This window comes from Oryzias latipes, chromosome 17, assembly GCF_002234675.1.
Source record: "Oryzias latipes chromosome 17, ASM223467v1".
NCBI classification, from domain to species: domain Eukaryota; kingdom Metazoa; phylum Chordata; class Actinopteri; order Beloniformes; family Adrianichthyidae; genus Oryzias; species Oryzias latipes.
Genome location: NC_019875.2, coordinates 7,764,758 through 8,008,550, shown reverse-complemented (window position 1 = coordinate 8,008,550; position 243,793 = coordinate 7,764,758). Strand labels below are relative to the sequence as shown.

At 39.6% G+C, this 243,793-nt stretch overlaps 4 protein-coding genes across 8 annotated transcripts in view; 2 read left to right on the top strand and 2 right to left on the bottom strand.

Annotated features, from left to right (window-relative positions):
- Positions 1-1,062: 1,062 nt before the first annotated feature.
- On the bottom strand, positions 1,063-93,575 carry LOC101155464 (vasoactive intestinal polypeptide receptor 2-like). Of its 2 annotated transcripts, none has more exons than XM_023965399.1 (13): positions 93,339-93,575; positions 67,830-67,935; positions 45,807-45,920; positions 36,922-37,013; positions 24,785-24,882; positions 23,305-23,437; positions 19,021-19,171; positions 18,164-18,224; positions 14,306-14,375; positions 9,695-9,786; positions 6,108-6,237; positions 5,961-6,002; positions 1,063-1,321 (listed from the first exon to the last, which is right to left on the bottom strand). In XM_023965399.1, exons 1-13 carry the CDS (start codon positions 93,390-93,392, stop codon positions 1,148-1,150), a joined length of 1,317 nt encoding a protein of 438 aa, XP_023821167.1. In that variant the 5' UTR covers positions 93,393-93,575; the 3' UTR covers positions 1,063-1,147. The 2 variants fall into 2 exon arrangements, with proteins under 2 accessions (XP_023821167.1, XP_023821168.1); XM_023965400.1 differs by lacking the exon at positions 93,339-93,575 and adding an exon at positions 70,327-70,410.
- Positions 93,576-103,612: 10,037 nt separating this feature from the next.
- LOC101155225 (extended synaptotagmin-2) lies at positions 103,613-156,864 on the top strand. Of its 3 annotated transcripts, XM_023965407.1 has the most exons (25): positions 103,613-103,777; positions 105,544-105,932; positions 118,829-118,870; positions 119,438-119,572; positions 120,551-120,627; positions 120,979-121,051; positions 123,950-124,039; positions 133,608-133,663; positions 137,032-137,152; positions 137,286-137,462; positions 137,796-137,878; positions 140,239-140,287; positions 141,608-141,697; positions 141,797-141,892; positions 142,771-142,872; positions 145,676-145,738; positions 149,439-149,510; positions 149,594-149,680; positions 149,765-149,914; positions 149,984-150,393; positions 152,645-152,743; positions 152,836-152,967; positions 153,059-153,164; positions 153,371-153,420; positions 155,843-156,864. In XM_023965407.1, exons 2-25 carry the CDS (start codon positions 105,564-105,566, stop codon positions 155,886-155,888), a joined length of 2,775 nt encoding a protein of 924 aa, XP_023821175.1. In that variant the 5' UTR covers positions 103,613-103,777; positions 105,544-105,563; the 3' UTR covers positions 155,889-156,864. The 3 variants fall into 3 exon arrangements, with proteins under 3 accessions (XP_023821175.1, XP_023821176.1, XP_023821177.1); XM_023965408.1 differs by lacking the exon at positions 145,676-145,738; XM_023965409.1 differs by lacking the exons at positions 142,771-142,872; positions 145,676-145,738 and having other exon boundaries at positions 103,615-103,777.
- A 2,031-nt stretch (positions 156,865-158,895) lies between these two features.
- On the bottom strand, positions 158,896-172,846 carry cfp (complement factor properdin). Its single transcript, XM_011486182.2, has 11 exons — positions 172,656-172,846; positions 168,936-169,074; positions 165,920-166,083; positions 165,678-165,845; positions 164,443-164,652; positions 164,008-164,175; positions 163,742-163,933; positions 160,461-160,634; positions 160,122-160,319; positions 159,548-159,659; positions 158,896-159,293 (listed from the first exon to the last, which is right to left on the bottom strand). The coding sequence occupies exons 1-11, from the start codon at positions 172,714-172,716 to the stop codon at positions 159,158-159,160; spliced, it is 1,722 nt and encodes a 573-aa protein (XP_011484484.1). The 5' UTR covers positions 172,717-172,846; the 3' UTR covers positions 158,896-159,157.
- A 3,969-nt stretch (positions 172,847-176,815) lies between these two features.
- Positions 176,816-243,793, top strand: part of LOC101175682 (receptor-type tyrosine-protein phosphatase N2) — a 373,019-nt gene continuing 306,041 nt past the window's right edge. Inside the window, exons 1-8 of one of the 2 annotated variants that reach the window (XM_023965497.1) lie at positions 176,816-177,155; positions 190,085-190,135; positions 212,770-212,883; positions 229,277-229,391; positions 230,881-231,025; positions 238,556-238,841; positions 242,408-242,713; positions 243,222-243,262. In XM_023965497.1, coding sequence (XP_023821265.1) covers positions 177,068-177,155; positions 190,085-190,135; positions 212,770-212,883; positions 229,277-229,391; positions 230,881-231,025; positions 238,556-238,841; positions 242,408-242,713; positions 243,222-243,262 — 1,146 coding nt within the window. In that variant the 5' untranslated portion in view covers positions 176,816-177,067. Of the gene's footprint in view, positions 177,156-190,084; positions 190,136-204,308; positions 204,415-212,769; positions 212,884-229,276; positions 229,392-230,880; positions 231,026-238,555; positions 238,842-242,407; positions 242,714-243,221; positions 243,263-243,793 lie in introns of those variants that run through there. The other variant, XM_023965498.1, reaches the window with a different exon arrangement.

The following is a 243,793-nucleotide window of genomic DNA, read 5'->3' as shown; positions in this document are numbered from 1 at the left end:
ATAATTCATGTGAACACGGAGTTATCCATTGTTTAAATGTCTCGGACAGCCGAAAAGAAGCCCGAATTGTTAGAAAAATGCTACCGGGAGCTAATCTTTTATTTTTACTTTTTTTCAATTAATTAAAAATCTTTTATACCGTGGTCCGGGTGAATACTCAATTCTCATTGACTGCTGGGTGTGGATTAAAAAGTGATAATCCACAGTGATAACGCACACCTAAAAAAGAATAGTCACATAATTTAAATGTTCAATATCACTGCACTGGCTTCTTTAAAACTAAATAACAACAATAAAGCACTAAGAATCGATTGATTATTTAATTTTTTTGCAATTGAGCATGGCATAAGCCAGATAATGCCTTTCGAAGTGTGCGTTATGAGAAATTAACACGCGAAGCCCGAACTGTCTTTCCTTCCTTGACCTTTATCCCTTATATAATATTGGAACAACAATTGTGCAAAAATTTGTACAAACTACGGGAGTAAATCTAATTCAAATTGCTTAACTGTCATAATGTTAGCAACAGCTGAGTGACATAAATTTACTAAGGTAGGATCTGTACCCCACATGTGCAAATGGTTAAATAGTTAGTTGAACAGTTAGTTGTAAAAGCTTAAGAACATACAGGTGAAATAGCAAAGTTGCATGCAAATTATTCTTAATTTCACATTGAGTTGCTCAGATTTTGTAATGCAAAATTGATGTAGTTATAATATAAGATAAAATTTCCATGGGGTTTTACGTAAATATTGTAATTCACCAGCTGAACAACAGCTTGACACTTCCATTGATTTATTTATGAAAGAGTAGTGTGCAACACAGTTGGGAACCCTCTGGCCCTGTTTTAGCCCAAATTTCAGCAGAGCGCTACGATTCCAGAACCCCCCCCCCCAAAAAACCAAAAACATTTTCCCTTTAGTTTGTGTCTGCATCAAGGCGTTGCACTGAAATGCAGTTTTCATCTGTCTTATTTTTTTTCTCTACTTAAAAAAAATTAAAACAATGAAAGAAATAACCTCTGAATTGTGATCAAAGTACAGACCTTATAGCAGCTCTGGGTTTACTTGCACTTAAGTCTTTTTATAGGATGGATTAGTAAAACTCTTTGGCCCGGCTCCATTTGTTTGTTTTTCTGGGTCGGGCCTCACAGCATGGTGGTCTCTGACTGCAGGATGGACTGGGCTCTGGAGTTGCGGTGAAACTGCATCATGTGCTCTGAACCGTTCCTGGAGGTGAAAGTGCTGCTGAAGTGAGGTGTTCTGCTCAGGCGGCAGTTCAGACACATGCTCCTCCACTTCCTCCTGAGCTCCCCTTGAACCTAAAGACACAGCCAGAAAAAAAGGATTTATACAAGGAAATAGGAATTTTGATGGCTTTTTCAGAGACAGACAGAATTGGGACTAGTACACACATTAGAAGTGCAAGAAAAGTTTGAATGAATTGTGTTGGACAAATTTAACCTAAAGTTGCTTGTGAAGTTGAGAGAAACACAACATCTCTGAAAGCTTCAAGAAAAAAAAAAGAAACATAAGAAACCTGGAAAAATTTACATTTCTAAGACAAACACTTTATTGTATACCTTGTTTTAATCTCTCTTTAGCCTTCACTAGTATTGTATCTTTGTCCTTTATTGTGAAGCTATGCTGACAAACCTTTTAGAGTTGGACTTTGCTCTCGGTGTCATATTTTGAAAAAGGAATTGGATGTTTGTTTTCCTGTCAAATATTTGTTTAAGATAAACTTGAAACTGAGAGCATGTAAACAGCTCTCAGTTATAGGTGATGGGAAGTGGGGGGGGTCCGCTCTGCAGACACTTTTTCCTAGGAAATGTCCAGGTTTTTTTATTTTATTTTGCCTAAATAGACCATAATAATAATTAAAAGACCACTTTTGAAAGACAATTAATCTAAAAGTGATTGGGACTTTAAAGAAACAGTCTGATTTCTAGGCGTCATTTTTCATTTTGTACTCTTAACAGCAATTTTGAATTTTCATCTATACTTAAGCAACGATTTGACACAGAATGGGAACATGAAGAAATATTCTTATATAGACTCGAATCTGAACTCTCTTGCAGAGAAAATACTTTAGAAGTTGCACAAGTTATTGGTTGTTTCTTTAAAAGAATATTTAACATGAAAAGACCAAGACTGACCTGGGCCAAAAAGCATTACAAGATGCACCAGTGACACTGGAATAAAATAATTTGCTACAGCGTTCTTGTTTAATTCCCTCTTTCTTAGACAAATTTAGCCTAAATCCAGCAGGCAGCATGACTGTCAGGAAAATCTGCTTCCAATCTTTTGTCTAGAAAAACTCTGCAGCCTTACATCTCTTTTCGGTTTTATTCCAGTTTTCCACTTTTCTTGCTCTACTAAGTCGTCATCCTCAGCTATCAGAAGCGACTGGCACAGTTCATCTTTATTAGGCAACTCCTTCTGCAACCCACAGTCGCTTTTAAATCCCTATTAAATCCTTCACTGGCACGTTCACACAGTCTCAGATTTGTGGAGTCTGAGTGTTTGAAAGCTTTAACTGTAGGGTGAAAAATGTTCAGTAACCCTGTTTTAAAGTTTACCTTAACTTTTTAATGTTTTATAATTATTATTACAGCTAATCCCTTGGTAGATAGTAATTTAACAAACCCCCATCATTTTCTTTTGATTGAGTTTACTTTTTTATTGCAAATTTGTTACAAATAATTGATTTTATTTTTGTTAGAATCCCATTCTGATCATCTTAAGATCTGTTTCAACAGCATTCCCAGTGATCTTTCAAATATGCCGTTTTTTAAAGAGCATGCCGTTTTCTTGGACAGCTCATCAGATATTTCTCTTTGTGTTAGGGTCAGGACCGACAGTGCAAGGCCAGTTCAACCCCACTTCCCGCCACCCATCTGACCTATCCAGTCATAAAGTTTTGATCCATGAGCCAGTTCAGATTAGGAAGATGACGTGGCTCAGGTGGTTGAGCTGGTCGGCCAATGATCGAAGGATCGATTGGTTGGTGGCGGTTCAATCCCCCTTCCCCTCAGTCAACTGTCATTGTCTTTGTCTGGGGCAAGACACTTCACCCTCCCTGCCTCCAGTGTCGCTCCACTGGTATGAATGTCCCAGTGATGGTCTGAGGTGCAAACTGTCAGCCACGCCTCTGGCAGCCTGCCCCAGGGCAGCTGTGGCTACATTAGTAGCATCACCAAGAACAAAAAATCTTATCCATTATTATTATTACTATTCAGTTTAAATTGTGTCGGTCTATTGAAAACCAGTTGTGAACATCAAATTAACACACAAACTATGTCCACTTTTCTGACATCTAAAAATGACCTCACTTCATCGACAATTTTGGGTCAACATTTGAAAGTTAGATTGACATCATTATTAGACGTCACATGGACGTTCAGATCCTGTCTGCACAGTGTCCGTCCGGCGAAAACCAGTTCTACACATCTATACAACGTGAATATTTTTCCACGATTTAACGTCAAACAATGACTTCACTTAAACATAAATTTTGGTTCAACATTTGAAAGTCAGATTGAACATTTTTATTAGGTGTCATATGGACGTGCAGAATCAGTTTATATTGCGTCCATCCGACAAAAAACTGTTCTGGTTGTCCATACAATGTTCATATTTTGTCCAGTATTGAACGTCAAATAATAACCTTAATACAACATCAAATTGAGTTCAACGTTTGAATGTGAGATACACATTTTAATTATGCGTTTAAGTACTATTTATGTTTTATTTTACATTTTTAAATATTATTTATTTTATCTTCTTATAATGTATCGATTTAATTATGTGGAAATGTTTTTTGTGGGAATGGCTCAGAAATGTATTTATTTCTTTAGAATCAGAAAACGTTTTTTGATTTGAACTTTGGGTGAATTATGTATCTCAGTCATTTATTTATCACTAACCACTCTTGCGAAGCATTTCTGAACCTAAACAGAAAACACCCCTCTGATTGACTGAGGCAGTGCATGCATTTGACACATGCCAATTTTCTGTCTGTGAGACCAAATGATCTTGGGTTGGCTCCGGGTGGCTAAAAGAATGCAAACATTTACCACAAAGTTGAAGGTACGGCTGAGAGATATGGAATTTTTTTATATGACAACATAATTTTTCATATCAGGAAATAGCAATATGTATCACGATAAACCAAAGATCTATATTTGTAAAATTTGAACGCACTGTGGCATATAAGAGAAATGTGTAATCATCAAAAGGTTGTTTAGACTTAGATATTTATTTCCTGTCATACTTTAAACATAACAGATGCACTGAAGGACCATGATGCAAGTTTTTTTTTCCAATTACTATGAAAATGCATATGTATTATAAACTAAACTGAAAATTGTTCCAATAAAAAAAACAAAGCATTCATTCTACAAATAAATTGTAAAGTTTTCAAGTTTTACAGAACAAACATAAAATTGACAAACATTTTTGTGAGCATCCTGTAAATAAGCTAGGAACTGAAAGCAAATTTCTTCTGGCAGTTTAGACAGTTGCTACTGTGCAGTTCCTACCTTTGTTGTCTTTGTTTCGAGAATTATTTTTTATTTCAGTCTAAGACTGAGCTTGCTTGGTGCCTCTGCTTCAGGTGAGGAAAATGGTTGGTTGTATTTCCAGTTCTAGAAGGAATTTACCTTCTGCACATTTTGCAGAACAAGTTATTCTGTTTTTTTGTCAGATTTTAAATAATTGAAATACCTCCACACTGGGGCCGAAAATTATTTTTTGAGTCACTTGCCAAGTTAACCAAATTATTTAACACTATATATATATAAAACACTATCTTACACAGAAATACCTTACTAACTACTTTTTTAAGAAAACAAAATTGCATAAAAGTAATTTATAAATGGTATGAACACGTTTTTATTGTCTTCTAGCTCTAAACTCAAATTCAAACATGCTGAGAAAACAAAGACAGATTTACTAGAGATTTACTAATTTTGCTTCCAGGAGATTACATTCTAAATTAAATCATAACAAAAACAGCCTGAAAACAGTATAATGTTTAGGATCATTGTAGTTTTATATCATTGACATCAAATCTGCAGTGCTCTCATGAGGGAAGCAACATCTGACAGGTCATAGTTTTTGGTGTAACACCAGCTCTGTAATGCTAAAAAGACACCGCTAAAACCCAGTGGATTCAATGATATTTAGAAAATACCGTTTTTTTATTAATGTCATATAAATGAATTGTTGCTGCTGTCAGAGAAGCAGCTTCATCCTCCAGTTCTGACTGGGTACTGTTAGAAATCGCTGCATTTTTTCCACTGTTGTCATCAGCCAAAACTAAACCGTACACAGGCAAAGTGACCCCGGGGGTGTCTTGCGTCGTGTGCGCTTGTTTACCTCGTGTGCACATGGCAGAGGAAGAGAAGTCAAAAGAAATTCACCAAAAGGAGAGCTAATAAACATGACTAATTTTACACAGACATTTACTCCCCATGTGACGACTAACATTTAACTTTTACTCGCCAAAGAGGAGAAAATGCTCGCAACTCGCGAGTGTTAATTTTGGAACCTTCAGAATTAAAGTTTATTGCGATGCTCATTTTTCAAGCACAATATATATTCTTAAGATTTGATTGAAGGTAGGTTGAAGGTAGGTTTTGTCATCTTAATTCTATGGTCATTTAGGTTTTATTAAACTCTGGCTGTTACAAATTCCCATCAGATAACCTAAAGTGCCAAAAACTATTTATCTTAACCGAAAGTACTAAGTTAGCCAAAACAGCATGTGCAGAAACTAAGCTTGATTTGCAAAGCTAGTGAAGGTCGGCTGCTCTAACCCCCCCCCCAAAACGAAGAAAATTCCAAAGAGTGTAGGATTCACATAAATGCATCACAGGATCTGCCTGCTCATTTGCTTCTCAATGAATCAAGAAAACAAACAATATAAACTACTTTGATAAAAATGACAGAACTCACCTCACTGTTGAGGAAACAATAGAGAATAGCCACAACGAAACCCTGAAAAAACAAACTTATTTGGTAAATTTGGTAATTTTTTCCCCCCCACTTGTACTGTAGATAAATGAGGAGTGTAAGTGCAATGTGTAGGAAGTGATGTCTGACCTGAAAAGATCCCAGAGCCAGGTCAAAAAAGATTTTATAATCTTCAGTGATGGATTCACTGAAAGAAACAAAAACCACATAGTGGATCCCAAACAGAGGGATCAGCAGCAGAGTGGATTTGGCCAGCCTTCTGTGGGAGGAGCACAAGCAGAAGTCTAATCACAACACAAACTAAATGAAACAGAATAAAGGGGTTAGCCTTAAGATGCATTCAAACCGAACGCCATTCGCCCGCCAAGTTCATGTTGGACACCACTCTATTGACGCGCAGCAAATTAGCTGTTCAATGCCTGTCCAAAAATGTGTTAAATAAGCTTGATGCCCCAGACGCGTGTGGGAAGAGCTACCACCAAATGTTTTTAGCCTGATTGCTACATGGAGCAGTGTCTCTGTATATCTCATTTACAATGCATGAGGATGCAATGTAAGGATGTTTAAATATCACCTTTGTTCATTTCAAAAAGCTCTACTAAAGCATTGATTAACAGGTCTCCATGTCTGGGTTCATGAGATCATTCAGAGACTTTCCCAGTAAGGTGAGCTTCACTCCTGCTGCAGGAGCTGCTTCCGTGTCTCTGTGACCTAATTTGACAACTTATTGTCCCACATTAGTCCAAGAGAGAAAAAACAATAAACTAAAAAAAAAGGATCTATTTATGATTGTCTCGACCAAAATAAGAAAAATATCATAACGTTCAAGAGGGGACTGTGTCTGCCCGCCAGCCAGCTGCCCAGGGGTCAGTGTAGCCTACTTGCTCGCTCGAGCTCCATGGACCCTATGACAGACTAGCATGTGTACCTCTGCACATTTAGCTTCAGGGTGTACCGCCACTTTGCCCAACAGTTGCCGGGACAGGGTGCTCTCCAAGGCTCAAAGCGTGCTGTGCCCGACGCGCCGCACACGATGAAAAAAAATCACCTTTTGTGTGAATGCAGCTTTATAAGGATGCTACAAAATACTATACTATACTATAATCAAAACAAAACATAAACCAATACAATGAAAGAAAATAACTGATTTTAACGTTACGTTAGTCAATACATTAAAAAAATATAGTAAATATGCTTGTGATACAGAAATGCAAAGCTGACAATTATTTTCCCATCAAAGTAAAAAATATTAATTTGTTGCTAAAAAAAAAGTGAAATGACAAAGTACAACATAAATCCCAAAATGCAAAAATACGGGGTAAGACAACTGTCAATACGAAACGTATGCATAAAAACAAAATTGTGCAGTTTGTTCCAGAGACTTACGCACTTACTCCAGCGACTACACCGGTTAAGGTGTACCCAGCTTTCACCCAACCTTAGCCGGGATAGGCTCAGTGACCCCGAAAGGTGTATGGCAGGTAAAAAAAAATATCACAAAAAGTAACTCAGAGCAATCGACTGTAGCGATTGGTAAAAAGAAAGAAAATTTAAAATCTGTAAGAAAGTTAGTTATTCTGACTGACTTTTTTATTATTTAATTTGATTATTCTTTCTTACTGCAGCAACGGTCGGCTGCCAGTAAGCCTACTCAAGCTCCAAGTTGGATTTTTAAATGATTAATTTGTACTAACTTTGTCTTTATTAATATGTTTCTTATTGACAGTTTTCTCATCCCATGCAAAAATTGTTTAAAGATAATCTTATTTTGGAAAAACAGCATACCATTAGTGCTCAATAACTATTTACAGTAAGTCCACAGTAATTATTAGGTTCTTTAAATTCCATGTGGTTTGTTCAAAAAGCTTCAGTCATCTGTTATGCAAATCTTTCTGTTAGTTCACAAAATGAAAAAGTTGGTTTTCAAAAGTGGAACATCGTCATCCAGATTCATTGAGCATTATTAGTTTTTAACCCTTGTGCTATCCTAGGCACTTTAACATTGGGAGTTGGGTCATCTAGACCCACTAGACAGTGCTCTGAACCTTTTTTCTTCAATGATTTGTGATCTTCACTGGTGTCCATGGATTACATGAAATCTTTCCACCTTTATCCACCTTTGTCATGGTAGGGAGAACACGTCAATGTAAGGCTGGGGTCATGGGATAGCACAAGGGTTAAAGGACTTGCAGGTCCCCCCTAGGTGTGAAATCAGGGCTATACAGAAGGCCATGTCATTATTTGAATTATTTTCACTCCATCATCATATAAATGTGGATCGTTTTTGTTATGTGTATATATAGATCTAATAGCTTTAAGAGGTAAAATATATTGAAAATGTGCAGGAAGGCTAAAAAACAATCTACTTAGTTCATCCAGAATTAACTTCAGTTATATTCTCGTGTGTGATCAGGGATGTAGTTTTGCAAAGCTGCATTGTTTTCTTGATGTTTTTAAAAGGATTTCATACTGTCATTATTACCACTTCAAGCAGAGGATTGACGTTGTGCGTCTGCAGTGGATCTTTGAGGGACATTCTGAAGTTTGAACATTATTTTAGCTGCTCCTTCAAACCATGTTTTTACCTATAAACCCAGAGTCTCAAATCTCCTCCTCAGTTATGAAACACTGTCAGGTCAACTCAGTCCTAAGTTGAACCAAGTGTTCATTTTCAAATAATGGGATCCTGAGCGTTTCCAGATTTTCAGCACCTTTCCCTGCAGAATCTTGGATTTGTTCTCCTGCAGGATATATAAAATACCTGCCAACTTAACACAGCTCAGCTCTGGCTGTAGGCTTAAGTTGCTCTAAGATTAAACATGGCATATCTGACTGAGCTAAGTCTTGGGCAGAGAAATGTGTTGCTGCAGCTTCATTGGTTTTTTGTTTAATAAGACCTGCATCATGAACTGACTGGGACTGTCATTCTTGCCTCTTCACATGGCTTTAGGAGCAAAAGCAATAACGTTCTTTCTAGAGCTGGGCGATATGGCCAAAAAAATAAAATCTCCAATTTATTTTCACACCAAATTCGATTTTCTGATTTTAATATGCCCCCGCCCCTTTTTATTATTTTTTTAAACCTTTTTTTAAAAGTGACAAAAGACTGTATATATCTAACAAAAACAATTTTATTTTAACATATCCTTTGGAAATATGTTCAAACACAAAGTTCAACTAAATACAGGACTCCCTTGGAAAAGAGGTTTTTAATCTCAATGGGACTTTCCTGGTTAAATAAAGGTTAAATAAAAAAAAATACAAGCTGTAAAAATGTTTGTAGATCAATGCAGCAGATGTTTTGTAAACTGCTGCTAGATTAAGCATCTTTTAAAGAAAAAGGCTTCTCACAGGCACATTTTTTACTGGACAAATTATTACATGATTTTCAAAAAAGAAAAACTTATAGGCTATGGGGGTAGTGCTTGTTGTAAGGGATGGGCTGACCTTACTCTGAGCAATGGAAGCTCTAGACAGCAGAAAGCTGGAAAAATGAAATTTTGATTTTCCCAAAAATAGGTAAATCGTTTAAAACAAAAAATTTGACTTAATCAATAAAATCAATTTATCGCCCAGTCCTAGTTCATCCTGATTTCATCTGAATACTCAGATCTACTGACTGAGCCATTCGCAGGAGAGCACATCATGCAGGACAGTGACAGTCATTTCACATTAACCTTCATTTAAAAAGTCTGTTATGAGTGTAGTTTTTGTACCTGTACTGGGACTGGTCATTTCCGCCCACATCTGGACATCGCAGCTTCTGAACCAAGATGCGAATGATGCTGATAAACAGGATGAAGTTCACCTTAAAATAACGAAGACTGAATGATTTTTTTTAAAAATCCCTCAAAACAACATATACATACCTCTTTGTTCAGAAAAAAAATCTTTTTTCAATGAAGAAAACAATATAAACCACAAAAAACAATAATCATTTACAAAAAAGCGCTTTATGTGCTTTGAGCAACTCAAAATGCTTATATGCTGCATAACACTGACTTATTGTTATTTTATCTGTTTACTTATAGTTTCAGAATATTGTCCAAATGTGTTTTATTTCCCTGGGATCCTACACTTTAGCAGATTTAGCCTATCGATATTTGCACTAGGCGCTGACAGCAACAGTTAGAGCAGTTTAACCAAATTTTTTGCTCATGTTTGTACATTTTACTCTGAGAAACCAAAATGCCAATCTTACATAATAAGCAACATAATAAGCATTGGAAGTGTTTATGTTGTTGGTTTCTTTTATCCTTTTTCCCTAAAAAAAAAAAGTTCTTTATTTTCACTACTTCCTTATAATGTACCGTAATAATTGCTTAAACATTACATGTCAGAAACTGGTGGTATAAGACTCAATATGCAGAAGACCAAGTTTTATGGAGGCTGAGGCTGGATGATCGTTTGTAACAACTCTCCTCAGGGACTGGAAGCATGAAGGGTAGTAGTCCAGCTGATCACTGTAATATTCTGACCACTAGGTGTCATGGTGTTTTGCAAATATACCTACCTGTTGTGTTGTGAAGTCTCGTGTGTGAAAAGGTGTGTAAAAGGTGTGTGAGATTCAACATGGCTGAAGTAAAGCAGTGAATAACACAGATTCTCATTTGTGATTTTTTTAAACAAAAGATAAGTTCATCAAGAAAGAACATTACAATCACATTGTGAAAATTATGCTCTTGGATTTAGTTTTGTTTTGTCTATGCTGCGTTTCGTCGACACTGCGTTGTGTTTACGCTGCATTGCCTCTACGCTTCGTTGCCTCTACAGTGGATTGCGTGGGGAGTCCATCTCACATGTGTCAGTTAGTTTACATTATTTCCATCGTGTCTCCGATCCATCTTTTCTCTCCCCCTGACTTCCAGAGGAGTGGTTTGTCCTGCCATCCTTGTGCAGAGTAGTTTATCCAAAACTTTGGCAATCAGGCCCCATGCCCTCTCTTTCCTCACTCATTCATTGTTAAATCTATGTTTTGCGTCATAAATGTTTTGGTTATTGTACTTCCGAAATTAAACTTTCAACATCCATGGCGAAAATGGACCCCGGTGTTGTTGCGTGGGCATGTCACTTTAGATGACGAAAATAAACTTTATACATTTTTATGTACATTTCTCCAGCTTTTTGTCACAAAAATGGAGAACTCCTGTGTAAAGTTTGTGTTGCTTTGCGGAGGGACGTCAGACGTAGACATGACGGAGGCAATGTAAACAATCCAATTCATTGATGAAAGTTCTATTTCTTTGTGACAACACAACTGAGACGCACTGCAGACGGACCAATGTAAATCAGCCTTTTTGGTTACTTGGTTCTGTTAATGTTCTGTTGCACACCAGATTAATGTTTGATATATGAGCAGGTCATCGGCTGTGTCATCTTTCTGTTTATCCATGGGGTTTGTCATGTCTAAGTTTCTGCCACCAAGTCTGGTCTCTTGCATATTGGGTCCTACACCACCAGTTTCTGACAGTACACCAGCGCTGCAAATGTCCTCCATGGTTTGAGGTTGTCTATCGGAATATTTTTATTTCCATGTTTTCTCAAGGGTCATCTTTTAGCTTGGGTTTGTATTTGGTTTGATATATAATTCATATAAAGATCCACTCCAAAGACAATAGTGTTTTGAACATGTTCTTGTAGCATTTTTCTAATGATGGAAAACATGTATAAAGATAATTATGTAAGTTTTGCATTTCTGAGAGGTCTTGTCAGGTCCTTCACCACCTTTAGTTTCAGGCATCAAAATAAATGAATCTTCTTTTACTGTATCTTTCTCTTATGAAAAACCATATGGAAGACTTACAGATGTCAGAAGTTGTGGCACACGCGAAAAAAAAAAATCAAAGTAAAGAAAATAACAAAAATCAAACAGGAACCTTTGGAATTAATCATTTAAAAAATCTCACCAGCAAAATCAGAACAGTGTTTTTGAGCAGTAGAAAACTAGCCTTTTTTCCCCCTGTAATTACAAGTCTTATATTGCAAAAATGTCGATGCTTTTTGCTAAAAGAACATTCCCCCTGATGAGACCTTTAAAAGCTGGCAGGCGTCCAGTCAGCAGGACATCCTGTGACTTTACACTTTCAAACAACAGGAGCTCACAAGTGACACCACTGCTCAGAGGGTTTCAAAGCCTTCCCACTGAGACACACGGATGTAAGATTACAGTAAAGGTTCAAACACACAGATACATGCAGTTTAACAAGGCTTCATCTTTTAATTAGTTTTCCTTGTGTGAAGGCCAGCAAATACATTTTTAGAAAAGTTGCAAAACTTCTTCAAGTTGTTATATTATTCCCAGTAAAATTTTACAGAAAAATTCAGCAAAATAATCATGCAAGTCATTGGGGATGTAGAAAATAGTGAAATATCACAATTTTTTGTTTGGCAATACTGATATCAACTTGAAATGCTGATCAAACTAATCTTAATTAATCATTTATAAAAAATCACTTTGTCCATTTAACGTCAGCTCATCTTTTGATCTCTAGTAAAAGTGTTCCCAGATGTATTTTAATTAAAATTATGTCATTTTTAACTTAAATTAAATACCATGTGTCCGTGTGTTGTTGTCTAGGACAGTGTTTTTCAACCAGTGTGCCGCGGCACACTAGTGTGCCGTGGGAGATGGTCAAGTGTGCCGTGGGAAATTGCCCTCATTAACTGATTTAACAACATTTCCCATCTCCAGGATTTCAGCTCTCTGTTCATCCAAACAGGCCCTGATAAAACACTGAGGAGTTAGGAATATAAAAGATCGTAAAATACTTTTTCTTTGCGTTTATTTTATTTTATTAAAGACATTTTGATAAGAATGACGTTACCACGCTTCAGCTGCAGCTCCGGCTGTATTTTGGAAAAGTCCCGTCGCTTTAACTGTCTCCACCAATCATTTTTGGGGAGCTTAATCACATGTCATCAGTCTGACCAATCAGAAGTGGTTAAAGTCTTCACTTCCTTGTCCCGATTTAGCTCGTAAAGTCGCTCAGTTCTAACAAAAATACCAACTAAAGCTCGTCTTTAGCGGTGTAGCCTTCCACAGAATCCGGTATCAGGCCGTGGAACAAGTGAACAAAACAATAAAGCTCCGAAAAGCGATCTCCGCCGGCCGTTTTACTCACTCCATCTCCCATGATGCATTGGGTTGTGAGAGTGACAGCGCACAAGGAGATCTGTTGTTAAACGTCTTGAAACCAACGAACACACTTCAAACTGTTTTTAAATCTTCTAACTTAACTTTTATTGCATCTTTTAGAAAAAAAAGCTGCAGTTTCAGGCTTTTTCTGCCACAATTATCACAAAAATGTATGTGAGACTGTGGAGGGAGGGGCTGTAGATCAATACAGACTGAATTTCTCCTTTTTTTTAATTTTTGGATGCTGGTGTGCCGCGGGATTTTTTTTAAGGTTAAAGTGTGCCGTGGCTCAGAAAAGGTTGAAAAACACTGGTCTAGGACATAGTTTCTGTATTTGGGATTAGTTAAAAATCCCCCTGAGTTGTGGGGAGGACCATTGCTGCAGAGCAACCCCCCCCTCCTGTCACTCATAACTAATATGTTTACACTTTCTCCTCACATTCCCAACCTACCATTATTGGTGCAACAAAAACGGCGACCAAAATTGGTGCTATCGAGCCGTGCAGTTTCTGAGCCAGATGCAAACTTGGACGAAAAAAGACATACATGGATTCGTTAACAATTGGATATATCAGAAATAAGCAGATTACCGTGTCGGAGATAGTTCATTGCTTCATTGGTCCTTTAGACCAGGCGCCATTTAGTACATCATAAATTACATTTAAGCAGTTTTGGAAATGCATAGCACTTTACTTTCTTAATTACACTTAAAAGAACCGTATTGGTTAAAACATATTCAAGCTCAGTTTTTTTATGCTCAAAAGTATTTTGTTGTGTAAACCAGTCAGCATTGAGAGTAAAAAATAAATAAATCACGTTTTAAATTAAATATCACTCAGAGCGTGGCTTAGGTAAAAACTACTTGAATTTTGCGGTGCTTAATGTTCTGATAATTTATTACAATTTATTTTATACAATTTTATTCATGTGAAAGATGTACCAGTATTTAGACAAAGTTTTTCTAAGTAATGCTCTAAAAACAATTGTGGTATACTGCATCTCTTAAAGCCTTGAGATAAATTGGGATATATTGTATTGTGACCTGTGTATAGTGATACGTATCGTATCATCAATAGTATACTATTATACAGCTAATATACGGTTCTACTTGTCATCATTTTAGAATCATTGGGATCCCCTGTTTCACCTAAAAGTGAACAAACAGAGGTGTAACTAATGAATATCAACCTACCAGAATGGAAAACCCGATTGGTCCATTGATCACCCAGTTAGGCACGTGGTTTTCATTTCTCTCCCAGCACCTGTGGACACAAAAACAGGAGTATAAATATGTGCACCACGGCTAAACCAGCAGCAGAACAGACAGCAACAGCTGATATGAATAATTTGAATAATTTGTGTCACCATATGTGCTCGTGACATTAAATACAAAATGCCTTACCTCTGGTTCCAACGGAATGAAATCAATTCCGTTGGCATTTTTCCATGTTCCGGACTTTTCCATTTTGGAACCAGAGGACGTTAGTAACCAGTGATTGGTCTGAGTTGGTCTGAGTCATCATTTTTATGGCAACCACTCAAACTAATCAGGAGTGAGCTTGTTGGAAAGCTACTCCCCTTCAATTGAAAAGCAGGCTCAGGGGAATCTGTCACTCAAATGTTTCGAACATTCAAGGTGGGGGTCAGCGAGCACCACATGCTTTTAATGAGGCATCTGACTGATGTAATGATATTATGACTTAGTACTTGCTTTTTATATTCCAGAAGTCTATAGGATTTTGCCTTTCTAGGACCAGTTGGTACTTCCTAACAGCTCTCTGTTTTTAAAGCTGTTTGATACTGTTCATATTCCAGCAGGTTACCATGGTGACGTGACTAAAAGGGCATTCTTTTAGGGATGGAGACAGGTGGGAGTCTGAGAAGTGGAAAAGATCAGCTTCACTTTCAGACCTTTCCTGCCCTTTACTCCCAAGGTCTGCTACAGTTTCCCCATATCTGACTGTGAGCCCGTTTACTCAAGCGTGTTTTGAAAGGCGCTTTAAAAAGCAATGCATTATTATTATTATTATTGTTAAACCATCTGAGAGCAGCTCCATGCAACTGAGGAACACCATGCTGATTCTGCATTAGCAGCAGGAATATAACTCCTTTTATTTTTTTTCTAACAGTCTAAGAGCAAGAAAATAGTTCAGGCAGTTACCTCATAACCATCGACTCTATGCAAACAGCACCTTTTAAAATTGAAATTTTAAAAGATTAAAATAATTTAAAAATAAAATAATTTTAAAAATACGTTTAAAACCCTCACCTTTGTTTTAGGAGCAGAGGTATTTAAGCGTGAAAGATTATGTCTATTTTTTTTGGTCATGTTTTTAATGTTTAGTACATTGACCGTAATATAGTAATAATAGTATAATTTTTAGGCATTTTGAGATTAAATCTTTGATTACCGTAAATTCCGGACTACAAAGCGCACCCGATTACTAGCCGCACCCACCCATTTTCACGTGTTTAACTACTTTTATACATACACAAGCCGCGTCGGAGTACAAGCCGCATGTATTAGACAGTATTAGGCAACATTGTCATCCTGACAAACACGTCCTGACTCCCAGATTAAGTGTGATTCATTTGTACACAGTGGGTGGAGCCAGCTTCGCCTCAGGATCATGTATTTGAGTATATCTACATCTGCCAAACAGCATGGAACTCTATTCTGTTCACAAGTTCCTCAGTTATGGTTTTTTAATTCATTTTTTTTATTTTTTTTTAACTTATTGACAATCTAGGTATCATACATAAAATTACAAACAGTAACCATATAATCAACATTACATCCCTCAGTTATGATGAGGAAATTTACATCCGCGATCCCCCATTTCCCATGAGTCTTAGGGGCTAAAGGCGGGGCCAATGCCCGGCTCGCCATACTGTTGTACATGTTTAAGAATGAGCAAGTATCAGCAGTGCATGGAGGGGTGAACGGGAAAAGCTCTCCTTCCGCTTGTGTCGCGGCAGCGTTATGGGAGTAACAGGGCTGGTTAAAAAACACACTAGTAAAATAAAGCAGCGACGACTGAAAAGCGCGCGCCTCAGCGCGATACGCGCGCCTCCTCGCGGCGCGTGGGTCAGAAGTTTCCTTCCACAACAAACACTGTTGCTCCGCGGACGCCTCGAGTAAGCCCTGGCTGCAGCCTGCAGAATGGCTCGACGCCTCCGCGCGCTCCTTGTCTCCCCTTCCTATCTACTCCGACAGCTCTGGCCAGCGCGGCTTCAAGGAGGAGCGCTTCGTCCCCATTGCGCCGGTGAACGGAGCAAATCGTGTCTGTGCAGAGCAATCGGACTTAATACTGTACGTTTTGTGTATGAGGGGCGGATGCGTTGTTACGTGTGGGAGCCTTCAGACTGCCATCGGCCCCGCAGCTCACACGACACGCAGTCTCCAGCTCACACGGAGGCTGTGAGCGTTTCAATGCAAAACTCCGCTCAGTCCTTAGAAACCGTTAACACGACCACGTCAATTTGTGTTTCCAGTCGTGTCCCGACAAAATAAAGGCTGATGTTATTCCCACATATTTACGTGCAGCCAGCCGAGTCACTATAACTCAGAGGTAAATTCACTCCATGCGCTGTTCTCTTTGTCACGCAGCTGACCAGCTTTTCCAAACCCGTTGGTGATGGTGGATTTTTTCACGCTGCTTTTAACGATTGCTTTTCACTTGAAAGCTTCATCATATTGTAGTGGCGATCACGTGCACGTTGGGTCTAATAGCACCAAAGGATTCTGGGATGCGGCCGGGCATGCGTGTTTCGTTTTGTTGAACCATGACTGAAGTGTCTAAGACCTGAAGTCAACTCCATGCTGTTTGGCTGCTTAGAGGTGTGTTGAAAAACAAATGACTTGTGCTTGGTGTTAGATAGAGAATACAGACCATTCACTGTTTCCGAAAATACGTACATCGCGGCCGCCAATTAAAACCATAAATTAGCCGTGTCAGTGAATAAGCCGCACGGCTGTAAGCGCAGGAAAAAAGTAGCGGCTTATAGTCCGGAAATTACGGTAAATTTTCTTGACAAGCGGAAACGAGGTATTTGTTATGCTTGTTTTTGTGTTATTTTGTATTGTTTTATTTATATTATTATTATTATTATATTTTATATAATGTTTCGTTACAGTTTTCACGGCGTAATGAGAGCGAAGGCATGCATTGTAACCTACAAGAAGTGTGATGACCTGCAGAAGTGCAGATAAACGCCCGTTGCAAACTGACCTGTATTGTCATGAGAAGACTCACATTGACCACCCTCACTTCTGTCTTGTAAAAGTCTGGTTAAGATCCCACAAATTTAACGTTTATCTCATCTCCAAGCCACCATTATAACTAAGAGTACCCACTATAGAAACTTCCAGTCGGGTTTTGCTCCCACCCCAGCACAGAAACTGTCCTCGTTAAAATATTTAACAACCGATTTCTAGAAGCAGATTGCAGATTGTTCTCCAGTCTTATTGTTCTCAACTTTAGTGCTTTTTTAGACATAATCTCCCACACTATCCTCCATTGGGTTTCCTTCGGTGGCAACACACTCTCCTACAGTGGACATACTCATATAGGTAGGTATAAAACTTTCAGATCTCAACTCTCCCCTATCATAATTGGTGTACCCCAAGGTTCTGTCCTGGGGCTCCTCCTCTTCATTATTTATCTTTTCCCTCTAGGCAACATCTACCTTTAAATTTAACTTACATTTTTACTATTTTGCTGATGACACACTGAAAACTCAATTCCTCTGTCCAGCTTAAAGATCAGTTCTGAGTTACCTCATGTTTAAAACATACAGTAACTCCTACATATCGGCGCCAAATCAATCATGTCTTAAGTAAGAACTGATTCTTCCTCATACCACCATAATCTGGGGCTCAGTTTTCAAGTAAAGGTTAGTTTATTTCTAATGTTTTTGTCTTGTGTGTATAGTTTCCACGGGTGTTTTGAAAGGCGCTTTCCAAAAAAATTAAAGTACTATTATTATTATTAAAACAAAACCCAATGTTTTGAAACTGGAAAGCTGGTTGGTTAGAAGCAGTCCTCACCCTGTATCTTCCAAATAAATCCTCGTTATCACCCACGCCGAGACGAACACTGTGGGAATTCCTGCAAACAGCATCAAAGAAAAATACTGAAATATTGATGTTAAATGTGCTGAGAATTCAGGATCAGGAACTAACACAGTTTATTTTTTAATAACATTCTTTCTAAAACACTGGCTTCCTGTTGCCACACAAATTTCTGTAAAAAAGCAAAAACTTTCTGCTAATTAAAATGACTCAATTATAGCTTTAAGACCAATATGTATAGCCATCTATCATTGCCTGAGGTTTAAGGTGAAAATGATACAAAAAAAAAACAGTCAAAAGACTCAAATTTTAGCAGTGGAAATGTCTATTAGAAATCAAAATAAAGGCACATAAAATTGTGCAAAAACTGGAAAAAAGATGGAACTTTTGGAGCTAATTTGAACAAAATGTCTCAATGAATTTTATGGATGAATTCCTTATTTATTTATTTATTTATTGTTAACTTGCGAATGTAACTTTTTTTTAACCCTTGTGATGATATAATACATAGGAATTTGCAAAAGCCTTAAAATGTTCATTTTTAATTACAGCTCTTTATCAATTAGTGTTGGTCAGAACCTTTTATTTTTAAAATTTTATCCTAACTATCCAATTATAATGACCTTCAGTCATGTCGTTGGATGAAGCTCAAGTCTGTCTGAGAATTGACCTCAGCAGGTATTGATCCCATCAAACAAAAACAAAAAGATCTTTTTTTTGTCTGTGCTAAAACTAATTAAAAACACAAACTTGATGAAAAATAATATGGACTTAATGGAGAGTGGTGAGCTACACAGTCAGAGTTTGTGATTAATTAAAAAGGAATTACTCACCCCAACCAATGAACATGTAGATAATAAAGTGGCGGTTTTCTGAAAAGATGACGACTAGCAGGGTGTGGAGGTACAGACCCTCCACCAGCAGCCAGAAGAAGTTGGCCATGATGAAATACTGGAAAAACACTAGGCTGGCTTTACATCCCAGCTGTAGAACACAGACATACAGAACAAACTTGAAAAAAAAAACAACCCAAATGTTAGGAAAAAAAAAAATGGAAATCAAGCTGCAAGGAGTGGTGGATGGTTGGACAAGATGTGTTTGCCAGCTATGGTGATATTTCATATATGGTTAGTAGGTCACAGTGAGAACAATAATAATGCTTGCTTTTACAATGTAGTCCTTTAGGCAATTTGTGGGTTAAGTCCAAATACTGAACCCAAAACTTAACATCAAACTTTTGTTTTGAAATGTTATCTTTTTGGCCACAAAAAGCAAAACTGACCTTGTTTACTGCACATTGTCTTTGGCCGTGTGATCAAAAATACTTTTTTTTTTTTAAGAAATCATTCTGTTATTTACTCTAACCGGAGGGATCCGTGTCCCCATCCTCCCAATGGGAAAAGCCTTGAGTTTTATTGGGAGGATGCACTTTAAATTTCAGACCTTGCTGTGCCCAGCGAGTGGATGCTTCTACAAAGACATAAGTCCCCTGACAATTATTTCAAAATTGTTTCCAAACTGCCAGAGGGCATACGGAGGGGTCAGCTGCTGACGGTAAAGAAAAGACGAGAGGTTGCAGTCAGAAACACCTGCTTGCATTTCAAACATGCCTAAACTTTATGCACATTAAGTACGATCTCAATGCAACAAATGATCATTCAGAAAACAAACACAAAACAATCCTTTTTGTTGCATTTTGGGGCATTATTTCTCAAGCCAAAAGGTGGAGTCAATCCAAAGGTTTACTTAGTGTTAAATTTAGTTTGATCGCATCAAGAAATGCCAGAGCATGACCCTCTACGTACATCCTCCACTCTGATGGCTTGCAAATTCCTGCAGTGTTGGTATGCACCTCTGTTTCAAAGCAATTACTCTGATGTGATGTCAGGGACACCACAGAAAATGCCCAATGTAGTATGATGACAAATGGTGGCCAAAGGTTTTGAAAATCGAAATACAACAATTTGAAACTGAAAGCTGAAAAAGTTGTTGAAACTCAAGATAAATATAACCAAAAACAGACTTTTAAAAAATGAATAATGATTCCTGCATTTTTTTCCACTTACAAGTTTTCTGTTTTTAAGGTTCAAAACTCCCATTTTCACTTTCAAATCATTTTTTCAGTTTTAAGTCAGAAATCTTTAACTGTTGAACAAAGTGGCCACAATAGACACATATTCATCCTTTCCTTATCCTACTTATTTTTGAATGTTGTATTTTGTGAAAACAGCACGCTGCTCTTCCCAGAAAGGATAAATTAAATTATTATTAATAAGAATAGAGAATGACATCTCCTCCCAGTAGCATTTTCCAACAATTCTGCCTTCTTTAAGACTGTCCTAGCTGTTAACCCTTGTGCTATCTTAGATGACCCCACCCTTATTTTGATGTATTCTTCCTACCATGACAAAGGTGGATAAAGGTGGAAAGATTTCATGTAATCCATGGACACCAGTGTAGATCACAAATCATTGAAGAAAAAAGGTTCAGCGCACTGTCTAGTGGGTCTAGATGACCCAACGTTAAAGTGCCTAGGATAGCACAAGGGTTAAACAGAAAATAACTTCTTGATAATACAGAACTGTTTTCCTCAACAACAGAGCTCTTCCCATCACTGTCGTCAAACAAAACAGAAGAAGGGAGCGACAGTCCTTGAGTTCATCAAACGTACCCTGACAGTTCAACCAGTTGAACTTTGACTAATCAGGGAGTCTGATTTTGTAGTGATGTACGGAGAGCGTTCTTTTCAAAACACAGAAGGACCTGATGTGCAAAGTTATATCTTTGGTGAAACAGCTGTGAGACTATAGAGATGGCGGATTTCAACGAGTTTGGACCAAATTTCCATTTTTTAAAACAAAATCAAAAGTTTAGTTTTATGTCCCTGTGAAAAAAAGGGTTTTGGGTAGTCAGATATTAGAGGTGCATGTAAATACTCAACATCTGGTTATCGCAGCAGTCTGATATCCCCAATGATCCGATCTTTTGTGTTCACATATGTAAAGAGGCTCAGTGTTTGAACCTTTTTGTAAAGCAGGGATGTTGATCGTTGGCTTTCCTGGAGTGGAGGATGCAGTAATGCCCTAAGAGACAAGCAATTGTCCCTCAACCTAGGATGTGTCATGTAACATTCAAGACAGATGAAGATCTCCTCACACTAACACAGTTACAGCTCTGGTGGTTCCACTACTCTTAGACCAGCTCCCATAGCATCAGTCCTAGTATAACTGACCAGTTTGTTAATGATGCCTTACAAGCCCTCAGGAGTACACTCGATGTTGTTGCCCCCCTGAAACCTAAGCTCGTTAGACAAAACCGAGTAGCACCGTGGTATAACCCTGAAACACGTTCTCTTAAACAAGAAACCCGTAAGTTGGAAAGAGAATGCCGTAGCTCTAGTTCAGAGCAGTCTCTGAATACCTGGAAACATAGCCTATTAAATTATAAAACAGCTCTGCGTGAGCTAAAAGCCAATACTACTCAACCTTAATATCAGAGAATGGAAATAATCCAAGATTTCTTTTTAGCACTATTGCTAAATTAACTCGCAGTCAGAGCTCAGTAGAACCACATGTTCCTGTTTCTCTCAGCTCTAATGATTTTCTTACATTTTTCAATAGTAAAATTTCAAATATTAGACATAATTTGAATCTAGTTATTCTACCATCAACCCAGAGCAGGCTGAAGCGGTAGAAGTGGAGGCATCCATAGATACCTCTGTAATATGAGACTGTTTTACTGCTGTGGATCAAGCGGAAATAACACACCCTGGACACACCCTGGAACTTGTCATTACCTACGGTCTGTCCACCGGGGTGTCTTCTGTTGATGACTTGGCCTTATCAGATCATTCTTGTGTGTTTTTTGATGTCACCAGTGAAATCCAGCAGGAAGCCTCAGTGAGAACTGTGAGGAAACGGTATTTAACTCCTGAAGTGGCTGCAAGTATTATTCCAATTTTTAAGCAAACTCCTGCTCAGACTTTACCTGCACCCTGTGATTTTATTGTTTATCATTTTAATAACAGACTTCAGTCTTCCATAGATACAGTGGCTCCATTCAAGACAAACACATTAAGAACCACTCCTAAAATGCCATGGAAGACTGATGACATTAAGCGTCTGAAACAGAACTGCAGGAGAGCAGAGAGAAGAGACAGGAAGCCGAAATTAAAAATTCACAAGGATATTTTGAAAGAACAACTCAAAATCTACAATAACTCAATTAAACGGGCCAGAACTTTCTATTTTTCAAAAATCATTTTAGAAAATAAAAACAGCTGAGATTTTATTAGACAGACTTAGGAATCTAGTGGGCCTCTCTGGAAATGTTCTTAAGTGGTTTTACTCTTACCTTACAGATCAACACTTTTATGTAAGTATGGATACGTGCTCTTCAAGAATCCATGAAATAAGTTGTGAGGTTCCCCAAGGGTCGATTTTAGGTCCAATACTTTTTAATTTATCTATGTTGCCTCTTGGGGAGGTCATCAGGAGTCGTGGTGTTGATTTTCACAGCCATACTGATGATACACAGCTTAACATCACCATGTCTTCTCACGATCTTGAACCTGATAACACTCTTTTAAACTGTATTTTAGATATATTCATGGATGGCAGAAAACCTCCTACAGCTTAACCATTTGACTTGATATGCCACCCCTAGGAAACATAATCAGGAAAAACAGCATTAATTTTCACCGTTATGCAGATGATACCCAGTTGTATTTATCAATTAAACCTGACCAGAATGACCATATAGAGAAACAGAATGCCTGCATCAGAGACATCAAGACCTGGATGACAATTAATTACCTCCTCTTGAACCCAGAAAAAACTGAGGTCATTATACTAGGTCCCAATAACCTCAGAGATGCTTTGTCTGGTCAGATAGTCTCCCTAGACGGCGTCAATATAGCCTCCAATTCCACAGTTAGAAACCTAGGGGTTCTATTTGACCAGGATGTATCATTTAAGGCTCACATATCTCAGGCGTGTAAAACTGCATTTTTTTTTCACCTGTGCAATATAGCTAAGATCAGAAATGTACTATCTAAAAGTGATGGTGAAAAGCTCATGCATTTGCATTTGTTGCGTCTAGGGGAGTTATGTCCTCACCAGAGACGACTGGTTGGAGCATTGCAAGGTTTTGTTGAAGAGGATGTCGTCTTTCACCAGGACAGCCACAGCTCTCAGGATAAAGGACACAAAGAGGTTAAGGTGGATGTAGTTTCTGGTGCAGTGAAGTTTCCTGCAAAATGTCACAAAAAAAATCATTGGACTGGATTATGTTGTTTTATTTACACATTGAACAGAACCTTCTGGTCAAACTTCACATTAGCTTAAAATCACTATAATTAATTCATATAGAAAATTGTAAGTGTAGAAAATGATCCTATCAAGATCTGAAAACGTTTTGTGTAGTTTTAAAAACCCAATCAGATTGTCCTGCAAATTTGTAACTTCTATTAATTTAAAACAAAAGCCTCAGAAACCATTACAATCATAATTAGGAGGGGTGGCGATAGCAGCATTTAAAAAAATAAGACGTGTTACACGTGTTAAAATAAGATGTTTTTAATAAAATGGTTCTACTAAAATAATAAAATAACAAAAATAATAAAAAAGTCTTCAGCAAGCTCAAAAGCAGACATCCTTCTTAACCTGATGTGTCTCTTTTGGGGTCACTGGAGCCTGTCCCAGCTACTATTGGGTAAGGGTGTGGTAAACCCTGGACCTTGTAGGTTCCACATGTTCCCATGCACACCTAGGGACAACAATTAACCTATAAAGCATGTTTTTGGACTGTGGGAGGGAGCTGTAGTGCACAGAGGAAACCCATGCATGCACAGGGAGAACATGCAAGCTTAACACAGAAAGGTCCCAGCTGGGATTTAAACCAGGGCTTATTCACAGCAAGGCGAGAACGCTAACCACTGCACCACAGTGCAGCCCAAAAGAAGACAATTTATTTAGAGATAGTCAGATGTGACAAAAAAAATGCTCCACAAAATTTTAAAATACTATAACAAAGCTTTGAATAACAAAAAAGTAGTTATAATTTATTTATCAACTGAAAATAGAAAACTTGTCAATAAAAAAACCCTAGTTCACAGTATTTGGTGTTTACTCAGTCATTTACCATGAACACAAAATAATCCATAAGTACTTATGCCTCAAGTAACTTCACTGTTTTCCTGCTCACATAATCTGAGGTCATAACAACTAGAATTATCTGGTTATCTGATTTTAGTTATTTTTTAAGGCATTAATTGTAGTCAAAACAATAGAAAAAAGCCCACAGATTTATCAAACTCTTTACAGATATGAAGAAATGCATAGAAAAAAACAAAGACACACTTAAGTCACATTTGCTTGATAAAATATAGTGATCATTAACTAAAGTCAAGTAGAGCTTGATTTATTGCTTGAAAAGGAGTGGGAAGAAGCACGTTTATATAATTCCACCCCTACTTAGTTAATTTATTTTTGCATAGTTTTCTTGATCCGGTTCTAATCAGATTATTTTCAAGTTACAAAATCAAATTAATGAGACAATCACTATTTTTAATGACAACGCTGTGATATTTGGTCTTACCGGAACAGGCAGAGGATGGCGCTTCCAGTGATGAGAGCAATCAGAGACAGACTGTGACCCAGAGTGTATAACGCTTGCACCACCACGTAGAAGACCAGCTGCAGACACACACACACAGCTTTATTTAGTGTTTCTTTCCAACAATAATTTCCTAACGTCTTTCTTTTGGGGCTTGAAAAATTAGAGTTGCTTCATTGCTCTACAATGCAGAACTAACGATGTGTCGAATAGAAATTTGTGGATTTCCTTTTTAAGAATATTTACTGTCTACAGATTTGAAATCAGTCATCTGTATCACAGCTGTTCCAGCAAAGACAGAACTTTACACATCAGGCCCTTCTATCTTTTGTTTATCTATGGGGTTTCTCTGCATCAATGGTCCTGACTATTATTGATTTAGGCTAAGAACACAGCATAATCATAATTAAAGACCACTGAGAAGCTTTGAAAATGGATCAAAAGGTGATCAGAGAGGGACCATAAGGCTGATGTGGGACAGTTTGGATTTAAGTTTGGAGTTTTTTTTTTAATGTTGCAGGCATGGTTTTTAACTCCAGATCTAGGATTCAGGATCCAACAGAACTGTCATGTCTGTGTTTAAAAGCTAACATCAAAAACCCATTTCTTGTTTCTTAGTATTTGCGCCTAACTGAACTGAAACGTGAATTGTTGAAAATCTTTCTTCTTATTAAATCTCAGCTAAATGCAAGCATTTATAACAGAATTTAAAATGTAAAACAAGACAAACTCAATTGTTCCAAAACCATTTACTGGTAGTTTACAATGAATTCTTCAGAAATTTGTTTCAAAAAACTGAAATCTTTGTGTATGAATGGGTGAGGACAACCCAAAGACTTTCACAAAGCAGTGTTAGGCAAATACACTGTCCATTCATATGCACAATACTCATGTCCATCTTTGCAAAAGTCACAGACACATATTATCATATACATGGATATTGTTTACTATAAAAGGCTTGAGAGTAGCATGGTATAGGCCTTTTAATCAAATAAAACATTCTTATGGATCTTTTGGGTTTATCAAACTCAGGCTGTATTCATTGTCTGACTAATATTTCTGCTTTTTCCCAACTAGGCGAACATGTTTCAAGTCTTTTATGATGCCACAGAGCTGGGGACTGAAAACTTGTTTTTCATCAGCTATCTTTGCCAATTTTTTTCTCATGCATCCATTTTAGCTAATTGAATTGAAATCAATTTTATAGTAAATTGAAAAACACATCCCTTTTAGACCATTTGACAGGAATTTTAGCACAAAAAAGATCACCAAAAGGTCCTGATTCTCCATACTGGTCTGGTAGTAAAACTCATTTAAAAAAGATCATAGTCGCTACAAAAAAAGCCTCACTTCATCTTTCTCTGTAATTAAGCTCCCCCTCCAGCTACACCATCAGTAATTCTGTTTAACTCTGGGCTACTATAATGTCAGCTCTGCTCTTACGATATTTTGAAAGTGTGTAACTCACAAGAGCAGCATGTCCACTGTTCGACAAATTTCTGTCTCTGACCTCAGATTTTTATCTCTCAGTTAAAAATACATTTGCACTTGTGGACTTATATTTCTTGCGGCTCGGTGGTGTGGTGTGCATGTTTTCCTGCTTCTCCAGTCACTTAAACAGTTCAAAAACGTGTCTGATAGGTTTGTTTGAGATTCTAACTCTCAGAGATAACAAGTGGTTGAGTGTTCATGTGGTTGTGCATGTCCACTGTGTTCCTGTCTTTAACTGAAGACTGATGAGTTAGGCTCCACCTCACCCCGATCCTCGAATGCGGTAGGACGTGGCGGTTAATTACTTAAAAAAAAATGTTTTTAGCGGAGCTATGTTATCAACATAATTTTCCTGCCAGGGGATCAATAACATTCTAAAAAGTTTAATTCTTAGTTTAATAAATGAGGCCTGAAGCGCATGCTCACTCAGTTGAATCTATATTTCTAGCCTGATGTATATGCCTGTGATCCCGTGACGTATTTTTGACAGTATGTTAACAGGGGAAACTTCATATTTAAGCCTTGCAAGATTCAAAGCAAAGAAAAATCTTATTCAAAACAGGCATGTCAAACTGTAAAACTAAATGTAGTCATATTTTTGCAAAGTTGTGCACAAATTATTTTATTATTATCTATTATTATTTTGTTTTTATGAACCAAATTAAATCCTGTTACCATTGAACTTTATGGCGATGCAGCTCCAACTGCTAGGGTGCTTTCTTTAGTGCTTTTAGTGTTTTTAGACAGTCATATTTTTGCCTCCCAGTGACCAAAAAACGAGCTTAAAAAGAAAGAAATTTCAGAAAGGGTTAAGTAGTTTATTTCGTTATTATACCTGGATGTACTAAAGGTGAAATGACCTGCAGTCACCGTATCAGGCCACAATAGAGGGAAAGGACACAGTGACATGGCGGAGAGGTTGAGAGAGCAAATGATCTGTAGGTAGAGTGAGACTGAAAGACGCAAGGACACAATGAGCAGTTGAGCCAGACAAAAGAACAGGCGGAGGCTGCAGTTACACAACAAGACAAAATAATGGACACTGTGGGGAACAGATGGTTGAACTACATGTCCAGCGTCCAATGACAAATCCTGCAAAAATCTCAACAACACGTCGCTCTCTGCTTTGATACAACACAGGCTTTCAGATTTATTAGATTTTATAATAACCACAAAAATACAGCACTGCACTCTTTGAGATCCTTTTTTTTGGATATTGCTCTTTGTTTGGCAGGTGGAAAGCCCTCCTGAACTCAGGTGTGGGTCAAACAAGTCAACTCCGGTCCAGCTGAAAATAAGAGTCTTGGTCAACCTGCAAATAGCAGAGCAACGACTAGAAGCAGACACAGCTGGGCAAGAATTTTGAAATATGGGAAAAAATCCTAAAGTGACAGAAGCAGAAAAAAAGGCTGAAAATTGTCATCCTGGCAAACATATTGTTGTTATGTAATTGCTTATCCTCAATGTAGTTGAAGCTCCTAACAGGCATTATCGCGTTTAAACAAGAAGCAGTTGTGACTGCCCAGGGTTTTAAAGTAAATGGTGTTTGCTAATATACTGTTATTCTATATTTCCTGAAGGGCCAAAGCCCTTTAAGTCACAGTCCTATTCACACACACTAATGGCAGCTCCACTGCCTTACACTGGCACCAACCAGGAGCAATGTGGGGTTCAATGTCTTGCCCAGGGACACCTGACACATGTGGGCAAGGCAGGAAACAAGCCTGCGATCTCCCCATTAGAGATTGACTGTTCTATATCTGCACCACAGCCACCAGAAGTAGTTTATTCTCTTTACATGGAACGTAAAACAGTTGAAGGACTTTAACCTTTCCCCTCATCAAACCCAGTCTGTTTTTTTTCTCTTTTTTTACTAGTCCTGTCCAACAACTGAGCAAACACTTGAGAGCTAAAGGCCTCTTGCTTTTGACATATTTTACTGTTACAACATGGGGTTATGAATCTCCTGACACACAGAGTGTTACAGTCTGTCAGTTTCCTTTTGTCTTTGTGTGTGTTGAATTGGCTGGGGTTCCTGGAGGACTCTTCCTCCTTTCCTGTCATTCCTGAAGTGCGCACAGCTGCTTGCATTTAGTGAATTGGTTTCTTGTATTATTTAAGCTCACCTGTTTCAGCAGTCTGTGTCGCAGTGTGGTTTCTGTTTTTTCACTATGTTCCTGGTTTGCTTGGCTTGTTTCATTGGAGATGATTCCTTAGTTATATTAAATACACACAGACAAATGAGACACAGGTGAACACTATCAGGACAGATGGGGACCAAAGTAAAACCCAAAACTACAACAAAACAGGAAACACTACAAAATAAAACAGGAAGTTAACACAACCTATTCAGAACCAACAAAGGATAATTATAGAAGGGCTGGGGGAAAAATGATAAAGCAACATGAAACATAAAGCAAAAAACAACAAGTTGCTGGAAGTTTATAATCATTACTGTAAGGTGCAGATGTATAGTAAATGTAAAAGGGGCGTGGCCTGTCCACAAGAACGACCAATTGAACATGATCTGTGTTGGGGGTGATAGATTACAAAGTAACAAATCAGTAACAAATTACAGTTCAATTTTTGGTAATTAACTACAATTACTGGACTACGGAAACCCTTGTTATTTTGTTACTTAGGTTTTGCAGGCTCTGACATTTCCCCTTTGTTCAAATGAAACAAAACGGATGTTAATTAAAAAAAAAAAAAACTGAGTTACTGGCACATGCACGCACACATGTGGGTGCTGATTTGGGGATAGGTCAAAGTACAGACATGCCTTCATTGCTGCAGTAACATTGCATTCCAAACTGGCTCAAAGATGAGAAGAAAAGAGATGCTCCAAGGAGTCCTATCATCCCAGAGGAGCAGCAGGTGAGCAGCAGAGCAGAGCCCCGGACTGTGTAGTGATGTGTCAGATGGGAAGAAAACAACTCTTTAATGTGAAAGACACATTTTTTTCAATATCAATTCACCCTTTCTTACTTTATTTTTCTCTCTAAGCTACACGTGATTGTGTCTCAAGTCAACATGAGCTACTCCGTGAGCTCCGTCCGTGGGGTAGTATGGTAAACTCACAGCTGGGCAGAACTATGCACAAAGGCAGGCGTAGAGAGAGTGAGACAGGTGCAACTCATTGCAATGGAAAACCTAGTCAGCGAAAATGAACATGGAGGCATTTAATAGTTCTTTGTGTTTTCAAAAGGACGACTCAGGACGACCACAGGAGTGTTTATTGAGGCCCGAGTTCCTCCTCTATTGGAAGCGAGTCTAACACGCCCCGTCTGACCCAGCCGTCCTGCCACAGTCGTCCTGCCACAGCCGTCCTTCTATAGCAATCCTTCCACAGCACTTGCTGTTGGGTCTGCGGTTCCCGCCTGGGGGATCTGAGCCCACTCAGCCACTCAGGCAGTAGTGTCCTCCAGGAGCACACGCTTCTTGAGCCCTGCCCACGGAGCAAAGGGCAGCCATAGTTAAGCCGGCCGCGCTTTAGAAATGTCATCTGCCCCTTTATAACACGGTTTACAGCAGAGCATGAAACGTCATTGTCGCTGCCTTCTGTTTTCTTAATAAAATGCATTATCTGTCCTTATTATGTACTACTACAAAAACACTATTAACAGACAGGACAACGCTATCTCCTCACAAAGATTTGTGTACTCTTACTGTGTAGTTTTTGAGTTATTAGTACATAAACACAGCATTTCTGGCTGAAGATATAATAGAAGTTATTAAAAGTAATAAAAGTTACGGTTTGGCTGACTTCTGAATAACTTAATGAAAGTTCTTTTAGTTTCAAAAACTGTTTCTCTCTCTTGACTTCAAGTTCAATAACTAAAATTTCCTTTTTTTTCCTAATTGAGCTGCTAAAAATTGTTCACTATCCATGGTTTCATGTCTAAAATACAGTTAAAAAGTGCTTTTATTGGCCTTGTGTCATCAGGAGACATAGTTATGTACAGGTGGGTATCATCAGCATAGCCATAAAGCTGAACTTGTGGCTTCTGAGGACATTTTTAGCAAGTCAATGTTAAAAAGCAAGGGGCCAAAGATGGAACCTTGAGGCACACCACATTTAATTTTGTGGACCCCAAAAAAGTGTGCATCTATGCCTACCATAAAATTTGTCCATGAGATTTGAACCAATGGAGAACAGTACCTGAAAGGCCAAGGCTTTTAAATCTTAGCATTCAATGAAGCATGGAAGTAACTTCTTGGTTCCTCTTTTCAAAGACACTTCAGTAGTTGAGAGCCACACTCTGTCTACCACCTTGTATTCTGGGGTAGCTGACCTCTAGCAATTAGCTAGAACAGTGAGTCTTTCCTGATTCTCCAGTAACTGGAGTTGATATTTACTTCAGGTGCGCCGGCAGCGTCTTACGAATGATAAATGGCTCATAACGTTGTCTCCAAATTGTAGTTGTACTGCCCAACCTGGCCATTAGTTTGGGGATGGAAACCAGGAAGTCTCTGATGAAGCGCCTGTAAATTTTTACTAATACCAGGAAGCACTGGTACTGTACAAGAGGGAAACAGCCACTCCAAAACTTGTTTTCACCTATTCATCTATGCATTGTTCATCTGCACATCCCCTGGAAAAATTACATGTCCCAGAAACCGAGTTTGTATGGAATAGTACGGAACTCCCATTTCTCCACTTTGCAGTACAGCTGGTTTTTAAGAAGGTGTTGCAGAACAGCTCTGATGTGCTGCTCATGTGTCCCAAGGTCTGGTGAAAAGATCAAAATCATCAAGGTACGGAAAAACAAACTTGTTGACCATGTCCTTGAGTACATCATTGATTAAACAGCGCAGGTGCATTTGTGAGGCAAAAAGGCATGACTAAGTACTCGAAATTGCCACTAAGGCTGTTTCAAGCCCTTTCCGGATGCAAACAAGATGGTATGCACTACTGAGATCCAACTTGGTAAAGATCTGAGCCCTCTTCACTAAATTATAGGCAGTCTGTAACCAAGGCAAAGGATAAGTGTTTCGTGCAGTGATGTTATTCAAGCCCCTGTAATCAATGCCGGACTGTGGACCTCTGTCATACTTGGCCACAGAAAATAATCCAGCCCCAGTCGGTGATAAAGAGGTACAGATGATCCCAGTCTACAAACTCTCCTCTATGTAGAGGGAGAGAGAGGGTAGATGTGACCCTTAGGGGGTTGTGTCCCTGGCAGAAGGCCTATGGGACAATCATGGGGGGATGAGGAGGCATAGACTCAGCTCGAACCTTGCTCAACACTTCACTGAGGTCATGATATGCGGTAGGAACATTACTGAGGTCCTGGGGGTGATGGTGGAGGGTGAGTTGTAACTGTAGATTGTACAGCGGCAGCAGAAAGACAGTTCAGCAATCAAAAAGAACTTCATGATAACACATGTCCAGAAGCCCAGTCAATATCAGGTTCATGTCTGCATATGGCCATTCAAAGCATGATTCACTAAGGCTGGAGCCTGGGGCTCAATAGTAATTACAAGTTTGCTCACCACAGCTTGTGAAATCAAGTCACCATCCAAGCCTGAGTCAATCAAACACTCAAACTCCTCCTGGAAGGGGTGGACTTCTAACAAGCTCAAAAGGGATTGGCGAGAGTGGTTGCCATAGAATGATGACTCAGACCCACTTGGACCAGTCAGTGCTAACTGATGATATTTGGTTCCCACATGGTGATGTCCAAATTGTGAAAAACTGGTGACTGAATTGATTTAATTTGGTTGGAGCTAAGTAATTTGTTTTCTATGGGTGACATTACACTCACTCTGTTCAGTTCTCATATTCAGCCAATGCTTGAGATGCTATGCAAAAATCAAGAAACATAAAACCTTTTAAAATAACTATGATTCATATAATCCAAATGACGTGAGAGGAATTCCATGGGGAAACATAGATAAAGGCAACTGGGACGACGACAGAAATAAGCCTTTGACATTCTTGGAGTTACTGGGGGGCAACAGTGCCTACTTTATTCAGAGCTGCTGTCAATCACAGCTGTCAATCAGAGCATGGCCTGCTTTGTTTGCAGTCAGAGACAGAGACCACAATGGTCCAACATGCAAGAAACCTAACTCTGAGCACGTTCTGGAGGTGAGGCTGCAATTTTGATAAACTAAATTTCAATTAATGTAATGCATGGTACAACGCATTCAGATTAAAGTTGGTATGTGTGTTTTATTTGTGTTAGATAGTATGTTGTGGAGTTCATTCAGCTCTAGCAGCTTAACTACAGCACTAAACAATCTTTTGCTTTAATTTTCAATCGTTTTTTTAATGGATTTCATTGATGCCAATGACTTTGTTTGTTTCCTGTCCTTTCTTTTATTTCTTCTTGTTTTGATGTATTTGTGTTTTCTGGTGTTTCAGATCCTTCACTAGGCTAGTGACCACTGTCCTGTGAGATATCCTGAGAAACGTGGAGTCTGGGTTAATGCTACAAAATGTAGTGCAGGTGGTAACCTGCAATACATCCTACAGGCACTTATGTATCACCTGAACACCCTGTGTGTGCAGCATTTGAGCACTTTTAATAAGGATTCATCACGTGCCCCTTACAACTAGTGTGTGGGTACCGTACGACAGCATCATCTGTATGTCATACTGTAAGATTAAGATTAAGATTAAAATCAACTTTACTAATCCAAATAGGGAAATTCAGTTGTAGTAGCTGCAACATAAAATAAAATAGTTACAAAATATACAGTGAAAAAAATATATAGGCAAAACTCTTATTTACATGTACACCCATGGCTTATGAATTGTAGAGTCCGATGGCGAACGACAGGAATGACTTCCTGTACCGTTTCTTTTGCACAGCAGGGGTGTAAAAGTCTACTGCTGAAGCTGCTTCTCTGTTTGTCCACCACTTTAAAGAGAGGATGGGAGGGATTGTCCATGATGGTCCGCAGTTTAGTCAGCAGTCTGTCCCCCACCACCTCCTCCAGATAGGCAAGCTTGAACAGACCCTGCATTTTTAATGAGCTTATCCAGTCTGTTGGTATCCTTTGCTTTGATGCCAGCACCCCAGCAGACTACAGCAAAGAAGATGGTGCTCACCATGACAGACTGGTAAAACATGTGGAGCATCCTGCTGCAAACATTGAAGGACCTGAGCCTCCTCAAGGAGTGAAGTCTATTCATGCCCTTATTGTAAACGGCTTCTGAATACTGAACAACCAGTTGTTTTTGACATTGATTCAAAGCAACCATAGTTGGGTGGCTGCAGTGCAGAGGTAGAGCGGTCGACCTCTAATCGGAGTATCGCAGGTTTGGTTCCCACCTTGCACTTCCTAGCATTCCTACTGTTCTGACATGATCTGAATTAACACAATAAAACACACCCCATCACAATTACATGAGCTTACATTACTGAGTTTTATTTTACCTTGCAGCTTTGCTTTTTCTTCTTTACTTTGATGTCCCTTACCATCAAATTCGGGCTCCGTATTTTAAAGATTAATATTTAGGCTTCATTTTACCTGAACTGTCAGTCAAGTTTTTACAAGATGTTATTCACATTCTAATTAAAGTGGCTGATAAGAAAACCTGGATGACCCAGCCTTCTAGCAGCACCGCTTACAAAAAAATCTGGGGACGTGAAAAGGGTCTAAAATCTGATCTGTGTGTAAATGTGGTTTTGCGGTTTAGAAATTAAAGATTTGTATGCATACCAGCCATTTTGAATTGGTAGTAAATTTCAAGATGTGCATGTGTAAATTGTGATTTGTATTTTTTTGAATTTTGTACATTTTTGGCATTTGAGTGTACATGTGAATACCCAGTTACACAATACACAACACACAATTATGCATAAAATGTTTTATATGAGGTACAAGTCATGAATTATGCACACACAAATCCGGTGAGACTATTTTCTCTCCATAGACACCTCTCTCTGGTTTTATCAGTGTGTGATACAGTCAGACAAACTGAAGTGTTTCTGCTTGATGTGAAAGAGGGTCTGAACATAAAAAAAATATTGAGTGGTTAGACAAGATAATTTATAGATGAAAACTCAAATTATCTAACTTATTACAACTGTTCTTCAACATTCAAACCAATTACTTGTTCAGCTCGTCTCATATGCCAACCTTTGAAAAATAAACCTTTGAAAACATGATGGAAAATTTCAGTACATGGGAAACATGTAGACTTGAAAAGGTCATTTTTTCTAAGAAAAGGTTACAAGAACTGCTAAATGCAGGAGCAATTAGAGCAGCGGTAGACACAATAGACTAGAGTTAAGGTTACTATTTGGTTCAGCAGCATGAAAGTCAGGAAAGATTATACATGCATTTGTGATGTGATCTTTTCCACAATAACAGTCAGAAGAAAACAAAATGCTTCTTTTTTGAGTACAACAATTTTGGGTAAAAGAAATGAGGCATACATCTCTTAGTGTCTGGCAAAGAGGACCTCAGAAAGAGAAGATGTGTCACTGTACAATAAGAAGGTTGAACAGAGCAGCTCCCTACGGAGCCCGTGTCCTGACATGGTTAAAATAATAAATATCTCGTTCCCACAAAATAATATGTCGTTCCCCCGCATTAATTAATTTGTGCAAACGAAATAATTTTTCGCGTCATTCATAAACACGGACTCCAAACCAAAAATCTGCCCCTCACACCCTGTGTTGCTCCCTAGTAGGAGAGGGAGTAAACAGAGAGCTCTTAACAAGGAGGGAAGGTGGGGATGGGCTTGCTCCGCCCACAACTCAGAGGCAAGTTTTGCAGAAACTGCCACTCTGCAGAACTGAAGTCATGGGAAAATGACACATATTTTTGAAAATTTTGGCTAAATTCAGCATAATCACAGTTAAACGAACTATGTGAATGTTTTAAAATAGATCAAAAGATGATCGATATAGGTCTTTGATCATTCATTCATTCATCTTCTAAACCCGTTTTGTCCCTTTCAGGATAACGGGGCTGTTGGAGCCTATCCTGGCCACCCCTGGGCGAAGGCAGGGAACATCCTAGACAGGTCGGCAGTCTGTTGCAGGGCCAATGGGTCTTTAATGTGTTATATTATTTGATATATCTCATTTTAATTTCTTCCATAGTCTCTCTAAATTTCTGAAAACCAGAAGTGATGCTTTGTTTATTCAACATTCTAAGTGTTATTTCAGCATTACGATAACTGAACATTTCATGTAAAGGTGGAAATCAGAATGAAACTTTTTTTTTCTATAACTGACAAAAAATGAATAATAGATTTTATCAAAGTCCTTTAGTGATTCACAGTCAATACAGTTTCCTTTGAAAAAAACTTAAGTGAAATAAAATAATTTTTGTGGAGTTAGCGGTCTAAAATAATTGAATCGGTAAGTTCAAAAGGGGCCCAAGTCCACAATTTTTCAAAATACAGATATTATATGTTCTATGGTCTTTTAAGGGAAAAGCTATCTGATTACGTGAAAAAAAAAAGTCCCCAAGTCAGATTCAATTATAAACGTTTGCTTTATGAGGTTTTCGGAGAGTTGTGAGAGCAGTAACATCCAAATTGTACACATTATACATTGGATACGGGTGTTGCCTTTTTAGCGAGACGGAGTTCATGTTCTCAGAATCACTCATTTCTTATCTTTTCTCAGTGTGAGGAGTGTGCAGAAACGTTCACTGTCGCACACAAATTTTGAAATGCATACAATTAGTACGTTCGCTGACCTGAATCTTGCTTTGGTTGCTATGGTGATGCTATTCAGATGATGTAAAGTCAAGACTTGAATGTTTTTTCTGTCCAGCAACTGTTTTATTGGATAGATTTATTTATTTACCTTACTTTTGTTTTTTCTTGACCTGATTTGGAAACCTTCCAGGGCAGCTGTAACATTTGGGTGTCAGTTTTGGGGAGTTTTTCTTCAAACATTAAAACAATTAAGTCTTTTTTTTATTGATATATAACCTTCATGTATAACAAGATGACTGACTGTGCAGAGCAGCAATTGTTTGCTGTTCATTTGCAGTTTGTGTGTTGCTGTGGCTACATCAGCAGCTTATCATCACTAAGTATGAATGAGCAGTGAATGAATTGTAAGCGCTTTGAGCGTCTGGAAAAGCGCAGATAAATCCAATCCAATCTTAATATTATTGTTTTATTTGTAATTCTTAGCCACAATTGTTATGTTATTTTGTTAGTACCAGGGCTGCCTCAGTGAAATCTGGACATTTACACTTTAAATTTGGAGGGATAAAAATGAAGTTAACCAGAAGTTTGTCCAGACTCCTCAGGGGTAACTTCCGTGGATTCTGCCCTCAGTTGCTGCTTTGGCTGAATTCTCGTCCAGATATCCTGAAGCTACTGAATATCAGGAAGTAATATGTACTTTAGCAAATCCTTGAACAGAGCCTTAAGTCATTGAGTATTTTAGATAGAGGGTAAAAGAGAGGTAAAATGCTGAAGTAACATTATATCAGAAAAGTGACACAAACTGCTTATGTGCTACATCACTAAGCATATTGACCTTTCAAAGCTTCTGTCTCTCACCATTAATTAACCACTAACCCTGCAGGCTTTGTCGATTAGACTCCACTAATGCTCTGCTCCATTTCCTGTGCCGAAGGCTTGCTGTTCATCAGAGCTCAGGTGATAAAATACAAGAAAGGAAAGTAGCCGTTTGTCGTACCTTGTTCTGGCTGGTGTCTGACTCACACACGCTGCTTATGTTTGGGAAAACCTCCGACCAGCCGGATGCTGTGCAGTTCCTGCTGATGTTTCCTGAGGGGGAGAAGACAAGAATTTAACCCAGTTCACAATTAGAATTCTGCTTCCGTCTGCATTTGCTAATGCAAATTCTTTTTAAGATTCCCTGTTAAATTTGCAGGGGTTCATTTAATTGAAATACACGATTATAATACACACAACTGAAGCACAAAAGTGTATGAAAGATGTATCGCCAAACACACACGCTCCTTCAAAAAGTTAATTACAAGTAAATAATAATAAAAAGCAGGTTCAAAGTTTCGCTTTTTTGGTCTAATGTTTTATTTTTGTTCTTTAACACTAGTTTTTAGGGGGGGGGATACTCAGTAAACCAAAGCAATAATTGTCTATAACATAAATAAGTTCATCAAAATACAATAGTTAAATTGTTTTTCTTTGTAAAACTTTAATAAACTTAGCAAAGGACTATATGTCACTGAACAGTAAAACAAACACTACATATTATTATTATTATAAATTACATGTATTTATAGTGTTAGTCTTTATTATCTATCTACTGTTTTAATAGAGTTATAGTAGCAAGGTAATTTCCCATTTGTGGGATCAATAAAGATGTATTTTATTCTATTCTATTCTATTATCTATCCGATGAGGACTGCATTGTCATTGTTATCTGAGATCAAACCCACTCGCCTCATCTCCTTCCGAAACATTAAGAATATAAATGTGGAGCTGTTTTCTTCTCAGTTGGAGCGCATTCCTTTCCCAAACTCGTCCAACCCTGATGATCTGGTTTCTTTTTATAATAACTGCCTTTTAGATGTTCTTAACAATTTCGCTCCTGTAAAAACCCGGTCTGTTTTATTTGTTAAATCTTCCCCCTGGTTCACCCCTGAACTCCATAAAATGAAAGCCAAATGCCGCCAGTTGGAGCGGCTCTGCAAAAAAACTGGCTCTCCCGTCCATAAGGAAATATACAATGAACAGATTTTACAATACAAGGACTTGGTTTCTAACACTAAAACAAAATACTTCACTCAACTGATTGATGCAAATAAGGGAAATTCCAAAATGCTGTTTTCTCTAATGGATAATGTCTTTCAACCCCGTAACAGTTTTCCCCCTCATTTTTATTCAGATGAGCACTGTAATTCTCTTCAATTATTCTTTAACCAGAAAATTCTAGATATCCATCAGCATCTCCATTCCTCCACCTCTCCTCCCACCCCGTCTGACTCATTTTCTGTAACTCATATATTCACTTCCTTTTTCCTCCCTGATCCCAGTGAAATTTCCCGCCTCATCCATAAGTCCAAACCATCCACATGTTTGCTAGATCCCCTACCAACATCCCTGGTTAAATCCTGCCTTCCTTCTCTTCTTCCTTTCATTTGTGCCATTATTCACTCCTCATTGACATCAGGTATTGTCCCCTCACTCCTCAAGATCGCTGCAGTCAGACCCATCCTAAAAAAACCCGGCTCAGACCCCAATTCCTTTCATAATCTTCGTCCTATTTCTAACCTCCCCTTCATTTCAAAAATTCTTGAAAAAATAGTCGCCTCCCAACTTTCCCATCATCTCACCCAAAATGATCTTTTTGAACCCTTTCAATCTGGTTTCCGTCCCCTTCATAGCACAGAAACTGCCCTACTAAAAATCACCAATGACCTTCTCCTTGCAGCTGATTCTGGACTCTTCACCATCCTCATCCTCCTCGACTTGAGCGCAGCATTTGACACCATATCTCACTCCATCCTTCTCCACAGACTTTCAGCCCTCGGTATCGAGTCCACCCCCCTCCGCTGGTTTCATTCTTATTTTTCAAGCCGCACTCAGTTTATTCAACTGAATTCTTTCAAATCCCAACCCTCACTCATTTCATCTGGTGTTCCTCAAGGTTCTGTTCTCGGTCCCCTCCTCTTCATTACCTACCTGCTACCCCTTGGCAATATATTTCGTAAATTCAATATTGATTTTCATTGTTTCGCGGATGACACACAGCTCTATCTGTCCAGTAAACCCAACTCTTGTATTCCACCTGCCTCCCTCTCCTCCTGCCTGTCTGAAATAAAAACCTGGTTCACCCTAAACTTCCTCAAACTTAACAGTGATAAAACCGAATTACTCCTCGTAGGTTCCAAATCCACCCTTTCCAAAATTCCTAATTTTAACATTTCCATCGATTCCTCTCCAGTTTTCCACTCCCCTCAAGTAAAGAGTCTGGGTGTCATCCTTGATAGTACATTATCATTTCAATCCCACATCAATAGCATTACTCGGTCAGCCTACTATCGTTTACGTAATATTAATCATCTCCGCCCCTCCCTCACCATCCACTCCGCCTCCATTTTAGTTCATAGTCTGGTCACTTCTCGTCTCGACTATTGTAATGCTCTTCTCTATGGTCTTCCCAACAAAACACTAAATAAGCTTCAATTGGTCCAGAATTCAGCTGCCCGCATCATCACCAGAACCCCCTCCTTCCATCACATCACTCCCGTTCTCCAGCAGTTGCACTGGCTTCCAGTAGCCTTTAGGATTAAGTTCAAGCTCCTTCTCTACACTTTCAAAGCCCTCCATAGCCTGGCTCCCTCCTATCTCTCTAATCTCCTCCATGTTAACACTCCCTCTCGCTCTCTTCGATCTTCTTCCTCCCTTCAGCTCTCTGTCCCTCCGGCCCGTATGGTTACCATGGGGAGCCGTGCCTTCAGTCGCTCTGCTCCCCAACTCTGGAACTCTCTCCCCCCAGACCTCCGTAACACTGACTCCTTTCTGATCTTCAAATCCAGACTCAAAACCTTTCTGTTCAAGCTTGCATTTCCGGAACACAGTTTCTCATTTTCTGTCAGCTGATTTTATTAATGAATCCAATTTATTTATTGTTTTTAACTTGTGATTTTATTGTGTTTTACCTCTAACTTTGTACAGTGACCTTGGGTGTTTTGAAAGGCGCTTTTAAATAAAATGTATTATTATTATTATTATTGTTTACTTTTAGTTGGAGATTGTGATTAGATTGAATTTATTTTAAAATGAACAAAAGTGGAATGTTAAAATTAACATGTTTTTAAACCCCACTTCCAATCATACAAATTAGCAGAAAATGTGAATTTAACTTCCATTAGTTTTAGAAATGCCGTTAAAGGGTGTCTTAACCCTTAAACACGGATTCTGGTCTGTCAACATGCTTAACTGTTGCATTTTAGCTCTCAGTGGGTTCAGTTTACTCATCAAGTCTCCACCCACTAAAGTTTGACATTTATTTTAAAGGACAACTAAGAAGAAGTAAAAAAGAATGGCTAATCTATAATTTTATTGGAACTCTGTTCAATGAAAAGCTAAAATACTAAACTTCGTTGTTACATCTGTTAGAGTCACAGATGCAAAAGGAAAAAGGTCCACTTCAATGTCAGATGCCAAATCGACTTTGTGAACACAGTCTGCTATGAGGGGCAGACAGGACAACGTGACATTTAGGATGTGAGAATCCTTCAGCCTGCAGTCAGACTGATGGAAGTTATGGCAGGAAGTGACACAGAAGACAACAGAGACACACACACATGACCCTGAAGGTGACAACTCTGAACACGCCCCTGCTGCGATGCTTCAAACTATCAAATGTCGGCAAAGCCAATGACGTTCCTGCAAACCCCTCCCAAATATATGAACAACTCGTGTCTCTTGTGTTCACATTAAAATGGCAAAGTTTTTTTCTTTTAATAAGCGGTTGGATGGCTCAGTTGGTTAGGTGTAGGACTGACACAGAGGTGGAATGAACCAAAAACCCAGTCTGGGTCATTGGGCAAGACACTTTGTGCTGCTGCCTATTGGGTCTCCCTGTGCCTTGAAAATAAAGGGTTGGCTCAGGAATGGCATCCAGCATAAAAACTCTCTGCTAAACTACCTGTGCATTTCAGTGAAAGCTGATTTGCTGTGGCAACACCTGATGGGATGTGCCGGAAGGCGAGCAATGTTAAGGTTTAAGAAAACAACAAAGAAAGTACACTGTACAGCAAACTTAAACATTTACAAAGTTTTTTCTCTTTAAGCCACTTTGCATATCTTTGTTGTAAATTTAATGTTTAAAAGTGCTTTCACATCATTAACATGACAAAAATCAGGTTAATAAAAAGAAATGCAGTTTTAAGATTCATTTTGGTTATATATGTTAAGCATCATCAGAAAAAATGCAACAAGAACATGTTAAAAACACCAAAAACACAATTTTTATCAGAGTGGGTCGTTAAACCTGGTCTTCTCCAAAGAGGACTTATTCAAAATTTCATATTAACATGGTCATCCATTTTCGGGATGTGGATTGATTTGGCGTAAAATCAGATTATTGGCATAAATTTAAACATACGGTAGTCATGGTTGTCATTGATGTGTAACCTGACAGAATGAACTGCTAAAGCCTTGTACGAGTGAACCACACTGCTGGCAGAAAAGTTATACACAATGACAGTACAGCAGATACCCTTTGCACATAAAGGTCACAGCCACTTAGCTTAAACTGATAACTCAATTTTTAGGGTTTTGGCAGAGTCTCAAACAGCTGTATGTATGCCGCGACCTCATTGAACCACTGGTTTCGTGAGGGTTGGATTGCCCTTTGGGATTTTTCTGTACAGTCGTTTTCCCACGCTGGAGAGAAATCTTGTCTGATAGCAAAGCTTTTGTGCTGCAGGTTGTCCTCCGCCTTGATTGGTGGGAAGCTAATGGTTGAACCGTCACAGCAGGTTCCTGCAGTGGAAAAGCCTTCTTGATGTCGTTGAGATGAGTGCCTTGTCCAGCAGACTGTAAACTGCTCAGGGACTTTTTCTGGAGGTCCAATAATCACTGCAGCGCAGAGCAATTTAGCTCCTTTTGGAGGTTCCTAGAATTCGGAGTAAAAAGCTTCGGAGCGTCACTTGCTTGCTGAGCAGAAGTAACCAAAATTCTGCCTCCTTCAAACCATCTCGCTGCAGGCTGAACACAGCCGAGCTTGAGAGATGAATTCAGCGCGGTGATGGCTATAAATACAGCTGGAGAGTGCTCATGGGCCTCTGTGGCCACTGTTGCACAACATTTATGTGGAAACTGAGGCAAAACGAATACTGTAGAATATGTAGAAATGTTCTTGGAGACATGGAGACAAAGCAGACCATGACAAACATCAAATTCTGCTTCACAGACAGACGTATCAGTCATGTTTGTTGGCTGTCCTGTTAGTATTACTATACTATAAGCCATTTCAGATCCATAAATAATGGTGGGATTATATTTTGATAGATAAGTGTAAGGATAAAATAAAATAAAAACATTTAACTTTGTACTACAGACAAATAAAAGAAAACTCAATGTATGAACCCAAAAAAACAACTAAATATAACAGAGGATATAATAATTAATTTACAATCAAATTTAAACCTTTGCTGAAAGCCTTTTATTATAAAGCTGACTCAAATCACAGAAATACTGAACCGTTTTGCATAGAAGACTGTCAGATGCTGAAAATGGCGGCATGATAAAAATAAAAACTAAATTATGAGAAAATGCAACCAACCCTCCTTCACCTGATAATACCATTAGGAAGATGATTATTTTTTCATTTTGTTTTAATCAAAGTGTTTAAAAGAATCTTTGTTTGCTTAGAAAAGACGTAGAATACGTTTAAAGGTATAAGGTGCTTAAAGGCACAGAACGTTTCAAATAACAAATGTTAGACAAGAGAATACTAAAAGTCAAAGAAATTCTAAATTCTAAACAACTGATTATTTTATTGAAAAAAAAACATAAACTCAAATAAATGAAATTCAAATATAAGAGTTACCGGTAATAATTTAACAGTTGTAATTGTGTCATGTGCGGGGGGAGGGTTGAGAGCCGGTTGGACCCAGTAGCAGAGGCGGAGGCAGACGGTTCAGGGACAAGGGGGTTTAATGCAAAACAACAAACAAAAGGCGCTGCAGAGCAGGATTACAAAACAAAACTTACTTGGCGTGGCATGAAACATGGAGACAAGACAAGAAGACGTGAACAACATGAGCAGAAGGTAATGGAGCAGCACAGGAGGAAGGCAGAGACAAGACTTATATACAGACAGGGCAGACAAGACACAGGTGAACACGATTAGGGCAGATGGGGACCAAAGGAAGTAAAACTCAAGAAACATGACAAGACAGGAAACCTTTCAAAATAAAACAGGAAACAGAACCAAACAAGACAGAACAAGAACTAAAGCGAAAAACAAGACACAACAAACTAAAACCATGACAAATTAATGAGTTTAATAGGTTTATTTGTCGAAAAAGGGCAAAAAACATGTTTTTACCTAATTTTTTAAAATATTTTTGCTTCAGCATAAACAGAGGTTTAGTCATGTACTTGTAACTTTAAAATTATAAATTAAAGGAGGGCTAAAAATTCAAACTATTTGAAAAGAGGATAGACTGCAAAACATTTAATTAAAACAAAAAAATAGATAAAGGATAAGAAACCTTTTAAATTATTTTACAGCCTACATCACTAGTATTAAATGAAAAATGTCCTATAATGAAATTTCTGTCTTTCATCTAATCCATAGTTGAAGTAATTGACAGAAAATCAATTAGTATACACAAAAAATGAAGAAAAACGATTTTTTTTCTTAGTTTCTATAAAAAATAAACAAGCACATTTTTATTTATCATTAGAAATAAATTTATGCTGCTGTTTTTCAAAAACTTGTGGCTAAAGTGATTATTAAGTGACGTTCCAATAGAATTTCTAAGCTTAAGCATGGATGCAAAAATATTTGTCTCTTATTCTTAAACTGAATTGTTGACTTCACACTTAAAAATGAAGTTGCTCAGCCTTTACTAAATAATAAATATGCTGTAAAACTTGAGTGGCATAGGTCTCTGCAGTTACAGAGAGCAGCTGTGTCGTCAACTTGGCTGCATTTAGATGTTAAATGATAACTCAGGGAGAAAGAGAGGGCACGGAGAGGCCATAGCCTACAACACCATGCATGCATAAACGGCAGATTCACAAGTGCTGCTGCCACTGGAGATGAGCAAGTGTTGAAGCTTCATGCAGACCGTACGCGGGCCAGAGAAAACTGAAGACTGAGTGAGCACAAACCAACAGTACATCTGAGCCCGCTTCTTTCACATATGATCTAAATTGATCAGCGAGCACAGCTGTTACCCCCCTCCTCTCCACGTTTATGTAACACATCTGTGCTATTTCAGTGAAGTTTAGAACCTCTGGAGATCTGTTCCACAGAGGGAACTGTCAGGGAGCTTCGGGTCTGAGCGAGCCGCCGGGTGCTTGCTAATGTTCAGTCATCAATGCAAATCGGGGCAGAACCCAGAACTGCCATGTGGTCGGCAGCTAGAAGAAATGCGATGGGTTCACACGGGAATCCACTGAACGCAGAGAGTGAATCATGGGACATGAGGACAGAGTGCCAGATTCAGCTCCACAGAGGGTCCTAATGCTTTAAAAACATCTACAGACTTTTAAGACTTGAGTTGTTAAACCAGTTCAGTATTTTTGTTAAAGACCCACTCGGACGAAAAACCTGTTTCTGGTGTTTTTAACATGTTATTGTGGTATTTTTCCCATGATAGAGGACATATATAAAGAAAATTAAGCTCTATATTGCATGTCTGAGTTTATTAAAATTGCTGTGAAGCAGAAACAGATGAAGAAATGCAGTTTGCAAAGGAGCGTACTTGTAAAATAAAGCTACATTTGGCAGGCCACAAGCTCCCTGCTCCGCTCCATCCATATGCATCTACTTGTACACGATTACATCCATGTACATCTTTGTTTTCCCCGTCTGAGCTGGAATCTGGCTCAAAATGATACAGCTAGATTGCTTCAATATTGCTCGCTATTTTGTTGCACCAGTAATGTTGGGCTGGGGCTGTGAGGGGCAGTGGTCAAGCAGGTGGGTGCATAATCAGAGAACTCTCGATGATGGGAAATGGTGGCGGGCTTGCTATGCGCCAACAGTCCCTCCCACAATTCAAATGATGTCAGAGAGGACAACGCTTTTTTTAAACTTTTTTTTATTTGAGCTAAAAACGGCAGAATTATAATTAGAAGACCACTGGGAACACTTTACAAAAAATCAAAAGATGATCAGAGTGAGTCCCTTGATAGTAGACTACTGTAATTGTGTTTAAAACATGCATAGTTCACACAAAAATGAACAAATTTCAAAGAACAGATGATAAATGAAACAAAAATGTTTGTGAATAGCATATCCTTCCCTCCTTTCTTTCTGTCAGGCCCAAAAAAATGGTATACAAACATAACTTCTATAAATAAAGTTCAGCCTCAAATACAAAAAGTGTTCATACAAATAAACACCTTATGTGTCCGAAGATTCATAATCCCCTATTGTAACAGTAGAATCTGTCCGACACAAGAGGCCATCAGCTCTTATCTGTTTGCTCAGCTGGACAGGACAAGTAGGAAACGTTTTTTATAATGAATAGTATATGAAAACAAAGAATTTAAGACTAGGGTTTCCTTTTGTGAAGACTGAGTATTGTCATACACTTAAAAGCTCAAAATAGGTAACTTTGGATGGGATAAGCTCTTTAAACGAGCCGAAAAAAAGAAGAAGGAAAAAAGAAAAATGCAAAGCAAACATGCAGTTTTTGCCTCCAAAACCAAACGTGACAATAATGTAAATCCATTTATAATGCAGTAAAAATATCTAGGGAATTATGTCAGGATAAACTTCTGCTGACAGTCCATTTTGGTTGCAGAGATCACACTCGACCTCCCATTCTCTGTCCAAACATCCGCAACAAAACATTAAAGCTTTGGACATATTTTCTAAATTTTCAGTAAATCACAACTCACCATTTCTGCCAAAGATGGTTTTAAGGGCTCGAGGGCAGGGGATCGTGACAGTTTCTCCTAATCCAGTGTGCTCCCAGCATGCAATGCTGTCCCAAGTTCCTTTGCATCCCGGCACTGTCAAATGAAAAGTAACACAGGCGAAAATGTTAACACTTAACAACTCCAGCGACTGCCTCTGCGTTTTTCAGATTTATCAGTGAAATAAACTTCCATATATTAAAACTGTACATAAGAAACTGAAGTAAACAGGCTGACCCTAAATTACATTAATATTTTAATGGATTTATAATAAAAATTAGTTTATTTTCAAACAAGAAGAGTTTGCAAGAATCCATCCTGATATTATTTAAGATTTTTTCTGTCAAAACAAAAAGTGGTGCTCAGCAGCTCTGTTAGTCCTTTTTGGGTTCTAACTGATGTTGATTGATGTTCACATACTTTCCAAAGATACTTTCTGACTGTAAACCAAAAGCAATGGGATGCTGCTGTCTGCAGAGTTTATGTCAGGAAATGAGATTGTTGAGGGCCCAAAGCCAGGAGACACGAGGCAGAATGGAGCAACTTAAAAACTTTTGATGAATAAACTCCATCAAAGCCTTTTTTTTTAAAATCAAGAGGCTGTACCAAAAGCTAAACCACAGAAAAACAACAAAGGCGGTTAAGTGGAGGTTCTGCTAAATGAACTTAAATACACCAAAGAATTATAAACTACAGCAAACCAAACAAACCAAATCATTTTTCTTTAACAGCTATAGAACAAAAAAATCAAGAAAAACAAACAGAAACGGCACCAATCTGTACAATTTATCCCGCCGGCTCCAGGCTGCTGAATCTGAATGATCTCCAAGTGATGCCATGTGTGTTTGGAGCCGGTAATCTTCCGTAGCTGGAGCTATCAACTGGCAGACCCACAGGCAGCTTTATCAAATCACGTGACCAAGACATTTAACAACACAAACAGGAAACTTTACAGAGCCTTCATCAGAGTCAACATCATCATCTGAAATGTGTAGAGATCAATCAGAGACAGAAATTTTTTTAGGATGGCCAAAAAAAAACAACAACAAAAAAACAAGCTAATACAGATTTTGTTAATTTAGCTGAAAGCAACCCTCCCGAAAAAACAAATTAAAAAAAACAACCAATGTCCAGTCAAGTTAAAAAAAAAAGTAATCTTAAAGTTCCGGTCAAAGGCTATGATGTATTTTTCTGCACTAGTTATCGCATAAACTTTAAATAAAAGTGTTTTAGCTGGTTCAGCAAATTTGGAAGTATATTCACACCTATAAAAATAGAGAATGTTATTTTCTTTAAACTTTTTTTTTACATAATTAATATTTTTTCTCTGCAGGAAGCAGTTCTTGATAAACACTAGTTTATCAAGAACTCAACAGCCCTTATACAGTTCAGCTCCTCAGCATGGTTTGGAATTTTGTGGCTTCGCTGTCACCTTATGAGTGCTTTCCAGTAAACACAGGAGGGTCAGACACTCTGAAAAACAGAGGGGCGACCCTGACCCAATGGAAGGGTACTGCTCAACCCACAGACAGAATGGCACACAAAGTGGACAAAAATAGCTCTTCCAGCTCTCAGTGTGAGCTTTAATGGGTGCCACAGAGCTAATGGCAAACAGTCAACTGGGCTTTTTAGTGATAGATGAGTGGAGACAGTGTGGCTGATAAAATGTAGCTCCTCTCCACAACCTCACAGCTAAAGATCCCTCCTAAAAGGGCATTGAGCCAAGGTAATAAAAATGCTATAAAAAGGGACCTTTTAATGGAAGGGAAGATATGAAGCAGAAAAGGCATTTCTGCATCCTAAACTGGATGTGACGTTCATATAGATCTGTGTGGTTGTTCAGGAAACATCTGATGGATTATGTCAGGAATAAAAAGGGATCCACTTCGCTTGCAGAGTCTGTGACAATGAGGGGCAGCAGCAAGCTGAAACAATGAAAGCGTGCATTTGACCACCTATTTACTCAGTTCATCAAAGGTGAAACAAACATGTAGAAAATATAAAAATCATTAATACTGTTACACAATTTAAAAGTACTGAGTGAGAAACCTAGAAATTAGAAAATGAAAAGCCATGCGACAAAGTACAAACAATCATGACTTCATGATGTTGTTTTGGCACCTTGAAGCTTTTTTTTCTTAAATGCTTTTGTTTTTATGTAATATGTAAAAGGTATGCATAACGGGGGTGGAAATTACTCAGATTTTTCTTTCTATCTGCTCCTTTTTCGAACGCTTCACTTTCTAATGATCATGTTTCTTTGACTAATTTATTTTGCATTTGAAAATGAAAGGAAATCAATCAATCAATTAAACACTCAATCAATCAAGATAAATACATAAGCCACACAAGTATTTTCACAATTGCTCGGCTTTGTCTTTGGCTTAGTTCTAAGACAAAAGTACACAAATATAGCAGTTTTAGACTTGTTCAAACATTAAAGTTTGAAAAAACTTAGTCTTAAGGCCCGTACACACCGGGACGAATATTCGCCAGGCGTTATTCGCCAGCGTTTTTCGCCACGTTTTTTGTGTTCACACCCAGGCGATTTTCGCTGACGATGAGTGGAGTGAACATGCAATTTCATTCCCTGACATTAGATGGCGCTTAATGTAAAACCGAAATACTCCTGTACACAAGGTGGCGCTGCGCAACTTTACGCTTCTTAAAGTCGCTTTTCACTCAGAAGAAGAGAGCAAGTATTTACACGCTTGTCAGAATCAAACAAAGAAAACATGAATATTTCAAGCACCAGTAGCTCCAACTGGTGCTTGGTTCGGGGATGTTTTAGAATGTCCGTCATTATTGCTTCGCGGCTGTGTAGACGCTACTTGGCGTCTATCTTCTTCGCTGGTATGTGTGCTCAGCAAGGCAGTTTTGTTTGAGCGCCCCCAAGTTGTGTTTTACTGTAACTTCAGAAGCTCCAGACACGTGAGCAAAAGCGCCGTTCTCATTGGTCGAGTAGATTTCGACGCGACGCGTCGAAAAAAAAAAACGAACCCGAGGCGTTTTTTTTTTTTGACGCTTTAACGCCTGGCGTTTTTTCGCGTCGGTGTGCACACTCTCATTGGGGCCCTTTGTTTAGTCACGAGGCGTTAAACGTCGGCGAAAATCGCCGGCGAAATTCGTCCCGGTGTGAACAGGCCTTAAGACTTTTGCTGGGCCTCAGCTGAAGCTCAGGTCCCATCTGCTCTCTGACTGTCTGGTGTCGTCACATGACTGTTCCTATTTTTAATTTGCTCTTTTCTGCTCCAAACTGTTTAATTTTCAGCTGCTGCTGTCTTTTGGTGTGGCCTCTCAGACTTTAATGGGTTACAAATGACTGGCAGAGCAGGACTGCATGCATTCACATTCATACTAAGAAGCCGTGTGTCTGCTGTCAATATGTTTTAAGGCGGACTGCAGCTCCAAAGAGCTCCAGTATGAGGGGCCGTATAAGACATTATTTATTCTGAACCATTCACATTCATACATTCTTGCTCTCACAGTCATATATACTCTCTTTCGCATACATATATTCTCTTACGCATCCATATATTCTCTCTCTCACATTCATAAGAGAATATATATGCATGCGAGAGAGAGAATATATGGATGTGCAAGTGAGAATATATGTATGCGAAAGAGAGTATCTATGACTGTGAGAGCAAGAATGTATGAATGTGAGAGAGAGAATATATGGATGCGTAAGAGAATATATGTATGCGAAAGAGAGTATATATGACTGTGAGAGCAAGAATGTATGAATGTGAATGGTTCAGAATAAATAATGTCTTATACGGCCCCTCATACTCCAGTGTTGGGAGACGTTCACACCGCCCCCAGCAACACGCATTCAAGTGACCACTTTCTATGAAAAGTCTGCGTTTTAGGCCTAAGTTTTCAAAACTCTAGCATTCATGCATGGCTCTGCATGTTTCTACGACCTTTTTGAACTCTATAACCAGCGGCGTGTTGAAAGTTAAACCATTTGGACTTTGATCCAGGGATTTGTTAGTAACAAATGGATGCTGTCCCCTTTAATTCACAGAAGTTCCAAGTGTTTGAAATTTGTTCGTGGAGAAAAATAAATGAATACATAAACATTTTATTTGGCACCAACTCTTTCATATACCGGAATGTAGCTGTAAAAGAAAATGCCTAGAGCTGGATTTCCAAAATTTGTCTCGCTTTGACATTTAGCACCAAGGGTGAACGCAGCTTACCCAACAAAAGCACCTATCCTAATGGTACCGTTATTCCTTTTTTTTTAGAACAAAAACCAGTAAGGGATGCAGTAACACTTTATAATAACTACACATTATGTTAAGCATTAGCTTAACGAAGACTAAACTCATTATAACTAACTTACTTATAATGAGTAAAAACTTAATTAATTATTTACAAAGCATTACTCCTGCTTTAGTAAGCATTAGCACGTAGCTTTTATATGTTCTTATGAATGATTTATTCTTGGTGACAAATGATTATTATGATGTGTTTAATAATTGCATTTTAAGACTTAATTCATCAACAGTTTAAAATTTTTAAATTAGGTATTAAATGATTTACAAACAAATTATATAGAGGTGGACGCTGAGTCATAAGCTCATTTACAAAATCAATCAAATCAAGATTCATTCCTGTAGTTTTTAAACATTAAGTAATTGTTAGTTAACTGTTTTTGTGACCTAATCTAAAGGGATGAGTATTTATGCCTTCTAATGCTACTGATGTAACGACTCCATTATCTGTTCAACAAAATGAAAAGAGAAATTTTTTTATTGCAAATCAGGCAAATCAAGGTTTGAACGAACTACAAGTTAGAGCACAGTGGCTCCTATTCTTTTACCTATTTACACAACTTTTCATAATGTTTTCTTCCTTCACTTCTACAAAATCCAATGCAGTGTTTTTACTTGTTTATTAGAGCATTTCTCTCCACGGTTCATGACAACATTTCTTTGTTTGTTTTACTTTGTACCAAAATGAATACAAAGAGGTTGCAGGCTAATTTGCTCTTGACCTCACCAAGTGGTTCCAAGAGAATTTCAACAGAAGGGAGTTCATTCCCGTCTTCGTAAGCAGAATCTAAAAAGCTGCGTTAAGCTCTGGGGAAATTTATTTATGGCACTTTGAAGGGAAGTAATGTCTGTAAAGGGCGAAAGGAAGGAAAATAGCAAGGAGAAAAGTTGAGAGAGGACAGAAGAGGAGGAGAGTGTAAAAAGTGTGTGCACACGGCAAGCAAAATGGCCCAAGCACAGATCCAAGCTCAGCAAAGCATGAAGAAATAACTCAATCTAAGTAATCCATCTTTTTTTTTTGTCTGTGCCCTTTCACAGAAATACTCAGAAACACTTGAAAGTCAGAGCCTCAGCTTTTAGGAGGCACGTTCCAGAGCCAAATATAGTCCCAGTAAAAAAGACTAGAGGAAAAGATGTTTAAAAAAAGAAGGCTAATCAAATATGGAGTAGGAGTGAAAACCAAAGTTAGGAGGAAACATTTATACCCATCCAAACTGATCAGCCAAAATACTGAAAATAGTTGGCAGGTTTTGGAGCCAGTTTTACTGGCTTTAAGAAGTTTACTGCTAAACTTCTTAAAATAAAGGAAAAAAGTATAAATTGAAAAACTGTTTTTGTTTCACTTCATTTTGTGTTTTACACATAGTAGCCCTACTTATTGGGGCCAAAACCATAACATTCTAAAAGAAAAACCTTTTCAATGTGGCACCAGTTTCAACATCCATCCATCTATTTTCTTAACCTGCTTTATACTTTCAAGGGATAACAGGCTGTTCTGGCTAGAGGAGGGGTCCATTCTGATCAAGTCACCAGCCTTTCACAGGGTCACACAAGCAGACACACCTAGGGCAATGTAGGGTTATCAATCAACCTATGAGGCATGTTTAGGACTGTGAGAAGGAGCCAGAGTGACCGTAGTAAACCCACCAATGCATGAGGAGAACATACTAACGCCACACAGAAAGGTCCCTGCCGGGATTTGAACCACAGCCTTCTCACTGTATGTAAGGCAAGGATGCTAACCACACCATGCAGCCCTTCAATTTGAACATTTTGTAGGTATAAAAAGCTGATTTTTGCCAAAAAGTCATTCCAAGTTTTTCATTCAAACAGCCAGCCATTAACACATGTTGTCGCTTAACATACAAGCACCGACACCTGACCATAGCACACCTTCGGGTTGGTAGTAGGCAGTCAGATGTTACAGCTGAACTTGGTGTGTCTCAAAGTGTCATCAGCAGACTTGCATCAAGACACAGAAGTTCTGGCAGAGTTTGTGACAGACCCAGGAGTGGAGCCCTGCCAATGACAGACCACAATAAGTGCCTAAGGACCTATGCACTGACCAGAAGTAAGGAGTATACAACCGACTCCAACACTTTGACTTGAATGTTAGCTGACCGTTGCAAGTGACTCTTACTGACACCTTGGCTGACACCAGAACACCACCATGAACATTTTCATTGGGAAAAAGACTGTGTAACCTGGTCAGTGCAGCAATATTCTACCATCCTGTTCACTGATGAATTCCACCAGCATACAGCCAATTTTCTGTTCATGGATGATAATGTGCTCCACCACATTGTCCCAGATATGAAGATGACCCGACCTAAAACCCACAGAGCACGTCTGGGACCAGCTGAAGCACAGACTGGATGATCAGACCCCACCCCTGAGTGATCTGGAAGAACAGTGTGTAGAGGCTAATTATTGACTGTATAGGAGAATTGGACTGAGTCAGGGCAAGGTCACCCATAGACAATTACTTACATGTGGTTCCAATTAAATTAAGTCAATTCAGTCGCCATTTTGTCATGACATGGCTGTCGCCATGTGAGTGAGCTTGTTGGAATTCAACACCCCGACCACTGAAAGTGGGCTTAGAGGAATCTGTCAATCAAACGCTTCGAACGTTCAACGTGAGACAACATACCTTTATTAAGTTGTCTGATTGGTCAGTTTATAACTTGAATAACTTGTGCTTTATCCTGAAAAAAGAACATGTTAAAAAACAGGTAGCAGATCAAAAAGGGTTATTCTTGCAAACATAATGAGTAATCGCAGTTTATTTCTCTTTGAAATGATAGATAGATAGATAGATAGATAGATAGATAGATAGATAGATAGATAGATAGATAGATAGATAGATAGATAGATAGATAGATAGACAACTTTTTTTTTTTTTTTGTTTGAATTTGTTTTCATTTTTGGGGTAATAAATATCAAACTTATAAAAATGGTGTTTCTTATCATTGAATAATAATTATATCAAAGGGAACTTTGGGGTATTTTATTAAAATTCAGACCAAATATGAGACGCACTCATGTAATTAACAATATCCTTAACTACTTTGAGTAGTGATCTGAAGCAGTTGTCACATCTTTTTTCTCAGTACATTTACAGCTGTTTCAGACCCTTTTGTTTTCTTGGTTCCTGTTCTGGTTTTGGTTTCTGATTTAATTTTTTCATAGGATTCAAAGAATATTGTACCTCCATCTGGATGCGTTGTCCTCATTGGATGGCCATGCGCCACTATCAGTACAACATACAATGAATTATTTGTGAGTCGGCAGGCTATAAGATGCTCTGCTCAGCAGGATCACACATGCAGGAATAATCAGGCTGCAGAGGTAACAGAAACAATAGAAAAAGTGCTTTAAGTTTAATCATGGTTGGAGCCATTGTTACACTGATATAACATTTAATAACCTAACTTCATATCAAGACAAAATCACCCTTCAACCAATCAACCTGTTCCTTCCTGAACAGGGTCTTAGAAATTCACATTACAGTTACAATATTACTTCAGAAGGAAATTGTTAATTATTTTCTGGCACATTGGATAATTGGTACTGAGATGCTGAGGAAAAAAACCACAAACTACAATTTTTCAGTTTTATATAATCTGACTCTCCACCACATCTGAATCACTGTTGACATATTTCAAGTCGCTTGGTAAGGTGTCGAAAATACATCCGCTACTTTGTTATAAAAACTGTGCCAACCACTAAGTTGAAAACCTCAATCTAGTAAAGTTAACAAAAGTCAAACTTTTTTTAAATTTTATTTTTGCAGTCAGTGAGGACACAGAAGAAGAACCCTTCACTTCAAAATAAAAGAAATCTCAATTTACACACAAAAACCAGGATTCTTTAATCCAAGTACGGATTTATTGTGACAGTTTTTCCCACACACCATAATAATAATAATGGATAATACTCAGCAAATGCCTGTCTAATAGTAACGTGTGCTGTTAATAGACGTGCCTCAACGGTGGATTCATGTTTAGTATTGCTTTTAGAAAATACCAGTTTTAGTGACTGTTCTTTTTCTTTTTTTGTATTTATCTGTCGAACCTTAAAAGATGGTCGAGGTGGAAGTTGGCATCCAATTTTTAAGGTTCGACTATGACAGTTACAGGCTGAGATAAAATCAAAATTTAGCAGTTCCTACACAGTAAGATGACTCGATCTCTGAGACACCGTCTTTTGCTCCTTGCGGGTTTCCACCCATTTCATGACGTCAGCCTAGAGACGGCCTTAGCAGCGAGTCTGTGTTTCGCCGACAAAAACAAACATCAGAACTTCTGCAAAGATGGCAGTGTGTATCAAATGAAAGCTCAGTGGAGAAAGGGGTTGTGTGTGCCAGCCCGGTGGCGGTGCTGGCAGCGCAGACTCTTCCTGGAAGGGGCTGTTCCCCCACTTTCATACATATAAATGTGAAGGTTGTTCAAAACCAGTTGCTTTTGTGGATTGGGAGGTGATGGTGCTCAGAGCGCAGGTTTTTAGAGGAATGCTCAGAGATGTCAGGAGCCGGGGCCAGGGCTTTGTCTCACTTCCGGGTTTCGGGCTTTTATTTTGTTAACTCATGTTCTGTCTTCTGTTGGTTCTTTAGGTAACTTACCCCGGTCTTCACCGGCACCTGTTTACCCACCTGTTTTCATTTATGTGTGTGTATATAAGCTCCTGTTTTGGTTTCACTTGTCACCGGATCGTTCTACTTGTTTTACCTCGGTCTTTACGAGCTTAAGAGCCTTCCTTGGATTAAAAGATCCTTTTTTGATTCAAACTTCTGCCGTCCTGCTTTTGTGTCCGAATTCAAATCCTTGACATTACGATCCGGTCATCATGGACGCAGCGGACGCAGGAGTTCCACGAACGAGCAGCGACGCCCAGGAGAGGGTCATTCTCCAGCAGGAAGAACAGCTAAATTACCTCAGACGAGGTATGCTGGAGATGGCTGGGCGCCAGGAGCAACAGCTGACCATGATCGGTGATCGCATTGAGACATTGGCAAAGCAGCTCCAGCAGCCGCCGTCATTTTATCCGCCACATCACTCTACCTCTGCGCCGACACCGGTGATTCCAGTCCAGACGACGTAACTCGCCCCGGGGGTTCAGCTGGCCCGACCAGAGAGGTTTTCCGGCAACTCAGGGGATTGTCGGGCGTTTATCACTCAATGCGAGCTCCATTTCGAGCTGCAGGCAGCCAGTTTCCCTACTGATCGGGCCAAGGTGGCATTTATGATATCACACCTCTCTGACAGAGCCGGAGCATGGGCCACTGCGGAGTGGCAACGTGGAGGAGCGACCTGCGCCTCTCTCTCTGCCTTTCTCGACGCCTTCACCCAGGTTTTTCAACACACGAAACCCGGCAGAGAGGCGGCTCGGGCGCTGATGCGGCTGACACAAGGTAACCGTCGGGTGACGGATTATGCTATTGAGTTCCGGACTCTCGCTTCAGAGAGCGGGTGGAACCCCGCAGCGCTTACGGACGCTTTTCTAGAGGGATTATCAGAGGAGCTGAAGGACCACTTAGCTCCCTTGGAGCTGCCCTCATCCCTGGAGCCTCTTATCGCCCTGGTGATTCCTATCGACAATCGACTGCAGGATCGTCGGCGGGGGCGCCGGGTGGACGTTTCACAGTTCAGGGGACACCCTGACGTTTACGTCCAGCCCTCCCCTCATATGTCTTCTGTTACCCCCACAGTGCCTCCTGCAGCCCCGTTGGAGGAACCTATGCAGCTGGGTCGTGGCCGTTTGTCCCCCACTGAGCGTAGACGAAGGATGGCAGCAGGTGAGTGCCTTTACTGTGGTCAGCGGGGTCATTACTGTAAGAACTGCCCAAAAGCTTCCGCTCGTCATTAAAGGTGGGCACACTGACAAGCGGAGGCCAGGTGCCCGTCGATTCTAAATCCACCTCCTGTCTTTTGGAGGGTCACATTGTGTCTAAGGGTGGGGGGTTTCCTGTTCGGGCCTTGTTAGATTCTGGGGCTGAACAGAACCTTATGGATGCTGAGCTAGCCAAACAGGCCGGTCTTAGGACCAAGTCCCTTCCCCGCCCTTGGCAGGTGATCTCCCTCAACGGTGAGGTGGTCGCCACCGTTAACCAGATCACTGAACCTGTTCACCTCATCCTTTCTGGGAACCACCACGAGCATACCAGTTTTTTTCTTTTTGAGTCCCCTCATAATCCGGTGGTTCTGGGGTTTCCCTGGCTTCTGAATCACAACCCAGTCATTGATTGGCCAACCAATAGCGTAGTCAGTTGGAGTAATCATTGTCACGAGGCCTGTTTACGCTCAGCTCGGCATCCAGAGTCTGACTCCGCTGACCCGGTAGGGGAGCCGCCCTCACCTGACCTCTCCAAGGTGCCTCCTGAATATCATGACCTGGGGGAGGTATTTTCCAAATTCCGGGCTCTCTCCTTGCCCCCGCACAGGCCGTATGACTGCTCTATTGAACTGCAGCCGGGTGCCACACTGCCCAAGAACCATCTCTATAGCCTGTCCAAACCCGAGAGGGAGGCAATGGAGCAGTACGTAACTGACTCTCTTCAGGCGGGCCTTATCAGACCGTCTTCGTCTCCTGTGGGGGCGGGGTTTTTCTTCGTGGGGAAGAAGGATGGAACACTACGCCCATGCATTGACTACCGAGGTTTGAATGCCATTACGGTAAAGAACCATTATCCTCTTCCACTTATGAACTCCGCTTTTGAGACGCTGCAGGAGGCCCGGTGTTTCACCAAATTGGACTTACGGAATGCGTACCATTTGGTTCGCATCAGGGAGGGTGACGAATGGAAGACCGCCTTCAACACGCATTTGGGACATTACGAGTATCTGGTGATGCCTTTTGGACTATCTAATGCTCCAGCTGTATTTCAGGGCATGATAAACGATGTACTCAGGGACTACATTCACCATTTTGTTTTTGTGTACCTTGATGATATTCTTGTTTTCTCCAGGAGTCCCGGCGAACATAGGCGGCATGTTCGTCTGGTTCTTCAGCGCCTATTGGAGAACAAGCTTTTCGTCAAGGCAGAAAAATGTGATTTTCACTCCTCCAGTGTGTCATTTTTGGGTTTTGTGATTGTGGAGGGGGAGGTGCGACCGGACCCAGCTAAGGTCAGCGCGTTGGTTGATTGGCCTGCTCCGGTCAATCGGAAGCAGCTTCAACGATTCCTGGGGTTTGCCAATTACCTACGCCGTTTTATTAAGGGTTATAGTTCGGTCGCGGCCCCCCTTACGGGTTTGACCTCCACCTCCTCTCCTTTTGTTTGGACAGAGACTGCAGAGGCTGCTTTCTGGCGGCTCAAACACCTTTTTACCACCGCCCCAGTTCTCATCCAACCGGACCCCTCCGCCCAGTTTATTGTGGAGGTTGATGCCTCGGACGTCGGGGTTGGAGCTGTGCTGTCCCAGCGGCAGGGTGCTGACAATAAGCTTCATCCTTGCGCTTTTTTTTCCCGCCGGCTTACTCCGGCGGAGATGAAATACGACGTGGGAGATAAGGAGCTTTTAGCTATCAAGCTGGCATTGGAGGAGTGGCGGCACTGGTTAGAGGGGGCGGGACAGCCTTTTGTGGTCTGGACGGACCACAAAAATCTGTCTTATATCCGGACCGCAAAACGGCTTAACCCGAGGCAGGCACGGTGGTTACTTTTTTTCGCTCGGTTTGATTTTGTGGTGTCGTACCGGCCTGGCTCCAAGAACATTAAACCAGATGCTCTCTCCCGACAACTGGAACCGGCTATGGAGGATTCCCTTCCTCAAACTGTAATTCCTGCCTCCTGTGTTCTGGGTACCCTCTCCTGGCAGCTGGAGAGGGAGATCAAGACTGCACAGGCCCGGGAGCCAGACCCTGGTGGGGGGCCCCCTAACAGACTCTATGTTCCCAGGGCCGTTAGGAGCCAGGTCCTCCAGTGGGCGCACGCTACTCGGCTTACCTGTCATCCCGGGGTACACAGGACGATCGCCTTCCTGCGTCGCTGTTTCTGGTGGCCCAGTTTGGCGAGGGATGCCCGGGAGTTCGTTTCTGCCTGCACGATCTGCGCCCAAAACAAGGTCAACAATCGATCCCCAGCTGGCCTGCTGCATCCCTTACCTGTTCCGAGCCGCCCTTGGTCACACATAGCCCTAGACTTTGTGACCGGCCTGCCCTCATCTGCTGGCAGAACTGTGATCCTGACTGTTGTGGACCGATTTTCCAAGGCAGCTCACTTCGTGCCCCTGAAGAAGCTGCCTTCGGCCTCAGAGACCGCCAGACTCATTGTGGAACACGTGTTCAGTCTGCATGGGATTCCGGTTGATATTGTTTCTGAACGTGGACCACAGTTCGTCTCACAAGTGTGGAAGACTTTCTGTGCAGCTTTTGGTCCCACGGTCAGTTTCTCTTCGGGCTTTCACCCACAGTCAAATGGGCAGGCCGAGAGGACCAATCAAGACCTGGAGGTGGCCCTCCGATGCATCTGTTCCCGGCACCAGACCTCTTGGAGCACCCTTTTGCCCTGGGTTGAGTATGCCCACAACTCAATGATGTCATCTGCCTCGGGTATGTCCCCATTTGAGGGTTCTCTAGGCTACCAACCCCCATTGTTTCCAAAGCAGGAGAAGGAGGTGGCGGTACCGTCGGTACAACACCTCTACCGCCGCTGCAGACGGATCTGGAGGGAGGCTCGCGCTGCTCTTCTTCGCTCGTCCGCAGCTAACAAAAGACTGGCTGATCAGCATCGGCTACCAGCGCCTACCTACGTGCCAGGTCAGTTAGTAATCCTGCCCACTGCCAACATCAAGCTGCGGACAGAGTCTAGAAAACTGTCTCCACGATTCATCGGGCCGTTCGAGGTGGAGAAGGTCGTCAACCCTGTGGCGATCCGACTACGCCTTCCTCAGTCCATGCGCATACATCCAGTTTTTCATGTTTCCCAACTCAAACCCCATGTTACTAGTCCTCTCCAGCCCCCTCCATCTCAACCTCCGCCACCTCGCATCATCGACGGTCTGCCTGCATGGACGATCAAACGTATCATGGACGTCAGACGTCGGGGCCGGGGTCTGCAGTACCTGGTTGACTGGAAAGGTTACGGTCCTGAGGAGAGGTCCTGGGAACCCACATCGAGGATGTTGGACAAAGGCATGCTCAGGGAGTACCACAGGCGTCACCCTGACAGGCCCGGTGGTGCGCCCAGAGGCACCCCTTGAGGGTGGGGTACTGTCAGGAGCCGGGGCCAGGGCGGTTCATCTTTGTCTCACTTCCGGGTTTCGGGCTTTTATTTTGTTAACTCATGTTCTGTCTTCTGTTGGTTCTTTAGGTAACTTACCCCGGTCTTCACCGGCACCTGTTTACCCACCTGTTTTCATTTATGTGTGTGTATATAAGCTCCTGTTTTGGTTTCACTTGTCACCGGATCGTTCTACTTGTTTTACCTCGGTCTTTACGAGCTTAAGAGCCTTCCTTGGATTAAAAGATCCTTTTTTGATTCAAACTTCTGCCGTCCTGCTTTTGTGTCCGAATTCAAATCCTTGACAAGAGATGAATGACTAGATCAAAATACCGCTTTGGGGTCGTTTTTCCTAAGTACAAAACCAGCTGCTGATATTTTAAAGAGGATGCAGATAAATTTTAGCCTCAAAAGTTAAGAGAAACATGAGGCTAAAAATAAATATTTATATCACGATGCCTTTTCAGCTTCGTACAGGCCAGTCCGTGAAAATATTGTCTGACATTAAACCAGTCTGGGGTCAGAAAAAGGGTTGGGGGAGCACTGCACGGTGAGCAATCTTTTGTGAAGCTCCTCTGGAACCTGCTGGTGGAGTTTTGCTAATGTGAATTTGATAGCCTATAGGTAATCCAAGCTTTTATCAAAAACTAAAAGCATTATTAAATTTAGCCTGAAGTTTAGCCTTTTCCATGTAGTTTCCCTTTTTTAATTTAGATCTACATTTTAATCCTAATAAGGATTAAAATGCCCAACAGTAGCCAGGTTAGGCTCCAGCAGCCCTGTGACCCCGTCAGAAATAACACAGGTTTAAAAAATGGATGGATGGATTTTAATCCTGAATCAGGTATAATCTTTCCTGAGGAAATTGATTTTGTTTATCCTGTACTGTCATAGCTGCAGATTACTGTTAGTTTCAAGACTTCCTCTCTGTTGAAGGGACTTTTCCACAGAGACAAATTGAGACCTCTTCCTGAAATAATTGCAAATGGTAAAGGACTGCCTCCGACGGCACTTTTTTAATCTTTTTATTCATTAATGGTATGTTACTTCAAAAATAGAAATGATGAATTGTCAGAGGGAAAAATAGATCTGAGCATGATGTGGAGAGAAAAGGTTGGATGCTGAGAGGCTTGAAGGACGATTCCCCTTGGGTCTGAGAACGCTTGAAGAAAGCTGCTTCCTTTTGAAGATTTAACTTGCAGCCCATGAGAAAGTCCTCAATGTCTGGTTGAAATTAAACCTTCTGTCAGTTGGGAATCGGCAGGCACTTTCACTTGTGCTTTTATTTTTGCTTTCCTTCAGGTCACTATGTTATAGTCACAGGAGTGGGGAGTCAAGAATCTGAAATGATTAATGCAAAAAAGGCATATCTTAAAGTTTTTGAAAAAGTTTTGTGTTCTTCACTTTGCAAGAGGGGCCACCAACTCTGTCAAAGAATTTAGATTGTTTTAGACACATGATTTCACCAGTTGGCCAGGTTGCTAGGATCTAAACTGGGCTTTTTCAGAGAGGTTTAACAACTGCATATTCAAAAGACTGTGGCACATGACCTGTTTCTAGAGATGTATTTATTATAGTTAATATAGATTCATTAATTAGGGGGAGGGTTTGTTTAAAAAGCCTAGTGGGAATTGGGTCTAAGAGACAAGTTGAGGTTTTTGAAGACGTAATAATTGATGTTTTTTCTGCTTGATCCACAGCAGTGAAACAGTCTAATGTTACTGTCATGGTTTGGGTTTCTTTCTATTGGTTTTTGCTTTCCGTCTTGTTTCATTAATGTTTGAGTTCGGTTTCCTGTTTTATTTTGAAAGGTTTCCTGTTTTGTCATGCTCTTGAGTTTTACTTCCATGGTCCCTTTCCCCCCTTTATGCATATTCACCTGTGTCTTGTCTGTCCTGTCTGTATTTAAGTATTGTCTCTGCCTTCCTCTTTTGCGGGTCCATTAACGTGTCTTCCCTGGCTGTCATATCCATGTCTGTCTTCTACCATGTTTTCAAGTTTTGCCCACAGTGAGTTTTATTTTGTTACCCTGCTCTGCAGCGCTTTTTGTTAAATAAATCCCTTGCCCTGGAACCATGTCCCTCCCGTCTCTGCAATTTCGGTCCTTCCTGCTCACCGGCCCCCCCAACCTGACAGTTACAGAGTTTTCTATGGATGCCTCCACTTCTACCGCCTCAGCTTGCTCTGGGCTGATAGTAGGAATAACTTAATTCAACTTATGTCTATTATTTGAGATTTTACTATCGAAAAATGTAAGAAAATCATCAGAGCTGAGAGTAATAGGAATATGTGGTTCTACTGAGGTCTGACTGCAATATATAGGCCTGCACAATAAATCGCAGATTTATCGTTATCCCGATATCAAGCTGTGCAATATGCATATCACAAAACATGGCGAAAATCTCAATAAATGGTTACTTTAAATGTGCCAAAACAATCTTATGGCAGCTTGAAGTATTTAGCGAATCAAGTAAATCCAGTTATGCATTTGACCAATCGGATGAAGCCTTTTTATGTCAGACGCTCGCCTCCCATGCAGACTAGTTTCATTTGGAGTCTAATTTAAGGTATGTTTACTGTTATTTAAATCAAACTACTGTGAAATGTAAATTAGGTTTTTGGTTGTTTTACTATTTGTTCAAATATCGCTAGTTATATCGTCATGGCAGTATTTAATACTAATATAGCATATCGCAACTTTCCTCATATCGTGCAGCCCTAGACTGCAGGTTAATCTGGCAATTGTACTAAAAAGAAATCTTGGATTATTTCCATTCTCTGATATTAAGGTTGAATAGTACTGGCTTCTAGCTCACGCAGAGCTTTTTTATAATTTAAGGGGCTATTTTTCCAGGAATTCAGAGACTGCTCTGAACCGGAGCGACGCCATTCTTTGTCCAACTGAAACCACGGTGCTACTCGGTTTTGTCTAATGAGCCTAGGTTTCAGGGGGGCAACAACATCAAGTGTACTCCTGAGGGCTTTTTAGGCATCACTAACAAATTGGTCGCTTATACCAAGACTGATGCTATGGAAGCTGGTCTCAGAGTATTTCCTCAGCGTGTTACTAAGTATTGGTTGAATTGTGAGTTTAAACTCAGACACAGAACGGTCAGTTAAGGTTCTTCTAAGCTGTTTTTTGTTCACTGGGGCAGTAGCAAGTTCTAATGTAAACTGGAAAGTAATCAGAAAGTGATCAGAAATGATGGGGTTATGAGGAAGGACACTCAGCTGGCTGATCTCTATACCATGGGTTAAAACAAGGTCCAGGGTGTGCTTATGACAGTGAGTGGTTTCATTTATGTTTTGTGTGAAACCAACATGATCAAAAGCATTTCCTAGACAGTCACTGGGGGTCATCAATATGAATATTTAAATCCCCTATTATTATAATTTGATCAGAATCTAAAACAGTAGTTAATAAAAAAGTCTGACATCTTGGAGATCTTGTCTTTCATGGAGAAAGAAAGGATTGAAGTGGACAACTGCAGGGATACCAATAGCTTCATTATCGAGAGATCCTGCAAGCCGCCCATCAACAAATGAAACATTAATATATCGTAAATCAAACAAATGAGCTTCCAAAAATTTGGAAAAATAAATAAATAAATTATTATATTATTATTATAAATAAATAAATTAATTAATTAACATGCAGCTTTCCTGTGTATAAATAAGTTTAGTCGGTCTGCTCTGCTGCTGCGCGGCGTTCACTTGCTGCTCCGTGTGCTCACCTTGATTTTAATCTCATAGTTTTTTTCTCATAAATTTACTACTTTATATCTTGTAATTTTACTTTTTAATGGGCCCTAAAACTCGGTCGTAGTTTTGCTTTTTGACACAGATTTAAATATTTTTGTCCTAAAAGTGTTTTTTTCCTCTATAATTACGCACTTCAGTTTTGCACCTCTACATGTTTAGTCCTTGCAGGATTTTTACTACACAGGAAAATTTGTGAGACTGTCACAAAGTCCCTCAAAAGACTAACAACGGGCGTTTTTTTTGCACAAAAACGTCAACATTTAAAAACTGAAGTAATTTCAGAAATGAGTATGTTTTTCTTAGCTGTGCCCAAACAGAATCTTTCTTTCTTTCTTGACTCTTTAAGAAAATAAAAATCCTCATAAAATAAGTAATAATTTTCAAGAATTCAGTTAATAGAAACAATGAAGAAAGTTCTGGACGAATCAATAGAGAACTCACTGGCTGTAGAGAAAGATGAGCAATAAACTGTCCTGGTTTACATCTTGTAATAATATTGTCTAAGCATAGGTCTGACTGTATAAACAACCTCCTCTGATTGTTTTTCTGGATGTTTCTCTTGGGTGACTGAACTCACAGATTCCTACTCCGCTGCATTAAGTCAGCATTCTCCTATTTAGCTTATGTGTTTTTTTACAAGGATGAACTTGTGTGCTCTTGTTTTTATACACATTCCATAAATATAAACTTCTTGTGCTGGAGCTTCATAATTGAGACGATGTGTGAGTGTAGATGATCTAAACCCAGCATTCGTTGAGCAGCTGTGCAGGGAACACTATCAGATTGGAGGCCCCAGGCGAACAATAACAGTTGTATTTTTTTTATTTAATCCTGCCCTATTGGGTAAAATGTTGAATAACTTACTTACTGGTACACTTTTAGACAACGTCAATGTCAAGAATCCAAATATCTTGATAAGAATTTAAATTTAAAGGAAAAAGAAATGTATTCTATATTATATACATAATTTTTACTTGGAAAAATATTACATTAGTTAAATGTCCAAATTTGTGAATCCCTCACTTCCAAGAAGGAACAGATGATGATTTTCTCTGTCTTTTGTTTTAATTTATCAGGTATACTAAAGAGGGCAAAAGTAACAGTTTTTTATTCTGTTATTGTTTTTTCTGTTTTATCTGTCCTCCAGCACTTTTGGAAGTTTGGCAAAAAATGTCTTGCTTATTGCCTTTTCCTTTTTTCACAGTCCTCCCTGAATTTAGATGTGACATTTGCATAAATAACTCTGTCTTTATTTCTGCCTCAATTTTGAAAAGGGGTGGGCAGAAGAAACCTTATATATTCCCACCCCTATCCAGTTATATTTATGTCCCCGAAAAGTTGCTACTTACAGTTCATAATTTTTGAGTAGAGTATGCACAATAGCTATACATATAGTCACACCACATTTTAACATCATTTGGGTATATATATATATAAATTAGGCCTGCACAATATACCGCAAATTTATCGTTATCGCAATATCCAGCTCTGCAATATGCATATCGCAAAAGACGGCGAATATCGCAATAAATCGCAAACCCAAAATGTGTTAAAACAATCTTCTAGCAGCTTGAAGCATTTAACGAATCAAATAAATCCCTTTATGCTTTGACCAATCAGATGGACGCCTTCCCATTGTTGACCAATCAGATGGAGGCCTATTATGTTAACCCTGGTCCTGAAGAGCCTCAACCCTGCCTGTTTTCCAGCTCTCCTTAACCAGCTTGCTGTTGATTGGCTGACTCAAGTGATTTCACATCCTGATTGACTGAACACACCTGATTTTGGTTATCATTATCGAGCAGTCTAGGGAGAATTGGAAAACAGACAGGGTTGAGGCTCTTGAGGACCAGGGTTAGCCACCCTGACGTTTGTCCCCCATGTCGATGAGGGTTATTTGGAGTTTAATTTTTAAACTGTTGCAATTAATGGGAATGATGTTTTTGTTTATTTTTCTATTTGTTTATTTACCGCAAATTTATCGTTATCACAATATTGATCACTAATATCGCATATCGCAAGTTTTCCTCATATCGTGCAAGCCTAATATATATATATATATATATATACACATATATGTGTCTGTTTGCGTGTATATATATATATACATATATATATATATATACACACACGCAAACAGACACATATACAGATCAGTCTTCATATCCTAATGTTACATCTAAGTTCACACATACAAATACACAAAAACACAAATACCTAACACCCCATTATTGTCAACAAATCTATTAGCTCATATACTGCAAAAATGTAAGTTCTTTGTATTGTCTTTTAAATGTGTTTTAAATGTGTTAGTACAAATTATAAGCCCCGTGCTCAGCCCATTCCATAATTTTATCACACACACCTGCACACAAAATCTTTTTCTCGTGGATGGCACATCTCAATTTCAAATTCATTACATGTCCTGGATTTGTAAGTTCCTTCTAAGATCAGAAATATATTATCTAAAAGTGATGCAGAAAAACTAATCCATGCATTTGTTACGTCTAAACTGGATTACTGCCCTAAAACTTCCTTAAAAAGTCTTAAACTTGTTCAAAATGCAGCAGCAAGATTGTTAGCAGGAACTAGCAGAAGAGAACATCATAGCAGCAAGTTTACACGATGGTAGGGGCGTTTCTGTTGCGAAACCGGAGGTGCTTTGCAGAATCCAAGCGGGGACACAAAAATGGAGTGGCGCACTGGGTTTTAATATTATGTGGCAGAGGGGATGAATGGAGGGGAGGAGAAACGGCAGGCAGGAAGTCAGACAGGCAGGAAGGCAGATGAGCAGACTGGCGGAGTTTGCTGACAGACAGGGAGGCAAATACACGGGCTGGCAGATTTTCACTCGTGAGGCACAATAATCAGGCGTTTGCCGACGGCTCCTTCTCTGAATAAGTACTCTCTGTAATGAGCTGCAGGTGACGAGATGATGAGGAGCAGGTGAGGAGTAGTCACTGCGGAGGCACGCCTACGGAACCACAACAGTTCTAGTGCAAATAGCTTCAAAATTAAAGCGGAAATGGGCAGTTTTGGTCTAAGAAAACTGCGGGGGGGAAATAAAATCCGGCAATTTTTTATTTTTTTTTGGGCGCTCATGTGCCCCCTACGAATTTCCTACTGATAGTCTTGATGATTCGCTGTGGGGACCCCTGATGGGAAAAGCCGAAAGAGAAAGAAGAAGTCTTTTTAGAAGAACTTTCCATCCCATAACAGACTCTGGTCTGTGTTCACAACCGTAGACATGCCCATTCTGCGTGCATTCACGCTGCTCTCTTCCTCCTGTCCACTCGCACATGTTAAAGCCACCACGACAAACTTAGAACATAATGGTTTTTGACAAAACCACAGGGGGTACTGGCGGGGTAACCCCCAGGTCTATCCCCACCCATGCACACCCACACACACACACACATTCTTCTGGTTGCCACCCGCCCCCCGTTGCTACAGAGTAACCCCCATCCAGCCCACAGATCCCCTCGGCTAGAAGGGTCTCCAACACGCCAGGCCGCCCAGAGAGGACCAGGCGGGTGAAGACCAGCCGCCCCTCCCAAATCCCACCTGTGTATTGTTGTGTGGGGGTGCAGTGTGTGTGCTGCAGGTACAATGGGAGGTCTCCAGTGGGTTGACGGGCCCCACTGCTGCCAAGCAGCAGAGCCCCCCCACCCCAGGCTCCCTCTGTGTAAGCGTGTGTTTGCTGTGTGTGTGGTGCCAACATGCAGTATGTGGTGTCTAAAGTGAGTTAAAATTGAGGGGCGGACCGGTGAGAGATGAGCCCGGATGTTTCACCATGCCCCCCTCCACCAGATCATCCCCACAAGACCCTAGATGAATCAAGGTGTCTAATATGCGAGTAAAAGTGGAATGGATGGCTGGTGCCGATGAGGCCCAAAAGAGAGTCACCCCCGGTCAGCCCCCCAACCATATCCCACCCGGAGCCCTGTGTGCAAAATTTGTTTGGGTGGGCACAACCGGGGGAAGAAGGCTCCCCCCGAGCGACCGGCCCCCCATCCAGCCGCAGTAGGCGCCTCACCTCCCAGGGCAACAGGGAAACCAGAGGGCGGCCAGCCAACCGCAGACAGAGACTGGGACAGCGAAGAGAGACAGTCAGCAAGGAGGGGGCCCAACACCGCACCCAAGGGGCAGTAGGTCCAGCACCACCACTCATGCACCTGACCTTCCTGAGGAACTAGCACTGTGCCCCCTCTTAGGGCCTCCCCCCCAGAAAAAATAATAAGACGAAAGAGAAAATTAATTAATTAATTAATTAAAAATAATAATAATAATAATAATAATAATAATAAAATAAAAAATGTCCTTATTTCTAACGGTCAAGCTATATGCAAGAATCCTACCCTTACAACATGAACAGCCCTAATGGACTCCTTGCGCCGTCCGCAGGATTGAGGGTATGACTGGCTTGGGTCTTACATTCTTTACCCTTACTTACCTTTGCATGTTTTATAAGTGGTCGTCAAAAATATGTGCGTGAATTTTGGCTCCACAGGCTCACCAAATGGTCTATGATTTTGATACTTCGTGTGGGTCACCTGCGTTAACTGTACAGGTTTGCCAATTTTTCAACCGCAGACAGTCCAGATACACCTTTAAGGGAATTTGTAACTAAGTCTTAAATAAAAATAAAGAAATCAATGAAACAATTTTTTTTTAAATTATATATCATGTGTACAGTGTGCTGCTCGTGTTTCTGTTATTTTTTGTGGTGTTTGGGACCTTTTTTGATGCCCTTGGCCTCTTGCTCCTTCAACCTCTTTTGACACTCCGTCTGGTCTCGCTCCACCTCCAGCAGGAACGTACACGTCGGATGCTGGCCATCAACCTGCAAATACAAGAATAAAAGCTAACAAGTGTACACTTCATAAGGACATAAAGTCTGCTTTGAGTATCACTGAAGAACCCTTTCAAACAAAAGTCTGACAAGCATTTTCGGGTCATTTTGACGATTTTGAATTAAAGTTGAGAGTTGCTCTGACTCCTGAGCCCATAGATTTATAAAAAAAAAAATCTAATGTTCACAGGTCAAAGATGGTTGTTTTTGATGTATACAAAAGAAAAAAAAAGAGGTTTCTTTTTTATTCAAAAAAGAAGTCCCATTTTGATGTAGTTAGGTGAAAAAGGAAGTACACTGTATTTCTGTTCAAAAGCTTTACATTTCTCTTGACCAAAATTTTTTATCTAAGGCAAGATAAAATACACGCATGCTGGACTACACTATGATCAATCATAGAAAAACCTGTTAAACCAGCCTGGATCTAATGACCCGATATGTGGTGAAGAGAGTAAAAACATGATTTAACATTGGTCCTGATGGATAAAGTCCACCGTATGTTGGTTGCAGGAACACCACATGAGTGTCATCGATTCAGTGACAGCTTTTAGACGAGCCACAGACAACAGCGGGGAGCAAAGGCACTGATTGTGCAGAGGAAAGGTTTTGAGTAGCACAACAAATGCACAGCCACCTCTTCAAAGACATCAGAACACCTACCAAACAACAAGTTTATCTGCTTAACCGTTGTGCTATCTTAGATGACCCCACCCTTCCATTGATGTGTTCTCCCTAACATGACAAAGGTGGATAAAGGTGGAAAGATTTCATGTAATCCATGGACACCAGTGAAGATCACAAATCACTGAAGAAAAAAGGTTCAAAGCACTGTCTAGTGGGTCTATATGACCCAACTCCCAATGTTAAAGTGCCTAAGATAGCACAAGGGTTAACTGTCAGGAATGGTAAAGGACAGAGCCTTTTGTTTATTAAAAGTCAGCAGGTTCTTCCTGATTTAATCTGAGTTTAGTGAGCTCATGAACAAACATGAAAGGTAAAAAACAAGATTTGTCAGATCTGCTAAAAAAATGCTGTGAGCTTTGAATTGTTGAAGAAGATCAAAGCTTCAGTACTTGAGTAGGAGGGAAGTGAATTTATTCTAATATTTTTAGATATTGATAATGAAAGTCATTCATTCAGAATCAGAATCAGAAATACTTTATTGATCCCACACGTGGGAAATTTGTTCGTTACCATAACAACTGACAGGAAAAAAGACTAAGAATAATATAAATAAAAAAATAAAAAACAAGAACAAGGAAAATGTGGTATAATTTAAAGAGCTATTTACAACACAGTGCAGGGAAAGAGATGTGCAAAAGAAATGTGCAAAATAAAGAAAAAGAGAAAAAATTGAACAGTGTCATTCCGTTTTATCCCTTTCGGGGTCACAGGACTGCCGGAGCCTAACTTGGCCACTGTTCGGCGAAGGTTGGACACACCTTGGACAGGTCGCCAGCTTGATGCCCACAATCACAGGGCCATACACACATTCACACCTGGGGACAACTTAGAGTAAAGAACTGACCTATAAAGCATTTTTTGAACTGTGGAAGGAAGCCAGAGTGCCCATAGAAAACCCATGCACAAGGAGAACATGCAAACTCCACACAAAAAGGTCCCAACCAGGACTGAACTTGGGCCTTCTTGCTGTGAGGCAAGAGCGGTAACTACTGCACCACCCTGTGTTGTTAAATAAAATTTATACCATGGTCCGGGTGAATACTCGATTCTGATTGGCTGCTGGGTATGCGTTAAAACCTGATAACCGCACGGTGAAAAAAGAAGTTCCGGTCGGCTAGCTTAAATGATTTGTATCACTGCGCCGGCTTCTGTAAAACAACCTTTTGCTTCATCATCTGGGCAAAAACAAGCGGTAAGCGATTAACTTTCCCTCTGAATTGATGCTTTATTCAACCCATCGGGACGATCAGCATATATATATATCGCCGAATCTTGACTGCAGCGGTGGTGCTGCGCAACGCGGACTATATGTTATATATATGTACTATATGTTACGTGATGCGGCGCGATGCGCCGCATCACGTAACATATAGTACCTTGTTTATGAGAAAAGTGATCCAAATCGAAAAAAAAACAAGAATTAAGGACTAAACCTGGTTAATATGTATTGCTTTTGTAAGTGACCATGGTATAAGCGGGTTAATGGCCTTCGAAGGGTGCGGTTACTACTTTTTAACGGTCGCGTCGGACGGTTCAGGCTTCCATGGCGTGCGTTAAAAAGTAGTAACCGCACACTTCGCCGGCCATTAACCCTTACGTATTTAACAAACAAAATGTATTTAACAAAACAGTAGCATCCCCTGGTCAGAGACTAGTTGCTAACAATTCTTGCAGCTTGCAACAAAATTTGTGACTCACCATCTTTGGAAGTTTAACAATCACAAATTCAAATTCAAATTTTTATGGCTTCCATATTTTGACAAGAGCCCGTTTCTGTAGTTCCACAAGAAAACCAAGTGTTCTATGTTAACTGCCTGTCTTTGTTGTTGGCATGGCGATATTATGTAATGGGCAGTGCATCACACCACAGTACAAATAAACAATGATTTACCCCTAGGTGGGTGATGAATGTGTTTCTTTTTCAGTTAGGAGGAGCGATTGTCACTAATACAGGGAGAAAGAATAGTGATTATTCTTTTTGATTACATGGCCATGGATCTAAATTTTAAAGGTTTTAGACGTTTCTGTTACTGTGGCAGAAAAATGTATTTTCTGAAAATCTGTTTCAAAGGTCTTTACAAACGCTGAAATGCTAGAAATACTCTTTAATGAAATCCTTCATTATTGAAAAAAGAGAATTTCAAAGGTAAAAGACCACACGGAAGAAAAAAAGAGATTATCTCCATAATGATCCCCATCCAAAGAAAATCAAGCACTCGAACAAACATGGCGGTGTGTTTATGATAATTTACTTTATTTTAATTTTTTTCCAGCATCAAACCTGGGATCCCATTATCTGGCCTTAAATCTCTCTGTATCCTTCTGAACCTAATTGTCTCTCTAACTGTATGCTAAAAAAAAATTCTAAAACGATATTTGTCCCTGTTTTGAGTTGCTACTTGCTAACATCGTCATTATAATACCAATTTAGAAGCTTGTTTATCATCAAGAGAAAACTGCAGCTTTATTTGGTACCAGCATTTATTATTAAGCTTGAGTCAGATTAAAAACAAATATTTTGTGACTCTAAATTCTGGTTTATCTGTAAGTAAAGAATCTGGTTTTCCATTTCCCCCCTTGTATTTCCTTCCCCGTGTAGATTCTCACACTTATCCTGCCAAAACATAGGTCACTGACTTTTTGAAACTGTTCTATAACTCCAAGTCAAATCCTCTGAGACCAGATTCTCATCCCAAGGCTTCAAATCAGACTGGCAGTGCTCCAAACTTAAGAATATTAACAATGATATATAGAATATGCCAGAATATGCAGAGTAATATTCTAACCAGTGGAAATAATAGAATTACAAATAATCATTTTCTACAATCAGCATTAGGTATCTGTAGCCATTCGCCAGGCTGGGCCGCGACTAAACCCAGCCAAGTGTACCCTTCTAGCCCGCCAACCAGAGTTCCTATGTCATGTCATCAGCGAGCATGGAGTGGCGACTGACCTTCCTAAAGTTGCAGCAGTGACGGATTGGCCAACACCATCAAACACCTCAGAGCTACGAAGCTTCATTCTGCGGCTTCTGGGTCTCATCAGAACTCCTTCTGGGCATTCAGACAACCACTTCTTCATCCAGGGATCTTTGCTTGGGAGTTGAAGAAGGCAGAGTGCAGGTGGACGGGTCCCATGGAGCTGTGTCCTGGAGTGCGGCGCTAAGTGAGGTTAGCCACTCAGACTGGGCGAAGGAGACATCCATGAACTTGCACAGGAGACCGTCCTTCAGTTCCAGTTCGGCTTTCAACAATGTGATAAAGGACAGGCTCACAACAGAGACCAACTTAACATTGTCCTACCCTGTGTATGCATGTTTGGGTTCAATTGTAACTACACAAAAAATGAACGCAATTAAGTTTTATTAGTTTTTCTATTGTCTTAATCACAAATGTCTCTCTCTCACGGCACACTAGTGTTAAAAAGCACTGCTTTAGAGTCAGCCATGTATACACACATTCCCACCCTGATTGCGGCTCCACTGCGGAAGACACTGTGGGGTTCAGTGTCTTACCCAAGGACACTTTGACACATGGGCAGGCAAGGAGGGAACTAAGCCTGCAATCCTCTGTTCAGAGGTTGACCGCTCTACACAGCTGTAACAAGAAACAAACAACGGAAATGCCACAACAAAGGAAATTAAAAACTCCTCACAGTCTTCTGGTAAAAGGATAGTATCCCATAAAACATCTGGAGCTTCTCCTACCAGAAATTCCTCACTACTTATGCCTGTTAGAGGCCATGCTTCGACTCATCTGCAGTCTTTCATAGCCTCTGCTGTTGATCTCATAACTATAATTGTTATAGTAAATACATTTTTCCTTAGTTCATTTGCTATGAGATAGGTGACTGTGATCATGCTTTAGAACACTTATGGATAAAGTGACGGCTTAAAATGTTTCAACTGTGCACCAGTCGCAGCTCAAACACCTTTCTGTTGATCAAAATTTGCTTACCATGTTTATTTATCACACTGCAGGAGAAAATGACAGAAACGTTAAGCCATGTCAGTAAAATTTTGGGGGTCAGTGCCTTGTTCAAAGGTGATCTGTAGAGATAGTGGTGGCAGGGGAAGGCATAGCTACCACCTATTCTCCACTGGCCATGTTCTGACCTTTAGGCAGCAGCTGGCCTAAATCGGAAAGATATAAATAAACACAAGTCCAGAGAAATGACTGCTGACCCCTAATTGAGCCACAAATCTGCCCCGAGTTCACCATCTGCTCCAGGGTTTCTCGGTACTATGAAATCTGCAAAACGTCAAAGTTCAGTACAGCTTTGTGTCATTCAAACACAACTTCAAAAGTACGTAAAAAAATCCTTTTAGGATCGTAAATAAAATAAAATTTTAGTGCTCCCTTGTTATTAAAGTGACAGGCACATTTTGGAGGCTTGTGAAAAAGAGTTAAGTTAATGTGCAGTACAGACCAAAAGTTTGGACACACCTTCTCATTCAAAGAGTTTTCTTTATTTTCATGACTATGAAAATTGTAGAGTCACACTGAAGGCATCAAAACTATGAATATACACATGTGGAATTATATACATAAAAAAGTTTGAAACAACTGAAAATATGTCATATTCTAGGTTCTTCAAAGTATCCATCTTTTGCTTTGATTACTGCTTTGCACACTCTTAGCATTCTCTTGATGAGCTTCAAGAGGTAGTCACCTGAAATGTTTTTCACTTCACAGGTGTGCCCTGTTAGGTTTAATAAGTGTGATTTATTGCCTTATAAATGGGGCAGAGACCATCAGTTGTGTTGTGCAGAAGTCAGGTGGATACACAGCTGATAGTCCTACTGAATAGACTGTTAGAATTTGTATTATGGCAAGAAGAAAAAAAAAAAAAGCAGCTAAGTACAGAAAAACAAGTGGACATCATTACTTTAAGAAATGAAGGTCAGTCAGTCCGAAAAATTGGGAAAACTTTGAAAGTGTCCTCAAGTGCAGTCAGTCTCTGCTGCGGAGGATAAGTTCATCCGAGTCAGCAGCCTCAGAAATGGCAGGTTAACAGCAGCTCAGGTTAGAGAGCAGGTCAATGGCTCACAGAGTTCTAGCAGCAGACACATCTCTACAACTGTTAAAAGGAGACTGTGTGAACCAGGCCTTCATGGTAGAATATCTGCTAGGAAACTGTCATGATTTGAATTTGTTGTCTTGTTTTTGGTCCTTCTGTCTTGTTTCTGTTTCCTGTTTTATTTTGAAAGTCTCCTGTCTTGTCTGTTTTCTTGAGTTTTACTTCCTTTGGTCCCCATCAGCCCTGATCGTGTCCACCTGTGTCTTGTCTGCCCTGTCTGTATTTAAGTCTTGTCTCTGCCTTCCTCCTGTGTTGGTCCATTAGTACCCCTGTTATGGTGTTCATGCCTTGTTCCTTGTCCCTCACCATGCCACAGTAAGTTTTAGTTTTGTTTTGTCATCCTGCTCTGCAGCGCTTTTTGTTTCTATTAAACCCCTTGCCCTTGAACCGTGTGCCTCCGCCTCTGCATTCTGGGTCCTACCGGCTTTCGAGCCCCACCACCGTGACAGAATGGACCAACCATTTTTTTCAGGACCCAGCAGAGCGGGACATGAAGCTCCTAGAGGCCTACTGGCAGGAAGCCGAGCGTACGAGGTCTTACTGGGTTTTTGACCAGGCCCAGTTTACCTCGTATGCCTGGAGTGGGAGACACCTGGACTTCACAGGGAGCCGTGTTGCCCTGAGGGGGGGTCGTCGTCGCCGCCGTCCCCCACAGTCACGTTCAGTGGTGGTCCGGGATGCACCACAGCCACGTTCAGTGGTGGTCCCGGATGCACCACAACCATGTCCAGTGGTGGTCCCGGACGCACCCCGACCCGTCCCGGCTCCCAGGGGGTTGCCGCCTGCACCCCGACCCGTCCCGGCTCCCAGGGGGTTGCCGCCTGCACCCCGACCCGTCCCGGCTCCCAGGGGGTTGCCGCCTGCACCCCGACCCGTCCCGGCTCCCAGGGGGTTGCCGCCTGCACCCCGACCCGTTCCAGCTCCCAGGGGGGTGCCGCCTGAACCCCGACCGGTCCCCGCTTCCACTGGCACGCCTGACCCGCCTGAGCTCGGCTCCACGCCCGACCCGCCTGAGCTCGGCTCCACGCCCGACCCGCCTGAGCTCGGCTCCACGCCCGACCCGCCTGAGCTCGGCTCCACGCCCGACCCGCCTGAGCTCGGCTCCACGCCCGACCCGCCTGAGCTCGGCTCCACGCCCGACCCGCCAGAGCCTGACTGCTGGCCCGACCCGCCAGAGCCTGACTGCTGGCCCGACCCGCCAGAGCCTGACTGCTGGCCCGACCCGCCAGAGCCTGACTGCTGGCCCGACCCGCCAGAGCCTGACTGCTGGCCCGACCCGCCAGAGCCTGACTGCTGGCCCGACCCTGACTCCATGCCTGACTCCATGCCTGACTCCATGCCTGACTCCATGCCTGACTCCATGCCTGACTCCATGCCTGACTCCATGCCTGACTCCATGCCTGATCTGCCTCGCCGGACGGCTCGGCCCCCCGGCCGTCCTCCGGACCTGCCTCGCCTGACGGCTCGGCCCTCCGGCCGTCCTCCGGACCTGCCTCGCCGGACGGCTCGGCCCCCCGGCCGTCCTCCGGACCTGCCACGCCGGTCGGCTCGGCCCCCCGGCCGTCCTCCGGACCTGCCACGCCGGTCGGCTCGGCCCCCCGGCCGTCCTCCGGACCTGCCACGCCGGTCGGCTCGGCCCCCGGCCGTCCTCCGGACCTGCCACGCCGGTCGGCTCGGCCCCCCGGCCGTCCTCCGGACCTGCCACGCCGGTCGGCTCGGCCCCCCGGCCGTCCTCCGGACCTGCCACGCCGGTCGGCTCGGCCCCCCGGCCGTCCTCCGGACCTGCCACGCCGGACCGCTCGGACCCCCGGCCGTCCTCCGGACCTGCCTCGCCGGACGGCGCGGACCCCCGGCCGTCCTCTTGACTCTTGTGCCCGTCGAGGTTTATCCTCCGGGGCCCCCCCCTCATGTGACTTTTGGAACCTCGGAGCGGTTCCTTGAGGGGGGGGGTCCTGTCATGATTTGAATTTGTTGTCTTGTTTTTGATCCTTCTGTCTTCTTTCTGTTTCCTGTTTTATTTTGAAAGTCCCCTGTCTTGTCTGTTTTCTTGAGTTTTACTTCCTTTGGTCCCCATCAGCCCTGATCGTGTCCACCTGTGTCTTGTCTGCCCTGTCTGTATTTAAGTCTTGTCTCTGCCTTCCTCCTGTGTTGGTCCATTACCCCTGTTATGGTGTTCATGCCTTGTTCCTTGTCCCTCGCCATGCCACAGTAAATTTTAGTTTTGTTTTGTCATCCTGCTCTTCAGCGCTTTTTGTTTCTATTAAACCTCTTGCCCTTGAACCGTGTGCCTCCGCCTCTGCATTCTGGGTCCTACCGGCTTTCGAGCCCCACCACCGTGACAGAAACCACTGCTAAAAGGCAACAAGGAATGGACATTAGACCAGTGGAAATCTCTGCTTTGGTCTGAGTCCAAATTGGAGATTTTTGTTTCCAACCACTGTGTCTTTATGCGGAAAAATTAAACATGATAAAAAAAGTTTAACATTTTGTTTAGTCAGCATAAAACTGTGAAACAAAAGTTTTAAAACTCAAGAGTTTTTTTAAATTAAACCTATACACCAAAGTTGAAATATTTCAAGCCTCTTTTTTTCTAGTTTGGAAGGTAGTGGTTATAGTTGATTAAACTTAAATTTCAGTGTCTCTGGAAATTTTAATATTGTCAAAAATATTATTTTGGAAACTGGTGGTGTCACACCCTATTCAGCAAAGCAGAGTCTGGAGGGGACTAACTTCAGCCAAGATTCCACTACTCTTTCCCATTACTCCATAAACAACATCTGTTCACATAAATCATTTACTTAAGCTATATTGTACAATTTTTATGTCATGTGAATTATGTTCTGCTTCAAAATAAAGGCATGCAGCTTTACCTTTACTTCAAACCTCAGATCTTAATTGTATCTGACTTTTAACATTTTAATAGTGCATTTTTTCTCAAGTATTCTCAGTCTTATATCATGAACAGGAAAAAACAAAAAGCTAATTTTAGGTGATTCATTTGAATCGGCTGGGCAGTCACTCTGCAGCTAATTCCAACTCTATTACAGCTAATCTGGGCCTGCGTAATAATCTCTCTGAAAAAGAAAGAAAATCGTTCGAGTCAATAAACAGAGAAATCTCACTGGGATCTGTTCAGCTGATGCGCTTATCCCGAGTGATTTACGGTCCATCCTTGAAAAACAGCGGAATCTCATGAGATTAGGAGCTCTTCTCTCATATGATCTGTTGATAGATCAGTATTTACTCAAACCAAATTCCAAAAGCATGAAGCAATGAAGGACTGAAGAGAAGTGGCTCAACAAAAAGTATACTTTTTATAAATAAAAAGGAATTTGACTGTTTTTTGTTAAATTGGAAAGTTTCCTACTTTTAGAAAGCTCTTTATTTCCTATCGGAACAATGTACAGGCTCTGTGTGAGCATATGCGCTCCTCCTTAAAAAGCCTCTCTGTTCTATCACCATGTTATCATGTCAGCATGCCGTAACCTGGCATCGCCAGAGTTGTCAAGAAAGTTATTTTGAAGAGTTGGCACCCCAAATGTATACTTAAGAGACACTTGAGCATACCATCTGTTTGTCATCCACAGAACAACATTAAACAGGCAAACATGATGAAAAAGGTTTGGAAAACAAAAACATCCTAATTCTTGACCTAAGAACCAAGATACAAAATGCCTTCCAAACAGCTGTAAACACACACTAAACTCTATGAAGAGAATTTGTGCTCTGATGTGTCTTAAAAGAAGACATTTACCTCATGCACATATTAATTCATGACCTGTTTTGACATGTTATGACAAAGACTTGGCTCTAGGAACATCCTCTGTGGCTTGGGATGATAAAGAAACCATTTAACAGATCCATTTATCCATCTCCAGAACCCACTGAATCCCCTTCAGGGTCACAGGGTTGCTGGGGCCAACTCAGCTACCATTGGGGAGAGGTAAGTCTGTTGCAGGGCCACACACACACACACACGAGTATCTAGGGACTACAACCTTCAATTAACCTAGTGTTTTTCAACCTTTTTTGACCCAAGGTAGACTTTTCCCTTGGCAAGAAACCGCAGCACATTAGCATCCAAAAATGTAAAAAAAGGAGAAACTCCCTAATCTGTATTGATGTGCAGTCCCTCCATGATCTCACATGCATTTTTGTGATAATTGTGTCAGAAAAAGCTGGAAGTTGCAGCTGTTTTTCCTAAAAGATGTAATAAAAGTTTAGTTAGTTTTCAGTACTTTTCAACTAATTTATTTGAAATTTTATCCTGGTAGTTATTTTTCCCTTCCAGTTTATTAATATGCAATTTTATTTAACCTCACAAAAACAAATATATTCTTTCTAAAAAATGATTTTAATATTTTTTTCAGACATTTGACATTTAGACATTTAGACATTTTTTTTTACTGTTTTTGCAAAAGCAACTGTAATTTTTGAACAATTATATGATCACAATATGATTGATAAATTCTACACAAAAAAGATTAACATATTTATGTTTATTGTAGCTACACAAAAAGTCAACATTTTGAAGTTTTATTAGTTTTTCTATTGTCTTAATCAAAAATGAAGTCTTTGAAAACTTTAACAAAATTTCTTTATTTCTTTTTGGGTGAATACATTGTTTCAATATAGTTTAATTGTGTCTGTTGGCCACTTCACCTTAATCCTGTTTCTAAAATGTTGTTATTACTTCTGTTTAAGCTTAACTTTCAATTTTTCAAAAGTGACTGAAGTCTGAAAGCGAATTTGTTCTTCAATCCAGACATTATTAGAAAAGTGTTTCAGTTAGAAAAATGACTTGGACCAAATTCTGGGATGTTTGGCTGTTCATAAACACAAACCTTGAAGGAGAACTAAACTGTTGACCTCTGATTTCATCAAGAAGATTTAAAAACTGTTTGGTGTGTTCGTTGTGGTTTCAAGACGGTGAACAGAGAATATTCATTCTAGCGCAGAGATGGTGTCACTTTCACCCAATGCATCATGGGAGATGTATTGCAAAAACTGACGCCGGTGCCAGACAGACTCCCATCTCTGAGCTTGATTATTTTTTCCACGGTATGACACCGGATCCAGCGGAAAGCTACACCGCTAAAGACAAGCTTTAGCTGGTATTTTTGTTGGAACTGAGAGACTTTATGAGCCGAGTCGGAACAAGGATGTGAAGATGTTAACCACTTCTGATTGGTCAGACTTATAACGTATGATTAGGAGTCCAAGAATGATTGGCAGAGACAGCTGAAGGGGCGAGACTTTTCTGAAAATAGAGCTGAAGCTGCGGCTAAATCGCGGTATCATTCTTATCAAAGTGTCTTTATTTGAATCAAATAAACAGAAAGAAAAAGGTTTTATGATCTTTCATATTCCTAACTACTCAGTATTTTATCAGGGCCTGTTTAAATGAACACAGATCTGGTATGGTAAATGTTTTTAGATCAGTGAAAATGGGCAATTTCCCACGGCACACCTGACCATCTCCCGCGGCACACACACGGTAGAAAAACACTGAATTAACCTATGAAGCATATTTTTGGAGGGTGGGAAAACGCCCGGAAAGAACCCACACATGCACAAGGAGAACAAACAAAGCCCACACAGAAATGTCCCGGCCGGGATCCGAACCAGAATAAGAAATATATTAATGTAAGCCAATAAATGAATCAACAAATGTTGTAACGTGATTTTCAAACTTTACTGTTACTTTCAAAACGTCTTTCAAACATAAACATAGCGGTCCAGATGATTGAGGCATTAGCTTTGGCTAAATTTAAAAGTAAAATGTTACCAAAATAGATAACACGTTGCTGTTGTTTCCTTTTCTTACTCATTAAGGAACTAATGGTCGTTGACTTGGATTTGTAACTTAACTATACACGGTTATCAAACTATGAAATAGAGCTGCACGATATGAGGAAAACTCACAGTATGCGATATTAGTGATCAATATTGCAATGACGATACAACTTGCAGTACATGAACAAATAGCAAAACAACCAAAAACATAATTTCCATTTCACTGCAACAGTTTAAAAATTGTATTCTAAATGACCATCATCAACAGTACATAGGAGGCGAACATCTAACATAAAAAGCTCCATCGGATTGGTCAACAACGTCAAGGGGTCCATCTGATTGGTGAAATGCATAAATGGATTTATTTGATTCGTTAAATCCTTAAAACTGCCACAATATTGTTTAAGCACATTTATTGTAATCATTTATTGCAATTTTTTATGGGTATTGCACAGCTTGATTTCGCAATAACGATAAATTAGCTATACGTTGTGCAGGCCTACTATAAAATATTGGTGATATGGGTTGATACATGCTGGGAATTATTGGGATTTTGGGGTGAACTCAACATGTGTTAATCTCATATCTACATATGGGATAACTGCCATTATCTGGTTAATGGGATCCATCTATCTTCCTCCGCTTATCTGGGACAGAGTCAAAGGGGCAGCAGTCTAAGCAGAGATGCCCAGACTTCCCTTGCCCCAGCCACTTCCTCCAGCTCCTCTGGGGGGACCCCGAGGTGTTCCCAGGCCAGCCGACAGACATAGTCTCTCCAACTTGTCCTAGGTCTTCCCCGGGGCCTCCGCCCAGTGGGACATGCCCAGAACACCTCTCCAGGGAGGCGTCCTGGAGGCATCCAGACTACATGCCTGAGTCACCTTAACACTCGATGTGGAGGAGAAGGGGTTCTCTCCAAGCTCTCCGCGCCCAGCCACCCTACGAGGGAAGCTCATTTCAGCCGCTTGTATTCGGGACCTCTTTCTTTCGGTCTTGACCCATAGCTCATGACCATAGGTGAGTATTGGAACGAAGATCGACCGATAAATTGAGAGCTTTGCTTCTTGGCTCAGCTCTCTCTTCACCACGACGGACCGATACAGCGACCGCAAAACTACAGACACTGCTCCGATCCACCTGTCAATCACACGCTCCGGTCTTCCCTCACTCGTGAACAAGATCCCAGGATATTTAAACTCCTCCACCTGGGGCAGGGACACTCTACCCACAGGGAGATGGCAAACCACCTACCTTTTTGTTATGTATGGCATGCATAAACTTATTTAGTCCTTTTTATAGTCATATATATATGCTTCAGAATCCACTGGAATTAGGTTAATGGCAAAAACGGTTGAAGAGTCATGGTAGTCGAAAGAATGCCAACACTGGGTAAAGCTCCGGTATTTAAGGGGTAAAGGCCCAAAGCGCTTTACAGTCACAGTCCCATTCATCCATGCACACACACATTCCCACAAAGATAAAAGCCCCACTGCCTCACAATAGCGCCAACCTCAAGCACCAGGACCAAAATGGGGTTCAGTGTCTAACCCAAGGACACTTTAAAACATTGGTCAGCACGGCTTCCAGATCCACCAATCAGAGGTTGACCGCTCTACCTCTACACCAAAGCCACCCCACATTAAGAGGAACACTGAAGTATTTTATCTGGGTTATTTGAAATGGAATATGTTTTATGAGTAAGCTTGTTTTGAGTAAAATGATGTAAATTGCTGTAGACAATAGAGCTGTGACGGTGTCAGATTTTTTATCACGCGGTGATGAACCACCAGGGGGCGCGGTGTCGCGGATAACCGCAGCCCCCATCTTTGTGTGATTGTCCTTTGTTTGCTGTTTTTAACAATTTTCGGTTTTTATGACTGTTTTATCTGCTTTTATGTGGAGCACTTTGTGTTTTTAACTGAAATGAAAGGCGCTATATAAATAAATAAAGTTTGAGAAAAAAAAAAAAGTGCGGTGATGATGCAGTGATGCGGTTATCGTCACAGCCCTAGTAGACAAGTAAAAAAAAAAGTACCGGTGGTCAAAGTTCCCTGCCATCTGGAAGTCGTTGGTGAGAAAACTTTTTTTTTCATGAATGTCTTAACATTTTCACTGGTAGGGTTTTGTTTTATTTTGTTTTTCTCCCTTTTATGATTCATATGCCAGATGTTTAAATGCAGTTTATGAAAAGATAAACATTCTTTCTTCAAATCTGGCAGGGAGTATGAACACGTTTATCTAAAGTTTACATGCCCTTTCTTACAACTGTTTAACTTGCTTCAATAGTTGTGGGTTACCCTCCAGAATGAATCCTATCACATTTTTGCTGGAATTCACACACACAGTTCATTTACATTGTTTAGAGAGAAAGATATATATATGCTGATCTTTCCGATGAGTTGAATAAAGCATCAGTTCAGAGAGAAAGTTCACCTCTTACCGCTTGTTTTTGCCCAAATGATGAAGCAAAAGGTTGTTTTAAAGAAGCCGGCGCAGTGATACAAAACATATAAGCTAGGTGACCGGAACTTCTTTTTTCACCGTGCGGTTAGTGTCCTTGGGCAAGACACTGAACCCCACCTTGCCTCTTGTGGAAGGTTGGCGCCAGTGTTCGGCGGCGGAGCTGCCACTACTATGTGGATGTGTGGGTGAATGGGACTGGGACTGTAAAGCACTTTGGGCCATCGAGGAAGGTAGAAAAACGCTATACAAATATACGCCATTTACCATTTATTATTCTGTGTGACACGGATGTGTGATTAGTTCCATTCGAGATCATGATTGGCTAGGGAGTGGGCAGTGGGGAGGCGCATGCTCTCCAACATCTGCATGTGCAACGCAGCAGTCAGGATCGAAAAAAACAGGAAGCGTCAACGACAAAGGTAACATTTTTCAGGCCGGAAATATCAACACTATGTTGCTTTAGTTGAAACAAAAGGAACAACTGTTCATGTCAAATTCACGTTGTGTCCCGCACAAAGACATTACCAACGTCTGTTGGAAGCTATTCATTTCAAATGAGGCACTGAACCCCAAACTTTTTTTTTCTTCCCACAACAAGCCATGGAGCCCCAGTGCGTGAGCTCCAGTGACAAAGCAGCACCACGAAACTCACACAGAACTGAAGATACTTATTGCAAAGTATGCTGTGGAAAACACGCTCCTGTGGTCCACTGTTGAGTCAAAGTCATTCATTCAAAGATCCAGCAGAGCCAGAACGCAGCAAAACACGTCATTTCATAGAATCCTTGAAATACATGTTAGTACTAGAAACTTTTACTCGCTTCTCTTTTCTCCCCATGAAAAGTTAATATTAATTAGTTTGACAATTTTAAAGTTCATGTTAAGGTGCAATGTAACAGTGAATTACTTCATTGCAGCTGAGAGATATTGCTACCGTTTTTTGCTAATTATTGTTTATGGTTTTGCATTTCTATTTTCCCCTCTGTTACTGTGATTAAAACTATTTGGTTTATTAAAGCAAAAATTAGGATGACCAAAAGAAGTTGACAATAAAACCTTTACGTTCAGTTTACATGAAGTTACTATTATTAATATTTATGTACTGTTTTTTGCAGTTTTTGTTGCGTGATAGTTCTGATAAATATTTGAATTTCTACCCTTCAAACATCTGCCTTGCTGCTATTATTAATCAACACAATTTCACTGGTAGAACTATAACTGTGTACTATAAGTGTCACATTAATCAAATTATTGCACTTAAGTTAATTGTTATGTTTGTGGGCAGCTAAGGAAAAATATAAAACTTATTGCTGCATTTGAACTGAGTGACCATTTACTTTTGAGATGCCGAAACGGAGTTCCTAACTCAATGACTTATTTGCCGATGTAACTAGTAACTATAACTAATTGATAAAGTAAGATTCCCAACACTAGTCCTTTCTGCGTGGAGTTTCTATTCTCCTTATTGGTTTTCTCTAGACACTCCAGCTTCCTCCCATGTTTTCATAGGTCAAGTGGTGATTCCAAATTAATTAGATTAGATTTTTTGCTAAAGTATTGTCTGTCTGTAAAAAAGTTTTGTACTTATAGTAAAAGATGTGTGTGTCTGTAAACATGTTTTGTACTTGTAGAAAGAACTATCTGTCCGTAAAAAAAAGATTTTGTACTTGTCAAAAGAAATTGTCTGTCAGTAAAAATGCTTTTTCTGTGTGTGAAACCAAACACCCACACATCTGAGCATGCCCATTCATCCACAATGACAAAACCCAAGTTACAAGTTACAATTCTTTTGCTACTCAACAAATCAATCAGTAGCCTTTTACTGTCTCCCCATCGCTGCGCTGCTTGGACCTGCTGATCAGTTGCATGATATTCATGCTAGGAGCACAAAAGCAAAATGCTTCTTAACATAAACCTTTTGTTTGTTTGATGTGCTGTTTTGAAGGATTGTATGCCTTGACCAGCAATGGAGTACTGGGGTAGCTGGAATAGGTTCCAGCATCCTATAACTCAAATGGAACAGAGCAGATTTAGAAAACGGATGGATGGTTAGTTACTTGTACACATTGTTGATTTTTCTAGTTCCTGCCAACAAATGTTAGCCTCAAACTCATGAATGTTTGCACAAATTTTATTCCTTAGTCACAACTGCCCTTAAGGGTGGATATGAGCTGTATGCGGGCAAAAAATGGGTAAACCTGTAGAGGGTATGCAGGTGGTCCTCATGACATTTTAAGATCGTAGACCACTCTGTGTTCATGCACATTGTTCTCTACGGGCATGTTGCATGTCACAGGTCGTAGCAAACAAACACTTATGCAAAACATTTAATATGTTAGTTCGCGTGATAAGTGCTTGTTCCTTGCACAGGCTTGTTCCTTGTACAGGCTTCTTGAGTGCTCTCTGACATTTAGAAACGTAAAAAATCAGAGTGTAGTTTGTGTGGTCATCCTAGTGGCATCCTACGTGCACTTACGTATCACCTGCACACCCCATGCATGCATCGTTTGCCAGTGGTCAGTTAGAACCCATCACGGTACTTCATGATACACTAACCACATGCACATCAATCATACGTTTCATCTCCATGAAGTCCCTGGGTGCATGTGGCTAAGCCATAAAATTAATGATAAATAAGCATATTAAATCTAATGATCAATTAAATAAAAAATGTTTTTGTAGAACAGATTATTTTAGCCTTGCTTTGGAAAAAAAAAAGTCTCATGTCAATTTAAAAGTGTAACATTTTTTTAATAGTTTTTACAATAGGAAATGCTAAAAAATAGATGGCTAGAGTTGAGTCCATGAGACTCCATGTTAACATGAGCTCTTGGTTGCAGCGTTAGTCTTATAAAAGCTAAAACGTTTTTTACCTTCAAAGGGTGGGGATATTTGCTTTCATTTATCCTATGAGCTCTCTATGTTTTTCTGTTTGAAGCTGATAGTAGAGCTTGAGTCAAAAACAAGGATTTTGAAGCTCCTCGTCGCTCTCTACTATGTTTTTCTGCATTTTTATTCCCCCATTGCACACAGCACTGCACAAACATACCAGTGTTTCTCTGTGTTTGATTTGATTTGTTCTGGCTGCCTTGAACACTGTTCATCAAAATGAGCTGCAGACAAAACATTTTGACAAAGTGTTTGTAAGAAGAGGATTTGGGCTGCATCCAAGCGGCAAAGCTGCCAGTGGATTGTATATTATTTGTTGTAGAGTTTTTAAATGACTCAGTAACTTGAATCCTTTTAAATTAGAATTGGCTGACATGTGAGTTTATGTTTCTTGCCAAATCCAACACACACTAGACTGTGGATTTAAGTACAAAAATAAAGACAACAAATCAAGTTTAAACAATGGTCAAAGAACTGTGTAGTTCTTTTATAATTTTTTTTTTAAAGTTCTTATATGGGGAATATTTATGACAAAAAACATTGTGGCGTATAGGTTTTGTTGTACATACCATTCAAATATCCTTATTAGGGCCTGAAATAAAGTAAAATATTTAAAGTCCAACCCTTATAATTTTGTGATCCATTGTAAAAGCTTTCCCAGATACGCCATTTTTAGACTAAACTAAAAAATCTCTGTCATTTTTTAGGACAGTTTCTGCATAGCAGCAGTAGTTCATTTGAAATCTCTGAGTTGTGGGGGGGACCGTTTGACAGAGTAAGCCTTCCCATCATCCCTAAATATACACCCTCTTCCACTAGCTTACAGCGCCGCACAACCCACACTTAACATTAGCAGTGAAACAAAAATGGCGAGCAGGATCACAGCTATCCAGCCGTACAGTTTTCATCCAGATGCAGATGAGGAAAACAAAGACGTACATTGATCTATTTATCTGCAAGTGGAGCGAGAGCATGGAGCTTGAGGCCCTTCTGATTTTTTTTTTTTATGTAACAGCTACAAGCTTTTTAAAATAGCATTTTTCGTCTGCTCCTAACTCCCCACAGTTTGAATAGAGAAATACTCAGAAAGATAGTTTTAAATTAGGTTTTCTTTATACATGTCCTCCATCATGGTAAAAATGAGTGGATATTGAAATCCTTAGCATCGTCATTTTAACAGTTTGTTTATCAATTAATATAAAAATGTGTTGAAAGTGTAAACGAATCAGTCATATGTGACATAATGTTCATTCAGACAAAAGGCAAACATCTTTACACTTTACCAACTATTTTTTCCACACTATTGGGCGCACAAAACTAAAAGACGCATAATGCAGGACAAGAGTCAGAGATAAATCCATCAGCTAGCCAGACTTTATTAACTGCGTTCACAGTGACTCTAGAACCTGTTGTAACACGCTACATGTTAGCCACGTTGGAAGCAGTAGTCACGTTCGCGTGTTCGCAAAACCTTTAACTCTCAACCTTGTTTGAAACACAAAAAAATAGACTGGTACCATTAAAGCAAACCGTTATCGTGACTACGCTCACTCAACCTTGTTAGTGATACGTTAAAAAAAAAACACACAGTCCAACAGCTACACGGTACATCCATATTTACATTAACAGTGTTCCTCTCAAAACTGCTTCAACATCAGTTAAGAAAACCAGATTTAATCCATGTTTAAAATGCTCTGGATTATAAGGCACACAAAAAAGAAAACAGCTTTTAAGTGTGGCTCATAGTGCAGAGAATACTGTCTGTTTTATTTGTACAAACCAGTGACTCCAGACTTGGCTTAAACTTACTGAAATAGCATCCTCTCTGCTGCTTTAATGGGTTTAGAAAATGTATTAATATAGGAAGTTTAGAAAATTTGATAGTTTCTCTCTATGATTAGCTTCCCCATTTATTAACTTTCAACATATGTTAAAATAAATAAATACATTTCATCTTACATTTTTGTAAGCTTTGTGGCCGTGGTGTGGGCTTCGAAAAAGATACAAGACAGGAAGAAACAAACTAATGGAACAATTAAAGAAAAAGAGAAAAATAAACCAACAACTGAGCAAAATAAAGGAAATAAAAATATAAAGCCTGTATGCAAAAAAATAAAAAGTTAGGAATAATTTGTTTGTGGACAGAAACATGTTTCCCTTGTTTCTTTAACTTTCAGTTAGTTTATTAAACAATTTTAGGAAATATAATACAATTTCTCAGACTTTGCTTGATCTGTGCTTCAGTTCAGTTTGGGTTTTTTCCTTGTTCATCCCAACACATTCAAATTGTGAGTTTCTTAATTTTTCGGTACATTTAGACAGTTAGATCTTATATTTAAAGCACCTCAGTGAAATTCTAGCACTATACCAAAGTTTGATTTATCTTGAGTCAAACCTGGCAGTTTAGTCTAATAGAAGAGGAAAAGTGGATCCTTAAGTGATTGTTTAAATCAAGATAATTGTTTATTTCAGTAATTGGCAGCCCGTTAGACAAATCAGAGTGAAGCGATATCAAGGACAATCTTTTTCTATCAGCTTCCACTCAGAGAAAAAACAAAAATGTGTAACAGGTAGAAAAGTCAAATTCTATTTGTTTGACTCTGAACTGAATAAAATCACAAATTGTCTTTAGAGGCAGAACAAATTGAATTGACTCAGATAAAAATGTCTTAATTGCACACAAAAACTTGTAAATCCACCCTGAATGAGACCAACAGCTGATTAATTGCATGAGCTTCCTGCTGCTCAAACATAAAGCTGTTAGATTGATCATCATTGTTTCCCTTTTTAGCATCTTTCCAGCTTTTCTGTGACAGAACTGAGTCCTTTTAACAGACCCTCACAGACCTGGCACTCTTTCTGGGGGGCAGATTTCTGCCTGTAACATTCGATGAAGCAAACTCGCAGCACGAAATAAGGAGAGTGCCACAAAAGCTGCAGGTGAAAAAGCGCCTGCTTTCGCCTCACACAAACTCTCTCTGGAGGAGGAATTGATTTCTGTCGCAAAGCTTCATTATTTCCCAAATCAATGGCATTCTTTGAACTCAGTTCAGCGTACATCCTGTTTTTTTTCCTTTGCACATTTTGTTGTGAATTCTTTTTTTTTTTAAAGAATCCGTGACAGTGGTGTTGAAAAGCAGTGAACAGCTTCTCTGTTAGTTTTCAGAAGATCTGGTTTTGACTTTGAGGCTTTTGTTTTTCCTTTTGCCTTCCATGATAGGTTTGATCGTTTATTCATTGCATTTTGCTTGTTTTCAGATTTATAGTAATTATGAGGATGGTTACTTTATCCTCATGGTCCTCAGATGCGAGTGTGACTTTCATAGTCATCCGTCTTCAATAACAATCATGGCTGATTGAGTTTCAAGGGTTGAAAGTCTCCTTTGAGATGAAATAAATGCACCCGATCAAGACGGGGCTGTTGTTCAGATTTATGGATGAATTTAGGAATGTGTCGGTGTGTGAAAATCAACTCTTGTAGGCCTGCTTCAAAGTCATCCTTGTGCAATGTGATGCCATGCCGAGCTGCAAGATGTTTTATGTAAAGCTATAAAGTGTCTCTATCAGTAAAAATAAATGATGTTGCAGTAAATTTAATGACACGCAGTTTTACACATGAAGAGTAATAATCATTCCCACTTTTGCGACTTTTTCCTTGCTGGTTCCACTCTTTGTGGTTTATAGTGCACATTTAAAGGGTTGCAGTTTATGTTTAGGTGATGCATGGCAATGGTATGCTACACAAACAATTGCGGTAGATTATTTAAACTCATAACGGCTGAGGAAAATATATCCCCTGACATTTTAACACCCCCAAAAACTCAAGTTACCCCCCACTTCCATGTGTTGAACTCAGAAAGTTTATGTTGGTCATGGTTACAAGCTACTTCTGCGCTGTCAGTTTAGTACAGTTTTTCCACTTTTAAAGCAATTTGTTATTTTTGCAAAAAGAAAAGAAAAAGTTGTAAAAATGTAAAAACGTTCATGCTCTAATCTTCCGAGCGTGGGGAGTAATTCAGTGCAAAACCGCCAACCCCTCAACCCTGCCCAGGAATAAGCAGCTGTAACCCTTGTGCTATCCTAGGCACTTTAACATTGGGAGTTGGGTCATCTAGACCCACTAGACAATGCTCTGAACCTTTTTTCTTCAATGATTTGTGATCTTCACTGGTGTCCATGGATTACATGAAATCTTTCCACCTTTATCCACCTTTGTCATGGTAGGGAGAACATGTAATGTAAGGGTGGGGTCATAGGATAGCACAAGAGTTAAACAATGAAGAGATGTAGGAATGTTTTATCTAACCCTGCAAAGATGATGTATATTTTTATCCTCATAAGCAGCTTGTTTTAAGATTTTCAACCACAGAGAAAGAAGACATGAAGAGCAGAGAAAGGTTAAGTATTCATCATTTCTATGTAAATGATCACAGTGTTACTAGATTTTTTTTACTGTACTTTGGTGAGCTAAAGCCAAACAATCAGAACAGCTGGGATTTCAGATTTCATCTCTGATTGCTGTATAGCGCCCACTCTGGTCATTGAGGGTCATCTCAAGTTGAACTGCTTAACCCACCCAGCACAAAACAGCATTTTTCCATTTATCACAAAACCACAAGAGCCTTTCTTTGGCAGAAACAAAAAAGGAGAACAATGCAGAATTCGTGTTCGACCGCTCATCCACACGGGTTTTCTTCTGACACTGAGAGCCTCCTGAGCTGCAAATGAAACCTGTTTTTTTCCCTCATGACTGCAAATAAGAACAGGCTCTCTGTTGCGGACACTTGTTCTGTGTGAGCCGCAAACAGCCTTTCATTTTGTGGGACTGCAGCGAGCTGTAAGCATATGCCTGAGGAAAAACTACCAATTCACACCTTCCCACTATTTAAGAAAGTAAAAGCTTCAGGCTGTTTCAGACATGGAGGGATTATTTGCCACAGATGTTTTCTTTTTTTTTTAAAAAAAGGAATGAGCTTCCATGGGTACTTTTTTAACCCAGACAAAAACTTTAATATTCAAACCAGAAAAAAAGTGTACATAAAAGAAAGACTACAGAATGCCCAACCAGTGGCAGGAAAATGACATGTAACAAAATGAGCTTATGAGTTTAGATTTATTCCATTACGTTTGACCTATCTTGTCACTCACTTTAGGACACTTTTAAAGAATTTCTGTAAAACAAGATTATATCTAAATTTAAAAGATAGACATTTTTCTGCCAAACACAAAGAAGGATTACTAATGGTCCTCCTCTTTCAGCATCTTATCAAAACACACCCAGATCTCGGTAAGCTCAAGCGCAGATCCATGGCTCCCACAGTCAGAGCAGAAACAGATGAGCTGAAAAAGCCTCTGTGGCCAGAGGCCAGTTCACACCTGAGTCTCTGCCGTGCTCTGAAGCTGCAGAAAAACAAGCTGAGACGACAGCTGATGATGCAGCACACCTCTTATTTAGAGCCGTTTCATCCGTGTCAAATGTGTGGCTAAAAAACACAAGCGTAGTTTCGGCTTTTATTGTGCTATTATTCTATCCCTCAGTGTGTGTTTACCTGTGGAAACAGCTTCCTCATAATGAAAATGGTGACTTGAATCACATTTGATTGGGACTATTTCTGTTAAAGACCCACTGCGATGAAATTGTGCTTTTAGCATGTTCTTGTGACATTACAAGAACACGGAGAAAAAAATAATAAAATCAAAATTTCATTTCTAAGTAATTCTGTATTCAAATTGTGTTTAGTGAGGAGCAGGCAAAAAAAAAGCTGTTTTAAAAAGATCGTATTTGTCACAGAACAGGCAGACGGCTGGTTCCAATTGCAGCAGGTTTATTAGCTGCGTCTAAACACACATGCATGTGGTCAGACTGTGAGGCTCACAAAGCAGAAATGTACAATCTGCTCAGATTTTTGTGCTTTACCCAACCAACTTCTTTCAATGATGGCCTTTGGAATTTTTATCATGATTGAAGCTTTTTCTTTTTTTTTCTTTTTTAATAAAGTGAACAAAAGTAATGCAGAAACCAGCATTTGACTGATTTTTATAAACTAAACTTTTAAAAGGTGGTTTTACCCAGATGGAACTACCTTAAAAGTAAAGAACAAACCCAACAGACAGAGAAAAAATCCTGGAACAGAAGCAGAGATTTGTTCATTTTCCTAAATGTTTCAATGATGTTGATAATGCAAGCTTCTGACTCACAGATGCACGAGTGCATTTTAAAGCACTGGATAATTCAGATAAACTCTGTGCACAATGCAAAGCTATGCAGAAAAATGCATTTAGTGCATCTGCTCCCCTGAACACAAAAAGAGGAGAATGCTAAGCACCCACTTTTTTCAGACTTTACATAAGGAGCATGTGAAACAGAAAACTGATGTAAGTTGTTTATGAGTCTCAGACCTTCAAGTGAAACTCAAACCTCCATCTTTGCATGGTGGCAGTGTGTCTCTGTCATTTAAACAAATGTCTGCTAAAAGTAAATTTGTAAAAGCAAAAGAGTAACCAAACAGGAAAATTTAAAGGACCTACATCCTGCAAAATCAACTTTTTGAGCTTTTATGTGTATAATTATATTCATCCTCACAAAAAACACACCCCAAAGCGCTATTTTGATCGGTTCATGCATCTCTGAGTATTCCTCTGAAAAACCTGCACTGGGCACCAGCCCCTCCCGATCCAGGAAAATGAATTGGTTCTCACATTCATACCTATGAAAGTGAGGAACAGCCCCTTCCAGGCTGACACACACCCACTTTCTCTGCAGAGCTAGCAGTGATCGGCGAAAACGCTTCCATGTATATGTACAATATGTACATCCATCTCTGCAAAAGTTCAGACGCTGTTTGTTTTTGTGGGAAACGCCGACATGCAGCTGAGGCACAAAACGAAAAGGTGGACATCAGGAAATGAGCGGCACTCACAAGGAGCGAAAGCTGGTACCTCAGATATCGAGTCGTCTCACTTCCGGGTAGGAAATTATCTGTGTCCTTTAGTGTCTCAAAGGTAATATATTATCGTATATATGGATATAATTTACTCTAAAAGGCTTTAAAAAAGCATCATATGCCCCTTTAAGTGCAGCAGAATGAAAGCATGTGATTCCACAGCTTTCCCTTCAGCCCTCTCTCTCTGTTCACTCACATTTTTTTACCTGCTTGCATATAATTAGAAGAAAATGTGTCCCAGCGATTAAGGAAATTTCGTTTTGCGTCTAAAAAAAAAGCAAAAGAAGATTTTAAATCCAAGTCAAACCAGGATTTCAGCTTGATATGTGTTCACTGGCCTGAGATGCCCTGCAGCGGCAGAGGCAAAGGCAGCTGGAAAAGACAGCATCGGGGGCAAGTCTGCAGCGAGAGGATGAAGAATCTACACTCCAGCGGAAAGGGTTTCTGAGTATCCGAGGTGGCAGCGGATTACAAGAACATACTGGTATTTGTTCTAGCGACGTGAACATCTTTTACAGCTCGGCCTGCTTCCACTCAAAGTCCATGCTGAGTGGGTGGAGAAGCGGGGAGCACTTCCACTGTTTGTCATCTGGATTCAGACTGACAGAGGCCAGATTGTGTGATGATCAAGATGAGCAAAAATGAGAATCAACAGCAAAAGAAAAAAAGAGGTTGTTTACCACAAACTTTCTTCATGAAGGCCCAGATGTTCCAGCTGCCAATCATGATCATACACTCCGATTACAAAAGAGCTGCTTCCGTTTCTCATTAACATTCATTTGAATGAAAATAACATGAAAACTCATATAAATGCACGTCAAATGCTCAGAGCTCAAGTTTCTACTCAAAGAAATTAGAAAGATATGAGACCCTCAAACTAGACATTTTAACAATAATTAGCTAAATGTTCTTTCAAATGAAAAACGTGTTTTATTTTAATAAAAATAGTTTTTCCCCCAGATTATCTAAGCTAAAAAGTCAGTGCAATATTGGATAGATGCAGGCATTACTTTAATTTATATGTAGTCATGGTTGCATATTTTAGAAAAATGTATTATGAAAACAAAGAAACTAATGACAAACACACACAGTGTGAGCAGAAACCATTTACATTAATACACAATTAATAAAACTGTCATTTTCATGCAAAGACAAGATTTTGGGTGAATTATTTGATTCAGAATCTTTGTATTAGCTAACAATTGAGTTATATGTATTGCAAACAATTATATTAAAAAAATGTGTTATTATACTTGATAAACAAACAAAAATGCATTTAATCTTTAAATTTTTTAAATAAATTAAAAATGACTTTTAAAGAAATTCTAAATAATTCCAGATGTATTTATTTTTTGCTAATTTATACAGAAAAAATATTTAGAAACTAAATATATACACGCAATAACATGTTTTTCATTATGTTGTTTTTTTATCAGAATATTATTTTTCTATAACGCTTTTTAAATAAAAATGATTGACACATTCAAATGAGCTTACATGTTTCAAAGTACCACAAAAACTACTAATAAAATATCTTACCAGCAGCGGACATACTGAGAAAAACAAGGTCAGAAGAAGAAGTAAACTTTTCATCTTCAGTCGTCAGGTGAAAAAGCAAATCTCAGCTCAAGAGAAAATGTTCATTTTAAAGTCCGCAAATCAGAGTTTTTTTTATTTCGGAAAAAATTACGTTTTCCAATCGTTGCTTAATTCCACGGATGGCAGGGAACCGCCGGAGAAACGGAATGACCGATGTCCCTCGCGGACACGGGGACCTGAGCGCACGCTGTGATCATTTACAACCAGAGGAGAGCGCTGCTGTCAAAGTGCGAGTGTTAAAACAAGCACTTCCGGTTAGAGGTTTCAAAATAAATCCCGTAAAAAATGATTTCTTCTTTAAAAGGTTGAATCGCTACAAAAATAACATAGTGGTTTGCTTGATCTAAAGGAAAAGTAATATTTTATACAGGTTTTAGCAGTATTTTACTTGCTGAATAGCTTATGAAATGACAGATAATGATTAAAGCTACATTCATAAATAGCTAAATGAAGTAAAATATATTTTTTAATAAACATAAAATTTTGAACAAAGACAACATAAAAAAATGTACACTACAATGTTTTGTGTTAACCGCACTGATCATGGTTTAGGATCACACATCACAGAGTTATTTGAATGCAAATTTGTGCCTAAAATAATATCATGCTGGTCACAAAATTAAATAGAGAAAAAAAAACGAATATTTTGAACATGTAAACATTAAAAAACAGAGAACAGAATAGAAATGTAACCCACCCCTGACATGGTTTCTTTCTTGTATAATATGCTGCGGAAATCTGTGGATGGGGGGGTGTCAACTGGCATGTATTTAAACAAAGCCAGAGACCATCAGCAGACGCTCTGCTGGCAGAAGATTCAACATGGCATTGAGATGTGTTGGCACAAAAGTCGAAAGCTGTTGCCCAATTACTTGGTGTGTGAGACAGATTTTAAACAGTGGAGCTGTTTAAATAAAACAACTTGTGCACTCATTTATCAGTTTCTTTCCTTCCGCTTGGATTCTTTATTGTTTTCAAATTCATTGTTTTAAGGTAGAATGGTTTTCTGATGCTCGGTTGTGCAAAAGGGGTATGAACAGAATTCTTAAAGATTATTCAACTGGAAAATGTAAATTTTTATTAAATGTGACACCTTTTCAACATCAACCTTGACCTGATAAGTTGATGCTGCTGTTTGTATAAAACATCGGAACTAAAACATTGGAACTTGGTCAAATTGGGTCTCATTTCATGAGCTTTGATTGTGGTGAAAGCTGAAGTAATCCGCATCCAGTGAGAACCTTTTGAAATAAAATTGTTTTCAGCACCTGTAGCTGAATTCTGAGCGAAGTTCGATCATCCAAATCCTAATATGTGGAGCTTTTCAACAGTTTCAATAAAGTACAATGAAGACACTGTAGTTTGTTGCATCTCTGTAGTTTTCCACGTTTGAACTCTGGCTCAATGGTGCTTTTATGGAAAGCAAATACCCTTCACAAAACACAGCATTAGATGATTTTGTAAAGATATCAGTGCTGGGAGCCATTAAAGCTATTCTGCTTTAAGTAGATTGCCTTTCTTTGTTTTAGTCTTTCTGAAACACACAGGCTCCACTTTTCATTTGTTTTTCTCTTTTTGCTAAAGTAGAAAGTCTATGTTTTGGATTGAACTGAATAAATGTGCTAATTGCTCCTCCAGTTCTACCTCCTGCACCCTTACCTTTTCCATCTTCCCATCATCCGTCTGAATGGTTGATGGGAAGTGGGGGCGGGCATACTTTGTACAAAGTTCCTGCCCAGAACTCAGAAATGAAATTCTAATGAACTGTTAGAAGCGATTTCCTTTGATTTTGACCATATTTACCTAAGTTTTCATGAATAAATGTGGATCTGGCAGGTTTTATGAAATAAAGAAAATTGGATAAACAGTGAAAAAGTCCCACCTTAGGGGAGAATAGTGACAGAAAATGATCCCCCATGAGGTCTAACCAAAGTTTGCTCTAATCTGATCTTTGATTCTGAAACTGAACACAGATTAAAAGCCGATCCGAAATGTTTTTTTTCAATTGTAGCTTAAAAAAAATAAAATAACAAAATGTGTGGAATTTAACTATAGAAGACTCCTATTTTTCAGCTACTCTTCAGTTTTTTCACTCAAGATTGTCTTTTACCCTGTCAGTCATCAGAAATTCCCCTTAAAAAGGTATGAGTTTACAGTTAGGACACTGATTTCTTTAAGATAAATCTTATATATGGGGTTATGCACAATTCCACTAATCTGAAAGAAAGCACTCCTTCTTAAAACAGAGTAAAGCTTCTTCAGCAGTCTATCAATGTGACGCTTACCCAAACATTGGTTTTATCTTTTTTATCGTGTTCTTTAAGCACTTGAACTTTATATACCACAAACAGACAAATGTAATCATTTGCATGATCTGCTTTTCTGGTACACTTGGAAATGTCACACACAGTAAGATGTTTGAATTTTTTACTTGTGTTATCGGTTGTGTACATCCAGGTGGATTAATTGGTCACACACATGTATGTGGAAAGAACATTGCATCTAAGTAGGGAAATTAGTCTGTAATATAAAAGCAGAGACTAATATTCTATTTAACTTATACCTAAATCAAAATCATTATCTGATAATTCTCTTAAACGAGCAGCTCTTTTTAAATAAACAACATTCACATTAGGAGACGATGAGTATTTAAGCTACTTATTTACCTTTGGCTCCTTTGGAGTTTTCTATTAGTTTAAACAGTGCAGATAGATTTTATTTACATGCACTGCTGTTAACTTAAAAACATATTTTAACCTTTTGCCTTAAACTCTCTCTTGAGGTAGATTAAATTTTACATTTCTGACAAGCTTCTTTTTAGATTTGACTCTGCTAATTAAAGTTCTTAAAACTTCATTTTTTTCTTGAATTGATATACCATAAGCTAAACTTAGTAGTACTTACTACCAGTAGCAACTTACTGCCATCTAGTGGTGAAATTATCACTGTTCTGCTGCTTGAAAGGAATATCTTGGTCAAAACAATCTAGTAACTAGTTTAGTACAGGGGTCTGCAACCTGAGGCTCTGAATCCACATGCGGTTCTTTAATCCCTCTATTGTGGCTCTTTGGTTTTGAAGAAAAAAGGCTCATGATTTGAATAAACAGATTAGTTATTTAAGTTCTGACATTTATCTTTAGATATTTTAAACTGAGATGATCTTTAGTTATAGCCTAAATAAACTGTCTTTTTTCTTTCTTGCCGCTGATGACAGTACTCTAAATCAATAGACCCTGTGTGCTGAACCCTTCCAGCAAAATGTAAGCAATGTAATAATGCAAAAGAATAAAAAAAGCTTTATTCAGTTGGTGTATTATTAGAATAATCTTTAAGCACATTTTTTCATCTTCTGCTGCATAGTATCTAGTTGCTGTTAAGAGACACAATTCTTCAAGTACATAAATGAATTTACTTGATTTGTTTTCAATTTCATTCCACACTGATGTTGTTTATATTTAACTGTATAGGAGAAAAAGGATGACGGCGTACTAAAGTCGTATTAATAGAAAATGCCTTTTCTTTTAATTTTTATTTTTTATTTGATGCAGCAGGAGAATCTTGTTTGACACTGTCAGAAGTCAAAGCTCTTTCTCCTCCTCTGGTCACCAGCAGGAACCATCTCCAGAGTTCATACCACACTACATCTCCCATCAACCCAAGCGCACACTTCCTGGATGTTGCATACCTGACTCTCATTCACCCAATCAACCACAGTCAACTTAAGCTCGAAGTATTGTTGGTGCCCTTCTGCTTTCATTATCGAGCATTGTATTTGGACCAGATCTTCTGTCTCCTGTCCCTGTTTCTGACTCTGTTTGCCTGCTGCCTGCCCCGACGCTCACCTGGACATTGACAACCCTGTTTCCCTCTGATGTTCTCATGCCTGCTTTTGACCCCTGCCTGACCCTGATTTTCTTTGTGGACTTTTAGTTGTGCTAATAGACCTGCTGCATTTGGATCCAGCCGTCTGCCTGTTGTTGTGACATACACACGATGTGTTTTATTTTGAAAGGAACTTGTATGTGCTGCTGTCAAAAACAGGCAAAGTTAAATTTGTTCTTTATATAAAAAGACAGTTATATTTCTACTGTTTTACATATTTTAAACCTACATTTCAAAAATGAATGGCTTAATGGCCACAAATCAAATCAAACTTTATTTAAATAGAATTATTCCTATAAAACATAACACAGTGCTTTACATTAAAAAAAAGACAATTAAAAACAAGCATGAAAATTAAAAATAGAGCCCCCTCGCCAGACCTAAACACCCACCCCTTTCACTCCTCCAACCTCCTAGCTGATGGGGATAGATAATGGGAAATGGGCTGAACACGAAAGCAAAATATTGGTTGTTTGAAACGCTAATATTTGGGAGCGCCCTCTCTGTGAATCATCAATGAGCAGTGAAAGCTGCTCTTGATGACGGCGGCTTCAGCGGTTTTTCCATCTCTCTCTGACTGAGTTTTAAAGCTTGATGTCCTGTGTTAACTCAAGAGGGAAAAATCAAACCAGGGGACCTGATTTATAATTATTGTCTTGATGAAAATAAAAAATATTATTAGGTTCAGGAGGCCCGAGCAGGCTGGATACCCTTTCCGCAGCAGGTCTCTGTCTTCCCGCCAGCTCGCCTCCTGGGAGCCAGCATAGTGATCGTCTCTAATGGCAAACCTTGATGTGAAGTCAGACTGGATCTGTGGGCACAGACAGTGGAGCTGTGTTAGCTACAGAGCAGAGAAAAGCTCTGAGAGAATTGCATGAGAAACGCTGCTGTACTTATCAGAAGAAACCCTTGAATAAAATGAACAGCAGGCTCCAAAAATGTTTGCGATCCACAACCACAAGGCCGGTCCCTCATTTTAGTATGAGTCTGAACCGTCTTTTATTTTGAAAAATGACTGGATCCGGGTGCTTCATTAGTCTAGTAGGGGGGAAAAACAAAACAGCTGTGTTTTGTTGATTTTCCTGATCCCATTATTTTACATATAAAGGGCGGGTGGGCGTGTGTGCGCCCCCCTCCCAGTGGTGCGCGGTCATAGTAAGTTTGGGCGGTTTTTTGTTGGGTCTGCCAGTTTTCAGATGACTTTTGGGCTGGATAACTGATACACTATCTGGCAACACTGCACAGAGAACAAGGGTCCTGAGGATTTCAAGAAGTGGATGACCGGCGCTTAAAGAAAGCTCCTCTGTGGTGTGGTCCACATGAGCCCGGTGCTCAATTGCTCTCAAACTAGAAAAACCTGATTCATCGATGTTTGCATCTTCTGCAGCAATTATCAAGCTGAGCATTTCAAAAATGCCATCCAAACGACTCAAAAAAACGTCTGCCGACAGATTGTCTCTATTTGCTCCGCTAATGTCAGCAAAGCCTTGCGGATGTCACCGAAATGTGTCATCTTTCTAACTGGTACACCGCAGAGCGCATATATAGGAATACGAGTCGATTTCAAGCGATCGGCAGCTGTGCGTTTAGATCCCACCCACTTTCACTGATTGACAGACAGACCCTTTCTGCTGAAAAAGCTCATTATGAAATAAATAAGTCATTCTGGAAAAACAGCAATGAGAAATAAAAACAGAGCTACTTTGAAAACATTTTGAAATCCAAATTTCTCAAAAAAAGCCATAATTATAATAAAATTCAACACGATTAAAAATGAATATTTCAAAATGCTGCTTTATAATAATGAAGAGGGTTTCAAAGCAAAATGAAATGTATTTAATAACATAATGGCTAATTTAAAATCTGTGTGCAGGTTTTTCACAATTTTATTATCTTTTTATATATTTATAAGAGATTTATTGGTTGATTGTACAAGGTCATATTTGAACAATTTGGGGCTCCATAGAACCAGCCTCAACAGCGGAGATCCCCATCTAGAGCTGCAGTGGCTGAACAGCAGCCGACCTAGAGGGATAGGATCCAACTGAAGAAGCACCGGAAATAAAACTTAAAATGAGAAATAAAAAGTAAACATACTGATAAAATTAATGAGCACAATAAAATATTGAAAGAAGGAATAATAAAATAAGTCAATAATAATCAGTGTATATTCATAAAACAAGATAAAAGTGACAAATAAGTACAAAAAATTAAAACAAAATATTAAAAGTCGTAAAATTAGCTGAAAGCCAGGTTAAAACGATGGGTCTTGAGCCTTTTCTTAAAAGCATTAATGCTCTCTACGGCTCTCAGGTCCTTTAACACGCTGTGAAAAGATGCTTCCCTGTAGGTTTTGGTGTTTGCAGTTGGAATAGTTAAGAAAGCCAGTGCTAGAGGATCTCAGGGTCCGCGAGGGTTCATATTTGACTAAAAGATCTGACAGAGGCAGAAGAAGGTGCAAGACCGTTAAGACATTGAAAAACTGTTTAAAGTATCTTAAAATCAATCCTGACACATACAGTATAGGGAGCCAATTCAGGGATTTTAAAATTGGGGTGATGTGAGCCGGCCTCCTGGTCTTGGTGAGAACGCGTGCAGCAGAATTTTGGAGAAGCTAAAAGTTCCCAATGTTAGTTTTTGGAAGACCAGAAAGCAGGGCGTTACAATAATCCATTTTACTAATGATAAAAGCTTGCATTAGCATCTCCATATTAGCAAGAGAGAGTAGTGGGCGGACCCTAGGCAGATTTCTAAGATGAAAAAAAACAGTTTTACCCACATGTTTTATATGACGGATAAAAGTTAGCTTAGAGTTGAAAATAACGCCCAGGTTTGCGACTGTTTCTGAATGGCTTAATGAAAGTTCTTTTAACTTCATAACTTCACTTCTCTCTCTTAGCTTCAGGACCCATAACTAAAATTTCAGTTTTTTTCCTGGTTGAGCTGCAGAAAATTATTTGCCATCCATGATTTCACATCTAAAATGTTAAAAAGTGCTTCTATTGGTCTTGAGTCATCAGGAGACATAGCTATGTACAGCTGGGTATCATCAGCATAGCTACGAAAGCTGATGTGACATCTAATGACGTTCCCCATTGGAAGCATGGAAATGTTGGAGCATGAATAAATCAGTATGTACAACATATACGAGTGTGCAAATATAAACTGTAATATAGAATGACCAAGATTTGTGTGCAAAATTGCGTACAAAATTTGTGTGCAAACATTTAAGTGGCTGGGTAGCTCGTTTGGTAAGGTGAGAGACTACCACACAGGAATCCAGGGTTCAAATATGGTACCATATTAACATTTGACACAATTAACATTGAGGCCCCTTGGGCAATAGTGTGATTTGGCTGTAGCTCACTGCTCCCCCAGGGGATGGGCCAAATGTGGAGAACAATTTTCCATTGTGGGATAAATACATTATGATAAAATTTGAATAAAATGTCAACTGTGAGAGTTGGCCATGAGGTAGAGTGTTGACGTTGGGTAGACACTTAACCCTTGTGCTATCCTAGGCACTTTAACATTGGGAGTTGGGTCATCTAGACCCACTAGGCAGTGCTCTGAACCTTTTTTCTTCAATGATTTGTGATCTTCACTGGTGTCCATGGATTACATGAAATCTTTCCACCTTTATCCACCTTTGTCATGGTAGGGAGAACAGGTCAATGTAGGGGTGGGGTCATCTAAGATAGCACAAAAGTGGACAGAAGTATGGATAAGCATATATACATATACACATATATATAAGCATGTACATATGAGTGTGCTGTTGCAGTTTTTCTCTATGAATTTTGGAATTGAGGATGGTTATTGCCTTGGGAAAGAAGCTAATGCCTCTGTAGAGCCTCCCAGAGGGCAGCAGGTCGAACAGGTCTGAGCTGGAGAGTGAACTGTCCTTGATGATGTTCTGGGCCCTAGTGATGCAGCGTGCAGAGTAGATGTCAGTCAGGGTGGGGAGAGGGCACCTACTGGTCTTCTGAGCCGTCTCTACCACTCTCTGTCTCTCCTTATCCCCGACTGTGCAGCTGCTGAACCAAGTTGGACACAGGTCTATGGTTCTTAATAATTTAAGGGTCTAAATCGGATTTCTTTATTATGAGTTTCACCACTGCAGTTTTAAAGGCAGCAGGAAAAATACCCATCCGTAGAGAGGAGTTCATGATACTCGAAATATCACTCTCAAAAGGGATGTTGGGGTGGGATCTAAAAAACAGGTTGCTTGATTAATTTGGGAGAAAACTCGACTAAGTGTTGCAGCTTCAGCCAGGTCAAAACTGCCCAGGGCTTCCTCAGGTAAGATCAAGCCATCATTAAAAAAAAAGAAGCTTTTCTGTTCATTTATTATGTTAGATCAGATAAAATCAATCTTGACCCTGTTGTGGTCTCCATAGTCCTGCCACAATGAGGTGGTGGCTGGCAGTGAGGTTTTATTCACGTTAGAGTTGATGAAAGTTTTGTGTTGTGATTATTTTTATTTACAGTAATCTCTATAAACCTACCCCCCCCCCACACACACACAAACACATACCCAAACATACACTTACACTAACCCATACACACATCTACCCCCCCCCCCCCACACTCACCCGAAGCAATTAGTTTTTACTTAAATGTCCTAAAAAAGGATTAAACACAAAAAGACTGCACAAATATCTGCTAACACCCCCCCCCGCATTTACTCACACACCTACATCCACCCCACAGTCACACCCTAAGCAAGGTTTTTTACCTATTATCCTAATAAAAATACAAAAAACTGCAAAAACGTCTGCAAACTAGAATTAAAAAACAAAGATACAAAGATAGATAAAAATCCCACAGTGAAAAACCCACAGTGATTGCCCCTTTTTGGGTAAGTGTATACAAAGGGATAGGCCGTACTAAGAGCAACAAACACACAAACAAAAATGAATTAAGACTTTAATATCAAGGTTGAATTTTACTCTGTCCAACTTGTACCAAAGCCTGAAGATAGAACTCCTTTAAAGCTTCAGTCACATGCACGGTTGGGCCTCTTACTTAATAAATGTCATTAGTTATAGTTATTTGTGACATCGCTCAAAAAGTATTTGAATTAGTAACTCAGCTACTGCTGTCACGGTTTTTGTTTCTTTGCTTTTGTGTTCTATTTGTCTTTTGTTTCTGTCATTTTTTGAGTTTAGTTTCCTGTTTTATTTTGAAAGGTTTCCTGTTGTTTTGTTGCCCCCCCCTTGTGTCAAGCTCTTCACTAATGCAGAAGAATTTAGAGATTTTGGAAACAGAGGCTTCAAATAAACATGAAATGTGGCTTTTAAAGACATTTAGGTTGTGGGATTTTGGTTAAAAAATGTATGATCATAAAGTTGTAAAGGTATGATCTTGTTGGACATGGGCCATCTCTTCTTTTTGCAAATGATCTCGTCCTTTTGGTTTCTTTTGGCAAGAACATCCGGCAAATAGGGAAGCAGTTGGGGGCCAAGTGTGAAACGGCTAAATGAGGTTCAGGGCTACCAATTTTGAGGCCATAGTTCTTGAGTGGAGAAATGTAGTGTGTCCTCTCTCTAGGTGGGTGGAGTGCTCCTGCCGCAGGTGGAGGCGTTTAAGCATTTTGGGATCTTGTTCATGAGTGAGGAAAGAAGGGAGTGTGAGATTGACAGGTGGATTGGTGCTGCATCCGCTCTCATGAGGTTGCTGAACTGGTGCCAAACATTTTTTTTTCTGTAGGGTGGCTGGGCCATCTGAAGACCCAGTGACCCTAGAAATAGGGTGGCAGGGCCCCTCAGAGATAGGGGGAGGAGTTAAGTCATCCGATAAAAACTCAGGGAAGAGCTGCTGCCCCTCAACATCCAGAGGAGCCAGCTGAGGTGGCTTGAGGATCTGTTTCGGATGAAGCCTCCATGGGAAGCTGTTCAGGGTATGTCCCACAGGGCAGAGACCCTGGTTCCCCAGAAAACTTGTAGAAACTATAGAAAAGGTGGAGGACGTGGGCTCAGACCTGGCCTGCGATAAATGGAAGAATATGGTTGGGTGTGATATTAAAGTTAAATAAAATTATGTTGTTTAGGATATTATCAAGCATTTCATAACAAAAGTCTTATCATTTCTACCACTTCAAAAAAATACATGATTAACTTAAAGAAAGTATAAATCTTTTCAAGATCCGTTCTCCATTACTGAAACATTGTTTTCAGTAAAAAAAACAAAACAAAAAAACAAAACAAAAACATTTGTTTTGAAAAATAGGTCGATGACTTTCTCTTAGCACCACAAGGGGTCGCCAGAGCCTCCCCGTCCTTACACCTCAGCAGAGTGACCTCTTTCCCGCGATGACAGTTTCCTGCTGATTCGCTCAGGCAGGCGGCTACTGCTCTCTTTCACACTGGGGGGGTTGAACCGAGAAGGAAGAAGGGCTGTTTGAGTGGAGCTCTTCGGCATGCAGCAGAGTTGGCCGCGGGAGTGAATTCTTTCTTTATTTCTCCGGGAAGAGTGAATGTCGCAGGCGGTTGGAGGTGAGTGTGGCGCAGACTCGGCGATCAAAGCGTTCAGAAGAACTGTAGTTTTCCGCTTGTGTTTTGGGTGAAGTACTACCTTCAGACGTGTCACTTTTGCGGCGTTGGGGTGGACTCCATACATTCACCAAAAGGTCCGACGTGTACGATATGCTTTTCTTAATTACAAGTAAAACGAAAAAAACTAATACTTAAAAACAAGATTACGACGAAATATTCGTGAATCTTTCAGTCTGCGCAGTTACAGTCACACAAAACTAGTATTTCAGGAAAGCAATATGCTCTCTTCACGCTGATGCTCTGCTTTCCTGGAGGCACCTAAAGGTAGCACGGAAAGAGAGTCGAGTTTTTTCATTTTTTTTGAAATAGGACACTAATTATATGTTTACTTTTACTTAGCACATGCCGAATCAAAAGTTTTGTTTACTTCCGATAAAACACGAAGTTCTAGAAATAATGGTGATACTCAGGAAAAGTACTTTAAACAAAAGGTTCTTTGTATAGAATACAGTGAAACTTTTTCCAGCCAATATGCAAAACAAGCGTAGTTAACTGAAAGAAGTTTGTTTTTGACTTATCAGAGTCCAAAAAGGTTACATTATGTTCAGGGCTATATCAGACCTGCACATTAAATTGCTTATTTATCGTTAGTGCAATGTCTCAAAAGACGGCATAAATAGGATCAACTTAAGGACCCACTCCAATGAAAATCACGTTTTTAACATTTTCTTCTAGCATTTTTCTGATGGAGGCCGTATATAGAGAAAATTAAGATTTAAAATGTGTTTCTGTGTATTTCTTTATTCAAATTTAGGAGAAGACGAAAAAATGGCATCTAAAAGCTTGTAGTTACGTAGAAGCTACAATAGACCATTTACAATAGATCAAAACATGATTGGAATGGGACTTTACATGCTTCCATGCAGACTAAACCATTTCATGGCAGCATGAAGTATTTGACCAATCAGATGGACGCCTTCACATTGTTGACCAATTGAATGGTGTCCTTTTATGATGCCTGCCTCCTATGTAGGCTAGGATTTCTTGGAGTACAATTTAAGTTAATTTGACTTTTATTTAAAATGAAAACCTGTGGCATTGAAACAGAAATGATGTATTAGTTGTTGTTCCTTTTTACATTTGACTATCGCAAGTCATATTATCATTGGAATAAATCTAATCTAATATTACACATTGCAAGATTTCTCATCTCGTGCCAGTATATATGTATATGTGTATATGATTGTGTGTGTTCTATTTGCTTTTTTAAAGTTTTATTTTACTTAATTGAATGCATTTTTTACTTTACACTGATAAATGTTGCATTGTTGCCATGTGCTCCTATTGGTCCAGAGAAGTATTACTTTTATAACGTTCATGATCCAGTTTAATAAAACTAAAATCGGATATTTTTTCCTGGAAAAGTGCCTTTCAATTTCTTATGATCAAAGTTGCTTTTTTTTTTTACCTGAAAGTTTTTATTTTACTTATGGTTGATTCAGATTCAATGTGTTTTCACATTGACTCCCACTTTTGTTTGTCGAGCCTGTAGATTCTTGTCATGCCATTTTGTCTGGATTTATCAGTTCCCCTCTAATGTTACCTAGAATTTGACAGCTAAGTCCTTTATTGTTCAGTTCGAAGGAGGCTTATACCCAGAGTCCATTACCGTGTTACCCCGCCCACTCTGTGATATTATTGTCTTGCGTAAGCAAACATATGCTTGTGTTAAGAAGCATACTAATGGGTAAAAATTTTCTCCCCAGAGGGCAAATAGTGTCAAAAGATGGAGGGTTCGGCACAACCAGGAGCGAGGTCGAATGGGCCCTCTGCAGCGCCCAGCAGCCAGGTGGATTCCCCCTTGAGCCCGCCTCTGTCCCCGCAAGAACCAACTGAAGAGGATCAGTCGTCTCTAGCCAATGTCACCCAAATGGGGATTGAGTTTGCCAAAAGCTTTGCTGTCATCTTCCCCATCTATGTTCTGGGTTACTTTGAGTTCAGCTTCAGCTGGATTCTGATTGGACTCGCCATGGTTTTTTACTGGAAGAAGAACTACGGCAAAAGGGACTACAGGATAAACCGTGCCCTGGCATACCTGGAGCACAAGGACAAAGTGGTGAAGCTGAGCTTGCCAACCACTGAGATGCCGCCATGGGTAAGTCCTGCTGCATGCACTGTTACATTTCCACTGTTTTGTTATCCTCCTGTTGTATTTTGAGTCTGGTTTAGGTTCCCCATTTAGCTTTGGTTTTCTCCCAGTAGCATATCTGGTTTACTGCCAGTCTGCCTGATGGTAGGATCTACCACCAGCATGTCTCTTCAAATTGAGATGAAGTTTGTCTGAGCTCAAACAAACTAGATCAAAGCAGCATGTCATAATTCTCCTGTCTGGGTTAGAGGTCAATCCTTGCAAACACTTGGACACCTGATGTTGAAGTAGAAAACACTGTCTGCTTCTTGAATAGTTTATTTTGTAGAACACTGCTGTTGGATAAAAGCATGTCAATGATTGTCATATTGATGACCTGAAAGGACCTAGAACCTTTGCTACATATCTTCTGCAGTAACTCAGTGGTTTATGGGGAAGTAGTGTGACTGGAACAGTGCTGTTTATTTGATGACCCACTGAGGGATTGGTGCATTCGCAGTAACAAGCAGGAATAAAGGCAGAAACGTGCCTGACATGTGACACTCCCCTTGTGTGGGGGGGTCTCATAAATAGCCAACTGAAAGGTCACGCATTCTCTCCTTTTGCGGGCCAAGCTCCTTATTTGTTCCATGGTTTAATAAACATCTAACTCGGTTCAGTCATGTTTCCCATCCAAAGGAGTAGTCAGTGAATCACTGGATGGAAACACCCACCTATGGCTCCTGAAATGAGCATGGTCATGTTTGTCTGTCAGCATGCAGTATCAGAGGGGTGTTTGACTGGGGACACAACTTCCACATAGTTGCCATTCCCCTTTCCCCGTCTTTTATGTCTGCCTCCCCCAGTTGGATAGCATCGTTTTGATTTGTATCAATGAAAAGCTAGGCTATTTTTGGAAAACTGTAAGGTGAAAGAATAAGTGTATACAGTGGTACCTTTCCTAACATACACAGATCATTCCAGCCATGTTTTGACTGTGCGGGATGCTCATAATGCTAGATGCTCATTAAGCTAGATGTTCGTTTTGGTTGAAGCTAGTTATAAACAACCATATTACATGTTCATAATGCAAGATGTTCAGAACCTGAGATAATGGGCGGCCGTGGTGCAGCGGTAGGGCGGTCGTCCCATGATCGTAAGGTTGCAGGTTCGATTCCCGCCTTGCACGCCCATGAGTCGAAGTGTCCTTGGGCAAGACACTGAACCCCACTTTGCCTCTGGTGGTAGGCGGGCGCCTGTGTTTGGCAGCGCAGCCGCCACCAGTGAGTGAATGTGAGTTTGACTGGGTGAATGGGTCTGTGACTGTAAAGCGCTTTGTGCTTGTAGGAAGAAAGGTGCTATACAAGTATACACCATTAACCATTTACCATTTGATAACACAAAATGGTCATAACGTGAAATGTTCATACCGCCAGATGTTCATAACTACAGATGTTTTTAATGTGGGATGTACATTGACTTGATGTTCATAACACAAAATGGTCATTACGTAAAATGTTTAGAAGATGAGATTTCACATTACTGAAATGTTCATAACATTAGAAGTTCAGAATGTGAGATGTTATTAACGCCAGATATTCATAATGCGAGATGATCAGAACACCAGATGTTCATAACATGAAATGTTTAGCACGCCAGATGTTTAAAAAGCGAAATGTTCATAATGCAACATGTTCAGAATGTGAGATATTCCTTATTTGATATTTTTATAGATGAAACACAGTTTCTTATAAACTTCTCTGGAAAATCATGTTGTCTGTCCCACAAAAAAATAGAAAAAAGAAAAAAGGGAATAAATTGAAAATGTCGACCAGGTACTTTTAAAGAGGTGGTTTTATTCACATTTTTTTTTAAATTGTCATGAAAACACAGCACGGGTAGAACCCTTCTAAAAAAAACAAGAATTGCCTGATTTTTTTTTTTTCTGTTGAAATTTGTAGGTTGTTGTTTGCATTAGGACAACTTGCTGTGAGTTTAAAATGTTTTGAAAAGAGTTATTGATTCAGGAATCTGTGAATATCTCATTAGCTTAGTTTAGCTGTTTTTGTGCGATTCCTGCTCAAACTAGTGCTGCAGTAAATTGTGGTAATCTGTTCATGATATGAAGACTTCTAGTGGAGTATTTGACTAGAATAATGAGCTTGAAATATATAGCGCTAATCATAATAGGAAGTAAATGGGCTGCAAAATCCATTTTTTGTTGGAGTCATAAACCACGTGATTGGGTCCAATTTTCAATCACGTCATCGGATCATGACATCCCCAGTCACTATATTGTTTGGTTATATTTCCCCAAATTTTTGCCCTCCCCAAATGTATACAGGACAAACAAGCCTGGTAGTTTTTGGAGCTCGCCCAGTTAAGCTGCTGCAGGTTGAGAATTTATTGGTCACCTGCCAATCAAAATAGCATATTTTTGTGGACTTGCATGTCTGTTAGTTTCACGTGAAAAACATTTGATGTCACGGAACAATACAAATGAGTTTTGAGTTTCCAACACTTGACAGATGTTGTGACCCATTACTTATTGAGGTTTTTTTTTTTTTACATAAAACCTAGTTCAACCAATCATGTTTGCTAAGAAAATTAGTTATTAAATTCAATAATTTTTTTCATATCTTCTTTTCATTTTCGGACTCATTTGCCAGTGGCCTCAGTATGTTTTACTTCCTCGGCCTGTACGTTTTGCCTGAGATTCTTGAATCAGATTACCTGTGCTTTAGTGTCAAACAGAAACAAACGTCTTACTCCTGTCATCTCTGAATGACGGATCTGCAGGAGGAATTGTGTCTCCTTGGTTTTGCCTTTCAGCAGTTATGCCTGGAATGAGGCCTTAGCGCTTGTGTGGGCAGGAGTTCATATGGAGACAATGGCACACTTCCATCAGTAAGAGTCAACGTGGTCTGTGCAACTGCTGCTGTCTTACACAGATGTGGGATTGCTGTGTGGGGATGTTTTTTTTTTTTTTTGTTTCCCCCATTTGTGATCCGTTACCATTGACTGTATATGATAACTGGACTGAGTCACCCCTTCCCCCTTGCATTCCATATAGGAAGTACCGTACTTGCGGGCTCCAAGAACCCAAAACTCCATAGATGAAATCCTAGGACAACGGATGAAATTTAGCTCCTGTGCTAACTCTGGCATATTTATGTTAAAGCAGCTGCTGAAACATTGTTTAATATGCACTGTCCTAATTCAAATAAATAAATTAATAAATAAAATAAATGTCTATAAAGAAATAAAGAGCTATTAACTACTAAGTCATTTTAGCGTCTGGATAGCTCAGTTGGTTAAGTGCAGGATTGGCACATAGGAACTGCTTCATCCCGTGCTTCATCCCTTGCTTCATCCTGTGTGGGACCTTGGGCAAGACCCTTTGCGCTACTGCCTAACTATGTAGCAACGAGTCCCCAGCTCGGATAAAAGATAGTGTTGTGTCAGGAAGGGCATCCTACGTGAAAGCTGAATATGCCAAAAGCGTAGACAGTAAATATTCCTGGACATACTGCCACCCCCCACCTCCCCTTACTGGCTCAAAGAAGCCAAAATCCCATGGAGAGCTATTGCGAGATAAAAAGCTATTACTTAGTCATTCTATTTGTCAGAATAACCATTCTTGCTCTGATACCTTTTTCTTAACATCTCCTTGCTAATCTTCTTGCTAATTCAAATTTATTATTTTTCATAGTATGTGATGTGTGCTGGACCCCATGTCAAACATTCAAAAAGTTTGATTGACAGATTCTCCTGTGATCACTTTCAAGTGGTAGGGTTGTGGCCTTGCAACTACCTCACTCCTGATTGGCAAGAGTGGTTGCCATAGAAATGAAGACTGACTCTGACCATTCACAATTTCTGGTTCTAACATGGGGACGTCCGTTCTACAAAAAAATGTGGACTGAATTGACTTAATTTTGTTGGAGCCAGAAGTAAGTCGTTTTCTGTGTGATGAGTGTCGACGCGCTTACTCAGTCCGGTTCTCAAATACAGTAATAGGTTGTTATGTATAAATAAATGCTTCTCAGTGGGATATTTCATAAGCGTTGCATTCTTGTAAACCTTTGATCCTAACATGCAGAAAATCAGACAGCTGAGTAAAGATGAGCAAAACAAGAACTGCACCGTTGAAGCTCCTAATGTGATTGGCTGTGAGCTAGATTCAATTATTGGTGCTGTTTTTGGTCATTTCTTTTTATTTACAGTCTTATTTGTTTTTTAACATTTTTTCCAACCAATCTGACATGTTTTAGATGAGAAACAGGAAAAAATGTAAGATAAACCAAAACTCCCACTATGCAAAGTGACGTTGTAAAGACGTCTTATTCACATCACCTTTAACATCTGTTGTCAGTCCCTTGAGGGTACAGAACGTTACGCCAGTTGATATGTTTTTTTCTACGTCCGGCTAACCTCGAGTATCTACGTCCACAGGACGTCTTCATGAGGACTAATTGTAGTCTGCAAATCCCTCAGATGTGGTCGTTGTAAACGTTTATTCTACCTCTGTCTTAGGCTACCTCTTTTTTTCAACGTCTGGCTAACGTCCAGAATGGACATACACAGAATGTTTTTATAGGGGCCTATTGTATAGACGTTTTTCTGTTCCATCAGATTCTGAATTTTATAAACCCCTTGAAATTTTAATTTTGAGAATCAACATTTTAATGGCCCAGAAATTCGATGTAAAAAAATTAGAGGGGAAAGAAGTCGTTTATTGTCTCACTAGAACAGCTAGTCGATCTAAGAACGCATCGATATCCAGCCAATCAAATCGTGATACCCACGTGACGTCAGCGTTACTATAGGAGGTGTTTAAAAAGAAATGTTTTTGAGTACAAATTAAGTCTAAGAAGTCCAGATCTGGAGGTGTGCCCACAAGAACGTGTTCCAAACAGGAGCGAAGTCTGTGAAGGTAAATATGTTCCAAAAAGAACGCACTTGTAGATTTGAAGTGAGAACTTGTAATATAGAATGTGAGAACTTACACACCAAAAATCTGCCTCTGTGTGTAAAAATCTTTGGCTGTGAACTGACAAATTCCCATTTGCATGTGTTCATTTAGAGTTACAACTTCAAATCTGTGATCACAACTGCTCAAATGTGCTGTTGCGTGTGCTCGAATCTGCTTTCTCATTAAAATGCAGGAAAAAAGTGACCTTTTTTTCTTTAGAAATGCACTTGTAGTTCACTCAATGTGTTAATACAAAATGATTGAGATACTCTGTCACGTTTCAACGTTTATCAGGAGAGTTATTGAAGCAGGAAGTCGGAATCTGTGAAGGCCTTTCTAACTTTACCAAATCCTCTGAGTGCTGCACTGTGATTGGTTGACTCCGTTTTGACACAACACCGGCTTGGTTTGCTGCACTCTTGGGCTCCTATAGAAACGCTGACGTCACGTCAGTGTCGTGATTTGATTGGCTGGATATCGACGTGTTCTTAGATGGACTAGTTTTTCTAGTGAGACAATGAAAGCGACTTCTTTCCCATCGAATTTCTTTCATTGAATTTCTGGGCCATCAAAATGTTGATTCTTGAAATTAAAAATATTTAAGACAGAAAATAATATCTAGGGGCACAAAATTTTGCTGTTTTGCTCTCAGAAAGAAAATTCAAAGGTTTAAAGAATTCAGAAAGAAAATTCAAGGGTTTATAAATTTAGAATTTGATGGAGCAGAAAAACTTCCATACCTATTTTAGTCCAAATGTGGTTATTGAAGACATTTATTTCACATCAAACTTGATTTTAGACATTGTTTTTTTACTGCTCTGTGGATGTCATTTCAGCAGCTGCCTACTGTTCCAGTTCATTTTCCTGTAGCTTCATTTGTAATAGTAACAGTAAATAAAATAACATGACAATCTATACTCATTTTCTGCATATTTTATTGCATAAAATACAATAAGAATTAAAGCTCTGAAAAAACAAATAAAAGAACATGGGAATACAAACCAGTTTTGGGTTTCTTCACATTTAATCAAGAGCAGCTTTGTGTCCTCCACCTCTTCTTATCCACTCTAGGTGCATGGTTCAGATGCTCTGCAGCTTGCATCCTCACAAAGTTCTCTGTTGTCATCTCATGAATCCTTATGACTTTTTATGCAAGAGTAGAAAAAAACAAGTCACTGGAAATATGTAAACCCAATTTGCAGTCATAAACCAAGTCCTCCATTTTGTAAGTAAAAACATGTTTCTTGTGCATCCACTTTTAAGCCTTTAAAACGTATATAGCTTCCTATCCATCCCCTTTATGTTGTTTTACCCTTGCTTTAGGGGCTTTAGTTATACAGTTAGTTGCTTGTTCTTTGTGCTAATCTTAGCAAATTTAGCTTAGCTTCCTTACATGCTCTTTAGGCTAACTTGTACATTTGGTTAACATAAATAGTTTTAGGCACTGTAGCTTTATCTGATGGGAATATATTACGGACAGAGCAGGTTTAAGTAGGAAAACATCCAAATAAAACCTAAATGAACATATAATTAAGATGACAAAACATACCTTAGACTTAGTGGTAAATGTTTGCATGCCTCCAGCCAGTCAGAGCCGACCGGCCGTTTACAGAAACTGAAATTCACATGCACCAAATACATGCGCTGTCTCAGCCAATCAGAGTAGCGTTTTCTGTTTAGGCTCAGACTCAGAGTTTTGTTGCCTGGTTAGTAAAGTATAAATGACTGACTCATAACTTGGCTGAAATGGAAATCGAACAAATTTTCTGAGCCTATAAATAAACTAAAAATAATTTTCCGAGTCCTTTTCACAAAGTGAAAATCACTTTTCACAAAGTGCATTTTCACATAAATGAATTGGTAGATCATGAAAAGATGAAATAAACAGTTCACGAAAATGTAAAATGAAATAAAAATTCAAATCCTGCACTGGTTCTAGATGTTACAGTGATGTCTAATAAAATGTCTATCCAACGTTCAAACGTTAAACTTAAATTGACCTGGAAATTATGTTATTATTAGACGTTAAATAGTGGACCAAATATGCACGATGGACATTATGGACAATCAGAACTGGTTTTTTGCCAAAAGGACACAATATAGACTCTATCTGTATGTCCGTAAAACATCTAATTAAAATGTCAATCTGACGTTTAAATGCTAAACCAAAATTGAATTAGAAGTGAATTATTATTTGACATTAAATCATTGAAAAATATGCACATTGTATGGATGTCCAGAACTGGTTTAACACCAAAGAGATGTAATATAGACTGGATCTGCACGTCCATATGGCGTCTAATAAAAATGTCATTCTGACGGCCAAATGTTGACCTGTAATTGACGTTGAAATGAGGTTATTATTAGATGTAGAAATAGTGGAAATAGTTTGCACGTTGTCTAGACGTCCAGAACTAGTTTTCAACGCAATTTAGACTGAATTTGCATGCCCATATGACGTCTAATGTTTAGCGGAAACTTTTTAGATTTACCATAACCTTCTGTAATCACCCTCCTAACCACCCCCTCTCTAACATCCCTCTCTCTTCTTCCCTCCTTTCCTTTTCTGTCCAGTCCAACAGAAAAGATTTTCAAATATGATTAAAATGAATAAAGTTTGGTCTCGATTACAAAAGAGGTTTATTCAGGTATACCTCTGGTTTGTCAGAAGATTCAGAACCCACTGTTGTTAAAGTAAAATATGTACAACACAAGAGGCCTTCAGCTCTCATCTGTTTGCCCAGCTGAACAGGACAAGTTTAAAAAAATTTTTTTTTTACCATAACGTGCAGCTTCTTCATTCCATCATTTTCTATTCGCCCAACCAATGCCTTTTCTCCCTCCTTTAAAAATTAGAAGTGTTTTTGTCAAAACCCTGATCTTCTTCTTGTTTGGCATTAACTTGATGCCTGCATATACGGATGTAGCTACATTAGAGTGTACTTTGGACAAAAACACCTGCTTATTGTAATGTTACAAATCCCCGGTTGTGCATAAGTTGGTTTGTGCATGAGTTATGGCAGGTTTGCGGCAGGGGAGGGAAGTTGTGTGTATTGGCTCTGGGTTGTGAATGTGAGGTTGGATGTTGTTTATGGAAAATCCCTGACAGAATGGAAGAGATCGCCCACGCCACCATTACAGAAACCGTCTGACTCTTTGAGTCAGCTTTTCAACTCCCTTGAATTTTTGGAGGGTGGGGCCCTATTCTGCATTTGGGAATGGAAACGCTAGATGATGAAAGCAGCCTCTGCTGCCCTGGTCTTCTCTACCACACTGTTTCCATGTGGTTTTTTTTTGCTCAGGCTGTATAGTATGACTAGAAACTCTATGAGCTCTATTGTCAGGATGTGTTACAAAGCAGAATGTCTTTTCCTTTTTATCCTCATAGTTCTTTTTAATTGATCACCTTAATGTGCTGTAGCCTGTCTAACACATCAGTGCACAGTAAACTACAGACTGCTTTTGTTCATTTGCCTCCCTGAAATAAACAGCCTTTGTTTGGTGATGATGTGACATCGCTCTCTATCTCTAGACCCCAATAAAGCCTCTCAGAGATTTGGCTTCATTCTAACCATCTCCATCCCTTAAGAGAAGTTTTTGCTTCTCTTTTAGTATGAACTGAGAACACACCATCATTCAGTCAAAAATGGCCCTTGAGTGGCAGAACTAAAGGATAAAAATCATGACATACTCAGAATAGTTGAAGCATCAAGCATAGAAAAAAAAAGACTACCACTGGAAAAACAAGGAGTTGTTGAAGCAAAAGGGACTGGTCAAATTCAACAAATATGTACCAAACCAAATGTATAATTATACAGTTCTGCTAAGTTTCCATTTGTTCAAGCCTGGTAGAACAGCTGTGCTGCATTACTTTAGTTGTAAAGGAAAAAAATAAATTACTTTCAGTGGCTCCATTTATGGAAAGTCTACTGACGAAGATCTAGTGTTTCTTCCGAAGTCCAATGTGGTTACTTTTTGTTTACACCGGGCATGTCCCGTCCGTGCAAGTAGAACTATATTACCAGTTTGCGCCTACTGTACAGGAACAATTTTTAATCATTAAAACTAAGTAATTAATGTCTCATAACAACAAAAACTGTGAGGCTGACTGAACATTTAGCATTCAAGACAAGCTGGTTTTCGCGAGATCTTGTGGTTTTTGTCTGCTGTAGAGCTGCTCAAAGAGGCTCAGTGTCCTGTGGTGGCAACTGGTGGTTGGGGGTTTATGTGGAAAACATGAGTCTGAGGCTGAATGACACTCATAAATAATTGAATATATATTGTCTGGACAGCATTTTCCATTGATGTGAGCATCACCAAATGAAATAACACGATATATCGCTGAATCTATTTTCCACTATACCCCTAGTCTGTAGCCGGGGGTTGGGGACCACTGATCTAGACGTTTTGGTTTCCTGTCTCTCTAGATTCAGAAATATTCACACCTGTCAATTTTATTTTTGTTTGTTGTGGCTGTCACGTCTGCAAAGTGGGAATCAGTTCCACGATCTCACATGAAACTGCAGTTGATTTTCTTTCCAAAGATGGAGAGATATTATTTTGTTAATGATCAGGAGAGCCTGCTCACCCCTGGCTGCTTTTGTTTTCTGTCTCGCACACATGCTTTTTGTTCAGGGCGCAGCTTCGTGGACAAGAGTTTTCAAAAACAACCACGGCATACTTCAACTGTGACTGTGACTTTCTCATAGTTGAGGAAGATGCTTTAGATGATCTTTCAATTTTTTCTTTTTCTTCCAAAAGCGATCGCACAGCAGCAGAATAGCTGTTTGACATGTGTGAGGCTGCAGATATGGAAAACACGTCCACAAAATTAACTCAGAACAGTCCAGGAAGCTCTGTTCTAGCAAAAGATCAATGGGTTTCATTGGAGATTAGTACCTATGCAGACACTGCATACAACAAAACCACATTAAATAATTAAATATGAACATATATTTAGTCCTGATTTCTGTGAGATTAACTACAACTTAAAAAACAACAGATCCTTTCTGTCTGGTTTTCAGCAGAGTCATCTTAGACTCTTTATGGGTAAAATAATACATCTATGCATAACTATTGCACAGTTTTTAGTTGCTGTCAGGTCTTATCAGATCTGCCTGGTTAATTCTGATGAGAAGAAATGATACAACTGAATGGAAGCTTTTTAAAAGAGAGTTGCACTTTCGAGTTCAACAAACGTCATTAAACGATGAGGAAGGTATTCTCCTTTCATGACAAAGAGGCTAAGAAGCTTTGGCATCTAAAGCACAAAAACAAGCCGTTCTGGTTGAATCAAGAAATCTTATCTTAATTATTCAGGAGGCCAAACCTAAAATGGTGATCGCTTCCTTCCTTTTTTAAACGGAGATGCAGCAGGGTGGTCCAGATTGTTTGTCTCTCGTTGAGTCTTCCCCTCTTTGAAGAAGGCAGTATCACGCTTGCTCTAAAGCGGAGAGGCGTATTTTCCAGGAAAGGAAATCATTTGTTTGTTTTTTTGTTTTGTGATTACTTTGTTTTTGCTTTAGAGAAAATGTACTTTAATTTTTAAACCCTCACATCATAAGTTACCCCTTTGAATGACACCAGATGCAATTAGTATGCCAATTCTTTGACTCGTTCAGTTTCACACATTTCTGCCTTCCTGTTTTATTTTCAGCTTTTCCTTTTGATAAAATGTTTTCTTTGAGTTGTTTATTAAGTTTTATTGAAAACCTGTGCTGCCAACTCTTCCATTAGTTTGTTTTCTATAGCTCACTCATTTTTTCAGATATCTGAAAAACATTTTTGCCCCTTTAAAGACCTACCCTGAGGAAAATTGTGTTGTGGGGGCTTTTAACATGCTCTTGATCGGGGAGATACTTTCGGGAAATTGAACTTAAAATGGCATTTTTGGGTATTTTTTTAGTTAAATAATTGTTAATCAGGAGCAGATGATTAAATACCGTTTGAAAGAGATCGTATTTGTGACGTAGAACACACAATGGGTGGGCCACAAGCTCCCAGCTCCGCTTAAACAGAGCGCTCTCAACAGTGGGAACGGTGGCGGGTTGTTCCGGGCCAACAGTCCCGCCCACAACTCAGAGGCACATTTCTAATGAACTACTGCTGGTCTGCAGAAACTATGTCCTAGTAAGGGACACAGGTTTTTTTGGTTTTGTCTAAAAATGGCATAATCATAATGAAAAGACCACTGGGAATGCTTTTAAAATAGCTGAAAAGATGATTGGAGTTGATCCTTAACCATGCAGCCCTCACTTTTGTGTCCATATACATCAGGAGTCTGTTCCTGATTACTTTTGCACAAGTCAATATTTTCACTTTTTCCCACTTTCTAAATAAATACACCTGTTTCTCTGTAGGTAATTTAACTACAGTTTAACCACTATCAACTGAAACGTATCATCAACCACAAATTATGATACCAATCGAATCGTTAAAATTAATCATTACACCCCATTGTTGTTTCAGTTTTTTTAGTTTTTTGCTTTTTATGTTGTGTCACTCTGGTTGTCTAACCATCAGATAAAGATGGTGACAAAGTTGATGTGGTCAAATCTGACTGACCAATGTTTGCTCAAACAGTCTTTATCTGTTGTCATCTTAAAGCATAAAACAAGACTACAGCAGAACTACACACCTGGGTTGAAGGGATGGTTTGTTTGTTTTTTCTTGATCACGGGTGAGACATATATGAGAAAATGTATTTATGTCTTAAAAGTATCGCCAGACTGTCGAGACTTTTGAGCTTGGTCAGGGTTTCTGGTTGTGGCAGCTTAATTGCTGATGCTGCCAGGTCATGGCAGACTTTCAAACCTTAGCGAGAACAATGAATAGAAAACCAGAAACTACTGAATTTACAGTAGACCACCTTATGTAACACATATATGCTTAAATATGCTTCTTCTATTGCCTTAGACCACACTTATGACCACACTACATACAATACCTAGAGGGGTCAAGAGGCAGGCGATTGGTCAGTGGAATTAAGGGGAAGTCTTTGTAGAGAACTGCAGTATTCTTTATGTTTGCCTCTTTTATCTGCAATAATCAGCCTTTGCAGAAAGTGGAACAAGACAGACTGATCAAACTTAATTCACAATAACCTCCAACAGTGTTCACTTTTAACTCATAAACTAAAGAGCCATGCTGTTACTTTTTCAGTTTAATATGTTGAAGCACAGTACATTAGTCTGCCAGGCTCCTGACAACAGTATCCATTCAGTGCTCCAACTTTCCATCAAACAGTGTTTAACAAAGTTGTACTAAAACATTTATACTGACGCTGTAGCACGGAATATGAGTTACAGGTTAAAGGAGAAACAACCGAATTCCTACGTAAGGCACACTGGATTAAAAGCTGTGTTGTCGATGGTTGAGGTTAAGTCTGCCTTATTGCGGTAATTTAAAACTGACTGATATGTAAATCAGTCAGTTTTTGCTGTAGAATTTGTCACCTGGGAGACAACCATTGCAAAAATGACGAAGGTTGGATAACCATGTCAAAGATGGGGGGACAAAACTGTTTCAAAAATTGGTTTCTTGAACTCATCTAAAAATAGTTTTCTGGAAACAATTGTTTGGTGATTCCCACAATGCTTCAGTCTCATATGACATGTGGGGGGGGGGGGGGGGGGGGTGAGAGGATGACACTATGACTCTTTCTGGCTACAGATGCTCACATGGCTGCACAAAGGTCATTCCAGCTGTTATGCATTCTTTGCTTTTCTGGTTTCCCTGCAGACTTTATAAGAACTTTTTTCTTAAATCTTGTTATTTCTATTTTCACCATTTTCTAATCAAAAAGGTTAAATATTTTTTAGATCATCCTCAATCAGGCAAAACTTGGTGAACACCAGCTTGGGGATGCTGGGAGATTTTTAAACCAGAGCATTGATTGCCAAAATCTAAATCATGACGGTAACCCCAGCACTTCTGTGTTTCATTTCAGGTCCATTATCCAGATGTGGAGAGAGTGGAGTGGCTTAATAAGGTACACACAGACCCTTCACTTATCTACATCCTCATTTGCTCCACAGAATCTTCTGCTGTTGGTTTGCAGAAAGCTGTAGCCAGGTAGGTTTTATAAATAGGAGCCTTGACCCAGTGATTCTGCTCTGCAGAGAAGATGCATTACTCTCTGCACTCGTTTGAAGACACTTTTAGTTCAAACTTAATGGTTATGCATGAACCTGGAAACGGCTATACCATAAGAATGGTCTATGTTGTGTCTGTTTTTGGTATTTATTGGTACAATATCTGCTTAAAAGCCAGTAAAATAAATGAATGCTCCTCCAGGCACACAATTACCACAATTCATTGCAAAGTGTTTGTGGACAATCAATAGAAGCTGACCTTTTGCTTGGCATGCTTCGTGAATATGTCTTACTGGGGTTTTAAAGTGCTGGCAGAGTCATTGCCCATGCATTTATCTCACTGAAAATCCTCTGATGCTGTATTCATTCAACAGCCATCATTACATTCTTAAAGCTGCAGCTAGAGTGGGTCTGGTTTGGACATCTTTTCATTTTTCTTGATCAGTTGTTGTCCTCTCTTGCAGACAGTAAAGCAGATGTGGCCGTTCATCTGCCAGTTTGTGGATAAGCTGTTCAGAGAGACCATCGAGCCGGCAGTGAAGGGCGCCAACCCTCACCTCAGCAGCTTCTGCTTCACCAAGATTGACATGGGCGACAAGGTGGATAAATGATAACACCTAAATGTTTCTCTTGTCTCTATTTGTATCTGCTTTTTGTCAATGAGTGTCGTTATATGATTTATTTAATGCATCAAATCTGGTAATTGTCCCCCTTTAGTCTTCTTTGTTTAAGCCTTGGTCACAACCACCCTTACGGGTGGAAATGGGCTGTCTGTTGGCAGAAATGGGCAGACCCGAACACAGCACGGATGTGGTCCGCAGGAGATATAAAAGTCATAGGGCGAAAATGGTCGTGCACACTTTTTCTACAGGCATGTTGAAAAACATGCCTACGACGGGTCGTAACGAACTTACATAAACCCTTACATAAAACACAAGGGTAAGTAAAGATAAAGTGAGACACAAATTTTTTGTATGGATTTTTCATTTCTCAACCCCCCCCCCCCCCCCCCCCCCCCCCCCCCCCAAATCCTGTGGTCTGCGCAAGGAGCCTGTTAGTTCTGTTCAGGCTCCTTGCTCAGTTTGTTCTCCTAGAATTGAGGAAAGTAGACAATCGGAGTGTAGTTTGTGTTGGCATCCTATGGATGTCCTACAGACACTTGCATAACATTTGCACAACCCTTGCTTGCAGCATTTGTGCACGGTCAGTAAAGAGCCAGTACCTTAGTAACGACCAGAGTATGGCATAAGGACAACGTACAACTACACTATTCGTATCCCATAAGTTTTTCCCTTAAATACTTCACAATACACAGACTCGACAATGAATTTTCATAACGTGGCCTTACGAGCCCCAACGTAACTGCAAGGCACACCTGAACTCCTTTTAGGATGCATCCATTCCGGTCTATGACTCTCCACGGACCCGGGAAACCCAAAAATCCAAATCACCTGTATGGGTTAACCCCCATGTGACTCAGGCTTTAACTCACAAACTACAGACACAAATAGCTTGAAGTGAGGTTCTGGGCAGGTTTGACAAATGCTCATTTCTACACATCTTTTGTGTTCCTGCAGCCGCTAAGAGTCAATGGGGTCAAAGTTTACACTGAAAACATAGACAAGAGGCAAGTCATCATGGACCTGCAGATCAGGTAAATCTCTATCCTGACAACACGACAATAATTTGTATTGTATAACTCTTCTGATGATTTAAGAAAAATCAGTTATTTATCATCATAGGATTTCCAGTGAGTCAAAATGTTTAAATAAATGAATGATTGATGTCAGGAAAACTTGAATCCTTAGTAAATCTACATATAACTAATACTAGTTTCTGACTTTGTGCCACCCTTACGGATTTCTTTTTCGATCTGTGTTTGAATAGAACTTAATGTGCTGAGTTCCACAGATTCTGAAGAAAGATCACTGTTCTCTTGTCTTTTTGGTTGCTTTTTCCTCTCATCTTAGAAATACCCTTGTTCTTGTTTTTTTCTTTTTTTCAGTTTTGTGGGGAACACAGAAATCGACGTGGACATAAAGAAGTATTACTGCAGGGCTGGAATCAAAAGCATACAGGTAGGGCGGGGGGGCTTCATCATTATATATACTAGTGCTGTCATGCGATTTATTTTTTGTGCGATTAATTAATGATGTCCTGTTTATTTATCTAATTATTCTTGTTTTAATCTGTGACATTGTTGCACAGTAAAAATCCAATTACAACTAAAAAAGTGGCTTCATAAAGTTTTGCAAATATAACAAACTTCCAACCTTTACTTTTACACGAATGAGGGGCATTTTTTTAAATCTTGGAACAATTACGAAAAATAAAAAACATCATTTCCAGAGTGCTCTAATTGAACACATAGAATAGTAAGTAAACTTTTCTAAGCAATCAAACAAATATTTACCACAAACTCCTTAATAATACCTTGTTAGCATTCCTTATTCCACAGTTTACTGTCCCATGCAATCAGCTCTCGGCATACCCCACTAATTAAGGGATAATGAAGTGTGCAATATTAGAAATTACACATGCTGTGGACGCCTGAACCATCCTCCGCATCGCGTTGAAAGGTTTTGCGAAGTGCGTTAACACTGTAATGGTAATATAACAACGTGCCAGTAAGCCTGCTGAGCCGGCACCGACCTCGACTGCAGCGGCAAAGGAAAGCCATATATATGCTGGTATAAAGCGTCAGTTTAGAGAGAAAGTTCACCTCTTACCGCTTGTCTTTGTCCAGATAATGAAGCAAAAGTTTGTTTTAAAGAAGCCAGTGAAGTGATATAGAACATTCAAGCTATGTGACCGGAAATTCTTTTTTTGGTGTGCATTATCACTGTGGACTATCACTTTTTAATCCACGCCCACCAACCAATCAAAATCGAGTATTCACCCAGACCTTAAGGGCCTTATCCTTCAAATAAAAGATAAAAGTTGTGGTGGTGTGGGCTTGTTTGGATTAGTTCCTTAAAGAACTACAAAGTCGCACATTGACGATGTAACCTCAGTGGCACTGCATGTCTATTGAAATATTTGAGCTAATAATTGTAGCTTGGCATATACTCTCTTTCTGATTTACTTCATGTTTTCTGAATAAATATATTAGGTTTACAATGGTTGGTTTTCCTAAATTTCATTATTTTAGCCTCTTTTTTCAGTAGTTGATTATAAAAGATGGAAAATTGTAACAAAACTTTTTTCCTTAAAAATGTTTCTGATTTTTAAATTCATAAGAACTAAATACATGATTCTAATTGACTCTAATATGTCATTCTAATGACATATTTTATAATTAAACCACACCTCTCGGCTTTATTTTTTTTAATGCATTTTATGAATCAGCTGCTAAAGCAGAGGGGGGCATCTGTCATCTTTCAGCCATAGCGTTTGCCCTGTTACCTCTGCACAGAGACTTGCATTGAATGTTGACACAGGAGCGATAACAGATGTCAGCTGTTGGCACAGAGTCAGGCCATATTTACAGATCAGAGATCACAGAGGCAGGGAAAGTGAGCCCAAAGAAAGTTCATTGAAGTTTGATGGGATCAGTTATGACACACAGTCAATATTAGACTATTAGCTGACCTGAATTACCAGGTTTCCCTTTTTTAGAAAAATATATATTCTAGTTTTAATATAAAAGTTCTCCTCTGATGAAGCCCTGTTCTGGCAGAACCGAGGCTTTACTGCTGGCGCTGAGCTAGGATTTGACTGCTCGGAGCAACCTGCCACCAAATTTGGTGCTGCAGTCGAATGGTCTGCATGTCTGGGCTTTGAGTCACTGAAAGGCTGTGTGTGTCTCCACCAGCTTGTTTTTTGAATTTTTTCCTTTTACATCGATTGCTCAGCTTTTAGTCCTGAATATAGATTATGTTACGACATTAAGTGGGGTTCAACTTTAATGCCCTGACACAAGAAGGAAAGAAGAAAGTGAAGAAAGCCTCTGAGGAAGCAGGAGCACAACCTCAATTCAAAATGTAATAAGTCTGTTTGCAGCCTGTGCTCTGATCATATTGCCAAAATCTCTTCACTTTAACTGTTGCTTTGGAAACATTTGAGCCAACACAGTACTGTCCCTGCTCTGATTCAGGAGCCGAAACCGAAGCTGCGTTCTGTACTTTGGTACAATAGAAGAACAAAAAATGCAGCAACAAATTGCGCACACCTTTCTGAGACTAGGTTTTTACTCTGTGACTAATTTTGTGCTAAAATGGCTTCGAGCAAATACTTGTGGCCTGTCAAAGCATTCTACATTATTCTTGAGAAAAACTCTGCCAGTTGTACCGGGCATTAAATAAGTATCTGGAGACACCAAAATAACTGCTAGTTGTGGGTCATTTCTCAGGAACAGATCACGTTTTACTGCATGTTCAGTACAAATGCTAGAAAAAGGACTTGATACAAACTTGATTAAGGCCTAAAAGATTTATTTGGAACAAAATTGCACAAGTTTTTATTTGGAAGCAAGGTTTTGTATGAAAATGTTCAAGTTTAACTTTCCTTTTAGCTGTTATTTTACGTTGGAGAAAAGCTTCTTTCAATACTGCTGTGAGTGACAGATTCTGTCCAGGTTTTCATAGCCCACTTGTTTTGACATCTAGATCAACAAAACATTACATCCCTGATCATTTTTATATAAATACTGGAAAAATATTCCTTGAAAAACTAAGATTTTACCCCCCTAACTCTGCATTTACGTTAATGTTAGCAAAAGCCACAAGAGGCCCAAGTGTGTTTAATTTCTTATAAAAAATACAAACATTTCCCATAAAAGTTTGGTTTGATTTGTGATTGTTTTTACTTGTTACATCCAAGTCACAGCAAATTAACTGATTGGTGCCTAAATAAATAATAAATAAATATCACATGTTTTACTGGTGAAGCTGGGTCCTGAAGGTCATCAGAACCAGTTAAAATCAGGATTTCTTTGTATGACAGGAAGGGTGATGTTATTCTGTTCTTCTGTGCAGCTTCATGGAACGTTGCGAGTGGTGATGGAACCGTTGCTGGGAGACATGCCTCTGATCGGAGCTCTGACTGTCTTTTTCCTACAAAAACCTGTAAGTTCTTTCACAGTTGTTCCAGAAATTAAAATCTTTATATATGTTAATATATTCAAATTATAAGCCGTTTATAAAATGTTATTTATAATTTTTTTTCCTGATTTGAGGCTTACTTCATTTCCTTACAGCATCTTATTGAACGCTGCTTAGCTCCACTTGTCCTTTATCAGTGCATTCCTGAATCCTGGCTTCCTTCCTGAGCTCCAGGAAGTTTGTCCTCCATAGTCAGCCTTTGATGCAGGCTCCCAGTGGAAAATAATCACTGCCCAACACTTCAAATGCGGAGTTATCTCTTCTTTAGCAAACATATAAATTAAAATCAGAAGAAGGCAAGATGACCTCTGTTTTAGATTAGAAATGAAGATAGCAGATCTGGCACTAATGAGGAACAACTGAGGAAAGATGAGGGGAAGAAGAAGCACAAGGGAAAATGACCAAAACAAAAAGTGTTTTCAGGAATTCATTTTTATTAACTCTTTGAAAGAAAGACTCAGCTGTTGCAAAATAAGGCAGTATTTAAAGACTGGAAGGTGAAAATCCTGTTTTTGGTGTTTTTAACTTGTTCTTTTGGCATTTATTAGAGGACATATAAAAAGAAAATTAAGCTTAAATTTGCATTTCTAAGTATTTCTTTATTCAAATCATTGTGAATCAAGGGTAGATGTTTTACATTTTACGTAATAGCTCTTTGAAAATCATTGAAAAAAGTTTCAATTTAAAAAAAATAATATATCCCCTATATCAGGCATGTCCGAAGTCCAGCCTGTGGGCCAAATGGGGCTCACATTGAAATTTCCACCAGCACGCAGACTACTTTCATAAAATCAGAAATTGGAGGGTTTTTTCTGTACTTTATGACACAACTGTGTCTGTTTAATATGCCAAGAGACTGTGGCTGTTTTCAAGGAGTTAAATTTCACGAGGGAATACTGGACAAGACATGACGTAAGGGCTAATGGCCGACGAAGTGTGCATTATTACTTTTTAACGCACGCCGTAAAAGCCTGAATCGTCCAACGCTTATACCATGGTCACTTACATAAGCAATGCATATTAATCAGGTTTTAGTCCTTAATTCTTGTTTCTTTTCCGATTTGGATCGCTTTTCTCACAAAAAGCGGACTATTTGTTACGCGCCGCACCACGTAACAAATAGTCTGTGTCGCGCCGCACCAACGCTGCAGTCAAGATTCGGCAATATATATATGCTGATCGTCCCGATGGGTTGAATAAAGCATCAGTTCAGAGAAAAAAGTTCACCTCTTACCTCTTGTTTTTGTCCAAATGATACAGCAAAAGGTTGTTTTAAAGAAGCCGGCGCAGTGATACAAAACATTTAAGATAGGTGACCGGAACTTCTTTTTTCACCGTCCGATTATCACTTTTTAATGTACACCCAGCAGCCAACAAGAATCGAGTATTTACCCGGACCATGTTATAAGACAAGCTAACTGGGAATGAACGGTGGGAAAAATTGGCAGTAATTTTGGTGGACCTGTATTTAGATGTATCTGTTTTCTATGTGAAGAAATGAAAAGTATGCTGTTGCTAGAAAACATTCATTAAATCGTTGATTTGGAATTAATGTTAAATAAAATAGTTCAAAGACTGTTTAACGGAATGGTTAGTCCTCAAACATTTTCTCCTCACCAAATCTGCCTCTCTTTCCAAAAAACCCCTGCCCTATGTGAACCTTACATTTTTGCAAATAATTGAAGAAAGGTTTGTGATCCCTACAGGCGATAGAAAGACCTGGATCTCTGTTTTGCTGCTTTGTTCAGTTTTCAGAATGTGTCAGGTGTCACTGACATCAGCAGAAAACTGCTGTTTTACCAAAATTCCTCTGGGTTTTTGAAATAATTCTAAAGCTGCTGTAGTTTGATGCAGGAAAAGCTACAATTTCAATTAGGTGAGCAGGGTGTCTCCACTCCAAATAGTTTTTCTAGACAACTAGAGTGCCATTATATGATCAATTTTTAAACACATTTTTACTCCGAAAACTGCTTAGTACTTTTCTTTCGAAGATTGTTGATGTTTTACATTGGAGGTTTTAGTATAAAATTGTGATCAAATGTTGCAGCAAGTACACTCAGGCCAGTTGTGTTTAAGCTTCTTCTAAAATAAAAACCAGACATAAAAATGTAAATTACACAAGAAGTTAAAAAAAATTAACCATTTTGGTCAATCTTTAAATAAAATCTGCAAAAAATTAAATATAGTCACCTGAGGAGCTGTCATATTTGCTTTTTAATTGAAGATGTTTATTTCTGCTGTAAAAAATTAACTAACACATTATTGCTTCCACTGAATATCCTGGAAGGAACCATTACAAAGCCATTTATGTAGTTTCAATAGGTTTATATGTGTGAAGTTCCCATCTGACTTTGTTGATGTCAGTGTCAATCCTCTTAGCACAACTGGTTCATGAAGACAGCAGGAAGCAGTCCAGGGTTCTCTGAAAAAATGCTGGAAACCAGCCCTGTAGGGCTGGGACTGGACATCCCCACCAGCCCCCTTTAGTGTAACATTCCTTTTATAGTCAGCAGACCGGTGTAAGTGGAGCTGCGTGAGCTGCCTGCCGTCATAAACATGTGTTTGGGAACGTCTCCCTCACTGTGTGATGACGGTTTCCAGCAGTTGCAGGAGCCCAGAGTTAAACATCATTCCTCTGTAGATCTCCTGTTAAAATGCTAGTATAAAAAATACAGAACTATAGAGGAACGTTGCTCTGCAAATACATAAATACATAATTTCCTTTAAAAGATCCATTTGAAAGGAAATTGTGTTTTGGGTGCTTTCAACATGCTCTTGAGGCCTTTTTCCACTGATGGAGGAGATGTATAAAGAAAATTAAGCCTAAAGTTGCATTTCTGAGTATTTATTTATTCCAAATATTGTAAATTAGAAGACGAACAAATGCTGTTAGAAAAAGAGTTTATTTGTTGCGTAGACCTATGTGTGCAACAAGCTCCCTGCTCCGTTTCATTCTGATGCATCCACTTGCCGAGAAAATAGATCCATGTACATCTCTGTTTTCCTTTTCTGAGCTGGCATCTGGCTGAAAACTGTACGGCTGGATAGCCCCACTGTTGCTCGCCATTTTTGTTGCACAGGTAATGATTGTGAGGGGCTGTGAGGGGCGGGAGAGCGTGTAAACGGACAGCACCAAGCAAAAGGGAGGGAAAGGGGTGGCGGTGTCCTAGAAAATGACTATTGCCGTATTTTTTATTTTGGCTTCAAACAGAATGAGATAATTAATTGACCAGTATAATAGCTCTGAAGATAATCAGAGGGGGTCTTTAAGGTTGTTTATTAATTCAAAATCAACCAAACAAACATGCCAAACTTTGGAGAAGGCTTAACATCAGAAAAAAAAGAAAATTCTTATTGTAAGAGAAACTAGAAAATTAAGAGAAGATTCTTTTTTGTGGTGCTAACCTCCTGCTTTGACTCCAAATGCAAAACGTAGGAGGACTTGGTTCATCCGTTTACCTTTCCCATACTTTAAGTTCACCAACAACAAGGTGCGGAAGACCCAAACATATAATGTGACTCGTTCTCGGCTTCCTCTCATTTTGAATGAGCACAAACCGCAGGATTGACCAGACAGCCTCAGTATGAGGTGCTTCCACACTGGGTTCTTTGTATGACGGCATCATCTCTGTGTTGTTGCTCAGTGAAGCTAAAGAGCTGCAACTCCACCTCTTTCCAGTGGTGCCCAACTGGATTCCAATCCAGTGACTGTCAACTGGAGACTCAGTGAACTCATAGTAGAAGAATGACGCCGTTTGTTCCCTTGGATAACTTTTGGACTCTCACTCGTGAAATCACCACTGATGTCTTCCATCTGGAAGCAGCAAGGAAAAGATCACGAGCATGACAGGATTCACAGGATCAGCAACTGTTCTGGCCTTAGCTGTGAGACTAGAAAACAAATCTGCTCAGTGAAGTGTTTCACCAAAGGACATAGTGTAGATGCTAAAATGATTGACTTTATTAAGGCCAGCAGCAGCCACTGACTGCAAAGACTATGTTGATTTCACAGTTCTTCTTTCGTACTGCACCTTTGAGCAAAGATTGTTATGGGATGGCAACAGGGATGCGATGGCTTAAGCTTGGCGACCAAAGTGTGTAATTTCCCACCATATGGGAAAAAGAAAACTTGTTTAAGTGATCTTCACAAAATTTCACACCAGCATAAGTTTACAACCAAAGTTGAAGTTTCTTTGACCTTTGACCTCAGGAAGAGGTCAATATCTTGAAAAAAAAACCAGTGCCAGCTACAAATTTAAACTTCTTCAAGGGGGTTTTGATTCATTGTCTTCTAACTCTTTGAGCATCATTGGTAAGCTAGTTAAGAAAAAGCTGTTCACTTTAGAAGTTGTAGATTTCTAACACCATTAGTGTGGCGAGCTCTCAAACGTGGTGTTCTCCTGTTGCTTGCACATGTCGGATTAAACTGTGACAGTTTAATAAGTTCCTAATACAGTCATATCATGTTATATTGTTTTCTTCATCTTAAGCCAGTGATTTAAGTGTCAGTGGTTAACGAAAAACCTCTGTTGCCGTGGAAATCCAACAGTTTATTTTTGTCCATTCTTTTAGGAATTACTTATACCGGTTAGTCACCCCCAGACGATCAAAATATGAAAGGGTTGCTATGGAGCTAAAACCAACAGAAAAGCTAGTATTTTGGGGAAAAAAAAGTGTTTCTATCATAAATTAGTTATGTACAGCTCTGCCAGCGGGGGCAGGGGTGGAGGGGGAGAGTAAGGCGCATGTAGCAACCACTCAGCCAGTGAGGGTGGGTCACAAGGGGGCGGCGGTAGGGTGGAACCAAACCCTCTGCAGTTACTCAGACTTGGGTCAGGACTTTGCATTTTTACTTTCTATGTCAAGTCTTCCAACGAATTCTCTCACTCATTATTGTCATTTGTTTAGTCAGAAATGTAACCAGAAAACTAATAAATGTAACCACCTTGAGCTCAGGTCTCCTTCCACGATAAATCAGTAGCTGCGGTTACATGGACAAAAGTAATCAGAATAAACGCCTGATCAGAATAACCAATCGGAATACTCTGCCCCGATCAGACTCAGTTGGATCAGAATTTCCCTTTTACGAAATAAGTAGGTCATGCCGATTGTTGGTTATTCCAAATGAGGGTCACTCCTGCTTTGGCTTTTACGTCATGCGTAGACGCTGTGGCGCTCCTGAGGAGGCCTTGGAGCGCCAACAGGACCGGCCAGCTGCTACACGGGAACAAACCCTGTCTCTGAGCGAGGCAGCAGGACTAGTAGCTTCGTGTTTGCGGAGGACGCTTCGGACCGTAGTCCGTCTGGCTGCTGTGGACTGCTGCTGCTGGACTCAAGAGAACCGTGTCTCCCAGGAGATCTGTGTCTCCAAGCAGAGGAGCAGCTTTGGGGCGGCTTTAATAATCATAAAAATAATAAAGACAGGTTTAGAAGATCATCTCGCTCTATGCCGCAGCTTCGTTTGTTTACAAAGGAATTTTAGATTCTTCTTCGTATGTCAAAATGATTCATTCTGATCAATGGGTATGTGAGCAGTATAAAATAAATGAACATCATCCACATCTCTTTCTTTGCTGCTTTTATCAGTAGCTGGTGTTTGCAGCGGCCTCTTTCTACTGTCAGCTGTGCTGTTTTCCTGCAGCTGCACTACCCACTGCCGCCTGGCACAGTCATTGTGGAACTTTGTGGAGATCTGGGCGTGTCAGGAATGTGTGCTGGCTGACTCAGCCCAGTTTCTTAACCAATGGGTGGTGGAGTTGTGCCTTGTCTGACATTAAATTTAAAAGACTAAAAAGATGATCTTTCATGTAGATCTCTTGTTCCGACTGTTGGCTTGTGCTTGATCACTACAGGGACGGCACAGACAACCCTTCAATGTAATCTGCTGGTCTGTTATATGGGCCATTAGATAAGACAAGACGATAAAATGAATTGAATTTCACTTAATGGCTCAGGTTAAACAGGCAGAAGAAACTGGGTTATAAAACCAGGTTAAACTTCCTCTGGACATAATATTACACACCCCTCAAGTGTGTCCTTGTTTTAGTGTTGGGTTTCACAATCTGAGAAAGCTTCAAACCTGTAATGCCAGCATAAGCATGCTGAAGCAGCACCTCCCTGCAATTAAACAACAACAGTCTCTGACCACCTTTTGTCAAAATCTTAAAAACCTGTGCCCTATTTTATAGGACAGAGTTTATCCTGAGCAACAGTTGTTCATTTGAAACTCACCTCCAAGTTGTTGTCATCCATTTGTTTACACTCTTTCCTGCTAGCTTACAGACCTTCACACCCCCAACCATACATTACCTGGGAAACAAAAATGGCGACCATTATTGGAGCTATCCATCCGTACAGTTTTGAGCCAGATGCCAGCTCAGATAAGGAAAAAAAAAGACGTACATGTTTCTATTTGTCTACAAATGCATGCATCAGAATGGAGTTGAGGAGAGTCTGTGGCCTGCCGATTGTAGCTTCTACGTCACAGCTACAAGCTTTTCGCAAAGGCATTTTTTTTTTCCGTCTGCTTCTGATTTATCGCAGTTTGAATTAAGAAATACTAAGCATTATATTTTTTTTAATATATGTCCTCCATTATCAGAGAAATAACACAAGAAAATGTTAAAAACACTAAATAAAACACAATTTTCATCAGATTGGATCAGTATTAGCGTCTGCTTAAGAACCCAAACCCTATTTTGTTGTTGTTGAAAAGGATACTCTTAAATGTTGGATGGTTCTGAGCTGCAGCCACCAGACCACCAGGTCCTCTCTTATGTTAAAAGATGTTCAGCAAATCAGGCCGAATATAGTACACAACTCCACAAACAGAATTAGGTTTTCTTAGACGTCACCAACAGAACTGTATGAAAACGAGTGAAGAGGGACAAGCTCCGCCCACCTTAATTAAATGACCAAAGGGGCTTATTGGGTAGGACAAAGTGAGTAAAACATTTAAGGCCTCCCATTGGTTCACCAACCTGCCAATTACAGAAACACTTTGTAAATAATTCCATCATTTGAAACAAAGTTAAAAATGAGCTTCATAGTGGCAGGTTTGCCATGTCAAAACCTAACATGTGTTTTGTGAGTAAGTTTCCATCTGCAAGAAGGATGCCATCTTAAATCAAAGAGACGTCATCACAGATGCATGTTCTTCTGTCTGTTTGTAAACTCGCAGTTGAAGACACAGCAAATTAAAAGTTCTTCAGAACTTTGTAATTATTCAAAAAAGAGTTTGCAGTTTTGATGAACACGAAAAGACAAGGATTATTTCACTGGCAGAATAACAGACCTTCAATTATTCACCGACCCACAAACTCATGTCATTAAATTAATAATCTGCAGCCCCCAGCACTTTCTAAAAGCTATATGTATGATTGGTTGATTGTGATTGGCTTCTAAGAACTCTGTGTACAATCGCTTGAGTGTGATTGGCTTAAAACGAGGGGCAGCCATTTCCAGGACAAGCAAAAACTGGATTCTTTTTTTACTAAAACACAAAACAACCGTGTGTGCCTTATATGCCAAGAGGCTATTTTCAGGAGTTTACCATGAAGAGGTATAACCTATAACTTTGACAAACTAACTGGGATGGAACAGTGCGAAAAATTGAAGCAACTAGAAAGTGTTGTAACGCCAAAGCAGCATTTTTTTTTTTTTTTTTTTTACAAGAACCTGTGGGACACATTAAAATGCCACCAAAGTGAGCTACGAACACTGATTGTAAAGCACTGCAAACCTTTTACCAATGGGAAAACTATTAAAGACGGCGTGATAAAAAGGATGGAGAACATTTGTCCTGAGAAGAAGCAGGCGTTTGCTAATGTTTGCCTGGAACACTGTGGTCCATCTGATATTAACCTCTTAAGACCTTGTGTCAACATGCACGGACATCACTTCTCAAGAGTTTAAGAGACAAAAGGAGAATAAAGGAGTTGGGTTTTCTTCATTAGGCTGTGATGAAAGCACGGATACAGCTCATTGCTTTGAGAGGAGTGGACAATTTCTCTGTAAGACCACCTGCAGGCCGAGCCCACTGAGCTGCAGAGTGACGTTGTGTGGCAGTCGACACCAGCAGCTCCCGCTTGTCAACTTTAACTGGCAGCTGGATAAAGGCAGCTTTCAACAGATGTGAACATTCGCTATGAAAAGGCTGAGTTTGTTTGGCTTCACATAACTTGTGCGAAAAGACAGTCTCTGTTATGAACTTTAACAAGGACCGGGTGAAGACAAAACTAAGTTATTCTCACTTGCGAATCACAAAAACAGTTGTTTTTTTTACCAGACTTGGCCTTTTTGATACAATCGAGATCTCAGTTTCACCATCACATTAGTGCAGGGAAGTAATTTGTTTACTCTTCTGTGGTGAATCAATTCTAATATTGCAGGTTTTTTTCTCCTTTTTTGTGTTATTAACACGACAGTGGTTTGTAGTGAAAATGACAACTGTTTGTGTTAAGTTTTGCTTTTCAAACAGTCTAAATTTAAAGGTTTACTGTGGGCATTTAATGATTAATAAAACGTAACATTTCATGTGAACCCAGATTTCATATTAAGACATTTTTATTTTTCAGTTAGACTTTGTCCTAATTTTATTTCTAATCTTTAAATGTTGACTTTACAGTCAATTTGGTGAAATCTATTTAGATGATACTTCAGTTGCTCTTATTTTTTGTATTGAAAATGGGAAAATTTTGACCTTCTTGTTTAATATTTTCACCTGTTAGATCACCTAGTTTTAAACTAAAAGAACGAAAATCTTGACAATAGCTTAATTATGACTATAACCTAAAAAAAAATGTTTACATCCTTTTTAGGAAAGGTGGAAATAAAAGCTCACTGCTTCCCGCTGATTGTTGTTTAGCTCGTTTTTAATCACGTTTTGATGTCTGATCATTTGTAAATGTAATATCATTTCCACAGGCAGACATTTCCTGCCTGCCCTGACTTTAACCTAATCTGGTATTGATTATTGGATCGTCTGAATTAAGAGCTCGGCTCCGCTGCTGCGTCTCTGCTGACTCATGATGCAGCCGGCGAGGAGCTAAAAGGAGATTGTCCGCGATTTTACCATTTGTCTCTCCATGCTTGAAACCGTCCAGAGCTACTGGCTTATTTCAGGAAAAGCAAATGAAAATACACCCTTGACTTTCTAACACTTTCTAAGGAGATTTATTGATTATATATTAGCAAATTAAATGTATTTTGTAATGGAAAATAATTTTCTGTGCCACAAAGCAGAGTTAACTTTAATTAAAAATGTTCTTCAGCACTGAAACCTGGTATAAAATTGATCAAAAACTGAAATATAGCAACTTTATTGTATTTTATTATAATACTTCCACACAGAATACAATGTTTTCCTTATAATGTTGGACATTTCTTGTCTGTTCTCCTGAAAAATGGCATTAAAATTAAATACCCTGCTTTGCACTGACTGCACCACAGGATCACGTTTTATCTTTATTATTTCTGCTTTGGACTTTCTGCTGCTTTTTTTTTTTTTAATAGCTATCGTTCTGTTTTTCAGCTTCTGGACATTAATTGGACTGGACTCACAAACATTCTGGATATTCCTGGTCTCAAGTAAGTAACATCAGGAAGGGAAGCTTTGTTTGCCGCAATCAGTGGTTTACAAAGTTGTTTTATTCCTTAGTTTTCATTAGGAGATTAAGTTTTGGCTTTATGGTTTATAGGTATAGATACTGTTGGTAAAGCCTTAGTCACATGCTGAGGGTTTTTGGGTTGTCCGTGCCTGTGGAGGCTTATATGGCATTCATGTGGTAAATGTTCTCCACAACCTGTTGCTCACAGCATGCCCGTAGAAAAACGTGCATGAACATTTTGGCTCTACTGGCTCATGGGGGTCATCATAGGGGTCTATTTTCTGTGGCCCACCGCCGTGCCCCGTACAGGTTTGCCCATTTTTCGCTCGCAGAAAGCCCCGTATCGGCCCGTTAGGGCAGTTGTGTCAAAGGCCTTAGATGGCCTCACTCTGTGATTGGCAGTGCAGTTCCTCATACAGAATTTCAGTTATGTGGATGGTTGCACTTGTGCGGAAACTTTCTTTTTAGACATTTTTGCAGATATGTTAATGTGAAAGAAATTGGGCCTTTCAGGTTTGAGCTGGCAGTCTCTCAGGATGTTTGAGTCACTGTGTTTGACTGCCAAAACGTTGCCACACCCACTCACACCTAAACACTTGTGGCTATCAGATTCTCTTTTACAGTGCCTGCTTCACAGTTGGTTGTTTAAAACTATAAGATCTTGAGAACACCAAAGTTTCAGCTCACAAGAGCTTTAATAGCAGCTTGTGGTTAGCATGCTGCTAACAGTCTTAACTGGTTTACTATGTGTTTACTGTTGGTTTTCAGGACTGAAACAATGCAGCTTTTTAAAGACTCCACCCTGTGAAATGCTGCTCTCCTTGTTTCACAAGTTTGAAGAAAACAGGGTGATGTGTGAGCGGAGACGAAACACAAACCTTGCCCCACCTTTCCCTGTGTGTGTCTGTGTTTGTGTCTCTGTGTGTGTGTTATTGTGGGTGTGTTGACACACATTTTGACAGTGTGGATTTGCCTTTGCCTCGAGACATGATGATAAAGCAAACAGCAGCATTTGTGCAGCCGATTTAAAAAAAACGAACTCCTTTTATAGGCATGATGGGGCAGAAAGAGGGAAGCCTCAGTGACAGGCCTAATGTCAGGGTAACCCGGGGAGTTACACCATCAACCTGTGAATCAAACCTCCTCATGACCAGATGTTTGAGCGGAATTTAACTTAGGCTGGATCATTGCAAGCTCACGTAAACTACATGTGAAAGTGAGTCAGCCAATTCAGGAGTGTGTTCAGAAACAGCACACTGCTGCCATCTAGAGGGAATTAAGAAAATTGTAAAAGCCAACGATGCTGCAGTTTTTTTCCCCGTCATTTGTTTTAACCCTTGTGCTATCCTAGGCACTTTAACATTGGGAGTGGGGTCATCTAGACCCACTAGACAGTGAGCTGAACCTTTTTTCTTCAGTGATTTGTGATCTTCACTGGTGTCCATGGATTACATGAAATCTTTCCACCTTTATCCACCTTTGTCATGGTAGGGAGAACACGTCAATGTAATGGTGGGGTCATCTAAGATAGCACAAGGGTTGCAAGTATATTTGCAGCCAAACTCATATTCAAATTCTTTACTTGTCATTTGTGCACAGCATCAATAATACAACGCCAAATAAAATTACGTTACTCCAGACACAGCAAACTAGCGCCTAGATATCACAGTAGTAGAAAGGGCACAAAAGCAGGTCAAAACTGGTCATTAAAGACAGATGCAATTTAAAAAAAAAGAGATTTTGGGCAACTGGCATTTGCTAGCTAAAAAATTGACAAAGTTGGATGAATAGGTCATTTTAAAAGGTTTTTACTGGAGTTTAGGGGTCAAATAAAAAAAAAACCTGTGAGACCTATATGTTTATATGCATATGTGTATATTTTTTACTTTTGAGAATAATGATACACTTAGACTGGACACATTTGGTACGCTTAACCTTTGTGCTGTCTTAAAGGGTCCAGATGACCCCACCCTTACATTGACGTGTTCTCCCTACCATGAGGAAAGGTGGAGAGGATTTCATGTAATCCATGGACACCAGTGAAGATCAAGAATCATTTAAAAAAAAAAAAAGGTTCAGTGCACTGTCTAGTGGGGTCCAGATGACCCCACTCCCAACTTAACGTGCCTTGGATAGCACAAGGGTTGCGTGAACCACAGTTTGTTTCCCAGATAATCCAGAACAAGTTTCCAGTCTGAATACGCCTTGGTCCGGGAACAGGAACCACTCTCTGATCCATCTTTGGAGGTGGTCCCGTTTCTTTTTTGCAAATCAAATTGAGCTCCATTTCACTTTGAGGTTTTTTCAGTCTGACTCGTCGTCGTGGTGGACCAGTACAACTGGACAAAACGGCCACTATAGCCACGCTTTACTGGATGTAAACATAGTAAAAAGGAAGCAACAGATGAAACGACAATGAGACACAGCAAGTCATTGAAATGTGGTCGGATGACTTATCAGTGTACCTTCTTTGCCGTCTGCTCCTCAGTAACCGCGTTGCAGCATGCCTCCACCATATCAGAGTAATTGGTCAGCAAATTAAGAAAAGTTTGATTAAGGTAGCCCTTCGTACTACTCACACCCCATAAAATAGCCCTCATCTTCAAAAAGATAGGTGATCACTGGAATACACCCTTAAATCTCTGCATCTGACATTTAAATTCAGATATGAAACCTGGAAGATAATAGGTCATGTGACTCAGACTCTGTGACATAGATGTGACATTAGAAGTTAATGCGGCTATAAAATAAAGCCTAAATTTGAGTTTGGTGAATCTCAACTGGAATGTTGGTTTATCGATGCATGGATCTCATTCAAACAGACGTGCTAAACAAAGCAGAACTGTACAGAAGTGGATTTTCTTCACATCTTCACACATAAATCTGCACACATGTAAACACCAGTTCCCACTTGTGTCCTTTCAACGCATCCTTTCCTCTCTGGATGAATGAGACGTTACTTTACAGCCCATCCACAACCTCCTAATGATTGGATTCATGCACATCACTGAAAACAGAGATAAAAATTAAATGTGGAATTTAGTTTAGAGAACAAATATGCCAGACCTTACCTTAGGAGACATAATAAATGAATGACTTCTAAACAACAAACACGTGTTTGGTTAATGTCTGGTTTGTAGAAATACAATTTTTATTGCTGTTCCAACTGTTCATTAATCATTCACTAAGACCCAGCCAAGAATATGCAGGTAAGGATATAGCAGTCATAACCCGAGTTTTCTTTGTGTAATCCTGCAAGAAACCTAAACTTTTCAGTTACTGAACTTTTTGGAGAATATTTTCTAACTTGTTCCTTCCTCTTTTTCATCTCTCATCCATCTTTTCCAGCGGTTTGTGTGATGGCATCATCCAGGACATTATTCAGGGCTACTTGGTGATGCCAAATCAAATCAGAATTCCTCTGGTGGGAGAGGCTGAATTGTCCAGAATCCGCTTTCCCACTCCCAAGGTACCACACTCACTTACACGAGTGTTCTCTGAAAAGTGATTCCAGGTTGTTTTAGTGAAGAATTAAATGAGACTTTTTTTTTTTAAACAAACAAGCTTTTGCTTGATCGCCTCTCTGTGTTCGGTCTCATCAGGCCGTGCTGAGGATCCACTTCATAGAAGCCCAGGAGCTGATGAGTAAAGACAGGTTGCTGGGCGGCCTGATCAAAGGCAAGTCTGATCCGTACGGAGTCATTCAGGTCGGGACGGTGCTTTTCCAGAGCAAAATCATAAACGAAAGTCTCAATCCAAAGTGGAATGAAGTGTACGAGGTGAGCAATTCAGCAATTTTCGTTTTTATTTCTACAATTTCATAGCACTGCTTTTTATGCAGAATCAGTTATATTCTTATGTTTCAAAGTTAAACACCACACAGGTTATATTTTAACTATAAGAATATTCACTGCTGAGCTCATGTCTTGTTGCTTTTTAAAAAATCTTTAAAGGAAAACTCAGATCTATTACCCAAATTCTCTTGTATTTTGGCTTAAAAGTTTTCTGTCAGTCTATAAGGTCAGTCAGTCCATTAAAAATACAACAGTTTCAGTTTCAATGGAGCACCTGCAGTAAAGCAAAAGTGTAACGCTATGATTTGCCTTTTTCAGGCCTTGATCTATGACAACATGCCAAATGAGGTTAAGTTCGAGCTGTTTGACAAAGACAACAATCAGGATGACTTTTTGGGAGGGTAAGTCTCCCATCTCACCATTTCACTTTCATTTTTCTTTGAAGTAATCATACTCTGGCTGAAATTACCCATCAGTCCCACACATTGGGCGGCGTTCAGGAATCAAACACTTTTTCCGAATGTTTGGGAAATGGCCCACGTGTTTACATTCAAATGTTGAAACAGAGTTGAAAAGAATTGTGTTTTTTCCTCTTCTAATATATCTGTAAAAATCTTGTTTTGCATTATAATTACCACGTTTTTCAGACTTTAGTTTTCACTGGAGTATAAGTCGAAACAGCAATAAATGCATTATTAAAACAAAACAAATTGTATGTAAGTCACACCTAGAAAAGTATTTACTAAAATACTGGACCAAGAACAGACATTTCATCTTGAAAGACAATTCGTAATAATAAAATAACAGTAATAGGCTGAATACAGGCAGGCTTCCCTACAGTAACCATCTTTAGCTTCATGTAACATAGGAGAAGTCTACTATATTAGTGCAACATATGAACAAGAATACGCTAACAAGTCTATAAACTATTTTATCGCTTCAAGTTACAAAATCTGGAAACTATTCACAATCTTTGTTGCTTTGGAACAATTTAGAGGATTCCAGCATAAGACTGAGCAACGCTTCTTTTTCTGTGTTGCTTTCATTAGCAAATGCACCCACAGCGACCTCTAGTGGTTGTTGCTGTTTAATTAAAAAAAATCGCATATACGTCGCAAGTGGGCTAAAAACACAACTTGTCCTCCGTAAAAATGCAGTACCTTTTTTAAAGTAATTTGTAATCATGTTATTTTTTTATTTTAGAATGTCCAGATGAACAAATGAGGCATTTAGAGCTGACAATTAAATTAAAGCAAACAGGTTCAGGATCAACATTCAAAGTAGGGAAGTCAAAACTCTTCTTTTGTAAAGAAGCACTTCTGGGCAAGTTAACACTGTCGTGTCTTAGCATCCACTGCTCCCTGAGTTAATCTAGCTTGGCTTCATCTATGATCTAACTGAACTTGACACAAAACTAATGCGATGGGGGCGTCTATTTTAGTGCAGCTCGTGTTGCAACAAGGACATTCTCACTCCCAACTAGTCACATACGGACGTATTTTCGGAAGGAATGTATTAAAATTCCCTTTTAATTGTTGTTATCGAAGTTTAATTATTTTTTGCTTTACTCTTTCTGTTGTACCATACAACCATATAAAGTATCTATACAAGACCTCATTTCACCACCTACGAAACATCTCCAAACTCCGGCCCTTCTATCACTTCCCGATGCAGAAACACTTGTCCATGCCTTTATCTCCTCAAGGCTGGACTACTGCAACTCCCTTTTTTCTGGCATTCCCAACAAAAACATAAAAAAACTTCAGTACATCCAAAACAGTGCAGCCAGAATCCTAAAAGGAGTCAGGAAATATGAACACATCACCCCCATCCTGAAATCACTGCACTGGCTTCCTGTTTCATCCCGGATTGAATACAAACTTCTAATCATCACCTACAAATGCATGGCCGGTCAGGCACCACCATACCTCCTGGAACTCCTTATTCCTCAGAAACATACCCGGACCCTCCGCTCATCAGGCAGCTTCCTTCTTCAGGTCCCCCCCTCCAGGCTCTGCACGATGGGAGACAGAGCATTCTGTTCTGCTGCACCAAGGCTTTGGATCTCCCTTCCTATCAATCTCAGAACATCACAGACCCCGGACTCTTTTAAAGCCCTTTTAAAGACATTTCTATTTAAAAAAGCCTATGATTGCTGATAGTTTTTTTTGTTTGTTTGTTAAGTGCTACTTTTATAGTTTTAGGTTAGTTTTGTATTAAAATGTGCACATTATTTCTTTTTAATGGAGTTTTATTCATATCTTGTAGCACTTTGAGGTTTCATTTAATGAAAAGTGCATTATAAATAAAATTTATCATTATTATTATTATTATTATTGTAAGGGTGACCTTGAGTGTCCAGAAAATTGCCTAAATAAATAAAATTATAAATAAATTCTTATAGTTGAAATAAGACCCGATTAGACCTTCTTTATTTATTCGAATCAGCGCTAATAGCCACACTCCCTTTATCTCCCGACAGCCATCAGATCCTGTATTCACATAGTGAGTGCATCTGTGAATGTCTGACTTTAATTTCCCATCAGGCTGTGCAGAGTCACGACTCAGCCAGCAGCAACCAGATGAGTCAGCATCAATCTTTTATGTACAGATGAGAGAGAGAAAAAAAACGAGTAGAGTCTTCATAACTAATTCAAAATGTCTATCAACCCCAAATTCCCATATAATCATCTGTTTTTGCATGTTTCTTAGTAGAACAGCTGTTTGTTTGTGTTGTAACGGTTGTGTGTTTGTTTGTCAGTCTGAGCCTGGACCTGGTGGAGCTGCAGAAGGTGCTGATGGTGGACCAGGTGATGTCTTCTTCTGTTCCTGCATCTTTCTCTAATTCCATGCAACACTTCTGTTGCATGGAGTTGCATTTTTGCATTCATGCATTTTTCTTGTTTTATGCATAAGAAATAAGAAAATACATTATTTTTTATTGTAATCTTTATATTAAGCGTTTAAAATATGTTTATTCATCAGATTAAGTTTCAAGCTTTTTTAATAAATGCAGCATCAAAAACAGAGAAGCATTTTAAAGACCCCTTCCATAAGACGCTATATTTATTACCATCCTCATGAATTACTTTTGAACTTAAACAGGATCTGCCAATTATCATTTGACCATAAAATGCCTGTTTCCAATGAAAAAATGTCAGAATAAAAGCGAACACATTTTCCATCTCAGTCTTTCTCTGAATGAACTTCATGATTGATGATTAAAGCTGTTTCAAAGATGTAGTTATTCAGGGTTACATGCAAAAGGATTTTTGTCAGAATACTCCTCCTGAATGCGTGCCTTTGTCTTTTACATCCTCCTCAATAAATATTGTATGCATCATGCTGTTGAAGAAAACCTCTTTTAGGTTTAGAGATCAACTTGTCGCAGGTTCACCACACATCTTCCTGCAGCACATAAAAAAAAAACACACAATTCTTTTCCTTACAGTCCCAAAATGGAAACACTGCAGTCAGTCATGAAGCTTTAAAAAAAAAACACGTTTTTAAATTTGTTAATACAAAAAAAAAGCATTGATGTTATTTTACTGAGCAAAAACTAGCATATTCATATCCTGCAGCAGACACTGACTGCAAGGACAATATATTGTTTTTGCAATTCTCCTCTCTTACTGCGCCTTTGTGCGAAAGAATATTTTGCCCCACCACATGCTCACCAAGATGTATACACACCTAGTAGCAGTGAAAATAACGTGGAGATGTTAATAACACGGAGATAAAACCAACAGAAAAGCTGCCATTTCTCATGAATTTCTCATTCGCACTGAGGGCGTGTTACCACAAAGACATTCTTACTCAGTCTCACTCAGTCTCAACTTAAACACTCCAGATTCTCCCTTCTGTGATGTTCAGTGACATATAAAGTGTTGAAAGAAAGTAGTGTTTGTAATGTTTTAAGGCCTTCCACAAGAAATGGTGAAGCTCTGAGTCATCAAGTTCCTTTGCAAGATTTCACTTTTTTCGTTTTAATCAAATTAAGGAAACTTTACCATAGAATCCTACTTTGGCAGTTAAGTTGGCCGTTGTGTGTAAGAAAGTGTGTTAAAGGTTTAAAGGTTGGGTTAATTGAGAACATGCAGTTATTAAAATGAAGTCCGCCTCCTTCTCAGTGGTTCCCCCTGGATGACGCACGGACGGGGAAGCTGCATCTCAAACTTGAGTGGTTGTCTCTGCTGCAGACGCCGGACAAGCTTAACCAGGTTTGCTTTGGGAAGAAAGAAAATATTTGATTGAGACTCGGCTCTGCTGAAACGGCAAAATAAAAGGAGAATGTTGCTGCCTGTGCCCCACCCTCGCAGGTGATGGCAGACATCGGAGCTGATCGGGGTCAGGCCAATGACGGGCCTTCGTCTGCTGTGCTTATCATCTTCCTGGATTCAGCCAAAAACCTGCCGGTGAGAACATACACTGAAACCAAAACTAAACCTATTCAAACAACCAAAAATTAACAAATAACCCCTGCGATTAAAATAAATCGTTCTTGGTCTTTTTTTGGTCAATTTTGTTTGAATATTAGATATCTTTTTCTTATCTTCCTGAAGGTTGAACTTACTTTTAAAGAGTCCTTATTATAAATGTGAAAGGTAAAATTATGCATCCAAGATTTTTTTCTACTTCTTAGCTACATATATCTGTGTCAATGTACACAGAAGTGCACCGTATTTTCTGGAGTACGAGTCGCGTTTTAAAATTTTTTTTTTTAAATATAGTTTGAATCTGTGTGCGAATTATACTCAGGAGCGACTTATTTGTGATTTCTTATTTACATAAATAGGCTCATATATTCATAATGTCCCCACCAACGGGTTGTCCTTTAAAGGTTGTTTCCTGCTAACATCCATGAGAGGGCACTGCATGTATGTTTATCAGTATTAGCTACTGGCAGCAACGCAGAGGTAGCGTTGGGAATCTGTTCATTCTCCTCCTGAACTCTATGGTATTTTTCTTATTTCTATCAAGACAATATTATTTTTGTTTTTTATTTTTTCCTTCCTTGGACAAATGCGGGACAGCAAGTCATCAAACTGGGTTACATAGAGACAGAAGTACCGCTTAAAGTGCCATCTGTCAATCATAACTGGGGTATTATGCATTTTTTGGTTCCTGCGACTGGTACTCTGGAAAAGGCGGCAAGTATCAAAATAAAAGCTCAGTTTTTTTAAGGGGATTTTAATTCTTGATCACTGAACTCCAGAATTAGCTTTACTTTTAACTTGTCAGCTCCCTCTTCCTCTTTTCTCTCCTTCTCCTACTCCTTCCTTGTCTTCTAAAGAGCGTCTTCGAGGGGAACTTGGGCTCTGGCTTCTTAAAAGAGAGGCGTGCGGCGGGCCTCGTGTTTTGCGAGAACACCGCTACTCTCTGTAGGAGCTTATTTGTGAGTCAGCTAGATGTTTTTCTGCATCCCAGAATCCCATTGGTGTGGAGAATGCCGAGGTGTGATTTCCTCTCCCAAGCAGCTTCTGTTTGCTTGTTTTAGAAAGTGAAGGATTTGACCCTGCATTTTGGTAGCATAAATCCTTCCTCTGCATGGAAAATAACTCCTTTCATCTCCTGTAGTATTCATATTTTTGGCAAAGTTTGAGCCAAAAAATAGAGACTTTAGCATGAAGTTAGATTTAATAGCTGTCAAAATCATCCTTCCCTCTGTACTGCCTTCCAGGAGAGAATTTGTTTAGTGGTTTTCCAGTTTTTTTAGCCTGGAAACTAAACTTTTTTTCTTCATTTTCAAAGTTTAAAACTGTTTAAAAGTCAGTAAATATTATTTATAAGTCCCTTTGTTGAAAATAATTTTAACGTGTTTTTCAGGGTTTTACCAAAATGAATAAAACTTTTGGACTGTAAATTATGTTTAAAAGCTTGTTGAAATTCAGAGAGAAGGAAGGTATTTTGAATTTTTGATTCTGTGGGGCAACAAAGGCTTGTTTCCCTTAATCCCTTCTGAAACCATAAACTGTACAAGAGATGGACAGAAGTTTTAATCTCTATTATATTAAAAATAACAATAATCCAGTGGTGGACTGTGCATTACACACTGGGGTCTTCAGTAGTGCTACGTCTGAATCACTCAACCCCTCATTAATCAGTTTACAATGCAGAAACCAGCTTTGCATTGCATTTGAAAATTCCTGTGGCCTCAATAAATGCCTCTAAATAAACAAAAAAATAAATGTTTTTATTTAAATAAATTCAGAATATTATTTATTATATTTATCATTTTACTCATTAAAAAATCGGATTATTTGAAGACAGAGTCCATCCTCTTCTCTTTCCTCAAAGACAGTTTGATCACCCTTCCATGTAGATTATCAGTTCCTTGAGAGAGCCGAGTATGTCCAGTTGTGTTTTTGCGTAGGTTTTAATTCGCTTTAGAGCCAAAAATGTCCGCTCAACAGGCACAGTGAAAACAGGGATGGTCAGCACCAAACACACAAATCTGTTCAGCTGTTCATGCTCTGTCAGATTTTTCTGATGAAGGAAGTCAAGGAGATCAGTGGGAGATTCTCTTGCTAAATCGTCTATGGCACACATTACAGTCAGCTCTGTTTTTAACTGAGACAGATCAAAACGTGCTCCACGTCTCTGTCTCAAACTGGAAAAGGCTGCATGAGACTTCCTGAAACTTCTGTCCGACCAGGAGGTCTGAATACTGTGATGTTGTCTAAGCCTGCTTGAAGGCCCTGTTGACACCAACTCAAAATCTGATTGGTTTAAGGTGATGAATGCCCGACAATGATTTTGCATTGACCCTGCCTGGCAACAAAAGAAAGGTGAAATGCGATTGGTTAAATGCTCCAATGTGAAAATACGTCTGTCTGGATGCAGCATTACCATCAAAAACACAATAAAAGGGAATGGAAGGACCATTTGGAATGATTTCATGAGTATACATGGGCAAAATATAATTAACACATGATTCAGTTATTTTTTTAGGCCTTCAGGGAAGGTCGTGAAGGCCCTGACATCCCACCACTGTAATAATTCAGTTTAAAAATGGAAAGACCTGATAAACCCACGGTATTACAGAAGTTAATTCAGTCACCAATATTTTCACAGTATAGACACCGCCATCTTTGAGCCACACAACATCAGTAGGTAGTGATTGGTCTGAGTAGGTTTGAGTTTCTATGGCAACTGCTCTCACCAATCAGGAGCGAGCTTGTTGGAACTCCACACCTCAACCACTTGAAAACAGGCTCGGGAGAATCTGTCAAACGTTTCAGATGTTCGACGTGAGACCACATACTTTTATTAAGGCATCCTATTGGTCAGTTTATAACTTCAAAAAAGAATAAATATCAATAAAGAAAAAATATTTAATAAAATAGGATTAGCAAGAACATGCTAAAAAATGGAGCAGAGAAAGAATAGGAATAGGATTTTGGTTTCTTGAAACCAGCTGGTACTTCCTGTTTGGAACGCAATGGGGGAGGAGTCACTCAGTCCTGTTCTCATATGGAGTCAGCGGTTAAATATTTAGAACAGAAACAAATCAAACATAAATCCTCTGTCTACTGAACATTGGACAGACACTTGGTTGTGGTTTCATTTAAAAGCGATCATGTGTTTTGGCCATCTCTGGTTTACAGTTTATGGTTAGAGCTCACTGGGGAAAAGGGTTTCAGCCTGTCATGACCACTTTGGTCACTCTATATGTCCTCCTTCTAAACATACATTGAGAGCTGCTGATGTGGTGTTTTTGAAATTGGACACAAAGATGTTGTTTTAGAAGTTGGGGCATCTGGATTAGTGTCTTCCTGAAATATATTTTTGTTCCCTGGTTTGAAAACACTTCAATCTTTCAATTTACCTTTGGCTGCTTTTGCTGCAGACAAAACTTGTGTAGCTCTTATGTAAATTCTCTAAGAACAAAAATGGAATGAAAAGGTTCCTTAAGTCATCATAAACTGATAAAACATCAGAATTTTTGAAGAATTTCCGCCTGACAGGAACGTGTAAATTGATGTATGCCTTTGTTCGGGGAATGGAAATAACCATGTAACCATCCATGTTGTTTCTCTGTCTCACTCTTTGGTGCATCTTACATCTCTGGTGATGCTGCCATGTTGTCATCATCGCATCCTCCTCCTCTTCCTCCCTGCATTCCTTCCTTATGACCTCCTGGTGTGTTTGTCTTTGTTGTGCATTTTGTGCTGCTCTCTCTTGGGGGGAAATCAAAGCGCAATCCATTAGAGTTCCACCCAGCAGGGCCGAGGAAGGCCTCGGTCAGTGAGCTCATCAAGGTAACTGCACTGCAAAAAAGAACATCACATGCTCGCACAGTTTGACCACAGAGATGTGGACGACAAGCTCAGAAAGATGGACGTTAATCGAACAATGAAGAAAATGTAGCCATAAGCACATTGGGGGGAGATCAGTGAGTGAAAAGATGATCTCACCCAGTGTTTTTCAACCGGTGTGCTGCCGTGAGACATGGTCAGGTGTGCCGTGGGAAATTACCCATTTTCCCTGATCTAAAAATATTTACCATCTCCAGGATATCAGCTCTGTGTTCATCCAAACGGGGCCCTCGTCTTTAGCGGTGTAGCTTTCCACAGAATCCAGTATCAGAACCGTGGAACAAGTGAACAAAACCACGAATCTCAGTGAAGAGAGTCTGTCTGGCATCACTACATCTCCCATGATGCATTGTGTTAAAGTGACAGCATCTCTGCGCTACAATGAGTCTTCCCTGTTCACTGTCTTGAAACCACAACGAACACACTTAAAACAGTTTTTAAATCTTCTTGATGAAATCAGAGGTCAACGGTTTAGTTCTCCTTCAAGGTTTGTGTTTTATGAATAGCCAAACATCCCAGAGTTTGGTCCAAGTCATTTTTCTAACTGAAACACTTTTCTAATAATGTCTGGATTATTTTATAAATTGAATTTAAGAAGAAGTAATAACAACATTTAAGAAACAGGATTAAGGTGAAGTGGCCTACAGACATAATTAAACTAAATTGAAACAATTTAATCATCTTTTCTTTAAAATGATTCATCCAACTAAATTCATGATTTAAATTTTGAACCCCCCCCCCCCTCTCAAAAAGAAAAAAGCTTGCCTTGTGTGGTTTGTTTGTCCTGCATGTGCATGATAAGATGCTGAAAAGAAGAGACATGATGTGCAAAGCACAGAAGCTGCTAGCTGTTTTTCTTGGTGCCTGTCCTGGCTGAATACATTTGACTATAAGCTTCTGTTAGATTTGTCATTTTTATTCCTTTTTTTTTTACACTAAATCCTTATTAAACAAATAAGGAACAATGAAGTGTGCTCCTTCAGCCTGAAAGGGAGTTTCTCTCCTAACAAAGTTAAGATACGGACATCTTTGGAAATTGAGTTTTTTTATTTTATTTTTTATTTAATTTAATCTGTTTATAAGATGAACAGAGACCCAAACAAGAAAAAAATTGCATGAGATTTATTTTTTATTTCTATATCTGATTTATTGGTTTATTTGAATATTAAACATAATGGAATACTAAAATAAAAAGGTGCAAAACCACAAAGCCATTTAAAATATCAATACATTGATTTACATAAACAAAATGAAAAAAAGATGTTGAAAGATGATACCATTTTCTTGACAGTGTTTGCTGTAATGCAATAAATACACACACATGAGATTCATTAAATATAGTAATTAGCAATTAAAGTCAAGTACAGTTTGATTTGTTGCTTGAGTGGGAAGAGGTGAATTCATATAATCCCACCTCTGTTGAGTTATTTATAAGATAAAAAACAGACAATTTGTCAAGTGACAAAATGGAGTGCTTATTGATAGTCCTCTGAAAACATTCTTACATCATTTAGTAAACATTATTATCTATCACACCTACTTCTTGCTTGTCATCAGAATGCATTATCATATTAATCCAGCAGCGATAGGTTTTTGAACATATTTCAAATACCAACAACACAAGTGTGATGCTCTACAGCTCATGTAGGAAAATAATACTTTTACAAACATTACAAGACATTTTTAGAAACACAATCTCCTGATTACTCCCCCAGTTGCAGCCTTTTAACTAACATTATAAAGAGTAGCTGGTGCAGTTTTACTGACTTGGTTGCAATATGAGATATTGCCACCAGATGGCACAACTTTGTTCCCCCTATTTTAAGCTTTCAGTAGAACTTTTTGAGTTTAGTGTTATTTCCTCCACAGGAATCATCAAAAAAAATAGCCAATCCTGTTTTTTTCTTCTTCATTTTAAAAGAAAAAAGCCCTCCATCAGTCACAGACATATAAGTTTAGTCACACTGCGTTTACAGCACTGTTTACATTTGTCACTCTTTTTGGACTAACGCAAGTAAATAGAGACATCAGGCTTAAACAGTTTTGGGTAACTGATACAACATATCACGGTAAAGATTCACTGCAGAATCAAAGAAGAACCTGTTCAACTTAAAAAATAGCTCCTTCTGAAACAAAGATACATGTATGAATCAATATCATCAAGGAGCTGCAGTTTGTTTTTTTAGTGTCCTGAGTGCCAACTCAGAAGTAGAAATTGTTCCAATTGTCAAACCAAAACCTATTTTTGGTTTCACCACATTGAGTCCTGCTTTGAGCCCATGACAAGAAACAAAAAAAAAAATATTTTAGGATGTCCACTACAGGGGGTGTTAGCTGCAGAATCAAAGTAAATCAGTAGCTGTTTTTAAATAGATAAAAGTAATCGGAATAAACGCATGATCAAAATAAAAATCCGTCATGTACACGCGCCGTTCGGAATACTTTGCCCCGATCAGATTCATTCAGATAAAAATTTCCTTCCGATTAGAATAGGTGGGTTATGCTGATTGTTGATCTACAATTTGTTCCGATTGTGGGTCACTACTGGGCTGGCTTTACGTCATGCATAGACAGTGTGGCGCTCCAGAGGAGGCTTTGGACCACAAATGGGACCGGCCGGCTCCTCCGCGCGAGCGAACCATGTCTCAGAGGAGAGCAGCCGGATGTTTGTGGGCAGGAGAGGGTGCTTTGTTAAGGTGTGCACTCCGGAGGAGGCTTCAAACCACAGTCCATCCGGCTGCTCTGCGTGAGCAAGCTGCAGAACTCAGGAGAACCGTGTCGCCCCGGAGAACTGTGTCTCCAAGCAGAGGAGCGGCTTTGGGACGGTGTGTGAGCTGGCGAAATGCAGAAATGCTCATGATTGCAAACAATCACATGAATTTGTGTTTCCAATCGTGTCCAGACAAAATAAAGGCAGATGTTATTCCTACATATTCACGTGCAGTCAAGATGCACGTTGATTGCGGTATTGACCGCATGGATTTTTTAAGTCCATCAACATCTAAATGTTGTTTGCACATATTAGCCGTATCCTAACCCTTCTTCCGGGAGCGTGCAGCCAAGAATAAAGCACTGGCCACATGAGTTTAAGAAATTATGAGCGAACAGGCATTCAATAATAATCAAAACAATAATAAAACCAAGTTTAGAAGATCATCACGCTCTATGCCGCAGCTCGCTATATTTACGGCTCCGGCCGTTTCCGGTATTTTAGATAGGTCTGCGAATGTTAAAATGACTTGGTCATGCGCTCAATTTTTTGGGACGCATGCACACAGTTCATTTCTAAGACGATCTTTTATCCAATCAAAGCTATTTTTGTACATGTAACCACAGCTAGGACACTTTTCATGTGCTGCGGGTCTTGGCATTACTCCGCTCTGCTCCAAAAATCTAAGCTGCTCATAACAAATGTGTATGAGGAACAGCATTTGCATTCGTCTGCTATTGTTTCTCCATTCCAAATGTGTTTCTGAAATTTTTTGGTTCATAAAGGGCCTTGCATCTAACTTGCTTTCCTTTTAAATATAATATTTTTTCAGATTTTCAAAACTTTAAGGAGTTTAAAGTCCATTTTTGATTAGTTTATGCGAATCTACTCTTTGTACATCTAATTCTGAAGTACTTTTTTTTTTTCCTTTAGACTAAAAAAGTCACAAGTGACCCAAATCCATTTGTCCAGTTCAGAGTGGGACACAAATCCTTTGAAAGCAAGGTGAGACGGCCTCCGCATCATAAAAATCCCATTATGTCTTCTGTGAAATAGACTTCATTTTCTTAACTCGTCTTCTTCTCCAGACCAAATACAAAACCATTCAACCACTGTGGGAGGAAAACTTCACCTTCCTCATCCATAACCCCAAAAAACAAGAACTAGAAGTGGAGGTAGGAAGTCCTGTGCTGATTCGGTCGGGCATCTTTAGTTGCAGTTACAGGTTCGGCTCATGTTTCAAAACTTACATCTCAAAGGTGAAGGATGCCAAGCATGAGTGTTCAATGGGAACCATATCGGTTCCTCTGAGCCGCCTGGTGGAGGCCAAGAACATGATGCTGAATGAGCATTTTCCCATGAAGAACCAGGGGCCAGGCTCCACTGTAAAAATGAAGATGGCTCTCCGGGTAAAAAATTGAAAATGGACAAAAAAATGGCTTTTTTTTTTTATTTTTATTAATCACCTTTTGTTTTAGGTGTTGAGTCTAGAGAAGGACACATCTCCTGGCACAAGGTCTAACCCATCCGCAGTCCAGGTCCACAAGTCAAGCTCTTCTAGCCCGATGCCTAGCCCCTCTGTGTCCTCAGAGTCTGCCATGCCAACCCCAAACGACCCCAGCATCCCCCGCTCCGCCTCCGTGTCAACCCAGGACCAGCAAAGGGAGCCCACGAGGCCCACAGACTACAAGGACACCGGATCAAACCTCATGAGAAAAGGGGGACGTGGAGGCTTAGCGGAGAATGGGCGGAGCACCTCCAACCTGGCCCTCTCTGGCTCCCAGCTGTACCTGGCTGATGGCAAAGAGTCAACACCCAGCATCGCGTCGGACATCTCCAACCCCTACGCCACTCAAGAGCTACAGCAGAGACTCCAACAGCTTTATAAGTATCTGTCTAAACAGCTTTTTTTTGTGGGGGAGTGGGGTACAAAAAGGGTCTTTCTTCATCTGAAGAGTCATTTCACCTGGAATATGTCTGCATTATTGAATATTGACAGTTTTATTTTCTTTTTGAGGAAAATAGCTGGAACAGAACTGTCTCCATCAGATTCACGCAGCTTTATTTCTCGTCCGTTTACTTTTTTTTCTCTGTCTTCAAATAATGCAGAAATGAAAGTGTGATTGTGAGGGACAAGTCATGCAACTAGCCAATAGTTTGTTTTTTTTTTGCTTGGGAGGCCATTTAAAATTTGTTTTAAAGGAAAAAAAACTCCTTTTAAAGAACACAGAAAACATTTTTCAGAGGCTCTGAATGGTCTTGTGTTTTAGGTCAAGAAGGTTCGGTTAACTTTAGCTTGCTAGGCAGTAAAAATGTCTCAGTGGTTGCAGGATTTCACTGACAATCATCTTTACACTCAAATGTTGAAGTAGAAATTCCGCAAACAACAGTTTGTAACAATAAGGCATGAAATGAAAAAATGATTTGGAACAAAGTTTCTTTTAATTTTCCTTATCCTCAGGTTCACACCGCCATGTGTTTGCTTATCATTCTTATGCAAACACATTGTAATATTAGTATTTATGCTGTTTGACAAGTTTTTGATGAGCTTAGAAATGTGGCTCCATTAAAAAAAGAAGGGAAAGAAAAGGGCTTCCTCCCGAACTCATCACTGCTATCCCTTTCCAAAATGTTACATTTAGCGGAAAAGTGTATTCATTTCTCTGATTCCATTCAAAAAAAAATTAACTTTCATAGAATATAGATTCAGTGCCAACTATTTAATTGATTTTAAATATTTGTTTATTTTTGCATAAATTCGGGTTCCAGCTCATTAAACCCACAAAAAGAGGATTTCCGAAAAAGTGGAAAAAGACACTTAGAGAGAGAGAATACTGTGAATAAATCAACACTTATCAGTGAAAAGATAGAGATTGTGATCCCATCAAATAAATCAAAATAAAGTATTTCGTTATATGGTACTTCAATAGTATTGAAGTATTTTATTGAAGTATCAGGACCCAGGGCCTGCTACAAGATTAAATTTGTATCTCCATCCAGATCCTCAGCAGAAGAAATCATGAAGTCCTCTAGAACTGTTTCAGTGATTTTATATTGACGAAAGCGGAGTTAACTGACACCAGCGCTGGACATTGAACCCCCAAATCATGACTGATTGCAAAGATTTCACACATGACCTCAAGCAGCTTGGGTTCTGCTCCTCACCACTCTTCCTCCAAACCCTTAGACCTTGATTTCCAAATGAAAGGCAGACTTTACTTTCATCGGAAACCAGGACCAGGGACCACTGGCCAACAGTCCAGTTCTTCTTCTCCTTGGCCTAGATGAGACGTTTCCTTCGTTGGTCCAGGCTCAGAAGTGGCTTGACCTGGGAAACCTGACAGTTGTAGCCCATCTCCTGAATGCACCTAAATGTGGTTTTAATGCTGTTACTCCACCTCATTTCAGTTTTTCTGGATGTCTGCATGTTCGTCAATCTTGTTTTTTTGTTTTTTTTTGGCAGTGCATCTTCTCCTGCCACATTTTGCCTTCCATTAGACTTTCCGTTCATCTGCTTGTATTCAGCGCTCTGTGAACAGCCAGCCTTCTTAGCCATGAACTTTTGGGGATTACCCAGAATGATGATCCTCTGGATAGCTGTCAGGTCTAAAATCTCCCCCAAATTGAACCAAGCTGAGACAATTGAATCAAACTGAACCAATTTAAAGACATTTGGGGAACCTGTGCAGCTGGTTTGAGTTTAGTAAAGATTAGTTGGTGAAATTCAGTTGAAAACATTCATCCCCTCCAGAATTTGAGCAGATTTCTCCACAGTAGTGTCGTTTTTCTTTAAATCATGTTTTTGTGGGTTTTACTAGCTGGAACCCCCAATTTAAGTAATTTTTTGGAAAGGGTATGTATGTACTTGTGGTTCAGGCGTTGTACAGTTCTCATACTTTCTGACTGTAATCCCAAACTGAGCTAATAGCGGACTATGTCATAGCTTGTTCTTAAATGTGGAGACTCTTTGGTTTGTCGTTCACAATCATTTACAATCAGTCACGGTCCAAAAGGACACAGGCTCTTAGTTTTCACCCAATGGAAAATGCTGTAAAGATCTTTTGTAGTGTTTCTTTGACTGAATGTTCCAATCTTTGCTGTTGAAATGACTGCCTCTGTGTGTGTTTGTGTGTGTGCAGCGGTTCTGGCCTATCACACCCTCCTCTGGGGGAGATCAGGCTAACGATCCGATACTCCATGCAGAGGAACAAACTGGTTGTGATCGTTCACTCCTGCAGGTGTGAAGCTGCTAAAGATCCTATGAAATCAATACCAAGCCTTTTCTAAAAACCAGAGTTTTCACCTCTGACACTTGAACCTGCTCTCGCAGAGACCTGATCTCATTCACCGATCATGGCTCCGATCCGTACGTCCGCCTCTACCTGCTCCCTGACAAGCGGCGCTCTGGCAGAAGGAAAACCCATACCATAAAGAAAAGCCTGTCCCCCGTATACGATAAGCCGTGAGTCCACCTCTTCCTTCCAAATGTTTCTGATTATTTTTCATATCAAATGGCGAGTTTTTCAGAAGCTGGGCGGTTTCTTCCCACTCAGGTTTGAGTTTGACGTTTCCTTGGTGGAGCTACACAGGAGAATTCTGGATGTTGCAGTCAAGAACGGTGGCGGTATCCTCTCCAAACACAGAGGCCTACTTGGAAAGGTATACATATATATATATATGTGTGTATATATATATATATTTATAGTTTTTTTTAGCTGTCTGAACTCTTTATAACTCCTCTACTAATGGAACACAATCAGTTTTGTTAGGTGCTTTGAGCTTTTTGTAATTCAGTCTCCTTCCTCTCAGATATTCTACTGTTTGGACTCTTGAAAGAATGATTGTTTTCTTTTTTTTCTCATCAGGTTCAGGTGGATTTGAATTTTGAAGAAATACATAAAGGTTTGACGCTATGGTGGGTACTAAACCCCAAACACAGATTTGTCCAAATTTACAGCTCATGAAGAAGAATAAAAGTCAAACATACTTGGAAATCCGAGTGGGAAATCATAAATAAACATTTCCCGTAAGACAAGTCGATCATGGTTGAGCTAAACAAACACACTGGTCTAAAGCTTTAATCTGCAAACATTCAACACAGGTCCTGGAGGTCTAAACCTCACATTTTATGTAGTTCCGAAAGTGTTTAAAGTACAAATGTCAAATTCTGGTTTCACAGTTGTAAAGAGAATTTCCTATGACTTGTTCAATGTTTGTCAACCAATGGCTCCATGAGATTATCTAAATGTTCAAATAAATCAAAATTTCTAAACTAAATGTAAATGCCGATTCTAAACCTCTAAAATGTAAATTAAATATTTTTTCTAAATCCAAACTTTAAAATAATCATTAAATGTAAATTCTAAATCAAAACGTTAAATGTATACTAGTGGTCAAAAAGGAAAATAAAGCAAACTTTACAGGCAACTAACTAAAAACCATGTTCATAGTCAAGAACACTCTTGGTGACTTTTTATAAAGGAGCCTATATCATGCAAACTCAACTTTTTTGAGCTTTTAAAGGGATTATGATGTCAATTCCTCACAAAAAAAACATTGATCCATTCACCAGTCAGTACTAAACCCTTAACACAGATTTGTCAAAATGTAGGGCTCATGAAGAAGAATAAAAGTCAAACATACTGAAATACACTGACTAAGGTGTTGAGGGCTTGGAATTCACTCAAAAAATGCTTAATTGGAAATGTAAGTATGTCAAAAAAACAAAAAACAAAGTCTTGGTATTTAAGGTCAAGATATTAGAACTGGGCAGAACTCCTCAACTGTGTTTGAGATTCACTGACTACAAATAAAACTGTCAAAAATAATCAGCTTACAATGGAATTAAAATGGAATTTGGAACATTTTTATTTTAACTTCAAACATATTTTTAATTGTTGCAGCAGCAGGAATTTCCCTAAATGGCGTATACTTATATAGAGCTTTTCTACCTTCCTTGAAGGCCCAAAGCGCTTCACAGTCCCATTCATCCATTCACACACACACACACACTGCTGAACACTGGAGCAACCTCCCACCAGAGGCAAAGTGGGGTTCAGTGTCTGCCCAAGGACACTTTGACACATGGGCTGGCAAGGCGGGACTCGAACCTTCAACCTTCCGATCAGAGGTCAACCGCCCTTCCACTGCACCACGGCCGCCCCAACCTAAGCATCTAAGCTTAGGTTGATCTAAGCAACCACTTCCAACGAAAAGTCTGTGTAAATGCACATTTCAGGCTTCGAGGGTTCCAAACTCTCGCATTCACGCAGAATTTCGCAGGTTTTTTACGACCAGTTTTGGGCTCTACTTACAAAAAGACATTGAATGTGTGTTGAAAGTTAAACCAGTTTTAACTTTGATCAGTAAGGGACTCACATTATGTAGGGACATATGGATGGCCGACTGTTTGAAAAGGGTTCATGAAGGAGAAATTAATCATTGTTTCCCAGCTGGATTTTTGACACTTAATCTTTCATATATAGAAATAAAGCCACAAAAGAAAAAGCCTGAAGCAAGATTCACTGGATTTACACCGCTTTGACAACCTTGCACCAAGCTTCTTCAACCTGCAGGTGACAGACAGGCACTAATAAACGGAAGAAGAAGAAGAAGAAGCCCCTCCTTGCTCATCCAGTGTGAACACCATATGCTGAATGCGTGTTCAAGCATGCGTGTTTAGCGTGTTTGTGTTCACACGTCACATGCCCGAAAAACCTGTGTTTTTATAGGTCAGTTTCTGCAGTGTGGCAGTAGTTCATCAGAAATTCACCCCTGAGTTGTGGGCGGGACTGTTGTTGCAGAGCAAGCCGTCCCTCATTTCCCATCATCCCTTTCTTTACACACTCTCCTGCTAGCTTACAGCCACTCACACCTCCAACCTAACATGACCAGTGCTACAAAAATGGCGACCAATATTGGAGCTATGCAGCCGTATAGGAAAAATGCTACAAGTTTGTTTTGTTTCTTTAAAATCCCTTTCCACCTGGCCTTAAAAAGACTTTTACTTATATCTATTCGTCTACATCTTCATTGAAATAAAATAGGACTTATAACTCTGTCCTGTCAACAGGTGTTGTTCTGTAAAAAGCTGCTGATGGTATCCAGGTTTAAAAACTGAAAACAGAGCAGAAAAGGTGCCTGAAAGTCTAAATCATATTCAGAAAATAGATATTTGAAAACGCTTTAGATGACAACACAATGACAATTTTTAAATCACTGCTTTAAATATAATCTATTTGTAAGATACATTGCTTTTTTTTTAAAGCTTGTAATTATTGTTGTGGTTTTTTTTAAAGTAAATATCAAACCTTGACCCTAACTTTGTCGTCCTGCAGGTTTGAGCTGAGCGAAGACGGCCGAGAAAAGGCGCGACATCCATGAGGAGTTTTCCTCACCCTGAGCACTTGCATCCTCGTCAGCGTCGTATCTCCACACTTCCACTTAGCTTTCCTCATCACTCATAAAAGGAACTCTCTTCTAAATTTCATGTAACCACATCAGGCAAATCTCCCCTTCAAGGGTGGGGGAGTTAAAGGGAGCGTTTGAATGTTTTACACAATGTACTGCTGTGGAATTCTAGTTGTAGTTAATAGAGGAAGCTACCTTCCCAGCAGTTTCCACATGACTGTAAATAATGTAAATTGATGCAAACCAGAGTATACTGAGGTGTCTTACAGGCCAAATAATTGTTGATCATTTTATCTGATTTCTTCCTTTTTTTTTAAATGGCTTTAAAAATATAGTTTCTGAAGTAGAAAAGGAGTCACACCAAAGATAGAAGTATTTAATTATTTTACGTTTATGGGTTTTGGTAACACGTCTCCACGCTGGCTTTACACTGCTGTAATAACACAATCTCCAAACCAAGTACAATTTATACACAATTGTCGCTAAAGTTACGCAAATTTGTTGTTTTTCTGGGACAAATTTGTTAGTTTCTCTCGTAAATAGATATGTTTTTATGTCAAACCAAGGCCACCGCAGAGTGTTATTGCCTTTTCTTTTTTAAAACTGCGACTGTTTGCACATATGTATTTGAAAAAAAATCTGTCTATGATCCTGAGTATTCAATGTAAAAATCTACAGAAAATAAATAGCATTTTTTAACCAATGAGGAAGATTTTATCTTAGGTCTCTTTAAAAGAAGAAAAGCTTTGTTGTTTACGTATAGAGCACAGAATAGCAAGAAAAATGGTAGTTTTATTGTATCTATTCACTGCTTTTTGATGCCCTGGTGAATTTTCAGCTGTTTTTATTCCTCTCCTTCAAAAACATGAATGATTTGTTCTTGTTTGTTGTAATTGATTGATTTCTCAGTTCTCAAACAAAAAACATAAAGCTAATTAAAAAAAAAAAAGTTCAGCAAACTGTCTTCATGTATCCAAGATCACAAAGTACAGACATGTAATAATAGGTTAAAATATTACATATTTCTGTATAATTTTCTTGTTAGTTTGACTGAAAAAATATATGGAAACCAGAAAAAAACAGACAGTCTGTCTCAGCTACTTCTGGGCGGAGGCGGGGTGCACCCTGGACAGGTTGCCTGTCTGTTGCAGGGAACACGATCATTTCCATACACACACCCAGAACCTTTTAGAGTAACTGATAAACATATAAAGCATATTTTTGGACTGTGGGAAGAAGCCAGGCGGCCTGAGAAAAAACTCACTCATGCACGAGGAGAACATGCAAACTCCACACAGAAAGGACCCAGCTGGGATTTAAACCAGGGCCTTCTTACTGTGAGGTGAGAATGCTAACCCCTACACCCCCCTGAAGCCTGAATTTATAAGCCATGAAAGTATTTTTTTAATAGAGTAAAAGAAAAAATGGTGACCTAAAATATTCCATAGCTACTTTTTGCTATGCAATATGAAAATTGACTGCGACTGTGTTGTGCAGAGCAACATAACTTATATCCACAAGGGGGCGCTTGAAACTAGAGGGGCCTTTTGTAAACAATTGCTGGAACACTATCTTTTTTTTAAGTGACTATTCGCACGTAATTAGGGTTGGGTTTAGGTAAGGGTTAAAATACGAGCAGGCACTGCAGCTACGTGTGCCCAACATGAATGTGCTTGGTCATGGGTAAATACGAGTGAATAACATCAGCCTTACTTTTTTGAAGTTTACTTTGCCTCTTACATGAGTGTCACAACATTATAAATTTGTTGATTCCAGAAATGTTCCATTTTTCTGCTTGACCATAAAGGGAAACCTCTGCATATTTAGTACATTCCTGGTGTAATATAGTTCTATACATTTTCTTTAAAATTAACAAAAAAAATAGAAATCTCTTACAAATATTTCATGTCTCCCACAATTTCTTTTTTCAGATGTAAAGTCCTGAAAGGTTTGTGCCGAGTGAGAAATCCTAAATGAACATTTCCTGTCAGACAAATAAGTCGATCATGGTGGAGCTAAACAAACACACTGGTCTAATGTTTTAATCTGCAAACATTCAGCACAGGTTCTGGAGGTCTAAACCTCACATAGGGTCAAGGGTCAAAAGAGAAAAAAAAAACAACATTTCCAGTAAGTTCAACATTCATGTTGGGGGGGCTGTTTGTAGAGTTGGACAATCTGAGAAAAAGGTATTTACTTTTTTGTGTAGTTCCCAAAATGTTTGAAATACAAATGTCAAATTCTGGTTTCACAGTTGTGAAGAGAATTTCCTATAACTTGTTCAATGTTTGCCAAATAATTTAAAATTTCAAAACTAAATGTAAATGTTGATTCTAAATTTCTAAAACGCAAATTAAATATTTCTAAATTTAAATGTTGTAATTATCATTAAATGCAAATACTTTAAATGTATACTAGTAATCAAAAAGAAATCTCCAACATGCACAGTAAATATCCTTAAATTGGCTTTTCATTCACTGGCATACATCTCTCCTTGTAACTGTTCTAACTTTTTCTATCTTGTTGCTAACTGGTATTTCAATAAGGAGAGTGATTGACAGATTTCAGAGAGACACAGGAATTTATTTGGCGGTTGGGCTCTGGGCTGGAGAGATCTTGCATGCTTGCAAATTCACCGTCAGGCATCCATTTTCCCAAGGAACGCCATATTCTCCCCGCTAATTGAGAGGTATCTGAAGGTGTACCTGTATATATTCAGATAGATAGATAGATAGCTTAGCCCTTGTCATGGTAGGGAGAACACATCAATGTAACCTTTGTGCTATCTTAGATGATCCCACCCTTACATTGACGTAATATCCCTACCATGACAAAGGTGGATAAAGGTGGAAAGATTTCATGTAATCCATGGAGACCAGTGAAGATCACAAATCATTGAAGAAAAAAGGTTCAGCGCACTGTCTAGTGGGTCTAGATGACCCAACTCCCAATGTTAAAGTGCCTAGGATAGAACAAGGGGTAAGCTTAAACATCAGGAACTTTATTCATCCATTATGGCTTGGACAAAACACACCTAATTGCACACGTCACCTCCCATCTAGCAAGGCAGTTACATTACAACCATTCTCATTAATAAATGTAGAAAAAAAATCATTTCATTCTGACCTGTTGATCTAATGACGCAAAGCTAAAAAAGAAGCAAAAACGAAAACATTTGGGTCATGACTAATGCCTATTATTAAAAGAAAAGAAAGCTGGTGATGAAGGCACTGTTGAAGCTGTTAGGGTTCAGGGCAGGGAGGAAGGTTGTGGCACTTCTGTTGCTCATATTTCGGCCCTCCATCAGGCGTCGGACCACAGTCCGGTTTCGGTGTTCCAGAGAAGTGTGCCTCATCCCCCTGACGACCAATAGTAGGACTGGAAAAGGAAACACACATTCCTGAACTTCTACATTTCATGAAGAGAAGTTGTTTGTAAGAAAATTATTTTAAATTCAACAAAACAAAAGTTTAGCAAACTAATATTCTTTCTTTGTTTTAAAAGTTTTGCATAAAGCAGGAGTGCATCAAAACAGTTTCCATTGTTTAGGTTGCACATATTTTGTTTTCTGCAGGATTAAAAAGACAGCAGTTATTTAGTTTTTCTGCTGCTGGTTTGGGCTGATAACAGACCTGTAGCTGCTGTAATCTGGTTTGCATTTCCTAAATCGGAGCCGTTTGGAGTTTTCTCCACATTGAGGGACACAGTAGCGCCAAGGCTCCCAGCCATCCCAGGTTCCTTTTACTGGAAAAGAGCAAACGCTGTAACAATGTAGAACAGGTTTCATCTTCTGGCATTTCAAAGGGGAGATTTGATTAACTTTTTTAGGCTATAAAGCTTAAACTAGAACCTTATTTGTTGCTATGCTTTAGACTGAATGAATGAATTAAAAAAATAAAATAACAAACAATAAACACGATTTTAAAAGTTCACGTTGAGCTAGAATAAAAATGCGTTTGTGTGAATTAATCAGTGTTAATGCAAAAGAGAAAGACTACACTTCTGTTCTTGCATTAACAAAATGACATCTTCCGGTAAGCCTCGAGCAAACAGCTCACAAACACCCAAGGAATTGGTCAAATGCAGAGAAAATAATTCACACACACTCAAGTGTGAGACAACTGATGGGACTTTAACTTAAACAAAAAAAAACGATTTGGTCCTAACCATTTTGTGTCTGAAGGAGTTTAGATCCGAGTTACTTACAGTTGCGACATTTGTCGACATCATAGCAGACTTGTGATTCCAAGAGTTTGGTTCCACTGCAGTACGAGCCGTTATGAGCTCGAACACATTCACGATTGCGAGTCTGTTTGCCACCTATTCTCTTGCAGTTAATATCTTTGTCACCAAATGGATATTTACACTTGCTCCACTCAGACCATTCTGTCCATTCTCCATGCACTGTAAAAACACAGAAATTGGTTTATGTTGGATTTTAATCTCTGTCAGTAATTTCAATCTATTAGTAAGATTTTGTAAACCACTAAGCAGATAAAGTGTTTATCACATTGTGAACAACGTAAAAGATTAGAAAATGTGAACCTGGGCAGTGGACTTTAGTAAAACAAGTTTTGGTAATACGTCTCTCTCCAGAACAAGCGCGACCACCATATTTAGGAGCGGGGTTGTCGCATCGCCTTATTGACTCCTGAAGTCCCACTCCACAGGTGACAGGACAGGGAGAGAAAGATGACCAAGAGCCCCAACTGCCATCCACTGAATCAAAGACAGAAACACAGATGCCTCAGAGATGCAGGATTTTATTTTATTTTAAAATCAAAGTATTGAAGTACAGTTAAAAAACACATCAAATGATCAAGAGAGAACAGTTTAGTGCATGGTTAAAAAAGTGAAGTCGGCACGTTTGTTTCAGTTACCACAAACCGATCTGTTAGAAAGTCCTAATGTAATCACAACACAAAGCTAAATTTGTATTGTCAGTCTGTAACATGTCAGGTTTGTTTATAATATTAATAATAATAATGATGGATTCTATGCTTTTCCAGATGCTCAAAGCGCTAACAATGTCTGTCCATTATTCATTCACTCCTTTTTCATGGTGCGCTACTGATGTAGCCTCAGCTGCCCTGTGGCAGGCTGGCAGGGGCGGGGCTTCCAGTATGCGCCTACGGCCCCTCTGACCATCGCTGGGACATTCATAGGAATTCACACACCAATGGAGCTGCACTGGAGGCAGGGAAGATAAAGTGTCCTGCCCAAGGACACAACGATAGTTGACTGGAGGGAGCATGGAGCAGGCCGCCGACCCTTTGATCATTGGCCGGCCTGCTCAACCGCCTGAGCCGTGGCTATGGTGAACCGTCCCAGGATTTTCTGCCATCAATAATTTGTTTATAACTGAACTGAATTATTCAGTGTCAAAAAGGGGGTTGGTAGTCTAATACTGAGTTCATATCGGGCATGTGCATGCTCATAGATATTTTGCTTTAGGAGGCTTCAAAAGTTCTCAATAGGGTTGAGGTTAGGGGAAGATGTGGGGCCACACCATCAGTATATCTTCTTTTCTCCCCAGAGCAGCCAATGATGCAGAGGCATTCCTTGCAGCTTGAGACGGTGCATTGTCATGCATGAAGATGATTTTGTTACGGAAAGCACAGTTTTTCCTTTTGTAATAAAGAAGAAAGTGGTCAGACAAAAACTCCACATACTTTTCAGAGGTTACTTTCTCACCTTCAGGGAACCTAAAGGGGCCGACCAGCTCTCTCCCCTTAATTGCGGCCCAAGCATGACTCCCCCACCTCCTTGCTGATGTCACAGCTTTGTGGCCATCCACCAACCACCCACTTACTCCATCTGTTTGGACCATCCAGGGTTTCACGGCACTCATCAGGGAACAAGACTGTTTGATGATGTATGTCTGGGCCCACTGCAGCCATTTGTGCTTGTGAATGTTGTTTAGCTGAACAGAGGGTTTACGTACAACTACAAGCAACTGAAGGGTCCTACACCTTGATGTTTGTGGGACTCCAGAGACACCAACAGCTTCAAACATGTGCTAGCTGCTTTGTAACATAATAAGTTTGCTACAAAATAATTTGGAGCAAGCTGTACATATTAGGTTGTTCTGTTGCGTTTTATCAGCTTAGCTTTTCATTCAGCATTTTTGTCTGTCACTTTATTTAACCTTTTAAGACCTAGCATCCGTGGACATAAGACTTTGGACTATATAAGCACAGTCATTAATTCTGCTTAACTGGGGCCCTGTGACTATGTGTGTAGAGCAGAGGTCTCAAACTCGCGGCCCGCGGGCTATTTGCGGCCCCGAAGATGATATTTACAACCCCCGCCTTAATATGAAAGTTTAATCTTAGTGGGTTCCGCCAGTTTTTTTATGAATGACACTTTTTCAGTGTTGTGTGCGGAGCTGATGAACCAACCAATCACAGTGGGGTAAATTACTCTTGGGGGCGTGACATTGACGTGACATAGCTTGAAGCAGGGAAACATTTAGGGCAGGGAACCTGACAGCCCCCTCCCCGGACAAGCAGGAGTTCCTTACTTTCCTTTTTGGAAATGGTCTATTCGCACATCACTTTCTAAGGAGGGGAGGGGTCAGCTGCGAAGAAAAATTGTAACACACATAAAAAGATGTGTGACAGCTAACGGGGCTGTAGCATTAAAGAGGTGCGAGCAACAACAACATTTAGTCTTAGACACACTTCAAATACTTTGACTTCCTCTTTCGGCTTCTCCCATCTGGGGTCGCCACAGCGAACAAGTCGCATGGTAAATTTGGCAATGTTTTACGCCGGATGCCCTTCCTGACGCAACCTTCTCAAACCGGGCTTGGAACCGGCACAGGGGTAGAGAAGGGAACAGGGAGCAGCCCGGAGTCGAACCCTGGTTTCACGGACGGAAGGCGCTGCAAACCAGCACGAGCTAAACCGGCTCCCTTAGACACACTTCAAATACGTGTGGAAAATGCAACACTAGGCGTGTTTGAGATGAACCAGGGCCTCGCCTGGATCGTTGGCGAGACCAGGTGGCTGCAGGCGGGGAAAGGCGGTGAGATGACGGCAAACGCTGAGCTGCAGCGAGACTGAACGAGAACAGGAAGTTGGAGTTATCCTTAACATTCAGTTGAGTTTTAATGTGCCTCTCCCCCTTAGTATGATCTGTGTTATTATATCTTTTATAATTATATTAATGTTTTGTAATGTATGTAGCCCATTTTGTATCAAAAGATTTTTATTTTTATTGATTACTTTAACTACAAGAACTGTCAGGACATCGTTTCCCTCAATGCATTGTTTTGTAGTCATAATGCTGATTTATTTACTTATTGATTTTTTTCATTTAGGTATTTAATTTTATTTGGTTGAAAGTTTTATAAATACATTTTGTACAGAAAACAGTTAATAACAGAGTACAGTTAATAGTATAGTACATGTTCACAAGTCTGATTCAAACTGGGATTGGCTCTCAGACACTCACCAGTTGCGTGTGTGTGTGCGTGTGTGTGTGTGTGCGTGATGAAGTTCCAGCCCAGCCTCAGCTAGACCCTGCCTTCAGTGGCCCAAAGGTAAATTGAGATTGAGATCCCTGGTGCAGAGGTTTAGCTCACATATTAGCTAGGGTTTTAAGAAGTTAAAGAGGAAAAAAGTGCTTTAACAGATGTGCAAAAAGATTCCACACATGGATAATGGATCTGAACTATATTTTGATCAACTTGTTGATTCAACCCTGTGGACACTAATCACTGCACTTTTGATTGAAGACCTGTGTTTTGTCTTTACAGTAAGATTACCCCAAAACAACATGATTTATACATCGGACATGTAAAAAAATGTAGACTAACCTACCTGGACAGAAGGGCAGATCATTGCATCTTTCTGTTTGACTGTTTTGATCTGGGCAATTCTGGCCCGGCGGGTTTGAGGAAGGGCTCGGGTTGGAACAGGAGCGTTGACGTGTCTTAGTCGCGGGTTTGCTTTCGAAGTGACAGGATGATGAACAGTCCCCCCAGTTGGACCACCCGGACCAGATCCCATGGACTGTCAGAGACAGAGACCTGGATCACCTGTGTTTTTAATTTGCACGCGTGTCTGTATTTGTGCAAGCTGGTTACCAGGACATGGACTCTGACAGACGCTGGTCCGGCTGCTTGTGCCTTTACAATATTCACCACCATATTTTGGTGAGGGGTTGTCACATTTCCTCACAGAGAGTTGCAGACCCTCCCCACAGGTCACAGAGCACGGCCCGGGCTGGGCCCATTCCCCCCAGTTTCCATTCACTGCAGACACCAGACAACATAAGACGATCAACTCTCAGTTACCTTTAAAGGGCCTACATGCTTTTCTTGAGCCTGTCAGAGTCAACTATATCCATATACTGTGTATGATAGTATATTCCCTTGGATTGGGAGGTGCTGGTACTCACAGTGCAGGTTTTTAGAGGAATAATCAGAAATTGATCAAATAATACACTTAAAAGCTCAAAACGTTGATTTTGCATTACATAGGCCCTTTAAATATGAACATTTCATCCAATACCATCTCACCTGGACAATTGGGAAGCTCGCTGCAATACTGACTCTGATGGGCATCTCCAGGGCAGTCATCACCCTTTGGTATAGTGTCTTTGGAGGGAGCCGGGTTGGAGCAGGTACGCTGACGAACTCTTGACGGTATGACGGCATCAGACCGTTGATCATCAATGCAAGTACCTGAGCACTGACCCCAAGCAGACCAACTGGACCATCCCCCATGGACTTATAAGTGGATAAAAACAAGTGAACTTAAAAGAACCGTATAAAACAAATGAACAGAATCTGATGAAACATTTGAATAAAGTTTTGAAGCCCCAAATATTGTCAACAGCTAAAACTTGTGAACTTTAGGGAATTTTAGGAACTGATAGTATCTTCAGAAGGGGCAGGTTTATCTTTTTCTCTCACATACACCATTGCAGAATCTCCTCTACTAGATGAGAATAAAATTTACTCTCTTTGGGGACTACAGTATTCCCCCCATACTCATCCCCCAAAGAATATCAATCACAGATCCTTACTCATCAAAAACACTTCTGAAACATTTTTGATGCTTTGTACAAGATTTTATAAAGAACATTGGGATATTGCTAATTTTTCCCTTTGTTCACAGCAATTGACTGCACTGTAGCATATTTTATACACACATAAATCAGGAGTGTCACTCTCTCACTCTGTGTTGAAAACAGGAGCCCGTTCTTCCTCCTTCATCAGTTCAGTTCCAAAGAGCATCTTCTCCCATCATTCATTCATATGGATGATAATTATTCTCTGCAAATATCCTTCTCAGATTATCAGGATATTTTCTGGCCAATTCTGAGTCAGCTGATGCTATTTCTCCATTCAGGGGAAAACTTTGGTTGGCAGCAATTCAGAATCTGGCGGAACCAGTTTATTGCTTGCTGTGAAATATTCTTTAGCATCCGGCGAGGAAGCAGATGGGCCGGCATACTCTTCATCTCCGCTCCCCTCCTCAGAAATTCCCGTTCAAATATACCCGTTCAGACGCAAAAGTCTCATACAAGCGTCTCGAGTTGTCTGAGTATCTGTGGTGAACCGGAAGAGTCACGTGACTGAAAAAAAAAATCTACGAAGACGGGAAACCGCGAACATTGAAACGCAAGTAAGCGGGGGAAACACAGTACCTTCATTCCTGTGCTAGCAGTTCAGATATATCCAGGTTATAAACATTTCTAAACAAACCATACGTCATTTTGTACGGAAAGCACAGACTTTTGACAGGTTACCTGGACAGGCATTATTAGATGCACATGATTCTGTTTCCTGGGACGGGCCGCTGCACACCTCAACGCACTCAGGAGGACTTCCACAAGTCCTCTGTCTCTTCCTGACTCCCACTCCTCCACAGGTGACAGAGCAGGGTGACCAGGGGAGCCATGAGTCCCACGCCTTCACTATACAGAGGTAAACATCACCATATGAAACGGTGCCACCTGTAAGCTCCTTCGTTGTAACGCAGTGAGCTTACCATCACAGCAGGTGCCATTGCAAGGTTCTATGTGCAGAACATCGTTCATGTTTGTGCAGCCTGATTCTTTAAGGCCGAAGCATGTTCGGCGCCTCTGCCTCACTCCCTCCCCACACAGGTTGTTGCACAATGTCCAGGATGACCAGGGAGACCACACATTTAGTCTAAATGAATTCACACAAACACACGCACACACACACACACGCACACAATTGTTCTTGATATTGTTCACGATCTTAAAAATGATCAACCCTGATGATGATGCTTTTCTTAGACACTTGTCCCCCGGGAGTTTGCATGGTCTCCTGGTCCATGCGTGGTTTTTTTTCCACGGACTCCAACTTTCTCCCGACATCCCAAAACATGCTTCATGGGTTATTTGGTTGCTCTAAATTGTCCCTAGGTGTGAATGTGAGTGTGTGATTTGTGGCCCTGCGACAGACTGGCAACCTGTACAGGATGTCCCTTGCCTTCGCCCACGAGTGGGCGGGATAGGCTTCGGCAGCCCCGTGACCCCAAAAAGGACAAAATGGATTAAGAATATGAATGAAAGACTCGTCCCCCTGCTTTTTGAACTCTCAATGTAAGCAATCATTATTACTGCTTTACCTAACTGGCTTCTCTCTTTCAAATCAAATAATCCAGCATTCCTGTCTTTAAATTCAGCCCACTGAGGCTGATCAACAGATTTTTCAATGATTAATCTATTTTTTTTAATCTATTAATGTTTTTAATCAGTTGATATTTTTACTATTGTTATTGTTTTTAATGTGTGTGTGTGTGTTTTATGAGTGTCAGCAGATGGCCACTTTTAAATTTCCATAGGGATTATTAAAGATTCTATTCTATTCTATTCTATTCTATTCTATTCTATTCTATTCTATTAACAGAGTCTTGTGCTGCAGTATTCTTCATACTGCAGGAAGTAATTCCTCTACATACAGTGTGACCCAGTGAAAGGGATTTTACCAAAAATGTATGATGCAGTGTTTTGTCCCATGCAATGTCTATCTTTACATCCAAATTTTAAAGGATCGTATCACAACCACTGACTGTTTGTGAGAACTGGACTGAGTGATCCCTCCCCCCTCATGTTCCAATTAGCCAAAATCCCAATTACTTCTATTGAGACATAAAAAGCAATTCTACAGTCATTCTAATTGTCAGACTAACCATTGTTTTAAAATGTTCTTTCTAACCCAATTTTTTCCATTATTTTTTGTCTGTAATGGAAATAATTCAAGTTATGCACTAACCAATGAGATTCCTCAATAAAAGTATGTGGTCTTTCATCAAATGCTCAAAGCATTTGTTTGAGAGTCTCCCAAGCCCCCAAGTGGTAGGGATGTGGACTTCTAACAAGCTCACTCATAATTGGCGAGAGTTGTTGATACAGAAAATGTTCAGACCGACTCTGACCAATCATTGCTTACTGACAGTTTCTGGTTCCAACATGGCATCTGTAATGCAAAAAATGGCAACTGAATTGCCTTCATTTTAATGAAACCGGAAGTAAGTAATATTCTATCTACACTCGTTCGATCCAGTTCTCATAGACAGTCATGGCCAAAAGTTTTGAGAATGACAAAAATATTAGTTTTCACAAAGTATGCTGCTAAACTGCTTTTAGAGCTTTGTTTCAGTTGTGTTTATGATGAAATATAAATACAAGCACTTCATAAGTTTCAAAGGCTTTTATAGACAATTACATGAAATTTATGCAGAGTCAGTATTTGCAGTGTTGGCCCTTCTTTTTCAGGACCTCTGCAATTCGACTTGGCATTCTTTTAATCAACTTCTGGGCCAAACCCTGACTGATAGCAACCCCTTCTCTCATAATCACTTTTTAGACCATGAACCAAAAATTTCAACGTTTTGGTCCCCGAGCCACTCAGTTATTACTTTTGCCTTATAGTGCTCCATAGTGCTTGAAAATGCATTGTTCGTCACCAACTTAATGTTGGATTGTTGGAAGAGGTTGCTGTTGGAGGGTGTTTTGGTACCATTCTTTATTCATGGCTCTGTTTTTGGGCAAAATTGTGAGTGAGCCCACTCCCTTGAATGAGAACCGACCCCACACATGACTGGTCTCAGGATGCTTTACAAGACTGATGGTAGTGCTCATCTTTTCTTCTCCGAACAAGTCTTTTTCCAGATGCCCCAAACAATTGAATATGACTTTTTACCTGTCCTGAGCAGTCCATTCGCCATACTTTTTGCAGATGATTAATCTGTCCCTGATATTTATTTTGGAGGGAAGTGGCTTCTTTGCTGCCCTTCTTGACACCAGGCCATCTTCCAAAAGTCTTTAGCTCACTGTGCCACAGACACGCTCACACCTGCCTGCTGCCATTCCTGAGCAAGCTCTGCATTTGTGGCACTCCAATCCCACAGCTGAATCCTCTTTAGGAGACGATGCTGGCGCTTGCTGGACTTTCTTAGACGCCCTGAAGCCTTCTTAACAAGAATTGAACCTTTTCCTTGAAGTTCTTGATGATCCTATAAAACTGTTTATTTAGGTGCAATCTTAGTAGCCACACTATCCTTGCCTGTGAAGACTTCTTTATGCAACGTGAAGATGATTCTTTGTAGGTCACTATGGTTAATAATGGAAGAACTGTGATTTCAAGCATCGGCCTCCTTTTAACATGTCAAGTCAGCGATTCTAACACAATCAGCCTGACACAATGATCTCCAGCATTGTGTTCGTCAACACTCTCACCTGTGTCAACAAGACGATTACTGAAATGATCTCAGCAGGTCCTTTCATGACAGCAATGAAATGCAGTGGAAGGTTTTTATGGGATTACTGGTTAGTAAATTTTCATGACAAAGAAGGACTATGGAATTCATCTGATCACTCCAGATAACATTCTGGAGTATATCCATATTGCTTTTAGAAAAACTTAAGCAACAACTTTTCCAATTTCCAATATTTATGTAAGTCTTCAAATCTTTGGCCACGACTGTACAATACAGTCTCAGTTTAAGTGTGTGCCTGTGTGTGTATACTGACCCACAGAACTGGCACTCTCCCTCTTCTGTCAGGTAGCCGTATTGCGGGTTGTGACAGCAGTCGTCCATATCCACCTCACCGAGCTCGTCACTACACTCACCTGTAGTGGTGTTGAAAGCAGCGAAACACCGCACACACTCTGCACACAGCAGCACACAGCAGCAGACAAACAAACAGATAAGAAAGTGCAAACACGGAAAAGAAAAATTGATTATTAACATATCATTGTTAGTCCTTAAAATAGCTAAAGGAACACAGCTGTTTTCCAACATAGACCCCAAGGAAGGGAGAGGCCTTAAAAGACCTATATCATGCAAAATCAACTTTTTAAACTTTTAAGTGTATTGTAATGTTAATTTTTCACAAAAAAACAACCCTTAAGTGGTATTATGATTAATTTTCACATTTCTGAGCATTCCTCAAAAAACCTGTACTCTGTGCACCAGCCCCTCCCATTCCACTTAAACAGCCATGGTGTAGAGGTAGGGCGGTCGACCTCTGATCGGAAAATTGCATGTTCAATTCCCACCTAATTCCCATGTGTCAAAAAAGTCCTTGGACAAGACACTGAACCCCACCTTGCCTCTGGTGATTATAGGTTGGCGGCAGGGTTAGGCAGCAGAGCCGTGTGAACGTGTAAATGGGACTGTGCATGTTAAGCGCTTTGGGCCTGCGAGTAAATTTGAGTAAAGGGCAATACAAGTACAGTGGTGGACAAAATTGTTGCTACCCCTCAGTTAAAGAAAGAAAGTCCACAATGCTCACTGAAATGACTTGAAATTAGGCCTGCACAATATACCACAAATTTATCGTTATCGCGACATCAAGCTGTGCAATATCCATACCGCAAAAGACGGCGAAAATCGCAATAAATGGTTACCTTGACCCTTGTGCTATCCTAGGCACTTTACCATTGGGAGTTGGGTCATCTAGACCCACTAGACAGTGCTCTGAACATTTTTTCTTCAATGATTTGTGATCTTCACTGGTGTCCATGGATTACATGAAATCTTTCCACCTTTATCCACCTTTGTCATGGTAGGGAGAACACGTCAATGGAAGGGGGGGGGGGTCATCTAAGATAGCACAAGGGTTAAATGTGCTAAAACAAACTCATGGCAGCTTGAAATATTGAATAAATGAAATAAATCCCTTTATGCATTTAACCAATCGGAAGGACCCGTTTACGTTGTTGATCAATCAAATGAGCCCTTTTATGTTTGATGTTTGCCTCCTACGTCGACAAGGGTCATTTGGAGTATAATTTTTAAACTGTTGCATTGAAATGGAAATGATGATTTTGGTTGGTTTGATATTTGTTTATATACCGCAAATTATATCGTTATCGCAATATTAATCACCAATATCGCATATCGGGAGTTTTCCTCATATCGTGCAGCCCTACTTGAAATGTTCAAAAGTAACAATAAATTAACATTTATCGAAAATTAAATACCGGTAATCAAAATCAGCCATTACTTTTGAGTTGTTGATTAACAGAATTATTTAAAAAAAACAAACTAATGAAATAGGAATGGACAAAAATCATGGTATCCATAACTTAATATTTTGTTGCACAACCTTTTGAGGCAATCACCCCAATAAAACGGTTTCTATATTTGTCAATGAGCCTTCTGCACCTGTCCACAGGTATTTTGGCCCATGACCCATGACCTGCGATTGAGACCAAGCTTTCTGACTCTAGGCAGCACATTTCTATCCAGAATGCCTTGATAATCTTGAGATTTCATTTGACCTTGCACAACTTCAAGACAGCCTGTGCCAGATGCAGCAAAGTAGCCCCAAAACAGAACTGAGCCTCCTCCATGTTTCACAGTAGGGACAGTGTTCTTTTGGTTGTATGCTTCATTTTTGAGTCTACCAACATAGAGCTGATGTGCCTTACCAAAAAGCTCCAGTTTGGTCTCATCTGTCCAAAGTACATTTTCCCAGAAGCTCTGTGGCTTGTCAAAATGCATTTTTGCAAATTCCAGTCTGGCTTTTTTATGATTTCCTTTCAACAGTGGTGTCCTCCTTGGTCGTCTCCCATGAAGTCCACTCTGGCTCAAACAATGACGAATGGTGCAATCTGACACTGATGTACCTTGATCTAGGAGATCGCCTTTAATGTCTCTGGAGGTTGTTCTGGGCTCTTTGGATACAGGTCCAACTCCGTCTCCTCAATTTGTCATCAATTTTCCTCTTCCGGCCACATCCAGGGAGGTTGGCGACTGTCCCGTGGGTCTTAAACTTCTGAATAATATGTGCCACTGTCGTCACAGGAACTTCAAGCTGCTTAGAGATGGTTTTATAGCCTTTACCTTTACGATGTTTGTCTATAATTTTGTGTCTAGTGTCCTGGGACAACTCTCTATTTCACTTTCTGTTGTCCATGTTCAGTGTGGTACACACCTTTTCACCAAACAGCAGCGTGACTATTTGTCTCCCTTTAAATAGGCAGACTGACTGATTATGGGTTTGAAAACAACTGTGATGTCAATTAAAGGACATACCTGAGTTCATCATGACCCCCTCTCAGTCTTTTATGGAGGTACCATCATTTTCGTCCAGCCCTATTTCATTAGTTTTTTTCTTTTTAAATAATTCTGTTAATCAACAACTCATTTCAATAAATTTTAATCTATTGTTACTTTTGAACGTTTCAAGTCCTTTCAGTGAGCATTGTAGACTTTCTTTCTTTAACTGAGGGGTACCAACAATTTTGTCCACCACTGCATACACCCTTCCAGGAAGAGTCCGCACTGCCACCACCTCAGGTTAACACACACATCCACATTCTCCACTGTGCTAGCTGTGATCGGCAAAAACACTTTCATTTTCTATGCACAATATATAAATCCATCTTTGAAAAAGTTTGGATGTTGTTTGTTTTTGTGGGTCAAACGCAGACACGCTGCAGAGGCTGGCTCCAGGTTGACGTCATGAAATGGGCGACACCCACATGGAGCAAAAGGTGGCGCCTCAGAGTTGAGTTGTCTTACTTCCATGTAGGAAAACAAATAAATCTTTAGTTTTCCAAAGGTATAATAGAGGAATAGCATAGTTTACTCTGAAAGGCTCAAGAAAAGCATAATATAGGCCCTTTACTATGGATGTATTTACATCAAAGGGCATTAAGAGAAATGTCACAATTTCAACACAGAAAGAAGTTAGTTTTCATTTTTACTGAAAGTTCCAATACCTTTTGGTCAACCCCAACAGAAAACTTTCACTTCTTTTTCTGCTCTTGTGATTTTGCTGAGGTTAACAGTTCTGACAGGAAAAGTTTAGCATCTATTTTTGACTTTTTAATAGGTCTATCATGAATCTGTTGTTTTCAGCCTAATCTCCATTGCGGATTTTAAACTCCAATTTACTATTGTTAATGATTGCAGCCACAGGAACATAATTTTAACTAGGAATTCCTCATTTTTAAATTTAAAGCAACAAGTTCTTACCCGCAAATCCATATAAACCTAAATTTGTTTGTACAAACTTCGTTTTGAAAATAGAGAACTCAGTTTTTTCTGAATTTTTTTAGTAGGTCATTAAAGATTAAATACTTTAGTCTTAGATTTGGGTAAACAAGGGAAAAAATGAGCAATTAAAAAGTAAAAGAAATAGTACATATAATAACTGGTTTTAAAAAACATGTTGAGAGGTGTTTACATTGATCACAGAGTATTTAGGCCAAAAATCAGTATCTAGATCTGGACTGACCTGAATGCTCCACAGAAACCAGCAGGAGAACCACAGGCAGCAGAACCTTTACAGCCTCCATCCTCCTGCAGTTCTTCTCTGAATTGAACCCAAAAATTTACACTTCTCCTTTTTTTAAATCCACATTCAAATCTGGCTTTCCTTCTAGCCCACTGCTGAGCTTCCTCACGAGCTTGCGAAAATGTGAAGTTTTCAGAGTTAACTCATAAACCATGACCCTGATTTTAGATTTGTTTGCGGTATTGATTAGTTTAAAGGTCCATACAAGAAAAAATATCTTTCCGTGAGCCAAGCATAAATCAAACAAGTGCTTGTTCTTTAGACAAAAAGTATAACAATGAGTTTATGAGTTTTTTTTTTTGCTTTTCTTATTTCATTTTTAGCTTTTAGATACATGTAAACATATGTACATTACTTTACTGTGGGCTCTACAGAGCCAGATCAAATATAAAAATGACAACATTGGTGTATAATCCCCTTTTTTTCCCTAATCCATACATGTAAATGCATTTCTTTACTTTTGGAACCTTGCCTCTGAACAGCAACTAAACACTTTTGTGGAGCGGAAAGATAAGAAAATGTACTTTAAGCTTATTTTAATACTAATCCTCTCTGACAACAGATCGTTTTGCCTTAATTTTGTTCAGTATATTACAAGTTAAACACTTAAACAGAAATATAGATGTTGGATTGTTGTTTTGATGCAGGTTTTTGATACCTTTAACCCAAGGTAAATTTCAGTAGATCTTTGTTGTTACTAGTTGTCTGTCATCAAAAATGCTGCACAGTGGTGTAATGGTTAGCTCTTTCACCTTGCAGTAAGAATGCAGATGTGCCTCTGTGTTAAATAGCTGTAACACAGAGACAACCAATCAAATAGCAGCTTGTGTTGCGCTGTCCAAAGTGACGAACTCTCTTGGTCACGAGTTAGATCCTCAGTGAGAAAGGACAGTCAGAATTTGTAGAAAGGGATTTAAGTATAATAAATATGAATCTCTTTATTTTTGGTAAACTGCAAAAAATATTTCATAATTATATCTCTCTACTTCTATGCTGTTCTTTGCGTATGCCAAATAACAGTCATGGTGTCATGGTGCCTCTGGGAGTCCTCCCCCCTCCCCTCTCTGCTCTGCTTCTCAGATTGGACCCAGCTGTTGGCACTCACCTCATCATCCAGCCTGTAACTTCAGAGGAACCTCCACCAGCATTCATTGCCAGTTCATTGCCCCTCTATGGTGCCTCACCTGGTCACAAAGTCACACTATTTAGTTTATGCAATCCTTGCCATCTCGCTAATTTCAGTTTTGCACCTTGTCTACAGGACAGATTTGATGTGTGCCAACCTGGCTCCTACCTCCATACAGGCCAGCTGAAAATCCTCAGAGATTCTAAGCCACCAGCCACGCCACGACTCCAAGCCACGCTATGACTCTGAGACACGCCACGACACAAGCCACGCCAAGATTACATTCCACGCAACTCCTCTCAACCTCTCCTCAAGAGTTGATAAGCCGTTGGAAAAACATCATCCATACTGGTCTTCATCCGATCACCATCTACAGTCTGGGACAATAAATCATTACATCCAGTTTGATCTCCCGTTGTCCTTCCGGGTTCCAGCAACTGGATCTGCTCTGCCTTGCTGATCATGACACATGGTCTGTTACTCATTTCAACCGTGCTTTATCAAAGATATTAACATGTAAAAATAAAAAAGTATTTCACACAAAATGCTTAAGTATTTAAACATTAAAGGGCAGAGGTATTTAAACATGCAAGAAGTTAATAAAAGTACTTTAAAAGTGTGAAAAAAAATTAAGCAAGTATAAAAAAAATTTGAGTTTTCTATCAAAACTAAACAATTGAAGAATAAAAATGTGTAAGAATACCGTATTGACAAAAACAATTTTACAAACTAAATTACAAATATTTTCATGTTGAAGGTAAACATCAGGAGTCCTTTTATAGTCAGTGTTTGTTTGTCTTTTTTTTAGAGCATTAGAAGTATTTTACATCCCTAGACTGACAAAAGAAATTAACAGAAGATCCATCACCAAGCTAACCAGACTTTGGGTGCCCACAAGGAAGACAGTTCCACGGCATCTTTCATGCAGGTTTCTGTTGTTGTTGCTGCATACCTACAATCTCCTTCACAATTTGTTTTCAATATCAGCCGTACAGCAGCTTCACCAGGTTAATGCTGGGGGGTTCACTGAAGCAAGTGGGAGAGTCACAACTTGCACAATGACAGTTTCACTTCCTTTAGAGAGATTTTGCCACAGCTGCTGGGTCTTCAAAGGATTTTTGGGGCTTGTGTTTAAATGAATACGTATTTCTGTTACTCATCTTCACCATGTGCTACACGCAGCGTGAGATGTGCTGTTTAGTGGTGAGGTGGAGGAGGCTGTTGGGATTGCTGGGGGCAGTTTGAACCAGAGCAGCATACTCTGGGTCTACCTTGCTCAAAAAGTCCTTTTGTCTATGGTGCTTTTCCAGACGGACATTAATGGCATCCCTCTTTGGATTTGTCCAACGAGAATGGTCCAGAATGAAGAGCAGATCACCTGCTTTGATAAGACCAGTGCAAGCTGCACATGGAGAGGCAGTGGCGGCAGTTTTGTTAAGACATCTGATGGAGAGGAGGACAGAAGAGTTAAACATTCTTACTTCTTTCTTTGAATGCAATGCACTAAGAAATAAAAAACAAGGCTGAAAAGTTGAACTGAATTACCTTTTACTTTAGTGACTTGAGTCATTGCTAGTAAGTCATTAGCAACTACTCCAATGTTGTTCTGAAACATTGGACTGTTCAGTTAGTTTAAACTTGTTACGTAGGTGCAGTTTTATTGTCAGAGAGTGGCAAGTGACGCTCTTCTTCCTCAACAACCGGGGCTCTCTTAGACTTTTGTTTGTCCCAGTGAAGAGGAACCAGATGCCAGCCAGGCTCCACATACTGTTTTAGATAGTAATTACCATCTGTCCATCTTCAGAACCTGCTGATTCTCTTTGGTGTCATGGGGCTAAACCAACTATGGGTGAAGGCAGAGCAAACCCTCAACAGGCCACCAGTCTGTGTGCCCGCACACTCAAAACTACAATTTTTAGAGACAACATACAATTTATGATGCATCTTTTTGGACTGTGGGAGGAGGAGCCTTTTCAATGTGAGGCGAGAGCACTAACCACTACACCACAGTGCAACCCATACACATTATTTCCAATTTTTGTAAATCTAATATTTTGGCATTCGCTGAGTTTTAAATTAATATATTTTTGTACCAATAGAATTCCAGTAATTTATCAGTTGTGATAAAGATGTCATGCATGTCCTTTAGAACACTTTCAAACAGTATAAAACAAACTCTTGCATATAAACGTGTTTTCAAAGTTAAATTATAAAAAAAAAAATCACAATCACAATGAAGCATACAGGGATTTGCCAACATCAGCTAAATAAATAAATATATAAATAAATAAATAATATTCAGCACCACGGACAGCGCCATCTCCTCCAAAGGTTTAAGGTGGCATTTCAGATTTATAACCGTAACCCTTTCCTGACGACACTTGTAACCTCCACAGTGCTGAATCCGAGTGAAGGATGGAAACATTTGTCAAGACAAAAACAATAAGGTTGATTCCATATAAACCGTTTATCAACAATTGTCAGGAACTGGTGGTGTAGCACATCAATCCAGGATACCAGGCTTGGTGACAGAAACTTAAACCATTTAACAGATAAACTGACACATGACAAAACCATTGGAGCGAACAAAAAAAAGGGTGACAAAGCAGAACAGAGCAGAGCAGATGACATGACACTGAGGAACTGAAAACCAGACACTTAGATACATTAATTGTAATTAACTAAATGAACAACGTGAAGCTGGTGGGACAGACAGGGCAACTCAGAACATGATCAAAACAACATAAAAATCCAGACTAAACAGAACCGTTACAAATATAAAAGCATTGAAGACAAATGGAGTTTGAAAAAAAAAGTGATTAAACTGCAGTAAAGCTTTATTTAAATTATATTCCTCAAGTGTTTGTCTACTGAGATTTATAGTAACATTCTTTATTTTGTTGTTAACTTCTATTTAATCCGTCTGTTTGAGCTTCAGGAAAAGATTCATTTAATGTAGCCTTATTATAAGTAAATGTATTTTCCAAATTTCATTTTGTTACATATTTGAGTCTAGATGACTTTTATTTTGAAAAGCCTTCCTCCGTACGAGGATGCTGTGAGCGCTCGTGCCTCCCGTAGAAACGCCCTGCATCCTCTCTTCAGCTACAGCGTTCATCCTCCGTCTCGTTTTGCTCCCTAAGGCCTGAACCGTGAGGAAAACGAACCGAGCCCCGCTGGAGAAGATGGCCTTGTAAACAACCGAACAGAACCGAGCAGAACCGCCATGGACGCCTGGCTTTGCTCCTCCTTTCTCCGCCTCCTGCTCGTCGTTTCTGTGAGCCGCTTCCCGGTTTCTGCTAACAGGAGATTCGGTGAGTTCGTTACGGTTTCCTAGTGGTTTGGAAGCGCAGCCTCCGGGTCTGTTCTACAGTTTTTCTGCTGAGCTGCAGCTCCAGAATCCACTTGAACCTTCAGTGGTTGTGGTTCAAGATAACCATTGAGGCCGAAAACTGAATGACAGCAGCTGCACCTGAAAACCAACACTCATTAGAAAGGGAATTTCAATTAACTGAAATTTGTCAATTACGTCTGATGTACAAAAAAGAACAGCAATACACAATCTGAGGGAAAAAGTTTATTAAAAAATATATGATGTAAATTCAAAAAAGATTTACTAAAAAAACTATAAAAATAGAAAAAAAAAATCTTATTCAAATATTTCCAAACTAAAGACATCACATTATATATATAAAACTTACAACTTTAAAAAAGTTCAGCAATACAAAGTAAAAAATTTTTTTTTTAAGCATGTCACTAAGAAATACAAAAATTTCCCTCAAAAACCTTGCAATTGATAAGAACTTTTTGTTGATGATGGAGGACATGACAATTGCATCACTGATCATTTAAATTGTTGTGAATCAGTGGCTGGCATCTGGTTCAAAACTGTATGGCTAAATAGCTCCAATATTGCTCAACATTTTTGTTGCACCGGTAATGTTTGCTTGGGGCTGTCAGCTAGCAGGAGAGCACGTAAACAAATGGATGATTATGAGGGGGAAGGCCTAGTCCGCATTTACTGTTCTACCCACAACTCAGAGGTGAATTTTCAATAATCTATTACCGCTCTGCAGAGACTATGTCCTAGAAAATGACACAGATTTTTTGATTTTGGCTAAAAAACTGCATATTAATAGTTAAAAGATCACTGGGAATAATTTTAGAATAGTTTAAAAGATGATTAGAGTGGGACTTTAATGACAGACTTCAGGGCTTTGTAAGCCGGATGAGCACTGACATTCCTGTGAAAAATATCAAAAATCAGATTTCATGAACTATTTTCTTACACCTGTCAGCTCAAGCTGCAAGCCGCTGATCAGAAATGTAAACACATGTGTGTACGTTTGTGTGTGAGCTAACCGGAAGCTGCCGTTTCTGTCCTGCAGTGAGTCTATAAATAGCAGACGTCTAATATTCCCCCACTGACTTGAAATGAGGATCTTGCTGGAGGACTCGGTCAGAGATCTGTCTTAGACCAGGGGAGAAGGAGGACGACAAGCAGGGAGAAACTGGTGCTAGCGACCTGTTCGTATGGAGTCCCTCCTCTTCCTCCCCCTGCTCCCCTTCCTCCTTCCGTCAGATTACATAAGAAGAAGAGAGTATGGCTGCTGCAGACATGGCTACGGAGGCGAGCAGCCAAACATTACAGCCTGTTCTTCTGATCTTTACATCTCCTCGTAGTTCTATAGTAGGAGGTTATCTGTACTCTTAGAATGTGTGTTTAATTGATCCTGAAGTGGAATGAAGACACTGTAGGAAATGTACAAATCTGTGTGTAGTCACATTTTTCATTTATGTTTAAACCTCCTCTGCGGCTAAATGTGTATTTAACAGTACATTTATTTAAGACTTTACACTTAAACTCCATTGTTATGCCTTCTTTTAATTTATCAGCTGAAACTGGCTTCAGTAAAATCTAAAAATGTACAGATTAACCTGTAAGTAATGTTTAGATAAACAATTGTATGGTGGGTTATCAGTTAGAGACTCTTTTTCCAGAGGACTTACATTAGGGGCCATAAGGAAATATGGCATTCGTAAACTTAAAACGACAATGTACATCGGAAAACAACAGGGGTCAAAATAAAGGGGAAAACACCTAAAATTACAGGAGATATTTAGAAATAAGTTTTATATCATTAGAACAAAGAAAAAGCAGTGTGAAACAGTAATTCTATCATATTTTATATATATTTTTGATAGACAAACAGAAAGAAGGAACTCTAAAAATGCACAAATGACCACAATCCACAAAATAAAATAGGACAATTGAGGATCAAAAACCTTTTAAACACTTTAATTTCTTGACATTGTTTTCAAAGTAATAAAACAATTATTGATGAAATCAGACACATTATTTTAATGATAACTTAATGAAGTTGTGCTGCGTTCAGTGTTGAGGAAGCAAAACCAGACCAAAGTGAAGCCAGGTGGCAGTGTTTACTGCAGAAACACTATCAATCGGTGCAAAATATGCACTAAAAACCATTTTCAGACCTGAGTTTGTCATTTATCATTTCCCACACAGTCATTTTTATCAACAATAATACACATTTTACGCTTTTCAAGTCTTTTATAATATTTTCACTTTAAATGTTAATTCCTAACACATGAACTAAAATAACTCACGAAATATTAAAAAATCTACATATTCTCATTGAAGTTGTTAAGTTCACAGCATTTTTAGTTTCTCGCTCTGGTATAATGCTAAGAACAAATTCAACTAATCATTAACCTAGACCTGGAAGAGGTCATGCTGCTGTCACTGTCACCAACCATCATTGACATTTCATTTATTGGAGGCTGCATGGCTGCTCAGGTGGCTACCTGTTCATGTGCTGCATTAGATGGAAGATCAGTCTTCCTTCAGCTCCTGCTCAATCCTAATTTCCCATCTCCATGTACGGATATGCTCTGTGCAGTTTTATCCACAGTTTTGTTCAAACACACTTTTGTCCATCCTGCAAGTCAGCTGAAGTTTAAATTATAATTAAAAAACCTTACATTATCATGATGTTCAGCAGGTGTCTCTCTTTACTTTTATGGCCATTTTTTTCAAGCGACTATCACAGACAAGCATCAGGCTGCAGAGGAAAAAGCTCCAACCTGCAGCTGTTCTAAGCGTTTATTTCAGCCAAATGAGGCTCCTGCTGCTCTGCAGGGTCTGTTCAAGCTCAGCATGGCGTTTGACTCACTGGAGAGCCTCCAGCCAGCTTCTGGATATTTATGGTTTTCAACTGTTTCAGTACAACACCAGCTCATGTTCTGCAGCCACCTTTGATGCAGAAAAGGAAAAAATATTGGAGGATTTGTTTTTATTCAAAATATAATTTTGTTCTCTTCCCAATACAAAAACTGAATCTGAAGAATTTAAAAAGACACTTGTTTTGAAAGTTTGATTGTCTTAGTTTTTGTCCTTCAAGAAAAATAATCTTATTAATTAAGTTTTTCAATAGAAAAATAATTTTAGTTTAAGAAAAGATCTTAGAGACAAGATTTTTTTTCTTCTTAAAATAAGAATTCTTGTTAAGACAATTTTTCCTACACCATTGGCAGATCGTTTGCTTTATTTGAAGAAACTCTGCCAATGGAGTAAGAATTTTTTACTTAGTTCTGAGGGGCTTTTCTTGCAGTGCATCAAGTGATTCAAGCAAAGATTAAACTTTTATTACTAAACTGTATTTTCTTTTGATTTAAAAAAAATCTGTATTGTATTTTAGGAGTAAAGATAAACTCAAATCAAAACATAGATTACATAATGTTTTCTTATAACTAAATAAATGTAATTATTTTAAGCAACAAAGGCACTTATATATGGAGGACTGGAAGACACAAATTGAAATAAATATATATGCCATTAAAGAAACAGGAACAAAAGAAAACTAAAAAGTCTGAGACATTAACTGTTGTTGTCAAATGTGGCTCCAAAAGTTATGCTCATTTAAAGCAAGGGGGCTCATTCCGGTCGCGAGAGACATGTGGGTAGATCGCAGGTCATCAAAGATAAATAAACAAAACAAAAGAATATATATTTTTATAATCTGTCAGCGAATAATCATCATCCCCATGAATTATGTCACTTGATTGACATGCAGAACAGCCAATTTAACATCTTCTGTTGGATTCGTCACAGAACATGCATGTTTAACTACACTGAGCGCACATTCTTCCTGCCATTGGAAAGTTGCTACTGCGCCCGCTGTTTGCCAGGTCCAGCGCAATGTGCTACTCCAGCCCGCTGCCGGATTTAGTTAGGCCACGGCCGTGGCGTGCATCCTCAATTGGAAGCAATTGTACTCCTACTGTGTAGTTTTTGAGTCAATAGTACATAAACATAGCATTTATGACTGAATATATAGTTGAAGTTGTCAATTTTGAGGTTGTATAAACTTGACTTTGGTGCTTAATTCCTGGTCATCACTTGTATATCCTTGTCCTACATGTCCTGCACTGTCACCTCACAAAGACTTGTGTACTTTTATTGGTGTAGTTTATGAATAACTAGTACATAAACATTCCACTTTAGACTGAAATGCTGTATAAATTGTCAACTTTGAAGTTAAAATGAAATTGACTGATTTTTCCAGGGATCTGCTGCAGTCCGGCGGGGTAGATTAGAGCCTCCACCGCTCTGGTGCTCAGGGCTTGTTCCTGAGCTACCAGGACGAGTGCTTCAGTACTGTCCTGTAGGCCAACCCTTTCTAGCCATTGGTAGGACTTCTTGAAATCACCCACTTCAGTTATAGTCCGGTGTGTCCTCCAGAAAAGCATTCTCTGCTTTCCATTGCCCGAGACATTCACTGAGCATGTCAGTTGGCGCCTTGAACTTGATGTATTCTGGCATCTTGGATGTTTCATCCTAGATAGTGGCTTCCACGCTCACTAGTCCTAGGCTTCCTTCCTTGCGGCTAGCATAGAGTCTCAGGGTGCTGGATTTGGGATGGTGAGGAGCTTTCGTGTTTTAACATCCGTGGTCTGTATCTCTTCCTTTGGCCATCTTATTATTCCTGCAGGGTATCTGATAACTGGCAGTGCGTAGCTGTTTATTGCCCGGGTCTTATTTTTGCCATTGAGCTGGTTTCTCAGGACTTGCCTTACTCGTTGGAGGTATTTAGCTGTTGCAGCTTTCCTTGTTGCCTGCTCCAGGTTGCCATTTGCCTGTGGAATTCCAAGGTACTTGTAACTGTCCTCGATGTCTGCTAGGGCTGCACGATATGAGGAAAACCTGCGATATGCGATATTAGTGATCAATGTTGCGATAACGATAAATTTGCGGTAAATAAACAAATAGAAAAATAAACAAAAACATCATTCCCATTTCATTGCAACAGTTTAAAAATTATACTCCAAATGACCCTCATCGACATAGGGGACAATCATCTAACATAATAGACCTCCATCTGATTGGTCAACAATGGGAAGGAGTCCATCTGATTGGTCAAAGCATAAAGGGATTTATTTGATTCGTTAAATGCTTCAAGCTGCTAGAAGATTGTTTTAACACATTTTGGGTTTGCGATTTATTGCGATATTCGCCGTCTTTCGCGATATGCATATTGCAGAGCTGGATATTGCGATAACGATAAATTTGCGGTATATTGTGCAGGCCTAATGTCTGCTATTGTTCCTTCTGGGAGTGAGACCCCTTCTGTGTGGACTACCTTGCCTCTCTTTGTCACCATCCGGCTACATTTCTCGGGCCCAAATGACATCGCCATGTCAGTACTTTAGATCCTGGTGGTGTGATTAAGGGAGTCAATGTCATGCTCAAGAATCAAGAAGGAGCCTGTGCGTCCTTCGTTAGTTAAATTTTAGAGGTCCTGCAGCGCGATTTAGGCGTTGCTTCTTCCAGCAGAGGCCGGTTTCATCTCCCAGTCATTCATCTGGATAATAATTATTCTCACTGATTATCTTCCTCGGCGTATCAGGATTTTTTTCCCCGGCTGCCTCTGAGTCAGCTGATGCCATTTTTTCATGCAGCGGCACAAATTCCACTTGGTAGCAATTCAGGAACTGGTGCAACCAGCTGTTGCTTGCTGTTAAATATTCTTAAGCAGCCGGCAAGGAAACCGATGGGCTAGCTTGCTATTCATCACTTCCCCCCTTTCTTATATATGTTTGCAGAACCTTCCTTGGATGCAAAAGTCTCAAACAAGCATCTTGAGTTGTCTGAGCTTTTGTGATGAACCGGAGGAGTCACGTGACTAAAAAGCAATCTGCGAATACGTGAAACGTGAATAAGCGGGGGAACACTTTAATGGCAAAAGTAGAAACAAAAGTAAAACAATATGAAAATTGTGTGACTTTTAGGGTATAGTGTAAATTTAGACTTTACATTTATTTCCTTGTATGTATTCTAAACAAATTGTAAATAAAGTTTCAAAGTGTGTATTCTGCCCAAACAGTATTATGTAATTTTGGCTTCCAGCATTTAAATTGTCTTAAGCTTCTATGTCTTCTTGTGTACTTTTGGGCTTCTCATGCTGCTTTGCAGAAGTTTTGTCTAAACTCCAGTGCCTCATAGTTGCCAGAACGAAACGTTATTTGTCATAAACTGCAATTTGACCACAAACCCAGTGATCAATGGCTGTCTTCCTTTGAAAATGTAAACAAATTGAGGCGTGGGTGTTTTTCCATTTAATGACGTGAAAAGAGAAACAAAATGAATATCCTGGAAACATGTCTTCACTGGAGTCATACAGCAGCTTTCCTTGTAATTTCTTGAGGATTGATGTTCGCTAATTTATTTGAACTTGTTTAGTAAATTTGATGACAGACAGGACTGGCCATGAGCTGCATTGCACCCTAGACGAAAAGGGATTTTGACAACCCCCACCTGCTCCCCCAACACCACCACTACCCCACATCCCACAACCACCATCCTGAAGAGAAACAACATAACTAACTTGATTATGTTACAATAAGTATTGATTTTCTTAAGCAGTACAAACTGTCTTTAAGGGGATTGCATCAACCATGTTCTTAGAGATCGAGATATTCTTTATTGATCCCACGTTGGGGAAATTAAATTACTACTGCAGTTCAGTGCAAAAAATGAAGAAAAAAAATCCTCTCCCCATTAGCTAACTTTCTAAAGAAATAATGGTGATGACAACTCCAATGTTTGATGCAGGTTTATCAGAGGAGGAAACCAGTTTGCTCATCACAGGTTTGCTGTTTGACTAAGGATGTGTGAAGGTCTCATCTGTACAGTCAAATCAACAGCTGTGTTTTCATAAATGTTGTGTGATGAGGAGATACAGCCACTGCCCCTTTTTTATCCTTGGAGTGTTGCCATGGTAACAGCCTCCCATGACATTTTGGCTTGTGTACTTAACCCTTTTCTTAAAAAAAATCCTTGGTGTTGAGAATACCTTTTATACTTTTTCTATGATTAAAATAATCTGTATTATTCTGTTATAACAATGCACATCCTGTATAATTTGTAACGTTTCTACAACACAAGTGTTGAGATTCTCATTCCACCTAAGTTGTTTGTTGCAATATTAGTGCTGGACTTGTGGTTTCTTGAACATACTGTTCTGCAGTGTTCTTGACGTATTGTTCAATTACAAAGCATCCTGACTACTATGATTAAACACAGTTTAAAAAAATAAAGCTCTAAGTCCATCACACTTCTGTATTATCAAACTGTCCTATGAGGAAGAAATACTGACTGACAATCAATTTCTCACGTTTGTACAAGTGAAATAGACAACAGGAGGACATAATAGGCGATCAGCTAGATGTCTCTAATAAAGAAATGGTTTTGCAAGTGGTGACCACAGATAACTTCTCCGTCCTTAGGATTTCTGGCTGACTTTTTTTGTGATTTTTGAGTCACCAAAACACAAAGACAGTGACAAAAAAAGAGTTGTCACCCCTTCGGCACTAGTAGGCAGTGTCTCAAGAAGGTTTGCTGTGTCGGTGAGATAGTGTGAGGGCATGGAGACGCTACCAGAGACAGGGCACCAGGAGATGTGGATGCTTTGTAAAACATTTATTAAAGAATATTGGAATATTTCTCAACATAGAGTTTTTTTTTAAATCAGAGCAACTGACTGTGCCTTACTTTATAATGCACATTAGGAGTATAACTCTGTCACACTGTGCCTTAAAACAAGGAGCCTGTGCGTCCTCCTTCTTTGGTTAAATGTCAAAGGTCCTGCAGCGCGATTTAAGCGTTGCTTCGTCCAGAAGAGGCCGGTTTCATCCCCCATTCATTTACCTGGATGATAATTATTCTCCACGATTATCTTCTTACAATACATAACAGTGCAAAGATTAAAAACATTCATAATCATTATAAAATTTACTTTAAAAGAAAGGAAAGAAAAATTAAATTACAAAGAGGTGTCAATAAGGACCCTTCAGTTATATGCACAGCTAAACATGAATGTTTTGAGTTTAGATTTGAACATTACCACCGTAGTGGTAAGCTTTTAGCTGCATATGACTGAAACGCTGATTCCCCTTGCTTAGTCCTGACTCTGGGCGCCCGCAGGAGGCCGGTCCCTGAGGTCCTCCCACAGAGTCAGAGATGGTCAGCCAATCACATAATGTGACGTCAGCACTAGTCGAAAGACCCCAAATGGTTGTTGCAGGCCGAATGGTTATGGTACCTACACCGGTCCCTGAGGTCATTAGAGTCCGAGATGGTACATATGGCACTAACATGTCAGAGATGTATTTTGGTGCAAGGCCATGATAAGACTTGTAAACAAACAGAGATGCTTTAAAGTCTACAGTAAGCCAGTGCAGAGAGCTGAGCACAGTACTGATGTGATGGTACTTCCTGGTTCTATAGGACTCGAGCAGCAGCGTTTTGGATACACTAATGCTGTTTTACAGCTCGTTTTGGGAGGCCAGTGAGCAGGCCGTTACAGTAGTCTAACCTACTGGAGACAGATGCATGAATAATAATCTCCAGGTCTGGCTTTGTTTTTATTTCACCCTCTTGGGGTATTGAGGGACATTGAGCCTTCAAAGTGGATCACATAGACACAGAAACACCCGGAAGGAAGCTCTCTGACGGAGCAGGAGAGAAAACACAGGAGAATCTTTGAACGATCCCATGAACCCTGAATGGAGACGTGATTAACGATGTTTTAGCCCAGTTGAAATTTCAGAATAAAAACAGTTCCTTTGTAGATATACCGGTACTTCCGTTTTGAGTTACAGTGTTGCGACTTATTTTGTTGTGTTGTGAGCTATTGTGTTGTGTTGGGAGTTATTGTGCTGTGTTGTGAATTAAAGTGTTATGTTGTGAGTTAAAGTGTTGTGTTGTGAGTTAAAGTTTTGAGTTGTTAGTTATTGTGTTGTTGTTATTTATTGTGTTGTTGGGAGTTATTGTGCTGTGTTGTGAATTAAAGTGTTGTGTTGTGAGTTAAAGTGTTGTGTTGTGAGTTAAAGTTTTGAGTTGTTAGTTGTTGTGTTGTTGTTAGTTATTGTGTTGTTGTGAGTTATTGTGTTGTGTTGTGATTTAAAGTTTTGTGTTGTGAGTTGAAGTGTTTTGTTGTGAGTTAAAGTGTTGTGTTGTGAGTTAAAGTTTTGTGTTGTTAGTTATTGTGTTGTTGTTAGTTATTGTGTTGTGAGCTATTGTGTTGTGTTGGGAGTTATTGTGTTGCGAGTTGTGATTTGTTGTGTTGTGAGTTATTGTTTTGTGAGTTATTGTGTTGTTAGTTAAATGTTGTGTTGTGAGCTAGAGTTTTGAGTTGTTAGTTATTGTGTTGTTGTGAGTTATTGTGTTGTGTTGTGAGCTATTGTGTTGTGTTGGGAGTTATTGTGTTGAGAGTTGTGATTTGTTGTGTTGTGAGTTATTGTGTTGTGTTGGGAGTTATTGTGTTGTGAGTTAAAGTGTTGTGTTGTGAGTGAAAGTTTTGAGTTGTTAGTTCATGTGTTGTTGTTAGTTATTGTGTTGTCGTGAGTTATAGTGTTGTGTTTTGAGCTATTGTGTTGTGTTGGTAGTTATTGTGTTGCGATTTGTGATTTGTTGTGTTGTTTTGGGGGTTATTGTGTTGTGTTGTGAGTTAAAGTATTGTGTTGTGAGTTAAAGTTTTGAGTTGTTAGTTATTGTGTTGTTGTTAGTTATTGTGTTGTTGTGAGTTATTGTGTTGTGTTGTGTTGGGAGTTATTGTGCTGTGTTGTGAATTAAAGTGTTGTGTTGTGAGTTAAAGTTTTGAGTTGTTAGTTATTGTGTTGTTGTTAGTTATTGTGTTGTTGTGAGTTATTGTGTTGTGTTGTGAATTAAAGTGTTGTGTTGTGAGTTGATGTGTTGTGTTGTGAGTTAAAGTTTTGAGTTGTTAGTTATTGTGTTGTTGTTAGTTATTGTGTTGTTGTGAGTTATTGTGTTGTGTTGTGAATTAAAGTGTTGTGTTGTGAGTTGAAGTGTTGTGAGTTAAAGTGTTGTGTTGTGAGTTAGAGTTTTGAATTGTTAGTTATTGTGTTGTTGTTAGTTATTGTGTTGTGAGCTATTGTGTTGTGTTGGGAGTTATTGTGTTGCGAGTTGTAATTTGTTGTGTTGTGTTGGGAGTTATTGTGTTGTGTTGTGAGTTAAAGTGTTGTGTCGTGAGTTAAAGTGTTGTGAGTTAAAGTGTTGTGTTGTGAGTTAGAGTTTTGAATTGTTAGTTATTGTGTTGTTGTTAGTTGTTGTGTTGTTGTGAGTTATTGTGTTGTGTTGTGAGCTATTGTGTTGTGTTGGGAGTTATTGTGCTGTGTTGTGAATTAAAGTGTTGTGTTGTGAGTTAAAGTGTTGTGTTGTGAGTTAGAGTTTTGAATTGTTAGTTATTGTGTTGTTGTCAGTTATTGTGTTGTGAGCTATTGTGTTGTGTTGGGAGTTATTGTGTTGCGAGTTGTGATTTGTTGTGTTGTGTTGGGAGTTATTGTGTTGTGTTGTGAGTTATTGTGTTGTGAGTTAAATGTTGTGAGTTAGAGTTTTGAGTTGTTAGTTATTGTGTTGTTGTGAGTTATTGTGTTGTGTTGTGAGCTATTTTGTTGTGTTGGGAGTTATTGTGTTGTGTTGGGAGTTATTGTGTTGTGTTGTGAGTTAAAGTGTTGTGTTGTGAGTGAAAAATTTTAATTGTTAGTTATTGTGTTGTTGTTAGTTATTGTGTTGTCGTGAGTTATTGTATTGTGTTGAGAGCTATTGTGTTGTGAGTTATTGTGTTGCGAGTTGTGATTTGTTGTGTTGTGAGTTATTGTGTTGTGTTGTGAGTTAAAGTGTTGTGTTGTGAGTTAGAGTTTTGAGTTGTTAGTTATTGTGTTGTTGTTAGTTATTGTGTTGTGTTGTGAGCTATTGTGTTGTGTTGTGAGTTATTGTGTTGCGAGTCGTGATTTGTTGTGTTGTGTTGTGAGTTATTGTTTTGTGTTGTGAGATGTTATGTTGTGAGTGATTGTGTTGTGAGTTATTGTGTTTTGTAGTGAGTTGAAGTTTTTAGTTGTGAGTTATTGTGTTGTTGTGAGTTATTGTGTTGTGTTGTGAGCTATTGTGTTGTGTAGTGAGTTATTGTGTTGTGTTGTGAGTGAAGTTTTGTGTTGTGAGTTATTGTGCTGATGTGGGTTATTGTGTTGTGTTGTGACGAATGGTAGTATGTTCTTTTGTGTTGTGTTTTGACCTTTCTGGGCCTCCGTACGTTTTAGATCACAAATAAGATTTTTTTTCAAACAATGTTTTTGTTTGGTCATGATTCACTATGATTTGAAAAAAAGAAAACTACAACTCAGAAATGCAATTTACAGCTTAAGTTCTTTATCAAATCATATCAAAATCATCAAATCAAACTTTAATTGTATAGCATTTTTCCTATAAAGCACAACACAAAGTGCTTTTATACTCTTATTATCTGAATAGAACAAGTCTGGGACAATTGCAATGTTCAGAATCTGCTGAAACATATGTATATAAAAAACACATGTACATACATAGATTTACAATCACATTTATTTTATTATTGTTATATTATACAATAGTACAATATTCATTACTGTAATGTATTACTTTAATATTTTTAAGGCATTCAAACTTGTTTCCTTTTAATGAGCACCATTGAGCTGTCATTTTCTTTGAATTAGTGAAGCAACCACTCGACTAGGTTCAATTTGCATCTCTAAAAACAGTAACATGAGTTCAGATATTGTGGGTTTATCTTGTTGCACAGTTGCTTCACATTCATTAGAAATTACAATAATACTTTACTTTTTTTATTGTGTGCAGAACAAAAATATATTTGCTTCCTAATCGCAAAGGAGCTTGATAGGACTTGTGTAAAAATGTTTTTTGTGGTACCAATTGTTTTCTTAGTACTTAACAGCAAAAACATGGCTGGCTGTCCTGCTGTCCTTGAGCAGCATCTAATGCTGTTGTGATGCATCATCCTCCATCATCAGCCAGGGTTAATTCAGGATGACTGTGAGCTGTTTCTGCCCACAGCTGACAAGCTATAAACGAAACAAAAAAATCCCACCAAAAACACGAGCTGACGTCTTCCTGAACCAGTTGATGACGTACTGTAGATTGAAAATAGAACTTTAGGTGCAGCATCTTAAAATGCATTAGTTTAGTCACTGTGTTTACTGGGTCAGAGAGTTTAAACAGCTTCTTTAAATGCAGCTTAAGTGGGTTCATAAACAATTATAATTTGAAATAAAAGACAGCATTTTCTGGAAAGAAAAAAAAGGAGGGAAACTGGATTGGGAAAAAACTCTTTTTAAAAGAGGTTTGACTACTGCAAGTAAAGATGTAAAGGTTTCTGAGGTCACAAGAGTCATTGGTTTGTATTGTGTTCATCTGCAATATCGTTTCCATCTCTTGAATTTCCATGAGTTTACTTAACCTTGATATTTTAAATGTGTAATGCACAAAAAACCAAACGTTTAGACATTGTTTAGCAGCTGAGGATTTGTGAGTCACCTTTCATTTAAAAGGGCACACTGTCCGTTTAGTTGTGGTCAAATGAACGATAAAATGTTTATTTTATTAAAAATGTGCCCTTATTAAAACATTCTTGGAGAATAAAACTACAGTAGTGAATATATCATTTGAAACCAGACTGTAAGTAAAAATGAGAAACTTACAATCAACGTGGAACAAGTCACCCAGTGGTAACAGTGTGAACTGACATGGGTACCTTTAGATTTCAAATTTGCCTCCTACAGGAAGTCATATTTGAAGCACTGTTTCCTGTTGCCATCAGGGGTCAACCTGTTAACGCTTTCGTTGTTTTTGTGCTTTTATTACTGACAGGTTGCCTGTTTGACAACAATCTGTGCACGTCGTACGAAGTCTGTATGAACGGTGAGTTATCAAACCTGCATTCCTGCCTTATACAGGTTTTTTGGACATGCACTGGCACCACAAGTATTTGATTAAAACTGTGACTAAATTGGAGTAAATATAACAAACAACGCAGTTTAGAGCAGTTTCTGAAACATGTGAAGCCACAAAACTTTAAATGATCTTTTTTTCTAAGTTTTCATGCTGTACTTTTTGTTTCATATTAATCTTCAGTGTTTCTGCTAGTCCCATGTGATTTGAATTTCCACTCTGATTGCCATGAGGTTGCATCAACTTCCAGCAGCGATAAGCCGCAGACTGCCTGTCCAGCTTGCTGTCAGCTCTGACTGTCCCTGCATGCTCTTGTATTGGTTGATGTGCAGCTGAGCAGCAGCTCTGACGGCCTGAGTTGGACACATGATGGTGAAAAACGACAGTGATCTAGCTTGGTGAGGTGCTGTACTCTCCCAATTTCTCCTTTGATTTTCTTGAGTTAAATTTAGAAGGACATGAGACTGCTTGTGGGTTTTTAGCAGCAGGTGATATAATGACGGAGTGACTCGGAAGATCTTCTTCTGTCATGAAGCCTAAAGTTAACAGTGGGCCTTATCTAGGCTCATTATCAGTGAGGCTGCAGTTGATCCTCTCTGCTTCTGCTGAAATTAGGTCAGGATGAGAATGAAACCGTGTATTTCCTTTAAAAAAAAAAATCAACATTTATTCCTGAAATATTATATTTCAAGTTTTCTAAATTGTTTCTCTTTTCACCCATTTAACAAATTGGAGGGCAAAACGTTTTTTGCATCAAGCTGTAAATTATTCACTGAATAAATGTTGGAAAATGATTAAAGTTCAATATTTAGTATTTTATAGTGTAGAATATGTTTGAAGTTAAAGGTCCTCTCCAACCTTTTTCAGGCCACGGACTGGTTTAATGTCATTCAATATTTTCACGGACCGTTCCGAACGGGGCCAAAGTTTGTTTTTTTTAAGCGTCCAGTTTCTGAAAAATCTATTTTTCCAATTAAAATGCTGCTACATGGCTGCAGGGTGGCGCAGTGGTTAGCGCTCTTGACTCACAGCAAGAAGGCCCTTAGTTCAAGTCCCGGTGTGGGTACCGGATCAACTCGGGCTGCCGGATGTTCTCGGGCTCCTTTGACCAATGATGACGTCACACTATTTGATTGGCTGTAAGTTGCCACGACCAATGAGTGAACGTCCCAAAGGATCAATCTAAGCAATTTCAAGCCATTCTTTTTCATGTAATGAAGTGAGTGAAAGTAAAAACAGAGCTCTTTATGAAATGACGACGTCGCTAAGTAGTAAAATCGCTCGCTAAGTAGTTTTTCCAACTAGTGTTACCGTAGGGTGACGTCGAAGGACCCCCGAAGGACCCCGAGAACATCTGGCAGCCCGAGTCGATCCGGTACCCACACCGGCTGGGGGACCTGAACCAGAACATCAATGGGGGACCTTTCTGTGTGGAGTTCGCATGTTCTCCCCATGCATGCGTAGGTTTTCTCCGGGGACTCCGAGTTCCTCCCAAAGTCCGAAAACATGCTTCATAGGTTTTTTGGTTACTCTAAATTGTCCCTAGGTGTGCATGAGTGTGTGATTGTGGCCCTGTGACAGAGTGGCGACTTGTCCAGGATGTCCCCCTGCCCCCCTGTCACCCACAAGTGGCCGATAGGCTCCGGCAGCCCCGTGACCCGAAAGTGAACAATGGATTAGAAGATAAATGAATGAATATTTTCATCCAGATTCCATGTTATTTCTCTCTCACTCACTTTCTCTCGCATTTTCAAGGGTCTCCAAAACTATGTTTTTCTGCATAATTCACATAGCTGCACTTTTCTGCTTTTTTTTTTTTTTCTGGTGTGTCTTCTTTCACGTCCACACTTCCCTCCTTACCGTTCTCGTGCTGTCCTCTCCTATGGTCTCTTAACCAAAGTCACGCAACAATACATTAGGCACACCGCACCATTGGGCGCACCGTACATTTTGGAGAAAAGTTACGACTTTTAAGTGCCCCTTATGGTCGTGAAAATCCAGTATGTGGTCACCTACAAACAAGCAATATTTCTGGCTCTCACAGATCTGTAATTTCTTCTGTAAGAGGATCCTCTGTCTCCCACTCATTACCTGTGTTAAGGGCACCTGTTTAACCCTTGTGCTATCTTAGATGACCCCACCCTTACATTGACTTGTTCTTCCTACCATGACAAAGGTGGATAAAGGTGGAAAGATTTCATGTAATCCATGGAGACCAGTGAAGATCACAAATCATTGAAGAAAAAAGGTTCAGAGCACTGTCTAGTGGGTCTAGATGACCCAACTCCCAATGTTAAAGTGCCTGGGATAGCACAAGGTTTAAACCTGTTATCTACTGTATATAAAAACACCTGTCCACAACCTCAAACAGTCACACTCTAAACTCCACTATGATCACGACCAAAGAGCTGTCTAAGCACACCAGAAACCAAATTGTTGACCTGCACCAGACTGGGAAGACTGAATTTGTAATAGGCAAGCAGCTTGGTGCCAAGAAATCAACTGTTGGAACAATCATTAGGAAATGGAAGACATACAAGACCATTGACAATCTCCCTCCATCTGGGGCCCCCTGCAAGATAGTTCATTAGTGAAAATCGCCTCTGATTTATGGGTTGAACTAATGGCGCCACTTGGCCATTAGTTCCCTCAACGCCAATGCGAAAGGCTTGGAGGAGGGAGCTTGTGGCCCACACAGCAGATTTTCTAGATCACAATTAAGCTCTTTTTCAAACTGCATTTTTTCATCTGCTCCTGATTCACAATGATTTAAATATAGTAATAACGTATTTTCCGGACTATAAGTCGCACCGGAGTATAAGTCGCACCAGCCCAAAAAAGCATTATAAAGTAGAAAAAAAACACAGATAAGTCGCACTGGACTATAAGTCGCATTTTAACTTTCACAACCTTATATGACACAATCATAGCAGACTGTTTATCTAATAATTTCACAGTAATTTTTTCTCAAACTTATTTATTTATTCTTTTCATGAAGCATCATTGGCCAACTAATACTCTGTTTTCATCCTGTATTTGTAGAAACAGTTTTCACTTTTATTGCATTTCTGAATCTATGAAATCATTGGAAAATAGAATATTATGTTTTTAGCCTTCAAGCCTTCAGCCTTTGCTGATTCTCTGAGTCACTTAACATACTCTTAACACTTAACATACCTCATACATCAAATTGACCCAGGAACATCATCTCTGTTCCTCACAAATGAATATAACAGGAGGGTTAACAATGTATTTATTTCAATTTATTTCTGATATAAGTCGCTGCGGAGTATAAGTCGCACCCCTTGCCAAACTATGAAAAAAAGGGCGACTTATAGTCCGGAAAATACGGTACTCAGAAATGGCATTTTTAGCTAAATTTTTCTAATATATCCTTTGTCATCAGAAAAATGCCACGAGAACATGTTAAAAACACCATCAGAGTGGGTCTTTATTGACTGTACTTGTCAGCCTGGCCCTCACGTCTTCCTGCTTTTTCTTCTTCTTGCGCTTCAAATTAAGCATTAAACTCTAGGAAATTCCCATTTTCATAAATCTGATTTTCTGGATAATGGATATGTTTTTTGTGTTTGTTTTAACTTCATGTTATTATATTTCTAATGGTTCGTTTCATGCACGTTTTTGTTTTAATCATCAATTAATTATTATTGAAGTAATTTGTGCTTTAATAAAAATAAGAAATAATGGTGGTTTTACACATTTGTACTAAATCCTCACTTCCTGATTATATTTCTATGTATATTTCAGTTTTTTTATACCTGTGTATTCTGTCAGGTGTAGGGATGGATACCCCGGTATTGAATGAGCCCCGGGGCTACATTCTTCAAGACCACAGTATCGTTAAGATCTGACCTCAACGGTTCTGTTATCGGTACTGGAGAAGTCGCTTTTTGTGTGTGTCCCACAAGTGTCCCATAAACGTTATCTGCCATATTTAACTCACCACGTCAGTTAATTTCGCTATTCTTGCTGAAGAGGAGAGGTCTGTCTGGCTATTTGTGTGCACGGGGGGCGGGGCTGTTGTTCAGACAGTACACGGCGCGCGCACACACAAACGCTACCAAAGATATACCAAGGTGGTCCAAAATGTGTCTCTTTCCTCCCTGTGCTGCGGCTCTCTGTGGTTTTGTAAAATAACTATCATGTTCTCAGATTGTCGTGGTGCCTTTAACACTGCCAGTTAGAGCGAGCAGGCAGGAGCAAGAGAGCAGCGTGGACGTGCGGAGGGGGCGTGTCTGCAGCTGTGAACGCCGACCAGAGTCTGTTATGGGATGGAAAGTTTTTCTGGAAAAAGACCTTTATCCCCTAAAACATCTCATTTCTGCATAAAATTAATCATATTTGCGTAAGGACGCCCCCACTATCCTGTCACTTTGCTGCTACTATGTCTGTGTAGAACACGGTGGAGGGGGGTTGCACGTGGGGGAAAACAACGAACAGGTAGAGAGGTGGGGGCGGGGCTTAGACTCACCGCTTATGATTCCAGACAAACTAACAGCTGCTTCCTAACAAAAAAAATAGTTGTCATCCATTAAATTAATATAGTTAATTGGGTTTACTGGATTTAAAGAAAAAGAAAATAGACAGGAGTCTTCATCAAAGTGAGTTTGTTTCCATCTTCTCATTCATCTTAACAAAAGATTAAAGGAAACATCACACTCATAAAGAATAAAAATAATTAAATAAAATAAATTAATATCCTGACAGCATTTTGAATCAATACAAGTATTGCCAAATGAACTATTGTGATATGTCGACAAAAACATTTTTTCTAACACCTAGTGTTGCAGCTCCCTGTGCTTTCATCTCAGTGTGAAACTGATCCAAATGGCTCTGAGAGGTACAGGTTAGCGACCCCTGGTCTAGCACATCCAAGTGCATTCCAGGTTTGTATTGTAACATTTTCATGTATAAAGTCAAATGTTTTGTTAAAAAAACAATGTTGTTCCATAATGAGAAAATAAAACACTTTATGTTCTTAATTTTTTTTTCCGTCCACAAAAAGTATCGATAAGAGTATTGTTAAAATATCGGATCAATAAGAGTAGTAGTACTGTTGACATCGTAACGATACCCATCCCTAGTCAGGTGCCTGTCAGGTTGTGTTTTTTCTCTAGTTCATATTGAATAACAGCCGGGATGTTACAATAGCAGCACTGGCCTTTGCATGACAAACCACATTATTTCAACAGGCAGGTAAAAGGGGCAGGGGCAAATATTCCATCCCCCCCTGGATGCAGATAAATTCAATATCCACCCACCTCCATGGACCTCAGGCTATTTTCAAACAGATACCCCGCCCCCACCCCCCAATACGAAGAAGCATGAAAGGAGTAAGTGCAGGAAGCTGCTTTTTAAATGACCTGACATTTTCATGGTGACAGAGGTTAAGGAAGGTGGGGCACAGGACGACAGTTGACTTTATTTATAGAATGTTTTCTGTAAATTAAAGAACAGCATGAGCCACTTTGTCCTTTTTCTAGAGACATGCACAATTTCGTCATACAGTCCTTTCTGACCTGAACAGTTGAGAGTGTTCCTCACTTTAAAGAAAAAACAGTTATTAAAACGGTGAGTGCATCTAAGTGAGTCAGTGCAGCTCTTTGGTTCACTTTTTTGTCGAGGCTGACATATTTTGCTACATGAAAACCTCTGCTGGTTTTCATTTTTAGCGGTGGCATGAGGCCACGGGTGGGGACAGAGATAAAAGGAATTGCTGGCACACAATCAAATCTATGTGGTTTCTTGACATTGTGATTAATATTTTATGCAACAGCAAACAAACCCTAACTATAAGAAAGAATAAACTTGGAAATATTTACAAAAAGTGTCTGCCTGATGTTTAACAAAGGTTTATTGATTTTTTCTAAAACCTTTAGTCAATTACACTTCAGACACCTTCTCTTATTTTCTTTTAAGGTTGTGTTGCTGCAGCAGAGAAATCAACAGCGTGCAACTCAAAAGCATGTATACTTAATTGTAAATGTAACAAGATAAAAGTGAAAATAAAAATAAAAAAACGTTTTTACCAAGCTTGTACTGAGGAAACAGGAAAAACATTCATGTAGTTTCTTTTACTACACCGAATTTTCGGCAATAGGGCGAATCAGATTACAAGACGCACCGCCAATCTATGGTCTATTTTTGAGGTACACAGAACTATAGGGTGTGTTGAGCGAAACAAATGTCAGAGATAAGTCCATCCATCTTTTTTTTGACTATGTACACCGTAACTCTTGAACTTGTTTGTAAGATGCTACACGTTAGTCTCATTAGATGCGTTGGGCACATTAATGTATTCAGAATACCTGTAACTCCCAACCTTGTTTGCAAGAGGACCAGGCTGTACTGTACTTTTTTTGTTTTTTTTACACTAGAAAGACTAATTTAACTCGCGATCCTAACAATAACAATTTTTCCCCCCGTTTTAAGCTTTAAACCTTTGAGACCAGATATGTTTCTGTAAAAACCTACTATGCACTTTGACATACTGTAACTGTAAGGTTTTCACACCTGTTCTGCATCTAATTAGTCTGCCTTTATTAATCCTTCACTCCCTCCGGCCATTGTCGGTTCGTCTGTTTTCTCCTATGGAAGAGACCAGTGATCCCTGCTGGTTGAAGACAAGCAAAGCCAAGCAGCACAAAATCAAGCCAAGCCAAGCTACACCAGGCCTAGCAAAGCAAGACCAAACCAAGCCAAGCCAAGCTAAACCAAGTCTAGCAAAACAAGACCAAGCCAAGCCAAGCAAAGCAAGACCAAACTCAGCATTTCCAAGCCTAGTCACGCTCCTTAAGCCAAGCTGTCAAGCCTCGTCTTTCTCGTTCTGGATTCATCCCCTCTTCGCCATCAACAGTTGATCTCTGGATCTACTGCCAGTTGCCTCTCCTGAAGATACCATCCTCTTTTCAATAAACTGCTATTATTCCAGTCTGCATTTGGGTCCAGCTTATTCAAAACCTGACACTGACAACATTTGCTAACACTAATTAAAGCACCATAATTTAACACTTTTATTTTCATTAGATTTTCACGTCAAAGTACAACAATCACAATTCCCACCATTAACCAAAAAAAACCTCCCAAAAACAAACAAAACAAGAGGAAAAATAAAATATCACTGAGTTTTCTCCAAAAATATACGATTGTCCAAAAAACTAAAAAAGTAATGAGTGCTCGTCATAGCTATAAAATTGCCGTCCTTATTCAGACATTTTTACATGGTCCAAGAAAGGTTTCCAGGATTTGAAAAAGCTGTCCTGAACCCTTTATAGCATATCGGAGGTGTTCCAATTCCTTGAGTTTTTCCAAGATATAAGGATGCGACTTTGGCCCAAAGCATAGACAATGCCAGAGCTGAAGCCTGTATTGCAGTGACCTTGCAGTTTTGAGGAGTGACTCCAAATATTGCTGTAAGTGGGTTTGGGAGGATCTTTATATTCCATGCTTTTGCTAGGGAGTCGAAAATCATCCCCCAGAAGGCCTGGAGGCTCTTGCACCCACAGAACATGTGTGTGCTGGCTCCCGTTTCACAACTGCATCTTGGACAAGTGCCGTTTGTCCCTGGGAAGATCCATGCCAGTTTACTGTTTGATATGTGAAGCCTATGTACAACTTTAAATTGTATCAAACCATGTATTATACAGACAGATTGATGATTTGTGGATAAACTTAGTTATCTGCCGGCACTGTATTCCAGTTATCTCCAATCCCAATTCCTTTTGCCATCGTTGTTTTGTAATATCTAAAGAGGGCGCTGCAGCCGTGTTAAACATGTGGTATAAATAAAAAATTACCCCTTTTTTGGAAGGATCTAGAAGTCAGGCATTCATCTATCCAACTACCTTGAGGAGTCTGGAGAGATGGGGAAAAGTGTTTTTTAATAAAACTATGCACCTGTAGGTATCTAAAGAAGTCAGACGAGGGCAACTTGAATTTTTCCCGTAGTTGTTCAAAGGACAAAAAATGTCCCTCGCTAAAAAGTTTTTTCAGAGTGTCAGTCCCTTTATTTACCCATACCTGAAATGTGGAATCAATGAAGGAGGGAGGGAAAATTATTTTTGTGACTGTTGGAGCTGAGAGCAAACCTTGTTTGTGTTTAAAGTGAATTTGGAATTGTTGCCATATTTTAAGTGATCCTAAAATAACAGGATTATTGGGGATTAGCTTTTTGTCAAGGGGTAGTGGTGAGGAAACAACAGAGGCCAGAGACCGTGTTTGTGTGAGTCCTGTTCCATAACTGCCCAGAGTGGGATGTTCTCATTCTCCTTTGATATACCCCAGAAGATAGGTTTGTAAAGATAAGCTGCCCAATAAAAATACATGTAGTTAGGCATAGTTAGGCCGCCTTCCTCCTTCCGTCTCTCCAAAAACTCCTTTCTGATACGTGGTAGCTTTTTATTCCAGATGAATATGGATGTTAATCTATCCAATTCTTTAAAGAAGGATTTAGGGATAAATATTGGGATGGTTTGGAAAAGGAACAAAAATTTTGGCAAAATAGTAATTTTCACTGAATTTATTTTTACTGGTAGAGATAGAGGGAGGGATGACCATCTCTCTATATATCTCGTTTAGCCTGATTAAGAGTAGCTTTCAAATTATGTTTGAAAAGATCTTTATATTCTCTGGTCACTGTCACGCCCAGATATATGATCTTCTCTGTGGCAACTGTGAGTGTAAAAGAGTTGTGAGGCATAAGCGCCGCTTTTTCGTTAATGGGGAAGATCAAGCTCTTTGACACATTTATCAGATACCCCGATACTTTCCCAAATTCTCTGATATAATTCAGTGCTTTGGGGATGGATTTGCAAGGGCCCGAAAGAAACAGGAGAAGGTCATCAGCATATAGTGATAGGGTGTGGGTTTGGCCCGCTCTCTTAATGCCCAACACATCTGGCGCACTCCTGAGTGCTACTGCCAAAAGTTCTATTGCAATATTAAAGAGTAAAGGGGATAGAGGGCAACCCTGTCTCGTTCCTCTGGAGAGGACGAAGTACTCTGACAAGATCTTATTTGTCCAGATGGCTGCCTCAGGTTGTTTATAAAGGGTGTCAAACCATGAGCAGAAAACCTGTCCAAATCCAAAATTTCGGAGAGTCTTGAGCAGGAATTTATGCTCTACTCTATCGAATGCTTTCTGTGCATCTAACGTTATAATTACCTCCGGGTCAACATTGGCGTTTGACTGATAGATTCTATTAAAAACCCGCCGGAGATTGCTATATAATTGCCTTCCTTTCATAAAACCTGTTTGGTCTGGGTGGATGATTTTGTCTAGGACCCCTTCTAACCTGTCTGTGAGTATTCTAGTTAGAATTTTATAGTCACAGCATAATAAGCTCACTGGTCGATAAGATTCACAGAGTAGTGGATCTCTATCCTTTTTCGGCAATACAGACATGGTTGTCTGCCTCATTGTGGGTGGTAATGCTTCTGCACCCAGAGCTTCTTTATAGAAACTGCATAGATATGGGAGGAGTTATGGGAGAAAGCTCTGTAAAATTCGACTGGGAAGCCATCTGAGCCTGGTGATTTTCCCGATTTCATTTTTCGCATTGCCTTTTCAACTTCTATTATTTGTATGTCTTTTTCTAAATTTTTCAGTGGAGTTTTCTATCATTACAGTGTCACACTGGTCAGAGGAATATAATTTTTTATAAAAGTTCACAAACTGCTTATTGATGTTTTTCTGATCAGTGATTATATCTTCTTTATCATTCTTAAGCGATGCAATATGGTTGGTAGCTGCCTTTTGTTTCAACTGATGACTGAGCATTTTACTCTCTTTTTTGCCATGTTCATAATGTTGTAGCTGTGATCGAACATACTTTTCTATGGCTTTGTCATTCATGATCAGATTGTATTCTGTTGAAAGCAGTGTTCTTTTTTTCCAAATTTCCTGGGATGGTGAGGTTGTTTGACATTGATCGATAATTTTGAGGCGATCGCTGATTTCAGAAGCATGTTTAAGCTTTTGTTTCTTATCATGCACACTATAAGAAATTATTTGTCCCCTAATATATGCCTTGAAGGTTTCCCAAAGCGTGCCATGGCTGATGTCAGGGGTGCTATTTATTTAAAAAAACATATCAATGTGCTTATTAATATATTCCATAAATTTTTGATCTGTCAATAGCCTTGTATTGTACCTCCAATTTCTCTGCGGTGGAGAATAACCAGAAACATTAATTTACATTATAACAGGACTTTGATCCGATATAACCGTTATTTTATAGTCTATGGTTCTCACCAGTGACAAGAGTCTACTGTCAACCAGGAAAAAAATCAATCCTTGAATAGGATTTGTGGGGCGGTGAGAAAAATGACAAGCATTTAGCCGTTGGGTTTTTAGTTCTCCAAGGGTCAACCATGCCATAGTTTTGTATAAATGTATTAACATGATTTGTTTGCATGTGTGTTAGTATTCTGACAAGGGGAAGCAGGGTCAAGCACTGGATGGAGAATACAATTAAAGTCTCCCCCCAATAAGGTTTACCTAAACGATAATATAACTGCCGTTTTTGTCTTTTCAAAGTGCACATCTCTGTGTAGCAAGATGGCGACCCCCCTGCTCGGACATTAAGGTTAGAATGGTATCCCTGATCTTCTTAGTTTATTGTGATCCTTATTTAATAGGTGTGTTTCTTGTAAGTATACTATTTGACTCTTTAGTTTGCTGAGATGTGAAAACACCTTGTTACATTTTATTGGACGGTTGAGACCTCTCACATTCCAGCTAACCCATTTTAAATCAGCACTCATGTTGTCATGTTAAACCCTGTCTTCTTATAGCACACTCCTTTATTATGAATCCAATAAAACAGTGTTCTTGAACACAAACAAAAGAGAAAAATAAGACCCTGAACACAAAACACAAGCACTAGCTGTGTGAAAAGGACCCAAAGAACAGTTAAATAACAGAACCCCACTACATAATGAACTAAGACTGACATCTTAATGTGTTTAAATTAGAAAAAAAAAAGAAAGTAGAATAGAGAATGTTCCAACAATCTGGTAATTAACCCCCTATAACACAAGAACAAAGGCTTACCACCAATACCTGGTCCAGACCGGGACCCTCCTTCTTTCAAAGTTCACCCAAGCTAGTTCAGCATGATGGTGAGCAGGGAAGAAGAAGAAAAATGCAAAATCCGAAGTGTATACCAGCATCTTTGAATGGGACAGTTGCATGTCATTTCTGCTGCTTTAGTTTGGTGGTTACACATGTTTTAGCCTCTAAAGGGCATTTGAAGCAGAATTCCTCTCCTTTGGGGGTGGTGATCCTGAGTGTGGCTGGGAATAGAAGTCCGTAGCGGACCCGGTGGAGCCCCCGCAAGAGTGATCTTACCTCCCCAAAAGCTGCTCGTTGCTCGCTGACAGTCTGGGTGTAATCCGGAACAATCGTGATTCTGTCGCCGTTTTTCGTGGTGATTGTTTTCAGCTCCGCCGCTTTCTTTAGAATGCTCTCCTTTTCTTTGAAGTAATCGCATTCAATCAAAGGTGCGTGGCAGTTCGTTCCCGTCATTCGGCTTGCTGCGAAGGCGATCCAGGAGCGGGACTGAGGTTAGTTTCAGTGACTCGGCCAAAAGCTTCGCTACAAACTGTGTTGTAGCATTGCCATCTTCCCGTCCCTCTTTCACTCCCATGATGCGCAGGTTGCATCGACATGATCTGGTTTCTAGGTCCTCACGGTGGTCTTAGGAGTGCTAGCTCTTTTTTCATTGCTCCTATGTCAGCCTGCATCGCGTGGATGGAGTCGGAGTGGGCAGCCGGCCCAGTTTCCAGGTCTGTAACCCGACCAGTTGTGTCTTGAATTTTGCATTCAATTTTCTCCAATGAGCCCTGAAGCTCTACAAGCTGGTCTGAGTGCGTCTTTGCTGTGTTCGCCATTGTGGTCATTAATTCTTCTCTCAAGGCGCTAATGGCGTCCAGCACTTCCCGCTGGCTGTTAGCATTAGCCTCTTGGGAATCAGCTTGGCGACTTTGATTTTTAGGCATTTTTCTTACCGAATTTAGCTGTCCTTAGATTTACTGTTGTGAAAGCAAATATTTTTTTATATGAAATACAACGCTGGGATGTTTGCTTTCATGCAAAATTGGAGGGGGCCATCAGAGCTCAGCTTAAACACGGCCGTTCATGGCTCTGCACATACCGGAAGTCCAAAGCACGATACTTTAAAGTTGGAAAAAATGCTAAAAATAGTTACTGAGGGTCAAAATTAAATAGGTGCTGAACACATCTGTATACTTTAATTTGTTGAATAATTTATACACAAGAAAAGTGTACTATCCATGTCTATAAAAGAAATATTCTCTGTAGGACAAATAAATTCTTGTATGTAACTTATATGCTGTTACTTTCTGTTGGATGAATGGGGAAATATTCGGTTCTTGCAGTTGTAAATCTCACTCCAGAGGAGTCAGTGCCTCACCAGCCATCAACCCCACCGCACGTCACTGCAGTGGAGCTAAAGCTCCGATGTAAAAAAGTTAACAGTTTTACGAATCTGAACACTATTGTTAGTATCAATTTTGAAAGGAATAAAACTATTGCCGTTTTCTGCCCCACTTTAAGCACACTAAACTTTATTTTGTATTGGAGATTGTAACAGTTACGTTTATTCACGTTAAAAAGTTTTAATAAAAGGCGCTACAAATCTAAAAACCTTTGGAATTTACACTTGCAGCTAATTATATCTGAGTGCCATCTTGTCTGGAGCCAGATCTCCCTCAAAAACAGACCGATGCAGCTAAAATAAACGTTACTGTGACTAATCCAACTCCCAACATTGTCAGTAACAAGTAAAAAGCAGACTGAAATTTTGAGTGCCGTATAGTTCTCAAAATCAGTTTAATATCAGTAACCACAACCAGAGTTAATCCTGCGTTAACACCAGACATGATACGCCAGTGAAATTCGTGTTGACTGTCTCTATTTGGACGTGCGGTGAACTCACTGCTTAAGATCCGTCTAAAAATGTGTTCATAAACTTGATGCCCCAAAACATGTGGAAGGAGCTACCACCAAATGTTTTTAGCCTTATTGCTACATGGGACATTGTCTGTGTTTATCACATTTACAATGTATGGAAGACACAAAGCATGTTTAGAGATTGGGTGTCTGTATTTTGAAGGGCTCTACAAAAGCATAGGTAATCATGTCCCCATGTCTGGGTTCATTAGATTATTCACAGACTCTCCCAGTTAGACCATCACCATGACAACAGGCATAAGACGACCCCAACTCGTCTGACTCACTACCATCTGCACGCGGTTTGCTGGTCCTTTAAAAACTGCATCAGGGGTGCATCAGTCTAACAAGTCCACGCAGTCTGAGCGTCTGAATATTGCCTTTTTTTTAGGTTTTACCTTACGAACGACACCGAGCTTTAGTGACTCTCTTCACAGCGTAGCTTACTAATGAGGTGATATCATAAACTCTTCCTGCTCTCTAGCAGCGCTCCCACCATAAGCTTTTTCTGCTGTGCAACTGCCTTGTTAGACTAATTGGCTGGTTGTGGGAGGGCCCGGGGATTGAACACTGGGTTTTCAATCCTTTGGTTAAAATTTTAGTAACTACATCCGTTTTAATATGAAACTGTTTTGAAGCTTCTGCCCTATAAACAGACAGAGAACAAGCATGCATTGATCAGCCGAGAATTAAAAAACAAGTAGACAAGCTGACAGGAACACAACTGTTTTTGCCCCACTGTTGAAAGAAAGATCCCAATTGGGGTTAAAATAGTTTGAAGCAGACAAAGATGTTTGCATATATGTATGATGAGCTATATGACAGGTTAGACACAAAGGAAGGAGAGAAGGACTTGTACAGACTAGCCAGACAGAGAGACAGAGACATGTATGTATGCATATATTTACTGAAAATCAATATTGCTTTTAAACTGTTGGAACTAGGAAAGAATGAATAAAGCAGGGCGGAAAAAATAAAACTATACTTAGATGAAATTGAATGTTTGGAAAGTGAGTTATAAATTTAAGAAAAATATTTAAAAATAAAAATAAGATTCCAAAAATAGGTCAACCGCAACAGGTGAGATTAATTAAACCCGCGTCAGCGTGCCTGCGTGCGCATGGTGATTTACGTGTCGCGCAAAAGCGGTGATCACTGATCTGACAGGCGAACTGAAGGAAGCAGACTTTCAGGCCAACCGTCAGATGAAGGAAAAATCCACCCCAAAGCATCTAAAAAAGTGAAGAAGCAGCCGGTAAGATGCTCAAGTGATCGGGGGTTGATCAGCTGTTTCAGGGGGCACCTTTAGAGATCAGCTGTCTATCGCGTTATCGGTGCGCTTTAGACGTGAATTGTTTGAAATGTATTTTCTATGTCTGTTTGATTAATTGATCACGGTGCATTGTGTGAAATTTGATCATTTCAAATATGATATTTTGTTATTTGAAATTAAAGTATAGTTATTTGTAATTTAATTTCAATTTCATGTATTTTCATAAGCATTATTTCTGTACAGGTTTTTCACCTTGCTTGGTTTCTTCAACTACTCATTTAACACTGGAAAAGGTCTCTGTCTAAAGTCAAATACAAAAAAAGAAAAGAGACACGTTCATGGAGTTCTTGAGTGGAGTCCTGCCAGCATTTCCTCCATTTGATGTTTTCCCCTTCAAGTGGGGCAAAATAACTTGACAATGGTAGCCCCACTTGGACAAACTACGTAGCGTGGAGATCTGCTCAGGCTCTACATATTTTCATTTCACGTTTCCTTTCCTTTCCTAACCTAAATTTCTTTTCCTTCATAAGTTGTGTCTGACATTATTCTTTGTAATGTTTACAGAGAGATTTTGCCACAACCCCCTTTTTTAAAAAAGATCTATGGCTGTTAGAATGAACCGGCTGCTCCACACGAGGGAACCGTGTCTCTGAGCAGAGCAGCTGGAGTCTCGCAGCTTCGTGTTAGCAGGCAGGGAAGGTGCTTTGTCACAGTGTGCGGTTCGGTAGCAGCATGCCAAACGAATCATAACAATGATAAAAGCACGTTTAGAAGATAATCTCGCTCTGTGTCGGCGCTCTGTTTGTTTACAACGTGCCGCATAATATCTTCTTCTATGGTAGTATCGTTATTTGTCTAGACTAATCACTATCTGACACACATCGGACCAACGGACAGCCAATCACATAATGTGACGTCAGCACTAGTCGAAAGACCGCAAATGGTTGTTGCAGGCCGAATGGTTATGGTACCTACACCGGTCCCTGAGGTCCTTAGAGTCCGAGATGGTACATATGGCACTAACATGTCAGAGATGTACTTTGGTGCAAGGCCATGGAGAGACTTGTAAATAAGCAGAGCTGCTTTAAAGTCTATTCTTTGAGCTACAGGAAAGCCAGTGCAGAGACCTGAGCACAGTACTGATGTGATGGTACTTCCTGGTTCTATAGGACTCGAGCAGCAGCGTTGTGGACGTACTGAAGCTGTTCTACAGCTCGTTTGGGGAGGCCAGTGAGCAGGCCATTACAGTAATCTAACTCAGTGTTTTTCAACTAGTGTGCCGTGAGATATGGTCAGGTGTGCCGTGGGAAATTACCCATTTTCACTGATCTAAAAACATTTACCGTCTCCAGGATATCAGGTTTTTGTTCATCCAAACAGGCCCTGATAAAACACTGAGTAGTTAGGAATATGAATGTTCATAAAGAACTTTTTTCTTTGTGTTTATTTGATTCTATTAAAGACCCTTTGACAAGACAGTACCGCGATTTAGCTTCAGCTCTGTTTTTGGAAAAGTCCCACCCCTTCAATTGTCTCTGCCAATCATTCTTGGACCCCTAATCATACGTCATCAGTCTGACCAATCAGAAGTGGTTAAAGTCTTCACTTCCTTATTCTGATTTAGCTCGTAAAGTCTTTCAGTTCCACCAAAAATACCAGCTAAAGCTCGTCTTTAGCGGTGTAGCTTTCTGCAGAATCCGGTGTCAAACTGTGGAACAAGTGAACAAAACCATGAAGCTCAGAGATGGTAGTCAGTTTTTGCACTACATATCCAATGATGCATTGTGTTAAAGTGACAGTTTCTCTGCGCTACAATGAGTCTTCCCTGTTGACGTCTTGAACGTGAGAACGTGCAATTTTTGTAAACTGTAGACTGTACAGTTTCAATCTAGCCACAGGGGTTGCAAGCCAGTTACTTCTGTGCCGGTCCCAAGCCCGGATAAATAGAGAGGGTTGCGTCAGGAAGGGCATCCGGCGTAAAAATTGCCACAATAACCATGCGAATCATCCACAACACTTTAGACATACCGGATCGGTCGAGGCCCGGGTTAACAACGACCGCCACCGATGCTGTTAACCTACAGGGTGTCGGTGGAAATTTGACTACTGTTGGTCGAAGAAAGAGGGGAGGCAGAAGGGTCCGTTGCCAGAGAGAGAAGGGAAAAGGCAGGAACATAGGTTTGAGAATAGGGACTCTTAACGTTGGCACAATGACAGGGAAAGGCAGAGAGCTGGCAGACATGATGGAGAGAAGGAAGGTAGATGTACTGTGTGTGCAGGAGACAAGGTGGAAGGGCAGCAAGGCACGTAGTATTGGAGGAGGATACAAACTGTTCTATCATGGTGTTGATAGGAAGAGAAACGGGGTAGGAGTGATTCTGAAGGGGGAGTTTGTAAACAGTGTTCTAGAGGTGAAAAGAGTCTCAGACAGGATGATGAGCCTAAAGTTAGAAATTGAAGGGGTGATGGTGAATGTAGTCAGTGGGTATGCGCCACAGGTTGGCTGTGAGTTAGAAGTGAAGGAGAGATTCTGGAGTGAGTTGGATGAGGTCATAGAGAGTTTTCCCAGAGGAGAGAGAGTTGTTATTGGAGCAGACTTTAATGGGCATGTTGGTGAGGGCAACAGAGGTGATGAGGAGGTGATGGGCAGGTTTGGTGTGAAGGAAAGAAATCTGGAGGGACAGATGGTGGTGGACTTTGCGAAGAGGATGGAAATGGCTGTAGTCAACACTTACTTCCAGAAGAGAGAGGAACATAGAGTGACATACAGAAGTGGAGGTAGGAGTACTCAGGTGGACTACATCCTATGTAGACGAGGTCATTTGAGAGAGGTTAATGACTGCAAAGTGGTGGTAGGAGAGAGTGTAGCCAGACAGCACTGCATGGTGGTGTGTAAGATGACTCTGGAGGTCAGGAAGAAAAAGAGAGGGAAAACAGAAAAGAAGACCAAGTGGTGGAAGCTACAGAATGAAGAAACTTGTGAGGAATTTAGGCAGAAGTTGAGACAGGTCCTGGGTGGTCAGGATGAGCTTCCAGATGACTGGGAAACTACAGCAGAGATTATAAGGGAAACAGGTAGGAAGATGCTAGGTTGTGTCATCTGGAAAGAGGAAAGACGGTAAAGAGACTTGGTGGTGGAATGAGGAAGTACAGGACTGCGTCCAGAGGAAGAGGTTGGCTAAAAGGAAGTGGGATGTAGAAAGGACTGAGGAAGGTAGACAGGAGTACAAGGAAGCGCAGCGTAGAGTGAAGAGAGAGGTGGCAAAGGCCAAACAGAAAGCTTATGATGAACTATATGACAGGTTAGACACAAAGGAAGGAGAGAAGGACTTGTACAGACTAGCCAGACAGAGAGACAGAGATGGGAAGGACGTGCAACAGGTAAGGGTGATAAAGGACAGAGATGGAAAGGTGCTAACAACCCAGGAGAGTGTACAGAAAAGATGGAAGGAGTATTTTGAGGAGCTGATGAACGAGGAAAATGACAGGGAAAGAAGGGAGGAAGATGTGGTTGTTGTGGAGCAGGAAGTAGCAGAGATTGGAAAGGATGAGGTTAGGAAGGCTCTCAAAAGGATGAAGAGCGGAAAGGCCGTTGGTCCTGATGACCTACCTGTGGAGGTATGGAAGTGCTTAGGAGAGACAGCAGTGGAATTTCTAACGAGTTTGTTCAATAGGATTCTAGAGAGCATGCAGATGAGCTTCCCTGAGACGGTTTCTGACAGTTTGGGCAGAAATTCTGTGGGTATGCAAACCGGGGCTGGTCTCAGACGATCTTGGAGGTGGACATGCTGGATGTGGAGGTCTTGGGCTGGTGTGGTTACACGTGGTCTGCGGTTGTGAGGCCGGTTGGATGTGCTGCCATATAGTAGCCATGTAGTAGTTTTTAGCTAATTTCTATTAGTATGTTTATTGCTGTGTAGAGGTTTAAATTAATTTAATCCTTATGTTTTCTGCTAACATTTTTGTTACTTAATAAACTCTCGTTCATTAACGAAGCTAACACAAAAAACAGATTTAAGCAAAAATATTTAATGAAAGAAAGGTTCTTATTTATTGAAAGTTGCTGATGCCTTGTCATGCAATGCTAGACTTAATTGGTCTGTGGAGGGAAGTGCGTGAAAGATGAACTTGAAAATCCCCTGAGCTAACAGATCCATTACGATGGCTTAATCCATTATGGTGAGACTGAGGCTGCCTTCTTTTGGGAGTCAGGCCTTAACTGTAAAGTGCAGAAATGCAATAAGTTGTTCTCATTTATTCCACTTTCGACCCCAGTTGTGTTTGCGGGTTTGCCCCCCCGGTTCATCCCCCAACTTGCATGACTCGTTTTTGTTCCATTTCTGTTTTTTAACCTTTGGGTGCAACATTAACATCTGGTCATCGATTTCCATCAATCTCCTCCAATTGAATGCAGCCTGTGCTTCTGACAAGGGCTCTAATCGGTACCATAAATCACTGCAAAACAGTTGCGGCTCCGAGGAACAGCCTTCTTGTAGATGACTGGGATAAATGTCCCAGACTTGATGCACATGAGTGTAATTATGAAGGAATATCCCTCTGGAAATCGGACAGAAGTGGTGCTGCGTGAGATCCGGACTGAAGACGATAACATGCCTTTAGATTATTTTTTATCAGACACTGGTTTGTTTTGTTAAATGTACCGACATGTTTCGGTGGAATAGCTTCTGCCTTCGTCAGGGTCGTTTTGGATTCTAAATTGTGTTATTTAAGTGAAACTGTTTTTCTTTGCGTTTTGATTTTTCCTTGGACGAACCTTGACGAAGGCAGAAGGTATTCCACCGAAACATGTTGGTACGTTTAACAAAAAAAAACCAGTGTTTGATAGAAAAATAAAAAAAATAATAATTTAAGTACTCGGTATCTACAATGAACTTTATTGAATCATGCCTGTAGATGTTAGTCTGTCTTTCCCACACACCCTGGAATTCAGATGGAAACATGTCTGCACTGTTTTATTGGTTTACTTTGAAGTCAAGGCAGTTTTCAAGCACAGAGGTGTATAATCTTTCTTCTACACAAACAAACAAAATCCATCCATCTTTCAAACCTGCTCAGTCCCTTTTGCGGTCACAGCGTTGCTGTCACCATCTGTCGCTGGGCCGCACACCAACACACTCTCATTAACACCAACAGACTTTTTAAAATCATCAATGAACCTAAGTAGCATGTTTTTTGACTGTGGAAGGAAACCTGTGTTCCATTAAAAAATAAAAAAAAACAACACACAGGCACGAGGAGAACTCAACACAGAAAGTTCCCAGGTGGTATTTGAACCAGCTCATTCTCACTGTGAGGGAAGGATGCTGACCACTGCCCCATCATGCAACCTGTAAACATAAAAAAAAAATCATAAATAAATAATACATCATTGCAAAAGTTTGGCAGAATCCACAAAAACAACAATGATTTGTATCTGGGGTACATTCCCTTAAGAGCCTGCATACATTTTCTTTTTCTAAGACAGTACAGATTTGCACTTCCCACTGTTTGGATTTTCGGCACAAAGTGACTCCAGCGACAAGCATGTCTTGAGCACAGGCTTCATTCCGTCATGAAAAACCTGGAAAAGTTTAGGAAATTGAAAATGCAATTTCTAGGTCTGTAGGTTTGCGAAAAAACGAAATCTTTTGTAAAATTTTGAAAAAAGTCATGAAATTTTAATATTTGGATGCAAAAAACAAACAAAAAAATAGTTTAACTTGAGATTTAAATGTAAATTGCAGCAGAAGTCCAACCTCTCGATATCGTTGATAGGACTTTATGTTGCTGTAAAGCAGTTGGAGTTGTCGTCAGTTCAGTGAATGGCGCTTTCAGCTTGCTATTGCGAAATGCTATGAAATGCCGGAATAAAGGAAATGATGGCAAAATGTAACCTCCGACTGTGACTCGTTTTCTGCATCACCACAGACAAAAATATACAGTTCATACTGGCCAATAGAAGTCCATTCAATGTTTTGCTCCGTTCAATATTTTGCCCTGTAAAGTGGATAAAGAAGGTAGGAAGAACAGGCTGAAGATATCCTTTTTTTTTTTTTTTTTTTTTTTTTTTTTCTTTTAACTTGTTCTGTCCAACAGCTGAGCAAACAGATTAGAGCTGAAGGCTTTTTGTGTTGGACAGGTTTTACTATCACAAAAAGAGGTTATATAGCTTCAAGAAACTAGAGTGTAGATTTGTATAAACCCCTTTTTGTCGTATTATTTTTTATTTATTTGTTACATTTAGTGTGTGTGGGGAGGGAGAGGGGAAGAATGTGAGGGGAGGGTGGAAGAGAGTAAAAGGAAGAAAGGTGAAAAGGTGGGGGATACAAGCACTGGTTTGACTAAGTTATTAATTTAAGCTGTAACAATTATACCAGATCTGCTGGAAAGACGAATGTTACATCAAAGGTGAAAATCTGACACTAAGATGAGCGAGAAAAAAAAACTGTCCATCAATACACTGTAGGTAAGGAGGAGGGATGAAGCAGACAGGGAGCAGTGTGGAGTGAAGATATCCTAACGAGCACATAAACAAAACGAATAATGTCTATGATACACGGATACTTGTGACTTTTCAACTTTTAACTTCAGCTCATCTTATAGTTTTTATGACCAGGCGTGTTGTGGTTTGGGTTCTGATTGTGTTCATTTAACTTCCTGTCTTATTTTGAAGGTTTCTTCCTGCCTGTCTTAGTTTGAGTTTTACTTCCCTGGTCCCGATCTCCCCTGATCGATTTCACTTGTGTCTCGTCATATGCTTGTATGCTTTTATATAAGCCTTGTCTTTTCCTTCCTCTTGTGCTGGTCCGTTCTGTGTGCTACCCTGTTCCTCTGTGTAACCTGTTCTTTGCTTTCTAAGTTTACTGATTCTTGAGAGTCGGGACAAAACACATCCCACGTAAAATAAAACAAAAAGTCTTTTATTATGGATAAAAATCATTAATTTAAAATGGACTGACTTACTGTGCTAGATCTACGGGATTTGTGAATGCTGTTAAGTTTTAGCCTAGATAATTACTTTTCTTAAAGATGTACTTGCTCAAGTGAATGACTAGTGATGAGGCGCCCTATGTTATTTCTCTTGTCCTCTGCATTGGGTCATAATAGCCACCAGCATTGAAAAACATTAAGTCTTTATAATTGTGAAAACATTTGTCAAATTAAAGATGAGAGTTTAAAAAAGAATAAAAAATAAAAAAATGGAACAGTATGAACAGTAAATGGAACAGATTCTGTTTTTCTGAAGGTATTTTGTCCCAACTTAAGAGTTTGGACAAACTTAACTTAAGTGAGTTCCGCAAGATATTAGCAAATAAAATAGAACCAAGATCACCCGTGTTTTTAGTTTTTTTATTGAATGTAATTTGCTTCCATAAGTTTCGGTAGTGTCCTCCATGCCAACATAAGTGTCCGTTTATACGGCGGCTGCAAGTTTAACGGTGAGGCAGACAAATGTATGTATGAAGACGCCAAAGAGCAAGGATGTATGAAGATGTGTCTTGGTTTGATTTAGTGGTACCGACTACAAAAGTCTGACTGAAATGTGGAAAATTCTGTGAAAGCTTATGGAAAAGTTTTGGAAAAACCATGGAAAACCATTGCTAAAAAAGTGCATGAACCCAGTAGGCTACCTTCACAACTACAACTGCCAAAGCACGATGGGGAAGCATCGGCAGAATCTCCAAACTCCTGCCGCTCCACAGAAACTGTCCTAGAAAACGACTTTTTTTTAAAGAAACGGCATAATTGTAAAATTAAAAGACCCCTGGGAACCTTTGTAAATAGATCAAAAGATTATTGGAGTGAGACTTTATGTCGAAGACATTTTCCTGAACATCCTCTGTTCAGCTAACATGCATCTTTGTTCTCTACTGTCTCACATTAACTCTGACTTTGGTGACGTTTCGTGCTGCTTTTGTGGGTATTTGCTTTCCTGCGTCGTCGGTGAAGACAAAACTGCTTTTTATGAACTCCATTTGTTCTGAGTTCTGAAGTTTAGTGTTTTTTGTGTTTCCCTTCATAAGTGAAAATGCTGTTGCCGTTGATGTCTGAATGTTAGTATCCAGCAGTTACTCCAGTTATAATGAAGATGATGTGAGGAATGGAGCTGGGAGTCCAGACGGCTGCGGCAGAGGCGAGGCCTGTTCCGTGCTGCCTGCAGCTTTGATTATATTACTATTTGAATGATGCATTCACTGCGCTCGCCTTATTGCTATTCCTGCAGCAATGTAATTTCCTCCCAAGTGTCACCCTGGGTGCCGTCGCGCGGGAGGCATTGCAAAATAGAAATGTAAGTGGGAATCCTTTTGATGGAAGTCTCTATTTATGTGTCGACAGATGGGATGTTTGGGAAGTGCCACTCTGTCCCGGCGAAGGAGGTTTACACCTACGACGTCTCCCCGTCTGTAGTGCAGCACTTTAGGATTCTGCTGGAGAAGCTCTCCAACAGAGGTACACACACCTACACACACTCACACCTACACACCCTTTAGTACAAGAAAACAAATTATGATCATTTATGATGATTTCCTGGCCTTATGCTATAATATTTGTGCTGTTAGGAGTTTCTTCATTTATAAAAAAAGAAACTCTGACATTTTATTGCTGTGTATGTGGAGATTTTCTTTTTTTGACAGGTGAAAAGTCTCATTTCAACACAATCACTGGAAAGAACTTGCTGAATTGAGTTGGATAACCAATCAATTTTATTTTTTGTATAGTACTTAATAAGCAGGAGTAACCAAAGTGCTAAACATAGTCAAATATGAATAAAATTATTCAACAATAAAATACCATAAGCGAATCAATAAAAGCAGTAAAACAATAAAATTAACAAGCTGGCCCACTGGATCTGCTCACTGCAGTTAAAAGATGAGTTTTTGAAAGTGACTTAAAAACCCTGGCAGGGATCTGGCAGACCTCACAGAAAGGAGGAGAGCATCCCAGAGTTTAGAAGCTGCAACTGAAAAGGCTCTGTCTCCTCTGGTCACAAGCCGAGTCCGGGGAATCATTGAAAGCATTTCATCTTCAGATCTCAGGACTCGACGTTCCGAAAGGTACTAGGGTGCCAGACCATTCAAACATTTAAAAACCAGAAGTGAAATCTTAAAATCAATTCTAAGAGACACAGGCAGCCAGTGAAGAGAGCGTGTGCTCACACCGTCTGGTCCCCAGCAACAGGCGGGGCAACTGAATATTGGACTAACTGGAGACCAGTGAGTGACGTGCGGTGGGGTTCATGGCTGGTGAGGCACTGACGTCATCAGTCAGAGACTAAAAGGGTCACAAACTAGCACCAATGTAAGCAGACAGTTGACGAGAAATAAGCAAATGAAGTAACTAAAAAGAAAACAGTGATGTGCATGCATGAGCAGCAGCTCAGTCAGTGTATGCGGCACAGTCTGGGTGCAGGGGAGGAACGAGTTGCTGGGGCCTCACCTGTCGCTTTGTATTTTTAACAAAAAAAAGGTTAAAATCCCACACAGAAAAAGTCATCATGGAATAAACATGTTTCAAAATGTTAGATTATTATTTTTAATTTAAAAAATAATAATATTCATCTTATTTTTTTAAGCTATATTTTGCAGGTGAGGCTGTGCCATTCTCCCACTTAAAAAGATGAGAGAGGCCTGTATTTCTCATCACAGGTAAACCTTAACTATGAGAACCAAAATGAGAAAAGAAATACAGAACACCACATTGTCTGATTTTTAAAGAACTTATTTGTAAATTATGGTAAAAAAAATACATATTTGGTAACCGACAAACAAGCAAGATTTCTGGTTCTTAGAGACCTGTAACTTCTTCTGTTAAAGGAAACTCTGACCTCCACTCGTAATAATGGCCTCTGTTTGAACTCATTATTGTTGAACTTGTAAAATCCCAACAATTAAATTCTGATCTTACTTTAAAATGATCTCAGACAACAAGTTTGCATTTCCTGATTAAAGTCCTTATTGAGCGTGGGCGACATGTAGATCACTACTCAGAGAACCACAGATCTGCATTTAATTTCCACAAGCCGAACCTCGTAGCTGGAGAAACTGTCAGCTGCCGACATGAGAAGTGTGATCAGAAAACAACAACTCCTCCTCCACCTCTACCTGCAGCTTGAGGAGGAACCACAGCTAGCAGGAAGAAGTTCTTAAAATGGCTTGAAGTCTCTAGCCTGAAGTCACGTCTCCGTCAGCAACATAAAATCCAGCTGTCAGAAGTTAAAAAGTCATTCAGGATAAATGTTTTGTTTGCGAGAGATCTGGCATTGATGAGAACTGAAATCACTAACACCTTATCTGTGGTGGAAGATGAGGCCTGACTCTATACTGCGTTTGCAGAACCAACGTCGACGTATAGTGCCACTAATAGATTTTTGTCCCACTATAGTCTCCAGTGAGGCTTTTATAAGAGTAAGAACAATTTTTTTATTTAAAAGAACAGAGTCCTTAGCCGTCTGAGTCTGTCATAATTACCCAATACTTAAATATAAACGATTATTATCACAAATAAAAACTAAGAGTTTATGCAACTACAACTTTTTAGAGATTTTTCAAGATTGAAAACATGCCAAAGAGTAAAAGGTGTTAAGTTATAGGGAAAAAGACAGTTGTCTTCTTGTTGTTTGCAGCTGCTGTTTCTACTTTTCACCACTAGAGGGAGGCAGAGGCTCGTACAAAGTCCCACTGAGCCGCTGTGTTTCTTCTTCTTTCATCATGCAGCTTTGCTTTGAAGTGAAACACTTTGACTGCAGAGGAAAAAATGGTTCAGATGTTCATCCCTGAAACCATCTGAGTGGCAGGATGTCAAAAGTACAAATCTTGTTTTTGAGCAGTTATGGTCATGGCGATTCTCTGATTTGGATGTTGGCAATCTTTTTTTCACATAAAAAGCCAAAAAATACAGCTTTGTTTTTTTCTGAATCTACAACCAGGGTAAGGTTGGAGAAAATTGACAGTTTTCATAGAGAGCCCATGTTTAAAGGATTTTCTTTCCTCAGAAGTGGAATGAAAAAGGCAAAGAAACGTTCAAGCCCAGATATCTGCAGCAACCATTAGAAATTGAAAAAGTCTAATGATTGGATTTTTTCAATGTTGCTTTGGGTCTAACTGTGAATTTGCATAATAATGAAAGTCTTTTTTAATGTATCTTATCTTGTTAGGTTTTTTATACACACTTCTCATTGGTAATTAGCATTACTACAATACAAGATATATTCAAAATCATAATTTAAAAAATTGTTTATACTTAATTTAAAGTTCAAAAGTGGTATTATGCCTTTAGTGTTGCATCAGCTGTTCATACAGTTTCCTGACCTGATTGTCTCGTCTCCACATTTACCATGAGCTTCTCAACTACATTCATGTGACATTCATGTGACGCACGTTCAAGAATGTGCTTAATGCACATTCTTGAACGCATGTTTAGCCTATGGTGTTCACAGTGGACAATCAGGGAAGGGCGTCTTGGTTTTCTTTTACATCTGCATGTCTGCCACCTACATTTGGAAGAGGCTTGGTATGAAATGTCAAAGCAGTGCAAAAATGTGCAAATGTTGCTCTAGGCTTTTCATAGATCTATTCGAATAAATGAAAAAGTTAGTGTCATATCATTCTGGCCGGGCACAAACCACAATTATGTATTACTCTTTTATGATCAATTTTCGAATGGTTGGCACTTCCGTGAATTAAAGATCTTGTTTATCTCTAACATCACTACCATTTTATAGTCCCTGATTGGTTAAAGTTTGACTTGATTTAACTTTCAATGCATGTTTATTGGCCATGCAGTTTGTGTGTACAGTAGAGCATGAAAACACTCTTAGAAATGTGCACAGCAAACACAAGACTTTTCAACGCGCAAACCCGAAATGTGCATTTATGCTCATCTACATACCGGTAGATTTTTCATCGGAAGTGGCCGCTTTAGAGCGCATTGCCGAGGGCAGTGTGAATGTAGCTTCAGATTCTCAAAACCTCTAAGATCTGGGACCACACCAGAAGTTTGAAACTGTTGTCCTTGGACGAAGTAGAATGTGTGTTATCTAGTGCAGTTTGCTGGAAGACGCAATCAGAGACGCTAAATTCGCATTTGGAGCAGGTTTATCATTCCTTTAAAATCCAACTCCAACCATATTATTTTCTATCGTAAAATCGTTCCCAGTGATCTTTTAATTACGATTATAAAATTTTTAGCCAAAATCAAAAAGCCTTTGTCATTTTTTGAGACATATTTTATGCACAGTGGGAGTAGCTCACACAATTCTGGGTTGTGGGCGGGGCTGTTGATGCTCTGTGTCAACAGCCCCCTTCCCTTACCCTGTCACTGTGGGTTCTGTTTGCATGCTGACGAGGAAGCTTGTAGACTCAAGCTAACATTAGCGATGCCAAAGTAATGAAGAGCAATATTTGATCAATCCAGTCATGCAGATTTGAACCAAAATCGCAGTTCGCTAAAAGGAATTATTAAGATCTGTTGTGTAGCACTAGGTGTTTTTATCCCTCAGTAGATACTATGGCGAAGATAAGATGCTGTCGCAGGCAAACGAGTGGTGGCGTCTTTTGGGTTTTCAAGTCGGTGCCCCCTGTCTTCTGTGTTTCCAGAACACCTCCAGAAGGTTCAGCAGTGAGTCCCAGTATCCCAGATTTACCCCATCAGTCACCAGACATTTGGAAACCCAGGTCAAGTCCTTCCTCTTGATCCCCAACCGTTGACTTCCTTTCTCAGCAGCCCTGGAGAGGTCTTTAACTGCCTTCCCTCGCACTTGCTGTAGAGCCAAATGCTGCTGAGGCACCTGGGAAGGCCAAGCCACTTCCTGGCATAGTCATTAATCATCCTGTCCAACTATTCTACCTTTGACAGTGGCACTTCATAGAGGGCTAGTGGCCAGAGGACACGTGGGAGTAGCCTGTACTGCATGCAGCAGAGCTTCAGTCTCCCAGGAAGCAGGATTCTGTCAATGTTCTAGGCTGCTGGCTATGTCCTTACTGAGCTGCTGTACCTGCTCTTTATCTTTGAGGAAGGCATCATACCAGCAGCCTATGCTCTTCACAAGTTTCCCAGAGACCATTGGGATGGGTTCCTTGCCAATATGGAAGAATTTTGGTCTGACAGCTTCCCCTTAAAGATGGAGATACATCTGGACCTGCTTGGCTTGATCTTCAAGCGAGCCAACTCAATGTTCTTATGTTCTTCTGAAGCTTTCCACAATAGCTGCACTGTGCAAGCCTTGGTCGTAGTCAGTGTGGTGAAGTCATTGATGTAGGATCTGACCAGTTGAAGCCTCAGCCCAGGTCTTATTCTCTGTCCGCCAACCACCCATCGAGACATCTGTATGATGACCTCTTCGACCAGGGTGAATGACAATGAAGAGATGGTGCAGCCAGCCATGATTCCCACTTCCAGGTATTGCCACGCTGCAGTGTACTCTGCTGTTGTCACGCAGAGCTGGATATCCTGGAAGTAGGCCTTGACCAGGGTTGTAAGAGTTGGTGGGACTTTGAAATGTCCACAGGAAATTATGAGGGACTGAGCCAAAGGCATTTGCAAGATCCAGGAACACCAAATGAGGACAACAAAGGTAGATTGCCAGCCTATGAGTTAACATCCTTAAGAAGATTTTTCCTTCAACGTTCAGGAGGCTGATCTGGCAGTAGTGGACTATTTCTTCCGCTTGGGGATGAGTATCCCGCCAGGATGTTGGATTCTTCTTCTTTTTACACACAACCTTCATCCGTTTCCAAAGGAATTGCAAGACACATGGAGAATTTTTGTAGAGCCTGTATGGAACTTTGTTCGGGCGTGAAGCTGATGTGACCGTTGTTCTACGCACAATTTTGTCCACTTCCCTCCACCTCCCTCCACCTGAGTGGACTGGTGTCTAGCTCGTTCATGTTTTCCGGTGTGCCTGCTGGTGGCATGTCAGGAGGGAGTGAAACCTCTTCCCTGGCATTGGTCATCTGCTCAAGATCTTTTCAGATGTTCTTCCAGGACGGCCTTTGATGGAGAGAGACTCTTTCCTTTTTTGAAAGAGTCTTTTAGAAGTGCAATCTTGTTTGCTCCTTCTCTCTGCAGTTGTTCAAGAGGTTTTCCGCCTTCCCAGTGTTGCAAGCCTACCCTTGATCTCTTCGTGCACCAAATTTATTCCCTCCTTCTCCTCCTCTGTGGCCTTCCCCCACTGTTTTTTCAACTGCCGCCTCTCCTTGACTAGCCAGTCTATTTCTTTTTGCTTTCTGAACGTTTGCCCTCGACCACTCCAAACTGTCCCGATCCATATGTGAAGATTAGGTTAAAAGTGATAGTAAACCACTAAATGACACAAGTCATAGACAAAGTAAAAAGCTACAACAAGTGAACTCTTCAGTGTAAAATCTGATTTTTTTCCCCCCAAGTTTTATAAGATTTAGAATTTCTCAAAGACTTCATCTAAGCAAAAATATGGCCCTAAGGTAACAAAATAGACACTAAGGAGGAGGATGGAACAGATGATGGAGGTGCACCAAAGATATCTGTCAAATCATTGGGCTCTATTAATTTTTATGATCTGGGATAAAAATCTAAGAATGTCTTTCCAGAAAGAATATAGAGCTGGACAAGACCAGAACATGTGGGCGTGATTTGCCGGTGCCTGGTGACATCTGTCACAACCTGGGTCCACATCTTTATACATTTTAGAATGCCTGACTTAAGTCCAATGAGCACGGTGGAGAATTTTGCACTGGACCAGACCCTGCCTTGCACATATTTAGAATTTATATACCCTCTGAAAATCTACCTCCCATATATCCCCAGGGATTTCTCTTGACTCTGTTTCCCAACGCTTCTTCATTAATTCCAAAGAGTCAAGACAGACGGAGTAGATATGAGAGTAAAGGTACGCCTAAGAAATGTATGTAGCAGTGACTCTGAGTGCATTGGGGAACTGAGGGAATATTCTATCAGCAAAAATGCAGCATTGAAAATATCTGAATAGGCGTTTTCTGGGTATGCCAAACTTTTCAGACAATTGCTTGAATGATGCAAAAGTTATGTCAATGTAAAAATATTTAAAGGATTTTATACCAAGCGTAGACCTAGTGAATTCCCCAACCAACAGAGAGGGTTGAAAATGATTTTGGCAGTGACAGATGACAGGAGGCCAAATAAGCATTTAAATTGATTTTTTAATTTAATTATATTTCTTGTGTAACAAAAAGAGGCACTCTTAATTGGAGTATTGGCTAAAACTGAGAGTGACACCAGTTTCCCCAACTGGATCAAAGAAAATAATGGGTTAGAGTGTAACCAAACCTGAACTAGTCTAAGGTTAGCCGCAGAATAATAACATTTTAAGTTTTTAAGGGCCATCCCACCTAACATTTTGGGTCTTTGTAAAAAGTCTTTGCGGATCCTAGGGATTTTTTTGTTCCAGATAAATTTTGAAATTATTGTCAATTTTACAAAAAAAATGTATAGGAGAGGAAAATAGGTAGGCATTGAAATAATTATAAAAACTTTGGTAGTGTTCATCTTGAGAGAGTTAATTAGAGGAAAGGAGAAGTACTGACCAGTGATCAAAGTCCTCCTGTATATGACTCAACAGAAGAAAATTAGCTTTATGGATGTCCTTGAACCTGTCAGTTACCTGAACTCCCAAATAAGTAAAACTGTGTAAAGCAATTCTGAAATGAAAGGTATGAAGAGGATATTTGTGCACTGGCTTATTTAGAGAGAATAATTCTTCAAATTTAGTTTGTAACCTGAAATGGCTCCAAATGAGCTAAGTATAGAGAGAACTGCAGAAATAGAGACAGAGAGATCTAAAATATAAAGTAGAAGGTCATCTGCATGAGGAGAAACTCTCTGTTCCACACCATTCCTGAAAATGCCTGTAATTAGGCGTCATCTGGCTAGAATTTGATCTCCAAAATGTTGAGATGATGTACAACCTTGCAGCGGTTTACAAGAGAACTCAGTCCCTTGCAGTTCCACTTAATACATTTAAGGGGCACCTCCATCATGGTCTTGTATTACTCTTGGTTGGACCAATGGAAACAAAATTTGAAGAGTACAGGTCAAATTAAGATTGATAGACTCACAGATTCCACACAAAGTTTGGAACATGTGTTGCTCATAACAAAAACAATATGGCGAAGAAACATAACAGATATACAAATGAAAACTCCCCATCTGGAATCCACCCTCCAACCCACCCCAGCACAAGCATCCCCCCAAATGGGGCACATGCCAAAACTAAGCTAAAAGGCTCCATTGTAGGAGCCACAGCAACTTAACAGGGCTATGAGAGGTTAAATGCGACCCAATAAAAAAGGATCCATATGTAAATGCGCACAATCAAATAGCAAAGAAAAAAGTCATAGAGAAGTAAACACTACTTTAACATAGTATATTGAGTCCCTTTGCTACCACCGATACACCAAGCATCCGAATATTACTCCTTTGAGATCCTTGCACTTTTCTTCCAGACCAGCAGCCTGCTTAGTTAACCTGCTAATAGTGGCCTCGAGCTCAGTGATGTGGCTGCTGTGGTCTGTGGTGGAGTGCTCCAGCTCACCAGTGGTCGAGGCATGAGCTTCAACCGAGCGTTGAAGTAGTTTTCCTTAGCTCCTGCCTGACAGATACAATGTCCAAGCACAGATTAATGGCCAGGTCCTCAATTTTGCCAAAAGTATCAGTCTGATGTCTGATAGAGAGACTATCATAGACAGCAGCATGTTCACATAGAGGTTACCAGCATTGCTGATTGCCTCAGCAGCTGCCGAATTTGGCCCTGCAACCCGCGGAGTCTTGTGTCCTCCCTTCAAGGGCTCTTGAGGATGAGAGCTTGACATTTCAGTTGCTCAGGTGTTAAAATAGATCAGCCAAAAAGGAGCAAAAATGTCTGAGACATAAATTGTGGGCGTTATTAAGCCAAACTGCAGACCGAAATATTTAATTTGGGTCACTTTCCCTCTGAGCACAAAGGACACATCTACTCTCCTGCATGCTTCATCCCTAAAACCCCAATAAATTTGAGAAAATTCATCTCTGCCAAACCCAAACCAATCCCATATTATTGAGCTCCCACCACCATGTTTTACTTCTGTCAATGTGTTTTGCATCAATCACAACATTTTCTTTATTTTTGCATAGTTTTAAAAACCCTTTACATTTGCAGAACTTAACTTATCTTTTTACCATAAGGACGTCACATCACCCATCTTCTATAAATCCTCAAAATCAAATACTGAAATCATGGTAATAATTTTATTCAGTATTTTTGACTTTATGGAACTGTCACTTCACAAAGGTACAAGGTCCACCAATCTACGAGCATCTTCCAGCTTTTCCAGATCTTATTCATTGATGGCTCTGAAATCAAAATGGTTTGACAGTTTGTCAAGCTTTCCTTATGAATTTCAAAACATTACCTGCTGATGAACTTGACAAATTAGTAATCTTAATTTTTGTACTAGATGTTAACTCTCCAAATTTGTAACAAATTTAAATCAGTTTTTTTAACATGCTCCAAATCTCATTTCATGTTCACCTCTTAATAAGACACTTGGGCTTGTGTCTTAAACATCAACAAACCATTCTGGGTGGAATGCCGGAAAGGGTCACTCTTAATTAACATTTTAGTACATTTTACCATTAATCCGGTCTCCTAGAGTTTGCCTGGGAAACTGCAGCAGCGCCAGACGTGGTGGGCCAGCAATTCGAGCCCCCTGCTCCCCCCCTACACCGGCTCGATAGGAACTAAGGCACTACGACAATCTGAGAACATGATAGTTATTTTACAAAACCACAGAGAGCCGCAGCACAGGGAGGAAACGCAAATTAAAAACCGGAGCCGCCGGTCGCCGACCCCTGAGCTAAGACGTCAAACTTGTAACAGCAGGCAAACTGGCATTAAAAAAGCCTTATAAAAACAAGTAGGGATGGTTTAGAGAATGTTCACTTAGATGCATTTTGTAGTGCTGTCCGAATCTACAATTCCAAAAGCAAGTGCCCTAGAAATTTCCCAGAAGTCTCCGCGAAAAACCAGTGTGCATCGCTGCTCACTAGATTGGCAAAAATAGACCACAATGCATTGTGTTTGAACATTTTTTGATAAGACAAATGTATTTAAATGTATCCTTTTTAATAACATATCAACGTTTTCATCTTTAGAAGTCTTTTTTTTTAGTGGCCCACTGGTTGGCGCTCACGGACCAAGATTGGGCCGCGGCCCCACGGTTAAGAATCACTGCTCTAAAAAACACCCACTCTGATGAAAACATTGGTTTCGATGTTTATTTGGTAACATATTCTTGCTGTATTTTTTTCTGATTATGAAGGAAATATATGAAAAAAATTAGCACAAATTTGCATTTCTGAGTATTTCTTTATACAAATAGGACAAACAAGAACTGTTTGAAAAAGATCATAGTTCTGACTTAGAAAATACACTGGGTAGGCCAAAAGCTACCCTGCACCAGTCCATTCCGATGCATCCTCTTGTAGACAATTAGTTCCATGTACATCTTCATTTTCTGCTTTCCAAGCTGGTTTCTGGCTCAAAACCTGGCTCAAACCAAAAAATGTTAGGCTGGGTAGTGCTCAGTAACGCAGAAGGGATGGTGGGGCGGGGTTACTTAGCACTAACAGTCCCGCCCACAACTCAGAAATGAATTTCTAAGTAACTCCTTCAGAAACTATGTTCTAAAAAACGACTTTAAAAAAAATTGTCTTCAGAATTAAAAACCACTCAGAACACTTTTACAATAGATCCAAAGATGATCGGAGTGGGACTTGCTAACAAACTTTAATTTTGATCATCTGTACAGACTGCAGAATCTTTTTAGCTTTGGCCACCTCTTTTTTTTTTAAGTTTCAGGAAACATCAGCTGTTCAGCCATTTTTACCTCAACCTGTGTCGAGCCTTCTGCTCACATTTATGCAGTTGGTTTGGTCAGAGAGGAACAGAACTGAATTTCCTGGCAGGAGCCTCAGCATTAATGCTGTGGCAGACGCCGTCTGTTCACCCGCCGCTAACGCCCATTTTCTCAGCCACCATCGCTGCCATGAAAGACTTAGTTTTATGGCTGTTTAATGGTAAGAGTCGGTCGAACATGCTGTGCAGCTGTTAAAGAGATGCTTGCGCTTGATTCCTGGCAGTAACTGTCGTAAATGATGTTTGAAAAAAGCGCAGAAATATTTAGTAACAAGACGCTCTGTCTTTCATCAGTGAGTCTATGTTCCTACATAGATTACCATGTTGCAATGATTTATTTTTATTTCATTTATTCATTATACTAAGTGTTTGAGTGGACTGGCAATTTGTTTTAAGCAACATAAGACTGAAGGTCTGAGAGATGATTTAGCCTAAAAAACCCACCAAACTTTATTTGAATGAACGTTTTAAAAGGAATTTTATTTAATATCAGCTTTTAACAGTTACTTCTCCTGAAGCTTATTGTGTTTATATTGAATTTCCTTCACATTTACCTTTTTTTAAGACTATACTATATATGTTTCTTGCCACATTTTTTGTCTTGATTCCAACAACATGCTTGACATTTCATAACCACTTTTATAATTTTGTTTTTTTTTCTTGTGGGATGGTATTGAGAAATGATCACTAAATTGTGTAAATGAATATAACGCTCACCCTAAATCGCGGCACTGTGACCAATAAGAGTTTCAGATTTGATATTAACGTGTGGGTGGCGGCCTTTCCAAAACATGGAAGTACCTACCTTGTCAGCCATGATCATGAAAGAGGAATTAATAACTGCATTTTGTCAGCGGCCGCATTGATATGACACTAAGAAAAACAATGACCTGGCTACTTTTATAATGTCTGGATTGAAGGACAAATTCACTTTCATACTCCAAGCACTTGTGAAAAATTAAAAATTAAATAAATTGGATTAAGCTGAATTGGGCAACAGACACATTTAAACTAAATTAAAACAATGTATTCACCCAAAAATAAACAAACCATTTTTGTTAAACTTACATTTTTGATCTAGATAAAAGAAAAACTAATGAAATCTTAATGTGTTCACTTTTTGTCTAGTTACAAATTAACTTATAAGCATGTATATATTGATTTGTTTTGTCTTTTTTGTGTGTAAAATGTATCCAGCATGCTGTGAACGTATATTTGTTAAAAAACGGAGATTTGCTCTTGCGTAAACATTATAAAAGTAATTTAAAAAAAACTCACTGTTTAAAAGGAATATATTATTGGTTTTATTTATTTGCTGTTTCTTTTTTAGGTTACATAAAATTTACACTGGAGGAAAAGCAACGACCCGGGCAAATTCAGCTAATTCAGTTGAAAACTATTATTGAAAACTAATGCAATTTTATTTCAACATTTAGAAAAAAACGCTTTTTGTTCCTTAACTATTAACAAAAGATACTTGCGAGGTCGAGGAGGGACAGTTTTGTCAGCTGGTATGCCTTGTGATTTTTGTCAAGGAAGAAATGTACTTTGGCTCAAAAAGGTTGGAAAACACTAGATTACACTGAATAAGCCAAGCAGGAGAAGTTTTAAAGTGGAAAAAAACACTTTTAAGAGTTTTTTTTTTTTAAAGATTGTAAAATTTCAAAATAGTTCATTATGACTATTTGACTATAACAGGAATGTAAAACATTTCTAAACCTCGCTTAAAACTGTTGAATTGATTGTAGAACAGGAAAAATCAACTAAAGTTAAAAATCTTGTAATAAGAAACTTTTTTGATTAAATGCAATTTTATTTTATTTTAATGAGTCTGAATATAAATCCAGATTTTCCTTAAAGGGGAAAAATCACATATTTGCACTTCTAGATGTGCTTGCAGTTATTTTAAACGTGATCATGTTTTGTGTTGGAGCAAGAAACACTTTAGTCTGGACACATTTGTGCAAAGTTCAACTAAATCTTTATTTTAGCCTTTTGCTGCAGATTGAAGCGGCATCCATTTAGATTTGAATTACAGCCTTGACCTTGAACAGTCCCTCCTGAGTGCTTTTGCTAACATTTCTTCTTAATTTGAGATGGATTTTTTAGCTTTTTACTGCCCACTAAATGCTGAGAGATCAATGTAAGAAATGGCAAAATGAAAGGGGTTGCTCTTTGTGTTATAGTGGTATCACCTGCAGCTCACAATACAAGTCATTCTAGAGCACCGAGCTGCAAACAGACAGATTCGGGGGTTACGCATAGGTGTTTTTCTAGAAAGTACATGCTCTCTGCAGTTTATATAAAACCACCTTTATGACTTATCTCAGATGTGTTCTTTTTAAAACAAAAAACAAAAAGAAAAAGAACAGGAAAATGTTTAAACCTAACAAAAAAACAGCCTTTCTTATATTTTCTATGTCCTTACTTTTCAAAGTTTGCTTTGACTCTGCAATGTATCTCACACTTTATTTGTAGTGTTAATGAAGTTAATTACTTTTGCATCTATAGTTTACAAGGAAAGTGAGCTTTCCTTTCCTTTCAAGTCTCCTACAACCCCCTCATATTGTGGTTTCACATCTGGAGTCACAGACTGCGTCACTTGAATCTTTCAGCAGCATCATCCCTCATCTGCCAAATGCCTCGGTTCACGTTGTGCTTTACAGGCCAAGGCCGTATCTCTGGTAACATTTTGTTCCGCTACCCCATCTGGCGTTGGCGCCTTGTTCTCTATTCAGTTGCCAGAAGGCTGTGTTTGGATGCATGTTAGGCATAAGCAACAGACGTGAATTCTCAAGCAGCTCATCAAGCTTTTTGTGCACTTGCTGAAATGAAGGAGAGACCTTTTTGTTTCCCCTTGCCTTGTCAGTGATGATTTTCTTGAATTGGCTAAATGCATTTGGTGGGCTGACGTTGGTGCAGACATGCTTTGACAACCAGGTAATAGAAATGTTACAGGGAATGAGAGGGGAAGTGGAAATGCAAGCACCCACTGGGAATGTGCAGAGTCAGTAAAGCTGTATAGATGGAGGGAAACGGGTGTCATCAAGACTTGCCAAGTATCTTAGACAACAAATTTTGGTTAATATAATTTTTTTTACATCATTAGAAGTCAACTATATTTTTTATGTTGAGTAATTGCTTAACCAAAATATAAGCTTAGTCACATTTATATTCTGTTTACATTCAGCTTTATTGTTCCTCTGGTGAAAACAGTTACAATAAACTGTAATCAGTGTAAAAAATTACAGATTATTACAATAACCACAATAATCACTAGCCGATGGATAGCGTCAAAGTGTGTTTACATCCCAACCACTTACTTTTTAAACTCTCAAAAGACAGAGACATTAAATTCTCCCCCACATTCTAAAACTTCAAGGCTTTTAACTGGAACCAATAAGAAAACTCGTCACCCCTCTGATTTTGTCACTACATTGGCTCCCTGTTAAATTTAGAACAGATTTTAAGACTTTAATTGTAGTTTGTCTTACATGTTCCTTGAGGTCCACAGATAAAGATATTTTAAGTATTCCAAAATTTTCTTTAAAACCTGGGGAGACCTTGCCTTTCAGCTAACTCAGTGCTTCTCAATTATTTTTTGCAAGGCCCCCCTAGAAAAAAGTAAATGACCCCCACCCCCCATACACACTTCCACGGTGACAATGAATAAGATTAGTATCTATGAGAATTGTGGAAGTATACCTGAAATTGTATCTTTTAACATTAACAAAAGAAAAAAGCAATAAAAATCCACTTTCAACAAATCCAGACTGAAACCCTGTTATAGTCTAAAACAGTAAAACAGCTTAAAATGCCTGAAATAAAAAAATCTGTCAGTCCTTATTTAAACTAGAAACATTTTGACCAACTGAACCATTTGATGCTGAGAAAAATAATTCAATTAATGAATAATATTAAATGTAAATTGACCTGAAACATTAACACAGCAGCACCAATATATTTAATGTTTTTAGTCTGAAGAAATAGGTAAAAAACATTGCGCTGATTTTTTTCTAAATGATGGATTGTTAATTTATGACCTCATAAAGCGCAGCTATTTTCCTGCATTACCTGCTGTCTTTATGTCAAAAACTGACACCAACTAAACAACAGGCAGACGTAAAGAATACATTTATGGAAAATAGACGTCATTGAAATGTTTACATTAGTTAATAAAAGACATTAGCGTGAGCTGAGTCATCTAAAGGCACATGATGATCCTGGTGTTGTGCGATCTAGGCAGCGCTCCGCGTGCCCCGTTCCACCTGGCAGCCTGAGCCCACTACTATGATTGGTTGACTCCCCCCTCCTCTAACTCTCCTCCCCCCCTACGTCCAATATCAGACACAGATCAGTTTTGACACAAGGCACACGGATGCAGGTTTTTGGTGTGTAAGTTCTCGCATTCTATTTTACAAGTTCTCAGATCAAATCTACAAGTTCGTCCTTTTGGAACATATTAACCTTTATACGCTACCCCTCCCCTGTCTCCTGTCGCACACGGGAGCTGCGTGTGTGAGAGGAGAAAGGTGCACTCAGCTGCAGGGAAAGCAGTTCACAGGCTTCAGGCTGTTACAAACTCTGTGATATAACACATCCTAGTAAACGAATAGTGGCGCAGATTTTTTCCAAGCACTGAGCCGCTGCCGCCACCGCTCCCCGGGCAATTGCCCGTATTACCTGTGCCAAAACCTCTACTACTGCGTGGGCCCCTGGCATCGCATCGGGGCGCGCCCCACTATTTGAGAAGCACTGAGCTACCCCAACCTGGACGGCCCTCCCTCTGTGCGCCAGATTCAAGGCCGTGTCACGCAGCCACTACGTACATTTTGCAGATTTTCCTCGTATGAAATTTTGGTCTTTCTTGATACATGCATGCATGCAGTTCATGGACACTTTACATAGTATATACCTGAATCTTACACAATTCTGTGTGATTTTTGCAAGATGCATACAAATTTGTGGCTTTATACAGCCATTCCACATCTGTCTAACGGACTTTTGACGCATGCACCACCGATGTATAACTTTTATATCCCGTATACGGTGCACTTATCAAATATAACGTAATTGACGCATGAATTTAGGGCCAGATTTGCTTTTTTGTTAATGTTGTGGTTTATTTGTTTTTCTTCTGTGGTTTTAATGTGATACACTTGTAATATATCTGTGAAAATGGTGTGTGGGCCACAACTTTTCTCACTTTTTCCACATATATTCACTTATGACCAATTTTCATCCTTGCAATATGCACATAATATGTAGTGGCATTGGGACATGGCCTAATTTTTTAGGTTTTAGAGATGTTTCAAAAAGCACCCAGTGGTTGACAGCGGTATTGCATGTTGATGTCTGACTGATGAGTGTTTTCATATGAAGTCTATGACCCCAAATTATTATTGTATTATCATATGAACACTTTTTTTAATCAATACAGCTGCAAAGTTTGTATTTTTCATCAGAAAAACATTTCTGCATGCTACAGTCCAAGCTCACGAAATATGCTTCTGTTGGTTAATTTCTTAGTTCAACAACTCACTTTGAGTCACTTTGAGGTTCTTGTCAGGTCAGGTGAAAATAAAAACGGAAAAAGGTGAAAAGTTTTAATGTTTTCTCGGAAGAAGGAGCTCATGTAGGCCCAAGACTGAACGGTTCTAGCAAAGGAATAGAAATATTTTCTCACCAGGTCACTGGAACAGGTGGGTGTTCCTGGTCTTCACCTGGAACAGGTGGATCTTCCACCGTGTCTTTCTTTTTTTTTTGTTGTCAAAAGAAAAGCTTTTGTTGAAAATGTACATAGAATTCTTTTGTCTTTCAGTTTGGTTTAGTTGTTTAGTTAAGTTTTTTTTTCTTTAGATACTCTAATATAGGCCATTGATATCAGTGCTTTGTGGATGTTCTTGATTGGTTCTAAAATATTTTGCTTTTGTGTAGGTTTGACTTGGGAAGATGAAACCACCCAACAGGTTTTGTCCAATGAGCTCTCCAAACTGAGGAGGATTCCCTACAGGCCAAAGCAGAATGGACCAGTCTACAACACAAACAGCAGGTATTTGTTCTTCAGATACTCCCTGGGTAATGACACAGTATTTTAATGAATCACTCTCCAGGAAAGGTTGCCGCTCTGCGTTTGTGTGCTGTAGTCTTAGTTTATGTGCTGTGGCAGCCCGTCCAAATGAAGATCCATGCCAGTCTGCATCCAAGGTTGGCTGAATTTCAAAGATTCCTCCTCTGAGTGAACGACATTTTTCAGTTGGACCTCCTCCAACCAGCAGAGGATTAACACCAGAGATGCTCAGTTTCATGCAATCTGTGATCTGCACAAAGTTATTTACTTTCTTTTGAAGTAAAACTGATTGACTTCAAATTAAAGCAGTTTTCTTAAACATTTTGGTACATGCTACACCAATGAATGGAAAAAGATCCATATTAAACTAAAGGTATGCACACACCATGCAATTGATGCGATGTATGTTCAACCCATAGTGTTCACACTGGACAAGCGGAGGAGGGGGGGGGGGTTCTTCTTCTTTTCCTACTGTTTACTAACGCATGTCTGCCAACTTCAATTGGAAGAAGCTTGGTGCAAAACGCAAAAGTGCTGAAAATCTCACAAATCTTGCTCCAGGCCTTTTCTGTCATAGCTTTATTCCGATATATGAAAGACTCTGTGCTATATAGTTCCAGCTGGACACAGACTGCAAAAATCAATTTCTTTTCTTGTTGAAAAGTTCAACCTGGTTTTACTTGCTAGGCCATTTAATGCGTGTTGTGTAGGTAGGGCCCGAGAACAGTTGTAAAAACCTGCGTAGTGACACATGAATGCAAGAGTTTTGAATGTGGAAACTCAAAATGCCCATTTATTCGCATTCACTTCGACTTTTCCTTGGAAGTGGTCGCTTGAATGAATTGTGATCTTAGCTCAAAAGAAACCCCATAAAGTTCCTGGAACCTCTGGATCCTCTGACCCCACATTTTCCCCGGAAGCTTTCTTTCTCCTAACATTGAAGGGAAACAAGTCACAGTTGTCTGGTTTTAAGCATTTTTTAAATTAACTAATTGCTTGAATGTTTAAGATTTTAGTCTACGTACATAAATCCACAGTTTGTCTAAAACCAATTTAACTCCTTCATGCCTGAGTTTATTTCCGATTAAATGAAAGATATTCCTCAATGGTTTTCCGTCCAAGGTGATACTAGATTAAATGTAGTCTTGGATTTACTGGTACGTTGAGAATTAGCGACTTACCATGTGAAGTAGTTGAAATTTTATTCTTTCATTCATTCATCTACTAAACCCGTTTTGTCCCTTTTGGGGTCCAAATAGTTAAAAGTGATTAGTTAAATTAGCTAAGTTGGGATTTATCTTACTGTTAAACTTTTTTCCCATCTGCTTTTTATTTGAATAGTAGTGCTTTTTTGTATCAATGAGACCACTCCAGTATCATTATTCTATGTTCTGTAAATGGAGCAGTGACTATTGATTCTTGTTTGATAGCTAAAGTAAAGGGTCATTTGTGTTGGTTTCCTCTCCTGCAGGATGGTGGCTGAAGCCATGGACCCGGAGGATCAGAGGGTGAAGCCGGTGGAGGTGGAGCTCAGCAAAAATCTGCAGACATATTTACAACGTTTGGGGCTCCTCCCTAAGACATCATCAGCCTTTAGTCTGAGCATGCCCAGTAAGGTAAAAAAGGAAAAATTTTGTGATTATGCGCGTTTAGATTTATCTCGAATCTCATTACATAATTTTTCATCTAAAAAGACGCTTTTATATATTTTTTTTATATATATATATATATATATATATATATATATATATATATACATATATACATATATATATATATATATATACATAAAACAGGCTGGGTAGCTCGGTTTGTAAGGTCAAGGACTGGCTCGCAGGAAACCCAGGGGGGAATAAACAATCAATGAATGGTAATGGTATCAATGGTGAGCAGATAACATCACCCAGTGAGGGCCCTTGGGCAAGTCCCTTAACTACTGCTAATAACCTACTGCCTACCTCATAATATGAGACTATGAATCACATGTCATGCAGGCTCAGACGTCGCCCGTCCAAACAAGGTCTGCGTCAGATGCTGGGGGACCAGAGCACCCTGATGGAAAGTGGGCTACTGGAACAAGATGGAAATGGACTAGATGTGAAAACAAGGTTCTGTTAAATGTTACTACTCAAGTAATCCCACCCAGAGGGGTTACATGCAGAGAATGTGGACTGAATGGATGCTTCCAAACCCACAATCAAGGCTAACTGCCAAACAACTGGTAGCCCAATGCTCTAACATCTACAAACGGCAACTCCTATCACAACTTGAGATTGAAGTGGTACAATACAATTGCAACACCACAGGGGAGCCAGAACAGCAGGTCAGAGGGGACGCTATACCACACTCCCACCCTGAGCTTGGGTACACAGCCCAACAACCACAGATACGCTGAGCGAGGCAGCAACTGACCTGAAAGACAGGATCATGTCTGGTACAGCTACACTGGTTAAGTGATGTACTGCCTGAAAGTCTCTTGGAAGCTGTGAATCAAGCATTGAAGGCTGTTCCTACCACAACCATCACAGAAACCAATGAACTAGTTTACACTTTAGCAGCAGTGATCCTTCAGATGCTTGGCTACAAGAGCAACCACGGAAGCAACGGTTAGAGGCCGGTCACTCCGAGAAAAGAACATAGAAACCTCCCTGAACAAAATCCAGTAACCATCACAGTGGATTACCGGCTAAAGAAACTCACAGCACTCCACGAGCGCCTGGCAGCACAAATGAACCAGCTGCTAAGAGATGGGACGCACCCCGAATGGCTAACTGAAGGGCAAACGATCCTGATCCAGAAGGATCCCTCAAAGGGTGTAGTCCCATCCAACTACCGGCCAATAACCTGTCTCTACACAACATGGAAGCTCATGTCTGACATCATTGCAACTAAGATAAATAGGCACATGGATCAAAACATGGGCAACACACAGAAGGGCATTGGTAAAGACTCCAGAGGAGCCAAACACCAACTCCTGGTTGACAGAACAGTCGCTCAAGACTGCAAGTCACGACACACCAATCTGTGCACAGCCTGGATTGATTACAAGAAAGCTTATGACTCAATGCCACACACGTGGATCACTGAATGCTTGGTACAAAATCAACAGGACTCTAAGAGCATTCGTAGGAAATTCGATGAAGCTGTGGAAAACCACCCTTAAAGGCAATGGGAAGCCACTTGCACAAGTGTCCATCAAATGTGGGATATACCAAGGTGATGCTCTGTCCCCACTGCTGTTCTGCATAGGTCTGAACCCCCTCAGCCAAATAATCAACAAGACTAGCTATGGATACCGACTCAGAAAAGGGACCAACATCAGTCACCTCCTCTTCATGGAGGACATCAACCTATATGCTAATAGCGAGCATGACATTGACTCCCTTAATCACACCACCAGGATCTAAAGTACTTGCATGGCGATGTCATTTAGGCCCGAGAAATGTAGCCGGATGGTGACAAAGAGAGGCAAGGTAGTCCACACAGAAGGGGTCTCACTCCCAGAAGGAACAATAGCAGACATCGAGGACAGTTACATGTATTTTGGAATTCCACAGGCAAATGGCAACCTAGAGCAGGCAACAAGGAAAGCTGCAACAGCTAAATACCTCCAACGAGTAAGGCAAGTCCTGAAAAGCCAGCTCAATGGCAAAAATAAGACCCGGGCAATAAACAGCTACGCACTGCCAGTTATCAGATACCCTGCAGGAATAATAAGATTGCCAAAGGAAGAGATACAGACCATGGATGTTAAAACACGAAAGATTATCACCATGCATGGAGGGTTCCATCCCAAATCCAGCACCCTGAGACTGTATGCTAGCCGCAAGGAAGGAGGCCTAGGACTAGTGAGCGTGGAAGCCACTATCCAGGATAAAACATCCAACACACCAGAATACATCAAGCTCAAGGCCCCAACTGACCGTGTGCTCAGTGAATGTCCAAGACAATGGAGGGCAGAGGATGCAGTGCTGGAGGACAGATCCTCATGGGAGGACAAACCCCTGCCACAAACCCCTGCCGTCCCCTGAAGTCCTACCAATGGCTAGAAAGGGCTGGCCTACAGGACAGCACTGAAGCACTCATCCTGGCAGCTCAGGAACGAGCCCTGAGCACTAGAGCAATGGAACTTCCAGATCCAGACTCATAGAATGGTAATGGAGAACCAACCAGACATTGTAGTGGTGGACAAAGAACAAAGGAAAGCCGTTGTGGTGGATGTGGCAGTGCCAAGCGATGGGAACATCAGGAAGAAGGAACATGAGGAACTGGAGAAAAACCAGGGACTCGGAGAAGAATTGGAGAAAGCATGGAAAGTGAAGGTGACAGTGGTGCCTGTGGTAATTGGAGCACTCGGGGCAGTAACCCCCAAGCTGGAGGAGTGGCTACAACAGATACCTGGAAAGACCTCAGACCTCTCAGTCCAGAAAAGCACGGTACTAGGAACAGCTAAGATACTGCGCAGAACCCTCAAGCTCCCAGGCCTCTGGTAGAGGACCCGAGCTTGGGTGAGAAACCACCCGTGGAAGGGTGAGAGGGGCGTTTTATTTCTATCTCTTTCTCTCTCTCTCGGACTTTGATATTAAGATGAGAGAGATAAGATAAGATAAAGCTTTATTGTCATTATACAGTCAAACTTGGTACAACAGTACAGCAAAATTGCAAACTGTCCCACATTGGTGCAAAGAGAGAGAAGAAAACAACATAGTAAAAAACAGCAACAATTATCTTCGATACAAAAAAGTATCAAAAAATATACACATATATAAATATGTACGTATATATAGAAATGTACACAAATAAATATACCAATATACCAGTATGTAATGTTAATGTTCAAAACTTTATAATTTGTCTTGAAGAGGCACTTCATCTTATGTTAAAAGGAAAACTTACTCATCAAAACGTAATAATAATCACAATGATCAAGTCAAAACTGCTGTTGTAAGTTTTTTTCCTAATTAACAATTTCACTTGGTGACAACTGTTTTAAAGACATATATTAATAACATCATGAAAACATAAACAACAATGGATACGTAAGTAAGTAAAATCTTCGCTGTTATAAACACATCATGTATGCTGTGGTGACACAAATGCGGTGACAGTTAAACACCATGGAGTCAACAGCAATAGCCTTGAGTGAACCACCTGCTCATGACGTAACTGCCGTCTGCTGAAAACACTCCCTTTCTTGGGGAGTTTATTCTGTCGTTATATGCGTGTGATCTGCAAATCTGCAAGCATTACGAGGGGGCTTGTGGCCCTTTTAACCTGTTTGCTAGGAAAATAAAGAAAGTACAAGAATACTGAGGGCTACAGGACCCGAGTTATATAAAATACATCAACGCTGATGACTAAAAATACTTGGAGATTTTCATAAATGACATGACAATTTTACTATTACTGTTAATCAGGCAGGTGTCTGTCAGGTGGGTGTTCATAGATCCAGAAACGGCAATTATCTTTTGTATCCACTGACAGATTTGATAATAAATGGATTCATAACTTTCCGTTTTTTTTCTAAACAAAATATTTTAAGAAATTAAAGCTAACCTTTTTTCTATGTAGATACTGAGTTCAAATATAAAAATTTCTCTGGAAATGTTTTTAGGTACATGTCACGGCTGAAGCTGTGTCAAAAAGCCAGTTTTTCAGCAAATCGGCGGGTGGCCCCGTGGTGCCATGTAAAGAAATGCCATGTAATTTTATTTTGTCCGCTGCCAATAATATAATTTACTTTACTTTCTTGTATGCTGAAAATGTGGGAAAAGTGCACTATTGCGCAGGGAGCATTGCCTCGGGCTTCTGGACGGCTGGTGGCCGGTGGTACTTGTTACCGACAGCCCGGGTCCGGAGACATTTACACATTATCCATTCAAAGCTGCTGCCGGCCGGCCATCCAGCTATTCTTGAAGCTTCTGCCAATGCCTCCCCATCGTGCAGTGGTGGTTGTATATGTAAGCACAGTTTTGATCGAGTCATTGCTTCATTTTGCATTTGATCACGTCATTCTTACATGTCTAAACATTAAGGTGTCTTTTTGAGTAAAAAAAACAGTATTTTAGAAGACAGTCAACAAAAATCTTTAGATTATTTACAAAATGCAGATCTCTAACAGTTTTCTGCTATACTCGTTCAATTTTTAGGTACGAGTAAACATTTCTGTAGCTTATGGTTGACTGTGAGCTTCAAAGTGCAGAAATAATGGTGTTTTTGTAGATTTTAACATGAAAAATATCACAAAAATTAGGAGGAAGACTTGCAAGAGTAACACAATTATATTTGTGTTGGTTTAACATTATGAAAGTGTGTATTTATGCCTTTTTAATTGCTTATTTACAAATGCAGGAGTGAAATAGGAGAGCAAAAAGGCTGTTGAAGAGATGGCTTCTATTTAAAAGCAACACGTCTTATAAAAAGCAAACTAACAAACAAAACAAAAAAAAATGTTGCAAGATCACTCTCCTTCCAAAACTTGAAGAAGCCTAGAGCAGGAGGTGGCATGGTTGCAGAAATTCAATAAAACATTACAAGAACAACTGAACATGAAAAATGACACAACTAATTTTAAAAAAATAAATAAAGTAGAAAAAGTATAAACAAAAACAAGCCAAAAAAAAAAGATTCTTGAAAAGCTGATTCATTTAAAGAGAAATGGACAATTCACCACTTAAACCAGATTTGCTTGAGCTTGATTAAATAAGTGTGGCAACAATATGCCATTGAAGATGATCAAGAATATTATTTTATGCCAAAGACTGCATCTTTGATAAGTTTCAATGTAAATAAACTAAGGTATTTTCACAAAAATCCAGTAAGGCGTGTTTAGGATAAATTCTGGATGGAAATTGATAGACTTCAGTTGTTATGCTGCTCTAAGTCTCTTTAAGACTCACCATTAAGCGTTAAAAAAAACGTCTTAATTTTCATACAATGCCTTTAGAATAGTAAAAATGTTTAAATGAATGTATAAACCTCACTGGTCAAAAGTGTACTTAAAAAGCCTATATTCTGCAAAATCCAGTTTTTGAGCATTTAGGTGTATTATAGTATAAATTCCTCCCAAAAATAACCCAAAGCGGTATTTTAATCCATTCACGCATTTCTGAGTATTCCTCTAAAATCCTGCGCTCTGAGCAGCAGCCCCTCCCAATCCACGAAAACGAGTGGGTCTTCACATTGTGACATGGATAAGTGAGGGACAGCCCCTTCCAGGAAGAGTTACGACTGCCAGCACCGCCTCCAGGCTAACAGACACACCCACTTTCTCTGCTGAACTGGTGGTGATCGCCATGAAGATCCTTTTATATGCCCAACATGTACATCCATATTTGATGTTGCTTGTTTTTGTGGGCAAAACACAGACATGCTTCCAAGGCCGGCTCTAGGTTGACATCAAGAAATGGCCAGCATCCATATTGAGTGAAAGCTGGTGCCTCAGAGATCGAGTCGTCTTACTTCTATGTAGGAAAATGAGCTGCAAAAAAACTCACATTTTGTAAAAAATTCATTCTTTAGTATACCGAATGCAAAATATTTCATACACTATATTACCAAAAGTATTCGCTCAGCCATCCAAATGAAAAGACCCAGTAGTCCTAATCACTTAGCCTGGGCACAGGTGTATAAAATGAAACATAGAAAAAGCTTTTAAATGTTATTCTCTTATGTTTGTTTTTTTCTAATGCAGAAATGGGACTAATTAGTGAAAGCAAACTGTTTTCACAAACATTTGTGAAAGAATTGACAGCCCTTAGAAGCTCTGTGAATTCCAGCGTGAAACTTTCATAGGATGCCACCTGTGCAACAAATCCAGTCGTTAAATATCTTTGCTCCTAAATATTCCACATTCAACTGTCAGCTCTATCATATCAAAATGGAAAAGTTTGGGAATAACAGCAACTCAGCCGCTAAGTGGTAGGCCACGTAAACTGACAGAGAGGGGTCAGCAGATGCTGAAGCGCATAGTGCAGAGAGGTTGCCGACTTTCTGTACTGGCAATTGCTACAGAACTCCAAACTTCATGTGACCTTCAGATTATTACCTATGTCTGAGCAGCTGCATCCGAGCCACACATCACCAAGTGCAACGCAAAGTCCCACGGACTCATCTGGAGTGAATCCCACTTTTCTATCTGGCAATCTGCTGGACGAGTCTGGGTTTGGAGGTTCCCAGAAGAACGGTATATTTCGGACTGCATTGTGCAGAGTGTGAGATTTGGTGGAGGTGGAATTATGGTGTGCAGTTGTTTTTCAGGATTTAGGCTTGGCCAGTGAAATGAACTTTGAATGCTTTAGGATACCAAAACATTTTGGACTATTCCACGCTCCCAACCTTGTGGGAACTGTTTGGAGTGGTCTCCTTCCTTCTCCAACACGACTGTGCACCAGTACACAAAGCAAAGTCCATAAAGACATGGATGACAGAGTCTGGTGTGGATGAACTTGACTGGCCTGCACAGAGTCTTGACCTGAACTCGATAAAGCACCTTTGGGATGAATTACAGCGGAGACTGAGAACCAGGCCTTGTCGACCAACATCAGTGTGTGACCTCACCAATGTGCTTTTGGAAGAATGGTCAAAAATTCCTAGAAATACACTCCTCAACCTTGTGGACAGCCTTCTCAGAGGAGTTGAAACTGTGATAGCTGCAAAAGGTGAACCAACATCTTATTGAACTGGATGTGTTAGGAATGGGATGGCACTTCAGTTCATATGAGTCAAGGCAGGTGGGCAAATACCTTTTGGTAATATAGTGTATGTATGGATATAGATTACTTTGAAAGGCTCAAGAAAAGCTTGACGTAGGCCCAATAAGTTAGTAAGAACTAACATCTTTGCAAATGTACTTTGAAAAGATGCTTTTCTATATTTGTTTTGTATTCTGTAATTTGTGTATCCTCACAAACATTTTTCTATTTATTATTTCTAATTTGATTTGTAACAAATTATTTTCAAGTACTTAAGCATACAAACAAATGAATAAAAGCCAAAAACCAAGCCAAAATAGTTACTAAAATAAGGTTTTGTGTATCATGGGCTGACCATTTCCAGTCAGGCCTCTCTGGAGACATCTATATCAGCCCAAACCCTTGTCACATAAGTTGACTCTCTTGAGTTTCTCATTTCTTTCATCTTTCCAGTTGCCGGAGAAGCAGAAACCTGGATTTAGTCAGCTGCTGTCCCTGCAGGCTGATGGTGACCGTCTCCTGGGTGCCTTGGGGCGCCATCTTTCTGGGGAACATTCCCTGCACAGGGACCCAGTGGCCCCATCTGAGCAACAGGCGCCACCTTCTCGCCTCTTTTGGCCCTTCCACAGCAATGGTAAAGAAAATCCACTCATCAGCAAGGAGACTTCCAACTCCAGGCTTCAGAAAATGGGAAGAACTTCATGGACTTCAGCCAAGGATCTACTAACATCTGTAGATGGTGAGACTGAAGCGTGGTGATCATAGCATACATTGGCGTTGCTTTTGAAGATCCAGTATTCAAAGAAGAAGCTCTTCGTCACTTCTCAAACTGAGTTTGCTTGTCTCTTTTTAAAATAAATAAGTTGGTTAAAATGAGAAAAAGTAGCATGTTGCTTTTGTTTGTTTTTGTATGTGCTTTTTAGACACTTATTATTTTGGTAGTTTATTTAGTCAAATCAAATTTGTTTTAAACTTGTTTTAAAAAATAAAGTAAGCTCAAACTCTTGTTTGTGGTTTAAAAGTTGAGGCCAGTACACACCAGGACGAATATTCGCCAGGCGTTATTCGCCAGGCGTTATTCGCCAGCGTTTTTCGCCACGTTTTTTGTGTTCACACCCAGGCGATTTTCACTGACGATGAACAGAGCAAACATCCAATTTCATTCCCAGACATTAGATGGCGCCTAATGTAAAACAGAAATACTCCTGAACACAAGGTGGCGCTGCGCAACTTTACGCTTCTTAAACTCGCTTTTCACTCAGGAGAAGAGAGCAAGTATTTACGCGCTCGGAATCATACAAAGAAAACATGAATATTTCAAGCACCAGTTGCTCCAACTGGTGCTTGGTTCGGGGATATTTTAGAATGTCCGTCATTATTTCTTCGCGGCAGTGTAGACGCTACTTGGCGTCTATTTTCTTCGCTGGTATATGTGCTCAGAAAGGCAGTTTTGTGTTTGAGCGCCCCCAAGTTGTGTCTTACTGTAATTTCAGAAGCTCCAGACACGTGTGCAAAAGCGCCGTTCTCATTATGGCGCGTCAAACCAAAAAAAAACGAACCCGAGGCGTTTTAAAAAAAATGTTGCTTTTACGCGTGGCGTTTTTCGCGTCGGTGTGCACACTCACATTGGTGCCCTTTGTTTAGTCACGAGGCGTTAAACGTCTGCGAATATCGCGGGCGAAATTCGTCCCGGTGTGTACGGGCCTTTACACCTAAAGACCCACTCCAAAGAAAATTGTGTTTTTATTGTTTTTAACATATCAATGCAAAAAAAAGGTGCGCATGGTTGCTTTGTACCAGCAGTCTCACCCACATCTCAGAGGTGAATTTCTGATAAATTTCAAAAATAGTGATGGTCCACATGGCTGGGACTTGTTGGCACACTGGTCAGGTTTGGGCAGATGACTTTTAGTTTGCAGTTTAATATTTATACAAACTCCTTCAAATAAAGCCTAATCCCAATCCGGAAAAATTGGCTCTTGGTTGGATTTATCCAAAAAAAAAACAACCCAATACATATATTCAGAGAGAGATTAGGCTTTGTGTATGAATGTGGGCCGTTTGAGTTAAATGTGCTGCCAAAAAATTGATTAAAGTAAAGATTCTGTAAAACGATGGACTGCCAGTTGAATTTAGTTTATTGTTCTAGAGGTTTTACTAGGGGGGTAGATTTAGTCCCACTTAAGTCGAAGTTAAAATTAAAAACATTGAAAAATATGATGAAAAATTTTAGATTGTTTATAAAAGTGGTTTTACTTTGTTGCTAATGTAGAAAAACTGTTAAATGTAAAATCCGGAAATTGGGTGGTGCAGAAAGCAGCACAATTTTTGGTTTTGCATGTGAAATGCTGTTAAAAGGTTGTCAGTTAGAGTTCAACCATGGTTGATTCTCTAAATTGTTTAACAATTGAGTGAACTAAATAGCCTTATTGCTTTCTATAAAGATAGCCTCTGGGGCATGGTGGACGGGACATCTGACTTGTTGCTTTATTGTTGGAGAGGCTATTTAAAGTTTGCTGGTTCAAATTCTGTTGATATGAATCTCTTAATGTAAATTATATTTGACTCTTTAACTTAAAGAGTAAATTTTGGACATGACAAAAAGGACATATTTTTCCAAATAAATGTCATCTGACAAAGCGCCAGACTTCTAACTTGATTGTTGGAGATGCTATCCAAAGATTGTTGCTTCAAGTTTTACCAGAGTTAGCTTTTTATAAATAAGTGTAAAAATTGGGTTGTTAGGTCCCATCAAAGATTACAATATTTTTAAGGAAAAGCTTTCGATTCTTTAACCAAGGAGAAAGTAACAACCTAATCCAACAGCAAAAATGTTGGCTTTGTGGCTCAATGAGAGGCATTTTGGACTTCTAGGTTGATTGTTTTCGTTGCTACTCAAACGTAATGTGTTCCTGTTTAAATAGAGCCAAGTGTTTGTTAAAAACATACTTTTATTTCTTATGTAGGGTACATTTTGGAGTTTGCAAAACACTTTACTCAGAGCAGCATATGAACAAACTTCGGGGAGGACCTTTCAATGTCAGTGTTATCTTTGTACAGTGAAGTGAAGCTGTTCTGAAACAAACACCGTTTTGTAATTTCAGCAAACAGCAAGAATATCATTAATAAGAAGCTAAGGTTTGCGTCTTCGTAGATAGATTTTAAAAGGCATTTTGTGGCATGTGGCATTTTTCTGATGATGGAGGAGATATATTAAAAAAATACACTTAAAAGGCATTTCTGAGTATTTCTTTATTCAGATTTTTGAAAATCAGGAGCAGACTAAAAACAAATCCTGTTGGAAAATTCCTGTAGCAGTGACGTATGTGTTACAGTCAGCAGGTCATACGCTTTGTGCGTAGTACTTCCACTGTACGTCTTTGTTTTCCTCGTATGAGCTGGCATCGGACTCAAAACTGTATGGCGGGATAGCTCCAATATTGCTCACCATTTTTGTTGCACAGCAAATGAGGTTGTGAAGGTCTGTAAGCTAGCAGGAAACCGATGGATAACGGAAAGTGGGGCAGCTTACTAAATACAAACAGCCCCGCCTACAACTCAGAGGTGAATTTCTAATTTGCAGCTTCACGGCTGTGAAGTGGACCCCAGTGTTGTCCCAGTCTGGGTGGGCACTGTTGCAATGCTCCCATGGCCAGGCTAGCTCCTGGTATGAAGAGATTCCCAAATACTGTTTCCTCACAGCAGAGCCAAGCCTTACTTGTTTGTTTTTTTGCTTATTTATTTATTTATTTATTTTATTTAAAGTTGCATAGTCATTATTCTTTATACGTGGGGGCCATGGGTCATGTGTTTTAACAGAGGGGAGTGGGAAGGGTTAAGGGTGGGTTGGGTTTTTATTGTAATGTGTGTTTTCCGTTCTTTATGTTAAAGCGCTTCGAGCTGCACAAATGCATGAGAAGCGCTATTTTATAAGTAAAGTTTGATTGATTGATTCTAATGAACGTCTGCCACTGCAAAAAAAAAAAAATGTCCTAGAAAACGACACGGGTCTTTTTGATTTTGGATAAAAACAGCATGATCATAACTAAAAGACCACTGGGAAGAAAACTTACAAAAGATGAACAAAGTGGGACTTTAAAACAAATTTTAAATGACCTTTTTCATTCTTTTTCATTTTTGCCTCTTTTTTTTTCATCTTAGCTTTGCTTAGTTTTCATTCTAGTGAAAGAAATCTCTTGCATAGTCACACCAGATATTTTGAATCCAAAGAAATACAACATAATGAAAGAGGATCAGCAGGACTGATGGCTTTACTAAACCTAGCATTCTCTTTTGTTCCTCCAGAGAGGTTCATCCAGAATGTCCTGAAGAACGCTGGCAGCCAGCACGTGAATGTGGACAATCTGTCACCACAGGACTTGGACCAGCTGTCCCGCCTGATCGCGGACGCCTTGCAGGTGGTTGACCGGGATCAGCAGGCGAGCGGCGCTTTGATCCGGGACAGAGGACCTGGACCAAGAGACCTGGAAGCGGATCCGAATGTGGCAGAGAAAGAGACTGGCAAAGTGGAAAAGAAAGAGAAGTTGCTGGAGAAAGCGCCCACGCCAAAACCACAGGAGAGCGCCACTTTGTCACTGGCAGCACTTCAAGGTAATTTCATAATGATTTATTTTCTGTTCTCTCATAATTAAAATATCGAGCAAATGCCTGAAAGCATACAAACATAATTGTTTTGGGTAAATCAAAAAAAAAAAAAAAAAAAACATCACTCAAATTGCCACAAGAGTGCAACAAGGAAATCAATGGGAAAGTAAACAAGCTTCCTGTGCTGGGTGCACGCCATGCACACTGCTAGTCTTAATGTTTCTCCATCCCCACATTACTTTGTTTAAAATGTTTCCTAAGTAGCTCAGCAGATCATTTAATAGACTTGACAATAATTAAACATTTGGAAAACTGTTGCTTAGAACCTGTAAAAGGTCACACTGGTACGTTTTCTTTAAAGTAAATGAGAAGAGGCTCCTTTAAATCTTTTAAACCAAGAAATCTATTTTCAGAGAAAGAGGATTTACTTTTACCTTGTTTCTGTTTAATTTTTCTTCTTTTTGTCTCTCAGGCTAAACTGTGTATTTGAATTTTTTTCTTCTTCTACCCCCAGAGCATCACACCAAGGAAGAAGAGGCTAATGCCAAGGACAAAGTAAGCAACTGATCTGTGGAAATCTTTTAAAGGAAGAAAGTGAATTTCTGTTTGACATTGGTCTCTTCAACTGTCTCAAACTTTCAGAAAGAGCGTTGTATTCTTTTGAGAAATTCGGACTCACCAAATAGTTTGTTAAAGAAAAGGAATTCATTTTATTTTTTCCCCCCCAAATGTTCTGTGACCCTGTTAGGACAAGAATTTCTAAAAACATAATTTGGTTTTTACTTCACCAAGCTTTTATAAATATGTTGGGGGGAAAAAACATTAATCTTAAGCCGTGCAAATAGTGTATGTAGGTTTCTCTGTTGTTTATCCAGGAAGGATGAAGATGTATTCTGTACATTTTCTTAAAATAAGCTGTTTACAGGTTGTTGTTTTTTTAATTTTGCAGTCAGATTGTCTAGTGAGAGGCAGCAATTGGCTGCTGACCAGAAAAAGGTGCTGATTGGTTGATCTGTTCAGATAAATCTTCATGTCAAAGTTGAGGTTGTAACTTGAGTTACTGTTTGCACAGAAGCTACTAAGAAG

Bases quoted from the DNA above. Each gene is read 5' to 3' on its own strand.
- cfp (XM_011486182.2), bottom strand. From the start codon at position 172,716: ATGGAGGCTGTAAAGGTTCTGCTGCCTGTGGTTCTCCTGCTGGTTTCT. The intron at 164,176-164,442 runs GTGAGATGGTAT...TGGTGTCTGCAG, and splicing joins CGAGCTTCCCAATTGTCCAG to TGAATGGAAACTGGGGGGAA. The intron at 163,934-164,007 runs GTAACCAGCTTG...TGTCTCTGACAG, and splicing joins CTGTCAGAGTCCATGTCCTG to TCCATGGGATCTGGTCCGGG.
- LOC101155464 (XM_023965399.1), bottom strand. From the start codon at position 93,392: ATGAAAAGTTTACTTCTTCTTCTGACCTTGTTTTTCTCAGTATGTCCG. The intron at 67,936-93,338 runs GTAAGATATTTT...TTGTATTTGCAG, and splicing joins TCTCAGTATGTCCGCTGCTG to GTTGATGGCCAGCATCCGAC. The intron at 18,225-19,020 runs GTGAGTAATTCC...TGCTGTTTGCAG, and splicing joins CTACATGTTCATTGGTTGGG to GAATTCCCACAGTGTTCGTC.
- LOC101155225 (XM_023965407.1), top strand. From the start codon at position 105,564: ATGGAGGGTTCGGCACAACCAGGAGCGAGGTCGAATGGGCCCTCTGCA. The intron at 118,871-119,437 runs GTACACACAGAC...CCTCTCTTGCAG, and splicing joins GAGTGGAGTGGCTTAATAAG to ACAGTAAAGCAGATGTGGCC. The intron at 149,681-149,764 runs GTAGGAAGTCCT...TACATCTCAAAG, and splicing joins AACAAGAACTAGAAGTGGAG to GTGAAGGATGCCAAGCATGA.